Raw genomic sequence first — 288,358 nt, forward strand, 5'->3', positions numbered from 1 at the left:
CACTGTAATCGGAGAGGGGGCACCGCCTCTTACCTGACGGCATCCGCGGCTCTTCTTTTAATAAGTTCGACGTCACATGCGAGTCATGACTCAACGATGACATCAAAACAAGAGCCGCGGATGTCAGCAGGTTAAAAGTCGAGGGTCCCATTCGAGCAGCCACGAACCACTGTTGTGGCAGACGAAATCAGACGTGTGAAATAAATTCACACTAATTGTGCATGTAAAGGGAACCTGACAGCCAATACATGCTGCCCATCCACAAACAGCATGTATGAAGATGCCAGGGACCAATCTGTCAGACTAGTCTGCAGCATGGCTTGGTCCTCGATGGCTTTTAATGTATGTTTTTCTCTGAAAAATCTGTTTCAGAGTCAAGCATTCCTGGCTGAGTTCACACAGCCAGCATCTGATACATGCTGCCCCTGGATGGGGCATCATGTATCAGTTGTCAGGTTTTCTTTAAATAATTTTGATCTCTTGAAATATGGCACTACGGTTAATTTTATGTTCTTGTTTCTTCCCCTTTTAAGTTGTCCATACATTGGCCAATATGTATTTGACCATTGGCTATATCTCCCAACATCACCATAAACATGCAAGATCAGCTTGGCCAAGCATGCATGCTTCTTGTTTTATGTTAACGGCACAGATGGTAAAAAGTTGCCGACACATCTTCTTTGGAAAAAAAAGTATCAGGCATATCGAAATTCAATATGCCTGATACTTCACTTGACATTTGTGATTGGGGGGTCAGTCTAAAGTCCTGTACAAATTAGGTGATTGGTTGATCTTGGCCAGTTCTGTGGTAGATTCACATATTGCCTTTATGGATGGCTGTTCTGGTCATCAGTCAGTAATGGAAAGGAGGAGAGATAGAAATGATATCTGCACATGTAATGGGACATATTAAAAATGGCAGTTATGGGCATGGGGAGTTAGATTGGATTTATTTGTTGGACTAAACCCATCCCGAACATCCGGATTACCAGTGCTAAAAATTCAGCTTCCATAGAATTTAGGGTATGTGTATCAGGTGGTTAAATGCCAAACAAAAGTTCTGGTGGAAGTTTGGCCATATAGGTTAAAATATTGATCTAATAGCAATGAATGGGTAAGAGGCAATGCTGGAAATTTGACATTAGAATTATTATTTTGGAGGCGAATTGTTGCTCTAATGCAGTGGTCCCCAACCTTTCTGACCTTGAGAGCCACATTCAGCTTAGAGAGAGGGTCACGAGCCACATTCAGCACAGAGAGGGTTGCGAGCCACATCCAGCTCCCACCCCCTTCAAAGTAGTGTCAACCAAAGCCCCCATCACAGGTATAATGATAACCAAAGCTTTTCCACAGAAATCACTCCAAAGCAGTACACTGAGATCCAGGGATTCCCACAATACCCCCATTCTGTATCCTCCCATCAAGGACTCCCAATACACTGTCACATCCAGCTTTGAGCACCTCCTCTAGCAGGTAGTACCATCCCCCAGCGTACCATACCTAAAACATCTCTAAACCCCTAAGACCAGTAAATGTGCATCCACATCTGCTCTTCTGTGCAGGGCTACTCACACAATTCACCATTTTGAGATGTACTCTTCATACCTGTTTGCTAGACCTGGAGCTAATGCACCAATCTGGCAGACAGTCGCGAGCCGCAATCCATGGGACGGCGAGCCACATGTGGCTCCCGAGCTACAGGTTGGGGACCCCTACTCTAATGCAACGTTGGGGTTATATCTGAGCACCACTTATAAAGGTGAATGGAACGAAACCCTTTAAAAATGAGTAGTATACATCTATAGATACAAGTCATTCGTGTGATCCGTCAAGACGTCACATGATTAAGACAGAAAAGTCAGTTGTATATTTGGACAAAATTGTAACAAAATGCAGAAAACCAAAATATATCTCATACAACATTCCAAAAACAAAAAGCACAGAATGCACTTAAAACCCCTTCAGAAAGAAGAAATCTGAAATTATTCCACAAGTTCACTATTAACATTTTATAAATTCTAGAAAAAAAAAATTTAGTAAGGATTTTTTTTATTTTAAAGACTCCAGTTTCTTAATTTGTCTTTACACTAGTATGTTTTATTTTTTATTTTTCTTATAGTCTATACTAAAATATTGGTGCAAGTAAAAATCAATTTACAAAAAAACAAAAAAGAAAAGTATAACATAGCTGATTATGAAATCATATTTCACAAGTGAAAAAAAAAGAACACTGTACTTATTTTTTTTAATTATTTTATATATTTTTTTCATTCACTCCCTTACACCTACCTACATTATCAGTCAAAAGAAAGTAATCTAAACGTCTAGGACCCTAACACGTTAAGCGTATAAAACTTTCCCTCCTATAGACCCGTTACATCCACGTTTCAGCGTCGTTGCATATTATTTGCATAAGGCTGATTGAAATGGACTAACAGAAATAGCTTTGGATAAATAAAAGGAAAAATTACGGAAAAAAAAAAAAAAAAAATGTTTTTTCTTTTATAGAAAACCCAGTCATCCGTGGAGGAGGCCATTTTGAGGTCTAATCCAACATTCACTAAAAAAGCACACATTACTAGGAACGGGTGACAACACTGAGAAATAAGGCACTCCAGTGATGTTACTTGTTCTTAGCGAACTCACACATTTAACTTCTCAAAATGAATTCTTCTTTAGAACTCCCAGAATGGCTTCCTCTGGTTTTTGGCGATGATGGGACACTTTGAGATTTTTTTTTTTCGTCTGTGAGTATTAAAACCTATGAGTTTGTTTAGAGTCACTAATAGCGTGACTGTTAAAAAAAAATCAGAAATAAAATCATTTTCAGGACACTTAGAGTTTGTTGACATTTTGTTTTCTAAGAACACAAAAAAGTATGAGCCATTGCACAACACAGAATATAGTGCTACCGCATTTAGATTTTTGTTTTCTTTCATTTTGAGAGATATATAGAACTATTTAGGTTTTGTAGGGATTGTCTGGTTTAGAAATTCCATTTTTTAATTCCCTACTAATTGATTGAGTTTATGGATTGATATTACCCAACAAGGAAAGACACTATAGAGAAACCCAACAAGGAAAAACACTATAGAATGCACCTCTCACCAGCATAACAACATGCGTTACACAGACAGTACATTGATCTAATTTGGAACTGTGTAATGCCTCATTTCTCCACTAGAGGTGCTGTAGAGGAATCAAACAGTTATCATAGAGTTTCCCCAGATGACATCTGACCCCTAATGATCAGCTTGAAGTCAAGGACAGATCTATCAAACAGAAAAACTGAATATTCCAAATCAGACAATTCCTTTAAGTTTTAGCCAAGTAAAACATATTTAGCTTTGCATGAAATGAGCAAAACTGAATTTTGTTTTTACATTTGAGGATTTCAATAAATTAAAATTTTCTTCATATTCTTCTGAGTTCTAAAATTGATATAACATTGCATAAAAGTCGCCACCGTTCATATCTTTCGGAATCATACAAATAGATACATTATTAGGATTAAAACAGAAGAAGGTGGCCGTAGATGTAAAGACAATTTGACCAATCTCACCAGGATTAGGCTTATGAAGCAATAATCTTCATGTTTTTGGTGATAATTTGATTGTGTTGGGCAATGAAATTCTGTAAAATTGTAAATGTAATTAAAAAAAAAAAAGAAAAAGTCTCCAAAATTTTCAGGTGGATTACTGCTAAAACACAAGTGCAAGTGTAGCAGAAACTTTTGGCATGTTGGGTGGAAGAAGAACTTCTAGAGTCAATGATTAATCTTTACATCTATGCCTATCATTACCCATCTGTTCTGTCCTCGTACAAAAATGTGAAACTACAATAAAACTTCAATTTAATCAAATTGTTATGTATAGATTGCTAGATTTGGGATAGACCAAGTACCATGATCTTATTCCGTTCACTTGACCAATGTCGACAAACTAGTCTACCTTGGAAGCATTCTCCACAGGCAAGTCTGGATCTTCGCAAGTAACATAAAAATCTCTACGGAAATCCAGAGATCCCTATACAGGACAGATCCAAGGAAGTTCCATCCATGCATAGAACAGAGGACCCCATTAAAGTGCTGGGCTTTTGCCAACTAGGTCCGATGGGTCCACTGTTTGTTTTTCCTTCTATGCCTTTTTCATGAATCTTTGGCCAATTTCCCACCTCTTTAGGGAGGAGAATCCACAGGTTACATTATCCCAATGGGAAAAAAAATAATACTGAACCTCCTCCCTCAGAGGCTCCATTGCAGTGACATGGTCTATTTCTATGGAATGTTGGCCCTTGATCCATGGATGACCTGGTCAATAGTACGTAAGCCCCTTTTAGTTAGAAAGAGTGTCAAAATAGTTATAATTGTGCATAAGGGAGCCAAAAAAAGTGACAATAAGTATTTGGTAGCATGGTGCCATCTGCAATAAGGTTTAATTATTTAGGCAGACCCATGATATATGTTGGCAGCTATGCAATAATGGGGGTCCATGTATCAATAGTGTCAGTAGATGAGTTAAAATAGTGTTGTACAATGAATGGAGGACTACATGGCAGCAGGTTTAGTAGTCTTCAAGAGACAATCTTCTGCTGATAAAACTGTAACTTTATCAAAACTACTATAAGTAGCCCAGTGATTGACAAATCACTGGAGTCAAGGTCTCTGACTCTATATTATGCTGCTGTCAGATAAGGTGGCAAAAACCTGGTGACAGATTCCCTTTAAATCAATGGCAATTGGCCGAGATACAAGGCTAAATATTTCTCAATTGGCCATAACGGGGAAGATTGGAAACCGAATGTCGATGTCAGTTTTGGGAGGTACATTTTACCAAAAAAGGGTGAATGCTGATTAATAACATTAGCAATTAAAGCCATTTGTTCACTAAGCAGAAAGATTAATGTATTTTTTTTAACAATCAAAATCTACCATTCACTGCAGGTGGTTAAAAGGACCCTCGAAAGGATTTTAAGAATAAACCCCCTATATGTTTACATTCTATATACATCTCTCAGATGTTTAAAAATATATGTATATATTTATACATAAAAAAGGATTACAATAAGGTGTCAGAATATACAAAATAAAAGAAAAAAAGAAACTATTTAGCACTGAAAGTTCCATCATTACTTCTATATCCATAAAGCCATAGACCATGTGAATGTATCAGATCTGGTTCAGTCACATATCTCAACCAATGAGGCACTGGCACGCGCTGTGCAAAATTCATTCAGGAGGCGCAAATAGTTTTTAACAAAAAGATAAAATTTAAAAAAAAAACACTCTTGTTAGTCCACATATTACATTAAGTGTGGCAGTATTCTGGAAAACAGGAACCAAAGTGGTTAGAGATCCACTGCTCAAAATCAAGTGCAACTCGTTTGTGTCCATGTAACGACCATTTCTTAAAGCTATATCATCTACCCTTGTTCTTTTACCACTTCATAGAAGAAGGTTCTTTTGTGAGCTGGATGTCTGGCTTGCAGGTACGTTTGGACCAAGCCACTGGCCATATATGTACCAGAGCCAAAATGCGTCCATTAATCTACAAGTCATTGATAACAATTCACTTTGATAGGACCGCCCCATACAAGGGGCATGTATAAATAATAAGTGCTAAACAGACCGTGCCGGTGGGCTACGGCACAGTCATCAAAATATTACAAACTGACGTAATTTAGGTATGGAATTAATGTGTACGGAGAGGCAACATCACCGCAATCAGCTACCATGATTAACCTTGGTCCAAAATTTCTATTTCTTTAAATTTATTGATGTAACCCTACTGCTATTGTTCCTTAATATGTCAGTTTCCATTTTTTGGCTTTATTCATCTCTGTTGTTAATCTGTTTTGTCTTTAAGCTTTATATTGAAAGCAATACAGATTTCTAATGTTAAATGTATTACTTTTTAAAACATTGGTCTTTTTTTTTTTCATATATGTATTACAAAAAAAAATGTTTCACGTTGTCCACTGGAGCTATTCTAAACTCATACTTTCTCTTCTTTCAAGAAATTTACATGCACAGTAGCAGCAACAGAATAACGAACCCATCTTTTGTATTGAAGCGTCTAAGGAGCGTGTGCAGAGGTCTTTGTTCAGGGAAAAAGCAGAATCAGCTGTAACATCACTTTTGGTGAATGGTGGATTCTGTGTTACAGGCTGTGTATAGGGGGTGTTACCTGTCATTGCAATACTGCCTCTGATGACAATAAGACTCCTGAAAAGTCTTTACTAAGGAACAGAAAATATGAGTCATAAATGGCTCCAGGGGACATGTAAAAAAAAATCATTTCAATTTTTTTAAATTTACAGATTTTTTTTTTTTTAAACACTTAGAAACACAAAAACCTGATTTAGACAATAAGACAATGTCTCATTGAAAATTACCTTTAAGTCATTCTCTACAGTTACAGTTCTTATTTTAAATACTGTAATTTTAAATAAGTGGAAATATTTTCTTTCAGATGTCGGTGATTGAAAAAAAACCCTGTAAATATATATATATATATATATATATATATATATATAGCTAGATAGAGAGAGAGAGATAGAGAAAGACATATATATATATATATATATATTTATGTATAGACATATATATATATATATATATATATATGTACACACACACACACACATATATATATATTTTTTTTTAGGTGAATCATTCTTGTGTTATTTTGAGAAACAAAAATTGAATAAAATTATTGTTTTACAATCTTGGGAAAAAATATATATTTTGAGCCCGTTTCATAAGGACCTTGTTTAAGAACCACTTTGTCCCTGTTTGGCATAATACTAAGAATATGACAAAACAACAACAATGCATGTAATTATTAATCACAATGCAAAACAAAGATGATCTTGAGTATACTTCTCAAAATGATACACGCATAAAAATGAAAAATCGACTACAATGTAAACAAAACAGTTAAGATAACACTTTAAAAATGTGAATCCACCAATAATATGCAGCAAAACAAGCTTCCGCAGGGTGCACTCATCTAACATGGTACACGCAGAATGATTACATGTGTTAAAAGTAAATGTGTTACAAAAGTCTAGTATAGTATCCTACGTGTATAACCGCTTTCAGAGAGCAATGTTGACTTTAATGTATTTTTTTTTTTCATAGTGCCGTTTTCAGACATTCCCATAATTTTTTTTTCTCTTTTTTTGGTTAACATGTAGACTGCAGCAGGCTTACTGTCGAGGTGGTCGAGGACGCCAGTAATGGATATTTACAGAAAGGCCATGTGTAACTTCCCACCGATAAATTCTGGTACTCCACAATTCTGCTGTTCAGAATTTCAACATGGCCTACTAGAGACGGAAGAAAAAACAAAGACGGGGAGTTATAACAGTGAGGAACCCACGGATCGGACTTATTAAACGCTAAAACAACATCTAGGCAAATATCAAAGAATAATTAAGATTTAGGACCTCCTACATTAACAATCCCAATAAGGACAATAGTGTTGGGAAAATTAAATTCCGCAAAGCTGTCCGTCCTCTTTTTGCTGTCAGCAGATTATAAACTACCATTTACGGCAGCATGAATAGAGCGAGGTGAGCAAAGAGTGTCACCATGGCCGTGATCACATCACGACAGGCCTTCTATTCAAAAGGGATTATGTTGGCACTGGGAGGGCAGCCCTACTTGGAATATTACCAATAATGCAGTATCTAATACCAGCGTTGCATGTCCACAATATATGTAATAAAGTTCAGCTTCTCCTTAAAGAGGACCCGTCACTGGCCGGAAATATGTTCTTTTTCTAACCAGGTGTAAATGTTTAGGTTCTCCTAAATCCGACGTTGGGTATTTGTTGTTCCGGCGCCTCTCCATTCCCAAGATATTGCCCCCTCTTCAATTTACAGGGGTTGGACAAAGTAATGGAAATACCTAACGTTTTGGCATCATAATCTTTGAACATGTTATAAACATGCAAACCGTGACACATGGTAATGTTTTGTAGTTGATTATTTGTGTTATGTGATAAGTGTATGTAAATTAACTGTTTGCAGAATTGTAAGAACATTGATGAAAACCTGATATCAATGGCAGACCTCTCGGATTTTCAAAGAGGCCAAATTGTTGGTGCTCGTATGGCAGGTGCTAGTGTAACAGAAAGTGCCCGAATGCTTGGCGTGTCAAGAGGTACTGTCTCCAAAGTAATGACTGCATTTGAAAGAGAAGGAAAAACATCCGCAGCAAAGCACAGGTCCGGCCGAAAGTCGAAGTTGACTGAGAGAGACCGTCGGACTCTAAAGCGAATTGTGAGAGAGGATCGCAAGACCGCGGCTCCAAAAATCACTGCTGAGCTCAAAGAACACCTACAGAACCAAGTTTCCACAAAAACTGTTCGTCGGGAGCTGCACAAATCTGGATTCCACGGAAGAGTTGCAATTAGAAAACCGCTGCTCTCAATGACAAATTTTTCCAAGCATTTAGAGTGGTGTATAAACATCCAGAATTGGTCCGTCGAGCATTGGAATCATATGATATTCTCAGGCGAATCATCGTTTACCCTATTTCCGACCTCCGGCCGAGTGTACCTTTGGAGACAGCCAAAAGAAGCATTCCATCCACACTGCCTTCTCCCAACCGTAAAACATGGCGGAGGTTCTGTGATGATCTGGGGTGCTAATTTGTGGAGATCCGCCGGGCCAATGATATCCCTTCATGGAAGAATTAACAGCCGAGCTTATTTAGGCATTTTGGACGACCAAGTGCATCCTGCGGTTCAAGCACTGTTCCCGGAGGGGAATGCCATCTTTCAGGATGATAATGCACCAATTCATACAGCTAGAATCGTTAAAGCATGGCACGAGGAACATTCTAATGAAGTTGAGCATCTCATCTGGCCCCCACATTCCCAGACCTCAACATTATTGAGCATTTATGGTCGATTTTAGAGATTCAAGTAAAGGCCCAGTCACACATAGCGATCTCACTAGCTTGATCGCTGCTGAGTCACAAGTTTTGTGACACAACAGCGATCTCACCAGCGAGATCGCTGTGTGTGACAGCGATCAGCGAGCGGCCCCCTGCTGGTATCGCTGATCGCTGCAGGAAAGCCCAGGACATTTCTTTGGTCGCTGGGCTCCCGCTGGCCAGCACGCATCGCTGCGTGTGACCGGCAGGAGCCCAGCGATCAGCTGGTAACTAATGTACACATCGGGTATCCAAGGGACGTGCGTCCCTTGGATACCCGATGTGTACGTTAGTTACCAGGTGCCTGCATCAGCGCGCTGGTAACTAACAGAACACAGCGATGCCGGGCGCTCGGCATCGCTGTGCTAATCGATGGTGAAGCTGTCTGTTTGACAGCTCACCAGCGATCACATAGCGACTTACCAGCGATCCTGACACGTTGATATCGTTGTCGGGATCGCTGGTAAATCGTCATGCGTGACGGGGCCTTTAGACGTCGATTTCCGCTGCCATCGTCGCTCAAAGAACTGGAGGGTGTTTTAACTGAAGAATGGGCTAAAATTCCTTTGGAAACAATTCATACCTTGTATGAATCCATACCTCGGAGAATTGAGGCTGTAAATGCAGCAAAAGTTGGACCTACACCATATTAAACTAACTTTTGTTGATGTTTTCAGGTGTTTGCATTATTTTGTCCAACCCCTGTACATAAATGTAGTCTTGTTGGCCAAAGTGGTGTGGCCCTCAAGGAGATGCCTACAGGGAAGTTGATGAACATGCCCATTTGGCTAACAAGTCTAGATTTTTACACAGGGAAGGGGGGAGGCCATATCTCGGGACTAAAGGGTTGCAGGAACAAAAGACAAACAACGTCAGATTCAGGAGAACAGAGGCTATTACAATAGGTAAAAATGACATGTCACGAGTCCTCTTGAAAGGAGTCAATGTTATAGCTGCATGTGAACACTGACATTTTTATTTGGAAACAACGGATTCTCTCAACAACAATTTAAAGTTTATTTTAAAGTTTTACTTTTTTGTTTTTTTTTATAGGTTTTAAGACTGCTGTCCTGAATATAATTTTAACATTTGAAGTAGGGATTATTATATTAAAATAGAAACTTATCAATGTATACTCAATAAAGGTTATATTTTTATTGAAAAAAAAAATCACAACTATTATCATTACTATTGTTGCCATCTTCCCCTTTCCCTTTTGTTCTCATTCAATTGTTTACCCTATCTACTAACTTCATTGCTGCTTTCTTATCGCCAATGTAAATAGCTGTATTTTATTTTCCCAGCTCACCAGGGGGATCTCTGGCAGCATGTCAGACTGATCAATATCACTTAAGAGACTATTCTGCAGGTCTCAGCAGTGGCCACTACACCGTGTGCAGAGCTCTGCTCTTCAGCTACATTCAATTTCACTTTTAAATCTGGCCATTAATAGAGCTAATCTGTAGGGTGTCAGGTGTGTCGGACCCCTAAGGACAGATTTTGATGACCTTTCCTAAGCACAATCCCTTTAAATGATTAAGTTCATCCACATAATTTTTTTTGTCTTACATAGGGGACCAATATCAGTAGTTTGAATTAGAAACTTATGCAACTTACTAATATAGTTCAAGTCTGAAAGCTGCGCTTATTTTTAGTTATGACTTGTGATTTTATGTCCAGGCAGGTCTTCTTCCAGGTCTGTATTTGTCACTAGGCACTTGAGGACCAGTGCCTAGGGCGGCGAATTGTGACGGGTGGATGACAAATTTATCAATACTCATCCACTAGCAGTCACCTACAGAATATCCAGTGTTGGCTGCTCGAGGATCTGCAACGGTAGCGGGAGTGGAGACAACACTGTACAACCACTGCAGTCTGGTGGTACGGTGAGATCTTCACCTTCTGTACCAGTAGGTGTGTTTTAATGAGTTTGGTGTATTATACAAAATCCAATCTCCTGGGAAAAGTTTTATTTTGCCTGAAAACTACTTAGTGTTTTTTTTTTTTTCAATTGCATGATGAATTGTAAAAAATACAGGTCTTTCGCATCATCCTTGGGGAAGTAGTGGAGGATAGGGGACCTTTCAGACTGGAAGTATTGTAATAAGTTGCATAACTTATGAAGTGGCACACATATCTCGTCTTTTTTGTTGCTGTGTGATAATGTATTGCATTTTTTTTCTGTCATCTATTTTCCTAGCTGGGCTTTGCTAACTTTAGAGAGGCTACAAGAAGTGCGGGGAAGCTTCAATGTGGAAATTAAGTAACTTTTGGAAGCGGCTTTTCTCTAGGTGGAGAAAGGATCCGGCATGTTGCAATCCATGGTCACTTTCCCCGATATCTGCTATATGGTGACTATATGGCTGTCTTACACAGATTAGCTCATCCAATGCTATCAAAATCAATACATTCACCCAACATTTGTTTAATGTGTATGTCCAGCTGAGGCTGATTTCAGATTTGCGGATGTCAGAGCTGAGGACTTCCTCCGTGAAGCTCTGCCCACTGCCGCACCTCCTCCGTTCAGCTCCGCCTACATCTGCATGCAGCCTGCGTACCTATCTTTAACATTGGGTATGCAGGCCATGTGAATGTATGCGGATGCGTCTGCTTGCGTCGTTTTGATGCTGCGGCGACCTGCATTGAACACAATGTGTTGCATTTGTTGCTGTCGCCGCATCGTCAAAATGATGCATGCGGACGCATCCGCACGGCCTGCGTACCCAATGTTAAAGATAGGTACGCAGGCTGCATGCAGACATAGGCGGAGCTGAAAGGAGGAGGTGCGGCAGTGGGCGGAGCTTCACGGAGGAACTACGCAGCCCTCCGCAGCTCTGCCAAACACTAGTGTGAAACTAGCCTTAAAGGGAACCTGTCAGGTCCGATAACGCTATTGACAAGTAGGTAAAGGGTTAGACTTCAGGTTAATATAGATGCCTGGGCACAGTACTGCAAGTGCGGCACATAAACTTTGTATTTTCCTGGATCTGCCAGCTTTCAGTAATGCAGGCGCACCAGTGCGATATCAGTCATTGCTCACCAAACAGAGTGCAGCGTCTGTAAGCACTCCCCGGCACTGACTGACAACCGGCTCTGCTCAGATATACTGTAGAGCCAACTGTGTGGCAAGTGATGACTGCAATCACATAACTGAAACCCAGCTGCGCGCTGACACACTGTAGAGCCGGCTGAGTGATGAGTGATGGCTGCAATCGCATGACTAACAGTCATGTCTGCACAGACACACTGTACAGCCAGCAGTGTGGTGAATGATGGCTGCAATCACACGACTGAAAGCCAGCTCTGCACTGACACACTGTAGGGCTGACCATGTTGTGAGTGATGGCTGCAATCACTTGACTGAAAGTCGGCGGATCCCTTTAGGAAAAGAGCTCATTTTCTCCTCAGTGCCCCACTTTCATTACTGCAGCCAGGCACCTACCTAACACTAATAACCTACAGATTAACCCTACATCTGCAAATTCATAGTATTGTTGAACCTGGAAGGTTCCCTTTAAGAGAATCAGTACCCTGTGTACTAAAAGTAACATATGGTATTGCCATCATGTAGAGTTCCCTTTAAAAAAAAATTGCAGGGAAATGTTCCAAAATGTAATAATGCATCTCAGTTTTGCAACATTTCAATTTTTTGAAGAGCCTAGTTCGCATCTATTTACACGTTACCGTCCCTTCAACGCCATTAGAAATGGTACCTTACATCTATGACATTACATCTATGCTCAAGTTCTAGGAGATTCATGAAATTCCTTTACTAATATAAATCTCTTTAGCTCCTAATCTTGTAATAATACACTTTCTTTGTAGAACATACAAAAAAGGCCCTTGAGACCAAACATGGACTAAAAAAAAAATCTCTTGATAAACACATCTACAAGCTCACATAGTTTGCATTCCGGATATCGAACTCTACAAATAAAACCTCGGATTTCACGTTTAAAAAAAATAGGTTTTTAAAAAAAAAAAATGAAAAAAAAAATCTGGAATCTAGAAAATTGGTCCATTTTTAACACGGAAAGCAACACAAAAGCAACATATTATGGAAGCAACAATCTAAAAAAAAAAGCATATAAATCTGCTGCAACCTTCAAGCCAATCATTGCAGTGGTAAGAGCAGTGCAGAATAAACCCCTAGAAGCTGCATTATCTGATCCTATCTAAGAAGTCAAAGCCTGACCTCAAAAGGATCCATCATCAGATATAATGAGAATAAAAGCTCTGTACCGGAGCGCTAGGCCATTAATTGTATGAGTAGTCCCATCAAATGCTTTCATATATAAGAAATCAGTTAATACGTTAATGTTAAGATGAAAACAAACTTACTGTTCTATTGGTAAGATCTGTGATACATACATGCTGTTATTCAGTTCATCTAGTGAAAATTGGGACATCTACAGTGGAAAAGATTTCAAATTAAAACTTTTTTCCTGGAGAGAATGCTATTTATGATTGCCGTAAATGGTGGTGAATGGAAAACTGGGTCTGTGATCAGCAAGTCACAGCCGTGTGTTTCCTGCAGGACGGGTTCTAGGTAATGGAACCAGGCAAGCATTTATTTGGCTTGTGCATGAGTTCTAGTCAACCCTGCGTTGATCTGTAGGTTAAGTCAGGGTCTATTTGCTAAGGCAGTACTTGCTATGCACAGGGCAGGTCCCATCTGCTGGTACTTTGCTCTATACCTGGTCCATTATGTGATATCTGACAATACTCTATGGGAAACAAAGGGGCCATTATCATTTTGCTTTACGTACAAAAGGAGGAATATCAGGATTTATAGTCTTCGGTTATATGTATACAATTTTCATCGTGTTAAAAGACATTTAGACCAGGGTTACAGAATAGATAGATTTGCTACATCAGCATGATGGGCAATTTGTAAAATTCCTATATACATAATATCTATATAGACCTTGTTCAAACAGTGCAGGTTTTGTTGCAGTTTCTGCCATTATATAGTGATGAGCGAACGGGCTCGGATAAGGTGGTACCCGAGCATGCTTGTGTGTTATTCGAGTATCTTGGGCGTGCTCGGATAATATGTCAGAGTCCCCGCAGCTGCATGATTCGCAGTTGTTAGAAAGCCGCAACACATGCAGGGAGTGTGTTTGTTAGGCATTCCACACATGTGTTGCGGCCGTCTAACAGCCACGGGGACTGGAACATACTGTCCGAGTACGCCGAAGACACTCGGTTAGCACGTGAGCATGATTGGATAACACGCTATCCGAACACGTTCGCTCATCACTACCTGTATATTGTTTATAGTTTTCTAAAGAAAAAATCTGCAATAAATAGCAAAAAAACATAAAATATGGCCTAAATATATGAGTTGTGTTACCTATGAATTGCCCAGCAATGTTATAGATATGAATGGTGAGAGCTGCACATGAATGGTAGCTTCACCTTTGACAGTGGTGTCCTATGAAACCCCACACTCTAGGTGGATGATGGACCCCATATTGAAACCAGCATTTTTCAGATACCTACAATATGTCATACATAAGCTATAAAGATGGAAATAGCCCTTTAATCCTTGTTCCTTGTAAGGCTCCCAATTCACGAAGATTGACACTTGGTAAGCCAGTCCTGATGAAGAGTGCGTTGGACAAACCCTCCGTAAAAAACGTGAGATAGCTGTCAACGATGGTTTGGCTGATGGAGTGGTCGGCAGCTTTCGGCTCTACTCTCCCTAACACTGGAGCGCTCAGGTGACCGGGCGCTCTCTTGTTCCTTATGAGAGAGCTGCTGCCAAATGTCTCTGGCCACAGATCATCTCTTAAAGAATGAAAAAATAGGAAGTCCAAAATTGGACATGCTGGGTCCTTCTGTCAGTCGGCATCAATTGTAGTGGGAACAGTATGAAGGCTCCACCATTCACATACGACTGTCAGGTGAAACCGTCGATAATGGCCAATGTTAGACTAATGTGTAAAGAAGTCTGAGGGAAGGTGCAGACACCTGTATGTTCTTCATCTGATAATACTCTGATCAGACTCTGTGATCAGAGTGGGATTGTTTTTTCTCGGATGTGGAGAATTAGGCCATGTTCACACTATCAGTATTTGGTCAGTAATTTACATCAGTATTTGTAAGTCAGAATCAGGAGTGGAACAATCAGAGGAAAAGTATAAGGCCGGGGTCACACTAGAGAGGAATACGGACGAGTGAGAGGCGTTAAAATCACGCATTACACACGGACAAATGATTCTCTATGGGTTTGCTCCCATCAGCCGTATATTTCTCGTCTGTATTCTACGGTCCGTGCCAATTGCAGCATGCTGCGATTGTCAGCGTACTACGCCCGTAGTGCGCCAATGCAAGTCTATGGGTGCGCTAAAAATACGCATTACACACGGACCACACATGTGACTTGCGAGAAATACGCACCCGGTGTCTTTTAGAAAAGCCGGCAATTCAGTGCGCGATACAGTAAACTCACACTGACAGGTTTTATAACACAAACGAAAGAATAGATATAGACACATAGAATATATATATATATATATATATATATATATATATATATATATATACACACATGTCATTGAGACACATATATATATATTTATATTTCACAGAGTTCTTCATAGCAGAATAGCCGCTAATTCAATTTCCGGCTTTTGTCAAATCATTCCCCAACCCGACATGAAATGACACATGGTTTACATACAGTAAACCATTTCATTTCATGTTTTTTTTTGTATGTCTTTCATTAGTAATTAGATGAGGGTTGATGTTTAAAATTAGGGAGGTGTAGGTGTTAATTTAAGGGGTTAATTCGTTGTAAAAAAATGTGTGGACTCCTGCATTGACAAATTACCGCAGGAGCCCACACATTGTTTTACAACGAATTAACCCCTTAAATTAACACCTACACCTCCCAAATTTTACACATCAACCCTCATCTAATTACTAATGAAAGACATACAAAAAAACATGAAATGAAATGGTTTACTGTATGTAAACCATGTGTCATTTCATGTCGGGTTGGGGAAGGATTTGACAAAAGCCGGCAATTGAATTAGCGGCAATTCTGCTATGAAGAACTCTGTGAAATATAAATATATATGTCTCAATGACATGTGTATATATATATATATATATATATATGTATATATATATATGCATTCTATGCGTCTATATCTATTCTTTCGCTTGTGTTATAAAACCTGTCATAGGGCTCCATTATATGTCCATTTTGCAAGCCGGCGAGAAAATCTCAGCATACGGATGGCATACGGATGCCATACGGATTACATACGGATGCTTACATGCGAAAATGCGAAAAATACACGACCACACCTTGCTTACGGATGACATACGGATCACTATTTAGGGTTAATTCATCCGTATTACGCCTGTAAACTACGGACCGTATTTTGCGTCGGTTAGTGTGACCCCGGCCTAACAGAAACATGTCACCACTTCTGTATTTATCACTCACTCCTGGATTTGGCTTACAAATAGTGATGTGAAATCCTGACAAAATACTGAACATGTGAACGTGGCCTTAATTGGGTTGCCCGGTCAAAAATAATACGTCTGCTGTCACTCTGAGTGACTGCAGACGCATGAATCCCCCAGCGCACACACTGTGCGCTGCAGGGATTCACCGATTTCGAGCCGGGACCTGTAGGTACGTAAGTGATACGCATACTCCTGGCCAGAACCCGACTAGTAGCGCAGTGCACTCGTAAGATCGGACATGTGCACGGCCCCATAGAATAATATAATAGTACTCACTCGATTAAAACAGTTGTCTGCACAAGCCTTTAAGGTCACCAAAATAAGAAGTGTAGACCAGTAACGGACTGTCATACATTGTTGTCATCATAGTCACCACTCTGAGGCGTGAATTATGATGAATTTGTCTGCTGCATATGGCCATGCCCTGGTCAAAGCCCTGACCATTTTTCAAAACGTTGCCAGGACTGGCGTAAAAATAGCAGAAAGTCACAAACTTTTTGCACCAAAATTTGTTTTACTCATTTCTTTGAATTGACATAATTTGGTCTATTGACATATACCGGCCTAACATTGGCCTATACAGTATGTGGCATCAGCACCCATAGATTTCTGAGTATTAGTGATGAGCGCAGGTGCTTGTTCCGCATGTTTTGCAGCTGGTCGACAGCCACAAAACATGTGGGAATTGCGCGTGTTGGTCAGGCAACCCCTGCGTGTTTTATGGCTGTCTAACATCTCACTCGAGCACTCGTGATATTCTGCGCATACTGGCGCACCCTCAGCAAACTCCTGTAACAAGCACCTGCGGGCGCGAGGACTCGAACATGTCACTGGAGCACCTGCGATTTATTTTGAAGAACCAGAAAATCCACATTTCTTACTTTCTTTCTATTTAAAGTTTAAAATAAAAAACTGCACCAAAATTGCACTGTGTGAACAAGGTCTATCAGGAGATTACGTTTTTTCTTGTTCTTTTTAGATTATAACACATAAAAATTCTAGAACCATTTATAATAACTTGTCATCATCTCTCACATTTTTAGGTGTGATTCTCAATTCCAAACTTTGACTTGTAAACATTCAAGTTCTTATAGGATTACATATCTCAGCAAATAGACGCCTACCGAAAAACATGCAGGCCTCATATGAATTACATCAAGATGTTCTGCAGCAGCCGGGCACGTTATCCTATGTTAGTTATTGTTTTTTTTTTTTAGCAAAAACCATGGAACTATTGAACTAATTAGTGATATTAATGAACTTAAATGACGACTACGTGACTATCTTACGAGATCTATAGAGGGTTTTATTAGTTCGTCATAAGGAGTACTCGCAAATAATAGATCAGATCCTGAGCCTGTGATGAAAGGCTAATATTATAGTATACGAGAGCCGCTTCTCGTAGCTTAGATATTGCACTCGGCAGAGAGAACTGTCATAGTCATCAGATATATGCACCTCAGGACAAGCTCCAGAAGCTTTAACCCTTAGTAATGAAAGTGATATTTTCTAGTATAGATATACAGAAAACTATAGATCAGTATATATCTATACAGTGATGAAAATCATTAATTTCTGTAGCCACTAGTGATGAGCGAATGTGCACGCCGAAGACACTCGGTTAGCACATGAGCATGCTTAGATAACACCTTATCCGAGCACGTTCTCTCCTCACATGAAGCCACCTATCCGCAAGGTGCATATATTACGCTATTTGCACATTATGCCAGGCTTCTACATGTGAAATAAAGCTATTTAAAGGGCCAAACCTGATTGGCTGTAGCTGTTGCAGCGAAGGGCACGCTGGTGACGGGTGTTGTTGCTGCAGACACAGTGGTGGGCGTAGCACCGTGCATCATGGGTACTTTTCAGGAGGGAACCATGGAAGCGACATACAGGAGGGTGGAGGGTTAATGGTAACCATAGCAACACATGGTGGATTTGGAGGAGCGTGGTAGGTATCACAGCAGCAAGCCATGTGACATCACCATGAAGGTTACACCGGGAGCAGCATGCAATCACAGTGCAAAGCAAGACAGCGTTATAAAAGAAAAAAAAAAGAGAAAAAAAGGGAAAAGCCAATTATAATTAAGGAAACTAACACATTTCAAAACACAATACAAATATAAGCAAATATATGTTATGTGTCAATGATACCTTTAACTTAAAGGTCAGTGGCCAGTGTTTGCTTTTATTTTCTTCATGCTGCTCGTCTGAGTATCCCCCTTTATTCTTTTCTTAAATCCGCAATACGGTTCCAGATGTATGGGCCTTTTTATTCAGTGTTACCTTTTATTTTTAAGGGGTGTGGCTCACAAGATCCTCTGGGGCGTGTCTTTGGGCTGCTCTGCATTATTACCCTGTGAGCAATGCCCACTTGGTAAAGACCATAAACATTTGAACTAAATTAAAAGGTCCATATCTCTGGGACCGTATGGCAGATTTAAAAAAATAAAAATAAAAAGGAATACTCAGGAGAGCAGCAGGAATACACTAAGAGCAAAAAAAAGACATCACGACCTCTAAGGCAAGATACACATGACTACCCTGATCACACAGCATTGTAATAACATGGATGAGTAGTAGCTGCAACCTAAGTTGTAGATTCTTTAGTGTCATCACTGGAACTCATGGGCAATGCAGTTATTAGAAAAAAAAAGCTTTATGATCCTCCAGTTATTGCCAAACTACACGTCTCAGCACAACCTACAAACTGATCTTTGTAATGAAGATTAAAAACAGAAAAATGGCTGTGCTGACACCACCACTACCAAATATAATTTCCTAACACTGGCACTTAAATTTGCTGTGGGTTGCCTAGAGGTGAATCTGCAGACTTACTAACTGGTGTTCAATGGGCAATCCAAGCTCGTTGCTTAGCCTTAGCTGGCTAATATGGAAGCCACTGGATTGGGCCTTATTCAGACATTGGCGTTCCTCATACAAGTTTTATCCCTTTTTTGTTTACGAACTTAACACATACCCATTGTAGTCAATGTGACTGTTCACATGTCATGTTTTTGCAGACAAAGAATAGATTAAAAAAATCAGATCTGTTGATGTGCGAGTAATTGTTTGTCATGTTAAGCAGTGCATAAAATCCACTAAAAGCCCCATTAATTCATATACTCTCATGTAGAGACATAGACCACGATTCCTGCGATAGATCACTTACTGGGCTGCTTGTTGTAGTTTTGATAAAATCATAATTTTATCAGCAGGAGATTATAACTAGAAGGCTAGTAATTCTGCTTCTGTGTACTCCTCCATATTTGCAAACCCTGTAAAACTCCACTTCCACCACTGATTGGCAGATTTCTGGCAATGCACAGTGTACACAGAAAGATGCCAATCAGTGGTGTGGACTGAGTTATACAGAGCTCAGCATTCAGAGAACTGGGAGTTCTGCAGCAAATAAAACAGCTTTTAAGAAAAACTATGGTAAGAAGCCCAGTAAGTGACACATCACTGAAATCAGGGACTCTACCCCTTAATCATGCTGCTGTCAGATGATAACAGAACTATACAGCAAAAGTTGTTAAAATACTGCCTTGTTCTCTGACATCACTTCATCATCTGCAACGATTGGCTAAAGCAGTACCAGCATTTATAGGTTGGGCAGAGCAGGGACCCTTTAGCTGCTGAGTGCTGATTGAGATCAAAGAGAGGCAGCTTTTTCTTGCACTGTCCATAACAAAAGGCTTTTAAACAGAGCAGCAAAGCCAGGCAGGACTGGTTAAATCCTAGCACTGTAGGTCTTAATTAGCGGCACCTGGCTAGCTTTGACTAAGAACCAGTAAATGGGTTCTCCTTGTGTCAGTTTGCTGAATATTAAGCAGAGTGGAGTGTGTTCAAGCTGGTGAGTGAACAGCCAAAATGTGAGCTGTAGCTGGGAGAGAAACATGACAGGGTCTCTCTGAATGGCGTCTGCATGGGTCAGCAAGGAAAGCTGAACAGTCTGTCTGTTGGAGCTGCAGAGTAATGTGTGGAAGCTGCAGCCTGTTCAGATTGAGCGGTGCATGGAGATGAACACTTTTGTTTGGCGATGGAAGCTGCTGGAGCTCAGGATGAAGGGGATGCCAAAACTGGTAGGACGGTACCTCTTTTGTGTATAAAGTTTCCTCTGGGAGAAAGGACTGTAATCTGTTCGGGTGAGCCTGCACAGACATGTAGGTGCCTGTGGGATCGCTACCTAATGCCTACCAGAGAGCGTGAATCCCTACAACAGCCATTTTATTATTTCCTGTGCTATTAAAAGGGTTGTCTAAGATGGAATCTTTTCTGCTCCGCTCTGCTGATGGGGTGGGGTCTTTGACGTCATTTTGATTGACAGCCTACTCCTGCTGCCTAATTGGGTGAGACGACGGAAGTCTCGCCAAGTCAATAGGGCGGAGTAGAAAAGGAGCCGCCACTCTATTGATGTGACATCAGCAGAGGCGGCTGCATCGCTGGGAGGAGCGGTCTGTGACTGCTCTGTGTCGGCAAAGAATGGCAACTACCTGCCCGTTACTGCTTAGGCACATTTTTTATTTTTCACAAAGTCCTGGATATCACCTTTTAGGGAATGTGCAAACGTTGCGGATTTGTTGCGAATCTGCAAGTGTTTGACCATACAATGTTAACCAATGGAAAAATAAAATTGCTGCGCACATGCAGCGGAAAATTCCGCACGGAATCCGCAGCAGTTTATTTTCCGCAGCATTTCAATTCTTTGTGCGGATTCCGCTGTGTTTCAACACTCATTTCATTATAGAAATCCGCAGGCCAAAAAAAGCATGACAATCCACATTAAATTCGCACAAAATCCTCATAAAAAACGTGTGGATTTTGACTTGCAGATTCTACCAAGAGATGCAGAACCTGCTTAGGAAATTCCTGAGCCCAATCCGCATCGTGTGCACATACCCTAAAAAGTGCTTACAGTGTACAGAGAACCTTTGAAACTTGCGTTGAAGAAACAGGACTAATGGCTCAGCTAAGTTACCGGACTTTAGGAAATACAAAATAATTAGTATAGTGGAGAATTAGAGGTATACTTTAATCATTTTTATATAGAGAATTTATTCTATTTTGTATAAAAGAAAACAAGAATTGGAGAATGTTAGGGTTCTTTTACATTTACCGTGTTTTTGCTGGCCGTTTTTGCAGCCCCAATAGATTTCTATAGGGCTGCAAAAAATTAGTCTGAGCGCCGTGTGCCATATGGCCGTGAGGGCCGTGAAAAAAAATTGAGCCTGCACCGTCACTTCCGATTTTGCGGAACACCAATACTTCTATAGTATTGGAAACCTGAAAAGCGGCGATCTGCAAGTTTTTTGTGGTCCTTTATTGCGGCAGACCGTGAAAATTGCAGCGGTATGGCCCGCAAAGAAGACCCGCAATAACGGGCCGCAAGAAACCCGGTAAGTGTAAGAGAAGCCTAAGGCAATTCTGAGTGTAACTGCAAAGAATCCCTTCTTTAATGCTGCTAACCTTGTCTCACATGGATACGTCTAGGAACAAAGTACGCGTGTATGGAGGTTTGCCACATTGATGCATTGCAGTTCCCTACATTATCTCCTGAACACCATATCACTTCACACCTGAATGCATTCACCTTGGGATAGTGGAAGATACCATACTCTCTAGAATCTTTTGTCGGGAAATGATAACTATTGTACTACTATGCAAAAAATTACACTGGGAAAAGGTTTAGGGGGGTTATCAGGATAAAAAAAGAATCATTTTTTTCCCCAAAACAGGATCATGCCAGTCTATGAGCACTGCATCTGGTACTGCATCTCATTTTTGAATGGGCTAAGGCTTTCCTTACTTATCCAGTTTTCATCCGTTTGTAATGAATTAGCTATTTAAAAAGAAAACAAAAGCACAGATTTGTACAAAAATTATATATATATATATATAATGTTATATGGCACTGTGTATTTACAATTGTTCATTTTGCCTTTCTAACCAGTTAATTTGTCTCTTATCTCATTCATCACGTGATTAAAAACCGACTAGCTGAATCCTTGCTAAGCTCTCTGTAGAAAGATGAAGTTTCTATTCCCTGCATGAGTCATCACTGTAAAACTCACTAATGGAAAAGAGAAGAAATAACTGGGTAGACAGATAAAATGAGCAATTGTAAGTAGACAGTGCCGTATAATATGATGAGTGAAATATATTAAGGGGATAAAGACTTTGATTTGTGGAGGAGTGATTCTTTTACTCGATTAACTTTAGTTTTCCTCTTTGTATCTGTTAAACAGTTAACAACGCATGATCATTTCCCATAGTATTTTTTTTCTTTGGCGGGGAAAAAGAAAGTTGTGCACACGGATAGATGGAAATAATGCAAGTGGAGGACATTTCAGGACCATTCATTAGACTGGCTCACTTTATGCTTCTAAAACATCAAAAAATGGAGAGACAAATGGATATGTGAACAGAGCCTAAGCTCTGTAGTTGTAGGCACCGTACACAGGCATGCACGGTACAGTTTCAGAAATATGGCAGACCCTTTCTTAATTCTGGACAATCCCATTAAAGGAACGCAATGTGGCTTTTATTCAACTCAACCATCCTCAGCCATCATGGAATTAGACATTTCTAAGCCTTTATAACTAAACCTTCTATAAGTAATTATCAACTATTAATCTTCACATTTCTTTGACCGAATGGTTTCATTTTGCCTGTCTGGATGAGAGAATGCATTGTATCTGGAAGTGCTACATGTGCTAGAAGTGTGTCCCCTCTGATTCAAACATTTTTAAAGGAAATGTGTCATCAGAAAATGACCTCAGGTTTTTGTGTTACATATATACTGTATGTGTATTTATATTTTTGCAATTTTTTAAAAATATTCTGGTCTTCATTAAAAACAAAAAGAGAAATCTTGCAATTTTCACCCTGACCAATAAGAATGTTTTAGATTCCTACTTCCTGTTGTTTCAGGAAGAGTTTTCAGCAGTTTCGTGATCATTTTCAGGTTTACAGTGATAGGTAAGATCTTTAAAAATAAAGCTGGATTCACAATAAGTGAGGTCACATATCTGCATGATCCCCCTCCCTTCAAAATCACCTTTGCACATGCTCGATGCTTCAATATAAAAGTAAGAGTCTGAGTGAGGCTAATGTACATGTGCATTTCCTGAAAGAACAGGATAGAACATCCCCAGTAATCAGTATGAAAATGTCAAGAATTTTTTTTTTTTTTAATACGGATTGTGGTGAAAAAAAAGTACCCAAAATTCTAAAGAAATATTTAACACAAAAATCTGATTTAAACAATACGTTATTTTCTGATCAAATTATCCCTTCAACAAAGCCTGAGCTATGTAGTATGTACGTAATACTAGTGGAAACACTATCAATTAAACACATAATGAAAATAAGCAGGTGATCAGCTCCTAGCTTGATGTCATCTTTTTATTACATGCATAAAAGCTACAAATAATTATATTTATCCCACTAAATATTGGCATGACAGAAAATTCAGTCAGGAACAAAACATATACCTATGTGTGGAATCTGTCAGCAGGTTTTTTTTATAGCAGCATAATGTAGGGGCAGAGAGCCTGATTCCAGCAGTGTGTCACTTACTGAACTGTTTGGTGTAGTGTTAATAGAATCCATATTTTCTCTGTTATAGATCTAGAAGTTCTCTGAATCAATTCACTGCCCACACCACTGACTTGCAGCTTAATATGTGAATAGGCCAATCAGTGGTGGGGGCGGAGTTACACAGGTAAGCTGGACTGCTCTGCACGTGAGACCTAGTCCTCTAGTGATAATTTCCTGCTAATAAAACACTGATTGTATTGAAACTACAATACACTGCCTAGTAAGTGACACATCCCTGGAATCAGGCTCACTTGCTCTAGATTTTCCTGCCCCAGATTAACTAGCAAAACTCTGCTGACAGATTCCCTTTAAATTTCATTAATTATCACATTGGTGAATTTAGATTTGATACAGAAATTCCTGTATGGCCAGGGTCACACTTGCAAGTGCAATGTGAGAAACTTGCGCGAGACTCTTGCCTCAATACTCGGCACTGACGCCGGCACTCGAGACCGGAGGGCGCGGCTGTATGCATTTCTATGCATTGCACTCACAAGTGTGAACCCGGCCTAAGTAATATTCCCTCCGATACTTTTGAATGGGGTTGTGTATGTAGCACGTGCAAGGATTTATACAAGACTCATTCAGATAAATGGGACGCAGATCCAGCAGATTCTTAAAGGGGTATTCCCACCATAAATATTTATTGCACATCTACAAGGGGTCCCCAAAACCTTGTTCTGCCGTGTGGAAGGGGGGGGGGGACCTGACAGATTAAACAGAGAGATGGCCACAGAGAGTTTGAATGGATCCAGTTCGTACAGCTGAGATCTGTCTGGGTAATCTCTGTGTGATCCCTAAACTGGGTTTTCCAGGATTTTAAGTAAATACCTATCCTTAGTATAGGCCATCAACTATATGCATCACTATGGCAGTGCCTGGCTTGCGATCATGGAGGTCTGACACATACATACTATATATTAATGGTCCATCCTAAGGGTGCAGTCAGACGGAGATCGGAACGCAATGCTCGGACTGGCCAGCGGCTCTCCCGAACCAAACATGATAGCATGTATTTCTATGCAGCTGTCACACTTTGGTAGGGAGAGCCGCCAGCCAGTCCGTGCACTGGGTTCTGATCCCAGTCCTATTTATATGGTCGTCTGATTGTGCCCCAAGATAAAGCCATCAATCAAAAATCTTAGAAATATATTTAGTTATTATTTATCCCTTTATTAAAACATAGAAACACTAATGTTTTTCCAATAAAAGAAAATCCAGATTCTTGGAATCAATCCAGTCTACTAAGACAGTCTCCTACATAAGGCAGCATTTAAAATCCTCTAATGTATAGAGTAACATAGACGGGGCAAACAATTAGTAGGCCAAGCTGGAGAAGATTTAGCCATATTATGTTAGGCCAGAATACGGTTAATGAATAAAAGCCATTTTTGGGTGAAACATATTGAAAGTAGTGGTAATTCTGCTGGAATACCCCAACAACCCCAAATGTCCATGTTTTGCCCCCAAGACTTGCATGTAGCTGTAGTTCTTCAGATGACTCTTACCTGTCGGGATGAATGCAGGTTGCTGTAACTGCATATTTGCTAGAGCCTGTTGGTAGTGAAAAACACTGGGGTTAAACACCGTGGTGGCCCCATTGCTTTTTTCAAGTGCTGGCCTCTTTGGTAAAGGTTGAAGTGCTCCAGGCTGCAGCGCCTGTAAATTAGGAAGGAGTTATTTGCAAAAAGAAAAACCCCAAAAAGATCAGAAAATAAAACATATTCTGCATGCTTGATATACAATCCAGTATACACAATCACCTGCAAATGTATCATTTCTCAAAGACAGAAAATAGAATTATTTAAAAGGACGTCACCAAAGAATTAAAGCAAAAATCACAAAATGTTGGAAGTAAAACCAGGGACCTTAGTCAGGAAACATAGGGGATTTTACAAAGCTGATTACAGATCAGAAGGGGTTATATTGTGTAACATGCATTTGTGGACAACAGGATATCGGATTGTCCCTATTATACACCCTCCCCCAAAAAAACCCCTACAGATTGCAGGCTCGGGTGCAACATTGCTTACTGATAATAATAGGCTAAATCGTGATTATTTAAGGATTTTTAAATATCTGCTTTCCCAGAATTGCATGCACTACAGCATACATGTGTGATCACGTTAGCCTGTTGGCGGATTTCACTGAAGACAATTTCTGGTATTAGAAATTCAGTATGTAGTTTCTAAAGCTGCAACTCACATTACGACCACTAGATGGCCACATATAGTATAAATTTCTCCTGACAGTATATAGTCAAATCATGATTGTGGTTTCAAAAATGTTGTTGCTTTCTTTTTTTCAACTCATTTTAGGAAATGTTGGGCCAAGAGTAAAGGTAAGAAGGACATCTGTAGTATAAGAGATTACTGCAAACTGGGCAGGATCTATCACATCTTCAACCACATCTGCTTGGCTCATATATAAAACTTAGTGGGAAGACCTACACACCAGCAAAGTAGGAAAGGAAAAAGGGGACAAAAGGTTTGGAAAGCAGGCTAACAGGAGACCAACACCAAGTCCTAGTAGTCCAGCCCTACGGCACAAGTCTGCAGTCACTCTATGTGACTGCAGACTTGTGAATCCTCAACTCTTGCGCTCTGCGTGCGGTGAGAATACTTTGATGCCAGGAGCAGCGTGCACGTGACCACAAGTATGTGATTTGCATATACAGTGATACTGTGTGCAAACTGTAAAGCGCTGAGGAATATGTTAGCGCTATATAAAAATAAAGATTATTATTATTATTATATATACGGTCACGTGCCAACTAGACTTGCGCGGCCTCACTCAGTGCTATTGTACTGGACACATTTACTCGGAATGTGGCCAGAAGTATGTAAATTGCATACCTGTGGTCACATGACCGCCTGCTCCTGGCGCTGGAGAATCCTCACAGTGCACACAGTGCGCGATGTCAAGATTTACAAGTCTGCAGTCTTATAATTTGTGTCTTTTTTAAAGTCTATTTTATAATTGTTTGCCTGTTTTATTTACATTTCCCATTGTGGATGACATTTGTTTTTCTATGTTTTTAGTCGATTTACACAATTGGGATTTTAAAAAAAAAAAAAGATGTTTTTTGCCTCTTTTATGTATGAAATTTTTGTGCAACATCTTTAGTGGAATATTTAACTTTTTGCTTTCATAAGGCCCCAAAAAATGTAAAAGAAGCATACAAGATATAAGAATGGTGTCATATAGAATATAGTGAACAAGTTTGAAAAAACTGTCTCCATGTAAGTGTCACAACTTTATTTACTTGCCCTTTCTTCATACACTGCCACAGCTTTATTAAAGCTCTATCCACACATCTCCCTCCTATAGCTGCTCCGCAGCTGTTTACATGCTGGCACCGCTACTACACATAGCGTAGTTCCTCCCACCTAACTGAGCATCCCCGCTTCCATGATGACCGCTCAGCGCATGCGTATAGACATTTGGCACCCTATTGCCACATCATAGCCATTATGACGACTTCCGGTGGGCGACACAAGTGTGTCTCACTTCCGGCTCAGAGGCTCGTGTCACTAATTTATCCCTTTAATGACCAGGGGTATTTCAGCTTTTGAATTTCTCTTTTTCGCTCCCCTTCTTCCCAGAGCCATAACTTTTTTATTTTTCTGTCAATATGGCCACGAACAAGCTTGTTTTTTGTGGGACAAGTTGTAGTTTTCTTTTGAATGACTCCATTGGTTTTAACATATAGTGTACTGAAAAATTGGGAAAAAAAATCCAAGTGCAGTGAAATTGCAAAGAAAGTGCAATTCGACAGTTTTTTTTTTTCACCATGTTGACTAAATGCTATAACTGACCTGCCATTATGATTCTCCAGGTCATTACTGCTTCACAGACACCAAACATGTCTAAGTTCTTTTTTATTTAAATGGTGGAAAAAAATTCCAAAATTTAAAAAAAATAACACCATTTTCCGAGACCTGTAGCGTCTCCATTTTTCAGCATCTGGTCTTTGTGCAGATACAATCTTTTGATCACCCGTTATTGCATTTTATTGCAATGTAGCGGCGACCAAAAAAACAATTCTGGCGTTTTGATTTTTTTTCTAGTTATGCCATTTAGTGATCGGGTTCATTTTTTTTATATTGATAGATCGGGCGATTCTGAAAGCGGTGATACCAAACGTGCATATTTGATTTTTTTATTGTGTTATTTTGTTGATTTGAACTTTTGTATTTTTTAATTTTTTAAATATTTTTAAATTTTTTTTTTTTTTTTTTACTTTTTGCATTCTTCAATAATCTCCATGGGAGACTAGAAGCTGAAATATTTAGATTGCCTCTGCTACACACAGGCGATGATCAGATCACCTGTGTGTAGCAGAAATGCTCACTTGCTATGAGCGCCAACCACTGGGCGGCACTCATAGCAATCTGGCTATGACAACCATAGATGTCTGCTGCAGACTTCTGGTTGTCATGCCGACCCATCGGTGACCCGCGATCATGTGATGGGGTCACCAATGGGCGGGAATGCCGCTGTCAGAGATCTAGTTAACAGCTGCGGGTGGATCACGATTCCATCTGCGTCTGTTGCGGCCGCATGTCAGCTGTATAGATCAGCTGTCATGTGCCTGGAAAGGCGCTGGCTCAGTGCCGGAGTCCGCCCCAAACAGACGTAGTCCGATGTGGGCGTATTATTAGGCCCATCGTCGGAAACTGGTTAAACACAATCAATCCCCTGTGCACTCACTGCATGCAGCACACATTGCAGCGCCATAAGGAGACCAGCCAGCACAGGTAATAAATCCATACCTATTGGGGCCACAGTATGCTATTGCACCCATTTCTGTATGACTACTATAATTCCTGTGCACCTTCTTTTGCATTAGTCACTTAATATCCTCTGAATTTTGCTATTGCTTTAGAAAGGGCTTCCCTTATTCCTCATCATCAAGTAAACATTAAGTATTTTCTTTTTTTTTCTCTGTGAATGATCCAGACCTTCCAACCTTTGAAATTAATATGTCAGATAAGGAATTTTCCTTTGGATGCGTAATCCCATAGCTCCTATCTGTCCCAACACAGCTTTTCTCCCCTTTTCCATAGTCACCTCTCCGATGTTTTCATCACTCCTTCCATAGCGCCTTGTGGGCGGAGCTGCTCTCTGCATAAATTAAACTGTTTAATCACCTCTTCTTTCTCCTGTGATCTGGTCTCCCCAGGAAGCGAACTCACATTTCCTGGCATCTTACGCTTCACAGGTTATTGCTCTACTACTGACAGCCGTCAATGATATAGAGAGAAAAATATGGTAATCTTGACATCTATTGATCTATTGCAGACAATTAATCCAGAAGCAGCTTTTACAAATCCATAGAAATACATTTTGCATAACAATGTATTTTTATGGTGCATGTACAGTATACTGAGGTGGAGAAAAATATTTTTTTGTTTTTCAAAGTTGTAAAAATTATAATCAATTACTAGTTTTTAGTGATTGTTCCCAGGTCTCAAACCCATAACCTTTACATTACAGAAAAGACACTTTATCTACTGAGCCATAAGTCCTGATGATATCACTGGGAGAATTTTGTGTACTTGATCTGTTTTGCAGGCTCTGACTGATTATACTGACATAAATACACTGCTATGTACAAGATGGGGGAGAAGATTGTTAGGCTATGTACACACGTGCGGAATTTCCGCGGCAATTCCGCAACTCCCTGCCACGGGAAATTTGCTACAATTCCACATGCGTAATTCCCGCAAAAAACTAGCGATTTGCAAGCGTAATTAGCTTGCAGAATACTAGCGTTTTCCAAGCGATCTGTAGCATCACTTGGATAACTGATTGACGGGCTGGTCACACTCATCAAACATAGTGTTTGATGAGTGTGACCAACTTTTTACTATTGAGGCTGCCTATGCGGCATCAGTAGTAAAAACATCTAATGTTAAAAATAAAAATCTTGATATTGTCACCTTCCGGCGTCCCCCGCAGCGTCCCCAGGCCTCAGCGATGCTCCCGACAAGTCCTGTTCCCAGCGATGCCTTGCAACAATGACCCCAGAAGACGTAGCATCTCGCGAGACCGCTACGTCATCACAGGTCATTGTCGCAAGGCATCACTGGGAACGAAAGTTGCCGGGAGCATCACTGAGGTCTGGGGACGCTGCGCAGGACGCCAGAAGGTGAGAATATCAAGATTTTTTATTTTAATTCTATTTTTTACAGGGATATGGTACCCAGAGCCAGGAGGAGAATCTCCTCTCCTCCAGACCCTGGGTACCATCCGCACATTTTCCGCTTACTTTGTGCATGGTGGGCATAGCCACATGTGGAAAGTAAGCGGAACAATGCATTCCTATGTGGTCAGAATTCCCGCGATTCCGCAAAAAGAATGAGCATGCTGTGTATTTTTCTGCGATGCGATTTTACCGCGGAAAAATACGCAGCATTAGCACAGCATGTGCGGAATGCCATTGAATTCAATGGGTTGCTTATTTTATGCATTTTTGCAGAGTTTTCAAGGTAAAAAAACGCGGCAAAAACGCATAAAATCCACAGGAATTTTGGACGTGTGCTCATAGCCTTATTGTGTAGTTTGGTGTTGATCCTGCAGAAAACAAAAAAAGACAGACAGTATTTCTGCAATGTGGGAACATGGCCTTACAGACACAAAAAGCCAGGTGTCATGAACTGAAACTACATCAAGATGAGAAAATTGTGGTGGCTCGGACTGTGAATGAAGGAAGAAAAGATAATCTGCAGGTCCCAAAAGATGAGCAGGATGGACAGATGACGTTGTGCCAGCTTTGGCTAATCAAAAGCTTTGCAGCCTTCTGTCCAGCTGCCAGGTACTACTGACCTGGACGCTGGTCCAGAGATCCGTGAATCAATCCTCTTTAGTCCCAACTAGAGTTGAGCGAAACAGGTCGGTCAGATTCAAAAGTCGCCGACTTTTGCCAAAATCGGGTTTCATGAAACGAAACCCGACCACAGTGTGAAGTTGGCCATGCGGTCGGCAACTCCAGCGCCAAAGTCGGGTTTCGCCGAATGCTTGCACGTGACTTTTTTCAGCCAATGAGAGAAGCGGAGCGTAGCGTAGCGGGAGCGTAGCTGGAGTGGGAGTGGGAGAGAGAGGGAGAAGAGAGAGAGATTTCGTAGCCTCTAGGGATAAAATTCATGCCAGGTGTGTTTACAGTCCTCCACTCACTGCCGACTTTTCTCCCCATTGACTTGCATTGGGTTTCGTGTTTCACGACTTTTCCCTATAGTCGGCCGATTTCATTCAACTCGACTTTTGAGAAATTCGGGTTTCATGAAACCCGACTTGACCCTAAAAAAGGCAAAGTCGCTCATCTCTAGTCCCAACTGTCCCGGACACATTGGACAGTCCCAGATTTGGGTCTACGCCATGCAGTCTTGAGCGTCTGCTGAATGCCCCTCACTGCCACCACCCCTCTGACAACTCCTTGTGCCAGGGGAGAAAGAAATGGTAAATATGTGAGGATTGGGGTGTGGCCAAAATTTTCCTCATGATCGGTCCCTCTTTCTGTACTTAAAAAGTTGGGAGGTGTGCGTAATCCTTTGTTTCTAATATGTTTATGCTATCTACTATGCATTTGCACAATTTGCCAACATTCCATTGCCAGAGCTAAACCTTTACCTTAATATATTCTGCTTGTATGAAATATGTATATCTTGTATATTACCACAATTTATGTATATATCACCTGGGATACCTTGGTGAAACTTGTCCACTATGTTCTATATGACACCTTTCTTATATCTTGTTTTCTTCTTTTACATTTTTTGGGGCCTTATGAAAGCAAAAATTTACATATTCCCCTAAAGATTTCATACATAAAAAATAAAACAGGCAAACAATCATAAAATAGACTTTAAAAAAGACACAAATTATAAGACTGCAGACTTGTAAATCTTCACATCACGCACTGTGTGCACTGTGAGGATTCTCCAGCGCCAGGAGCAGACGGTTATGTGACCGCAGGTATGCAATTTACATACTTCTGGCCACATTCCGACTTGGGATAAAGACCCAGGTGGGGTCGAAATGTCTGTTAAACTTTGTGGCATTTCTCTAACACGTTTTGCTTGTTTGTTTTGACGAATAAAAAACTTTGCTTCACCTGAAGCTACACTGTGCGGCGAATTGTCTCCTGCTTAAGTCTACAGTAGGTAAAGGACGGCTATGAAGGTGATGAGGCCATTCAGTACTTGCCCTTCTTCCCAGATTTGAGGCTGTATGGGCATCGTGTGTCACCTGGATATTGCCAATCTATTGCTCTTCTGTACTTTCCTGTGTAAACAAGTTTAATGGAAACACGAATAATGGGCGTAGGAGGAATACAGTGTTTTCACTAAACATTGGTCTGACCTTGAGGAAAGCTGGAAGCAAATGTGAAATATTAAATAGGAGTTTTATTTATAAAAATACCTTTATTTCTGTGCTTTTAGATTGCACTACATTTTTTCAGCCGGTCTTCATGTAAAACATGATTCTTTTCAGCATGTCAATTTCCTGAGCTACCCATTGGGTTCACTATTTAAGGAATTTTTGGGTGTACGTGGTCCTTTAGGTTTGATATCACCACCTTGTTAATTTTCCAGTTATTGAGAAAACCATAAAACCCATTTGCCTAAAATTATTACTTGATTTTAAGGACTCAAATGAGGAACTAAAATAGATAGGATAGGGGATAACTTAGCAATTGCTGGTGTTTCGATCACTGGGACACCCAACGATTCAAGGTACAGGGTCTTGAATGGAGAGTAGATTTGCATGCTTAATCTCTGCTCCGTTCATTGTGTAAGGGACTGATGGAAATATCAGTGACCGTGCAGGGCTTTCTCTGAATACGGCAGTGATCAAGCATGGCCACGTCCACTGCATATATATGCTGAGCAGCACTCCGTTCCTAGACTACAGAGCCCCTTCTTGGGATCACTAGGGGTCCAAGTGGTTGGACCCCCAACTGAAAGTCAGTTAGCTTACCACTTTGGGAATAACCCTCTATGATGTCTTTTTCTGATGTTCCTCTGATTTTCCTACTTCCTTAGTATCTAGGTGAAGTGGTGAATAGAGATGAGAGAATCCGAACTTAAATGTTTGGGGTTCATACCGGACAGTCTATATCCGGTGCTAATCGTCGAACACTGACTACTCCAGGAAGTCCGTTGCAATTTTCAGAGTTCCAGGGGAAGGAGAATGAGAGAGAATTTTCCAGCTCAAAAGTTCAGATCCTCATTGTTTTTAGTGAGGTTCGGGTTCTGGTTCAAGTTCTAGAACTGAACTTTGTAATTAAGTTCAGGTCAGGTACCAGAACCCGAACTTCCATGGTCCACTCAACCATAGTGGTGATAAGTTGATAACAAGTCCTACTCCTTAAAAAATAAAAAATATCCAAGGAGAATTAAAATTAGAGTACTGTGTTCCCTTTAGCTAGGAGGGTGGCTCAATGGTAACATAATCATGTTTTAGATTAATTGCAATCTGTTAGAAAACCAAGCAAAAAGTTTCAATCTCCCTGCAGCGCCTCCACAGGAGAAATCAAGCATTGTGCTGTTTTTGAAATCAAATAAATTTGTAATTGTAGCAATAGTGCAAACATATAATCCCTTTAAAAATGTGAATCTTTAATAAACTGAGGTAAAAACACCCCCCTAGTGCAATAACACAATTAACAAACTCTATACAATAATAACCTACGATAGCCCTACATTAGCCTGCTATCCCTTCCTGACAGTGGAGGTTGGCACCCTAAAAGATACGGTTTGGCGCCCCCACTCCGCGGCGGCTGTCCCAGACTCGCCCTAAATGACCCTTATAAACTACAGGTGGGAAAACAATTATCAAATAAAAGATGAAAGATAGTGCTTAATATAATACACAGGCTGTTAATGTACAATATATAAAAGACAGGCTATTACATGTAAACACAGAGAAAACATAGAGAAACCTCTTGTATAACCAATAGATAGTAGCAAGTCTTGTCTTTTTGGGTATTAATAGCCCACAGAAAATATAGATTCCATAAGCTACCAGTAGATAGTGGCAATCTTGTCTTTTTGGGTATTAATAGACTCCAGAAAACATAGATTCCATATGCATTATCAAATAAAGCAAAAAAAAACTGCAGTAAAATCAGACAAGCACAGACAAGAGGTAAAAAATAGCGTGGTTCAATAAAGGAACATCAGAATTATATCCATATTGGTTCCCATAGAACATTGGTTCCCATTGCCTCTCTGTCTGGACACCTCACATCCATGAATTGGCTGGTTCCTTATTGTGCCTCCTGATGAACCATGTGGACGGGGAAACGCATCGAGGCTGGAAGCTAAGTTTGGGTTAACCCCCAGCTGTTTCTATAATTTTTTGTTTGGCAATAGGTATCATCCATTGCCTTCTATGGGAACCAATATGGATATAATTCTGATGTTCCTTTATTGAACCACGCTATTTTTTACCTCTTGTCTGTGCTTGTCTGATTTTACTGCAGAGAGTTTTTTTGGCTTTATTTGATAATGCATATGGAATCTATGTTTTCTGCAGTCTATTAATACCCAAAAAGACAAGATTGCCACTATCTACTGGTAGCTTATGGAATCTATATATTAGGGCGAGTCTGAGGCAGCCGCCGCGGAGTGGGGGCGCCAAATCATATCTTTTAGGGTGCCAACCTCCACTGTCAGGAAGGGATAGCAGGCTAGAAAAGGGCTATCGTAGGTTATTATTGTATAGAGTTTGCTAATTGTGTTATTGAACTGGGGGGGGGGGGTTTACCTCAATTTATTAAAGTTTCATATTTTTAAAGGGATTACAGTGGGGCAAAAAAGTATTTAGTCAGTCAGCAATAGTGCATGTTCCACCACTTAAAAAGATGAGAGGCGTCTGTAATTTACATCATAGGTAGACCTCAACTATGGGAGACAAACTGAGAAAAAAAAATCCAGAAAATCACATTGTCTGTTTTTTTTTCATTTTATTTGCATATTATGGTGGAAAATAAGTATTTGGTCAGAAACAAGCAATCATGACTTCTGGCTCTCACAGACCTGTAACTTCTTCTTTAAGAGTCTCCTCTTTCCTCCACTCATTACCTGTAGTAATGGCACCTGTTTAAACTTGTTATCAGTATAAAAAGACACCTGTGCACACCCTCAAACAGTCTGACTCTAAACTCCACTATGGTGAAGACCAAAGAGCTGTCTAAGGACACCAGAAACAAAATTGTAGCCCTGCACCAGGCTGGGAAGACTGAATCTGCAATAGCCAACCAGCTTGGAGTGAAGAAATCAACTGTGGGGGCAATAATTAGAAAATGGAAGACATACAAGACCACTGATAATCTCCCTCGATCTGGTGCTCCACGCAAAATCCCACCCCGTGGGGTCAAAATCCCAGAACCACGCGGGGGGACCTAGTGAATGAACTGCAGAGAGCTGGGACCAATGTAACAAGGCCTACCATAAGTAACACACTACGCCACCATGGACTCAGATCCTGCCGTGCCAGACGTGTCCCACTGCTTAAGCCGGTACATGTCCGGGCCCGTCTGAAGTTTGCTAGAGAGCATTTGGATGATCCAGAGGAGTTTTGGGAGAATGTCCTATGGTCTGATGAAACCAAACTGGAACTGTTTGGTAGAAACACAACTTGTCGTGTTTGGAGGAAAAAGAATACTGAGTTGCATCCATCAAACACCATACCTACTGTAAAGCATGGTGGTGGAAACATCATGCTTTGGGGCTGTTTCTCTGCAAAGGGGCCAGGACGACTGATCCGGGTACATGAAAGAATGAATGGGGCCATGTATCGTGAGATTTTGAGTGCAAACCTCCTTCCATCAGCAAGGGCAGTGAATATGAAACATGGCTGGGTCTTTCAACATGACAATGATCCAAAGCACACCGCCAGGGCAACGAAGGAGTGGCTTCGTAAGAAGCATTTCAAGGTCCTGGAGTGGCCTAGCCAGTCTCCAGATCTCAACCCTATAGAAAACCTTTGGAGGGAGTTGAAAGTCCGTGTTGCCAAGCGAAAAGCCAAAAACATCACTGCTCTAGAGGAGATCTGCATGGAGGAATGGGCCAACATACCAACAACAGTGTGTGGCAACCTTGTGAAGACTTACAGAAAACGTTTGACCTCTGTCATTGCCAACAAAGGATATATCACAAAGTATTGAGATGAAATTTTGTTTCTGACCAAATACTTATTTTCCACCATAATATGCAAATAAAATGAAAAAAAAAACAGACAATGTGATTTTCTGGATTTTTTTTTCTCAGTTTGTCTCCCATAGTTGAGGTCTACCTATGATGTAAATTACAGACGCCTCTCATCTTTTTAAGTGGTGGAACTTGCACTATTGCTGACTGACTAAATACTTTTTTGCCCCACTGTATATGATTGCACTTTTGATATTTCTTCCCTGGTCATGTGGACATTTTTTTAATTAATTCTAGCAATAGATGCTATGTGTAGCTGTATAACTTAGCAGTTTCATGGAAAATAATCAAACCCTGCCCTGTAAAAAGCCTGTTATATTATGTAGATATCCTGTGGCCCACAAACATATGTTTATCAGATTAACAATTCTATTGGACATGCACTAAGTTTGACATCGCTGCGTTTTACAAAGGGGAGGGGGGATTAATATAAAACATAGATCAATGAGCTGATGGTGTTGAATCAGGTCATTAGATCATGGGCAAAAAAAAATGATTATGCCGTATTGGTGCAAAAGAGACACAACCATGCAGCAAATGAAGCCGATCACTTGGTGCAAGACCAATAGATAGAAAGCAATGGAGTCTACTACACAGAGAGACAGTATGACATGAAGAAAGGAATGGGCAATGTAAACCTCTGGGCACTGCTTGTGGATGGTGAAACGCCTGGTTTGCAGTCAAATGTATGGCAGATACAGAACTAGCTACAGAAGATGGAGATAGGGGTGACAAACAAGACACTGTAGATGGACAGGAGATACAGCAGATAGATGTAAGAGAAACAGATACATTGCATTTCTAATTCTTTGGTAATTATTTAAAACCAGATGTAAAGAAAGATAGGAGATACAGTAGATAGATGTCGGATACTAAGCTATATCGATAGATATCAGATAAGTTATGCTAGACTGAGATATCCATCAATGAATAATATCTCTCAGATCCTAGAAATGGATAAGTACATAGTTACAGTGAATATAAAAAGTTTACACATCCCTAAAATTCCAGTTTTATATTCATGTAAAAGAAAAGCAGACCAAAAAGAATCATTTTTTTTACATTTAATGTCAGCCATAATCTATACAAATCCATTGCGAAACAAACTGAAGTCATGTTGAGGAGGAAAATAAAAATATCAAAATGAAAATATTGTGGTTGTATAAATGTTAACACCCTGTTATAATTAGGGGTGTGCAGGAGTTCAGAATTAGCCACATTTATACTTCTGTTCCATAGTAATCTGTACACAGCTGCCATCATTACAGTGATTCTGATTTACTCCATATACAGCATAAGCCATGGCCTGTAAACAGCTTACAACACAGCAAAAGGATCTCATTCTTGAAAGTTATCAGTCAGGAGAAAGCTACAACATTTTTTCCAAGGCATTAGATATACAATTGGAAACTGTGAGGACAGTGATCAGGAAGTGCCTTAAATTTGACACAACAGTGAAAATATTCAGATCTGTACGGCTCTCAAATATTGATGGAAAATGAAGAACAAAATTGTACCGGTAGGCTGCCAAGAGGCCTACAGTGACATTAAATGAGCTGTAAGTATACCTGGCAAGTATTGTTTGTGTACTGTATGCGACAGTTTATCATATTCTTCATATACCGCACCCGTGGGTTAGGGTGGCAAGACGGAAGCCTTTTCTTACAAAGAAAAACATCCAATTGAGGTTATGTTTTGCCAAAACCTATATCAAGTCTGACATAAGCATGTGGGAAAACGCGTCACGGTCTTATGAAACCAAGGCTGAAATTTTTGGCCATAATTCTAAAAGGTATGTTTGGTGTAAAGCCAGTACTGCGCATCACCAAAACAACACCATACCCACAGTGAAGCATGATTGAGGCAGTATTATGCTTTGGGGTTGTTTTTTGCCAGCTGGAACTGGAGCTTTGATCAAGGTGGAGGGAATTAAGAACAATTTCAAATATCAGTCAATTCTACATCAAAACCTTCAGGCCTCTGCTAAAAATTTGAATATGAGGAGGAATTTTACCCTTTAGCATGACATTGACCCTAAGCATGCCTCCAAGTCAACAAAAGGATGGCTTCACTAAAGCAAGGAAGAGTGGGCAAAAATTGTCTATTCTAGATGCACCATGCTGATAGACCCAAAAGGCTTGATTGCAGTCATAAATTCAAATGATACTTCAACAAAGTATTTGTGCAAGGGTGTACATATTTATGCTAGAGCATTATTTATGTTCTTTATTTTTCTTTTTTCAGACGGAAAAATTAATTTCAGTTTGTTTTTCAATTGAATTGTACAGATTATAGAGCATGTGGGAAGGTTGGATTTCTTTTTGGTTTTTAAATAAGGGTGTGTAAAATTTTTACATTCACTGTAAATAGATAAATACTGTATTTTTCGGATTATAAGATGCACTTTTTTCCCAAAAATATTTTTGGGAAGATGGGGGTGCATCTTGTAGTTGGAATATACTTACAAATAGTGTGGTGGCAGCAGGAGTCGGGTGATTCTGCGGTGGTCCTGGTCCGTAGCTGCCGGGTGATGACCACACTCCCTTCCCAGGCTGGTGTAGATGGTGCAGCAGGTTTGGCGGTGGTGCTCTGTGGTGCAGGGGGGGCACCGCCAGCATTTTGTGAAAGCCCGGAGACCCCGCCATTGCGGAGATGCGGTGGCCTACGGGAAAGTGGCCGCCGGGGCGGCGCATGCTCAGATTGAGATCTTGGCAAATGCCTGCAGCTTGTGATTGGATTTCTCAGAGGCCACTGCATTGCAGCAATGGATATGCGGGCCTCCAGGCTTTCACAGATGCCGGCGGAGCCGCGAACACCACCTCCGAAGCTGCCGCACCAACCTGGGATGGGGCTTCCCGGAGGCAACCACACCTGCCGCACCAGCCTGGGATGGGATTCATATCGCCAGACCCCCGAACACCCCCTGTGACCACACTCCACCAGCGCTGCTGATCCCCTCGGGTAAGCTGAATTCGGACTGTAAGATGGACCCTCATTTGACTCAATGTTTTTTCCCTATTTTTCTTCTGAAAATTTGATGTGCGTCTTATGGTCTGGTGCGTCTTATAGTCCGAAAAATATGGTAGTTAATGAATATGTGAAAATTACAAGTTAAGTCAGAGAGAGATATAAATATATATTTTGCTCCGATGTGTGCGAGCAGATAAAATATTAATGAGACTTTACAATCATATATACCATTATGGACTATTGTGAAATGAAAACAAACAAGCTGCAAACCAGGAGACATTATTACATGTATATAATCATGTAGCTAAGGCAAACATGTATGTTAAGGGAAATCCATGCACTCAAAGATGGTCACATGCAAAGCAAGAAGGTCATAGGTCCAAGTACCAGGTCAAGGGTGGCCTTGAGGGGTCGCTTCAGTGATGTAACAGCTGGCTGAGTCTTAATTAGCAGGCAGGGAGCACATGATGGCAATGGCCAAAAGGGGTCAAGCACAACAACATAAACAGCAAGCAGAGGTGCGTCATAAGAAGAGGGACATGGTGGACAGGTGAAAAGAAAAAAAAAAGAGAATGCATTATATACTGTATCATAACTGCACATGCACGTGATGACTATTGTTAATGCATTAGAATAAAATACAACAGGCTTTATTATAGCTTTATGAAAAGCAGCAACCCAAGATAAAAAGTGTATGCCACAGTATAGATTTCAGAAAGGACAAAACTACACTGAAGGGTATGTCCAGTTTAAGAAAAAATATAAAAAACCTTTACAGTTTTTCGATGAATATTATCTACAAAAAAAAATTTGAGCAGCTTTGTAATTACACCGTGAATGTATTTTCCTCTGATTTAGAGCTACAGCTTCTATTATTATAGTTCAGAGCTGCATTCATAGTTCTGCTGAACAAGATTGCTATCAGATACATCCCTTAGTTTAGCTCTTAGACCATGTTCCCACTTGTGAGAATGCTGCTTTTTTTATTCCTGCAGTCATCCACACCTAAATACACAATAGCAATCGCCGCCAATCGGTAACAATTATTGAATTGTTGTTACTTTCTCATCGAGTTTTCTTTTTTTTAAGGCATGGTGTAAAGGCTACGGTCAGACGGCCATAGATTCTCTCTGGGGCCGATTATACAAATGACATCGATCAAACTCCGGAGTGTTAGCTTTGTGTGATGTGATTCTCTTGGACGAGAAAATCAGAGCTTGCCAAGGAGAAAATGGAAAACATAATTTCTCTGTTTTCTCCATTCTGTGAGTCCACAGAAATCCTACTGCACTTAGATATCATCTGAGTGCAGTCCGATATTTTCCACGGACCCATAGACTTGAATGGGTGAGTGTCTTCTGATTTCAAATTGAGATTCTGTTAGTGAAAAAAAATTATGCGTCAGCACTTCCCCATTGAATAACATTGGTCCTTCCTTGTACTATTCAATAAAACATGGACTAGCACTCGTCTGATGTATGCACTAATGCGAGTGAACCTTAAATGCATTAAAAACATTTGCTTTATTTAGTAATGTTGCAGAAATGTTGTGATTCTGCATGTAAAACACAATTGTGATTTTATATACATTTTTTTCCAAGCTCCACATAGAATTCTATGGAAAAATGCACACTCAAAATCAAAAAAACAAATCAAATACATGAGTTTTCAGGAAACCATTTTGGTTGAAATATTAAATGCAGTGCGTTTTCAGCACAGAAAAAATATGCAACATTCTCTGCTGTGTGAATATGGCTTTATAATGCAGTAGTATTTTTTTTTTTACATTAAATACTGTGCCAAGAGTGTAAAATCTCTACATTCCAGGAAGCCGTGTGGTTTTTGGAGAGTTCAGCCCTGAAGCCTGTAGAATTGTTAAAGGAGTTGTTCAATACATGGACGACCCCTTCTTGAACTAAATTTTCGGCCCTGATAAAATAAAAAGCCTATACTCATCTCCTGTGCCGGCGCCGTTCCAGCGGTGTCAGCACTCACGGTCCTGCAGCTCTCGTGCGGTGTTGTGACACGTTATCACGGCGCCCAATCAGCGCTGGTATCACTGCCTCCGCCTTCATACCGATTGAACATGAAGAGTAAGTCCGGCCTATGCCTGATCTCTGACTTCATCATTGTGTTTAATCCGTAAGAACGGGGTGACAGTGAAGCCAACACTGATTGGGCGCCGTGATAACATGTCACAACACCGCATGAGAGCTGGAATGGCGCCGGCACGGTAGGTGAGTATAGATTTTTTATTTTTATCGGGGCCAAACATTTACTTCAAGAAGGGGTCGTCCTAGTAGTGGACAGGCAGCTCTTTACTAGAATACATTTTTTTTTTATTATCATAGTTTGTATTTTTTTATTTAAACAAAGTTACCGTACTCAAATTTTTATGTAGATCAGTTCTATAAATCAACTGAAAAAAAAATTGATGTTGAACATATGGACATACCCTTTAGTGGTGAATTCCCAATGCACAATATTGTAACTGTCTGTAAATTCAGTCCCCAATTACTGATCTTGAAGAGCACAGCAAGGAAGGAAGATGTCAACTCCAATAGCCAGCATATCAAGCACTGGCACTGGCCATGCTTACGATGAGGATGAGGCGCACAAAGATCAGCGATTTACCCAGCACAGTATTAGGCCTCTTTCACACATCTGTGTCCCCGGTAAGTGGGGGTGACAGTTTTCACATGTACCGGAGACACTGACACAAGTAGACCCATTCACATGAATGGGTCTGTGCACATGTCAGTGTGCTTCCATGGACCGTGTGTCCGTGTGCAGAATACGCAGACATGTCCGTTTCTTATCATCAGCACGGGCGGCAAAACGTCCTGCACACGGAGAACACACTTTGATGTCATCCGTGTGACACTCATCGGCACCGGGGAAGAAGTGCTGCAGGGGACTGATATGTCAGAGTATCTTCTGCTGTGACAGACATGTCTAATGCATGGCATAGTAATAATTCAGGTCTCCAAGGAAAATGAAGCCGCGCCTAACAAGAGAAATCTAACATTATTAGTACCCGCGGCAATCGTCTCATCACCGGGATGGCCACCTTCATTGGTTGTCTTATCTTCATAAAGCAGCTCCTTATTACTGCTCTTCAAACTCCGTGATTGTGGACTGAATATTAACAGAATGTATAACTCCAGCTACGGGTAACATTAGGGGCTGCTGCTTTATGTTGCATGAAAAGCAATTTCTGTCGATAAACAGCTACAAAAAAGTGCAGACGACATTCCATGTGAATGATGGAGAACACAAAATACATGTCACTTTACATAATCTCTACATTTTATAAACCCAAGCGATGTATGGAGAAATAATATAAAACCTTATTAAGGATTTTCCAAAAATTTCTAGTAAATACATAAAGCCTAAGACAATTTCCCCCCAGAAATTAAGTACTCTGGGAGATAAAATAAAGTCATAATTACCGGATAAGGAGGCACCATAATGGAGACAGCACACCCTTTAGCATATGAGAAAGCTAAAATTCCTCCAAAATTAGAGTGGTCACAACTTTTTTTTTTAATTAAATTAAGGTTTAAAAATTCACATTCACTCCTATGAGATTTTAATCTTAACTGTACGGTCATTTAGTAAGGAGACCAAAGCTCCATTGATAAATTTGATTGCTATCATTTCTCCTGTATATGAATTGGTTCAGTGGTCCTCCTCAATATTTGTGCTTGGACTATCTATGGCCTGTAGAGTTGATCTACTGTATAGGTAACCAAAAAAATTGAAACATTTGCATAAAGATATTCAGGTAGATCTATGTTTTTTTCAGGATGGAAAAAACATTATTTTGTCGGGTCATCAGAACACATGTGGAATTAGGAGGGAAGGACAACATCTGCAACTTCTCTAGATCCAAGAAGGGCAAGTCTGCCTAGTTATCAGCGATATACAGGCAGGTGAGGCATCACTACGTAACCAGGCACACTTGGTCCTCAGACAGCCGGGCGAGTACCCCAACCCAAGCCTTATGGGCTGCCGCTATTAAAAAAATAAGGGACATCTTAAAATGCTCTGTATTAGTAATGACATGATGGATATATAAGTCAGACATGTTTTAGGAAGACAAATACATACATGAACACACTGCAAGAGTTACGTTTGTTTTAATCAGCCCCATGGCACCAAGACTCCGGAGAGACAGGGAGACGGGGTAAGCCCTTACCATCGCAGCTGCGGCTGTTTGGTTCACCTGGTGCTGAGCTGCCTTTATTTTGGCTTGCAGGTGTGCAGGGGGGTGAAAGTACTTGCATTTTTCCCTAGAGCATCGGCCTTTGATGTAATCCATGCAAACAGTTACAGTGTTCTCATTGGTGTCAATCATGGCAATATCTATGGGATGCGCATAGCGGCAGTCATTCTCACCACGGGTGCAGTTCCCACGCTGGAATTCTCTACAAACCTGGAGGACACATGATTTGTAATTAGAGAACCACTCACTCTTAGGTTGCCGGACAGATCACAGCATGAAGAGCGGGCAATTTAATCTCATTTATCAAACTGCAGAACAGTTTTTTTTATGTGGATCTTTAAATGGATAATAATAATAGTAATAATATAGTAGTAATAATAGTAATAATAAAATATATATATATATATATATATATATATATATATATATACCGTATATACACACACACACATATTTGAGGTCTGAAGGCACTGTTTTTTTTAATTTTGACCATTTATCCTTTTCAGAAAAAAAACAACAAAATTTAGTGCTTGGAAATTCAGAGACATGTTGTCAGTAGTTTAAAACAACTAAACGAAAAAAGCAGTGAAAAAGTTCAAATGTCGCATGATAAAGTGCAAAGTAAATTTTATTAAAGGATGAAAACAGCAGAACATGACTAAAAAGTGACATTGGCATGGAAAAGACTGACCGGGTGACAAGAATTGCTCCGAAAAACATTATATTCATAAAAGTACATAATCATCTTAGGGTACCTCATATATCTAAACATAGACAATGCTCTCTCAAGGACATAGCCATAAAGTGAAGGAAAAAATTCCTGGCAGAGTAAAAATAGAGTAGAGCAATGATGTGGAGGAACCCCCCCGAGGAAGGCACAATTGCCGAAACGCGCGTTGGGGTACGACCGTGGTCCCTCTTGTTGCTCCTGTACTGTGTAAGTGTTCCTCCACATCATTGCTCTACTCTATTTTTACTCTGCCAGGAATTTTTTCCTTCACTTTATGGCTATGTCCTTGAGAGAGCATTGTCTATGTTTAGATATATGAGGTACCCTAAGATGATTATGTACTTTTATGAATATAATGTTTTTCGGAGCAATTATTGTCACCCGGTCAGTCTTTTCCATGCCAATGTCACTTTTTAGTCATGTTCTGCTGTTTTCATCCTTTAATAAAATTTACTTTGCACTTTATCATGCGACATTTGAACTTTTTCACTGCTTTTTTCGTTTAGTTGTTGTACCTTATATGCAGTGTGTTCTGCACTGTCCATACGTGTGCTGGAATCTTGGTTGTGATCACCAGCACATATAGATTATCATGATTTTGATAAATCACTCCAGCACATTTTGCTGTCTTTTGCTCTTATGTTGTCAGTAGTTTGTAGACTAAAAGAAAAATTTACATTTTACTCAAAAATATACCTATAAAGACAAAAATCAGACAATCTGAACATATGGATATCAGTAGTATAGTAACTACAGGGGGGGCAGAGGCCCACCCGGAGCTACGCTACTGTTAACTGTATGGTAATGCGAAGGCATGCCCATAAGCTAAACTCTTCTGCAGAGCAGGGAGACAACCTCCCTGTACAACCATGTGGCCGCAATGGGGACCATGAGCTGGGGGCTATGGGGACCTGCCCGCCATTGCAAGTTCAACTGTATTGACTAGATGCGGATAAAGTTGACAATCCCCCTCTGTGTCTGACATCACTGACAAAGGCATGACAGTGGGCACAATGATGTGTTTACTTAGCGCCCGCTGTCCTGAGATGTGCAGGGGCTCAGAGCAGCAAGGGAAAAAGGAAGAGAGGGGAGTATTGTATTTTTTATGGGGAGTGCATTATACTATAGAGGCCTATGGGGGTGCATTATATTATATAGAGTCTGCCTATGGGGAGTGCATTATACTATATAGAGTCTACCTATGGGGACTGCATTATACTATATAGAGTCTGCCTATCGGGGTGCATTATACTACATAGAGTCTGACTATGGGGACTGCATTATAATACATGGAGGCCTATGGGGAGTGCAGTATATTACATAAAGTGTGCATATTGGAAGTGTATTTTACTATATAGTCTGCCTATGGGGAGTGCATTATACTATATAGAGTCTGCCTATTGTGAGTGCATTATACTATATAGAGTCTGCCTATGGTGAGTGCATTATACTATATAGAGTCTGCCTATGGGGACTGCATTATACTATATAGAGTCTGCCTATGGTGAGTGCATTATACTATATAGAGTCTGCCTATGGTGAGTGCATTATACTATATAGAGTCTGCATATGGGGGTGCATTATACTACATAGAGTCTAACTATGGGGACTGCATTATACTACAGGGAGACCTATGGGGAGTGCAGTATATTATATAGAGTGTGCCTATGGGGAGTGCATTGTACTATATAGAGTCAGCTTATGGGGAGTGCATTATATAATGAGGACTAACTGGTGCATTACATATGAACGCTATTTATGGGGCCATCATATAGTGTGGGAGATAATGTGGGGTCTTTGTACAGTGTAGAGTAATATTGGTGTCATTTTCACTAACAGCGCAGTCATATGCTGAGGTTCTCCTACATCCATTATTAGGATGCGCCAACATAGTTATAATCAGGGTTATATATTTCCTATTTCCCTCCACCCTGACTAAGTGGATTTTAAGCTGCTGAAATACAGAAAAGGTCATGTTTTTTTCAGGATGTTGTGCTGGAGATTCTTGTTTCTTTGGACTATCTGGTAACTGCCTCTATACAGATGTTTTCATATACGTAGTTACAACTAGAATATCTGGTAAGCTGACAGCGGCCACTTCCTCTTTGTTTCCTATACTTACATATATACCCGAAAAGTTAATAAAGCAAGATGATTCATATGTTTTTGTATTGTGAAGCGAAGTTCACATGTCTGAATGACCTCTGGTGCAGAGCATAGAGGCTGTGACAGACAGGACACACACTGTACACTTATGTCCATAACTATATTCTCTGTCTTTATTCCCCATCATTTCCTCCTGCCTGCCATTATCTATTATTATTACATTAAGCCTCTGCTAACAATGTGTGCCCACTGCCTGCCATTAATGCTGTGATTCCTGGAAAATAACAGATTTACAGTAAATATTAACAGTACTAGTCATGGTTCTTTATGAATAATAATAAAAAAAGGATTAGTGTGTTTTTCCCTGCTTTATGTGCAGAAAAAAATGATTTGTTCACCTTTGGGGATAATTTTTTTCAATGAAGTGCCTGCACGGAAACTGTTTAAAAATTTTTACAGGTTGCCTTCCGTAGACTCTGCATAGTGTTGTAGAGTCTACTGCTGGCTGCAGAACGAGTTAACTGAGAATCCATCAGTTAGTTCAGTCTGATGAACCAATGGGAGAGTTTGTAACTCTTATTCATATTTTTCTGAGATTTTCTTAGCTTGGAGCAGGGCAAAGTGTGGCCAAAGGGATAAAAACAATCGCCCACAGGCTACACCATGCCCTCGTCTGCTGCCTATCTGCTGCCGTCGCCCAGTTTCCCATATCATCACCATCCACATCCTCAGGATGCAGACAGCGGTGGAAGACGGAATCTGCTATAGGGCTCATACTGTATATAGGGGGCTATGTGAGTGCTCATACTGTATATTGGAGGCTATGTGGGGGCTCATACTGTATATAGGGGGCTATGTGAGGTCACATTTAGTATATAGGGGCTGCGTGGGGGCTCATACTATATATAGGAGGCTATATTAGGGCTCATAATGTATATGGGGCTCTGTGGTAGCTCACACTGTATATAGGGGGCTGTGGTGGTTCATACTGTATATAGGGGGCTATGTGAGGGCTCATACTGTATATAGCAGGGATTCAGGGATTCATACATATAAAGAGTCTATGTGGGGGCTCATACTATATATAGGGGCTATATGAGAGCTAATACTGTATATAGGAGTCTATGTGGGGGTTCATACTGTATACAGGAGAATATTTGGGAACTCCTTGTGTATAGGAGGCTATGTGAGTGCTCGTACTGTCATATAGGGTGCTATGCGGGCTCATACTGTACGTAAGGGGCTATGTGAGGGCTCATATTGCATATAGAGAGGCTCATACTATATATAAGATGCTATGTGGGGGGATAATGCTGTATATAAGAGGCTATGTGGGGGATATATATTTTTTTAATATTTTTTTTGGCCTAAAATACAAAGGAAATGTGTCATCCTTAACTTTAGGCCTCTTAGGCTAGTTTCACACTAGTGTTTATTTCCTGCAGCGCACGGCACCGCTAAGCCCCACCCCCTCCCGGCTCCCTGCCCGCCCCATCCGGTCATCGCCGCCTACTAGCGCACATGGGCGCTTGCGATCTGCGCGCCCTATCTTTAGCATAGGGTGCGCAGATCGTGCGCTGGCCGTGCACTAGCAGAATTTTGCCGTGCGCTGCGCACTTTTGAAGGTGCGCCGTGCTTGCCGAAATGCAACATGCTGCGTTCGGCGCACACTGGCGCACCTTCAAAAGTGCGCAGCGCACGGCAAAATCCTGCTAGCGCACGGCCAGCGCACGATCTGCGCATCCTATGCAAAAGATAGGGTGCGCAGATCGCAAGCGCCCATGTGCGCTAGTAGGCGGCGATGACCGGATGGGGCGGGCAGGGAGCCGGGAGGGGGCGGGGCTTAGCGGCGCCGTGCGCTGCAGGAAATAAATGCTAGTGTGAAACTAGCCTTAGAGATCATTTAATCTTCAACTTACTTAGCTGTTCACAATAACAGTAATTTTGAACAGGGGTGCCCAAACTTTTACACGCCACTGTTTCATGCATCCAATTTGTGGTGTTTTTTTGCAAATTGCAAAAATGTGTATGGCTTAAATACCTCTGATGGGAACACTCCTGAATGTCAGTATGCATCAGAATTGCATAGTAGTATAATTCACCGTATGGCCATATTTTGGCTTGGCCTGAACAAATATTCATGCACTATGTAGTAGTAATATTTAGACACTTTACATATTCACAGCATGTAACAAGTCCTCTGCTTTTTTTCTACCTGGTGTAAATGCCGCCATTGCCCAGAATCTGACATTGTTTTTCTTTTGTTCCTGCTCCTTTCAATTTTTGTGATATGGCCCCCTCTTCCTTGTATATAAATCTATTATTTTTACCAAATGGGTGTGGTCACCTATTCTCTGAGGCCCACGCCCAGTTGGCTGACCATACTAGATTTATACACAGGGAAGAGGGGGCCATATTTCAGGAAGAACAAAAGAAAAAACAGTGCCAAATTCGAGAGAACAGCGACATTTACACAAGGCCTAAAATCACACATTCATGGCCAGTGACAGGTCCTCATTAAAGTGTATTCGCATCTTTAAAGGGCTGTCCGGCCTAACGCCATAAGCCTGCAATCTATCTATGTGAAAAATCCTCACATCACGTGGACTGTGCGCTGTGAGAATTCTATGGCACTAGGAGCGCACGGTCTTTCCGGCCACATTCCAACTAGACTGGTTCAACACACACTTGCTTTGAGCTAGGCCAGACACATCTAGTCTGCATGTGACTACATGTATGCAAATCACATCATTGCGGTCACGCGCCTGCCACTCCCAGAGAATGAGAATTCTCATAGTGTGCAGTGTACGTGCAATATGAGGATTCACAAGTTTGTAAGGTCGGACGACCCCTTTAAGCATTTGCATGACTCTCATCCATTAGGCAATGTGTTTTCAGTTACTGAAATTTGACCCTCAGATTGTCTTCTCACATAAATATCTGATGGCATCGTACAAGTAATAATTCTATATATTACGTACTCATTATGAAACAACTTATGTGCTGCAGTTTTTTCAGAGGCTAAGTATAGAGAGTGGGACCCGTCATAATAGAACGTGCTCACGGCACATTGGACGCTCATGGCTTCCGTTGACTAATTGTTACATTAAGCCACTAATCTATTTAGCCATAGCAAAGAATTCCGTAACATTGATGCATACGACTGCTGCTTCGCCATAGTCAGCAACTTACCTCCAGTTTGTCTGTGCGCACCAGTTTCTGACCAGCAGAGCCACCAGGTACTGTAACTGCTGGATTTCCAGAAACCAGAACAGGTGTATTTGGTAGAAGCTCTGCAGGAACAAGGCCCATGCCTGGAGAGACATGACTCAAGTAGGGACTAAAAGCCATGGATGGGGTTGTTGCAAGTGATGGAGTCACAGGGAATGTGGTCTGCAAAGAAGGAACAAAAGGAGATTAGGGCCCGTTCATTATCCTAGTAAAGACCCAACAGTACGTCCACAAGTATGCTTTTTTTGTGTGGGATGAGGGGTGAGTCGGGGTTGAGGAGACTGTGTCATCCTTCACCATTGGTTGGGTGAGCTCTATACAGATAATAATAATATTGTGTAGCAAGAAAGCTTGCAGTGTGCAAGGAGGTCCAAGGAGGTGGTTCTCAAGGCACCTGTTGGCCGGACCGGGTCCTGCAAATCATTTTGCACCATCTCAAAGCTTCTGTGGATAATAACCCTTCAAACATTGCGATGTTATAAATTGATCGATTATCCAGCACTGCTATAATAAATGAACACACTAAATCTGAAAAATCCCAGAGAAATCCTTCCAGATCACACGATGATCACATGAGTATGTCTAAATAACCTGGGGGCATCTCTGCCTATGAGAAAAACAGTCATAGCAGAGCATCAGCTGATCCTGGAAATTGGCATCATGATTGTGAACACTCACAAGTAATGCAAATATAAATAAGAAAGGTCAATAAGATGTATCACATTCATCACATGTTGTGGATCATCTTGCCCCAGTGTAACGTAAACAGTAAAAAATAATATTAAAAGGAACCTGACAGCGCATACATGCTGCCCGAACTACGGCAGGTATATTTAACTCTAAAATACCGTTACTCTGAAAACCTTAATTTAAAAGCTGCTAGGGACAAAACGGCTCTGAAGACTAAACGGACAAGCAGGTCCATCCCTATACACACAGGCAGAGAGAGATCTGTCAATCCAGAGCTGCAGATGGGGAGAAGCCGCTGGGGAACCGCCTGTCCGGCTAGTCTCCAGCGCGTCTCATTCTTTTAAAGTATGTTCTTGAACATACCTAGCTGAGATCATACAGCCAGCATCTGGTACATGCTGCCCATAGATCAGGCAGCATGTATGAGCTATCAGGTTCCCTTTATGAACAGGGTCTTTGGTGGTTTTATTATTTTTTTGCACTACTGGCTAACACGGAATAGAGATATATTTTTTCTGCAGTAGTAAGTCAAGGGAAATATTTGGCATCCAAGACAAGTTGTTAAAATACCTCCAAAGTGTTACAGATTTTTGTAAAAGGGCCAGACTCAGAGCCCCGTCACAAGAGGGCGAGCTGCAGAGCCCCATCATAACAGGGCCAGATGCAAAATCCTGCAGTAAGAGGGCCAGCCACAGAGCCTTGCCATAAGTAGGCCAGATGCAGAGCCCTGCCATAAGAGGGCAGCCGCAGAGCTCCGCCATCAGAGGGCAGCAGAGCCCCGCCATCAGAAAGCAGCCGCAGAGCCCCGCCATGAGAGGGCAGCTGCAGAGCCCCACCATAAGAGGGCCAGCCACAGAGCCTTGCCATAAGAGGGCAGCCGCAGAGCTCTGCCATCAGAGGGCAGCAGAGCCCCGCCATGAGAGGGCAGCTGCAGAGCCCCGCCATGAGAGGGCAGCTGCAGAGCCCCACCATAAGAGGGCCAGCCACAGAGCCTTGCCATAAGTAGGCCAGATGCAGAGCCCTGCCATAAGAGGGCAGCCGCAGAGCTCCGCCATCAGAGGGCAGCAGAGCCCCGCCATCAGAAAGCAGCCGCAGAGCCCCGCCATGAGAGGGCAGCTGCAGAGCCCCACCATAAGAGGGCCAGCCACAGAGCCTTGCCATAAGAGGGCAGCCGCAGAGCTCTGCCATCAGAGGGCAGCAGAGCCCCGCCATGAGAGGGCAGCTGCAGAGCCCCGCCATGAGAGGGCAGCTGCAGAGCCCCACCATAAGAGGGCCAGCCACAGAGCCTTGCCATAAGAGGGCAGCCGCAGAGCTCTGCCATCAGAGGGCAGCAGAGCCCCGCCATGAGAGGGCAGCCGCAGAGCCCCGCCATGAGAGGGCAGCTGCAGAGCCCCACCATAAGAGGGCCAGCCACAGAGCCTTGCCATAAGAGGGCAGCCGCAGAGCCCCGCCATCAGAGGGCAGCAGAGCCCCGCCATCAGAGGGCAGCCACAGAGCCCCGCCATGAGAGGGCAGCTGCAGAGCTCCACCATAAGAGGGCCAGCCACAGAGCCTTGCCATAAGAGGGCAGCCGCAGAGCTCCGCCATCAGAGGGCAGCAGAGCCCCGCCATCAGAGGGCAGCCGCAGAGCCCCGCCATGAGAGGGCAGCTGCAGAGCCCCACCATAAGAGGGCCAGCCACAGAGCCTTGCCATAAGAGGGCCAGCCACAGAGCCTTGCCATAAGTAGGCCAGATGCAGAGCCCTGCCATAAGAGGGCAGCCGCAGAGCTCCGCCATCAGAGGGCAGCAGAGCCCCGCCATCAGAAAGCAGCCGCAGAGCACCGCCATGAGAGGGCAGCTGCAGAGCCCCACCATAAGAGGGCCAGCCACAGAGCCTTGCCATAAGTAGGCCAGATGCAGAGCCCTGCCATAAGAGGGCAGCCGCAGAGCTCCGCCATCAGAGGGCAGCAGAGCCCCGCCATCAGAAAGCAGCCGCAGAGCCCCGCCATGAGAGGGCAGCTGCAGAGCTCTGCCATCAGAGGGCAGCAGAGCCCCGCCATCAGAGGGCAGCCGCAGAGCCCCGCCATGAGAGGGCAGCTGCAGAGCCCCACCATAAGAGGGCCAGCCACAGAGCCTTGCCATAAGAGGGCAGCCGCAGAGCCCCGCCATCAGAGGGCAGCAGAGCCCCGCCATGAGAGGGCAGCCGCAGAGCCCCGCCATGAGAGGGCAGCTGCAGAGCTCCACCATAAGAGGGCCAGCCACAGAGCCTTGCCATAAGAGGGCAGCCGCAGAGCTCCGCCATCAGAGGGCAGCAGAGCCCCGCCATCAGAGGGCAGCCGCAGAGCCCCACCATGAGAGGGCAGCTGCAGAGCCCCACCATAAGAGGGCCAGCCACAGAGCCTTGCCATAAGTAGGCCAGATGCAGAGCCCTGCCATAAGAGGGCAGCCGCAGAGCTCCGCCATCAGAGGGCAGCAGAGCCCCGCCATCAGAAAGCAGCCGCAGAGCCCCGCCATGAGAGGGCAGCTGCAGAGCCCCACCATAAGAGGGCCAGCCACAGAGCCTTGCCATAAGTAGGCCAGATGCAGAGCCCTGCCATAAGAGGGCAGCCGCAGAGCTCCGCCATCAGAGGGCAGCAGAGCCCCGCCATCAGAAAGCAGCCGCAGAGCCCCGCCATGAGAGGGCAGCTGCAGAGCCCCACCATAAGAGGGCCAGCCACAGAGCCTTGCCATAAGAGGGCAGCCGCAGAGCTCCGCCATCAGAGGGCAGCAGAGCCCCGCCATCAGAGGGCAGCCGCAGAGCCCCGCCATGAGAGGGCAGCTGCAGAGCCCCACCATAAGAGGGCCAGCCACAGAGCCTTGCCATAAGAGGGCAGCCGCAGAGCTCCGCCATCAGAGGGCAGCAGAGCCCCGCCATGAGAGGGCAGCCGCAGAGCCCCGCCATGAGAGGGCAGCTGCAGAGCCCCACCATAAGAGGGCCAGCCACAGAGCCTTGCCATAAGAAGGCCAGATGCAGAGCCCCGCCATCAGAGGGCAGCCATGGAGCCCCTCAATCAGAGGGCAGCCGGAGAGCCCTGCCATAACAGAAACTGTCCCAGTGCTCCCGTAAGATGATAAGTTACAGTGCCCTCCAAATATCAAAATACCCCAGTTAATATTTGTCCCAGGTCTTCCCATTAATTCCAACATAATTGCCAACATTAGTACCAATAACAGTAAAAGTTACAGTGCTTCCACAAGTAATATATATGCTGTTTTGTAGGTTATACATTTATTTTTCTATATTAGCGCTCGTTGAGTACCACTGATGATGATGGGGGTGTAAGGTGGCTGTTAGACACATAATGGATGGGAGATAAATCTTTAGTACATATAGGACAAAAAGAGGTTAATCAGCTACAACAGGTTGATTATGAACCGCTGAACGGCTGCTCATAAAATCTCCATCCCTGGGTGTCATTCACTTTGTAAAATGAGCCCTGTTTGTCTCATACATGTTAGTGTGTATGCAGGTGCGCAGATCTCCTGGATTGAGTGCCTTTGGTAAAGGACTAAGAAGCTGGATTCTAAGCCAGGCGGGCTAACCACTTGTTGCTTCAAATTTTAGATCATGCTGAACAAGGGCTGTACTTGCATTTCCTGTGATTTGGTTTATGAAAGTTGAAATAAAACTGCCGGACTTTAAAAAGAAACGGTTCTTTTGATACCTCATGTTGCTCCCAAGTGAAAAGCATTGTTGCGCCTGGCAGCATTCCAAGGGAACACGTGTGACTGCAACAGAAGTACTGCATGTCGTGGGTGAAGGCAGGTATATGCCAGGGAGCTACGTCAGACAGCATGGAAGTTCTGATCAAACACCTGGTGCAAACTCAACAGGAGACTAGTAAGCTGCTTATACAACAGCTCCAACAGCAGCAGCGCCACCAACTGATCCAGCAACAGCAGCAACAACAACAAAATCAGCATTGAAAATAGCAGCAGAAGAGGCGGTTTGTGGCATAGCGGTAGCTCTGACTCCAGAGTCAGCTGATTATTTTTCTATCCGGAAGGTGGTGAGGAAAGCCTTGCAGAAAATGATCCCTGGTGATGACGTAGAGGCCTTTTTAACCATTTTTGAAAAGGTTGCCAAAAGGGGGAAACTCCCGCCAGAGCAATGGGCGGAAGTCCTAGCCCCATATTTCACAGGGGTCCCACAAAAGGCCTACTATGATTTAGCCTTACGGGATGCCAAAGAATATGCAAAATTGAAAATGGAAATTTTGGAGAGCTTGGGGGGGGTGACAATGTCAGTTAGGGCACAATGGGTCCAATCCTGGACATATCACCGTGACAAACCCCCTCGCTCCCAAATTTTTGATCTGCTGCAGCTCAGCCAAAAGTGGTTGCAGCCAGAGTCCTCTACCTCCGTGCAGAACAAGATGTAATGGACCAGATCATGCACTCCCTTCCAAGCCCAATGCAGATTTGGCTGACCCAGGGTGATCCCCGAACGCCGACAACTTGGTCGAAATTGTCTAAAGGTATCAGGAGGTCTACGGTTCCTTGGGGAGGCAACCTACTCCATACTGGGAGTCCCATCAGGGGGCGAGGGCTAAAAAGGTGTGGGGTGTCCAAAGTCCAAAGAGGGGGCGGAGATCATGCCGAATGTCTCATCGGAGAATGTAACTTGCTGGAGATGTCATGGCACAAGTAATGTAGCTGCCCATTGTCCCCTGACCACAGAGCAAATGGACTGTAGCATGAAACACCGGTGCTCAATCTTCGCATATCCGGCTTGCAATGTGCAAGTGGCCCTAAGCTTGTCCGTAAAAGTGAATCGTCTGCAAATGTCTGGACTACTAGACTTAGGGAGTTTGGTGACCCTCATGAGGGCCACAATCCCTCTTCAATTGATCCCTTGAAAGAAGGGATTCCATTCACAGGGATGCTTAAGACAATCTGGTGGCCAGAGTGGCCATTGAGACTGCTCGAGGTACTGAGTCCCATGAGGTCGGCATCGTCCACGATGTATTGCACCTGATTATCATAGGCCGGGACATTGTGTTGTTTTGAGGCTTGCGTGGGAGTGGTGGAGACCTCAATTGCTCGGGTAAGAGATGGGTTGGCCCTAAAGAAGTCTCACCAACCCCAGAAACTGTCAGCTTTCCCTTCTGTGTACTAGTGGGAGCTGAGGAGGTAGTATCACCCAAAGCCAACATTCCTGAGATAGGCGTGACCAGAGAAAATTTGGGGTCAGCTTAATATAGGGACCTAACTCTAAGAGAAGCATTCAAGAATGCATTCAAGAACTCTAAGAGAAGCATTCAGACACCAGGTTTCCCTATTTCATGGAACATGCTGCCACGAGAGGTGGCGATTTCTTCTTCAATGGCAATCTTCAAACAGAGGCTGGAAAGACATCTGTCTGGGATGATTTAGTCAATCCTTCTTTGAGCAGGGAGTTGGACCAGATGACCCAGGAGGGCCCTTCCAACTCTACCATTCTATGATTCTATGTTGAGTTGTGACTTATTGTACCAGGGCAACACCGTGGCTCAGTGGATAGCACTGCAGCCTTGCAGCGCTGGAGTCCTGGGTTCGAATTCCACCAAGGACAACATCTGCAAAAAGTTTGTATGTTCTCCCCGTGTTTGCGTGGGTTTCCTCCCACATTCCAAAGACATACTGAAAGGGAATTTAGATTGTGAGCCCCATCGGGGACAGTGATGATAATGTGTGCAAACTGTAAAGCGCTGTGGAATATGTTCGTACTATATAAAAAGAAAGATTATTATTATTTTTACAGGTTACTAAGATAAGGGAGGAGATAGTGGAAATTATTGTGGGTACCAGAACCCTATAGAAGGAGGGTGTTGGGATTTGCCCTTTCACATGTCTTAGGTGGCCATTTGGGAGTGGACAAAACTCAAGAACCGGTCATGTGGAGGATCTATTGGTCTGGATGTCACCGGGAAATCCTAAGGTATTGCAAGTCCTGTCCCACCTGCCAGTTAACAGCTTCCACCTATCACTTCCGAAATCCCCTTGTGCCGCCACTCATCAAGGCATGGCAAGACAGGGACCCCGTTGAAACTCCATATTTGCTGGTTAAGCCAGAAGGGGACATTGAAGATATCACAATAGCCGAGATACAGTAGAAGGCAGAAAAACAGCAATGTCGGGAATTGTTGCAGCAGAGCCGGGACCTGTTCTCAGATTTGCTGGGGTGTACAGATGTCATAGAACATGAGGTTCTGACGGAAACCCATGTGCAGGGAATTCGAAGCCCTACCAAATTTCAGAGGCCCACTGAGAACTGATCTCCAAGGAAGTGAAGTGCATGCTGAGTCTCTGAGTCATTGAGAATCTAAGAGTGGGTGTTCTAACTAGACTGTCCTTGCTCCAAAACCCAATGGAGATTCAGTAATGATTATCAAAAGCTCAACGTGGTCTCCAAGATCGACGCATATCCGATGCCACATGTCGATGAGCTAATCGAGAAACTTGAACAGGCATGGTACATAATCATCTTGGGTCTAACAAAGGGATATTGGAAAATCCCCATATCACAAGAAACCAAGGAGAAGACGGCTTTCTCTACGCCCAATGGTTGCTTCCAATATTTCCAGGTGTCGTTCGGACTGCAGGGAGCTCCTGCTACCTTCCAAAGGGCCATGGACTGGATCTTTGCACCTCATAAGAATTATTCTGTGGAATACCTAGAAGATATCTTTATCTTCAGCCTGGATTGGGGAACTCATCTGGAAAAAGCCCAGACAGTGTTTGATGCTCTCATGAAGGTGGAGTTCTCTTTAAAACCAGGAAAATGTGCCCTGAGGAAAGAGAAAGCCAAATACCTTGGATATGTAGCAGTTTGAGGCGAAATCAAACTTCATATCAATAAAGTGGATGCAATCCAGAACTGTCCGAAAAAAAGCAAGTTAGGGCTTTTCTGAGAATTGTGGGGTACTACAAGAGATTCATTGCAAACTTTGTCGTGGTGGCAGCACCCCTGACAAACCTCCTTAGGCTGTGTGCCCACGATGCGATTTTAAGCGTTTTTGCCGCGATTTTCGGCGCGAAAACGCTGCGAAAATGTTTAAAAATCGTGTGTTCCTATGGCATTCCGCACATGCTGGGCTAATTCTGCGCTTTTTTCCGCGGCGGAATCGCATCGCGGAAAAAATCGCAGCATGATCATTCTTTTGTGCGGAATCGCAAAGATTTGCCGCGATTCTGAACCCATAGGAATGCATGAGAATCGCTTACTTCCCGCATGTGGCTATGCCCATCATGCGGGAAGTTAAGCGTCTCATGTGCGGTTGGTACCCACGGTGTGGAGGAGAGGAGACTGTCCTCCAGGCCCTGGGTACCATACCCCTGTAAAAAAAAGAATAAAAAATAAATCGGGGTATATTTACCTTCCGGCGTCCCGCGCTGCATTCCCGGCCTAAGCGTTCCCAGTAGTGCCTTGCGGCAAGGTCCTGTGATGACGTGGTCTCGCGAGATCGCTATAGTAACGCGAGACCAACGTCATCACAGGTCTCGCAAGGCATCGCTTGGAACGCTGAGGCCCGGGATGGCAGCGCGGGACTTCGGAAGGTAAATATACCCCGATTTTTTAATATTTTATCATTTTTAAGATTTTAACTTTTACTATTGATGCCGCATAAACACTATGTTTGACGAGTGTGACCAACCTGTCAATCACTTTCCAAGCGATGCTTCAAATCGCTTGGAAAGTGCTTGAGAAAATCGCGGCAAAATCGCGAACAGAATCGCGGTGAAATCGCGCGGAAAAAAACCGCGCGATTTCTGGGAAGGAGTCCGGTTTTCACTGTGCGTTTTAAAACGCTACATGGGCACATAGCCTAAAGGGGACAAAATCAGTCAAGGCCAAATGGACTTCAGAGGCAGAGATGGACTTTCAAAAACTGAAAGTAGCTTTGTGTAATGCATCTAGTTCTGATTGCCCCCGACTGTAAGAAGGAATTTGTGCTCCAAATGAAATACTCAGAAGTTGGATTAGGAGCGGTCCTCTCTCAGGAGATACATGGAGAGGAGCATCCTATTCTCTACCTGAGCAGGAAACTGTCGGCATGTGAGAAAAATTATTCCATTGTAGAAAAGGAATGCCTGGCCATAAAGAGGGAGGTGGACACATTGCGATACTATCTCTTAGGATGAGAATTTAAATTAGCATCAGATCATAGTCCACTCAGGTGGATGAGGAAGAAAATGGGGAAAATGCTTGTGTTAGTCGCTGGTTCCTAGCCCTCCAGGATAGCCGCTTCCATGTAGAACATAGAGGCGGGAGTTATATGGTAATGTCCGTGTGGCTAGTGACAGAAGGTGCCAAGCCCATGGTTTTAGGCAGAGGGGGAGGTATTTAAGGTAGCTGTTAGACATATAGTGGATGGGAGACAAATCGGGAGTAATGCTTTAGTACACATAAGACTATAAGGGGTTAATTGGCAATGACAGGTTGATTACGTGCAGCTGAACAGATGCTCACCTATCTGTTTGTCTCATAAATGTTTGTGTGTATGGAGGTGTGCAGATCTCCTGGACTGAATGCCTTTGCTAAAGGATTAAGAAGCTAGACTCTAAGCCAGGCTTGCTAATCAGGACTATTGTATGGACTTGTTACTTTATGTATTACTTTATGTCAGACAAGGGCTGTATTTAAGTTTTCCTATGATGTGGTTTATGAGGACTGAAATAAACCAGCCAGACTTTAAATAGAAATGGTTCCTGTGAAATCACAGATTGCTCCCAAGTGAGAAGCATTGCTATAGGGGGACACTGTGACACCCTCTCTCTCCTATATCCAGCATGGTACGAAGCATTTTGAACAAAATGTAATATTAATACACTTTCTGCTATGTAGCAATCATCATTTACAGCAGGTCAAAAGCTGAGCTGGGAATATTTCTTGTAGTTTGACTGTAAGTTGTGTTTTTTTCTCTGTGTCAGCAATTATGCTCCTGACCTCTTTCCCTATACTACCTGGCTCTAGAAGGTATTTGCAGCAGCCAATTGTAGCCGCTATGTAACAGGGTCACAAGTTCACATACAGTTCATTAGTCTATACTTCCACTGTGTGTGGTTTTATTACAAATCATTAAAATGCCTGATCCATGGCAGCCTTAGGTTAAAAAAGAGAGATCAAGTCAAAATTTTCTGTTTTATTATATCCAAGGGGAGATCTAAAATTACGTAAGTTTTTATGATAATGGTTACGCTATTTTGCATGCCACTAGATAGTCTTCATTCTGAAAACTAATAGCACTAAAATCCCATTAGTCCAGCCCCCGAGGAACCAGTGTGATGTGAAATAAATGTATAATCATTCATAGGTCAGGCCATGCCCATGCGATCTACTGTCAGCACTTTTACATCCACTTTAAACCTGAAAAGCCTTTGTGCAATTTGTTTTTATGCTGATCGAGCAAGATTCCTGAACCTCCTAAATACTACCACATTTAAAGGGGACCTGACAAAAAAAGTTCACAAAAAAGGATTGTACATGCGTTCTGAGATGGATTTTTAAAGTAACTAGCTGTATAAGATTCAAGAGATTTTTTTAACGATGTATGCAGTTTGTATTGTGAAATCTGGTGACAGTTCCCCTTTAAATTAGCATCTATTTTATATGTCGTCATACCGTACGGTGCTACAGCATTGACTCAGAAATGTATAATGGGGAAAAATAAGTATTTGATACACTGCCGATTTTGCAAGTTTTCCCACCTACAAAGAATAGAGAGGTCTGTAATTTTTATCGTAGGTACACTTCAACTGTGAGAGGCAGAATCTAAAAAGAAAAAACATAAAATCATATTGCATGATTTTTACATAATTAATTAGCATTTTATTGCATGAAAAAAGTATTGGACACAGTAGAAAAGCAGAACTTAATATTTGGTACAGAAATATTTGTTTGTAATTACAGAGGTCAGACGTTCCCTGTAGTCCTTGACCAAGTTTTCACGCACTGCAGCAGGGAGTTTGGCCCACTCCTCCATACAGATCCTCTCCAGATCTTTCAGGTTTTGGCGCTGTCGCTGGGCATAGAGTTTCAGCTCCCTCCAAAGATTTTCTATTTGGCTCAGGTCTGGAGACTGGCAAGACCACTCCAAGACCTTGAAATGCTTCTTACGGAGTAACTCCTTAGTTGCCCTGTCTGTGTGTTTTGGGTCATTGTCATTCTGGAAGACCCAGCCACGACTCATCTTCAATGTGATTATTTGGGGAAGGATGTTGTTGGCCAAAATCTCAAAATACATGACCGTTCATCCTCCTTTTAATGCGGTGCAGTTGTCCTGTCCCCTTTTCAGAAATGCACCCCCAAAGTATGATGTTTCCCCCACCATGCTCGGGACGATGTTTTTGGCGTTGTATTCATCCTTCTTCTTCCTCCAAACACAGTGAGTGGAGTTAATATCAAAAAGTTCTATCTTGGTCTTATCTGACCATATGACTGTCCTGACATTTCTAAGAATCATCCTTACTGTATGAGGTGAGATCTTGCATGGAGCTCCAGACCAAGGAAGATTGACAGTCATCTTGTGTTTCTTCCATTTTCTAATAATTGTGTCAACAATTATTTCCTTCTCACCAAGCTGCTTTCTTATTGTCCTGTAATCCATCCCAGCCTTATGCAGGTCTACAATTTTGGCCCTGGTGTCCTTAGACAGCTCTTTGGTCTTGGCCATGGTGGAGAGGTTAAAGTGTGATTGATTGTGCGGACAGGTGTCTTTTATACAGGTAATGAGTTCAAACAGGTGCAATTAATACAGGTTATGAGTGCAGAGTAGCAGGGTTTCTTAAGCTGGAGTCACACATAGCGACTTACCAGCGATACCGACACCGATATCAAGGTGTCAGGATCGCTGGTAAGTCGCTATGTGATCGCTGGTGAGCTGTCACACAGACAGCTTCACCAGCGATCAGCACAGCGATGCCGAGCGCCCGGCATCGCTTGCCATCCCTGTAAAAAATAGAATCAAAATAAAAAATATTGTTATTCTCACCTTCCGACGTCCCGCACAGCCATCCTGCCTCTCTCCACGCTCTGGTCCCAGTGATCCTTTGCGAGAATAACCGCGAGAGTCACGGTCTCGCGGGAGCGCGAAGTCTCGCGGTCATTCGGTGGGGATGCAACACCCACCACTCTTGCTGAACAACTGTTACTGCTATGACTCTACCGAACCACAACAGCTCCATCAAAAACATAGTGGCCACGGCGGATACTGCAGATCATTTGAATAAGGGGTGGATCTGCAGTACTCGGCCACTGCCTATATAGAAATGACAGAGCTGCAGTCTTTCATCAGCATCCAAAAACCTCCGGCCATCGCCAGTAACAGCTGATTGTCAGGGGTGCCCCTACTGACCAGATATTGAGGTCTCGCACTCGGACCAATGTTATTCTAGGGGTCCGTGCACATATTACATTTTTTCCTAGGACGAGTACTGTCCAAATAAAAGAAAATAGCAGCATGCCCGAGTTTGATTCAATATTCAGATCACACTCGGCCATGGAAGTCAATGAGTCTGAGGAAACTATTGGACAGCGCTTTGATGACATCTGAGTGTAGTCCGATTTCCACGGACTGACAGAGTGCTGAAGATGGGGCACTATTATTAGAGTTTGCAATACTTGTCTTGCTCCGTGCTGGGACACTATGCCTCAGCATTAAACTAACCGGTGTTACATTTCTATTAGTGTACAGAAGTGAATATCTGGAATTACAGCTCCCAGTAATGCAGACTTCATCATTTATTGTCCGATCATGCAGGAAATCTGCTCCCATTTGGGTTCATTAGATACAAAGTGCACATCCAGTAAGATATTTAAAGGGGTAAATCTGAGTCGAGTAGATAGAGTTAAATGGTCATAGCAGACGCACATTACTTAAGCGATGTGAATCTCATAGATGCAAAGTGGAGCTCTGCTGGTTCATGTTAAATTAATCCAGCATCTGTTAATTACGGCGGCTCCGTACATGCAACTTATCACTTAGTGACATTATTTGCCATTCCTGATGCCTTTCACGAGGCCTCGCCCGATGCCTGAGTGCAAGTCTTTAGAAGTAATAGACAGCTTCCAGATGAGTTGGGAGGTTAAGTGGGATCCATGCGCATGATTATTCATGGTGGTGGCAGACAAAACATTTCCCATTAGCTTTCATTTATAAAGCTGTATTTTACTCATTTATAGAGCAATTAATTCCACAGCGCTTTACAAACGTCATCACTGTCCCCATTGGAGCTCACAATCTAAATTCCCTATCAGTATGTCTTTGGAGTGTGGGAGGAAACTGGAGAACCCGGAGGAAACCCACGCAAACACGGGGAGAACATACAAGCTTCTTGCAGATGTTGTCCTTGGTGGGATTTAATCCCAGGAACCCAGCGCTGCAAAGGCTGCAAGGCTCAGAAAAGCAATAGTATTGTGATGTTCAAGTCTTCCAAGAGCAACAATCCTCAGCAAATGTCTATAAGATCCTCAACACATTTTTTCTTAGCCACATTTAGTATTTATGGAAAAGGCCTCCAAGGTATACGATAAACAGAAGCTGTGACGGGTGCCTAATAGTCACCCATAAACTATATTGGTCCACTTAACTGATGCGTCACAAGCTTTCCAATTGTTTTTCATGACATAGCCTTTAAATGGATGATATAGTACTTTGTAGGTGATAGATGCTACTATATGGCATCTTTCTCCAGTGGCGTAATGTGGATAAGGACCTGTGGGTGTTTGACCTGGGCACAAAAGATCAAAAAGCAAAGGTGTTGCTAGATGCTGTGCACATGCTGTGGACTTCTGGCAGAGTTCCCCTGATTTCCATCTGCAAGCCATTTTGAACTATTTCCACATCAATACAGATGGTTCCTGTGGTAGAGCACAGATCGACTCCCTGCACTAACATTCTCCGTCATATAGACCACAGATAACAGTAGGCCTGTGGTTCAGCCCAGCCCATGCACAATAGTGTGACTATATTACACCTCCTGTGCAGACCTTCTCGGAGGGCATGCAAGAAGTTGACTCTGTCGCTCTGATTAGGGGAGTATAAACTTTTGTTGTGCGGGATGGTGGCATAAAAGTGCCATTATTACATTTGCAAAGGGAAGTCAGTGCTCCTTTAAAAAATAAAAATGTCCCCTATATGGGCATACTACTTCCCTTGCCACAGGCGTGAGTAGGATGATATGCGGTTCTCCTCCATGGTCATATGTCAGGAGATTTTTGGCATATATGCTTAACGCAGACCTAAAATGTGAGCTGGATGGGCCTAATTAGGTGTATATTAAGCATTAAAGTGGGTTTAGACCTAGATGGGCCATTAATGTTTGATCGGTGGATGGCTCGTTGAACATGAAAAGGAAGTGGCCAAGGTGCCGGCATTATGAATTAACGCCATGCTGTAGACTAGTCATTTTCTCCTCAACAGATAAGATATTTTGCCTGGATAGAAATTAAGGAGCTGTACCCATTAGTTCTGATTATCATTAAGTGGACCAGGGGGTAAGACCCCTAACTGTCAAACATTGCTGCACTCAATCTGCTTGTGTGCATGAAGCCACCATGTTGCACCCTTCTATAGGACACAGAAGTATGAGGGATGCCAGTTTTTGCCCTCGTTTAGGGCTCTTCATGGTTCTCAGTTTTATGTAGTTTCTATAACAACTCATTAAGATGTAGATTTTGGGAAATTCTGCTTCTGACAAAAAGATGCTGACACTGCATCTTTACGCACTTCTAATTTCCGTAATCAGGAATACAAAGGGTGCGTAGAATATATCTGCACACATGTTAGCTGAAGTCACAGAAACCCAGTAGATGTGCTCTATTTCCATATTAAACAGGAGGGGGAATACTTGTGAAACGTGTGGTCTTTCGTCATTGTCTAAGATACAAGTTGATCTAAAAAACAGCCCGCTACATTGTAGAAGCCTTAAAATGTAGCACAAATATTGGGTTATACAAATCCACAAACATAAGTCAGAATGTTATAAAACTTCAAGATATAGAAGGACAAGTTACAATACCCAAGCTTCAGAGACTACCTCTCGGACAATACACACACGTGGTCAAAATTGTTGGTAACCCTGCCCAGTGTCAGAAAGCTGGGTCTCAGTCGCAGGTCATGGGTCTTGCAACAGGATAATGACCCAAAACACACAGCTAAAAACACCTAAGAATGGCTAAGAGGAAAACATTGGACTATTCTGAAGTGGTCTTCTATGAGCCCTGACCTAAATCCTATTGAGAGCTGAAACATGCCATCTGGAAAAGGCAACCTTCAAACATGAGACAACTGGAGCAGTTTGCGCTTGAGGAGTGGGCCAGAATACCTGTCGAGAGGCGCAGAAGTCTCATTGGCAGTTACAGGAATCGTTTGATTGTAGTGATTGCCATCATTTCTGTCCAGGCCTATTTCAGGAGTTTAATTTAAAAAAAAATTCTGTGGAAGCATGGCTGAAAAGCATTGTCTGACTTTCATTTGTTCATTTTCATAGATTTTTGATTTATTATTACTTTTGTCAGATTCAAGTTATTTCTGTCACCATTGTGGGTTTTTCTGTCATTAAACGAGGGGTACCAATAATTTTGACCAAGTGTGTGATAATATAATACAAAGGTCTGCATAAGTAGATGAAATGTCCAAACAGAACTAGAAATTATATATATATATTATATATATATATATACATACACACATACACACACATATATATATCTGCAGAAACATGACCAAGTTTAGTTCAGATTTACGCATTCAAGTAAGACCCCATGGTAAAAACAGATGCGCACACCAAGAGACATTTAAAATAATTAGAACTAGCTCACTGATAGAAATCTCTTTTTTTTTTTTTTTTTTGCTTGTGATAAAAAAAAGACAAAATTAATCTAACTTTAAAGGATATGGACACATGTAAGTATTTTGGGGATAAAAAATCATTTTTGCTGTTTATTTAAAAATTATTTTTTGCAGCCTCTGGCTCCTTCTGATGGGAGAGTTTAGAACTATTGTCTTTTTCTCCTCGTCTCCTCTTTGCTGATTTTTTTGACACACAGACTACTTCAAAGATGTGGTCACAAATTAGGTGAGAACTGAAGAACTCTGATGAAGTCAGCTAAAATAGTTACAAACTCACTGCATGGCAGATTCTCAGTTAAAGGCTGTGTGCACACGCTGAGGATTCTACTGCGGATTCGCAGCAGTTTCTGCTGCGCTGTACAGAACCTTTATTTCCTATGGAAAAAAACGCTGTGCACATGCTGCAGATTTTTCCACGCGGATTTGCTGCGGGTTACTATCCGCAGCATGTCAATTCTTTGTGCGGATTCCACTGCGGTTTCACACCTTATCATTATGAGGTGTGAAACCGCAGGGCAAAACCGCAGGCTAATCCGCAGATAAACTTTTGTCCTGTGGATTTACCTGCGGATTTTCCAACAAAATCTGCACAACCTAAAAACTGCGTGGGCACATAGCCAAAGGGGTTGCTCACTTTCCAGGGTTTTTTTTTTTTTTAAACTTAAATGCATTAAAAAGTTTACATCATTTGCCTTCTACAGCCTTTAAGTTGCACTGTCCATTGCTGGCTGTAGAATGAGTTAACTGAGAATCTGTCAGCCTGCTGTGATCTTTTTGTGACCTCTGCTTGGCTGATTTATGTCCACACAAAGTTATATGTGCAGATAAACAAAGATCCTGTAAAAGCCCACACTTTTAATGAAACCCAATTGCAAATTTTTTTTTAAAAAAATCATTTTTTTAACCCCATAAGTCTAGTTTCACATTTGTGCTTTATAGTGCTGTGACGGCCTGCGCACAGCCGCCGATAAGCCCCGCCCCCTGCCGGCTCCCTGCCCGCCCCATCCGGTCATCGCCTCCTACTACCGCAGATGGGCGCTTGCGATCTGCGCACCCTATCTTTAGCATAGGGTGCACAGATCGTGCGCTGGCCGTGCGCTAGTAGGATTTTGCCGTGCGCTGCGCACTTTTGAAGGTGCGCCGTGCGCGCCGAAATGCAACATGCTGCGTTCGGCGCACACGGGCGCAACTTCAAAAGTGCGCAGCGCACACCAAAATCCTGCTAGCGCACGGCCAGCGCACGATCTGCGCACCCTATGCTAAAGATAGGGTGCGCAGATCGCAAGCGCCCATGTGCGCTAGTAGGAGGCGATGACCGGATGGGGAGGGCAGGGAGCCAGGAGGGGGCGGGGCTTAGCGGCGGCTGTGCGCAGGCCGTCACAGCACTATAAAGCACAAATGTGAAACTAGCCTAACACATGCTTTTAAGTTAATAAAAGATATGGAAACCTCAACATGTTTGGGAACTTTTGTTGTTCATTTATGCATTTTTTTAAGTCCTTTGGAGAAAGAAAAATAAAAAAGGCCATACAGCACAAAGCCCAAGATTAGCGCAGACTACTTTATATACTCACGATTGGCTGTAGCTGGGTGCCGGGGAGCATGAACTGCATCTGCTGTGCGAGCATTGCGGCTGCTGTCTTTTGCTGTATAAGGTTATTCCGTCCATTAATTTCTAGCTGGGTTTTTAAATGCGGAGGAGGATGCAGATATTTACAATTTTCTCTCGTGCATCGGCCCTAAGGAACGACAGAGACAGTAATTATAAGAATATGGGAAATATAAAGAGGACGTAAACTTATGTCACTGAAAAATACAGGGCAAGTGCAAGAATTCTCTATAAAGCCATGTTCAAATAGCGTTTTTTCCTAAACACCCGACATATGTGCCAAGAAAACTCCCATGCACAGCACTTCCCCATACAGCGGGGCACTGTATACTGCGCAGTGTGGCATTTTTTTAATAATGGGATCTATTGGCATTATTACACTGGCACACAATGAGCCTACTATTGAAGTATATTACCAAGCAGTAATTCAGAATGTATCCTATGACCTTTGATACACAGACTAATATATCCTCGCAATCAAAGATTCCCGATGGCCAAACATAGGGTAGGTCACCCACTGGGAACGGCGCAAGGGGCGCCAAAGCAATCATTTAATTGCACCCTCCATTACAATGCAAAAGTTTTGTCACCCAGAACATAAGGACTTGGTGGTGATTGTTTTCCCCTCTGTGCCTTGTACTTGACTCTTTGAAAACTTTTTGGGATCCAAAGGGTAAAGTTTCTCATTGTGGAGAAGGAGTTACCCCTTGGATCCTGCTCACCCAGCCAAACAAGATCTCACACTTTGCACTGATGAGGGGCAGTCACCCCGAAACACCGTGTCTGCAAATTGATATTCTGATTTTGGCTCTTATCCCAACTCAAATGGCAAGGCTCGTTAGAGGGTCAATATTCACTGTTAGGATTGCTGCTTCCAATAGGGAGCGCTAGCGTTCTTGTCCTCTTCCTCTCTGAAGAGGCAATTTGAAAACTTTTTGACTACCTCCACACTCTATTGCTGGCCACCCAACAGCACCTCTCCGTGATGGCACCATAGCAGAGGATTGAGCCATCTCTACGATATGTACGGTATGCCTTTGCCAGCTAGAATTTAATTATCCACATCATCACAGGCCATGAGTGCTGATGTATAATTATATAGTATAGGACCATCCTGACCACATCACATACTCTGTCTCCAGATGAAGAACTATTCACCCACCAACATTTAATAAGACCGGTCTGTTCATGACAAAACAGCTTAGAAAAGACACATTTAGGCCGGGATCACACATGTGAGGAATACGGCCGAGTCTCGCATGTTAATACCCGGCACTGCCACCGGCACTCAGGAGCGGAGCCTGGGGCTCTATGTATTGCTATGCGGCCACATGCTCAAATCCGAGTGCCGGTGGCAGTGCCGGGTATTAACATGAAAGGCTCGGCCGCACTCCTCTCATGTGTGATCCTGGTTTTAGTGTGATCCCCCAACAGGGTGCTGGAAAGGTAGAGACCATCAGCAAGCAGGTGCTGGGATATCACAGATGGATTTGAATTAATGAGTACATAAATAATCCTTACTGGGCTGACAGGAGAACTAAAAGATCCAACTGTTTTTTTTTTTCCTTTCCACATAACTAAAAAGTTGGAATGAGTAAAAACATATCTGGAAAGAGGTTTACATATTAGATGAATGTCGGACTGTCGAAGCAGAAACGCACAACCTTCTATTGCATATAGGGTTGTCTGGATTCTCCCCGACATCAGATATTGGGCAGGGGGGGGGAGGGGGGAGAATGATTGGGCATGTCGAATTTCAACATGACCAATTCTATGTTATCATGGGAATTCAAGTAGAGGATTATTTTATTCCACTGTGAACACATGCACACTCGGTAGAGCTGAGCATACATGTGTATAGGGGACAGGGAGACAGAAGGAATAGTGGTCATCTAAACTGAGAGCTATCTAAGATGTAAAGCCGCCATTAGACATTGGGGACATGATAGCTCAGATCTGTTGAAAATAATCTTTACATTGAACAATTTATGAATGACTTGGTCTGTAAGAGGTAAAAAAAAAAAAATCACAATTAAAAGGACAAAATCAGATTTGTTTCAAGCTGGATCTGCGATCTACCCTGTTCTAGCAAGTCACGATTTTTGGTTCCAAAAGTAAGAAATATACAATTAATGCACTAACAGTGGAGGAATTCCAAATCTTCATCCTAAAAGAACCTGAAGGAGGAGATGAATCAGATGAGTATAGAATACTAACAGAATAATGAATTCATCAGAATATTGGACTTATCGCCCACAATCTAAAGGGGTTATGCTCCTGAGTGTTTCCAGCCTGGTCATTCACACTGAAAAAAACCAAACACGCTGACAACTGGAATCCAGTAGGAGGCGCCACTGAATAATAGATCAGAAAAACCAAGGAAATATGAATAATAAGGTACAACTCTAATCTTATTGCATTGTGTATGCTGGACTAAAATAACAAAATTCTTTAAAATAAATAAATATTATATACTGCTCAAAAAAATAAAGGGAACACAAACAGCCTGTTGCAAACGAAATGGTGTTCCCTTTATTTTTTTGAGCAGTATATATATAATGCATTATAAATATATATATACAGTATGTATATATAAAACATCATAAATATATATAATATATTATCCAAAAAATGGCAGCCCTCCTCCAATAAGTGAATACTCTATATAACAGATCCCTTGAATAAAATTGCAGCTAAGTGATAAAGTGCAGATTAGGGAGAAGGTCTGGCTTCATTACAACTCTGTGGCAAAAGCTTCTTCCCACTGCTTTGTCTCCACTTCTATAACTGCATTAAGTGGCAGGATCCTGGCTGGCATTAATTCAGTAATACCTAAATGGATGTGATTATCATTATTTCACGCTCAGACACTGACACAGGGAGACATGAAATGACAGGCTTCCTACAGGCAATAGACCCGGCTTGATTATAGCCTGTGCCAGGTTTATGTTCCAGAAATAAAGGGTTACTGGATGAATGGCACGAAATCCAGCCATCACGTCGCCTGCCCCTCCCGTGCACCAGGTCTCGGCTAAGCATTTTCGCGTACAATGCGATAATTGGTTGGCATTACAAGTTGGCCTGGAAGAAGAATCCAGCACTTGGGCACACAATGACACTTCTGTTTTATATGTCCGTGTCCTTCTACAAGATTGAAAGAAGTGCAACTGTGCCACCTCTCAGATAGCTGATCCTTTCTACTTTATAGCCAGTCCGTGCAAAATGGTCACTAGAAATCTATACAGGAAAGGGAACGAGAGATAATGGATGACTTACGGTTCTAGTGACTCAAACAAAAGGCTCTATACCGTTATATGTAAATTTATAGGGAACCTTTAAACCAAAAAAGCTATTAAACTGCACATATGGCGTTAATTTGCAGGTTAATAGTGTTCTGAACCTCCTCGGCACCGGCACTTAGCCCCCCACTGCCAGGAAGAAATGAACCTTATTCCTCCTGGCACCGTTCAAGTTTCCGTCATGGGGTGGCACCGGCCTGTGTTCAGTCACCGCTCTGTGTATAAAGAGTGGTGGCTGGAACGTTGCTCCTGGCACTGACTGATGGCCAGCCCTAATGCTGAGCTGCTGTCAATCAGGGCTGGGAACATGGTTGCAGCTGCTGCTCTCTATACAAAGAGTGGTGGCACCTCCCTGTGACTGAAAACCCAACGCTGCTGAGAGAAATAAAGTCAATTCACTCTTGGCAGCGGAGGTCTAAGTGCGGGTGAAAGGCAGGTTCAGAACGCTATTAAAGGGAACCTGTCACCCCCCCCAGGCGTTTATAAGTAAAAGAGCCACCTTGTGCAGCACTAATGCTGAATTCTGTGAAGGTGGCTCTTTTATTTGGCGTCCCTTCCACCACATAAATAAGCGTTTTTAAAATTTGTCTGACATGCCAGAAGTTTGACCGGGGGGCAGGTCTTTCCCCCTCGGACACAGACGCCTCACAGCCATCAGTCATGTCCTCCTTTTGAATTTGGCGCCGCCTCCTCAGTGTTCATTTCAATTCCTTGGGCCTGCGCTGTAATATCTTTTCTTGGGCATGTGCAGTTAGCGCTGCCAGTCCTCTGACATCACATGATGTCTGCGCTATCACGCCTACGTGGATGCGCGGCCAGAGATTCCTGTCCCGCAGTCTCTTCTGATTTATTCACACTGCGGTGCTGGGAATCTTGGGCATGCGCAGTAGTTCTCTGCGGCTCTCCCTCAGATCCCTCCGCCTTTTTCCTACTGTGCAGCATCATAGGAGGAATCGTCAGCTCATCCCTAATTGACGATTCCTCCTATGATTCTGCACAGTAGGAAAGTACGGTACTTAAAAACGCCTGGGGTGTGAGAGGTTCCCTTTAACCTGCAGATTAACCCAATATATGCAGGGTGATAGCGTTTTTTCACGTGACAGGTTCCCTTTAAGTCCATGTTCAGTATACAGATGAAGCAGGTGCCAACATTAGTGGCAGTGTCCTTTACGGAGGTAGGTATCACTTCCATGGTATCAGGTGGCATAACATGCATTATGGAAATATACAACAGTTTGGCACTTACAACTTCTGTGCATGGCCTCTTGGGTCATAATGTGAATCCTAAAACTCTGCTAGTACGATAATGATATGTGCTGGTATTAGTTACAGCATTATTCTAATAACCACCAGCATAGTTTTGTGTCACCATTTATCAGTACTACTCTAGTGTTTCCAGATAGACACCTAGGATTGGATTAGAGTGGAGGAAAGACTTGTGTGACCCTGGTCCAGTGGCCATGTAAGTAGTCCATGGCCAATTAATCAGAACCCTGTGAACTTTCTACACCCTGCAACTCTTCTTCTGATTAGTAGTTCTATGCCATGTTAAGCGTCCATCAGGCCACACCGTAATGTTATTACATGACCTACTAATCAGAATAGGCGCTGAGGACGCCAGAGATTGGAGGGTTTTTGCAATGCGTTGGTTCAGCCGTAACAGACTAGACACGATGATTTGACCAGGGTCCTCAAAATCTTTTCGCTGAACTCTCAGTTACATAGAATAAATGGACTAGCCAAGACACTCTGGGAATATTTCTTGCCTCAGAGTGCAGTGGACTATTGGTAATCCTGAGCAGCTTGGAGAAATCTTTCCTGAACAGCTGCCGCCCGTCCGTTTCGCACCGCACTCATTACAGAGACAATTTTCACCACCCACCCCTGGGAACCACAACAGGACATGGAGTATGTCTAGGTCACAGAACAGAAAGTCACACCGCATTGCCTCCACACTTAACACCAGGGTTACATCAGTTTAATGATTGACACTTTACAATGCGTCTGCCATCTTTCTACGTCCCGGACGCTCTTGCGTCATCACAACATGACAAGATCAAACACAGTCATCCTGTCAAATAAAATTGCATTTAATGAGTTTAATGAGTGTTTGTGAAAGAAGAAAAAAAATTATTTATGGAGACACAAAGCATCTATAATGATTCTTTAGGGTGTGAATCAATCTATGTGCAGTGAAAAAGACAGTCAAGACTGCAAATAAAAGAAGTCATAGTCCATTACTTAGAAGGTACAAGTCATCTCTATAGTAAAACTAACATTAAAAGGAACCTGTCAGCAGGATGGTGCTCAGCAACCTACACACAGTGTCAGGTTGGCGCCGTTATACTGCTTACAATGATACCTTGGTTGATGAAATCCGTGTCGTGGTTGTTGTGTAATCTTTGTTTTCAGTTTTGAGTTAATGATATGCTGGTGCTCCGGGGCGGCCTGAGGGATCAGTGACTTTCAGAAGCATCAGTATGAATACCTAAGCAGAGCACTACATGAAGATGCCCCCACAGGCCGCCCCAGAGCACAAGCATATCATTAACTCAAAACTGAAAATAAAGATTACACAACAACCACAAGATGGATTTCATCAGCCAAGATATCATTTTAATCAGTAAAACGGCACTGACCTGACACTGTCTGTGGGTTATTGAGCACAAACCTACTGATAGGTTCCCTTTAACTTATAGGAAAGTGCAGCAAACTGTGATTTTCCATACAGAGGGTCACACAAAAAACGCACGTGGGGAGGTATATAAGTATATAATTTTTGGGGGGCTCTAGATAGTGAACACATAATCAAGTATCCAATCCATCCAGATTGTTGGTACTCTGGAATGTTTTCACTATCTGATTGGTGAGAGTATGACTGCCATAAACCCCTACTCTCATTGACATTGAAGAAGAGACCAGATAAATGATTTAGGGTTTCCAATTACACCAGATGTGCAAGCTACTGCAGAGGGCACCATTGAGGTCCTTTCACACATTGTGGTTTGACATGAATTCGTGATTATGGTAACAAAGCAAGTCATCGTGGTCCATGCACCTCTAGCCTTAAAGCTCAACCAAGTGTTCAAAGTGTTTCATTTTCATGTCATTTTTTGGGGTGATTGACAAAATGTGCTTGAAAATAATCTAGCGTTACTGTCATTTATGAATTGGCTAAGAAGACAATTCCCTTTGGGCAGGCCTTGGTGTACTGGATAATATCTATCTCCATCATCTCAAGAGCATCGGCGATTGGTAAAGATGATTGAGCAGGCATGTGGCCAGAAACCACTGTATGAAAAATGACATATATATATACACTTATACATACACACGTTTTCTCACCCCCACTGGGGGTGGTCTTTGTTGTCCTTTCTCATTCTCAGGTCCTCTACCAGAGGCCTGGGAGTTTGAGGGTTCTGCACAGGATCTTATTGCGCTTTTCTGGACAGAGAGCTCAGATGTTGCTCCTGGGATCTATTATAGCCATTCTTCCAACTTAGGGGTCACTGCTCCAAGTACTTCTATCACCACTGGAATCACTGTTGTCTTCACCTTCCACATCTTCTCCAGTTCTCCTTTGAGGCCCTGGTATTTCTCCAGCTTCTCATATTCCTTCTTTCTGATGTTGCTGTTACTTGGCACTGCCACATCTATTATCATTGCTGTCTTCTCATCCTTGGCTACTATCACAATGTGTGGTTGGTTAGCCAACGCCTGCTTATCCATCTGGATCTTGAAGTCCCACAGGATTTTTGCCCTTTCATTCTCCACCACTTTTTCTGGGGTCTCCCACCTGGACTTAGGGGGACTTAGCCCATATGCTGTGCAGATGTTCATGTATACAATTCCAGCTACTTAGTTGTGGCATTCGGTATACGCTGTTCCTGCTTGCATTTTGCATCCTGCCACTATGTGTTGGATGGTTTCTGAGGTTTGTTTGTGTAGAGGTGGTGGGCCAAGCTGGGGGGTGGTCCCTCTTCTTACCGCGCAGAGACGAAACAGAGACAAGATGGAGACAGATTCTGGGTGCAACAGGTCCAAGCTTTATTCGCTCGCTGTCCGCCTGACAGCCTCACAGCACTCCGCAATTTTCCTCAAGGCTCTCTGGTTACAATACACCACAGAACACCGCACTTTAGCCAGGGACGTATATATATGTACCATCCCTTTACTCTTGTTGATGCTTTTGACAGGTCCGTCACTGTGGCCACCTTAGGCTCGTAAACCAACAATAATTTCACTGGTCACAACGTCTTTCTTAACATGGTATCCGTAACCTCTGTGCCTCGTCGATATAACCTCTGTGTCTCGTCTGTTTTGCGGTATTTTCCTGTCAGGACCACCCCCATGACGTTCTCTCTCCTCAGTCCCCCTGGTTTGGATTCTCTTCACAGCGCACAGACTGTCACAGTCCTCCTGTCACTGGAGCTCCCCCTGGGGACTGGAACTTTCTGGAACCCTCCCTCAGTATTTATAGCACTCCTGGTCCCCTGTCACTGTAACTCCGCCCCCCATGACCAACGGTTTCTAAAGCCCTAAGCTGATGTCAAGTCCTTTGCTCACACTCCTCCCTGCCATCTAATGGTCAACCCAAGGTACTGCACGTCCACTACACTTTCCTAGCTGTTTCCCCACTGTAGTAACTGACACCTGTCTAAACTGTGCAAACCTACCTTTCTCTATACTGACACGTCCGTCCGTCAGGTCACCTTCCCTACACTCCCCCTTCCTTTGTCCATTGTCGTCCTCGACAATCGTCATCCCTGCCTTCGTCGTTCTGAAGCTTCACCTACACTCTGTTGTCGGACCAGCTGTTGAGCCAAACCCACTACCTGCGGGGGGCCGAACCATACTGGGAGCACTATGCTCCGAGCAGCCTACTGCTACTCACCAGCGCGCACGTCACATGACAACGTCTTTCAAATTGGGATAGGTACACCCATATTCTCTCTATGGCGTGTACCTTCCCCTACTCTCCCCTACTGTCACCTTCCACTATTCGGTACGCCATGATCGAGGTATCACACCTACCAGATCAATACCAGCGCCCACCTTCCTCCTTCAGGGGTGTTCGTGGTGTTGGGGACCTGACCAAGGACGGCTGTCTCTCTCACGTCTTCCAACTCTTTTATCCATCTTTCAGTTACACGTCATGGTCGGCGTCTCGGTCTCCCAGACCCTCTTCACACATAGACCCCTCTTCGGATCTCACACTTCCCGTTGGTCCCTCAGACCTTCTCTTGCCCGGACCTGTTGCATTTACTTGTGCATCTTATACAACAAAATAACTTTACAATATTACAAGTACCCCATTTTTATATATTTTTTTTCATTTTCTTTTGCTTCTAAAACCAATATATAACAATACAACATCACATATTCTCCTTCCCCCCTTCCTTTGTCATTGACACTTCCCCTCTTTTCCGCATCCCTGCCATGTCAGGCAAAGTAACTGCAACTAAAAAAAAACATTTTCTGTAACCTGGACGGAAAACTATCCTCGTGGTCTGAACAACGGTGCAACAAAATTCTGACAGTCCAGACCATCTCCTGATGGCCGGTAGCAAGGGGCCCCACCGCCGTGGAGCTCCTGGGATGCAGGGAGTGTCCACAACAGTCCTCTTTACGGGGGTTCGCTTCCTTCGGGCTCCGCCAGTACTGCCACCGCATAATACCCGCAGGGGCCGCAACCAACTCCAGCATCGGCATTACCGCGGCCTCAGGACAGGCCGCATCCACTACTTCTAACGGAGCCGGAGTAACGGCCGGTTCTAACAAGGCAGCTACTCTTGGCAAGGGGAGCGCAGAAGCGTCTTCTTTGGATGAGCGCCGCACTGGTGGCTCCGGGAGGGGGAACCCAGGGACTTGAGCGGGGGCCTCGCTCAGCTCCGCATACACCACGGGGCCCATGGTAACTAGGCCTTCTGGTACGCAGGGGGCCGCGTGCTGCAGCAGAATGGTGGGAGCCACTTGCGGAGGCACTGGTAGGGTCGGGGGTACTCTCACCTTCCCTGGCGCTGCGGCCTCCATCACATCAACCCGCGGCTTCCCCCGCAGCCTCAGTCCTTCGCTCTACTGTCCTGCGGGCCTTTCCTCCAGACTCAGGGGCTCCACTGAGAAGTCCTCTGTCGGTATTGGTGGCGGCCGCTGTTGTGAGTTCATTTTCCCCTTCACCATTGAGGTCTGATGAACTCCCTCTTCTGGTGAAGGAAGGTAGTGAGGCTGATTACCAAGCACCTGGGCAGGATGATGATGACTGGGTGACGGGAATTACTGACTGGATATAAGGCAGCCGACGCCCTTCTGCCTTGCTGGTGAGGGATTCTAGGAGACCAGTCTGATTCCTGCTCCTCAAAAGTTTTCTGCTCTACTTTTTGCATTTGTGTTTTGGTTTTGTTTTGCATTGTTTTCCTTGATTTCTGCCATTCCCTGCTGGGGTGAGCTGAATTCCTTTTTGCTCTGTCTTCAAAAAATACTTGAGTACTGATATAGTCTTTTTGAAGCCTAGCGTCTTCAGGGCTTTTTTCCCTATCAGCTGTTGGCTCTTGTTTTGATAGGGTTTTGGCGGATTACAGACAGCAGCTTTTCTATCCTGTCCTATCTAGTTAGCTTTGGCCCCATCATTTGCTCAGCCTATCTTTCTATCTGTGTGAGTGTTTTTTCATCTTGCTTCACCGTCATTATATGTTGGGGGCTGCCTATTGCTTTGGGGTCTGCTCTGGGGCAGTTTAGATTTCCCTTTCTGTCTTTAGACTATGTAGTTCTCCGGCTGTGATCGAGGGGTCTAGGGCATCGTAGGAACCCCCCACGGCTACTGCTAGTTGTTGTTGATAGGTTCAGGGGTCTGCAATCCGATAGCTGCCAACTTCTCTGGTTTTCTGGACTTAGCTAGTATTTCTGTTTTTGCCTCCTACTGTGACTCATTCATAACAGGCCGCTCTCGCTGACTCCGCTCAGGCTCTGCTCCCCAGCTCAGCATCCCGCTACCTGCCCGTGGTCCTGAGGGCGACTTCTGGCACAGCTCCATCTCCTGCCGCCATTGCCACTCTAGGCGGCCGATGCCCGACACCCGCAGCGTCTCATACCGTCCGTTGGGCAGCAATCGAATGGCGCCAGACAGCTGCAGCCAAGCTTTTCTTCTGTGCCACTCCTCCTGCTGGGTGGGGCATTGGCAGGTCTTTCCACCCATCTGACAGGGTCCAGTACATGGGAGCGTCGGCCTCCGGGCACATACTGCTGTCCACGGGGGTACGTTGGAGGGGGCCCCAGTCCATTCAACACGACTGCAAACACCCGGACCTCTCCCCTGCGCTGTAGCAATGCTGCCATCTTGCGCAGCACCTGGTACCGCCCCGGATCTTCTGTCAGCACCACTGAGTCACCACAGCGCTTCCAATTTGTAATCCACAGGTAAGCCAGTTGTAATCCACAGGTGTTTTCACTCTACGCAGCATAGTCCAAATCTCTTTCCATTACTTGAGGCAGGCCTGCCGCAGAAGATGGGGTAATAGCGGCGGCGATCCTGCTGACTACGCCAAATGTAGAGGTGGTGGGCCAAGCTGGGGGGTGGTCCCTCTTCTTACCGCGCAGAGATGAAACAGAGACAAGATGGAGACAGATTCTGGGTGCAACAGGTCCAAGCTTTATTCGCTCGCTGTCCGCCTGACAGCCTCACAGCACTCCGCAATTTTCCTCAAGGCTCTCCGGTTACAATACACCACAGAACACCGCACTTTCGCCAGGGACGTATATATACGTACCCTCCCTTTACTCTTGTTGATGCTTTTGACAGGTCCGTCACTGTGGCCGCCTTAGACCCGTAAACCAACAGTAATTTCACTGGTCACAACGTCTTTCTTAACACGGTATCCGTAACCTCTGTGCCTCGTCGATATAACCTCTGTGTCTCGTCTGTTTTGCGGTATTCCTGTCAGGACCACCCCCTGATGTTCTCTCTCCTCAGTCCCCCTGGTTTGGATTCTCTTCACAGCGCACAGACTGTCACAGTGCTCCTGTCACTGGAGCTCCCCCTGGGGACTGGAACTTTCTGGAACCCTCCCTCAGTATTTATAGCACTCCTGGTCCCCTGTCACTGTAACTCCGCCCCCCATGACCAACGGTTTCTAAAGCCCTAAGCTGATGTCAAGTCCTTTGCTCACACTCCTCCCTGCCATCTAATGGTCAACCCAAGGTACTGCACGTCCACTACACTTTCCTAGCTGTTTCCCCACTGTAGTAACTGACACCTGTCTAAACTGTGCAAACCTACCTTTCTCTATACTGACACGTCCGTCCGTCCGTCCGTCAGGTCACCTTCCCTACATTTGCATAGTTTCCACCGTGGGTCTTGTGTGGTAAATTCCTACTTCTATGGATCTGGTATTTAGTGCTTGCTCTTGTGCCGCTATGATTAGTGCCTTTAGTGCCTCTGTGCTGTCTCTGAATCCAGCTTTCTCCAGCCATTGGTAGGATTTCTCCATGTCCGTCACTTCCATTATCTGTTGATGGTGCATCCCATGCAGCGGCTAGTCTTGCCATGGTGCTTCATGTTCCTGTTCTTCCATCCAGACCTGATGTTGCTGCCTTAGGCTTTCTCTCAGCATTTCATCTTTTGGTGGCTTTTTTCTGATGTATTCCTGGACACTCCTTGTTGATGGTGACTTGGATGCTTATCAAGCCTCAACCACCCTCATTTCTGTTGGTATACAATCTTTGGGTGCTAGACTTAGGGTGGAGACCTCCATACATTGTAAAGAGCTTTTGTGTCTTCACATCTGCTGCTTTCATCTCTTCTTTTGGCCAGCACACTATGCCAGCAGGGTATCTGATAACTGGCAGGGCATACAGTTGTGGCCAAAAGTATTGACACCCCTGCAATTCTGTCAGATAATACTCAGTTTCTTCCTGAAAATGATTGCAATCACAAATTCTTTGGTATTATTATCTTCATTTAATTTGTCTTAAATGAAAAAACACAAAAGCGAATGACGCAAAAAGCAAAACATTGATCATTTCACACAAAACTCCAAAAATGGGCCAGACAAAAGTATTGGCACCCTCAGCCTAATACTTTGTTGCACAACCTTTAGCCAAAATAACTGCGACCAACTGCTTCCGGTAACCATCAATGAGTTTCTTACAATGCTCTGCTGGAATTTTAGACCATTCTTCTTTGGCAAACTGCTCCAGGTCCCTGATATTTGAAGGGTGCCTTCTCCAAACTGCCATTTTTAGATCTCTCCACAGGTGTTCTATGGGATTCAGGTCTGGACTCAGTGCTGGCCACCTTAGAAGTCTCCAGTGCTTTCTCTCAAACCATTTTCTAGTGCTTTTTGAAGTGTGTTTTGGGTCATTGTCCTGCTGGAAGACCCATGACCTCTGAGGGAGACCCAGCTTTCTCACACTGGGCCCTACATTATGCTGCAAAATTTGTTGGTAGTCTTCAGACTTCATAATGCCATGCACACGGTCAAGCAGTCCAGTGTCAGAGGCAGCAAAGCAACCCCAAAACATCAGGGAACCTCCGCCATGTTTGACTGTAGGGACCATGTTCTTTTCTTTGAATGCCTTTTTTTCTCCTGTAAACTCTATGTTGATGCCTTTGCCCAAAAAGCTCTACTTCTGTCTCATCTGACCAGAGAACATTCTTCCAAAACGTTTTAGGCTTTTTCAGGTAAGTTTTGGCAAACTCCAGCCTGGCTTTTTTATGTCTCGGGGTAAGAAGTGGGGTCTTCCTGGGTCTCCTACCATACAGTCCCTTTTCATTCAGACGCCGACGGATAATACGGGTTGACACTGTTGTACCCTCGGACTGCAGGACAGCTTGAACTTGTTTGGATGTTAGTCGAGGTTCTTTATCCAACATCCGCACAATCTTGCGTTGAAATCTCTTGTCAATTTTTTTTTTCCGTCCACATCTAGGGAGGTTAGCCACAGTGCCATGGGCTTTTATACTTTTTGATGACACTGTGCACGGTAGACACAGGAACATTCAGGTCTTTGGAGATGGACTTGTAGCCTTGAGATTGCTCATGCTTCCTCACAATTTGGTTTCTCAAGTCCTCAGACAGTTCTTTGGTCTTCTTTCTTTTCTCCATGCTCAATGTGGTACACACAAGGACACAGGACAGAGGTTGAGTCAACTTTAATACCATGTCAACTGGCTGCAAGTGTGATTTAGTTATTGCCAACACCTGTTAAGTGCCACAGGTAAGTTACAGGTGCTGTTAATTACACAAATTAGAGAAGCATCACATGATTTTTCGAACAGTGCCAATACTTTTGTCCACCCCCTTTATGTTTGGTGTGGAATTATATCTAATTTGGCTTTAGGACAATTCTTTCTGTGTTTTGTCATTTAAGACAAATTAAATGAAGATAATAATACCAAAGAATTTATGTTTGCAATCAATTTCGGGAAGAAACTGAGTATTATCTGACAGAATTGCAGGGGTGTCAATACTTTTGGCCACAACTGTATGTATTGATGGCATGGGTTTTATTCTTCCCATTGAGCTGCTCTTCAGGACCTGTCTTACCCTTTGATAGTATTTGGGAGTTGCCGCTTTCCTTGTCTCCTCATCATGGTTATCGTATCCCTCTGGGATGCCGAGGTACTTGTAGCATGTCTGTACATCTACTACGTACCATGCTGGTAATTCCACTCCATCAGTCTTTACTATCCTGCCTCTCTTTATTATCAACCTGCCACACTTCTCCAGTCCGAAGGACATCCCGATGTCTTCACTGAAGATCATTGTCAGGTGGATCAGTGAATTGATGTCTAGTTTGTTTTTCACATACAGCTTGATGTCATCCATGTAGAGGAGGTGGCTAAATTGACTTCCAATGTTGTTCTCCATAGCCCCATTGAGTTTCTGAGGAAGGTTCTTAGTTTCCTGTTGACAATGTGAAGACCAAAGCATTCACAGATCCATGTGTGTGACATTGAGTCATAGGCTTTCCTCTAGTTAATCCAGGCTGTGCTGAGATTGGTCTATCTGGATCTTGAGTCACTGCTCTATCTTCTAGGAGCTGGTGCTTACAGCCTCTGGTGTTGGTCCCAATGCCTTTCTGAGCTGGATTCATGTACTGGTTCATATGGTTCTGTTATGTTTTTTCCTTATTTTCTGTTAACCTGCTGTTTGCAAAGTGACATTAAACCACTGAAATTAGACTTTGAGCCTGTGTGTTGCCTCGTAACTACAGCCCTGCCATTACCTACCACAGCGAATCCCTGCAATATAAATATATATATATATATATATATATATATATATATATATATATATATGTATATATATAGACACACACACACACACACACACCCACACACTTTTTTTTATATAAACTAAGCTCCAGAACATACGGTACTTGAATTTTGGTAGTTTTACTCATTATATAATAATTCTGGAGATAATGCCAATATTTGACAAGTATACCTCTGTGACTGGATTTACACATTTAGAATTCTTTTTTTTAATAAGGCTTAATTAAAGGGAAACTGTTACCAGGTTATTGCTACCTTATCTGAGAGCAACATAATGTAGAGGTAGAGACCTTTATTCCAGCAATGTGTCACTTACTGGGCTGCTTGCTGTAGTCTTGATATAAACCACAGTTTTATCAGCAGGAGATTATCTCTAGAGGCATAGTAAAGCTTTTGCCGTTTAGTCCTTCATATTCTTCAGCTCTGTAAACCACGCCACTACTACTGATTGGTAGCTTACTGCCTATACACAGTGTACACAGAAAGTAGCCAATCGGTGATGTGGGTGGAGTTATACAGAGCTCAGCATTCAGAGAACTGCTAGATCTGCAGCAGGGAAAACAGGGATTTTATCAAACCTGCAGGAAACAGCCCAGTAAGTTACATATCGCTGGCAGGGTTTCTGTCTCTACATCATGCAGCTCTCTGAAAAGATAGCAAAAACCTGATGACAGATTCCCTTTAACTACCGAGGAAAGGGCAGCCATTACCTTGTTTAAAAGTAATGTGAATAAAACAGCTGTAGTTTCCCCTGATATTAGAGCAGATGTCCTGCTTACACTGCTTGTTATTAATAGACAGACTATTAGTTCTAATAAGGTCATGCAGAGTTTAATATATACACTCCTGTCTGAGGAATAAGGGCAAGGAATATTTCTGCATGATAAATGGCAAGAGAAAAAACCTTTGGACTGAAAGTTTATACAACTTTCTACATACCACTCAATACATTATTATAACAGGTATCTCAATCTAGAAACAATATCACATATCATATAAATATCAATATGATATATTTTATATATTATTATAAATGTATAAATGGTGGTTTATAGAAAGTTTTATAACCTCTCTTTACAACCTGTATTAAAGAGAATCTGTCAGCAGGTTTTTGCTTTTTAACCTGAGTGCAGCATAATATAGTGCGAGAGAGCCTGATTGGGGGGATATGTTACTTATTAGGCTGTGTGTTGTACTTTAAAAGCAATCTGTTTTATCAGGAGGAGATTATCACTACAGGACAAGGTCTCTTGTGCAGGCCAGTCAGGCCACTCTGTGTAACCCCACCCCACCACTGATTGGCAACTTGCTGACAATGCACAGGGTATACAGGGAGCTGCCAGTGAGGGGTGGGGTTATGCACAGTTTAGCAATCTGAGCACTGCTACATCTACAGCAGAGAAAAAAGGGATTTTAGCAAAACCACACAAGGAAGATCAGAAAGTGATACATTACTGGAATCAGGGTCTCTGCCCCAACATTATGCTGCTCTCAGATAACATAGCAAAACCTACTGACAGATTCCCTTTAAAGAGGCTTGTTATAAATTATGTATTTAGTAAACCCATTTTACTCAAAAAATAAAAATATACAGAATTTATTTTTTTCTGTAATATACTGTATTACATACGCCAACATGGAGCACCATATCGCACCACACATCCATAATATGAACTTATAGGAACGCTTTATACCATACTATAGGGTCCTAGCACTTGTCTCTGATAAATCGATGGCTCATATATGATGAAACCAAGCTCAGAGCTAAAAATAATGTTTTGTCACATGGCTGGAAGGTGAAGTGTAAAACTTACGGGATGCCCTAGTTTTGGACTACACATTACAATACAGTTGAAAAAAAGGTATGTCAACCCTAAACAGCCAGCTCTATTCCAAAAGAACTCGTCCTTTCCAAAAAAAATTAAGCTTTGCTTATATAGAGCCATTACATTAAACGCTTTACAGGAATTATTGTTGCCATCCCCATTGGGGTTCACTATCTAATTTCTCTTTCTGGATGTCTTTGGAATGCAGACAACCACCTAAAGTCCTTGTCATGGCTCGGTTTTGGGATCCGGTCCGGTGACCTATTGTTTCACGGTCGGTTCTTCTGGCTGTTGAGCTGTTGCTCTTTTACTTGACTATTCAAATGGTGATTGCTCTTTTGTCCCTATACTGCTTTATTGGTTTGCTGATTTCCAGGTGTTTCGCATTTTCCCATTTTGGTTCTAACCTAGCACGTTCTGGTTGGGGCTTTATAGAGTAACCCTTCTCTGCACTTCCTTTCTGGCTATATTTCCTGGTGGATGTATATTTATTATATAGCGGGGGTGTCTCAAACCAATGTCAAATATTTAGAGGTAGCAAATTGGTATATCATGATCAATAAAACATAACCTTTAATGATTCTTTAAAAACCATACATCAAATCAAAACAAACATGTGCCAAAGTGCAATTGTGCAGTGTTCTAATAAAAACAAACCATTTTGTACTAAATAAGGTACCATATGGCCCTGGACATTAACGTATTTCTTGTCCAGGTGTTTCAAAACCTGGAATCTCCGACCATATGAGCCTTGTATATTTGTAATTGTGTGCCGACCAGGCCTTTATGTCATCAGAATTAATATTACTTAATAGACATATATCCAGCCCGTATATAAATTAGCACAGCATATGTACAGCATCGGTCAAATGCATAAGCATAAAATCACCTCATGAGCAAATTGTATCCATCTATGATACCACTATAGAAACTGAGACCGCTGTACTTATCTTTAAACGCTTCTATAAAGAACGGATGATCAGGTAAGGTCCATCTGAAGACCCAAAATCGTGACCCGATCTCCAGACTTGTCACCCAACGCGTTTCGTCGATGCTTGACTCATCAGGGGTATTGTGACACCTTCTTCTGGCGCATAGCACGCCCGTTGTGAGATAGCTGCCTTTTATAAATCGCGGCATACCGCGGCTTATTGCCGTTTCCGGTTGCCCCGTACAGTACTTCCGGTTTGCGCATGATGCCGGCATCTGCTCAGGCAACTTGCCCCACTTCCTGGGTTTTCCTAAACAGACGCCGCGCGTCATGTTGAGACAGGAACCGACCATACCCTGCCCCACTTCCTGGGCGTAACCGGGCATGTCAGTCTGCATATCAAGATATTGCGTGATTGGTCTAGGCAGTCACCTGACCATCACGTATCAATAGGAGCCGCTCACTTTATTTTATTGCATCAATCTAATAGTGCGGCTTCATTTAATCAATCATAAATGTTGAATGCGTCCCCCTATCATTATTTATACGGGACCCGAATTATTAAGTCATTTTATGATTGCATAGGCGTTATGAATCAGTACAAAACGCCAACACCCATATTATGGACATTGTCAGGGATTATCTTGTGAATAACAACAAATTCTTTACACCCCGTCATAGGAAAAGAAGCAGAAAAAAGAGTCAGGATACCAACTGCAAAATATGTGTGATGTGGAAATTATTCATTTAATTTAATTTTATTGCATGCATAAGAAGGGGATACCACCAACCTCCATATATCTGTAGGAATTATAGAAAGGGTGCCCGCTAAATCTGGCCCTATAGGTCCCTAACTAGCTGTTCCCTACCTCACGCGGAGGTTGGCACCCTAAATTCCTGCGCAAATGGCGCCCCCACTCCTCGTCGGCTCTCCCTGAACTAAAAAGCCCTATTAAAACTCCCTACAAGAAGGAAGAAAAGGAAAGTGTCTCATTCAGTCCTTTGGGATATACAGATTGTAATGAGAAAATCCAATAGGTTTCTCTTTGGAGTATGCGTTTATCCCAATCACCTCCTCTTGGATTTTGGGGGACCTTTTCTATGCCCATGAAACTGACTGCCTTCACGTCACCCTTATGTCTTTGATTGACATGGGTGGCTACCGGTGTATCACGTTTATGAATTATATCTCTATGGTGTTCGCCTACCCTAACCCTCAGCTCCCTCTTGGTCTTGCCGATGTATTCAAGGCCACAGCTACAGGTGATTTTATATACCACTCCTATTGATCTACAATTAATGAATTGACCAATAGGGTAGATCTTTCCTGTGACATTGCTCTGAAATTCTTTGCTCTGTTGAATAGAGGTACAATATTTACAGCTACCACATCTGTAACAGCCTTTCGGCTGTGTACCTAACCATGTGAGCCCCAGGAAGTGGGGCAGGGTATGGTCGGTTCCTGTCTCAACATGACGCGCGGCGTCTGTTTAGGAAAACCCAGGAAGTGGGGCAAGTTGCCTGAGCAGATGCCGGCGTCATGCGCAAACCGGAAGTACTGTACGGGGCAACCGGAAACGGCAATAAGCCGCGGTATGCCGCGATTTATAAAAGGCAGCTATCTCACAACGGGCGTGCTATGCGCCAGAAGAAGGTGTCACAATACCCCTGATGAGTCAAGCATCGACGAAACGCGTTGGGTGACAAGTCTGGAGATCGGGTCACGACTTTGGGTTTTCAGATGGACCTTACCTGATCATCCGTTCTTTATAGAAGCGTTTAAAGATAAGTACAGCGGTCTCAGTTTCTATAGTGGTATCATAAATGGATACAATTTGCTCATGAGGTGATTTTATGCTTATGCATTTGACCGATGCTGTACATATGCTGTGCTAATTTATATACGGGCTGGATATATGTCTATTAAGTAATATTAATTCTGATGACATAAAGGCCTGGTCGGCACACAATTACAAATATACAAGGCTCATATGGTCGGAGATTCCAGGTTTTGAAACACCTGGACAAGAAATACGTTAATGTCCAGGGCCATATGGTACCTTATTTAGTACAAATCGGTTTGTTTTTATTAGAACACTGCACAATTGCACTTTGGCACATGTTTGTTTTGATTTGATGTATGGTTTTTAAAGAATCATTAAAGGTTATGTTTTATTGATCATGATATACCAATTTGCTACCTCTGGATGTATATTTAGGAGTTCCAGCATCTTATATTGGGGGGTTTACCTTGCTAAGTAAACTCCAGTTGTTTTTCCTGCTAAGTTGGTTTGCTTTCCCTCTCAGCACCTTTTCTGTTTATCACTGTTCTTTGGAGGCGTTTCTTCTTCCTTTTACCTTTTGGCATTCCTTAACCTTCACCCCTTCATCTTATTTAAATGTGTCTTCGTTTCTCCCCTTGGGTTTGCGTTTCTCTCATCATACTCTCCTTTCCCTTTGTTCGTTAGTGTGCTGCGGCCTCCCCTCTGGTTACTCAGGAGGTACGAGAAACCCCTTAATGACTTTTAACCCCTGAAACCCTGGGGAGGTATTTTCATTTTTGCATTTTCATTTTTTTCTCCCTTCTTCACAGAGCCATAACTTTTTTATTGTTTGGTCAAAATGGCCATGTAAGGCTAGTTTCACACTAGCGTTTTGGAGCGCAGCGACGGCCTGCGCACGGCAGCCGCTAAGCCCCGCCCCCTGCCGCGCCCCGCCGGTAGCTCCGCCCACCGGCGCATGACGCTGCATGCGCCCTGCGTCCCCTATCTTTATCACAGGGGGCGCAGGCCGTGCGCAGTATGCATTTGGCGGCGCATGCGCCTTTTTGACGGTGCGCCGACGCAACCAAAATGCAGCAGGTTGCGTTTGGCGCAGGTCGGCGCACCGTCAAAAGGACGCATGCGCCGCCAAACGCATACTGCGCACGGCCTGCGCCCCCTGTGATAAAGATAGGGGACGCAGGGCACATGCAGCGTCATGCGCCGGTGGGCGGAGCTACCGGCGGGGGCGCGACAGGGGGCGGGGCTTAGCGGCGGCCGTGCGCAGGCCGTCGCTGCACTCCAAAACGCTAGTGTGAAACTAGCCTTAGGGCTTGTTTTTTGCGGGACGAGCTGTACTTTTGATCGACACCATTAGGTTTACCATATCGTGTACTGTAAAACAGGAAAAAAATTCCAAGTGCGGTGAAATTGCAAAAGAAGCGCAATTCCACAATTGTTTTTTGTTTTGCATTTTTACAAGGTTCACTAAATGCTAAAACTGACCTACCATTATGATTCTCCAGGTCTTTACAGTTCATAGACACCAAACATGTCAAGTTTTTTATGTAAGAGGTGAAAAAAATTCCAAACTTTGTTAAAAAAAAACAAATTGCACCATTTTCCGATTCCCGTAGCGTGTACATTTTTTGTGATCTCGGGTTGGGTGAGGTCTTATTTTTGCATGCCGAGCTGACATTTTTAATGATACCATTTTGGTGCAGATATGATCTTTTGATCTCCCGTTATTGCATTTTAATGCAATGCTGCGGCAACCAAAAAAACGTAATTCTGGCGTTTGACTTTTTTCTTGTTACGCCGTTCAGCAATCAGGTTAATTCTTTTTTTTAATTGATAAATTGTGCGATCTTGAATGCGGCGATACCAAATATGTGTATTTTTAATGTTTTATTTTGAATGGGGCAAAAGGGGGGTGATTTGAACTTTTATTATTTTAATATTTTTAAAAAAACTTTTTTTTACTTTTGGCATGCTTCAATAGTTTCCATGGGAGACTAGAAGCTGCCATAACCCGATTTGCTCTGCCACATACAGACAATGATCAGATCACCTGCATGTAGCAGAATTGCTGACTTGCTATGTGTGCCAACCACCGGACGGTGCTCATAGCAATCCGGCAGTAACAACTATAGAGATCTGCTGAACACCTTTGGTTGTCATGCCAACCCATCGGCAACTCACGGTAATGTGACACAGTCGCCGATTGCTTGCTGGAAACACCTGTTAAATGCCGCTGTCTGAGTTAGACAGCGGCATTTAACAGGTTTACAGCAGCGGGTGGTTCGCAATTCCACCCACGGCTGTTGCAGGCACATGCCAACTGTTCAAAACAGCTGACTTGTGCAGGAAAAGATGTGGGCTCACTACCGTAGCCCACATCAAAGGGAGGGAGTCCAATATCGACATACTATTGCGCTTGATGTCAGAAGGGGGTTAAAGGAGCCAGTTCCCAGGTGTTTTTTTTTAGCTGTGTGGCTAGGGCCTTTCTAGTCTGTACATGGACCAATTGGGTGTAGGTGTAGCCTCTCCCTGGTGAGAGTGCGAACACGTTCAAAATAGTCCTTAAGCAGTCTTAAACTCATAGAAATGCTGAGTGCTCCTAAGATAGTGGGGACTCTGATAAATTAATCAGTTTCTCCGCCCCTAACATCAGCCCTGACTGCAACTAGGGCTTAATTTTGGAGTAGGACTTATATTTCAAGCATACTCAAAAAATCCTGGAAAATAATGCTAGGGCTCATTTCCGAGGTAATTATATTTTTCAGGGGAAATATGAATAGGATAAATACTCTTTCAAATAATGACAGATATAAGACTATCTTTAGTCACTACACATTTGGCACATTACTATTGATAAACCTGCAGGAAATGGTAGCTGTTTCTAGAGGAAGGTTACCCCAATCGGAGTAGAAAATATTTTGCGGCAAAAACTATGTAAGTTTCCATTTGCAAAAGGCTTCTTAACACCTTAACGACCACAGGTACGCCTTTTAATGGCGGCAGTAAAGAGTACTTATTCATCACTTTCTAATGGCGCCGAGAAATAAGGGTATAGCACCCCCAGTGTAGGAATGTCTCCAGGGTTCTCGGCTTCCAGGGGTAGTTGACCCCAGAGAACATGATTTGGGTCGATTTTTACCGACCCCAGTGTTGCGACGATCGCTGTTATTAACGGATTAACGGCAAATGCAAAAAAAATCCAATTTCCCATTTAATTTCTCTTTCCTCTGATATGATCGCACATCAGAGGAGAGAGGAATGGGGTCCCCAGATCACCCCCCGATACCTCCGATGTCCCTGGATCCTCCTGCATCTCCCTGTGATGTTCCCCGGCCGGCGGCGTCTTCTTCTTGGAAGAAAATGGCGGGCGCATGCGCAGTGCACCTGCTGAGATCTGCCGGCCCGCACCCAGCAACAATAAAAAAATTTTCCTATTGGTTCATTTTGATCACTGCGATAAACCCTATCACAGTGATCAAATTAAATAAAAAAAAAAGTAAATCAAACCCATTTTATCACCCTCTTAGTTAGGTAAAAATAATAATAATAGGGTTAGGGTTGGGGCCAAAGCTAGAATTAGGGTTTGGCTAAGGTTAGGGTAGGGGCCAAAGCTAGGGTTAGGGTTGGTGCTAGGGTTAGGGTTGGGCTAACGTTAGGGTTGTGGTTATGGTTGAGGTTAGGGGTGTGTTAGGGTTATGATTAGGGTTGGGATTAGGGATGTATTAGGGTTGGGGATGTGTTGGGGTTAGGGTTGGAGATGTGTTGGGGTTAAAACTGGGGGGTTCCACTGTTTAGGTACATCAGGGGTCTCCAAATGCAACATGGCGTCGCCATTGATTCCAGCCGATTTTGCATTCAAAAAGTCAAATGGTGCTCCCTCCCTTTTGAGCCCTGCCATGTGCCCAAACAGTGGCTTTCTCCCGCATACAGGGTATTGGTGTACTTAGGAGAAATTGCACAACAAAAGTTGTGGTCCATTTTCTCCTAATACTCTTGTGAAAATAAAAAAATTTGGTTCCAAAGTAAATTTTTTTTGAAAAAAGTAAAATGTTCATTTTTTCCTTCCTCATTGCTTTAGTTCTCGCGAAGCATCTAAAGGGTTATTAAACTTCTTGAATGTGATTTTGTGCACCTTGAGGGGTGCAGTATTTAGAATGGTGTCACTTTTGGTTATTCTTTTGGGTATTTTCTGTTATATTGAACCCCCAAACTCACTTCAAATGTGAGGTGTCCCTAAAAAAATGGTTTTGTAAATTTTTTGGAAAAATAGCTGGTCAACTTTTTTTAACCCTTATAACGTCCTAACAAAAAAAAATTATGCTTCCAAAATTATGCTGATGTAAAGTAGACACGTGGGAAATGTTATTTAGGAACTATTTTGTGTGAGACCACTCTCTGATTTAAGGGTACAAAAATGAAAAGTTTGAAAATTGCAAAATTTTCTAAATTTTTGCAATATCTCCATTTTTTTCATAAATAAACGGAAGTTATATAGAAGAAATTTTACCACTAACATGAAGTACAATATGTCATGAAAAAAAAATCTCAGAATCAGTGGGATGCGTCGAAGGGTACCAGAGCCATAACCTCATAAAGTGACAGTGGTCAGAATTGTAAAAATTGGCCTGGTCATTAAGTACCAAATTGGCTCTGTCACGAAGGGGATAGAGGAATTTGGATAATTTTGTAATTTGCATTAGATTATATTTCTATAAATTTAAGGATTTTTCCATATTTGGAGTCTAGAAGAAAAAATTCTTCTGCAGCCACCCCTAATAGGAGCACATTGTTAATACAAAACTAGTGAGGTCCTAAATATATATTTATAAGTAAAGCTGTGATCGACCTTCACCCATTAATTCCTGTGAGTGTCTTTATTTGTTCTACAGGGTATTGGTGGGGAAGGAAGCACCTGGTGTTTCGCTTCAGGGTCTCTGCAGTCTGGGAACACATTATTAACACTAAACTAATGAGCTCCTTAGCTCCCCTAACAAAGCCACAATTTTGGTCGCTATACAAATTGGGGGACAACTTTCGTTATTTAGATATATTATGGAATAAATTTGCAAATATTTCTTCACCAGGATATAAACACTGAGGACATTAACTTGAAAGATATGTTGTTTTTTTACTTCCTCTGGATCAATCTATGAAGATCATAGTTTAAGCCTGATGGACTTCTCTATTTAACATTAGTGAGGTCATTCGTTCCTGTCTAACATCTTCTCACATGAGGCCAAGAGGTCTCACATATAGTCAAAGTATTCCATGTTATATCAGCAGTGGGTGGAAAATGACAACTTCTACAGCTACGATTTTGATGTAACATAAAAGGGGTGAAAGTAAAAGAAGAATAAAATATTTAGCAGCTTCTATTCCTTGTAAAGTGAGATTTTGCAGTCTCATTGCTTACGCAATGACGTCCAGAAGAAAGATCACTTAAAATTGTCACAAGGGAAAATGCTCTCTCAGCTGCTAAGGCCTGTTTCACACTTGCTTTTTTTTGCAGCGCGTTTTTCCCGCAAAAAAACGCATTGAAAAACGCATACAAAAGCATACAACTGCTGCGTTTTTTTCAAGCATTTTTATGAGCATGCATGAAAAAAACGCAGCGTTTTTATGCGTTTGTATGCGTTTTTAGTGCGTTTTTACCGCGTTTGCGTTTTTTTCCAACATTAGGTGGCCCCTCACACTAACCCTAACCATGACTTTACTAACCCTAACCCTGACCCTGACCCTAACCCTAACCCTAACCCTGACCCTAACCCTAACCCTAACCCTTAACCAAACCATACTTAACCCTAACCCTGACCCTAACCCTTAACCAAACCATACTTAACCCTAACCCAAACCCTAACTAACCTTAACCCTAACCCTGACCCTAACCCTAACCCTAACCCTGACCCTAACCCTTAACCAAACCATACTTAACCCTAACCCTGACCCTAACCCTGACCCTAACCCTTAACCAAACCATACTTAACCCTAACCCTGACCCTAACCCTAACCCTGACCCTAACCCTAACCCTAACCCTGACCCTAACCCTTAACCAAACCATACTTAACCCTAACCCTGACCCTAACCCTTAACCAAACCATACTTAACCCTAACCATAACCCTGACCCTAACCCTAACCCTAACCATACTTAACCCTAACCCTGACCCTAACCCTGACCCTAACCCTTAACCAAACCATACTTAACCCTAACCCTGACCCTGACCCTAACCCTAACCCTAACCCTGACCCTAACCCTTAACCAAACCATACTTAACCCTAACCCTGACCCTAACCCTAACCCTAACCCTTAACCAAACCATACTTAACCCTAACCCTGACCCTAACCCTAACCCTAACCCTAAACCCCCTTAACTAACCCTAACTTTACCCAAACCCCTAAATTCCATTGTCTAAACTAATGGTAAAAAAAAAAAACGCATGTGCAAAAAAACGCATACATAAGCATTACCCAAACCCCTAAATTCCATTGTCTAAACTAATGGTAAAAAAAAAAACGCATGTGCAAAAAAACGCATACATAAGCATGCCAATGCGCACATATGCTCACCATAGACTTATAATGGGTGTCTTGCTGTAAAAAAACGCATTGCGCGCGCATGCGTTTTTTTGAGGCAAATCGGACGCACAAAAAATGCAACAAGTTGCATTTTGTGCGCCCGAGCGCATACCGCAAAAAAACGCATGTGTATGCGCACATAAGCGCATCCCATGCAAAGTATAGGAAAAAAAAACGCATGCGCTATTTAGCGCTAAATTACCGCGAAAAAAAACGCAAATGTGAAACCAGCCTAAGTGACTCACTGCAGAAGTATGGAATCATTCAAGTAGAATCACGTCCAAAGGAAGCATGCAACCTGTGCTGATAATATATTATATATATATGCCAACCTGGAGCCTATTCAGCACTCCAAGTAGGAATTACCTGTCCTTTTCCACTACATTAAAATGCAGCAAGCAGCGTCAGATGAAAGGAGACAGGGAGGATAATGTGCACACACCGGTAGCATTTAGACTATGCTCGCTCTGGGAAGTGATCACTGTCAATCAGAAGCAGAGAGAGGGCACCAATACACAAGGAGGCGTAATGGTGCAGCAAACTCTTGGCCAGACCAAAGGTGCATAGAAGCTTCCTTGTTTGCATATGAATAAACTTATTTTCTCAGGTACACTACCAGTAACAGGTACAGCGCTAGTATGGCTGTTCTAGGGGCCAGTAGTGTAACTAGAGTCTGATGGGTCCCAGTGCAAAATTTTAACCTAGGCCCCCATCTGCATGTTTCAGATGTATGAGGCCTTGTGGCATTTTAGATCCTATGAAAGACATAGGTGTTTGCCCCCCATATAATGATGTCCCCCATCCTGGTATAGTCTTCCCCATCCTGCGTACCTTCCTATAATAATGTCCACCATCTTGAGCACCTTCTTATAATAATGTCCCCAATCATGGGCCCTTTCCTGGTAAAATGTTTCCCATCATGAGCCCCTTCTTGTTATTCTGCCCCCCATCCTGGTATAATGTCCCCCATCTTCCCTTTTGCAACTGTATGGCAAAAACCTATGCAAGATTTCCCTCTCCAAAACAAAACTGTATTTTTTTTTTAATTTTTTTTTAGCAATGAGTAGCGGGGAATTGGCTTTTGGGGGATTGCACCAAGCAGTCCCACAGACAATGAATTGAGTGGTTGTCACACATGCTCGGCTATACTGATCTATTCGGATGGGGCACTGCAGAATCACGTTATTGGGATGAAGTACAAGTACTCTTTTAATACAGAATACTTGTAATTGATGATCTGCTCGCATGAAGGACAGAGAAGGATGGAGTAAATGTATGCTGCATAGGTTTGTCCCAGAAGGTTTGCAACCAAGCAGGAAAGGAGGTGGTGCAATGCAGGGAGACAAGTTACTGCCAGTCCCTGTAGACATTGCCCTGTGCCTGCTTGATCATGCTAGGATTCCTCATCCTCCTCACCTAGCATCTGCTCCCAAGGTGAGCAGTCCTTATAGATTTGCCCTGTGCATAGAGCTTCTCACTCAAAGGACGTAAAGTAGAAACCAGGCACCATTCCTACTGTTTGTGCCAGATCAGCGCTCTGTAGCAGTGCCAGGTAACCACAGCTCCGTGAGTTTTCTGCTTGTGTCTACCTGTCCTTGCAAACCTCAATAAACATACACGCCTTCCGTGAACTTTGTTCTACTACTATCAGTGTCGTTAAAAAAGAATTTTATACCACCACCAAGAAGGAATTACTCTGTATCCATCAGATAAAAAAGAAATAGTAATGGTGTCTTTGCCCCCCAATATCAACATATTGTAATTTTCTGGTGTTTTTCACTAACTTCCAAGATAAAGAAAATTTTTTTTTTTTTAAAGGAGTTTTCGTACGAATGACATTTATGGCACCCACATGTCCATAGGGCATGAAAACTGATCACAAGATTTGCGCTCTCTTGTCCCCCCATATCCTTCACTACAATCTTTGGGGAATTGCACACTCAGCTAGTTCTTCATCTCCTAAACAAGTGTATGGGAAGTATGGAAATTCTGTACTGAAAACTGAAAATGAGACCAGATATGATTGAGGGAAGTGGCATTCACATTTAGGCCTGGTTCCCATCTTCAGTATTTGGTCAGTATTTAACATCAGTATCTGTAAGCCAAAACCAGGAGTGGGTGATAAATCCAGAAGTGGTGACGGGTTTCTATTTGGTTTTGGCTTACAAATACTAATGTAAAATACTGACCAAATACTGACCGTGTGATCGTCGCCTAACTCCATTACTAAAGATCCTAATATGATGGGAGAACAACTATGGAGCATATCTGTCGCTTGACTATGCCATCCTATGTAATAACCGTATAATTTGGGGACAGGTCCACTCTAAGATTTATAATTCACGTAATCCACTAGTAACGACAATCTAAAAACAAACAAAATCGACCAACTTTATTGACTTTTTAATGGATGCACTTACAGTACAGTGACATATACAGATCTATTATGCCAGGGAGGACAATATAAGTGTACAATGCAACATCTAAGAGGACCACGGCATTTCTAAAATCACATTAGCACTAAGGATAGTACCATAAATATGCAAGATATAAATAGCATTACATAGAAGTCTAATATTCTCTTGCAATTGGAAAATAGGAGAACGTTCAGTGGCACAATGTGTTAGCCCTATGCACATCAATTAAAGGGGTTTCTGGGCACTACCCTTATGCATAACTTATTAAAGGGCTTTTCTGGGCCCTAGACTTGTATGTTTTCTACTGTAGTACAATTGTGAACTTAAAAGCAAAGATTTGCTACTTTCTAATATACTTCAGTTTTTTGCCATTTATTAAGAACTGTGTTTGCAGCCTGTGTGTGCAAAGAATTCTTCTTTACATTCAGAATCTGAAAACCCAATCTCACCTAGTACTGCTACAATTCTATGCAGCACTCTTGGCAATTGAACTTGATCTAAACACAGCCACACACATTGCATGCATTTGGACTCACACTGATTATTGTGCTGCTGATGTTTGGGTCTAAAGAGGATTGCCTGCATAGTAACAGCCTCTCAACCTTAGGGCTCGTTCACACGTCCAATTTTCTCACTCATGAGAGTTTGATCAGAGTGTGGTCTGAGTGCCAACAGATTTTCTCATATGTCTGATGTCTTCCAGGTGCAGTCTGATTTTTTCACATAGCCATACATTCGCATTGCCGTTTTTGATCCAATGCTTGGATCAAAATTTGACACGTCTCCAATATTTTCCGTGGACCATTCGACTCATGGAAAAAAATAAATAAATAAAATCGGACATGTGCACAGACAAATCAAATACTTTTTTTTAAAATTTATGTTTTGTTGTCTTGAGATGTATAGTACGCATCTTTCTTCTTATTATACAATGTAAACTCAATCTTGGAAACTAAATTTGCTTTGGATATTTATTAAAATATTTAATATGATATTTTTTTTCCCTGTAAATACTTAGTTCTGTCACATGGTTTTCAAAATATGCAAATTAGCTTCTAAAAGAAAGAACGTTGTCACCCATTGTAGACTGTAATGCTATATGTCCTGTCACATAGGTTGACAATGCGATGCACTAAAGAGCCACTTTCTTCCTCCTGGAGGAGAGCTAATTTGCATACTCTTTTCCTTGACCAATAATTCTCCCATCACACGAAGAAAAGTTATCCAAGATCATTGTTTTCACAGAATTCACAGCCAATATGTTATGACCCCCGTTTTTATCATGTTCCTTGGAAACAAGCTATTTTCACCCTAGGATTACGTATCTCACGGGCGCTACTTCTTTCAAGTCTATAAGTTATTGGTAAAGTCTTAAGTAAACACATCGGTCCCTTAACTGGAAATATTGGAGTTTGTGCAGATCCGAGTCTCAAGAGCAGAGCATCCAGTCGTCAGCAATGTTTAGCAATCAAATTGCTGGCAGGACACCATGTTTGCTCGAACAACAAGGGAATTAATCTTCTATAAAAGCATGGTGTACTATTAGCGGCTTAGGAGAAAGGTGTTAGGTGGGCATTCTCTTTCTTGATTATATTTTTGGTAGGCGTTGTATTGTAATCCACATCACCATAAACAATGAGGTCTCGGGATGAAAGAGAAAGAGGAGGATCTAAAGATTTGCACTCAACCTGGTTGTATATTTTTGTGTTCATTCTGTAGGACAGAGACAAGGAGAATTTAACTTAAAATGGTTACTTACAATGTGATGAATGTGCCATATTCCCTTGTTTGTACCATGGATGATAAGATGGTGAGGCAAGACATAAATAGTTTTATCATAAAGAATATAGTCTATATTGTGTGCATTTTAAAAAGTTGGTTGATCATGTGGTAGCTCAAACGTGGTCCATGTAGACAAGGTGAGTTTAATCCCCAAGCCTTTATCGAACTAGCAGTGCATGTAAAAGTCCCTTCCTCTAAAAATTCAACTCCATCCGTACCTACTCGTGGTTATTCCGATAATTATCAGATAATGATCAGATGATAATCAGATGGACCAAGGCTTGTCTATCAAAAAGCCTAGGGTCCTTTCACACAGGCACATAACGAGCCCCGATCGGCAATATTGCAAATTGATTGGGGCTAGTTACCTTCAAGTTACAACCATCATAAGGACTTTACACAGATGATCATTTGTGCGATAATTTGTACTCTAAGAAACTGACTTTGTGCAATGAGAAGTACTGCCAAAGGGTCAAATTATTATTTGCCAGTTGATATCTTGGTATTGGTTTAAAGTGTGGAAATGGAGTGTCTGGATTGGCTTCTTAATCCCAAGTCATGTGGCAAGACTTGATAAAGAGTAGGTATTGACTTTTATGATTTCTACCTCAATAGGTCTCCCTAGATTTCAAGTCTTATTCCTCTCTGGTGAGGCTATATGCATATTTAAAATTCTCAGAGAAGCATTGCATGGCCTTTAAGTCTCCTTACTCCGGATTGACACTCTCCACAAGGAGAAACATTCCCCCTTAGACACCCTGGCAGATGCCTCTCACCCAGCCAAATCAGAATTCCTGCTTTGCAGTGATCAAGGTTTGGCTTAATATCCAAAGTCATGTGTCAAGGCTCGTTAAAGTCTCAATATTGACTTTTAGGATTGCTACATCCAAAAGGTGGCACTAGAGTTTAAGTCTCCTACCTACCTTACTAGGCTATTTGCATAGTGGCATTAGAATGCCTTCTAAAAGAAGGCCATGCCCTCTTAGCTAAAATGATATACAATTCTATGCAAAACTTTTAGGCAGGTGTAGAAAAAAGTAAGAATGCTTTAAAAAACAGAAGTGAATGAACAAAAGAGAAATCTAAAGTAAACCAATCCTAGGTGTGACCGCCTTTTGCCTTCAAAACTGATTCAATTCTTCTAGGTATACTTGTACCTAGAAGTAATATAGAGCACACATAGGGTCTTATCCGAGATAAAAGGAATATTTGTGAGGGATAATCAAATTCACTCACCTATTACGGTTGTGTGAGACACAACCACTGCACTTAGCATTGGCGGCTGCTGCAAGCCCCGATGTGATGATCCTTTGTTAGGTGAAGAGAATGAGGCATCAGACTGCACTGCTCGCCTGTCAGGATGATGTACCAGAGGAGTCCAAGTGGATGTAATAAAAAATAGACTTTATTTCTATATAGATTGTCCTGAGGAAGTGGTGTGATCACCACGAAACGCGTAGAAATAAAGTCTATTTTCTATTACACCCACTTGGACTCCTCTGGTACATCATCCTGACAGGTGAGCAGCGCAGTCTGATGTCGCATTCTCTTCACCTAGTCTAGGTGTACTTGCACATAGTCAAGCATTTTGTAAAATTATAGTCAAGTGTATGAGTAACCAGTTTTACCAAACAGGTGATAATGACCATCATTTCATATGTAGGATGAAACACTGTCATTAATTTAAACAAAAAAGTTTGTAAAAGCTTTAAACTTGGTGAGGAACAGCCAATCTCTGCCATCAAGGTGAGATTATGGAAAATAGTTTCAGGTCACAGGTCATACACCATGGTAAGACTGAGCACAGCAACAAGACATCGAATAAATACACTCACTGGCCACTTTATTAGGTACACCATGCTAGTAAGGGGTTGGACCCCCTTTTGCCTTCAGAACTGCCTCAATTCTTCGTGGCAGAGATTCAACAAGGTGCTGGAAGCATTCCTCAGAGATTTTGGACCATATTGACATGATGGCATCACACAGTTGGCGCAGATTTGTCGGCTGCACATCCCTGATGCGAATCTCCCGTTCCACCACATCCCAAAGATGCTCTATTGGATTGAGATCTGGTGACTGAGGAGGCCATTTGAGTACAGTAAACTCATTGTCATGTTCAAGAAACCAATCTGAGATGATTCGAGCTTTATGACATGGCGCATTATCCTGCTGAAAGTAGCCATCAGATGTTGGGTACATTGTGGTCATAAAGGGATGGACATGGTCAGCAACAATACTCAGGTAGGCTGTGGCGTTGCAACGATGCTCAATTGGTACCAAGGGGCCCAAAGAGTGCCCAGAAAAAATTCCCCACACCATGACACCACCACCACCAGCCTGAACCGTTGATACAAGGCAGGATGGATCCATGCTTTCATGTTGTTTACGCCAAATTCTGACCCTACCATCCGAATGTCGCAGCAGAAATCGAGACTCATCAGACCAGGCAACGTTTTTCCAATCTTCTACTGTCCAATTTCGATGAGCTTGTGCAAATTTTAGCCTCAGTTTCCTGTTCTTAGCTGAGAGGAGTGGTACCCAGTGTGGTCTTCTGCTGCTGTAGCCCATCTGCCTCAAAGTTCGACGCACTGTGCGTTCAGAGATGCTCTTCTGCCTACCTTGGTTGTAACGGGTGGCAATTTGAGTCACTGTTGCCTTTCTATCAGCTCGAACCAGTCTGCCCATTCTCCTCTGACCTCTGGCATCAACATGGCATTTCCGGCCACAGAACTGCCGCTCACTGGATTTTTTTTCTTTTTCGGACCATTCTCTGTAAACCCTAGAGATGGTTGTGCGTGAAAATCCCAGTAGATCAGCAGTTTCTGAAATTCTCAGACCAGCCCTTCTGGCACCAACAATCATGCCACGTTCAAAGGCACTCAAATCACCTTTCTTCCCCATACTGATGCTCGGTTTGAACTGCAGGAGATTGTCTTGACCATGTCTACATGCCTAAATGCACTGAGTTGCCGCCATGTGATTGGCTGATTAGAAATTAAGTCTTAACACACAGTTGGACAGGTGTACCTAATAAAGTGGCCAGTGAGTGTATATTAGATCAGCAAGTTCTCTCCCAGGTAAAGATTTAAAAGCAGACCAAGGTTTCAAGATGTGCTAATTGGCAATGGCGAGCACCGTAGATGCAATTGTTGACAAGAAACTTAGTGCAGCATGTGAAAGAAACATCATGCTCACTTCCTTTCTAAGGCAAATGTCCAGCAGTGCCATCAGCTCAGAACTGGCAGTGAACAGTGGGACTACGCTACACAAATCTACTGTTTAAATAAGTCCAAACAGAAGTGGTCTTTTTAGGTTTGGATTTTCTGCTGCCATTCTTCTGTGACATGACAACAAGTGTAAGCACGGTGGCTCAGTGGTTAGCACTGCAGCTTTACAGCGCTTGAGTTCTGGGTTCAAATCCCACCAAGGACAACATCTGCAAGGAGTTTGTATGTTCTTCCCCGTGTTTGCATGGGTTCCTCTGGGTACTCCGGTTTCCTCCCACACTCCAAAGACATACTGATAGGGAATCTAGATCGTGAGCGATGATAATGTGTGAAAACTGTAAAGCGCTGCAGAATATGTTAGCGCTATATAAAGATTATTATTATTAATATTATAAGATACTCTTCTATGCACAAAAACATAGAATTGTGGGTGCAGAAAACTGGACGCAGGTGTTCTGGACTGATGTATCATAATTTGAAATATTTCACTGTAAAAGAAGGCAGTGTTATCGCTGAAGGGCTGGAGAGAGGTACAATAATGAGTGTCGGTAGGCAACTGTGAAGCACAGTCAAGGGCTCTTCCAAGATTCGGGCTATATTTTAACAAATAGAGTTGGGAATGTAGTCAGGATTAATGGTGTCTAGTGATCAGAGAATCTCAATATCAGGTCTGTCTAGGATTGCATGAAGAGACAGAAGGACTGGTGCAAGCCTACATCCACAGAAGATCTGTAGTTGGTTCTCCAAGATGTTTGGAGCAACCTCCGTGCCGAGTTTCTTGAAAACTGTGTACAAGTGTACCTAGAACAATTGAGGCTTTGATGCTCTTAAAGAAGACCAGTCACTTGCCAATATTAAATATGTACCTGGTATAAAAGCTGTGGTTTTGAATCTGATTGAGGTATTTTTTTCCATTTTTGCTCCTGCAACTTACTATTCTTGAGATATGGCCCACTCTTACCTGTTTATAACTCTGGTCTTGTTAGCCAAGTAAGTGTGATCCTGAGAAACTTACAGGGGGAGAGATGAGGACCAAACCTCCTTGGCTAACAAAGCTAGATTTATTTATAGGGAAGAGGATCCTATATCTTAGGTATGTAGAGGTGCAGGAAGAAAAATACAATAAACAGCATATATATTATTAACCCCTTTCATTTTTTCGTTTTTGTCTTTTTCTCCCCTTCTTCTTAGAACCATAACGCTTATTTTTCCGTCCACATAGACATATGAGGGCTTGTTTTTTTGTGGGACGAGTTGTATTTTTGAATGACACCATTCATTTTACCACATAGTGTACTTGAAAACGGGAAAAAAATGTCAAGTGTGGTGAAATTGCGGAAAAAACACAATTCTCACATTGCGTTGTGTGAATTGTTTTTACGGTGTACATTTTGTGGTAAAAATTACGATGAAATATGATTCTCCTCATCAGTACAATTGCTTCAATACCAAAAATGTCCAGTTTTTTTAATTATTTTACTGGTGAAAAAGTTTGCAAAAAAAAAAAAATTTGGGGAGGCGTGTCCCCATTTTCTGAGACCTGTAACATTTTTATTTTTCATCCACAGGAGCTGTATAATAGCTTAATTTTTGTGGGGGTGAGACAACATTTTTATTAGTACCATTTTGTGATAGATGTGACTTTTTGATCACTAGTTACAGCATTTTTTGTGGAATTGTGGCAACCAAAAAAACAGAATTTTGGAGTTCTTGAATTTTTTCCATTTACGGCTTTTACCAATCAGGTTAATTGTTTTTATATTTGATAGCCCGGACTTTTCTGAATGCGGTGATACCAAATATGTGTATTTTTAAAAATCTTTTTAATATCCTTATTTTCACTGGAGGCAAGTGTGTGATCTGAATGCTAATTTTTTAAACATTTTTTCATATTTTTTTAAAATTTTTCTTTTAATGTCCACCTGTCACCTGTTTTGGCCACTATAAGATGCGCTCACTGCCTTTCAGGGCTTATCTAAAGCATTCTATAATGCTCTAGATAAGTCCCTGGTCCCACCTGAAAGATATGAAAAATAAGTTTTATTATATTTACCCGGGGGGGGGGGGGGGGTTTAATGGGAGTGAATATATTATATGCCTGGAGTTTTCTGTTAACCCTTGTCCATGTTGCCTTGTTTGTCGGTTTGGTGTACTACGGTGTACAAGAGCACCCCTCTTCCCTGGGGGGGGAGAACAGACAGAGGACTAACTTAGGAGATAAGGTCAGCGCGGAAGCACCGGCATCTTCGCCATCTGAAGTATCCCAGGGAGCAGGGCGAGCTAGGGCACCCTATAGTGTTAGGGACAAGGAAGGAGCCCCTGATCCTGGGTCACCCGACAGTCGTGTCAGGACAGTGTGTAATTTTAATGAAAACTAAGATAGAGCAGCTCTAGGTATAATGTATGTTTGTGATGCATACTGACTATTGTTAATTTTCTCCTCTGAACTTCCCTTCTTTCTACTCTGATGGCTTTTCCTCTCGATCTGTCAATGATTTCCTGTACCGTTGGCCTGCGCCTCTCTCTTACAGTCTGAAAGAAGTATTAGCATGGTCATCAGTCAATGAAGGCTTCACACTGAAATCCAATAGCTATCCTATAATGTAAAAAAGTCTTGGGCTCTCCAAAAAGAGACCCTCTGATCCATTCTCTACTCTAACTGAAGGTGGTCCCAAACTGGACAACCCCTTTTTTAAGTCTGACAAATTGAATTTGGTTTATGTTGAAAGAAAAGTTGATCTAGGTATAGACTGCCATACAAGGACACGTCTAATCTAGACCACCATATAAAAGAATGAGTCTGGCATCTGTATTGCACAGCTTTTGTGCAGGATCCATCATGCAGTGACAGCCGGAGGCTGGCTGGACCTGCTTGACTTCAACTTCTGAAAAAGTTGCAGAATTATCCATTGCTTGAGTCAGGTCAGGCTGAGACGTGTTGTCCTACAAAATCTTAAGAGTCGCTTGAAAGGACAGGAAGGATTGGAAGACTCATTATTATTGAATCAGACAGAAGCACGGGCTTCTCCCAAGAGTGGGAGAAGAGGGTTGCATTGACAACTCAACACAATGGGCCACACTTTGAACACATTTTAGAAGTGGTCATAAACTTGTAAATAACTCATGAAAGAATAAAGTTACGCTAAAATCAAGCACACCATTGTTTTTCTTGTGAAATTCTCAATAAGTATGATGTGTCACATGACTCTCTTCCCATTGGAAAAAATAAAGTTGGATCCAAAATGGCTGACTTCAAAATGGCCGCCATGGTCACCACCCATCTTGAAAAGTTTCCCCCCTCCCATAAACTATCACCAACCATTCCCATTTTATTTAGGTGTATCCATATAAATGGCCCACCCTGTATACACACACAATATACATATATGTATATATAATGTATGCATGTATGTATATTTATATATATATATACACACACACACAGTACAGACCAAAAGTTCGGACACACCTTCTCATTCAAAGAGTTTTCTTCATTTTCATGACTATGAAAATTGTAGATTCACTCTGAAGGCATCAAAACTATGAATTAACACATGTGGAATTACATAATTAACAAAAAAGTGTGAAACAACTGAAAATATGTCTTATATTCTAGGTTCTTCAAAGTAGCCACCTTTTGCTTTGATTACTACTTTGCACACTCTTGGCATTCTCTTGATGAGCTTCAAGAGGTAGTCACCGGAAATGGTCTTCTAACAGTCTTGAAGGAGTTCCCAGAGATGCTTAGCACTTGTTGGCCCTTTTGCCTTCACTCTGCGGTCCAGTTCACCCCAAACCATCTCAATTGGGTTCAGGCCTGGTGACTGTGGAGGCCAGGTCATCTGGTGTAGCACCCCATCACTCTCCTTCTTGGTCAAATAGCCCTTACACAGCCTGGAGGTGTGTTTGGGGTCATTGTCCTGTTGAAAAATAAATGATGGTCCAATTCTGTGAGCAGCTCTTGCTGAAATTTTGCTTGCTCTTCCAGACCTTATCTTAACATAGTAATATAGTATTTAAGGTTGAAGGGAGACTTTAAATCCATCTAGTTCAAGTCAAAGTTTAACATGTTGATCCAGAGGAAAGCAAAAAAAAAACATGCGGCAAACACTATGCTCCACAATGGGGAAAAAATTTCCTTCCCGACTCCACATACGCAATCAGATAAGTTCCCTGGATCAACGCCCTATCAAGGAAACTAGTGTATATACCCTGTAACATTATACTTCTCAAGAAAGGCATCCAGTCCCTTCTTAAATTTTAGTAGTGAATCACTCATTACAACATCATATGGCAGCAAGATCCATAGTCTCACTGCTCTTACAGTAAAGAATCCGCGTCTGTGATTATGATTAAACCTTCTTTCCTCCAGACGTAGAGGAAGCCCCTTTGTCCCCGTCACAGGTCTAAGAGTAAAAAGATCATTAGAAAGGTCTTTGTACTGTCCCCGCATATATATTGTAATAAGATCACCCCTAAGCCTTCGATTCTCCAAACTAATTAACCCCAGGTGTAATAACCTGTCTTGGTATTGCAGACCCTCCAGTTCCCTAATAACCTTGGTCGCTCTTCTCTGCACCCGCTCTAGTTCAGCTATGTCTTTCTTATACACCGGAGACCAGAACTGTACACAGTATTCTAAGTGTGGTCGCACTAGTGACTTATATAGAGGTAAAATTATGTTCTCCTCATGAGCATCTATGCCTCTTTTAATGCATCCCATTATTTTATTTGCCTTTGCAGCAGCTGCCTGACACTGGCCACTAAATGTGAGTTTGTCGTCCACCCATAGACCCAGGACCTCCACTGTTCCTGTTAACTGCCATTTCTTAATTACATTTTGAACTGAGGAAGGGCAGCATAAAAACTGTTTGCTATCTTCTTATAACCTTCTCCTTTATGGGCCTCCACCATTTTCATTTTCAGAGTGCTAGGCAGCTGCTTAGAAGAACCCATGGCTGCTGTTTTTTGGCACAAGGTTAGAAGAGGCTGTGTTTTTATAAAGCTGGGAAATTTGCATCAGCAGACCTTTCCTAACGATGATAGTAAACAAACCAAAGCCCTAAGAGGCTAATTAAGGTCAGAAACCTTGGTCAAAGTTATCTGAGCACAATGTATTACTTTTGTATATAGTGTGTAAATATTTTTGTCACATACATGTAACTTAGATGCCATATGTCAATGCCTAATAGGTTAAGGGCCCACTGTCCTCATAAAATCTGTGTCCTACTATCAATTTGAATATTCACAAGGGCATGAGTAAATAAACAATTACTGTTGGTTGTATCTGGGATAAGATAGGGGCCCTAAACAGTTCTTGAACATGGGCCCTTTACCATATGTGTCTGATCCTGTGCCAATGTATCGAGCATGCAGAGGAGCTGATCCACCTCCATAGATGGACAGTGTCTCTTTACAAAGCCAGAACTGGCCTCTAATTGTGGTGATCAGAGCTAGCTTCGATTGCAGCAGCTTAATCTCTTAGATTCTCTAGTCAAAAGCGACTGCTGCATCTAGGTGCTTAGGGACAAGGCGAGGTCTATGGTTTTTTTCATGGCAGCTGGGGACCTACTTAAAGCCTCTGCATCTACCGTCTTTGCTCTCCTATGAAACTCTTCCTTTCTAATGCATTTGTTGCATAGTTTGGTCTGCACGAGCGTCATAGTTAGAAGTCTTCTACAGTTATGAGCAAGTGTAGATTTCTGCTAAAATTGATACCATTGCCTATATCACCCTCATGCTAGACCTGCCCATTTTTTTTTTTTTAATTGACCAAAGCCATTCTTAAATAACAAAAGTCACAACATTTTTGCACAACTATGAAGGATGCAAAATACTGCATCTTTCATATGCCAGTTTTCTCATGCAAAAGTTTAAGAATTTGCCCCAGACCTTCAAGCCAATAGGTCCTTTATCTTTTCATGTGAGTTTTAGATATTTTCTACATCTGTCCGATAATTCAAGATATGTTTTCTATAAATTGGCAGATAGAATTTTTTGTAGGCTATTGGTAGACTTTGATGCCTTGCACAGTACGATAAATTGGATTCATTTCAAATTCAGCAAAAGATCAAAGGTTTCTCCTACCTTTAGTGAATCAAAGCAGGCAATAACTCTCCCGTTTTCCACGTGGCAACTTCGTGACGGATGTGCAAACTTGCACTCTGCATCAGACCTTGAACAAGTGCCTCTCTGGAATTCACGGCATACTTCCAGCGTCAACCATTTTGTGTCACGCACCAAGGAGACGTTAACGGCCATGTTAAAGACAGGATTTGCCCAACTTAAGCTGACACCTTTGTCGTACTACAATCGTTTTCTTCTTATCACAAGGGGACGGGGGAAAGTGGACTTCAAGTTTAAATGAATAAAAGAACTATTTTAATCACTTTGGTTAAAAAAAAATGTCAGCACTTAAGGTTTTTTTTTTCTTGTTTTTTTTCTTCTTTTTTTTTAAAGTCAATTTATATCTGTTTTAGAGACACAAATAAAACATAAAAATCCAACCATAAAATAGAAGTTTTATCAGATAAATTGAAAATAAAATCTAACCAGAGGCCAGCTCTTTAAAAAGTGCAAATGTCAAAGTCTGAACGTGTCGGTTTTACGCCACTTCTGGACTTGTAGGTGGGGAAAGGGGTAAGTAGCCAATGCAAACCGTAAAAGCAATTTCGTGCTCTGAACTTAATGGTGGTTGTTATGATTGTGAAAAGGCTTCAGCAATTGCAAAGGTTTCCTTTTTTTTCGTCGTTCTGATGAATAAAATGATGAAGATGGGCACAGGCGTGACGGGTTGATGAAATTTTGATGTATATACTTTGTTTTTTCTTGAGCGCTGAAATTAAAAGGCTAAAATTGCCGTATGCGTTTGGCCTGCAAGTTACGACAAATAACAGGAAAAAAGAAAAAAAGGAAAAAAAAATAAAGAAAAATAAAGAAAAAAAAGAGGGAGGCAGCACTAGACAGAAATCCAAGCAGCGTTAGCTTCGGAAAAAAAGGCACGTTTCAGCAACCTGCAAAAAGAGGAAACAAAACATACAATCAGAAAAGCTATTTAGCAGCACACTCTTATCACAAGCATATTATGAAACACGAGAAAAGTTTTAGCTTTCGGAAAACCTAGATACTGACACTACGGCAAAGTGCAGTCAGCCATTGTAGAGTGAAACAGGGAAATTCCTCCCCAAATCTGCGCATGGTGGAGAACGAGAGGATCCAATGAGATTTTGCTTAACTCCGAGGTCTGGGCTTCCACCCAATAGCAGCGTACATTTCATAATCATTTATTTGGCAGGAGGACGGTTTTATTACGAGAATGCCTTGTGTCTGACATGTGCTCGGGTTGTTTTTTCACAGATTGATTAGAATAAATGACTAGGGAAAAGGAACAATATTCTGCTATAAATGGAAGACGGGCAAAGGCTACGACAATGCAGAAGCGATGCCTGAGCAAAGTCTAGTTTTCAGCTGGTGGCTGAGTGCCATAGGATAGAGAAACCAGACAAGCGCACGGCAGCACTGGACAGACATTAACCCCATTTCATCCAGTAGAGAAATTCATAGTTATGTTACAGGCGGTATAGGACTAAAACCTGCACAAGCCGCTTTTTTTTGTATTATAAGCCAGCTCCATTGGAGTGAATGGGGCAGAGTTGCAATACCAGGTACAACGTGAAAACATTAGTGGAGCTGTTTTAGGCAAAATAAAAACAAACATTTTGTTCTAATCAGGTAAACTGCTTTAAATTTCACATTCATAATAAAGTTTAGATATCTACCATTAAAAGATATCCATCCTGAGTGTCATGTGCTCGATTAATTGCATTTAAAGATGCCTATAAAACAACTGCTAAAAGACCCGAGTGCAATCCATGATAAAAGTCCCCATTTAGTTGACATGGATTGTCCTCTGGACAGCAAGTGGGCCAAGATAATGCACATTTTCACATAAAATGGCTGTTTTGCGGGCATTCTAGGGTATAAGAGTTTAATGTTTTAATTCTGGGGTTTAGAGAGGATGTATCACTTCCCATATACATTTCACATCTTATATCTGGTGTAATTGCTCCTCTTCTCCTGAATCCATCATTGTTTTTCTTTTGTTTCTACACGACTCCGTTCCCGAGATATAAACCCTAATTCTTTGAATGTAAATCTAACATTTTCAGCTAAATAGGCATGTTCCTCAATAAGACTCCCACAAAGAAGAGTTGTGACCACACCCCCTTGCTATTAAGACTAGATTTACATGCAGGAAAAAGGGGGTAATATCTCGGGAATGGAGAGGCACAGGAACAAAAAAGAAACACCACCAGATTCAGGAGAACTGAGGAATTTACACCAGGTGAATACATTACAGATTACGTAAAAGTAATAGATCCCCTTAAAGAGTTTGATACTGAATATATCATTCCTGTTACTGGGAGTCACTTAATGCATTGAGTGATAGGCAAGTATTACCATCTCAATCTGAAATAACTGGTATATACATTGTGTAGCCTGTATAATTTGTATAGATAATGAACATAGGTCTCTGGGCGAGGGTAGATATATACACATTCTATGGCACCTTTAAGTATCTCCCTGGCTGCACTCACACATTCCATTTAGCAGAGCTACATTTCAGAGTAATATTCTTATAAGGAAAAGCAGAAGTTGCCAGGGCTCGTCACAACTTAGCTCATACATCCCCAAGACTCCCAGGTGCCAAGTGGGCTGGCAATATTATGTGAAGATCCCTGGCAGAGAATGTGGTTTGCTTGTTGTTTGAGACTGATGTGTTTTATGCAAGGTTACACAATTCTGTGCGGTGGATTCATGGGTTCTTGGCACCAGCCGCACCAATGTGTCAGTGGGAAGCTGTACTTCTGTTAACACTGCAAGTCCTAAGAACACTGGAGAAAAGGTTCACTGACTAATGTGCTTGTGTCTAGGATTAGACGCCGTTGGGAAAAAGTACAACTATCATAAATGTATAATGAGTCCTGGCTTCTTTGACAAGGTCTGTAAGTAACAGGAACAAGCCCCAAGTCCATGAAGAGAGGGTAAACAACGCCATGTTGGGGAGTGTCTACAGCACAACAGACTACTCGACCCACTATTGAGACCATAATTATCCTGAGTTTTAACATGTACCTCTTTGACGTTTTTCAGATATAATTTATCGTTTGCTCTGTGTCCAAATAGAACATTTTTATATACCTGGCAGCTGGCATAGAATACTGGCACTTGTAGTCCCACAGCAGCATTTTGCTACTCATAACATTAGTGCTAAGTTTGTGGCATCTTGCCAAAAGATCATAAAAGTTTAATTGTATTGAAGTTTGGCCAAAATTAATTATTCATTTTATAAGTAGAAGTTTCCTGTTTCAGTGACTTTCCATTTGAAAAACAGAAGATTTTTAAAAAATATTTACCACAAGTTGATTCTGGATTTTGAAAAGGTAACAATCAATAAAGCGCCCAAAAGGGTCTGTAACTTTGCTTTCTATAGCCCCTGAATGTAACTGTGAGCTGTGTGTGCACCACCATATGAATAAGAAAGGTATAACAGGCCATAGTATAACCTGTATCCAGACTATACCCGGGGTTTAAGTGCCTTGGCTTGATTATACCCCGGGTATATTATGTCCTAGGCCAATTTATACTCAGGGGCCATTTCTTACCCCCTTCCTGCTAGATTTTACCCCCCTTGATATCAGCAGTGTTGAGTGATATACACAAGAATGACTTAATTTTTCACCATGTTATTGGGGGTTCAGGTTTGTCAGGTAAGTTATGTGAGAAGATAACTGACTTAAAACTTAAAGTTCTAAACACATAGACATTTATTACTTGAACCAGAAAAACTTTAATCAGTAAAAATATTTGAATTCCGTAAAGATATTATGTAGGTAAAGAATCCTGCCGCACTTCTCAGTAGTTACACATAAAGAGCAGCCATGTGTCTGAGGATGATAGAAAGACATCTGCACACTTTGTGACCAATCAGAGACAGGGTTAGGAAACCAGTGAATGATAAGATCAAGTTACAATTGCATTCTAAGGGTCCCGTCTCACATAGCGATGCACCAGTGATCCCAACAACGATACGACCTGGTAGGGATCGCTGGTGCCTCGCTACATGGTCGCTAGTAAGCTGCCAAACAGGCAGATTTCTTCAACGACACAGCAACGATATGGCGATCATTGGTACCTTGTTACACAGCAGCTATTCTGACGACTCATGCCTGCGTCCCTGAGTTCTGTGTCGCCAATGAGTTTGCTTGTCGGCGTCAAACACAGTGATGCGTGCTGGCCAGCAGGATGCCAACGATCAAAAAATGGCCTGGGAAATTCGAGAACGATCAGCGATATCCAGCGGGGGGCTGGTCACCGCTATGTGTGACAAGTAGCGAGATCGCTGTTGCTTCACAAAATCGGTGATGTTTCAGTGATCTCGCTAACTATCTCGTTATGTGAGACGGGGCCTTTAGGTAAAAGAACTTATCTTACTAGACAGCAGTGTAATCTCACATGTAATTACTTTTGTCCCCTATCAATCACATTGTATTGTAAGATCTGCATCATGTGATTAACAACACAAATACTTTCCCACTACGGGGAAGTCAGTTTTAAGTTATTAAAAAATGACATCAAAAATATATCTCATTGATAACAGCTCATAAAAAAGTGGAGTATATTGTAGCCTGGAGTGTTATAGTTTGGCCTAGGCTATTTTATACCACCGAGTGTAGTTTGGCCTAGGACAGTTATTCCCCCGGGGTATACTCTGGCCTGTGCTTAACCTGTGGTTAATTTGGCCTGTTACACCTGGTTACAGAGGAAGAAAAAAAGAAACACCCTGATATACAGTATGGACTCACAACAGGCTACCAATGCCATAAAGACACTCAAGACAGATCCACGTGCATTTTCCAAAATCTGGATTGTAATCCAATGTTATGTTTGTGCCCTTCTAATGTCTATACCTTTTTCAATGTGATTGCGATATTGTGGCTTTGGACACCTGTTTTTATCAACCAGGATGCATGGGGTGAATTATTAATATAAATTTGGAATAGGAATTTTCTGAGAACACAGTAAATGGAGAACCGGATTGAAGGAGTTGGAATAACCTGTCTGTCTATATTGCAAGATGGCCGCCGGACAAGTCCTTGAGGTGAGGTATGTGTCATCGTGGCTGTTAGGGTATGTGCACACGGTGCGGATTCTGCTGCGGATCCGCAGCGTTTCTGCAGCTGCGGGTCCGCAGCAGATTTAGGTGCGTTGTACAGTACTATTGTTTTCAATGGTAAACTGGAAAACGCAGTGCACATGCTGCAGATTTTTCCGTGCGGTTTTGCTGCGGTTTACAATCCGCAGCATGTCAATTCTTTAGTGCAGAAACGCTGCAGTTTCACACCTCATCCATTATGAGGTGTAAAACCACAGGGCAAAACCGTGGATTTATCTGCGGTTTTTACTTCAAAATCCGCAGAGCCAAAAATGTGTGCACATAGCCTCAGACAGGCTGACCGAGCACGATCAGCGATACCCGGCAGGGAGGCCGGTCACTAATCCCCGTCACACACAGCGATCTCGCTGGCGAGATCGCTGTGGCATCACAAAATCTGCGATCTCGCTAGCGAGATCTCTGGGTGGATCGCTGTGTGTGACGGGGCCTTTAGCTGAGGTGATGTGAGCGTGGAAGCATGCTCCAGCACCTATAGTGCTGAGAGAGTTATTTGGACCATTCCATGGCCAGGTTTTACGAGCGGTCATAAGAGATGGGTAGGAATGACTGCTCACAGGGGCATGGTTTGGCAGACAAAATGGAGGCCAAGTCTCTCATTCGGTGTCTGTGGCTGGAGGTGTGGAGACCTCCAGTGTGTGTGGTTAAAGACACTGACCTGAGCAGGCGGACCCACAGGGCTATATGGATTATTTTCTTGCAGTTCATGTTTACCTTCAGTGTGTGTTGCTAAAGGCACTGACCTGAGCGGGCAGACCCGCAATACCATTTGGACTACTTATTTCAGTTTTTTTTCCTTTCTGCCGAAGAAGGCGCTGTTTGTTTTGCCACCTGGAGTGGTTTATGAAATTGAATAAACTTGCCTGGACTATGTGCTTGAAAACCACCTTCTGTGCCTACCTAAAGAGCAGCTCAGTGAGTACAGATCCCTACAATATATACATAAGCTTGGAAAGCAGGACAGTTCTCTATGGGTGGTTGGTGCAAGACTGCAGGCATCTAGTAAAAAAGAAGTCACAAAAAAAGTAAAATAAAAAATAAATATATTTGTTGTGCTTAAATGGAAACTGTCACCAGGAATAATGGTGTTTACATGCAGATATGGGGTTAATCTACAGGTTAACAGCGTTATGAAGCTGCCTGATGCCTGCACGTAGCTGAATGCATGGGGGGGGGGATTATCTTTATCCTCCCTGCCAGCATTCGGTATTCAGTCATGGGGGGACGGTGCCAGTTCAGTCATACTTTGACTGTAACCGTGTCCCCAGCCCTGATTGGCCACACCGCTGGCCCTGACTGACAGCCGGCCACAATGTAGAGCTAGTGTCAGTCAAATTTGGGGGCGCGGTTACAGCGGCCGCTCTGTATACTCAGGGTGGTGACTAAACCGGCGCCGGCCCCGTGACTGAATACTGAGTACTGGCGGGGAGAATATAGATCATTTTCTTCTCACTGTGTGCAGGCGCTGGGCAGCATAATATTGCTGTTAACCTGCAGAATAACCCCATATCTGCAGGTTAGCAGCGGTATTCCTGGTGACAGGTTCCCTTTAACTCATAAGGTGGAGGTAGACAACTGAGGGTTCAGCAATTTACCTACATTTCACCTATTCAAAGCGGAACAAAATTTATCTCCAAAATACCGTCGTTTGATCGCCATAACATTCCTGGTGGTCTAAGGTAGTAAATGGGTTAATGACAACATCCCAGGTGATCTGGAGTATTGAATGGATTGATGGTAACAATCGTCTGGGGCAGTGGAGAGTTAATTTTAACAGTCTTGGTGATCTAGAATAATAGTTAAATTGACTTTGACAATACCATGCAATCTTCCTTTGGGCCCCTGTATAGCTGATCAGGCGGCACAGGCTTTATCTCTACCCTTGGGTTAACAGTTCTACAATCCCATACACCATTTTTACCAATTTTAGCTGACTGTACTTTATTAATGGCAGGATTACACAGACACCTGGACCGATATAATGTTATTCCGCTGAAATGCTTGGAATGGAGCTCCCACGCATTGCAAGGATTTTTTTCTTAAATGCCACATAAGGAAATGCTTTATCTAGTCTCTCATTGTCGATTGAGCTGCATTTCTTATTTTCTTGTTCTTATTTCCAAACGTTCTAAAATATTTACACGGAGTAGACTGTATTATCTGCAAAATTTTATAATAGATAAAGTCTTTAGCACAAGACAAAACTAATCTAATCCCAATGACGGCCTCTAACATTCAGCAGATCAGTTAGAGAAATCCAAAATGGGACGTAATTGAGCAACTTGTACTGTATATCAGAATCCTAATGTGATATGTCTCCATATCAGGACAGTAAATAAAACTAGGAAAAAAAAGGGAGCAGGGGGGGGGAGTTGGGGCTGGTGCAAAGATTGTTTGGCACCCCTCTCAGATCCCAGTGAAATAAGGGGACATGCATACTGTGATTCGATAATTAGAATGTGTTGTCAAACTAAACTAGCGACACATCAAGCAAGCCAAGTCAGTCTGGATCCAAAATAGTATAAAACAAACGAAAAAACCGAGGAAAATGTCCAATAATTAAAATTTCTTTATTTTATTATTTAACAAACAAATGTATACATTATATATATAATTAAAATAAATTAATAAGGGGAGGTCAATGCCAAAATGAAGGCACAGCCAGGGGACAGCTGTAAATACTTAGTAAAAATGCACCCACAATAATGTCATACAAAATCAAGTGAAAACAAAAATGTATAATTAATGTATAATATATAAATATAAAAACATATATATCAAGTGCAAAACTACAGATGATAAGTGCAAGCAAGAAAGAACTGTGTAAAAAATATATATATATTAAAAAATGTAATATAAAAATAAAACTAAAATAAACATACAATAAAAAAGATTAATTAATAATAAATAATAAATATGTTACCACAAAAAAAGTGCAATGTGTTGAAAAAAAGTGAATAAAAAAGTGTACAAAAAATCCCTGCATAGATATATATATATATACACATATATTTAAGACCAAGTGCTGAAATAATTAATAATAAATAAAAAAAAATAAATAAATAAATAAATAAATAAATAAACTAATAAGCTGCCGCACATAAAGTGCGATGTGCTGAAGTGATGAGGTGATGCGGTAAATCAGCGCTTATAGTAAAAAATAAATAATAAAAAAAGTGAGCACAGTGTGGATACCTTTCTGCTGCTTCTGTCCCCAGGATGTGCCAGCCCCGACGCGCGTTTCGGCGTACCTATAAGCGCTGATTTACCGCATCATCTCATCACTTCAGCACATCGCACTTTATGTGCGGCAGCTTATTAGTTTATTTATTTATTTATTTATTTATTTTATTTTTATTTTTTTTTTTTTTATTTATTATTAATTATTTCAGCACTTGGTCTTAAATATATGTGTATATATATATATCTATACAGGGATTTTTTGTACACTTTTTTATTCACTTTTTTTCAACACATTGCACTTTTTTTGTGGTAACATATTTATTATTTATTATTAATTAATCTTTTTTATTGTATATTTATTTTAGTTTTATTTTTATATTACATTTTTTAATATATATATATTTTTTACACAGTTCTTTCTTGCTTGCACTTATCATCTGTAGTTTTGCACTTGATATATATGTTTTTATATTTATATATTATACATTAATTATACATTTTTGTTTTCACTTGATTTTGTATGACATTATTGTGGGTGCATTTTTACTAAGTATTTACAGCTGTCCCCTGGCTGTGCCTTCATTTTGGCATTGACCTCCCCTTATTAATTTATTTTAATTATATATATAATGTATACATTTGTTTGTTAAATAATAAAATAAAGAAATTTTAATTATTGGACATTTTCCTCGGTTTTTTCGTTTGTTTTATCTTATTTGTCCGAGTTGTCTTTTTAATATTTTCCATGGGTGCATAACTATGATATTTAGGTGAATTTTATACTGCACTTTCCTTGAGTTATTTTATTTTAATCCAAAATAGTATGTATCCCCTTTCGTTGCTAGTTCCGTTGGAACCCCACGCCCAGGACACATGGCCTGTCACCTCACCCCTCGTTATGCACCCATGTCTAACAAGCACTTACATTCTTCACGATAAATGAATTCTCTCTATACTTGACTTGCATTTGTCATAAAATGCTAAATACACAAAAAATTCTAGTGCAGTGCAAAATGACACTGGAAGCATGAACGGGCCAAAACTTGTTATCCCCTGTCAGTATTGGACTGGGGTGGCAAGTGCCCACTAGTAACATTGAATCTAGAGGCCCATTTACTTGCAAAAATAACCTAATTTTAGTACAGAAAGTTACTTTTGCTTCAATATAATATTAATCTAGGTTGGTTTATATAATAAACTAGCTGAAGAGCCCGGCGCTGCCCGGGCATAGTAACTAACTGTGGTTAGTTATAGCAAGTTATAATTATCCTCCATCCCATAGTCCCATGCCCATATACCCATCATACATATCCACGATCCCATAGGCCCGTGCCCATATACCCATCATACATATCCTCCATCCCATAGTCGAGTGCCCATATACTCATCACACATCCTCCATCCCATAGTCCCATGCCCATATACCCATCATACATATTCGCCATCCCATAGTTGAGTGCCCATATACCCATCACACATCTTTCATCTCATAGTCCCATGCCCATATACCCATCATACATATCCTCCATCCCATAGTCCCGTGCCCATATACCCATCATACATATCCGCCATCCCATAGTCCCGTGCCCATATACCCATCATACATATCCTCCATCCCATAGTCCAGTGCCCATATACCCATCACACATCCTCCATCCCATAGTGCCGTGCCCATATACCCATCATACATATCCGCCATCCCATAGGCCCGTGCCCCTATTCCCATCATACATATCCTCCATCCCATAGGCCCGTGCCCATATACCCATCATACACATCTTCCATCCCATAGTCCCGTGCCCATATATACCCATCATGCATATCCTCCATCCCATAGTAGAGTGCCCATATACCCATCATACATATCCTCCATCCCATATTCGAGTGCCCATATACCCATCAAACATCCTCCATCCCATAGTCCCATGCCCATATGTCCCGTGCCCATATACCCATCATACATATCTGCCATCCCATAGGCCTGTGCCCATAAACCCATCATACATATCCTCCATCCCATAGTCGAGTGCCCATATACCCATCAAACATCCTCCATCCCATAGTCCCATGCCCATATGTCCCGTGCCCATATACCCATCATACATATCTGCCATCCCATAGGCCTGTGCTCATAAACCCATCATACATATCCTCCATCCCATAGTCGAGTGCCCATATACCCATCACACATCCTCCATCCCATAGTCCCATGCCCATATACCCATCATACATATCCGCCATCCCATAGTCCCGTGCCCATATACCCATCATACATATCCTCCATCCCATAGTCTAGTGCCCATATACCCATCACACATCCTCCATCCCATAGGCCCGTGCCCATATACCCATCATACACATCTTCCATCCCATAGTCCCGTGCCCATATATACCCATCATACATATCCTCCATCCCATAGTAGAGTGCCCATATACCCATCATACATATCCTCCATCCCATAGGCCTGTGCCCATAAACCCATCATACATATCCTCCATCCCATAGTCGAGTGCCCATATACCCATCACACATCCTCCATCCCATAGTCCCATGCCCATATGTCCCGTGCCCATATACCCATCATACATATCCGCCATCCCATAGGCCTGTGCCCATAAACCCATCATACATATCCTCCATCCCATAGTCGAGTGCCCATATACCCATCACTAGTGTTGAGCATTCCGATACCGCAAGTATCGGGTATCGGCCGATACTTGCTGTATCGGAATTCCGATACCGACTTCCGATATTTTTTCAATATCGGAATTCGGCATCGGAATCGGAAGTTCAGTTGATTGACGGCCTGACGTCATCATGATGCGCGGTGTGTGCGCATCATGATGCGCCGTCATTTCGGGCCTTCCGGGGGTCTCTGCCGGCCTGCCGGGGGGCTGTGCCGGCCTGCCGGGGGGCTGTGTGGACTGCCCGGGGTCTCTGCCGGCCTGCCGGGGGGCTGTGCCGGCCTGCCGGGGGGCTGTGCACCCTGTGGGGGTCTGTACCGGCCTGCCGGGGGGCTGTGCCGGCCTGCCGGGGGGCTGTGCTGATGTCCGGGGGTCTGTGCAAGCATCGTCCGATGGGACTACAAGTCCCATCGGGCGATGCCTGCTACCATGACAGTGATTGACACATTAGCCAATGATGGGACAGTAGTAGTCCCATCATCCGGCTAATGTGTTAAATGTTAAAAAAAAAAAAAAAAAAAAAAAAAAACACTACATACATACTACATGCTACATACATACTACATATATACTACATACATACTACATACATACTACATACATACTACATGCATGCTACATACATACTACATATATACTACATACATACTACATACATACTGCATGCTACATACATACTACATACATACTACATACATACTACATACATACTACATATATACTACATGCTACATACATACCACATACATACTACATGCATGCTACATATATACTACATGCATGCTACATACATACTACATATATACTACATGCATGCTACATACATACTACATGCTACATGCATGCTACATACATACTACATACATGCTACATATATACTACATACATACTACATATATACTACATGCATGCTACATATATACTACATACATACTACATATATACTACATGCATGCTACATATATACTACATACATACTACATATATACTACATACATGCTACATATATACTACATACATACTACATATATACTACATACATACTACATACATACTACATACATACTACATATATACTACATGCATGCTACATATATACTACATGCTACATACATACCACATACATACTACATACATGCTACATATATACTACATGCATGCTACATACATACTACATGCTACATGCATGCTACATACATACTACATACATACTACATGCTACATACATACCACATATATACTACATACATACAATACATTCATACAATACATACATAGACATACAGTACATATAACATAGAGTAACATACTTACCAATACTTGTCACATTGTTCCCCGAAGCCATTGTCTTTCCGGAATAAATATTAACATAACAAACCACAAAAATACTCACCCACGATCCGAAGCAGTCCACGAGTGTGTCCCACGACGATCTTGGGTAGAGAACTGCAGCATCAGATGATGCTGCCGTTCTCTACGGGCTGCAGGAATCCAATGACGGAAGGTAGGTATCCTTCCGCACTGTATTCCTCCGCCACTTAAAAAAAAAAAAGTCCCTAGTCTCACTTTATGCCATTGCTGTGTGGGAAATTCCCACGCAGCAATGGCATAAAGTGAGACTAGGGACTTTTTTTTTTTTTAAGTGGCGGAGGAATACAGTGCGGAAGGATACCTACCTTCCGTCATTGGATTCCTGCAGCCCGTAGAGAACGGCAGCATCAGCTGATGCTGCAGTTCTCTACCCAAGATCGTCGTGGGACACACTCGTGGACTGCTTCGGATCGTGGGTGAGTATTTTTGTGGTTTGTTATGTTAATATTTATTCCGTAGACGACAATGGCTTCGGGGAACAATGTGACAAGTATTGGTAAGTATGTTACTCTATGTTATATGTACTGTATGTCTATGTATGTATTGTATGAATGTATTGTATGTATGTAGTATATATGTGGTATGTATGTAGCATGTAGTATGTATGTAGCATGCATGTAGCATGTAGTATGTATGTAGCATGCATGTAGTATATATGTAGTATGTATGTAGCATGCATGTAGTATATATGTAGCATGCATGTAGTATGTATGTAGTATATATGTAGTATGTATGTAGTATATATGTAGCATGTATGTAGTATGTATGTAGCATGCATGTAGCATGTAGTATGTATGTAGCATGCATGTAGTATATATGTAGTATGTATGTAGCATGCATGTAGTATATATGTAGTATATATGTAGCATGCATGTAGTATATATGTAGTATGTATGTAGTATATATGTAGCATGTATGTAGTATGTATGTAGCATGCATGTAGCATGTAGTATGTATGTAGCATGCATGTAGCATGTAGTATGTATGTAGCATGCATGTAGTATATATGTAGTATGTATGTAGCATGCATGTAGTATATATGTAGTATGTATCATGTAGTATGTATGTAGCATGCATGTAGTATATATGTAGCATGCATGTAGTATATATGTAGTATGTATGTTGCATGTAGTATGAATGTAGCATGTATGTAGTATGTAGTATGAATGTAGCATGTATGTAGTATGTAGTATGAATGTAGCATGTAATTTTTTTTTTTATTTTTTTTTTTACATTTAACACATTAGCCGGATGATGGGACTACTACTGTCCCATCATTGGCTAATGTGTCAATCACTGTCATGGTAGCAGGCATCGCCAGATGGGACTTGTAGTCCCATCGGACGATGCCTGCACAGACCCCCGGAGCCTGCACAGACCACCGGCAGGCCGGCACAGCCCCCCGGCAGGCCGGCACAGCCCCCCGGAGCCTGCACAGACCCCCTGGCAGGCCGGCACAGCCCCCCGGCAGGCCGGCACAGCCCCCCGGCAGGCCGGCACAGCCCCCCGGAGCCTGCACAGACCACCGGCAGGCCGGCACAGACCACCGGAGCCTGCACAGACCCCCTGGCAGGCCGGCACAGCCCCCCGAAAGGCCCGTACAGACCCCAGAGAGGCTGTACAAGGGCAGGAAAGGGTTTTTCTTATTCCGATACCGGAAGTCCCATAGACTTGAATGGGACTTCCGGTATCGGAATCGGCGATACCGATACTTTTTTTAAAGATCGGCCGATACCATCCGATACGATACTTTGAAGTATCGGATGGTATCGCTCAACTCTACCCATCACACATCCTCCATCCCATAGTCCCATGCCCATATGTCCCGTGCCCATATACCCATCATACATATCCGCCATCCCATAGACCTGTGCCCATATACCCATCATACATATCCGCCATCCCATAGTCCCGTGCCCATATACCCGTCATACATATCCTCCATCCCATAGTCCAGTGACCATATACCCATCACACATCCTCCATCCCATAGTCCCGTGCCAATATACCGTCCTACATATCCGACATCCCATAGTCCAGTGCCCATATACCCATCACACATCCTCCATTCCATAGTCAACCATTATAACATCATAATGAGCGGCGGGTCTGCAACCTATGATGACATCAGAGTCGCCATGGCAACCATTGTGACATCATAATGAGGGGCGGGGCTTGATACGCACACACTGTTTCCCCATTATGTTGATAGGGGCATTATGACATTATAATGAGGGGCGGGGCTTGACGCGCACTCACTTTTTCCCCAGTATGTAGATAGGGGCAAAATTGTTTTGTGAATTGGAACACACGGGGTTAAAATTTCGCCTCACAACATAGCTTAGGATGCTCTCGGGGTCCAGACGTGTGACTGTGCCAAATTTTGTGGCTGTAGCTGCGACGGTGCGGATGCCTATCCCGGACATACACACACACACACACACACACACACACACACATACACATATACACACATACACACATACATACTTTGAGCTTTATATATTAGATGACTAGATGATGATTTTTTTTGTAAATATTGAATCAAGTGTTTCTTGCACTGCTCATTGGCACTCCTTCACAGGGGCCTACTGGGGAATTCACCTGCTCCCCTGTGGTCCAGTCTGAACCTTCCTCGGTCTTGATCTGCACTTATTCTTGGTCCACCAATAGTATAAACTCTAAAAAACCTACTAGAGCCAAGTTTGTTAAAATAATTATTTTACCAATTCCTCTGTAAAGGAAACCATTACACTGGAATGTAGAATTTTTTCAAAAAGAAAAAACTCCATTTGCTGACAGCTGTTTCAGGGTTCTTGACCCTCATCAGTGCAACGTTAAAGACTGGTTGACTGGATGAAAAGCAATTCATAGTTTTCCCTCAGAAATCACAGAACAATATGCAACATAAAAGTCAGTAATTTGAGCACAAGCAATGTAAGAGGTCTCAATGTATGAAGGAAATGTACTGTATTATATATATTGCATTAAGTCAGTGTATATGGATTATTCATGGACTGCAGGTCAACATGAAGCCAGATTTTGCCAGTACCTTGTGACCTAATCCTGTTACTCCTCTATTTGGTTATATGCAGTATTCAATATCAGCATTGTATCATGAGTTACTACATTTTATAAAATATATCACACATATTACGGTTATTTTTATTCATAAAATTTTATTTTTCTTGTAGACTTTTGTACTCTATTGCCTGAACTGCTAAAGTAGATGCAGTGATGGAAGCATTAAAGAGGCTGCAGCATCTGCACAAAAACAAACACAACGGCCCCTTCAAACAGCTGATGATGGATAGGAGTGCGGAGACTCATACCACCACTGATCTGATATAGACAACTTATCCTAACGATAGACCATCATTATTTATGCACTAAAGGGAAAAGTTATAGGCCATACTGAAGAGGATCACCAAACAGTATAAAGATAGCAAAATAATTTTTATTGGATACAAAAAACACAAAAACAACAAACATTAAAAAGTCACATGTGACATACACAAGACAACAATTGACCTCATAATAGATCTACAGCCATAAACCTGTAAGAAATTATATACCTATGTATAATAGAATATAAACAGCAGAGCGCCTGGTACATGTGATGAAAGGGAGGTTAAACATGAAAATGTTGGTATAACAGCAGAAAATAACCATAACATCTAATATTTCACCTCTCATGCTCCTGAATGCCTCATGTGAACTGCATTGTATTTTATATGGTATGCATAGCTTACCCATCTTCTTGTATCCATAATTGTACTCCATTCTTGCTATCTTTGCCACACATCTAAGTGATCTTTATAACCCCTTCCCCCTTTTATGACCTTTGCTTAACTCTGTGCATTTGGCCTGGACAGTCACACCCCACTTTCACTCACACCTGATTGTCTTTAGCTGCACATATATTCAGCACCATGGGTCTGCTCCAGATGTAGTCGGCTCCATCTATTTCAAAATCCATATTTCAAAGTACAGATTCCTAAGTACAATACCCTGAATTAGACTAGAATTGGACTGGAATTGACTGTAACGGACTATAACACCACAACAATGTTTCGCCTTCTTTTTACTATCACCCCCATACTACTCTATTTCTCCCTAACTCCTGCAATCCTTCCACCCAGTAAGGAACTATAACTAGTCATTTCCCCCTCCATCCTTCCCAGCCATCTCAACTCTTCGTCAGAACTGTTCCTCCACATACAATCCTTTTTCTCCAGACACACACGGCCACATCATGTCCTATCCTGCTTCCACCTTCTAATGCTCTGTCTACTACTCCTCACTGCTGGCAACGTATCTCCAAATCCTGGCCCTCTTCAACAAATCTCCACACTCATTTCTAACACTCTGCCATGGTCCTCTACAAGTTTTTGCAACCATGATATCATACCCATTCATCCAGCCCCCACTCCTCCAACCCCCTTACCTGGAGCCCTATGGAACGCACGCTCTGTTTGCAACAAGCTGTCATTTAGCCATGACCTCTTTATCACCAACAAACTCTCCTTCCTTGCCATCACTGAAACCTGGCTCGCTCCCTCTGACACAGCTTCTCCAGCTGCGCTTTCCTATGGCAGATTCCATCTCTCTCACACCCCTCGCCCAAGCAACAAACATGGAGGAGGAGTTGGCTTGCTCCTGTCTGATACCTGCTCCTTTACCCCAATACCTCTGCCACCCTCCGCTACTCTTCCCTCGTTCAAGGTGCACTCTGTCCGCATCTACTCCCCCTCCAACCTCCAGCTAGCTGTCTTCTACCGCCCCCCAGAACTAGCCATCTCCACCTTTCTCGACCACTTCACCACCTGGCTCTCCATTTCCTTTCTGCTGACATCCCCACCATCATCATGGGCGACTTCAACATCCCCATTGACACTTCCACCCTGGTTGCCTCTAAACTTCTATCGCTCACGGCTTCCCTCGGCCCCACTCGATGTCCTCTGTTGCCACTCACAAAGATGGTCACACGCTGGACCTTATCTTCATCTGTCTCTGTTCCCTCACTAATCTCAATAACTCACCCCTCACCCGTCTGATCACAACCTACTGACATTCTCTTCCCTCTCCTCTCCTACTGCGCAACCCCCGCTCCATAAACTCGCTCACCCTTGCAGGAATCTCAAACACCTCAATTTACAATCACTCTCTGAGTCCCTTCTCCCTCTAACAGACATAGCTTCCCTTCATGACACAGATGCTGCTGCCACTTTTTATAACACCACAATAACAGCAACACTTGATTTGGCTGCCCCCCTCACGCAGAGCAAAACTCGAACAATCAACAGGCAGCCCTGGCTGACCAGCCTGACTAAAGAACTGAGACGGGTTTCCAGGGCCGCTGAGCAGAGATGGAAGAGAACCCATTCTACTGTGCACTTCAGCGCATGCAAGCAGTCCCTTGCCAGCTTTAAGTCCACGCTCTCTGCCGCAAAACAAACTTACTTCGCATCTCTCATATCCTCCCTGTCTCACAACTCTAAACAGCTCTTCAACACTTTCAATTCTCTACTCTGTCCCACAGCAACTCCTCCCTCTCCTCTCATTTCTGCTGAAGACTTTGCCTCCTTCTTTAAGCAGAAGATCGACACGATCAGACAAAACTTTGGCCCGCAGCCTCCAATGCCCCTCTTAGCCGCTCAGCCCTGTTCTGCAAAAGCCAGCTTCTCCACCATGACAGAAGATCAGCTCTCCACACTTCTTTCAAGATCATACCTCACCACTTGTGCCCTCGACCCACTTCCGTCTCACCTCATCCCTAGCTTGGCCACAGTCTTCATCCCATCTCTAAAACACCTCTTCAACCTTTCACTTACAAATGGTGTCTTTCCCTCATCCTTCAAAACATGCCTCAATCACACCCATCCTCAAAAAGCCCTCCTTTGACTCATCCTCTGTGTCTAACTATCACCCGATATCTCTTCTCCCTTACGCCTCAAAAACACTGAAACAGCATGTATATCTTGAACTGTCCTCCCACCTCTCCTCCTGTTCCCTCTTTGACCGGTTACAATCTGGCTTCCGACCGCATCACTCAACTGAAACTGCCCTAACTAAGGTCACTAACGACTTACTAACCGCCAAGAGCAAGCGACACTACTCTGTCCTCCTTCTCCTGGACCCGTCCTCTGCCTTGGACACCGTAGACCATTCCCTCCTGCTACAGACTCTCATCTCTTGGCATCACAGACTTGGCCCTATCCTGGATCTCATCATACCTAACAGACCAATCATTTAGTGTCTTCCTCTCACACACCACCTCCTCACCTCGCCCCCTATCTGTCGGTGTTCTTCAAGGCTCTGTCCTAGGACCCCTACTATTCTCCATCTACACCTTCGGCTTGGGACAGCTCAAAGAATCCCACGGTTTGCAGTATCACCTCTACGCTGATGACACCCAGATCTACCTATCTGGACCCAACCTCGCCTCCTTACTGACTGATATCCCACAATGTCTGTCTGCTATCTCAGCCTTCTTCTCTGCTCGCTTTCTCAAACTGAACATCGACAAAACAGAATTCATCATCTTTCCCCCATCTCACTCTACCCCTCCACAAGACCTATCCATCAATGTCAATGGCTGCTCTCTATCCCCCGTCCCGCATGCTTGGTGCCTCGGGGTGATCCTCGACTCTGCGCTCTCTTTCAAACCACATATCCAAGCCCTCGACTCCTCCTGCCGCCTCAAACTCAAAAATATTTCCCGGATCTGCTCATTCCTCAACCACGAAACCACATAAACACTAGTGCATGCTCTTATCTCCCACCTCGACTACTGCAACCTCCTACTCTCTGGCCTCCCCTCTAGCACTCTGGCACCACTCCAGTCCATCCTGCACTCTGCTGTCCGACTAATCCACCTGTCTCCCCGCTATTCCCCAGCCTCCCCCCTATGCCAGGCCCTTCACTGGCTTCCTATTGCCCAGAGGCTCCAATTCAAAACCCTAACCATGACATACAAAGCCATCCACAACCTGTCTCCTCCATATATCTGTGATATGGTCTCCAGGTACCTAACTGCACGCAACCTTCGATCATCTCAAGATCTCCTTCTCTACTCTCCCCTTATCTCTTCCTCCCACAACCGCATACAAGACTTCTCCCGTGCTTCCCCCATACTCTGGAACTCTCTGCCGCAACACATCAGACTCTCACCATTAACTGAAACCTTCAAGAAGAATCTGAAGACCCATCTGTTCCGACAAGCGTACAGCCTGCAATGATCCTCGGTCTACTGAACCACCGCACGACCTACTCTACCCTCTCCTACTGTATCCTCACCCATTCCTGTAGACTGTGAGCCCTCGTGGGCAGGGTCCCCTCTCCTTATGTACTTGTGTGTCCCTTGTCTTACACATGTTTATTATACTTGTCTATATTTCCCATCTTCACACGTAAAGCGCCATGGAATAAATGGCACTATATAAATGCATAATAATAATAATAATATCAGACAAGCTGCACGTAGCTAAATACACATGCCAAGTATTGATACTCACTGAGAAATGCACATGACATGAGAGCCCACCAAGCTTATACACTGTGTGCAGAATTATGAGGCAAATGAGTATTTTGATCACATTATCCTTTTTATACATGTTGTCCAACTCCAAGTTGTATAGGCTTGAAAGTCAACTGCCAATTATGTAAATCTAGTGATTTGCATCTCTGTTAAGAGGAGGGGTGTGGTCTAATGACACTAACACCCTATATAAGGTGTGCTTAATTATTAGGCAACTTCCTTTCCTTTGGCAAAATGGGTTAGAAGAGAGATTTGACGGACTCTGAAAAGTCAAAAATTGTGAGATGTCTTGCAGAGGGATGTAGCAGTCTTGAAATTGCCAAACTTTTGAAGCGTGATCACCGAACAATCAAGCGTTTCATGGCAAATATCCAACAGGGTCGCAAGAAGCATGTTAATAAAAAAAGGCGCAAAATAACTGCCCATGAATTGAGGAAAATCAAGCGTCAAGCTGCCAAGATGCCATTTGCCACCAGTTTTGCCATATTTCAGAGCTGCAATGTTACTGGAGTATCAAAAAGCACAAGGTGTGCCATACTCAGGGACATTGCAAGGTAAGGAAGGCTGAAAAACGACCACCTTTGAACAAGAAACATAAGATAAAACAAGACTGGGCCACGAAATATCTTAAGACTTGATTTTTCTAAGGTTTTATGGACTGATGATTTGAGAGTGACTCTTGATGTGCCAGATGGTTGGGCCCGAGGCTGGATCAGTAAAGGGTAGAGAGCTCCACTCCGACTCAGACGCCAGCAAGGTGGAGGTGGGGTACTGGTATGGGCTGGTATCATCAAAGATGAACTTGTGGGATCTTTTTGGGTTGAGGATAGAGTGAAGCTCAACTCCCAGACCTACTGTCAGTTTCTGGAAGACACCTTTTTCAAGCAGTGGGCCAGGAAGAAGTCGGTATCGCTCAACATAAACATGATTTTCATGCAGGACAACAGTGCTCCATCACATGCATCCAAATACTCCACAGCGTGACTGGCCAGTAAAGGTCTAAAAGAAGAAAAAATAACGACATGGCCCCCCCCTTGTTCACCTAATCTGAACCCCATAGAGAACCTGTGGTCCCTCATAAAATGTGAGATCTATAGGGAGGGAAAACATTACACCTCTCGGAACAGTGTCAGGGATACTGTGGTGGCTGCAGCACGCAATGTTGATCGTAAACAGATCAAGCAACTGACAGAATCTATGGATGGAAGGCTTTTGAGTGTCATCGTAAAAAAAAGGTGGCTATATTGGTCACTGATTTTTTTTGGTTGTTTTTGAATGTAATAAATGTTTATTTCTAAATTTTGTGTTATATTGGTTTACCTGGTGAAAATAAACAAGTGAGATGGGTATATATTTTTTTTTATGAAGTTGCCTAATAAATCTGCACAGTAATAGTTACCTGCACAAACAGATATCCTCCTAAGACAGCCAAATCTAAAAAAATCCCACTCCAACTTCCAAAAATATTAAGCTTTGATATCTATGAGTCTTTTGGGTTGATTGAGAACATAGTTGTTGTTCAATAATAAAAAGAATCCTCTCAAATACAACTTGCCTAATAATTCTGCATGCAGTGTATTAGGAAAATACCTAACAAAGCCTGTGACATCCAATAAATCAGCAAGAAGGGGCAATGAGTGTAGAGCTCCCCTCTGTGGTGTTGCTATCAGTGTGTCAAGAGTGGGAGAAGAGGGTTGCATTGACAATCCAGCACAACAGGCAGCACTTTGAAAACCTTTTATAAGTGGTCATAAACTTGTAAATAACTCAAGAAAGAATAACATTACGTTAAAACCAAGCACACCATTGTTTTTTCTTGTGAAATTCTCAAAAAGTTTGATGTGTCACATGACCCTCTTCCCATTGGAAAAAATAAAGTTGCATCCAAAATCGCTGACTTCAAAATGGCAGCCATGGTCACCACCCATCTTGAAAAGTTTCCCCCCTCCCATATACTAATGTGCCACAAACAGAAAGTTGATATCACCAACCATTCCCATTTTATTTAGGTGTATCCATATAAATGTCTCACCCTGTATAGTGGCGGCCGGGTACTTTAAGTATGATTCCATAAGCCAATGTATGGTGGCACTGAGCCATCATGCAATTTTATTTTATTTTTTCAATTACAAAAAGCCTTTTCGCAGATAGAAGACAATATAGGGAGAGAGAGTAGTTTCCAGATGAAGATCAAAAGTTGTCATCTCTGAACGTCTAGTAGAAAACATCTGCTCTGCAGACTTTAAAGAGCGGAGACTTTGCTTATTTTGCAGACATAAACATCAGAAGTTTAACTGTCAAAATAGCTCAACAATGGCTCCCAGTACATCCAAAAAAGCCACAGCTCTACCGGAGTCACTGGTCAAGATCCTAAATGGAAAGCAAACAAATAAATGCACTGGTATATTCACAGCTGAAGTGATGCTAGGAAAAAAAATCCAAGTAATAGCCACAGAGTAGGTGATAAGTATATGATTGTTGGCAGCCCCACTGCTGAGAATCCAACCAATCACCAGATCAGGGGTCCCAAGTCCCCTGTTAATCCAGACTGCAGTCATGAGGACTTTGATGGAAACTGCCAAGAGCATCAAAATAATCAGTCCAAAGGACTTTGAGTAGGGATCGTGGAGGTGTACTGCTGTTGCATTCAATGTAGGACTTAGAAGTCCCTGTTCTAGTAACTGATTGAATTCCCAGCAGTGACGCAACATCAGTGGTATATTTATCATCGACCTTTTGAATCAGTCAAGTGTTCTTAGCGGGAAAACTTCTTTAGCAGAGGTTGTCCAAAACTAACAATGTTGTCATCCCATCTTGGCTAAACAAGTATTGCTTTGTAGTCCCAGCGAATGTGATCCACAAATTTATAGACCTAGCATAAAAGGAATCCATTTCAGTATTACAGATATTTTATTCATAAAATGCCATTTGGACATTGACAACAACAGACTGACATAAACCCCATTTTTTGTATAAAAGTCTACCGAGCTTCTAGTCTGACCATGCCTCCCATAGGTTCAGGAGGAGGAGGAGAGCAGAGACATCACTCTTCGAGAATGGTGGATCCTGTTTTATCTACTGTGTATAGAGGTGTTATCCTTCACTGTAATCCTGTCTGTGATGATAAGACTGCTGAACACTAGTGTGATTCACTAATAAGACATAGAAGCCAGTGCGAAAACTGTAATATCCATGTCGTGATGTTGAAAATGTAAATTACATTTACCATAAAAAAAATGACTTCAAGGGGTATTCCCATCTCCAAGATTTTATCTCAATATCTAGTAGGTTTAATAATAATAATAATAATATTAGCAAATACCTCCAAGTAGAAATGTAGAATAGTATTTCTGATTCACTATGTCTCTTTCCTCATGTGCAGGCATTGCAGGACCTCAAGTATCCATGCTGACCACTAGCAACAAGCTAACTGTAACTATATCAGTGGTCGTATCCATGGATACCTAAGGTCCTGCAATGCCTGCACATGAGAAAAGAAACATAGCGAATCAGAAAAACTATTCTACATTTCTCATTAGCGGTATTTACTTACATTATTATTATTACACCGACTACATATTGGGATAGAATCTTGAACATGGGAATATCCCTTTAACAAATAAGTGACTTTTTAATTTCACTTTTGTTTAACAGTTTAGTGGACTGTGTACTATATTATTTAATAAACTACCCTTTTTTTTCAATCCCAGGATACCAACAAGTATATTATACATTATTTCAAAATATATTTATAGAATAACTCAAGGTGTAAAATGCAGAAAATGGCATTACAGAAAGAAAATAAGATTTTACCAGAAGGATGAGTAGATTCTATATTGAAATTCTCTGCAAATCCCAAGTCATTTCTATATGTGTGAACGTGATAATCTTCCAAGCCGTTCCACCTATTAGGCTACAAAGCGCCATGATATCCACACTCGAAAATGAACCCAGCTACTGAAACAAGTCTGTGCAAGCTGCAGTAGGTGGGGTGCCTTCTTCTGAAACAATACCGGGACCTCGCGCCTCGTGTACAAAGTAAGAAACCAACACTAAATTAAAATGCAGATCCTTCATTTCCAAGCAGTTCGAACATCATGCACCATACAATATTGGTCTCTGGATGCCCTTCATTACTGTGGGAATCACTGATGGTGATCTGCTCTCACTATGCATCTGTTCTCATCTATTCCATTGCATTGAAATTGTGCAAAATTATTAACCGCAGGCTCCCCGTCATTAGTGGGGCCACATACTGGAGACTCCTCTATACATATTCTTTACTACAGAAAGGAAGATTTGGCTGTACATAAAAATAGCCAGGCGTTTCACATTAATAAAACTTAGAAGAAAATCCTTTTATCTATAGTGCCAAATAGGGGAGCAGGGGACCCCATTCTTTGGATAAGGACTTGCTTACGCGAGTATATACATCAATCAGGAGCTATCCAATTTTATCGGATAGTACTGTGGTTAATGTTATTCAATGGGGCAGTGTTGATGCTGGATTTTTTTAACTGACAGAATCTGTCAGTGAAAAAAAATTTTGCAGCACGCTGTCAGTGGAAAAAAAGGCGCAGCATGCTGCGATTTCACTTTGACAATCGAATTCCACTCACCCACTCAAATCTATGGGTGCGTGGAAAACATCGGACTGCACTTGGATGACATCCGCAGACTCACAGAATGGAGAAGATGGAGAAATTTTGTTTTCCATCTTCTCCTCATCCAAAAGAATCAGACCACACGGTGCTGACACTCAGAACAAACTCTGATCAGATTTTGTAATGGTAATTCCCTTTGCACCACTCCACAAGTTTTGTGCTTTCTATGGACAGTTTCCCATCAGGTTTCCAGCAAATTCAGAGACAAATGGGCAGATAGAAAAATAAGTTTTATCTGCCATTTTATTCTTGAAAAAGGCCATCTGCTGGCCGAAATGTCGCCTTGATGATACATTTTGGATAAATAATTTTATTCCTTTATCTCTCTGGTGCCTTGGAAACAATTTCTTTCTGATCAGAGTTTGATATCGGATGAGAGAACCTACGGTCATGTGAGCGAGCCCTAAATGGAAGTTCCAGAAATCGAGCCCACTCACTTACCAGTTATACATGGCATATAGTGTTAATAGGTATTAAATGGGAAAACCCAGTTCACACCTATGTAAGTTTCATCTCAGCCCTTGGGATTGGTCTTCAAGCCAAAAAACAAGTCATGTAATCTTTGTCTAAACAGAAGTGTGTTAACAGCAGTGGTATAACCTGAAGCAAATGCAAAATCTCCAACAGGTCCCCTAACTATCACAACATTGACCTTTCATTATGAACCAAAAGAGACTAAAAAGGGGATAAAACAGATCCTGTGTTGAGGAGGAGAGTGGTGAAGTTTGCCTGTTCTGAATAAACATTACTATTGAGATGTAGGGACTGGGTTTTTCCAGTTGCAGAAATTTTCACAACATGTCTGCAGTGAGGTAATATATTTTAAGCTTGCTTTGTAACATCATGGTACCATGCCTGCGGAAGAGTCCTATAAGACGTCAGGAAAGCTTCCTTTGTAACATCATTTATTTTATTTTTGTTAGCCATTAAAAGGTATCATAGCTACAAGATTATCTTATTTTTCCCAGAGAGCTACTGTATCTATATGTCCAGAAACAGTGAAGAAACCAAGGAACACATTGAAGTAATATTTACCCTGTGTAAGTACCATTTTGGCATCATTCTTTTCATTTTTGCACTAGGGAAAATATATCTGCTCAAGCTTCAAGAAGATCATTTTTGAGGGTTATTATTGGTCTGACTGTAAATAATTAGGGTGTCCTTCTGATTCTTTAATGAATAACTTTCTAATGTCTCATGTCGGCAAGGAAGTGCCAAAAAATGTTGTGCTGGGGTAAGGTCACATGGACTGAGAAGCTGTTCCATATGGTTCCAGAGATATGAACATTGCTATTTAGCGCTAGTTTGGCTCATGGGATAAGTATGCAAAGCAGCCTAAATACACCCCCAGAGACTTCTGTGAGCCATGCCTTCTTGGTAAAGACCAGAAAAATGAACACTAAATAAAAAGATCATGGGGCCAATTCTAAGCACTTACGCCAGAAAACTGTTGTAAATGATTTGAAAAGTTTCCAAATTTTTTCGTAATAGAAGTTGGCCAAAAATTGGGCAACATATTGCTCTTTCACGCGAGTTTGAATTAGCGACAATGAAATTGGTGGGTCTAGGGGTGTAGCCACATCTGCCCATCACATTAAAAGAAAATGCTACCTGACCGGCATAACATTTCTGGCGTGGCATATGCCACAGAGAAGATAGGTCAAAGTCATTAGGCAGCATACACTACTTAATGAATTTGGCGCGGTATACTCCAGCAAGACCGGCATATCTCTGTAATCATTTGGTGGATTAAAAAAAAAAAAACCCACAGTGGAAACTCAGTAGGCATCCTGTGACCCTCTTGTGAATAGAGTAGCATTCTACATACTTGTTCACTTCTATAGGTGCTGATATGTGCCCACCACATTCCATGACTTAGGAAAGTCTGACTGACGGCTTCACTGTAATGACCCCTCCCAAAACCCACACTTACCCCTTCTTAACTTAAATAAGACACGACTGCGTGACATTGGATGTAAAAGGCCACAGCAGCCCCGTTTATTAACACCAAACAAGCAATAACATTTTATCCATAAACGTAGAAATATTCCATAAACATAACCACCAGCAAAAGGAGGGGGGGTAAATGAAGAGTCCATTGTACATGATTGCAACACCAGCTCCACCACGTGCCCTCAGCCGCACCACACCGGCTCGAGGACACCCAGCCGAGTGTTGCAAAACCCATTGTACATGATTGCAACACCAGCTCCACCACGTGCCCTCAGCCGCACCACACTGGCTCAAGGACAACCAATGTCCTGCTGGGACCCAGCCCAGCAGGGACCCACGTTAACATGCCCCGCTGTGACCGAGCACAGCAGGGTCCCACGTTAACATGTCCCGCTGTGACCCAGCACAGCTGGGACCCACCTTAACCAAGTATACCATTGCACCACCAGGGGTAACCCGCTCCTGCACTGGGTTCACCCCCCCGCTCTTTGTGCAATCCACCGACTTCAAATACCCCCCTCCTTTCCGCCACCACGAGCACGTATGACACCTTGTACGTGCGAGTACCACCACCAAAAACCCAACCCGAGCAGACTCTGCGGCTCGAGTAACCAATGTTTCTGTACCAAGACCAATCAATCAAAACTGATCCCCATTAGACCTCACAATGCCAACCTACACCAAAATACCAGTACAACAAGGTCAGCCACACCCAAGACCTGCAACTTGCCAACCGCATCGTCCAATCCTATGCACCGCCTGCGCGACCAGTCCCCAACCTGAACCGCCGCCTCTGCCTCGTTGAGACCGCAACATTGCAGGCGCCTCCGAAAATTATACTTCACCTAATAATTAATCAAAGCCAACCATTATTGCCGTGAACAAAAGAACCTACATTGGTTCCCCAAACCTCCGATAGATTCTTGAAAATGTGCCCAGTAAAACCCACTATGTAGTCATTCCAAACAGGAGCCCCTATGGACACCAACATGAGCACGGCTCCCAGGCAGAAAATTGCACTCCACCTGATAATAATCAAAGCCAACCATTATAGACGTAACAACAGAACCTACACTGGTTCCCCAACCTCCGACAGATTCTTGAAAAACGTGCCCCACTATATAGTCATGAACAACAACACGAGCATGGCTCCCAGGCAGGAGCATTCAGGCCCGATGTCTCAGATCAAACTCCTTGACGCCCCAGCGACCAAGTCTCCACCACACACGTGCAGTACCAAAACGCTGTTGGTCCCGTCAACCCTGCGTGATAGCATCTATCTTAAAATATCCACCCAACTAGAAAACATAAACCAATCCACCCCGTAATCACCACGACCCGGAACGAATTAATTGTGTGCATCACCCGTGCACTTCGAACCCAGAATCACAACACTATTGTTGCCACCCTCTTACCAAAAGTGAGATGTACTCCGCACCCATTCCCCGCTGAACTGCGGATTCGACACTACTCACAAAAGAAAGAAAAGCGACTCCACACCACCTGAAGTCCAGGAAAACTCAGACACACATCACGTCTCCCGAAAACCCCAGACACCATAAACCCGGGCCATCCGTCAAAACATTGCACTCACCGGTGCCCGATGCTTGTCCACCACTCAGCCTTAAAGCCCTGCAAAAAGCACCCCCAAACGGAGCACAGCCCCAGATGATTACCAGGTCCTTAGAATCATTAAAAGTCAATGCACATCGCACTAGCTTCCCCTGCCACAGCGTACCACCAGCCCAACATTAATGAAAGTAATGTTATAGCTGCAACCTGCTAACCCACTACCTAAAGTACACCTCCCCCGCAGCAGCGCTGCACCACAACCGTGTCCCCATAATACCAGCCGGTCCTGACAAGTGCGCATAACGGAATAAATGACATAGCCATGTATTGCCGGACGGGCTACACCCACGTGGGAGACCATTCACACGGCCATCGAAACAACATGTCCTGCCTCATGCTCTATACAGAATTCCTGACAAATGGAACAACACCCGCTGGATAAACAAACCGTTCACCAACCAGGACCCCCGAGACCAGTAAAGCACACGCTGGGTTACCCAACTCAAATGTTGCATCATCCTTGCGCAACACTTCACCCTGGCCCCCCCGTCCGGGGGCACCCAAAAAGAAAAGACTCTAAGGAGAGCTGTATACCCAGAAGGCAAAGCAGGACCAGCTGCACCCACAATAAACCTCCTAGCCCATTGTAACGAAAAACTATCCACTCTGTATAATAAACTCCTACGTAGCTACAATCAATGGCTGTAACAAATACCACCCGATACAGTCTGCCAAAAGCTCAATCGGCAACCCTAAAGAACCGCAGTGAGAACCCACCAGTCCTTACGTACAAAAGTTGTTAAAACTGCCCCAGGGCAGCCACGACCAGCAAATTACCGTAAGAACGCCATATGACTGCAGATCATGCAAAAAACCCCCAGTGGATCGTAGCCCCACGTATTCAATAACCAAAATCAACCCCCCAAAACAGCAGCGCGATATACACGGGAACCTAATAACGACCCCCGACCTGACACGATGTACTCGTTAACCTAACCTGACTTAGACATAGGGCCCCAGGTGAATCAAACACTTTGACTTATCCAAACACATGATAACCGCAACAACGCCCTGAGCATGAAGAAACCCAAAGTAGTCAAGGGTTGGACCATGAACAGAAATAAGCACACCACCTTCCCTAATACCAGATAGTAGTTCCAGGTTGGACCATGAACAGAAAATAAGCACTGCACCATCCCTAATACCAGATAATCCCCGACTACCACACAGAAACCAAACCACGGACCTCAACAACCGGACATTGACCAACCATAACCCCAGCTCCACGCCATATCTACGTATCCCCAGAAATTAACCAGGAAAACAAATCCGGTAAAAGGTCAACTCCAAGCCCCCCGGGGGAAATGTCATCCATTGCTGCCAGAAAAGCAGGTTCCCGAAAGATCTGCCGTCCCAAGCATCTCGACCTCACCAGAACGTCTGCCGCAACAAACCAAAATGCCCCTAGTGAACATGAAAACCCTTAGTACACTCAAAGCCCCTATTGGAGAACCGAACCCGGCATATAAATAAAACACACCCTAATGAAAACTCGACCACCTACCCCCTCACCTCTGACCAGCAATAGAACACACCCCACTGTAACGTGAAAGATTAAGCCGCCCGATGCACTACCCAAACAGATCACCACGTCAGTGAACTGCCATCCAACCAATATCAAATACTTGGCGCGGCGATAATCCTCCAGCCCAAAGACCCCATGCCTATAACAATAAACCATAAAACTGGCATGGATATGGCTATCCACCACCGCTCTGCCAATATCAGTATCACCACCTGAATTACTCACAAACCGCCATGGAATCACCACCAGTCATACACAAACACCCAGAGAATGCAAGCACAATTATACTAACCAAAATAAAATGATGTCGTCACCTATAGATATACCCACTATCATAAAAGCAAACTAGCATGAAATTAAAAAATACCTCCCAACACTCATGAAGTGCACAAAACAGCCTCCTGGACCACAAAGCAACCATTCCCTCACAGATTCGAACGCTGTCCACATGGACCAGCCGCGCATCTTTCCGAACCCCCAGACAAACACCCGAAACCATACGTAGCAACACCCTTCCCAACCAATATAATCTAGACATTAATAAAGGTTTAAGTGAGCCTTACTTACTAGGCTGACTCCGCGGAACCCCACGGAACAGCCGTCACGTGTCCTCCGCGTCGAGCACCGCAACTGCGATCTTCTCCATGGATCTACGCCGACTGCAACCCTCCTGGGCCGCAGCGCCAGCGCCCAGACCGACTGTCCGTCCGGGAACGCATGGCAAAAAGTCACTGGCTCGGAGCCTCAAACGGGGGGGGGAGGTTGGCGCTCCAGCCGCAGGCAACACCTCCTGAATCTGGCACCCAACGCCGGGGGAACGCGACACCGGACCACATGACCTGTGGCCCCTGGCAGCTGAAGGGTGGCCACATGATCGAGCCACCGCCCGCTTCCCCCCAGCGCCGCGAGAAAGGAAATGAGGCTGGTGAAGTCACACACCACCTCGCCACCGGGCTCCTTGCCGCGTCACGTCACCGCCGTCCACCGATGCCGATGACCGCACCGGGTCAGGTGACCACGCCGGGTAACGTGGCCGCGACGTGCGCGTCACCACTGTGTGACGCGATCCGAAATGGAGGGGAGGCCGGCCACGTCACTCACCGCCCCGTTACCTTGCTGCCTGCTTCTCGACTTCTGGATCCGGCCCCGCGATGTCTTCTGCAACAGGTCTGCTAATGGGGCTCATCCTCCGCTGCAAACTTAACTCCGGGCTGAGGTGCTCAGGAGGCCGTGATTGTCGCTGCCGCTTCGGAGGCAGAGGGGTCCCATCTTCTCCGCCGTCGCCATCACCAGACCATCGCTGCAGCTGTTCCTTCATCCACTGCTGGCCGCGCTGCTCCATCATCCTCTTCATCTGTGCCACGAGGTATTCCATCTTCGGGATCCAAAGATTCAAGCTGAAGTCCCAGTTGTGAGGAGCTGACGATTCCGGACGTCTGCAAGGTAAGGAATGACCATCCCCCCACAGTTCTGCCCTATATATCCATCCCACTACTGACCACTCCCTGCCAACTCACATTGCACAATAAGCCCCATAGCTCCAACCCACACCTTCCCCACAAGCACAAAGCACTACTGACCACTCCCTGCCAACTCACATTGCACCACATTCCATTCACACAGGGAACGAGGGACCTTTGCTTTAGGAAGTAGTGTGGGTCTGGTAGATAAATGATAAACATGCAATACTAGGTGCAATACATGATAAAACCATGAAACAACTTTAACCTATTGAGTCATTTTCCATTATTAATTATTTCAGACGGTATAGACGATTCAGACTTCACTGACAATTTTGGCCAGACATATCAAATTAGAAAAAAAAAATGCAAAATCATTGCTGACATATGGAAACCATGTTTCCTCTCACATCAGTTTTGATAATTATCTAGGACATGTAATTGTGGCTTGAGCTGCACTTTATCTAAGAAACAAGTCCTGCATGTAATTTATTCTCATTTAATTCACAGTAACAACATCACAGCTTCCGCCTTTCATCCTCCTGCTCCCATAGGAGGTTAGATGCCTATACAATGCAGAATGCAGATATAACATGCAATGCAGAGCCGGGGGTCTGTCTTCAGTGTCTGATTTACCACTGTGTTCAGTAGCAATATACAGAGGGTTATTTGACCATTTTCTTTCTTCTTTTTTCATGGGGGTGCAAAATATACAGTTGTGCTGGACCTCAGAAACTCATTCAGCTTTTATGGACGCATACTGATTACAAGCAAACAGATCATAGATGAGGATGTTACTTTTAGGATGAGGATGTCCTGGGGCCCATCAAACTCTGCTTCCGACACTGGTATTACCCACTTTTTTAAATCATCTTTGAACTGTATGTGTGATACATGTCAAGCCTTCAGCTGCAGAGAATGGCTTTGTAGAGTTTCTCTGCTCCAACTCATGGATAAAGAGCCTGATTTAGGCAGAATTTTCTATTAGGGTAACTGGAAATTGAGTTTTTGAGCTAGTCAAACTTTTTATTATTCAGTTAAAGTTATTTGCATTGAAATAAAAAGACAACTTAGGAGTTTAAAGTATTAATTACTTGAGGCTTTTTCATAAATATACTGTAACGGCACAGTGACCTCTAGGCAAATCCCCAAAAATTATTCTGGCGACTGACAAGTAACTAGTAAAAGTGGTGAATTTAGTTAAGGTCCCGTTACATTTAGCGATGCACCAGCGATCCCGACAATGATACGACCTGGTCAGGATTGCTTGTGCATCGCTAAATGGTCGCTAGGGAGCTGCCAAACAGGCAGATCTCATTAGCGATGCAGCAGCGGTCGATACTTACCTGTCACGCAGTGAGGGTGACGTCTTCCACCCGCTTCCATGGAGTCGCTCGTCGGCGCCAGCAGGAAGCCGACGACGAGAAATGGACAATCCCGTTCTCGCGCGATCAGCAATATCCAGCAGGGAGCCGGGTCGGAGGTAAGTGTCACATGTAGCAAGATCGCTACCGATATCGGTGACGCTTTAGCGATATCCCTAGCGATCTCGCTATGTGTGAAGGAGGCTTTAGACTTGCGTAGATTCAGTCCAGTTGCAGTAAAGCTATTGACACAGTAACCCATGACTCCACTTTGTAGGGCTGATAAGAGGTTAATTAATCTGCACGTAGTTGGGGAACCTTGGTGGGGTCAAAAGTTCTAGGAGGTAGTATTATGGCGGTGGTTGTTATGGGTCGCCCTTGCACACCCAGGGCAGCGGGGTACTCGGTACCGGGCCGGTGTCAAGGTGGGAATGTGTCACAGCGGCGGTGACCCGGTCCGTGGCCATGGGCGCCCAATATCAATGGCGGTGATGTTAATGGTGTTAAAGTTTATTAGAATAGTTCGTGATGCCACCCGTGGTGTTTGGCAAGTAAGATGTTGAGCCAACGCTGCATGCAGATCCGCTGGGACTGATGGTGTGGTGCAGCAAAGATGGTGTAGCTCCCCACAGGTGGAGCTGTAGTCCCAGGGCAGTGTAGGTGCAATGGATCAGGAGAGGCGCAGAATGGTATGGAGGCTGGTACCCAGGTGTAGTGGTGAGGGAATAACTGGAGGACACCCGAGTATGCGGTTCCAAAGCTTTACTCACTGTTTGCAGTTCACTCAACTGCCTGCCTCCGTACCGTGTTCTCCAGGTCAGGGCTCCAGCCAACCTCCAGGCAGGATAGGATTCTCCCTTCCACACTCCGCCAACATGTACCTTACTGAACGACTCCTCCAATGCACCTTTAGGTGCGAAGCACTCCAGTACTTATTTACCCTGTAATGCCTCTCTCTAGGTGTTCCTAGTCTTTACTTGCATGACAGACAGCTGTAGCCTGCTTCGGGGACTCCTCACTGCGTCCCGGCTCTCTATTCAGTTGCTGTTATGTCCTAAGTCTATGATGGGAGCAAGGCGTTAGTGGCTCACTACTCCTCCGGTGTCTATTGCCGGACATAAAGATCTAATCAACATCGGGGACCGGGCACTGGCCTTTGCGCTCTCTGGACTGGAAGGGTTCTCTCTCTTTCTTCAACCAGCTTCCCACCGTCCTTCTATTCTCGTTCCGATCTGTTCTCTCTCTCTTATGGAAGGTTAGGTTATCAATCTTATCAGTCTCTTTCTCTGGTCTTTCTCGTGCCAGCAGCCCAGATCACTGGGACCTGCTGCAGCACGTCCTTCAGACACCCATCTTCTTTCTCCATGAGAACCAAAGGGCCCTAACGCTATTCAATAATTAAATGGAACGTACATCCATCCCTGCTGACTGGTGAGAGTACATAGGCCATAATAAGCCACCGGGACAAATCCCCAGAATAGATAGAACACCCTATAATAGGGTAATACCCAAAAATAACCAAACCAGACAATGTATACATCACCCCAAAAGGTTAAGAGCTGTAGTAAGGAGCAGACAAGTGGACGCCCAGCCCAGGACCATACCCCACACGTATCGCCGCAACCCGTTCGGCTTTGTCAGGGGAAGTGAACTGACCGCGGTCCGGGGTGCTTTAAATACCTTGCTGGAGTCCAGGTGAGAGTACGCGCGCATCGGTGAAAATCACCTCCATTCAGAAACCGTGGTAACAACATAGAGACCGGCGTCCCGGTCACATGACAAAAAACATGGCCGCCACACATGCGCCTCATGAGCCCAATAACAGGGAGGTTATGGATATATTGCTTTAGTTGGATTAGATTGTTATAGGCAATTATATTACATGCATTTTTGTGCGTTATATTCTATTGCCATGTATTGTGGGATGCCTGTCATGTTTTTATCATGATTTTATGTATAACTCTTTTGTATCAATAAACATTTTCTAGTATCACTATATGGGTTCAGTGTGCGCTTTTATACAGTGGTGATTTTTTTCTCCTCATTTTTGCACAAAATATGTGACACCTTGGTACATATCAACTGCAATCGATCTCAGCCATAGATGTGGACATTGGCAACGTTAAATACGCTGGTACTCGGACAAAACAAGACAAAAAGCACTAAAAGCTCAGTAAAAAAGAACTGAAAGCTAAATGGTGCGATCTGAGAACAGTAACATAAGATTAGATAGTGATAACATTGTGGCATCACCATGAATGTCTCCAAAATGGACATATCTGATATCTACTGTGACTTGTGCTGAAGCCAGGCCTGAAAAAGGACAATCAGTTTCTGCTGTCCTTACTTAGATGTTGAAGACTGATAAAATAATGGGTAATTGAACAACCTCTTGACATTATAAGTAAAATGTGCTCAGCGTTTTCTAGCAGGAAAAAAAAATCTTCATTCGGTTCTGTAAAAAATGTGTGGGGTGCAGTGTTAAGATGTGGCCATATTGTGGATATTTAGACATACATCCTAGAACCTGTAAAATTTGTCTCACGCCAGAGTAAATCACTGAATAATTAAAGAATAAATCTGCCCACGGTATGAATACAGGCCTTAGTCTACAGATACAGCCATCACGATCAGTGATCCCAATCCTTGCACAATATTTCCCGCAGAGCATTCACTTTTATCTGCTCCATCCTCCTCCCAAGTTTTGGCTTTTAAGAAAAAAAAAAAAAAACTTTCCTAATGAAGAAACTGAAAATAATCCATATGGATTTAGCGCTGTGTATGAGCGAATTTCCTTACTTTAAAAGAAAGGCCAAAATATCTCAGAAATCAAAGGTTTGGCAACAGATAAAAACGAAGCTCAAGAGCAGATGATGGCGCATCTGAATCTTATTGGAAGGTACTGAACTCTCTCAAATAGAAAATACTCATCATCCTTTGTGAAAAGCATTAAAATGGTCACCTTGTTCAAGAAGCTCATCATCCTTCGTTAGGGCTCATGCAAACGACCATATAACTTGGACAAGTTCAACCCGTGGTTTTGACTGATAGCACTCGTCCCTATGCAAGATTTGCCTCCGAGAATCATGTGGCACTCGCCCATTTTATAGAGAGGGTGGAGACATTTTTTTTTTTTTACAAGCGAGAAAATCAGAAGAGTGTGATCAATGTAAGCGGCCCGATTTTCTTGGATTTTGAGAAAACAGCCATCTGCACGATCCTTTGAAAAGCATTATGGGTTCATGCAGATATAAGTGACACTCACTTTGAAGACGGATCACAATACAAGGGTTGTCTACCTGTCTTCAGACCAGAACGCTACAGATTCATATGCATGAGGCCGTTGAGTTCAGGTAGGGAGACCCGTGGAGAGTCTGAGCATTGGGGTCCATACATGGACTGAGTTTCAGAGATGTCTGCATGAGCCCTAAGGTTGTGATACATCTTGCTTGGTCTGGCACCATTAAATACATGGACAATGGCCGATCATGTTAGGTCACAATGGTACAGGGGAGTAAAATTGAGAGACACCTCGAGTGGTGGTTTTCCTCCTACATATACAAATGGATCAAGCATGTTGAAGTCCAACTGCTCAATCCTTCTTCCCTCTACATCTGCCTTCAAGAGTTGGGACAACCCACTACACATTAGATGGTTGTCTGGCCCATCTGAAAACAGAGGTTTTAGACATTAATGCAACTTTTACACCTCTGGAAATCACAGCACTTTTTCCAAAAATTGCAATTCCTATCACTCACCTATAAATCTGAATTATGGTTTGTGTTTGCTTATTCAAATAAAACTTGAATCAGATGCATTATGACAAACTAGAGACTAAACACATGAGCCACGCCAACTCCCCTCAGGTCTACTGCAGTCACAAGCTAGCATTCATTATACCGCTTCCTATCCAAGCTGTCACACACAATTCGGCGTGCTCCAGCATAGACACAGCACAGAATATACAGCAATGGTTTACTTGGAGATCAACCTGATATTTTCCTGCACTGAAGAAATAAAAAGGAGGACATGGCTTTAAATAAATAATGTATTTTGTTGCACTTATCCTGAATTACAAATTATAGTATTCAAATGCTGTAGGCTTAGAGCAGAAATCTCTGTGTCGACCTTACATAAGCAATATCCTCTCTGTAAGGCCGGGGTCACACTTGCGAATGCAATGAGAGAAACTCACGCGAGTCTCTCTCCTCAATACCCGGCACTGCCGCCGGCGGTTCGGACCGGAGCGTTCAGCTGCATAGAAATACACGCAGCCGCACACTCCGATCCCGAGTGCTGGGAATTGAGGTGAGAGACTCGTGTGAGTTTCTCGCACTGCACTCGCAAGTGTGACCCCAACCTAAAAAGTATATCTGCCCAACTGGCTACAACAATCCCACAATTTATAGAAGTTCAGCTGCGACAAGTCTGACAAATTTGGCAGCCATTTCCAGTAATAATCAGCAGAATTGTGAATGCAGCTTTTGAGTATAATACATACTGTAATCCAGGATCTGTGCATAATACGTCATGTAATATATGTAAAGAGGATCTATCGCTGGCCATTAATATGTCACTTTTTTACTTAGTGTAAATGTCGCTGTTCTCCTAAATCTGGTGTTTTCTTTCTTTTTGCTTATTCTTATTCCTAAGATATGGTGCCTTCTCTTACCTATTGTCACGGTCACGTGTGTCTGGATGCAGCGAGTACCGCAAGGCGGACCCATATGACACACGTGACCCTGGATACACCGCCTCCAGTGGGGCGAATATAAATAATAAACACGTGCAGCTGGATACACCGCCTCCAACTGGCGAATTTAGACATTACACATATATACAAGTCTGGAAACCCCGCCTCCAGTAAGGCGTATTTAAACAATAAGGGAAACTTGAGAAACATTAACAATGGTGGGCCCTGCGATAGGGAATAGGAAAGTGGAGACCTCCTGAGCTCCCCTGAGCCAGTGTCCCTGCACTCCTAACGTTCCCTATGCCGGTTCCGCACCGGGCGCCCAACAGGAACCTAAAAACCCTGACTCGCCCTGCACCTAAACCCTCACTAGGGAATTGGTCGGTGCGGAAACTAATCCCACCACTGCACTAAAACACACGAGGAAAGATGACAAAACAGGGGAAACACCACTTTGCTTTGCTCTGTTGCGTACGCTCCTAGCAACAGAGCCCACCACCTGTGTGCATCTTCTCCTCCACCCAGATCCATCACCATAACTGGATCCTTCACCATAGTGCAGCCTTGGAGCAGAGTCCACCACCAGTTGCAGAAGTCCAGTAACAGAGTCCCAAAGATGAGTTCAGCTCTCAGCAACCAAGTCCTGCACGCTGAGTGCAACTCTTTCCATTGTCCTCACTCCACCTAGCCATGCAAGCACTTCCTGCCGACACCATAAACTGTCACTCCACCACGTCATGCCAGCCCTTCTTGCAGACCACCTAGCTGCCACTCGTCCCCTCTGGCTGGGCTGCGCAGGACTCATGTTCAGCTCCTTCCTCACCCAGGCTTGCTTCCCAAATGACGAACACAATATCACCAAACAGTGATTGAACCCACCTGGCTCCCTTTTATAGAGCCTAACACCTGATTTGTAATTTAAGTGCACATTAAACCAAAGAAACTAAAGTGCACTACTGCTCACCACCACCGGGGCAACTTAGAATGAATGACACCATATGTAATAATTCTAATGGCCACCGGGGGCAATCACATCACTTTGGCACGTAGCCAAAGGAAAAAAAGTTCACTTATCCATTTAATCTGTCAGATCCACGCTGGATCATGACACCTATATGTAAATGTAGTATTTGTACCAAGTGAGAGTGGTGTTTTCAACTCATAAGTGGGGGTCTTGAGGGCATTGCGAAATTTGATAAAATGTCTTGGGTCCCCATGATTCATCAGTTGCTTTTTTTTTTTAAAGTCACTTTCATTGTCGTGCAGCATTCATTAACTTTTTAAATCCTTAAAAATGGTGCACGTTGGTCATTCATTTTGCTCAAAAACTCTCTTTATTTTTGCCTTTTAAGCTTTCTTGTGACTTTTCACAGTAAAAACAATTGCAGAAAAAAGTTCAGGGAAGGGAGAAAAACAAACATACAAAAAAATGCAAATTAAAAGAAGTATATGGAACAAATGAAAAACAGATGAAAAACACCAAAAATTAAACAAATTCCACATGCAATAATCCATAGATTTGTATACAGAGAAACAGAGACCAAGGAAAGAGCAGGCACAAAAAACTAAAAAAAGGCACAGAACTGCATCATTCACAGTAGATATTATATATATACATACTGTATATACACACACAGAAATAAAGTGGAAAATCCTGCAATGAAAAATTCATTAAAACATCACAATTATTTGTAAATTAAAACATGAAAAAGTAAAATGTAAAAAGCATGCTAGCACAACAGTCAACGCGTTTCGAGCTACACTAGCTCTTAATCATGATGATTGCTTCATATATACACAGCATATTCTGTATAAATCATTTATAAACTCTATTTCTCAAAAAAGAAGAACCTCAGAGTTTTTTTTTACCATCAGCATCTACTGAATATAGGACCTTGGTGCCCTTCGAAACTCAGAAACTAAAGTCTTTCATGCAGCGCAAAGATAATGTATCATCATTTCACACTTAGTATCACTGTCACATTAACTTGCAGCAGAAGCTAAAAGTAAGAATTTAGTCAAACTTCTTGATCTCCCTGGTTTGCCTATGAAAATATTGTATTTTGACGTAACGTGACTATGCAGGCTGGTGTCTATATAATTCTTAAATGCATTTTAACCATGTATTGAAATAAAAGCACAAATTAGTCTTGTACAACAGGTAAGAAAGCCAATTCCTCCCACACCTCGGGGTATGATGCAAGGAGTTTCTTGACTTACTAGATTTCTTTTAAATGATATTCTAGACCAGAGTCTTTTATCTTCATCATTTACGCCAAGGGCAAATCTATTAGTAATGATTATATGGAGGAGGATTTTATCAATATTTCAATGTATCCAGACAGAAAAATGTCAAATACCTGATGTATGTGTGTGATCAGTATATAGCGGAGATATTGGGATACGTCCTGTAATATATATACAGCACTCCAAGGAATATGCCAACTTTTAATGCCACCAGATTATGTATTACTGTGATGTTTAGGGTGATTATTACGTATGTGGAGTCCTTCATCAGGCCACAACTAAGCACTTCATTGGCTACATGTCTTGGGTTCTTATACTGTAATAATAATTAATAATAATAATTTTTATTTATATAGCGCCAACATATTCCGCAGCACTTTACAATTAAGCGGGGACATGTACAGACAATAAATTCAATACAAGTTAAGACAATTCAAACAATGACATTAGGAGTGAGGTCCCTGCTCGCAAGCTTACAATCTACAAGGAAATGGGGGGACACAGTAGGTGAGAAGTGCTTGTTAATTCAGGTCTGGCAATTATAATAGGGATTTTCATATAAAGCTGCATGATCCGGTCATCAGCCCGTGTGTTTAAGTGCAATAGACAAGTATCAAGTGCAGTTATGTGCATGAAGGGTGTGGAGACAGATGAATAGTAGGGTGCAGATTCAGAATAATATTTGGAAGGAGGGAACAGGGCAAAGTTAGCTTGCTGAGTAGTTGATGTGATAGGCTTCTTTGAAGAGATGGGTTTTCAAAGCGCGCTTGAATAGGTCAGGGCTAGGTATCAGTCTGATCGTCTGGGGAAGTGCATTCCAGAGAGCTGGAGCAGCACGAGAGAAGTCTTGGAGACGGAGGTGCGAGGTTCGGATTACGGGGGATGTTAGTCTTAGGTCATTTGTAGAACGGAGGGCACGTGTAGGGCGATAGACAGAGATGAGAGAGGAGATATAAGGCGGTGCAGAACAGTGGAGAGCTTTATGGGTGAGAGAGATGAGTTTATACTGGACCCTGTAGCGAATAGGTAGCCAGTGTAATGACTGGCATAAGATGGAGGCATCGGTGAAGCGGCTGGACAGAAATATGACCCTGGCTGCCGCATTCAAGATGGATTGGAGAGGAGAAAGTTTGGTAAGAGGGAGACCGATCAGAAGAGAGTTGCAGTAGTCCAGACGAGAATGAATAAGAGCGACAGTAAGAGTCTTAGCAGTTTCAAAGGTGAGAAAAGGTCGGATTCTGGAGATGTTTTTAAGATGCAGGTGACAAGAGCGACTGAGTGATCGGATGTACGGAGTAAAGGAAAGTTCAGTGTCGAATATGACCCCAAGACAGCGGGCATGCTGCTTGGGAGTTATGGTTGAACCCTCCAGGGTTATTTCGATGTTAGGTAGAGTGAGGTTAGTAGAGGGGAGAAACACAAGAAGTTCAGTTTTAGAGAGATTTAGTTTCAGATAGAGGGAGGACATGATGCTAGAGACAGCAGACAGACAATCCTTGGTATTTTGAATTAGGGTAGGGGTGATGTCAGGGGAAGAAGTGTATAATTGGGTGTCATCAGCATAGAGATGATACTGGAACCCAAATCTGCTGATTGTTTGTCCAATAGGGGCAGTGTATAAAGAGAAGAGGAGAGGGCCTAGGACTGAGCCCTGTGGGACCCCGATAGTAAGGGGACGAGAAGAGGAAGAGGAGCCGGAAAAAGATACAGTGAAGGAGCGGTCAGAGAGGTAGGAGGAGAACCATGAGAGGGCTGTGTCCTTGAGGCCTATAGAGCGGAGCATAGTGAGGAGGAGCTGGTGATCCACAGTGTCAAATGCGGCAGAGAGATCCAGGAGAATCAGCAGGGAGCAATGACCTTTCGATTTAGCTGTTATTAAATCATTAGAGACTTTAGTGAGGGCAGTTTCAGTAGAGTGTAAAGAGCGGAAACCAGATTGTAAGGGGTCGAGAAGAGAGTTATCTGAGAGATAGCGGATTAGACGGGAGTGGACCAGGCGTTCCAGGAGTTTAGAGATGAAGGGAAGGTTAGAGACAGGTCTGTAGTTAGCAGTGCAGTTCTGGTCCAGGGATGGCTTTTTAAGTAAAGGGGTTATGATGGCATGTTTAAATGAGGAGGGAAATATACCTGAAGAAAGAGAGAGGTTAAATATTTTAGTCAGGTGAGTGGTGACCACTGGTGAGAGAGACTGCAGGAGCTGTGAAGGAATAGGGTCACTGTTGCAGGTTGTAGGCCGAGCAGAAGCGAGGAGCTTGGAAACTTCTTCTTCTGAAACAGGCTCAAAGATGTCTAGTGAGCTTGAGGTGCGGCAGAGAAGGGGATCCAGGCACTGAGGAGATAGGGATGAGATATCCTGATGGATGTGGTTGATTTTTTCTAGGAAATAAGTGGCCAGATCCTCACCGCTGAGGTTGGTGATGGGGGCCTGTACTTTAGGTTTCAGGAGGGAGTTTAAGGTTTCAAAAAGTCGTCTTGGGTTGTTGGATAGTGAGGTGATGAGGGTGGTGAAGTAGGATTGTTTGGCCAGATGAAGGGCAGAGTTATAGGTTTTGAGCATGAACTTATAGTGGATGAAGTCTTCTGCTAAGAGAGATTTTCTCCACTGCCGCTCTGCACACCTCGAGCAGCGCTGAAGAGAGCGTGTTTGCGTTGTGTGCCAGGGCTGCCTTTGTCTGTGTCGGGTCTTTCTGCGTATAGAAGGTGCTGCTTCATCTAGGGCATTCTTCAGTGTATTATTGAAGTGTGACAATGCTATGTCTGGACAGGAGAGGGTGGAGATGGGGGCTAAAGATGTGTGGAGATTGTCCCTAAGCTGTTGGGTATTAATGGTACGTGTATTCCGATAAGTGTGGTAAGTGGGGGTGTCCCGGGTGAGGAGACAATTCTTGACAGAGAAGGAAAGAAGGTTGTGGTCCGAGAGCGGGAGAGGTGAATTTGTAAAGTCGTGCAGCGAGCCGGGGCGGGAGAAAACCAGGTCCAGAGTATTCCCGTCCTCATGTGTAGGAGAATAAGTAAACTGTGAGAGGCCGAATGAAGAAGTTAGAGAAAGAAGATGAGAGGCAGACTGGGAGAGCGGATCATTGATGGGGATGTTAAAGTCTCCCATGATGAGGGTGGGGATGTCACAGGACAGAAAGTGAGTAAGCCAGGTGGTGAAGTGGTCTAGAAACTGGCGGGAGGAGCCTGGAGGGCGATAAACGACCGCCACTCGTAAGGAGAAGGGCTTAAAGAGTCTGATGGCGTGGACTTCAAAGGAAGGAAATGTAAGTGATGGAACCGGGGGGATGACCTGGAAAGCACATTGTGATGAAAGGAGCAAACCAACACCTCCACCCTGTCTGTTCTCAGGTCTGGGGGTATGTGAAAATTTCAGCCCACCAAACGAGAGAGAGGCAGCAGCGGTGGTGTCTGAATGCTGGATCCAGGTTTCTGTAATAGCCAGAAGGTTAAGGGAATTAGAGAGAAAAAGATCGTGAATGTAAGTCAGTTTGTTACACACAGACCGTGCATTCCAGAGAGCACATTGGAAAGTGAGAGGAGAAGGCATGCACTGAATGTTAATAAGATTAGCAGGGTTTCTATATGCAGCTGGAGGAGAGTAACGTATGCTGGTGGAGGGAGGCCCAGGGTTGGGGGAGATGTCACCTGCAACTATTAAAAGGAGAAAAAACAGAAAAAGCAGGTGGTGGGATGATTTGTATGAACGTTTTGAGTGCTGCATGGAGGTTTTGGATGGTTTGGTGTGGGTAAGAAATGTCAATAGAGCCTCAGAGTTAAACATGGGAGAGGGGAAAAGGGAGGGGTGGATATGCAGAGAGTGCACAGAATGTGTAAAAGGGCAGGCGAGTTGTTAAAAAGCAGAAGTGAAGACAAATAAGCAGCAGGTTAATATGATCAATGCATACGTAGTACGACCGACCAAGAAGCAAGCGTGCATGAAAAACTTAAGCACCTTACCTGTCTCCTGCCCTGTCCAACTGCATTGTCTAACTGCAAACTATGTCTACTGTAGACTATGAATCTTCATATTTCTATTCTTATACAACTTTTATATAAATCAGTACTGACCGGTGATCCTACAAGATCACACTAGTCGTAAACCAAAGTTATGGCATTCAGCAACTTGAACGATTTCTTCATACTCATAATCGATAAATTCTAGAAAAAGTTCAGGTGACAGCTGATAAAGCCAAATAAAAGGCATAAAGTATTAAATGTATTGTCCAGGATTTCAAGATTCACCCATACAACTCAATAGATATGTAAAATATAAGGAAGCTACACCGATAATCAATGGATTATAGCGGCAAAGATTGCATAAACTGAATTGACCATTTTTCCGCCCCCATTAAAAAAAAGGTCATACAGCAAAACAAACAAAGTTGATATATGGGCATGAAAGTTGGACATATGGATACAGAAAATACAGCTTTTTTTCATATGTCTAATAGTGATTAGCGAGTGTGCTCGGATAAGGTGTTATCTAAGCAGGCTCGAGCTGCCACGGTTTCTCGCGTTTGTTCGACAGCCACAACACATGCAGGGATTGCCTGTTTATTAGGCAATACCTGCATGTGTTGTGGCTGTCAAACAAACGCGAGAAACGCAGCCGTGGCAACTCGAGCATGTTTTTCGAGCATTCCGAAATGCTCAATTAGCACTCGAGCATGCTTAGATAACACCGTATCCGAGCACGCGCTCTCATCACTAACCTAACTAAACTTAGTAATTAGACTTAACAACTATTTAATATAGTAAAAGACTAGGAGATTGTATGTGAGGGTCTGTGTTGATTGTAGAGGAACTCCCATAAAGGATTAGGAAGTGCCGAGATACGGCCCTACTTGCACTGCCGGATTCCGTGTTCAATTGTCACAATTCCGACTGCATTCCTTCTGTGCATGCCTTGCATTCCTTCATACACAACCACAGCTATTACGGATCTATACACAGAATATTTACAATGGCTTGCCTCATTTTCTGTAATTACTAATATATTTCAATGTCATCGGCAAATTTAACATTTGAGTTTGTCCTTAGGAAACGATGTTTTTTTTGTATCTCCAGTTTCTCTGGTCACTTGTCTCACAAACCAAATACAGCTTCCGCTTTATAATGAGAGTCTTGTCCATAACACTTGACTTATTCCCTGTGTTGTGGTCAGAAACAGGATCTCATCTGTAAGTCTTTGAGAGGTGTGTTTGGCCCCAGTTACACAGGACTATACACACACAAAAAAATTTCATTAAAGAGTAGCTGTTTTCATTTTCAGTTTAAGAAAAGAATAAAACTTGCGAAAATAATATACGTAATATGTCGTATTCGAGAAATCTGCTTCTTTCTCCTCCTGGACTCATCATTTCTTCTCACAATTCACAGGTAAAATCTATATTCAGTGAAGAATTTGCTGAAATTGGAGATGACAGTTGGTGCTGATAAGATTCTATGTAGAAAGGATTTGCTGGAAGCAGAGCTCCTCCTTTCTTCTACATAGAATCTTATAAAAACCAATTGTCATCTGTCTCAGTAATGTAAAAATCCTTCATCACTGAATACAGATTTTTCCTGTGAATTGTGAGAATATCTGATCAGTCCAGGAGGAGAAAGAAGCAGATTTCTCAGATAAGACACGTTAAAAAGTTTCTTATTTTCACAAGTACTATTGATTTATGAAGAAAAAAATTAAAACGACTGTTCCGGGCGTACTGGTCGGAGGGCGTTCATTAGCTGATGTTCTCACTCAGCACTTTTGTTATACTGTGTGCCTCTTTCATGCTTTATATTGTAATTGTTTCCCACTTGCTGACACTTGTATAGCATTTTGCAAGTACAAATTTCAACATGCCACTTTAGGTACTTCCCATACTAGCAGTAGAAACCATAATTAGTGACAAGACTTCTTTAATTTACGTTGTAATTGCACTCAAAAAGTCTGATTTTCTTTAAGATTAGCACCCAAAGGACATTTTTATGGCACCCCCATCACACACAGACACTCTATAATATTTTTTAAGGAAAGAAAAAACAGTAAGGCTACGTTCACACTGGGAATTTTTGCTGCATTTTTTTATGCTAATTTTCAGCTGCATTTCACAGTATCAGCAAATACTATAAGGGCCCCGTCACACATAGCGAAGCACCAGCAATCCCGACAACGATATGACCTTGTCAGGATCGCTGGTGTGTCGCTACATGATCGCTGGTGAGCTGCCAAACAGGCAGCTTCACCAGCGATCAGCACCAAGGACATGCGGGTAACAAGTGATGCACGTCGCTTAGTTACCCACTGTGTACCTTAGTTACCAGCGCACTGATGCAGGGAGCTGGTAACCAAGGTACACATCGGGTTTCTAAGCGGCGCGCGGCACTTAGAAACCCGATGTGTACCTTGGATACCAGCTCCCTGCACCAGCACGCTGGTAACTAAGGTACACATCGAGTTCCTAAGCGCTGCGCGCCACTTAGAAGCCCGATGTTTACCTTAGTTACCAGCGGCAGCTCGCTGATCGCTGGTCTCCCGCCTGCCACACGCAGCGATGCATGCTGGCCAGCGGGAGACCAGCGATCAAAAAAATGTCCTGGCCATTCCAGGACGATCAGAGATACCCGGCAGGGGGGCCGGTCGCTGAGAAGTGTCACACACAGCGATCTCACTGGTGAGATCGCTGTTGCGTCACAAAACTTGTGACTCAGCAGTGATCTCTATAGCGAGATCGCTATGTGTGACGGGGGCTTAAGATTTCAGAAATCTCTTGCACGCACATTGTTTTTTTGTTATCAGGATTTTGTGCTTTGCACGGTTTTTTAGACATAGAGCATGTCACTTCTTTCAGCATTTTTTTCAGCATTTTTCACCCATTGACTTGAATGGTGGTGAAAAGACGCAGGAATCAGGTTTTGCTGCATTGTGCCAGAACCTGATTCTATGGAATAGGACTTTTTTTTTCCAACTTTATTAGCATGCACAAGAGACAAATCTAGTATGCCAAAAACGTCACAAAAAACGCAAGAAAAAACAAGGAAAACGTGCTTTTTTTTTTCCTGCAGATGCTCTCCTACCAAGAGATCAGGTTTTGCTGCAGAAAAAAAATGCCTAGTGTGAACTTACCCTTAAAAGAAGTTATAATTTTAGGGCAAATTCACCTAGGATTATAATGAATTGATTTCACATTATACATATCTGTTCCCCTTCTTCTCTATTCACTTTTCATTGATTAATTATTATTGGCAGCTATCCTAGTTATCATATAAGTGAGTGACCGGAGGTCCTAAAAATGTCACGGGTTCGTGTGCAGGAGGTAAATGAGGAAAGGAGTCAGACACACAACCCAATATCATAAGATTGATCTATTCTTTTACCTGTAGGCCAGCTAGCTGATGCTTTTAGGAATGCTAAAAATATTTTCTGGTTCAACACAAGTTAATATTGACTTTTGTTACCACAGGCATCAATTTTACATATCACACACCCCCATGATCCAGCAATGTGATCCATATTACTAGGGTGTTTTTTTACCACACACAAGAGCATTATATTGAGGTTTACAGGAATGTTAGGCCCCAGATGTCCACAACCTCACAGTGACCTGCTGGATTGACCAGCACCATCTTTCATTTTATGTATGTATCATTTACTACATAAAACCACATACTTAACATATTCCTTTTAGAAGTTTTTTTTTCTTCATTATGTTAACTATTTTTTTAAATTCTATATTCTATTATTGTTTATGGGGGCAGCCATATTTCCTAAACTGACATTAAAGGCATTTGGCAATTTTGGCCGTGACATCTATTACGGTAATCTACAGGGAGTAAAAAAAAAAAAAAGAAGGCGGTGGGAAGTCTCTTGGACTCCTAAAGGAGTTATTGAGTCTCCCAAATGCCACCAAACCATCCTGAAATGGAGGAGATGAAGATTTAGTCATAGCTACAGGAGAAATCATATTATTGTGGGCGGTGCAATGTTAAGATATCCATTCCAACCCTGGTTTCTATGGCCATGGTAGACAATCCATTTGTTGATTTTGCCAGGGGAAGTTGCCATTGACTGCTTGATTTCCTTATAGTGTGCACTAGATGGAAAATCTATTATTACATTTGTCATTTGTCACGATTCCTCCTCTCAGTGTGGTGAGTGGCAGCTCAGCCGTCCAATCTGAGACTTGGGTGCGCAGAGCTGTCAGTGTGGTGTGTGACAGTCCAATCACCCAATCAGGGCCGAGGCATGCTGGGCTTCTGTAGTATCCTCGTAGTTGGAAGCTGAGATCCATAAAGTCCAGTCGTTGGTCCCTTCTGTTTCTCCAGGGTCCAGATTATTTGTGTCTGTGTACCTAAAATTGCGTCTGTTGCAGGAGTTTCATGATTACATCTTGCTTGGTCATCCTTAGGTCACAGCAACGCAGAAAGCTATCACTAGGTTTTTCTGGTGACCATGTATTTGTGGCGCCCCTGAGGCTTCAGTCGCCACAGAGGTACTACACCTTCTCCTAAGGTGTGGTGCCCCACCATCCAGGTAGGCTGGGAACTCCTTTCCGCATTCCAACACCTGCACCCCACACACAGGATAGTTCAGCAGGGACCCATCCATGCTTTATGCTGGAAAGATTATTGGGTGCCTTTTGTGGTCCCTGGCTTCGTAACACGAGAGGTGCTGGGGAGGCGGGTGGAGTTAGATATAAAAGAAAGAGAGGGAAAGTGTAGGATTTCAAGTCAGTCTGACAGAAGGTCAGTCTGGGGTGAGTCCCAGAGAGAGAGCAGGCTGACAGCAGGTCAGCCTGAGAGGAGCTCAAGGCGGAGGAAGGCAGTCAGTCAGGAGAGGCTGAGGACTGGTCTTAGTGGAACGAGCTCCTCAGGGAAGGAAGAGAAGGAGAAAGAGACGTAGACTGAAGACTACAGGTTCCAAAAGAGAGAGAGAACAGATCGGAACGAAGGAGAATAGAAGGACGGTGGGAAGCAGGTTGAGAAAGAGAGAGAACCCTTCCAGTCCAGAAAGCGCAAAGGCCGGGGCCTGGTCCCCGAGGTTGATTGGAACTTTATGTCCGGCAACAGACACCGGAGGAGTAGTGAGCCACTAACGCCTTGCTCCCATCATAGACTTGGGACACAACAGCAACTGAATAGAGAGCCGGGACGCAGTGAGGAGTCCCCGAGCAGGCTACAGCTGTCTGTCATACAAGTAAAGACCAGGAACACCTAGAGAGAGGCATTCCAGGGTAACTAAGTACTGGAGTGCTTCGCACCTAAAGGCGCATTGGAGGAGTCGTTCAGTAAGGTACATGTTGGCGGAGTGTGGAAGGGAGAATCCTATCCTGCCTGGAGGTTGGCTGGAGCCCTGACCTGGAGAACACAGTACGGAGGCAGGCGGTTGTGTGAACTGCAAACAGTGAGTAAAGCTTTGGAACCGCATACTCTGGTGTCATCCAGTTATTCCAGCACCACTACACCTGGGTACCAGCCTCCATACCATTCTGCACCTCTCCTCATCCATTGCACCTACACTGCCATGGGACTACAGCTCCACCTGTGGGGAGCTATACCATCTCTGCTGCACCACACCATCAGTCCCAGCGGATCTGCATGCAGCGTTGGCTCACCACCTTACTTGCCAAACACCACGGGTGGCGTCAAGAACTATTCATATACACTCTAAAGCCCCCGTTACACACTGCGATATCGCTAGCAATATCGCTGTAAAGTCACCGATTTTGTGACGTTATAGCGATATTGCTAGCGATATCGCTGCATGTGATACTTACCTACGACCCGCTCCCCTGCTGGTTATCGCTGATCGCGCGAGAAGCTGCTGGACCATTCCTCGTCGGTCACTTCCTGCGGCGCTTCCTGCTGTGACGACGAGCGACGCGTGGAGCCGGGCGGGAGGACGCAGGATCGCCGCGTCTGACAAGTAAGTAGCGATCCCCGTCCCCTGCGATGTCGCTGGTGAGATCTGCCTGAGTGGCAGCTCACTAGCGACCACCTAGCGATGCACCAGCGATCCTGACTGCGTCATATCGCTAGTCGGGATCGCTGGTGCATCGCTAGGTGTAACGGTACCCTAACTCTATTAACATCACCGCCTTTGATATTGGGCGCCCAGGGCCACGGACCGGGTCACCGCTGCTGTGACACTTTCCCGCCTCGACACCGGCCCGGTACTGAGTACCCCCGCTGCCTTGGGTGAAGCCTGCGAGGGCGACCCATATTAATGATATTAAAGATTTTTTTCTCCACTTGCAAAGTTTGTGCATGCACTAAAGTCTGTCACAACTGGCTGGCCAGGGAATTAGTTCCATTGCCACTTTCAGAGAAACTGTGGACTCATCTGTCCATGGGTTTTATCAAGGATTTGCCTTTGGTGAGAAAACTGCTATTTGGGTGGTGGTTGACCGATTCAGGGTTACTTAATGCTGAGACACTCACCAAGTTATTTATCTGCCATATTTTAAGATTACATGGATTCCTCTTAACATTGTGATCGATAAGGGAGTGTAATTTGTCTCCGAATTCTGGAGAGCTATTTGTATGAAACTGGGGATTGACTTATCATTTTCCTCTGCCTACCACCTTGAAACTAACAGTCAGACATAAAGGACAAATCAATCTTTGGAGCAAATTTTAAGGTGGTTTGTTGCTGCTCAGCAGGAGGACTGGTCTTCATTTTTACATATTGTTGAGTTTACTTTTAACAATCGGGTCAATCAGTCCAGTGGGACCTTGTCGTTGTTTTTTTTTCTTATAATTATGGTTTTCATCCCCATTTTGATGAGTTTTCTATGATAAGTTCTGAATGTCCTGGGTGGAGGCCACCATACAGTAGCTTGGGGATGTCTAGAGGGAGGTACTAGATACTGGGGCTGCTTCGAATTGCCAAAAACGGAAGGCTGATAGAACCCGCGGAACATTTTATTTCTTTAAAGTAAGTGATAAGATTTCTTTGTTATCTAAAAATATTATATTTTAAGTAGTTGGCTAAGTTGGGTCCAAAAGTCATCGGTCCCTATGAGATTCTGGAAGTGGTCAATCAAGTGGCTTTTAGGTTGAAGCTTCCTCCATCCCTTCGCATCTCTAACATCTTTCATAAATCCCTGTTATTACAATTTTTCCCCTTTGATGTTGTCTCCCTCATCCCCACCTCCTCCAGTTTCTGTTAATGACTGTTTAGAGTTCGAGGTACAAAAAAATTGTGGTTCCTCGGAAGGTCCGTAATTCCCTCCAGCATCCAGTGTTCATTGGAAGGGACACAGACCAGAGGAGAAATCCTTGGTTCCAGCCCAAGATGTACAGGCTGATCGCCTAGTCAGAGCCTTCTTTTATAGGTTTCCTGAGACACCTTGTGGACCTTTAACCCCCCCCTAGAAGAGGGGGCACTGTCACAATTCCTCCTCTCAGTGTGGTGAGTGTCAGTTCAGCTGTCAAATCTGGCTCATGGGCATGCTTAGCTGTTATGATTGGGTCACCGAGGAGGAAAGCATGACCAAGCTAAGCCACAGAAAACCAGAGAGGTTGGTAACTAAGCGGACTGCAGACCTCTGATCCTATCCACACAACTAGCAATAGCCGTGGAGCGTACCTACGATGATTCTAGACGCCTCAACACAGCCGGAGAACTTAATAAGCCTAAAGCCTAAAAGGGGAAATCTAAACTGCCCCAGAGCAGACCTCAAAGGAATAGATAGCCCCCAAACATATACTGTCGGTGTGACAAGATGAAAACACAAATGCAGGTAGGAAAATAGACTGAGCAAATGATGAGGCCCACACTAACTAGATAGGAAAGGAAAGACTCTGTCTGCAATCACGCAAAAAACCCTGCAAAAAATGCCCAACACGTCAGATAGAAAAATACTGAAGTCACTAGACTTCGCCCACTATATCAGCACTCTGGCATATTCTGAAAGCAGAGCAAAAAGAGGCCAATCTAATAAGGGACAAAAACAAACTGGCACAAGCAGTAACATAAGGATGGAAAATCAGCACAGCCCCAGCCGGAGCTGGCTGACCACACAAAACTGAAATAGACAAAACCAGATCAAATGTGAACAATAGCAAAGGAACACTTAGCTGAGCATGCTAAGGGACTAAGCTGGAAACTAAGACCTCGGGAGGCAGGGAAAAATCACCAGCAGGGATAGAGGGAGTCGGCTGTCTTAAATCCAGTCAGAAACTTCAGATCTCAAATCATCCACCTCATTATCAGGTGGCAGGCCTCTGTTAATTAGATCAGCTCCATTACCTCCAGTAACCACCAGAGGGAGCCCGGGAAGAGAACTCGCGACCCCTCTGTCAATATAACCAGCTCCACTACCTTCACTAGTAACCAGAAGTAGGCCAGAAAGCGAATTCACAACACTGAGCTGTCAGTATCGTGATAGACAGCTCATCTGTCAGTGTGGTGAGTGAAGGTCCAGTTCCTAATCAGGGCTGTGACGTGCTAGATTTCCCACAGGTTTCTCCTGTTCAGAATGATTCCCAGGATATTTAGCTGGCTATCTGCCTCTTATCTCTGCCAGCTGTAGCTCTGCTCAATTTGGTATGTGTTTCCTCTGTGCTTTGAGTTCCTTTATTTTCATCTTTGCTGACCGACCTTGGATTTGCCTTTGGCCATCTGGTTGCCTAGACCCTTAGTCTTGATCAGCTACCTTCTTGGAATTCTGACCCCGGACTGTGACCTGAGTAGGCCTTTGCCTCACCTCTCTGTTTATGTCGTACCCTCCTAGCTTTTGATCTTGTACTCCCTGACTGACCCACCTCACGGCATGTCCACAAGTAATGACTAGCTTTACATCATTGTGATGAATTACTGTCCAACTAACACTTGGGTGACCTGAGAATGGATCTAGTTAATGGATCTTTGGTTTGGCTCTTAGAGATTAACCTAGGAAGGGATCCCCATTTATGATGCTCATGTGTCTTAACAGGTACAACCCCTTTAACTTATATAGCTATAATCATCATAACAAATTGAATCAGCCAACAATGCAAAATGTCTAGATTACTGTTACACACCTGTCTCGGGTATCCCGGGTTCAACTTAATTCACCTGGGTCCCTCTGTTGTACTCCTCATTGGGTTTTGCAGGTCGACTGGCGTGGAACAAATGACATCATCTTCCTAGACCTGTTTAAGGCCCCTTTACACACACACACCTGTGTCTTGGGATTGAGCCTTTAATGTTCGTTGTTTGGTATACACAATTATCTGTACTACTGTGTTTTAACTTGCATCTGTCCCTGCTGGGTTCCACTCCATCTCTCAGATTGTTCCAGAGTTTTCAGTTATTGCTAGTCCTCACGATTCCACATGTCCTCTGGAAGCTGCGCCAACAACTGGGGTACCGTTCTGGACAAGGGGCTTAGCAGATCCACCTCACTTGATGAGCCCTTATAACTACTGTAAGAGGTTTTGCATTGTGGAAGAAAGCACAGTTCAGGTCATTGGCACAGCCATGCCGCTGGTCAACACTGTCAATCAGGAGCACACTGCCTCCCACCCCTGGCAAACAGAGAGCCATGAGGATGAGGAGAGGTGTGCTCCTGAACAAATAACATGGGCCAATCTCTGTAAGAGACAATTAAAAATTTCAGAAATCCATTTTACCCCCACCCTCCAAAAAAGTCAATTTTTAGTGTTAGAATGGGGAATTCTCACAAATAACTACTGTGAGTCTCACCAGACAGCTTTTTGCCATAATTTCCTTTGCAAAGAGGAAATTGGATGAGGAAGGTTAATAAGATTTGACCCACACATGTCAGACTCATTACAGCCGCGATACAAGATGCCACAATTGTTATATTACTGCAGAGGAAACATAGCCGGCTGCAATCAGCCGTCTATACCTTGATCTAAACATGATCGCTCAAAGTCTCTACCTCAAGGGCACCATAGTAATATAGACACCTGGCACGGGCTGGACTATAATCTGTGTCTGCTCAATCTCAGAATAAGAAAATCATCATAATCAAATCTTTCTGGCTACACATGGAGATCAGAAATCTAGACATAAAATGATGTTATTTTCTGCAATGTACGATTACCTCTTGCCTGACCTTTCCCAGGAAAACATGGATTTACCCTTCACAACCTGTCTGGAATTACATTCCCCAGCAGAATCGGCCATCGCGCAGGTACACGTGTAGGTCTCCCACGTTATCAATGTGAGCAGTAGACAAGCCTGTTCACAATATGGGGGAGATCTTGTAACACTATGTAATATGCACCACAAAGCTGCTAATGAATTCACCAGAAGATAATGCTTTTTCTGTCAAATCAAGCAGACTGCAGGCCTCTACTGACAGTATAAACTTTCCTTTGCCTTTGTTTGCCCTTTCCATGATACTGGTGCTGCTCTCTCGTGTGATAACACAGTGTCTGTGCCCACAGCTGGGCACAGACACTCAGGAGGTATGAATCACCATAATGGCCACAGTCAGCATGGATACTTGTCCACCATAGGGACCTAATGTATAGTATAATAAAAAAAAATTACTACATAGTATACATTTTTTTGCATTGTCCCTTCTTGTATAGGAAAGAGTACTCTGGTGCCCTTTGCTATATAGTAAAAAGGTAGGCAGACACATACCGGCCAGACGGAAGAAGAAAAATGCACTTTTGGACTTGCTGTAATCAATGGTGGCCTATGGGAATGTTACAGAATCTGTCGATACACTGCAAAGACGCAGTGTGCACTTAGTCTAAGGCTGGCCATACATATTTGATGGCTCTTGGCCAAACGATGCTGCAGCCAATCGATAGTTCGTCCAACAGCCATTTTAGCCGACTCTCCCATACACAAGGAGTGCTCATATGGCCAAACGCTCCTGGGTTCTCTGTAAGTTGCTGATTGACACGTCGGCCAGCGATTTCTCTCATGGAGGACAATGCAATTATAAGTCTGAGATTGTACATACGCAATCGACATCTCTCCCGACCATCTGTTGGCCAACATCCCCATACACATTAGACCGTAGGCGAAATCCGTCAATATTGGTGGGTTCAGCCAACATTTGTGTTATGTATATGGGGACCTTAGCACTGTAAAATTTACTTAAAAATAAAAATGTCACTGGTAATTAAAATCCAGTTGCATAAATGGCCAACCATGACTTTCTCTACAGGGATCCTACTGATGTTTCTACAGTATATGTATATATGCCAAGTGTACAAAGACCTACAGATGGCCATAATCAGTTTTATGGGGCTGAGGTGCAGGTACTCTGTGCAGCAGGTGTCTAGGAGGCCACTGTGCAAGGAAGAACAACGAAAAGGTGTTGCAGCCCATTCTCAGTGAAGGAATCAAGGTCTTGACATATACGGGAAGCACTCATCACATTATGGGATCGGAATAACCATTTAATCAGAATTCATGTTGAGACATACAATGATTCCATCCTCAATAAAATGAAATTAGGTTAGTATTTGGGAATCTGGTACACAGTTTTAGGTCACCTCAAAGTCCACGTGTGAATGCAAATATGCGCCCATGATTCTTGTATCAGTTCTTAAGCTTTTACATGGTATAATGAGCAATAATACCATGTGTAACCGGTAAGTATCAGAAATCACCTACCCAGGGCATGGATTTGTGCCCGTGTATTATTTACCCGTTTACAGTACTTTGCCCTGTGGCTTCATAGGGATCCGATTTTCAATGTATTTGAAACACAGGATACATTATTGTTACTATGGGTCACACAGAATATACTCTATTAGACCTTTTCATTCCAGTAGCAGAACTTAGTCAGCAACAATCTACAAAACTGTCATCCAAAAGTAAGATGTTGAATCCACTAAGGTCTATAAAAGCATATAAATGTGCATGAATCACCGGATGACTCACGGTCTCACCCAGAGGAGTGGTCACGATATTTGGTCTTGTCCAGTCTAGCTGGAACGTTTTACAGGAGCTCAATGAAATACAACAGGAGAAATTTTGGAAAAATGGGCACAACGCTATAAGAATACTGGTAATAACTGGAGGCTTAAAAATTGTATATTTCAATTGGGTGGTGGTCGATTGCGTATGTTGAACCATCTTTGCCAAATGCAGGTCCTCAAGCTATGAGAACTGTAGGTATACCTAGTCTATCACCATGATTTAACAAGGCTACAGCCAAATTGTAGTGTAAGTAATATATAGGGAAAACTACATCTGCACCGAGGTGCCCAAGGTCCCTGCAGTCCTGGGCCATCAAAGTGTGATCCCAAAAAGGAGGTCCTTCTTTTCTCCCATCTAGAAAAATGCAAAAATTGTAATACAGTCCTTTGAGGTCAGGTTGTAATTCCTACACAACGCCTGGTCAAGATTGATTGTGGCATAATTTCATGAAAATGCTAATGGCGTCATCCATCTCTGCAACCAACATTTTATAGATGGGAGCAATATCAGACTGGATTGCCAAGGGCCCATCAGTTGCATCAATTCCAGCTACATGCAAATAAGACTTTATCCTCATTCAAAAAATTGCATAACAATAAATTGGGTAGATTGTTAAATTAATAAGATGTTTCCTTTGTCTGTAAATCCTGATTCAAGAGTTTTGGGCCAAGTATTGCTCATATAAGAGGTTGGTGGTCCATTCCTGCACAAGGGGCCCATTGGAGGATTTTCCTGTCCTGTGGGCCAGTCCATATCTGGATGGGGCGTTTCAGCACTTGGAAGTGGTCATGCAATGATGGTTTATACACTACTAGTATGCCATCAGTCTTAATACTAATACTAGATGTGGGGCAGAGGCACCGGGAATCTGGCTGTCAATCAGAATGATGTTGGAAGTCCTGCCCTGTCAACAGAGCGGAGCAGAAAAGAAGCCTCTGCTCTGTCGATGTGGCGTCAGCAAAGGCAGCTGAATCCCCGGCAGGAGCGGTCCGTGACAACGGCGCCGGACACAACAGGCAGGTAGGTAACAACTACCTGCCTGTTAATGCTTAGGCACATTTTTTCTTTTTCACAAGGTCCCAGATATCCCCTTTAACTGTTGACAAAGAGCATGCCGATTAATGTTACCACGGCCGGAAGGGGACTCTTGTATAACAGATTAGATAAGATACATTGTTGCTTTTTCTGTTCTAGACCAAATAATGCTAGTGTGAGCAGGACATTATCTGCAATACAATAATTGCATTTTTTTTTCTTTTAACCCATCTACTTTAATGGGTATAAAATGTTGCGAAAACGCTGAAAGATCTCGGCGGCAGCAGGACTGAAAATATGCACGGGAGGAAAAACAAAAATATATAATTTGGGCATGAAATTTCATGAAAGTCTATTTTACGCGTCAAATACGCAGGTTAAAGTGTGCAGCAAAAATGTCATGTGTGAACATACCCTAGTCTCTATAGCTCCCTTCTTAATATTGCGTTTTAGTGTGTAGGATTGTGGGATGAACTGCTCGTTACATGTGTTTACAATAATTATAGAGAGTTCATGAAAAGATACAATGTAACTCTTCCATTTTGCAACTATATATCATATGCTCGAGTATAATCGATCATACTTTTATTTATTACAGGTATACTACCTATTTTTTTTATTATACCCATACTTCTAGCACAAAGAGAGAGAGAGAGAGAAAAAAAAAAGAGCAAGAAACAACCTCCCAGCTCAGGCCTCCCAGACAAGTTACCAGAGAGGACTCACACACCAGTGCTTCCGCTCAAGCTGGACCCCAGCACTTCCTCCTGCAGACCTCTCTTCTACACTTCCAGCACCTCTCCCTTGTACCCAGCGGCAGTCTGATTAACCCCATGTTGCCCTGCGTGCACACAATACCCTCATTCTTCATGCAGCGAACAGGTTAACCATACCTAGGTGCAGCGCACACACGTTTGCACAGCTGCACCGAACACCCTGCGCAAGGCGCGCACAATGCTACAGCAGCGCTCACATTACTAGTTACTAAAAGTAATAGCGTTATTTCTGTGCTGTGTATAAATATGTGATTCTTCAGATTTTGTATTAGTCTATGCCTGATGAAGAGACCTGAGTAGTCTGGAAAGCTTGCAATGTGTTACCATCTCTTCAGTTAGCCATTAAAAGGTATCAACCACTGAGGTCTCTCAATTCTAAATATTCTTAAAACTAAGACAAGCACTTTGCTGCACATATTTCAACACATCTTTCACCAAAAATGACGTGAGATGTATTTGTGCCAATTTCCATTACTTATTTTTTTGTTGTTAGTTGTAGCCCAAGCATTGTAGCATATGTTAAAGAGAAGTGCCATATTGTAAGAATTACAAAAAAAGCGTGCACAATTAGAGTGACGTTCTAATTTAGTAGTAGTAGCAGTACTGATGATCTAGTGTTATTGTATATGACATGATATGGGACAAGCTACACTTGTGCACAATTGTGCTTAATTACAAGCTCTCATTTGCTACCCAAATATTCTAATAGAACAACATTCAACACATATAGGTTTTATATTACTTTGGTTTGTGTTACTAACCGGCTGGCTCAGTGGTTAGCACAGTGCTGGGGTCCTGGGTTCAAATCCCACCAAGGACAACATCTGCAAGGAGTTTATATGTTCTCCCCGTGTTTGCTTGGGTTTCTCGCATACTATAAAGACATAACGATAGAGAACCTAGATTGTGAGCCCCAATGGGGACAGTGATGATGATAATGTCTGTACAGCGCTACAGACTATGTTGGTGCTATATAAGCAAAGCATAAAAACTTCTAGGTCTGATATAGTTACTGATCAGAACCAGGAGTGGGTGATAAATCCAGAAGTGGTGACTGGTTTCTATTATACTTTTCCTCTGATTGTTCCAATCCTTGCTCACTTATGAACATAAGGGTGCAGTACAAGGCGCTCACACCCACAGACACAGATCTAATCTCTCCGTCACTAATATACTTCCCCACACACACTTCGAACCCTTCGCCCCTCTTGGCGCCCACACAATCCGGGCAACTGGACGCGTAAAGTGAGCCCGTACCTCATTCTCTTCTCTGACTGGAAACCTCTCATTAGCCAAAGCAGCATTTTCCTGTGGAGGGGGGGATTAGCAAGAACAGAAAGCAACCACCATCTTCTGCAAACTCCAAACGTGCCGTATTCCCAGCGATCGCCCACTAAAGCGAGGGATACAAGCGTGCACAAAGTCTCCCGGTCCGAGAAGGCGAAAATAAGTAAGCAGTCAGGAAATCAGTCAGAAGTGCCGCCAAAATGTGAGCTCTTTCTAAAGAAAGGCCCTCCCTTAGACAGGCTGCCAATCAAATGCAGGTCACGAGGCTGTTTGCTCAGACTGAATAGAGTTCCTATTGACACAGCTTATGTCTGCAGCATGCTACCCTCAGCAAAGCTTTCAAGAACAGCTCAAGTTACACAGTCTCTCCCTTTCTGCATTTTAGGGGCGGCCATAAAATACAATCTTTCCCAGAATACGTTTTTTTTTTTAAGGCGGCCACGAAATAAGACTCAACAAGTGAGCAATGTTTGTACGGTGCTCACAGACCCCCTAGAAAACAGCAACGTGTAGGAGACGACAAGAGAGAAGTGCGAATAAGTAAGAACGAAGAACAGGGTCATTAAACTTCACTTGCCGGCGTAGGGCGCGCGGATAACTCTTTCATTTGGGGTAGGCCTCTGTTCGAATTAATGATACATCTTTACAAAACTATTATTAAATTCTTTTTATTCGGCATTAGATAATCCAGAAATTCTGGTAACCCGACACAGAATTCAAGTTTACCAGGACCAGAAGCGACAACCGGTAATAGCCTATTTTACCACCCACCTTTCGTGTCTCCCTCTTTCCTCATAGACTGTAAGCTTGCGAGCAGGGCCCTCATTCCTCTTAGTATCTGTTATAATCTATGTGATTATTGTTATGCTGTAATGTCTATCGTCTGTACAAGTCCCCTCTGAAATGTAAAGTGCTGCGGAATATGTCGGCACTATAGAAATAGAGTTTATTATTATTTGTTGCAGGTGTTATTTACTTTTTCAGCATTTTTTACCTTCATAAGTTAGGTAAATTGAATATTAATTTTTAAATGAGTAGTATCTCTTACTATCGCAGTCCATTTGTACTAAATGTCCAACTGGGGGTCTGTATGTGGGGGAGACAGGGCAAAAGCTTAGAACAAGGATGAATGCTCATCGTCACACAATAAGAGAAAAAAGAATAGATCTACCTGTGGCAAAACATTTTTGTATGATGGACCACAACACCAGGGATATGAAATTACTGGTATTGAAAGGTAACTTCACATCTCAGAGAGAGAGAAGAGTCTGTGAGTATAAATTTATGACGACCTTTGACACTCAATACTGGAATGAATGTGTCGCATGGATTTATGTCTTTTTACATCAATTAAGGAATTTGCTCCTAAGACCTTGTGGGGGCATCAATAGGACAATAAAACATCCGGACTCCTTATCTATGAACTGGTCCAATATTTATGTTTCTCCCTCTCCCATAATTATAATTCTGCTTCACGTTACTTGTCTCATCTATTGCATTTTTTCTGTACTGTATTGTGCATAAATATGTGATTCTTCAGATTTTGTATTAGTCTATGCCTGATGAAGAGACCTGAGCAGTCTGGAAAGCTTGCAATGTGTTACCATCTTTTCAGTTAGCTATTAAAAGGTATCAACCACTGAAGACTCTTAATTCTGAATATTTTTCAATCGCAGTCCAATAATCCAAAATATAATAATCTGATTTTTTTTATTTCTGAATTATAGGAAGTCATGCGTAAATTATGTAGCTTGCCAAATGGGTGGCACTAGTGAGTTAGTTTTCTTTCATTCTGGAAAAGAACCAATTTGTATACATTTTCCCATGGTGCAAAAGACGATACACAGTTGGTGTCCTTAAGAAGAGCCAAGACCCACCTCCTCCAAATGTTACAATGGAGACATCTCATAACTGGATTATCTCTGCTCAGTCTTTTGGATCTGTTCTTGGGAAATGTGAAAAAGTAGTGGACGACTCATATAAGGGCTTATCCAGAATTAGACAAACATGGTTGCTTTCAGAAAGTGCATCCCACCAAATTTACCATCGGCTGCAAAAATGTACAAAAACTCTCCTCCATAGGCTGCGGTAGTTTTAAAACAAAAAATTAAAGAAAAAAAAACCAAGCCAGGTATCACATAGGATTGGATTCACACATCTGTTTGTCACAGTCCATGTACAACCTGCGATGCACGGAGGGATCACGGGTCTACTGTGGCTCCAACTCAGCATCCTCATAGACATACAGCTCTGGCAAAAATTAAGAGACCATCTCCAAATGTTCAGTTTGTCTGATTTTTCTCTTTATAGGTATATTTTTGAAAAAAATGTAAATTGTTCTTTCAGTCTATAAACTTCTGACATGTCTCTGAATTTCTAAGCAATAAATTTTGATTTTTTATTCTGAAAAGGAGAAATGGTCAAAATTACAGTAAAAAAAAAACAGTGCTTTTAGACCTCAAATAATGCAATAATCATTCTAAAAAACAATACTAATGTTTTAACTCAGGAAGAGTTCAGAAATCAATATTTTGTGGAATAACCATGATTTTTAATCACAGCTTTCATGCGTCTTGGCATGCTTTCCACCAGTCTTTCACACTGCTTCTGGTGCAAAAATTTAAGCAGTTCTTCTTTGTTTGATGGCTTGTGACTAGAGTTGAGCGACTTTGGTCAGATCGGGTTTCGTGAAACCCGAATGAAACAAAATTTGAGTCGGATGAAACTGGTCCGACTAGGGCAAAAAAAAGTCGGAGTTTCGTCCGAAACCCGACCCCAATGCAAGTCAATGGGAAATAAAAGTCGGCATTGAGCGGATGACATTCAACATTCATTTTGTTTCAGTTGGGTTTCACGAAACCCGATCCGACCAAAGTCGCTCAACTCTACTTCTGACTATCCATCATCCTCTTGAATACATTCCAGAGGTTTTCAATGGGGCTCAGGTCTGGAGATTGGGCTGGCCATGACAGGGATATGATGTGGTGGTCTATTAATTTTTGCCATAGCTGTATGTGATTGCTGCCGAGTTTGGGTGTCCCATGGCCATTCCTTGTATCTTGGACCATGAAAGTCAAGCCTTACCCGCTCTGGTGCTCCACAGCTGCTCCAATCTTGTGTGCTGTTAGCGCTGCAGCCAATCATGAGCTCCCTGCACATAGAGAGACCATTGACTATCACAGGCTAGCATAATTTCCTGATAACTCGAGCACGTAATGATTTGGAAATAATAAATTAGAAGTCTTATCCGATTAGATTTTGTGTGTTAATCTCAAATTTTAAAAAATCAAAACAAAACATTCACTTCAACATGGGACCCATGTAAAGGCGCTGACCCCTCTACAAGAGTATAATTCATTGTACAATGGCCAAATTACATTCCAATAAGTGAGCAGGATATGGCTCAGCACTCGCCAGGTGAGACACACCTGCAAAAAGAAGTAACCTTAGAAATTGCCAATATCGGTGCAACTACATTTCTAGTATTAAATGCAAGGAATGACCAATATAACACAGGAATATGTGTGTGGTTAAGATATGTACACACACAAGTATACAGGCAGCAGATAATCAACGTCTTCCAAGACTCTTATAGATAAGGTAGCGATAATACGACTATGACAACAAAACATCAAAGGTTGCAGGGCAAAAGCTATTGAGGCTCATCGTTTATGGTAAAGCTTTCACCTGTTCTATAATCTTCTATGGCCTTAAGCATGATTGATGGGGAGTGAAAACATTTGTTCTATTGGTGCCGCTGTTCATAAATGACCTTGACAATTATCAGTACAAGCAAACGAAAAATAATCCTGCCTTATCTATAGATCAGGAAGGCAATACAGTGCCAGAATGGAAATTAACTAGTCACTTTGTAACCTTATATTTACCACATTATTATATATGAACATTTTTTATATGGACTTTCCTATAGGTATTGGAGATCATTTAAAGTCAGTTGGATTGACGGAGATAGACCAGTACAGCGGAGATCACACAGACTTGATCTATCTATTGAAAAAGGGGACCAGGGAGCTCTATTTTCATGCCTGGATGGGGTTGCAGCAATCACCAAGTTATTTCAGATCTCACATCTTGGCAATGTAATATTTTTCTAATGATTAACAAACTTCAGTGGCCCAACATACAAGACAATGGCTTCAATTCTTTAAACAGTCAGAATTCTGGGGTAAAACTGATATGTGCCAAAAAAGTTTATGCAAAATTTTTTTATTACAAATTTTTGGCATTTTTATGTTAGTTCTGGCCAGCACCATCCAGAGATTATCAATAAAGATTTGCCCTAAATAACTGAAGTGAGGAAGCTCCTCAAATATGCACAATGGAATAAATGGCGCTATAACAATAAATAATAATAATAATAATAATAATAATAATAATAATAATAACAATACAAGGTAAAGGGGATTTCTAGCTAAAACAGGAAAAACAACTAGGATATGCAACCACTTTCTTATCGTTAAGGAACCCCATGATCCTGAGAATATGAGGCAGTACCGTCTTGATAGTACCACCATTAAAAACATTCCTAAAATTCCAGTGCTGTGTAAGTGTCCTATAAGAAACTTAACAATTGAAAATAAAACCTTTTGTTTTGTGAAATAATGAAACAATTAACTAGAATTCCTGTCTGACTCATTCTCCTTAGCAGGTCTCTTGTATACGGCTTCTCTTTTCCATTAATCTTGGCTACATCTGAAATGCATTTATTTGTCAACTATGAATACATTTAGCCTAATAATCGGAAGCTCGCCAAGACAATCTGCAAACAATATCATAAAATCGCAAACGTGATTTCAGAAGAGCTACAATGGGCAGCCCCACTTATCACAATCCATCCATTCGGCTGTATCTCTGGGAGATTCACTTGTGGAATCGACTATGACACTCCATAATTGAGAGTCAGAATGGAGGATGTTCTCAGACCTAGCGGTTGTGGATTGTGGGACTCCCTCTGTTGGATTGACATGACCTAATACAGCTGTCAGGGCCAGACAAATCCTTTAACAATAGCATTGTAAGCATAATGGCATTACTGGCTTTGGAATTATTTATTGGTAAATGCTCATCGTAAATGGTCATTATGTGATGTGAGCAAACAATTCCGGATTGGACTAAAGCCAAAGGCCAAGTCAATCTGATGTTCATTATGAAACAAAAGCAGCATGATCTCTGACTTTGTGCTCGCAAACCTAGTTGGACAGTTTTTAGATATCCAGGTACCAATGGGTCTCTCTTTTTAAACAGTGAGATCTGATGTGCAGCTATAAAATGTGGACATCTAAACTAAATGGTTGAGGAAGACACCCTGTGAATACATATAATGCGGTCTAACTGCTTTATTCAGACAGCTATAATTTCATAAGGAAAATATGGACTTATCGTACGTCCTGGCTACTCACCGGTTATATTTTCAAGATCTCTGGAATGAACCGAACGCCTTCCAGGGTCTCAATCCATTCTAGCACCCCCAGAGAGGGAAGTTACGTAGACTGGCTAGTAGAAATCAGATAGCAAAGATGTGTTTAGTCTCATTGGTAGCAGGGGTCTGGCCGGATCTGATGGCGCCAAAACTGCCTCCCTACGACCATCCATTAAGGAGTTATGATGCATCTTAAGGTTCGTTAGTTTTTAGCTGCTAGAGGTAAGTGGAGGGGATTTAGGTTCAGCCAAGAGGGCAGTGACCAAAAGGGGATAAAGGCTAGGGTCAGTCCTTGTGGTCCCTCTGTCTGTTATGCTTGCGGTTTACTTTGAAAGTGGGGCCCACGTTGGGTAACTTGCTGTGAAGGACAAGAGAGTCAGCTGGCAGCTCATGCCCCCTGCGGCCTCAGCAACAACACCTGGTGATGATATGCTTGTTTCCATGAAATGGGATGACCAAATTTGTACATAAGACTTTGATACAGCTGGACTTTGAGTCTAGGAGGGAACAATCTACTACCTCAGTTGCTGAACATTTTCGGACAAAAAATCCCTCTCTTTATCCGGTTCAATCAAGGGTGCTGGTATTAGACCATTTTCAGGAATTAATGTAGAATGATTGAAAAATTTGTATTTGAATTCCTCATATAGCAAGCAGAATAATAGAGTGGCACAGTCTTTACAGGATAATCCTGAATTGCTAATAAGAAAAGCAGATGGGGGGGGGCAGTTGTCATGTTGAACAAAACCCTATATAATATCCTAAATTGCCAAATTCTGGAGGATACTAATGCGTATTCTGTTTTGCAAGGTAATCCAACTTTGAGATTTAATGAGGACTTAAGAAACTTCTTGACATGGGTCGTTCTACGGGGGTGTTGCTTGAGAAAGAGGTAGAGTACATGTACGTAAGTGATCCAGTGGTCCCAATTTTTCATTCTGTACCCAAGCTTCATAAAGAAAGGTTTACCCCACCCATGAGACCATTTGTCTCTGGGATGGGATCCTTTAGTGAAAAATTATCTGAATGGGTGGACTCCTTCCTACAGCCTGTGTTCCAAATTTGTCCAGGTTACATCAAAGACACATGTCATTTGATGACAGTTTTGGACCATATTGTGTGGGATGACAAGTTTATGTGGTTTACTTGTGATATAGAATCTTTCTATTTGTGTATCCCACACAATATGGGCATATCGGCTGTTTCCGAAATGCTGTTTAAATATTCAACCTACAGCTCTGATTTGATTTCTTTTGTTTGCCTTGCCCTTGATTTCCTACTCAAACACAATTATTTTTTGTACAATAAAAATTTTTTTTTGCAATGTAAAGGTGCTTCAATGGGAGCGAAATTCACCCCATCTTTCACTAATTTATTTGTGTCTTGGTGGGAGGATGCAAACACTTTCTCTGAAAATAACCCATTCCAGTCCAGTATATATAGTTACGCTAGATATATGGATGATCTGATTATTATTGGGTGTGCTGATGTTTCTGATATCCCCAAATTCATGAGTTATCTGAATAACAGCAATTGTAACCTTTTTTTTACCCACACTTATAACAAAACCAATATCAGTTTTTTTGATTTATTGATCTCTGTGGATGACAGGAATAAGGCTGGCGTCGCACTAGAGAGGAATACGGACGAGTGAGAGGCGATAAAACAACGCATTGCACACGGACCAATGATTCTCTATGGGGTAGCTCCCATCAGCCGTATTTTTCTCTCGTATTTTCTATGGTCCATGCCAATCGCAGCATGCTGCGATTGTCAGCATATTACGACCGTAGTACGCCAATGCAAGTCTATGGGTGCGCAAAAACATCGCATTACACACGAACCACCCGTGTGACTTGTGAGAAATACGCAAGACTTTTCCTGGTGACAGGAAATGGGCCAATCCATCATCAGGAAGCTTAGACATGCAAATTAGCTCAAAAAGCGCTCCAGACATACTGGAAGTACGCCTCCACGGAGTACAGCATCATGGCACCCTACCAGAATCTCAATGTGGAGCTGCTAATTGCTCTTGTGCATGATCGCCCGGAATTATGGGACCAACGGGATGCACATTATGCCGACTGGGCAAGAAAGGAGTCTGCATATGTCGCAAAATGTTCCCTGATTTTGGTGATCGGCTACGTGAGGAGCAGCAGCACATAAGTACGTGCACATAAATTATGTATGTCAAATTACCTGCCATCCCAAAAAAATGTTATAAGTAGACCCTCCACATCCTGTGCTTCTGATATTGGGCTCTTGTGTCTTGTAAATTATTTTTGTACACACTGTTTGACCCTGAGAGAATGTTACCCTGTCCCCAAGCTTCTCATAATGCCTAGCAAAAACAGTTTAAAGAGTTGCTAATTGCCACATGAGCTACTGTGACCCTGTGCATCTGGCCTGGTTGCACCAATGCTATATGCCACCCTGGGTAGAACTCACACCCTAGTAGGCCACATGACTTTGATACTAGTTCAAAAACTTGTTTTAGGCAAATTGTAAGTTTTCATTCTTTTATGTCACATTGCAGTCGAAGATGTGATGAGACGCTGGCGCAGCATCCGTGACCAGTATCGACGTGAGCGCCAGCAGCGGGCAAGAAGTGGTTCAGGGGCCCACACAAAGCGGAAATATGTTTATTTCGACCGCCTCTCGTTCCTCACTCCAATTATGGATCTCAGACCGTAAGTATAACAAAAACACCACATGACACAAATGCTTTATAGGGCCCGATCAAAAATTTCCTTTTTCTACATTTTATATTTAATCACAGAACTCACTCTAATATCACTGAAAGGGAGACAGGGTCTGAATCAGAGGCCATCGATCCTGTAGGTGGAGGGGTTGAGCTGTCTGGACCATCTTGTGAGCTTCCAAGGAGCCAGGCCCAAGTCACTTCTCCGGCTCGACCTGATCCTGCCCTAGAACCTGGGCCGCCACCAGAAACACCACCACCAGGAACAGAGCCACAACAAGGACCGTCAGCTGCATCACCACCCAACATCCATGATGAACAGGGCAACAGCAGCAGCCCAACAGTTTGCCTAGAGGGCTTCCCCCAGCCTGCTATACCATCCAGGCGGCGTAGACGATGGCGCCATATCCCTGCCACTGATACCATGACCAATGTGGATACAGGGGCCCAAAATTCCCGTAACAGAGTTGCCACTGATGATGGGGAGGAGGAGCACTCACGCAGCCTTGCCCATTATCTACATTCCCTTCCCCGTGAGGTGCGGCTACCTGTGCAAACATCCATTCAGATCCTAATTGACGCAAGCACACCCCCCAATACCCCTTATGAGGTGTTTGAGTTTCTGGAGAGGTGGCAGCTGTCACCCAGGAATCTCATGCGTCTTAACCCACACCCCCAAGTGCTTGCTCAATCAGGGTCTGAGGATCCTCCTACACGTGGGCCTACACCTCACCCCCTTCCCCCCCCTTCCCAACATTGGCAACATCGTTCCCAAATGTCAGGGTATAACCCAGCACACCAATATGGCCACTTGTTCCCAGCCAATGTTGGAGGCTGGTCCCAATCTGGTTGGGGACGACATGGCCTTTTGGTGGTTTAGACTCACGGCCCTACAGCCTCAACAGGAGAGTCATCTCCAATATAGTGCCCAGTATCCACCTCAAGCCCATAAGTCGGCCCACTACCTCCATCATTGGCAAGAGTATGCCCCCACACAGGCCGAGGGCCAAGGTGGCCACACTAGCCATCAGGCAACACAGGCTGGCCTGCCGCCTTCTCCACCCCTACATACTACAATTTATAACTTTGTGTGTGTTTTTGTGGTTAAATGCTGTATTTTAACATTCAAAAAATTTGTTTGTGTTCTAAGGCCAATTCTGGCCATTTTGCTAAATAACATAAGGCTTCACAAGGCCTTTAAAAAAAGGATACATAAAAAGTTTTCACTTTCAATTGTTGTTGTCTTTATCAATGATGCACTTACATCACGACATGCTGCCATATGCTTACGCATTGATTTCTAAACAGAGAAAAGACATAAGGGGTTGTAATATATATAGTTTCCCAAAGGCCAAAAATACACATTTACAACATAGACACAGGATGCTCTGGCCTAGAAGTTTCCCCCTCAGGTGACAAAGTAATTTGTGAAAATATCAGGCACTTTGAGCCCAGAGAGCATTCTACATTGAGGGTTGATAGGTGGTCTCGCCCTACGTACATTGTCTGACCCACGCACAACACCAGCAGAGGAGGAACAATCATGTATCCTGGTGAAGTTATGGGCAACGCCACATGCTTTAATTACTTAATTTACATTTTGTTCACTCAGCTGAATGGCAGACTGGAGGACCCACCATTTTGGCCAATGAATGCCAAAGGAACACTCCACCAGTCGCCAAGCACGTGATAGGCGCAAGTTACAAATTCAGTGCCGGTGGTCCAGGCTGCGCCGGGGATATGGCCTCATGACATTGTGCGTTAACTGAAAAGCCTCATCTGCCACAAGGACATAAGGGACTGATTCTTGAGTGAATCCTGGTAGCTGGCGTGGTGGTGGTAGATCCAACTGGTTGTTGCGTAGCCACCGACCCATAATGGAAGTATTGAAGACTCTAGAGTCTCTCGTCCTTCCATAGGCCCCAATGTCAACAATTATAAACTTGTATTGAGGGTCGGCCAGAGCCAACAATACAACAGAAACTATTGTTTCTAATTGAAGAATTGTGAGCCAGAGTTCGCCAGCTTACGCACCCGGATATGTTTGCCATCAAGGGCCCCAATCCAATTAGGAAACTGGCATTCCTCCTCAAAGTCCCTTGATATCCTCAACCAGTCTTCCATCCTGGGCTGGGGCATGACGAGTTGATGTAGTGTTGACCATATTTGACTACATGTCGACCTGACTATGCCAGAAATGGTAGATCTTCCAATGAGAAAATCATGGTGGAGGGTGGCAGAAGACTGGCCAGTGGACAGGAAGCTGAAGAACAACAGAAATGGAACATGTTAGAATGCAAAAATTAACAAAACACCAGGTACATACATACCAAGCTTGTTAGTGATTCATATCTACTAACACACATATATTAGGTCGCACAATCACTGCGTGATATTCAGTACATATTACACATAATATTCTGGTCTGTAAGTTTATATATATCTGGAATAAGATGAGGGCATTAAACTTTGGACCAAATAAAAAACAGAGTTTGGGCAACACATGAACATAGAGAATGTGGTTGTGTAGTACATACCGTAATGTGAGTAGAAGTCGCTCCTCTGCAGATCTAGCTTGGCGCATCCTTTTGTCCTGAAAGGTTATCCCAGGATCCCAGGGCGCACTGTCTCCAAGAGTAGAACAAATGTTGCAAGGCTCATGCAACTGTATTTGTAAAATTTTTCCGGATGATCCCGCAGAGAAGAATAGAGGGGTTGAAAATGACCTCTTGTGAGTCGTTGCCTCAAAAGTGGATGGACCCATATGCGTTTCCTCCTCCTCGGATCCACAATCACTGGGTATGGCTGGCCAAAGCGCCTGTACAGAACCCAGTTGAAGAGAACACGGTCAGCAAAACCCCCTCACAAGCAGAGCACCAAAATGGGCAGATTAGAGGCGCCACCTGATGTTGAAGCAATAAATAGGGTTGGTGCTGATGATTTAAATTATGTGCAGGCCTCTAAACCGTTAAATGTCCGTTTTGCAAGCCTGCGAGAAAAAAATGGTATACGGATGCCATACGGATTACATACGGATGCTTACATGAGAAAAATACGCGGCCACAACGGATGACATACGGAGCACTATTTAGGGACCATTTATGCGTATTACGGACGTAAAATACGGTCCGTATTTTTCTACCTTATGTGTGACTCCAGCCTAAGGCTAAAACTACTTCTTTCTGCAAGGAAACTATGGGCAACACTATTTTGAGAGCAGGTTAATATTCCTAGGGGAGAATTATATACATGCAAAAGAAACTGAAGTGACCATGAATCCTATATTAAAGAGAGAGGAGAAATCTGTGCACATTTAAGGGAAAGAGGTTATCAGAATTGGTGTTTGGAAAAAGCAAAAAAAAAAAACTGTGGAAAACCTCCCTCCTATGTTCAACCCTAATGGGGTGGACACATGACATAAAGTGAACTCTGGACAGGGCATCTGCATTCCCCTGTAGTCTGCCTGCCCGATGTTCTACTGAAAATTTAAAATTTTGCAGGGACAGGAACCACCTGGTGACTCGGGCATTCCTCTCCTTATCCTGACTCATCCACGTAAGAGGGGAATGATCTGTCACCAACCGAAATGTTCTCCCCAGCAAATAGTAGTGCAATGACTCCAGTGCCCACTTGATGGCCAGGCACTCTCTCTCCACAATACTGTACCTGGTTTCAGCTGGGTTAAGCTTCCGGCTTAGGAAGCTAACAGGATGCACTTCCCCGTTAACCTGAGACAGCACGGCCCTGAGCCCTATCTAAGAGGCATCTGTCTGCACAACGAACTCTTTTTTGAAATTTGGAGTGATCAGGACTGGTGTACCTCACAGTACCTCTTTTAACTTTGTAAAGGCCTCTTCTAACTGATCATTCCAGTGGATCATCACAGATTTCCTCCCTTTTAAGCAGTCTGTTAAAGGTGCGGACAGGGTTGCAAAGTTGGGAATGAACTGCCTGTAATATCCCACCAAACCTAAAGAGGCTTTTACCTGTTTTGTTGTGAGGGGACTGGGCCAGTTCTGAATTGCCTCCACTTTGTTTACTTGAGGCTCGAGAACTCCTCTCCCAATGACGTAACCCAAGTACCGAGCTTCTTCCAACCCTTTGGAACACTTCTTTGTGTTGGCAGTTAGCCCTGCTTGTTGCAGAGACTCTATCACTGCCTGTACTTTTGCTAAGTGGCTTGCCCAGTCGGTGCTGTATACAATAATATCGTCTAGATAGGCTGAGGCATAGCGGTGATAGGGACGGAGAACAATATCCATTAATCGCTGGAACGTTGCTGGTGCGCCATGCAACCCAAAGGGCAACACCTTATACTGGAACAGCCCTTCGGGTGTCACAAAAGCCGTTTTTTCCTTCGCCGCCTCTGTTAGGGGTACCTGCGAATAACCTTTTGTGAGTTCCAGAGTTGTAAAATACCGTGCCTGCCCAAATCAACTCGTCAACCCGAGGCATAGGGTAGGCGTCAAACTTTGAAATGTCATTAAGTTTCCAAAAATCATTACGATGTACAATACAAAATAAAATTGTGGTACCGTGTTAGGCTACTTTCACACATCAGTTTTTTGCCGTCAGGCAGGATCCGGCTTTTTTTAGAAAAAACGGATCCGGCATAAATTTTGGAGAACTGTAGAAACGGATCCGTTTTTTTGCTGGATCCGTCTCTGTTCCTGGCGGCTGGCCAATTGGATCTGAGCATGCGCAGACTTAAAAAAACCGGATCCGGTTGCTGGATCCGTCTTTTTCTGGACCGGCGCATTCCGGCGCCCATAGACTTTCATTGTAGCAAAAAGCTGGAAGCGCCGGATCCGGCGCTTCCGGCTTTTTCGCCGGAGACAAAAAACGTTACAGTAGACGTTTTTTCAAGACGCCGGAATGAGACAAGTTGCCGGATCCGGCAAAAAACGGATGAAACGCAATGCCATCCGGCGCGATCCGGCGCTAATGCAAGTCAATGGGGAAAAACTGGATCCGGCATTGCATTTTGCCGGATCCGTTTTTTCCAAAAAAAGCCGGATCGCGCCTGAAGGCAAAAAACTGATGTGTGAAAGAGGCCTTAGCCAGAAAAATAGATGTAAATACTTATGCCCCCCCAAAAAATTGAGAAAAGTATTCAAGGTGTGATACCTTTATTGGCTAACCAGAGAAATTATATTTGCAAGCAAGCTTTCAGGGCTCAAAAGGCCCCTTCATCAGGCTGAGTCTAGCCTGATGAAGGGGCCTTTTGAGCCCTGAAAGCTTGCTTGCAAATATAATTTCTCTGGTTAGCCAATAAAGGTATCACACCTTGAATACTTTTCTCAATTTTTGGGGGGGACATAACCAAAAATCATTACAGAATCTTAGAGACCCATTAGGCTTGGGTATTAGGACTATTGGGCTGGCCCACTCACTTTGGGACTCTTCTATGACCCCTAACTGTAGCATAGTTTTTACCTCTTCCGAGATGACTTGTCGCCGGGCCTCAGGCACCCGATATGGCTTTAGTCGGACTTTGGCCTGTGGCTCCGTGATAATGTCATGTTGGATTAGGGAGGTGCATCCGGGGAGCTCCGAAAAAACATTTGTATTTCGGCTAATGAACTCCTGGACCTCCTGAACCTGTCTAGGAGACAAAGTGTCTGCAAGTTTGACTGCGGGTTGGGCTTCTCCTGCCTCGCCCAGAGGTGATGGAGCCTTCTCCATCTGAAATGCAGGCAGCAGACTATCCCCACCAAGGTTTTCTCTATCTTTCCATGGTTTAAGCAAATTAACATAGTAAACCTGTTCTGGCTTTCTCCTTCCTGGCTGGTGTACCTTGTAGTCTACTGGCACCACCTTTTCCATGATCTCGTAGGGTCCCTGCCACCTTGCAAGAAATTTGCTATCTGTGGTAGGCACAAGTACCAACACCCGATCCCCAGGGCTAAAGGTTCTTATCCGAGCCCCCCCCCCCGGTTGTAGACCCGACTCTGTGACTGTTGTGCTGCTTCCATATGTTCCTGGACTAAGGTTAGGACTGTCTCCATTCTTTCTTGCATTTTTGCAACAAGTTCTATCACACTTTTGTAGGGGGTAGGTTGGTTCTCCAAGGCCTCTTTGGCTATATCGAGTAAGCCCCGTGGATGTCTGCCGTACACTAGTTCAAAGGGCGAGAACCCCGTAGATGCCTGAGGTACCTCCAGCATTGCAAACAACAAATATGGCAATAAGAGATCCCAGTCCTTCCCATCTTTGGAAACTGCCTTTTTTAACATGTTCTTCAGCGTCTTATTGAATCTTTCTACCAGACCATCTGTTTGGGGATGATAGACCGATGTGCGCAACTGTTTAACATTTAGCAAATGGCAGAGTTCCTTCATAATTTTTGACATAAAGGGGTTCCCTGGTCTGTTAAAATTTCTTGAGGAATTCCCACCCGCAAAAACATACCCATGAGTTCCTATGCTATAAGCTTAGCTGATGTGTGGCGCAGAGGAATGGCCTCAGGATATCGGGTAGCATAATCTAGAACTACCAAGATGTGTTGGTGTCCCCTTGCCGACTTATGGAGAGGCCCGACCAGATCCATTGCCACTCTCTCGAAAGGTACCTCTATTATTGGTAAAGGCACCAAGGGACTCCGAAAGTGAGGCTGGGGACTGGTTACCCGGCACACTGGACAGGAATTACAGTACCGTTTAGCTTCTTCATGGACCCCTAGCCAGTAGAACCGCTGCAGAATTCAGTCTAGGGTTTTCTTTTGGCCCAAATGCCCCTCAAGTACATGCGCATGCGCTAAGTCCATTACAAGCCTACGATATGCCTGAGGTACCAGTAACTGTTCTACCATTTCCCCACGTATTTTCTCCACTTGGTACAACAAATCTTGGTTCAGCTCAAAGCGTGGCAGCACTGTAGCTGCCCCAGGTTGTTTGGGTTCCCCATTAACAAACAGTACATTTTCTCTGGCCTGAGCCAAAGTAGGGTCTCGAAGTTGCGCCGTACCAAAATTGTCACTTGCTACAATCAAGTCTGACAACTCGGGTCCCGGCGGCAAGTCTTCCACCTCTCCAGCCAATACTTCTATGGGAGAATTCTTCCCCTCCTCCACCGAAGGGAAGGTTACCCCTACCGCCAGCACTTCTTCCTCCGGGTCACCAGGTTCATGCCCTACTTCTGGAGAATGTAACCTGGATGCCTCTGGTGCCGGCAGTTGCTCCATGGGTGGGACAACAGATGGCCACAGCACAGAAAATAAAGGAATGTGTCTTCCAATTATCACTTCATAGTGCTGATTAGTTACAACCCCCACCTCGTGGCATTACCTTCCCGCTGGCGTGTTTATCACCACTAGTGCGATGGGATAGTCTTTTAAGTCCCCATGTATACACAACACCCCTATTTTCCGACCGTATACTCGCTGGTTTGTATCCAGTTGGCTCGTACAAGGGTTACAAGACTCCCTGAGTCCAATAGGGCTACAGTCGGGGTGCCTTTCACTTCAACCCGACACAAATGTTCCATATTGGGACCTTTCAGGGTGTCCATTGCACACATCGATTCGGCATAGTGAGACTGGCGGTACCCAAAGTTTGTGTCCATGGACTCAGCCAGGTGGGGCAATCAGCTCTCATATGATCTGATTCCTGGCACCGCCAGCAGATTATGGGGTCCCTTACTTCCCCAGATAAGTCCTGAGCGGCCATCCTGGGCTCCGCTCGCCGAACCAGGGGTGGAGACTTAGTGAACCTTCCTATTACCTTCCGGGGAGTCCCCTCTTGTGGCTCTTTGGTAGCCCCATACCTTTCTATGAGGTCTATCATCTGCATGGCATTAGTAGGGGATGCCTGTCCGACCCAGGTCTGGAGGGAGTGGGGCAAAGCCCTCCAAAACTTAACAGTCACTATGCGGTCCTTCATGGCCGTGGGGCACAACACCTCAGGCTGCAACCACTTTTATAAGAGGTGCATCAGGTCATAATACTGGGACCGAGCCGGCTTGGAGGGGGTAAACTGCCACTCATGTACCCACTGGGCCCGAACTAACACATTTACCCCAAGATGTGCCAGTATCTCACCCTTGACGACCGTGTAGTCCACTCTTTGCTCCGTGGGTAGGTCCTGATGTGCTTTCAAAGGTCCTGGGGCCAGAAACGGAGCGATGATTTCTGCCCACTGGTCCCGGGGTAGCTTCTCTCTCTCAGCGACTCCTTCAAACATCTCCAGGTACCCCTCCACATCGTCCGACTTCTCCATTTTGGGAACCGCTGTACGATCTGCTTTACGGACATCATGGATTCCCCAGTTAGTTCCTTTTGTCTGCGCTGCCGTGATATGCTGTATCAACAGCTGATTGGTTTCGTGCTGCGGCTGCATAGCCTGCTGCAGCATAGCCTTCTGTCGCATGGCCTCCTGCTGCTGCTGCATAGCCTGCTGTTGCTGTGTAGCCTGCTGCTGCATAGCCTGTTGCTGCTGTCGCATGGCCTCCTGCTGCTGCTGTGTAGCCTGCTACTGCTGCATAGCCTGCTGTTGCTGTGTAGCCTGCTGCATAGCCTACTGCTGCTGTTGCATGGCTTCTATGAGCGTTTTTACCATGGCCTCCATTTCTGGAAAGTTCCCCGCCTGGGTCTGTGCCACTCGTTTCACCCAGGACATAGGCTGGGGTACAAATCAAAAATAAGAAAAAACAGCCTGGCCTCACTGCATTTGCCCACATTCAGTCCACCAACTGTAGGGATTCGCTCTGGTAGGTAATGGCAGGGCTGCAGTAACGAGGCAACACCAACCTCCATTACATAGCTCATAACCCCTCCCACAAGTGAGGTAGACATTACAACATGGGCTGACCACGTGACCATGACATCATCGCAGGTCCTGTCTTTAGGGAAAAACCCGGCCAAACATTAATCTGCTGGGAGAAATGTATCTCTTATCCTGTCAAACACCCTTTACTGTACCACACCACCTATAGCAAAGAATACAACCAGATAAAGATGATTATTAGTGATGAGCGAGTATACTCGTTGCTCGGGTTTGCCCGAGCATGCTCGGGTGGTCTCCGAATATTTTGGCGTGGTCGGAGATTTAGTTTTCGTCGCCTCAGCTGCATGATTTACGGCTGCTAGACAGGCTGAATACATGTGGAGATTCCCTAACAAACAGGCAACCCCCACATGTATTCAGGATTTCTATCAGTCGCAAATCATGCAGCTGGGGTGACGAAAACTAAATCTCCGAGCACGCCAAAATACTCAGAGGACACCCGAGCATGCTCGGGAAAACCCGAGTAACGAGTATACTCAGTCATCACTAATCATTATCAAAAAATACTTGCCAATGCTCAAAAGCAATTCTATTTTGGAAAGTATTCTCCAGTAAGGGTGTTTATTTTCCAGAAGGAAAGCTCCTATCCTTTCTAATTTGCTAACACCTAGTATGGTAATGGATAGTCCTGCTAAAACGTCCTGGCTGTCTTCTAAAGGTTTTTTTTTAGCTGTGGTGGTGACAAATGTGGAGCATGCAAATATGCAGTAAATACTGTACCAAGCAATTTATTAAGAAAGTGAGGTCTGAAAGAATTGTTATTCGTGACTTCATGAATTGTAGTAGTACATATGTCATATATGTGGTTACCTGTAATATTTGTGATCTGTCCTATATAGGTTGTACAACACGAAAACTTAGACAGCGCATAAGTGAACACCTCTGGGATTTCAGTTTTTCGAAATAGAAATGGTGAGTAAGCCTAAAAGGGGCGGAGCTTGGCGACAAAAACTTCTTAGCCGAGAAACCCATTGGATCCTGATGATGGAGACTGCCCATCCCACGGGTTTAAATAAGCGCATAGATGTAATATTGTTTTATTAATAATGCCCACTGTCCTTTTGACTGTATATAATGACAGTATCATATTGTTTGTTTTAAGTTTGCATGTTTGTACTGGTAAAACATTTTTTGATGTTTGTGGGTGTGGAAAATTTGAGCCATGTGATGGGGGCAGGGTTTTTTGAATCCTTGGTTAATTTAAAGCCCTGACTCACTGGTATAACACTAGGTTATGACTAAGGGGCATATTTAGCCCTGAAACGCGTAAACTGGTGTCTGAGACTTCTGCTATCTCTGCCATTTTTTTTGTTGTCGGTTGTCCATGTTTTTATATGAAGATTTTGGAATAAAGTTTGTTGGAGTGTAACCTTTTGGTGCTGGATTTTTTACTACTGATTAGATTTTCCTGGGATGGCACCCATGCACAAAGTGGACAGGTGAGCTGAAAAAGACCGTAAGGCCGGAGTCACACTGGCGAGGAATACGGGTGCGTGAGAGGCGCAAAAAGCACGCATTAGACACGGACCATTGATTCTCTATGGGGTCACTCGCACCAGGCGTATATTTCTCCTCCGTATCCTCCGCTCCGTGCCACTCGCAGCATGCTGCGATTGTCAGCGTACTACGCCCGTAGTACGCCAATGCAAGTCTATGGGTGCGCCAAAAATACGGATTACACACTGAACACACGTGTGACCTGCGAGCAATACGCAGGTCTTTTGGCTGGTGAACAGGAAATGGGCCAATCCATCATCAGGAAGCGTAGACATGCAAATGAGCTCAAAAAGCGCTCCAGACATCCAGGAAGTATGCCTCCACGGAGTACAGCAGCAGCATGGTGTCCACTTACATAAATGTGGAGATGCTAATTGTGCTGGTGCAGGAGCGTCCAGAAATATGGGACCCACGCGATGCAAACTATGCGAACCGCACAAGAAAGGAGGCGTCATGGAGGCGCATCTGTCGCCAGATGTACCATGACTTCGGTGACAGACCACGTGATGAGCAGCAGAAAATTCGTAAGTGCAACCATAAAAATATAATTAACGTTAGCGCGCGCTATAAAATGACTCTAAAATCAGCACACCCCCCCCTTCCTGGGCATGTAATTTTAGCCTCATGAGGCCGTTACATTAGGATGTGACACGTGGCTTCACACAGCCATAATTAGGGGTTAGGCCACAAGCTCCTCATCCTCCTAGCCACTAAAATTAGTTTCAGGGGAGCTAATGAGACCCTGGGTATCGGCCCAATTACATATGCCACCATGGGTAGAACGCACACCCCATAAGGCCCCATGCCTAGACTACTGTTTGAAAATGTGACCTCTCAAATATGTGATTTTGACAATCTTTCCTGTCACATTGCAGTGGAAGATGTGATGAAACGGTGGAGAAGCATCCGGGACCAGTACCGCCGGGAACGCCAGCAGCGGTCCAGGAGTGGGGATGCTGGCCATGTAAAGCGGAAATATATATATTATGACCGGCTGAACTTCCTAGCCCCAATTCTGGCTCTGAGACCGTAAGTACATACCTCACACCACATGACACAAAAACATTACACAAATACTTTACAGGGACAAAAATATTGATGTATTTTTGCCTCTGTTCTATTTCATAACAGAACTCAATCCAACCTTACGGATCGAGGAACGGCCTCAGAGGCAGAGCCCATTATTGATCCTGTAGGGGATGAGGTGGCTGGCCCATCTTCTCCCCCTACAAGAAGGATGTCTGAAGAGGAGGCATCACAAGACCACCCAATGGGTGCCCGACACAACACACCACCAGGACGGTCTGCAGCTGCAACCTCACCCATCCTGGAAGAGATGGGCAACTTGAGCAGCAGCCCAACTGCCCAGATCAGGCCCTCCCCACAGGCTGCTCTTGCATCACGGCGAATAAGAAGAAGGTGCCAGGTCGCCATTCAAGAGAGCCGGACCCATGTGGACACTGGGGTGCTGAATTACTTGTCCAGAGTCACTACAGATGATGGTGAGGAGGCCTATGCACGTAGCCTCACCCTTTATCTCCGTGCCCTTACCCGTGAGGTCAGGCTCCGTATTAGGGGGTGTATTCAGATCCTGCTTGAAGCAAGCACCCCCCCCAATACCCCATATGAGGTGTTTGAATTTCTGGAGAGGTGGCAGCTCTCACCAAGAAATTTAATGCACATGAGACCATCCACACAGATGCTTGCTCAAGCAGGGTCTGAACAGCCCCTAATACGTGGGCCAACACCTCAACCCCTTCCTCCCCCTACCCATCCTTCTTTTCCGCAGCCCCAAATGTCTTCATCAAGCCAACCCCACCAATATGGCCACTTGTACCCACCCAGTGTTGGAGGCTGGTCCCAACCTGGTTGGGGACGTTCTGGCTATCTTGGTGGGTATGAGCCACGGGCCTACCAGAGCCAACAAGAAGCCCCTCACCATCATCATTATTACTCTGGGCAGTATCACCAACAGGCCCAGGAGGCTGGACAACAACAGCATCATGGGCAACAGTATGGCCCCACACAGGGCGATGTTGGCCACAATGTCCAGCAGCACCCACAGGCTGTTCCTCCCCGTTCCCCTTCCCCTACATATGAGGATTTATGACTCAAAAATTTGGAGATGTCCAGTGACATGTAACTGGTGCTTCTAATCTAGACAAAAAAACAGGTGTTCTCCTTCACCAACATTTAGAACATAATTTAACACTCACATTTTTAAACAATGTTTTCCAAACATATGAAACAATCCATCATAACAGGCAACGCTACCTCACGCCTTTCACACAGATATTACATGTGTGTATAAAAGAGAATATTTAAATGCGCTATACTGTTTTACCTGAAAAGATGAAAATACACTAATCACTTGCTAATGCATAGGAAAGGCGTGCTTGCCTTTAGTTAAGTAGTCAACTTTGTTATTAGCATTCTCTAGTAAACCAATTTGAGGCGACCAGCATTCACAATATCACGCTCTCTCAATGTCTTAACAAGTGATTTTTGTATTTTCATCCTTTCCAGTATAGCATGCTTAAATATTGTCTGTTCTACAGACAGGTAATATCTGTGTGAAAGATGTGAGGTAGCCTTGCCTGTCATGGTGGAATCTTTCTATGATTGGAAAACATTATGAGGAAATGTGAGTGTTATCTTATTCACTTTATTTAGGTGATGGAGCTCACCCTTTGTTGCCTAATCAAGGTTAATGTAGGCATGCAGCAATGTTGTAATTGCATAATGTTTGGTGCATTTTTTTTCCGTAATGTTAATGTTACACCAAGTTAAAGAAGGCCCAAAAGGTCTTTTTGGCCATTGCCAAATTTGTGTTCTGGCAAAATTATGTTTGCCTTTAAGCAAAACAAACAAAAAAAAGGCAAAACTAAAAATTTGTCTACTCTACTTAACGTCTCTGTGTGATTTCTCACTCACTATCCATCACATCATACTTACAGACACCAACCAATGCAAAGAAACACTCATAGAATCATAAAAAGGCTTGAGTAATATATATTTAGACACACTTTGAAAAAAAGAAATTATAACATAGACACAGCATTCTCTTGCCAAGACGTTGCCCCCTCAGGTGAGATAAAGTAATTCGTGAATATATCACTCACTTTGAGGCCAGAGAGCGGTCTACGTTGAGGGATGATAGGTGGTCTCACCCTGCGCACATTGTCCGGCCTACGCACAACACCATCAGAGGAGGAACAATCATGGATCCTGGTGAAGTTATGCAGAACAACACAGGCTTTGACAACTTCATTCACATTTTGCTCACTCAACTGAATGGCAGACTGGAGTACCCGCCATTTGGCACAAAGAATCCCAAAGGAACACTCCACCAGTCGCCTAGCACGTGATAGGCGCAAGTTAAAAATTCTGCGCCTGTGGTCAAGGTTGCGCCGGGGATATGGCCTCATGACATTACGTGATAACTGAAAGGCCTCATCTGCCACAAGGACATAAGGGACTGATTGTTCGGGGGAGCCTGGTAGCTGGCGTGGTGGTGGTAGATCCAACTGGTTGGTGCGTAGCCGCCGACCCATTATGGAAGTATTGAAGACTCTAGAGTCTCCCGTCCTTCCATAGGCCCCAATGTCAACAATTATAAACTTGTATTGAGGGTCTACCAGAGCCAACAATACAACAGAAAAGTATTGCTTATAATTGAAGAATTGGGACCCTGAGTTCGGCGGCTTACGCACCCTGATATGTTTGCCATCCAGGGCCCCAATACAATTTGGAAACTGGCAGTCCTCCTCAAAGTCCCTTGAAATCCTTAACCAGTCTTCCATCCTGGGCTCGGGTAGGACCACCTGATGGAGTCTTGTCCAGATTTCTGCACATGTAGACCTCACTATGCCTGAAATGGTGGACTTTCCAATGAGAAACTCATGGTGGAGGGCGGCATAAGACAGGCCAGTGGACAGGAAGATGTAGAACAACAGAAATAGTACAGGTTAGAATGGCTAAAGTAAAAAAAAATCAGTTACATGCCGACCAAACTTGGTAGGAAATGAGAGATAACAACACACACATATGTGGTGGCACAATGACTAAGTCATATGCAGGACATATTAGATGTAACATTGTGCTGTGTCAGGTGAAACATATTTTGAGTAAGATGAGGGTATTAAACATTGTCCAAGAAGGCCAAAAAACATAAATTAACACACACATTATGAACATAGAGAATGTGGTTGTGGAGTACATACCGTATTGTGAGTAGAAGTCGCTCCTCTGCAGATATGGCTTTGCGCATCCTAGTGTCCTGAAAGGTGATCCCAGGGCGCACTGTCTCCAAGAGGCAATCAAATGTGGAAATGCTCATTCGACAGTACTGGTAAAATTTGTCCGGATGCTCCCGCAGAGACGAATAGAGGCGGTGAAAATGCCCTCTTGTGAGTCGTTGCCTCAAAAGTGGATGTACCCACATGCGTCTCCTCCTCCGCGGATCCACTATCACAGGATATGGTTGCCCAAAGCGCCGTGACAAAAGCCAGGTAAAGAGAACCTGCTCGGTTGTATTGAATGTCAGACCCTCTGCCATGCTGCACAAAGAACACCAACACACCTCGTGAAAGCAAGGTGACAAATGTACAGAATGTAGGCAGCCACCTGTTTCTGAGTGTCTAAATAGGGTGCAGGCTAATGATTTAAATTGTTTGCAGGCCTCAAAACCGTTAAATGTCCATTTTGCAAGGCTGCGAGAAAATCTCGCCATACGGATTGCATACGGATTACATACGGAGACACACATGCGCAAAATACGCGACCTCACCTTGCTTACGGATGACCTACGGACCACTATTTAGTGGTCATTGATCCGTATTACGCATGTAAAATACTGACCGTATTTTGCGCAGGTTAGTGTGACTCCAGCCTTATATTTACTAGCACACACATCGTCGAACATCAACCCGGTAATTGACATGATCCATATGCTTATATTTTTTGTACTTCACCCATATTTGCATATCTGACCATTGTATACTGTATGTATAATCATTGTGTATATAGTGTATTTTCCAGTGTGCCCTTCAGCCCAAGGTTAAATTACATATTTAATCGCCTTATCTTTTATCTCAATCCACAAATCCACGTTTGTTTCTCAGCTTAACTTACCATGCTACCGGGGCTGGGTTTCTGGTCCGATATTATTCCGTTAATGGACCGGGCTTATATCTAGCGAGGAACCGATGGCAGCCAGTCCTACTGGGATGACTGTTTCACTGGAGCTAATGAAAGTAGCCTCTCAGCCTGTTAGGGTATGTGCACACGCTGTGGATTCTGCTGCGTTTTACCTGCGGATTTATTGCAGATTTACTGTGGATTTTCTTCAGTTTTTGTGCAGATTTGCCCTGCATTTTTACACCTGCGGATTCCTATAATGGAAGAGGTGTAAACCGCAGCAAAATCCGCTCAAACAATTGACATGCTGAGGATTCAAATCCGCAGCAAATCTGCGCGGAAAAATCCGCAGCATGTGCACAGCGTTTTCCATTTTCCATTGGTTAAAATGGTACTGTACCGCTGCAGATCCACAGCAGAATCCGCAACGTGTGCATATACCCTTAGGGATGTGAACGAGTGTGGTGCCACATCAGTGGGCAACAACCTTTCTCTCCCCATGCCTCCCTGGGCCCGAGTGAACAGAGGGTGTCTGTGTAAAGCTGTACCAATCTGACCTTAGAGGGTGCGGAACGTAACATTGGTGAAAGTGGGGAGATTGCATTACGTGATCCGTCTGATGGAATAGTGACGTCAGGCGGGGTGGCGAGGTGAGGGTACATCACAAAGGATCAAAAGGAACTATTTAGTCTTGCAAAATGTTATCAGTAATCTACCAGCAGCCTGGTAGTTTTCCTTGTATATTCCATTCTCCCAAGTGCCTATTCGCTACGGTCCAGAAAGATCCGCAATGATTGTTCCATTGTAGGTAGCACCCCCCAAATTAAATACCGCATGAGTTGTTGTGTCTCCACACAATTCAATATGGTGAGAACTTCCAGAAAGGGTTAATACTGTCAACCAATGCTACTCAAGGAAGCGCTTTGTTTTAATTTTTTCCACCAGCAGTATCTATTCTTGGAGTAGGTCATCAATGCTTGATCAGTTCAAGTACCCTGAGGCCACATCACTAGTATGTGAGGTTATGTTTGGTACTACAGTTTATCCCCATAGTGGCTCAGTGGTTCATTGGTTAGCACTGTTGCTTTGCAGTTTTTATGTTCTACCCGTGTTTGTTTGGGTTTCCTCCAGGTTCTTTGGTTTCCTCCCACACTCCAAAGACATAACAGTAGGGAATTTAGATGTGAGCTCCAATGGGGACAGTGATGATTATATAACTAAAGTGCAACAGAATATGATGGTGCTATATAAGCGATGCATAATAAATCCTCAATCACCTGAATGTAGTAGTGTTGCAGATGAAGAAATTTGGGAATATCAAGGAGTTAGCTGTAGCACTCTATTGGATGTTAAGGTCTTTCTTTCTGCTGATCAGTTGTGGTCCTTTGGGAGGGACAAGCAAGTACATACTGATGATCCTAAGGATCGATCAAAGATAAATCCCTGTCTTCTGACCACTGGGGTCTGACTGCTGGGATCTGGAGATTGAGGCTGTGCAATGTCTTATCTTGAAATAAGCGGAGTTGCTCCATGGATAGGTGATAAAGGCTGATTCCGAAAACAGCAAGATATGCCGCGGAATATGAACATGAAGGGTATGCACACCGAATCTTTTCCAGGTGGGTCTGCTCCAAAACCTTCTTGAAAAGAGTTAACTAAAGATGCAAAAGAATAAAGATATCTATGTAAAAAGCACTTGCTGTTCATATATTCAGTTTTTTGTTTGAGCGTCTTTTACGCTTTTGAGCATCTCTTCAAGCTTCCAAAGACATCAAGAGGGTAAAAGAAGTGAACTGACCATTCGTCTGAAGTTTTTCGCTCTAAGATGCTCCATACTTTATATTACATATAATACAATGGGAAAGCTCAAAAGACGCCAGGAAAACGTCCGTGGGTCTTTTTGATTGAAAAACTACTAGCGGTTTCTTCATTATTAAATGACTGTAAAAAGAGAAAGCCCAAAAATGCTTAAAGGGAACCTGACAACAGAAAAACCGCTTTTACCATGCAGAAATGGGCTTATTCTACAGATTAATAGCGTTATTAACCTTCCCGGCGCCGGCACTTACCCGAATGCTGTGGGGAGAAAATTAACTTTATTCCTCCAGCAGCGTTCAGGTTTCAGTCAAGAGGGCAACGTCGGCGCTGGTTCCGTCAGAGCGGCGGCAGTAGCCGAACCTTCGGCCCTTACTGACAACCAGCCCCAATGCAGAGCCAGTGTCAGTCAGGGCCACGGTTGCAGCCGCTGATTCAGCGGGAGTAAAATAAAATAAGACGTTTCCTGAAACTTTTTGAAACTGCTTCAGGAAATGAAAACTCCCCAAAAGATGGAGCGTTTCCTGAAGTGTTTTAAACTAGTAAACTTGCCTTATTACTCACCTCTTCAAAATAAAACTCTGTGTTAACAGACCCTTAGGAAATTTAACCATTACAGAAGACAGGTTTCATTTTGTTTTTGGCCTAGCAGTAAGAAATTCTATTGGCACCAACAGCGAATAACCTAAACAATGAGTCGCCAAAAGTTACACTGACTATCTGGCCATTGAGGGGCTCCAGCCCTGGGTAACACAATCAGAATAAAAAATGCTTCTGCAATAAAGATGACTTTGCTTGGCAAAGAAAAAATAATCATATATATATCCTGAATTTGATGTTTCACCATTTAATGAACATATCGCAGTAGATTTGTCCGTTGACCTGTAATTCAACATCGCTGCGCTTGATAAATCTTGATTTATAGATCATTTGGAGGCTTAGATTTTGGACATAACCTACAAAGTATTGTAATCCCATTTTTATGTGACATCTTGGGTCAGCGATACTAACGTGACACTGTATGGAGACCTGGCATTCTTCAGGTTCAAGAGTAATTTCTCCTTCCTAAAACTGATAGGCAAACAAAGCGTCTTTCTCCAGCGCATGACATCACTGATCAAATGACATACTTGACGACAAACAGAGAAATTCTTTATTACGCGGGGTCCGCAGAGGTATCCGCTTTGATAAGTAGCAACTGTAGTCATGGCAACCATGTTGAGTACTAGAAAGTGTGTCAGACATGTACACGCTACTGTAATACTAAGGCAAAAATAGGAACATGATGCTTCATAGCCAGATTCATAGACGACGGGGCTTTGATTTTTGCCCGGCCTACCAAGCAGCAATCGCCGTTCAACAGCAGTGAGAAAGCTGCTAATTTTTTGGCCTGTTTTCTAGACTCATCCATGAGAAGTCACTGAAATATGTATGGCTAGTCATTGCTTGCGTTGAGAAACATGTGATGGTGTCTCCGCGGCTGTTGATTTACATGTTTTTGCATATTTCCCATAAGGGATGGGGGCATTGCTCTAGAATCACTGCGTTGAGAAACATGTGATGGTGTCTCCGCGGCTTCTGTTTTGCATATTTTGCATATTTCCCATAAGGGATGGGGGCATTGCTCTAGAATCACTGCGTTGAGAAACATGTGATGGTGTCTCCGCAGTGTTGGATGTTGATCTCCATGAGGTCACTCATCCTCATTTTCGCAGTCTTTTTTACTAGGCATTGCTCCTACCAGCCAGTTTCCTACTCCACACTGATGAGGGGCAATACCCCGAAACAGCTGTATGTGGATGGATACCATGTTTTGGCATAGGTGGTTTCCTTCATTGGAGACTGCCCTTCCCGTGGTTGTTCCTTCCCGGTGAAAGACCTGGCTAGTCATTGCTTGCGTTGAGAAACATGTGATGGTGTCTCCGCGGCTGTTGATTTACATGTTTTTGCATATTTCCCATAAGGGATGGGGGCATTGCTCTAGAATCACTGCATTGAGAAACATGTGATGGTGTCTCCGCAGTGTTGGATATTGATCTCCATGAGGTCACTCATCCTCATTTTCGCACTGAAATATGTATGGGCACAGGCAGCTCTGATCAAAGCCAAATCGCAGAAATCCTCGTACTGCTCGGCACACTTACTAAATGACTACAAAACGAATCCCCATCTACTATGCAAAGATATGTCAGCGTTACAAAAAAAAGAGATCTGAGGATAATTTGCAGAGTTTCAGCTCGCACGACATGAAAGATCCAGTGGTGAACATTACTTCTTGTAGCTGAAATATTCAGCATCTGCATAGCAAAAAAATCACTAAGAGTGTACGGGCTTACTCACCTGGCAGCGATCTGTCATGTCCGCAAAAAATAAAAAAACTGTTTTTCCATCAGTTTGTTCAATCAGTAATTCCTCTGATTTCTACCATGCTATCCCCTGTTTTTCTCATATGAAAAAAGGAAAGGGAGGTTTTCCAAGCTTTAGTCAGTGAAAAATGGAAAGCACCAGAATGCAACATGGATAGCACGTGTGCTGTCATTTTTTTTTATCACAGACCCATTGACTTGAATGGGTGAGTATGATCCATAAATTGGACACAGATGGACAAATTGATTTATGTCACCCTGGTCCGGTGTCCAGTCCTCTGTGGTGTCTGATTCCCACTTCTATGCCTGGGATCCTCAGCCTGGCTCTGACACTAGGCCTTGCAACGTCATGATGGCGAGTGAGTAGTAATGAGCAAATGTGCTCTGATAAGGCGTTATCTGAGCGTGTTCGGGTGTTAACTGAGTGTCTTCGGCGTGCTCAAACAATATGTTCGAGACCCTGTGGCTGCATGTCTTGTGTGTGTTAGGCAATCCTTGCATGTGTTGCGTCTGTCTGAACAAATTTTTCAAGCACGCCAAAGACACTCAGCGTCCGAGCATGCTTGGATAAGTCCTTATCCAAGCTTGCTTGCTCATCATTACGAGTGAGGCCTAGTGACTAAGACTCATGAGACAGCAGGTCATCCCAAGGCCTAGTAAACGCCAGAGGCACAAGGCCAGCTGCCATGGAGGACCAGACTGGATACTGTGTAAAATGAGGATGATTGACCTCATGGCATAGGTGGTTTCCTTCATTGGAGACTGCCCTTCCCGTGGTTGTTCCTTCCCGGGGAAAGACCTGGCTAGTCATTGCTTGCGTTGAGAAACATGTGATGGTGTCTCCTCGGCTTCTGTTTTGCATATTTTGCATATTTCCCATAAGGGATGGGGCCAGTGTTCTAGAATCACTGCGTTGAGAAACACGTGATGGTGTCTCCGCAGTGTTGGATGTTGATCTCCATGAGGTCAATCATCCTCATTTTACACAGTCTTCTACTAGGCATTGCTCCTACTAGCCAGTTTCCTACTCCACACTGATGAGGGGCAAATACCCCGAAACAGCTGTCTGTGGATGGATACCATGTTTTGGCATAGGTGGTTTTCTTCATTGGAGACTGCCCTTCCCGTGGTTGTTCCTTCCCGGGGAAAGACCTGGCTAGTCATTGCTTGCGTTGAGAAACATGTGATGGTGTCTCCGCGGCTTCTGTTTTGCAGACTGGATACTGGACCTCAAATTGAAATGCTGCTCTCTATTTACTGTCTCTATTGCGCTATCCTTACCGGCATACAGTCATGTCCCACGCTGCAATCCATCAGAAGGGGTTAAATAGTTTACAATGAGGACCGGGGCTAATGCGACCAGCCTCACTGTAATCTACTACAAAATGAATTGATTCAGCTCTGCGCAGCCTCAATGGCTGCCTGTAGATGAACTAATTACCGTTGGAAAATTTCTGACTTTTTTCCCACGGTCATTAGTTCATTCACAGATCAGCCGGGGACTCCCCGCAAAAGCAAAACACAAAAACACAAAAGCCTCAGTGACATCAGCAGGAGTCCCCGGCTGATCTGTGAATGAACTAATGACCGTGGGAAAAAAGTCAGAGACTTTCCCACGGTAATTAGTTCATCTACAGGCAGCCATTGAGGCTGCGCAGAGCTGAATCAATTCATTTTGTAGTAGATTATAGTGAGGCTGGTCGCATTAGCACCGGTCCTCATTGTAAACTATTTAACCCCTTCTGATGGATTGCAGCGTGGGACATGACTGAACAGCGGCGAGGTAAGGATATTGGTGATTTTTTATGTTATTTTTGTTGCAGGTCATGGTTTTATTTTGGATTACCAGACTAATAAAAATTTGTCAAAAACTTGGTGTCTTTATTTCATTAAAAGACTTTTTAATTAATGTCTGTGTGTGGTTTTTAACTCTTTCTTAGTATAGGGTTAATAATGGATCAGTGTCTTATTGACACCTCTCCATTATTAATCGGCTTAATGTCACCTTACAATCGAATGGTGACATTAACCCTTTGTTATATTAACCCATTCGCCACTGCTACAGGGCAATGGGAATAAAGAGGATAAGTGCCAGAATTGGCACATCTTGTAGATGCGCCTTATCTGGGTTGTCTGGGGGCAGATTTTTGTAGCCAGGGGGGGCTAAAAACAATGGTCCCTCTCATGGCTATTAAAATCTGCCCTCACTCACCTGCTTTCCCTCTCTGGTTGACAAATTACAGTGGGAGCCCACGCTTTTTTTTACAACGAATTAACCCCTTAAATTAACGCCTAACATAGAAACATATTTAGTAAGGCCGAAAAAAGACATTAGTCCATCCAGTTCAGCCTATAACATTCTGTCAGAATAAATCCCCAGATCTACGTCCTTCATCCTACACCTCCCAAATTGTGCACACAAACCCTCATCTAATTATTAGTCAGGGACATATAAAAGAAACATGAAATGAAATGGTTTACTGTATGTAACCATGTGTCATTTCATGTCAGGTTGGGGAATGATTTGACAGAAGCCGGCAATTGAATTAGCGGCTATTCTGCTGTGAAGAACTCTGTGAAATATAAATATATATATGTGTTTGTCTCAGTGACATGTATACATATACAGTATATATGTATTCTATGTGTCTAGATCTATTCTTTCGTTTGGATTTGAAAACCTGTCATTGGGCTCCATTATATGTCCGTTTTGCAAGCCTGCGAGAAGAAAACAGTATACGGATGCCATACGGATTACATACGGATGCTTTCATGAGAAAAATATGCGGCCACACCCTGACAACGGATGACATACGGAGCACTATTTAGGGACCATTTATGCGTATTATGGCCGTAAAATACGGTCTGTATTTTTCTACGTTGTGTGTGACTCCAGCCTAATTCTCCCCTGCTCTGCCGGCAACAGCACGAGCAGGGAAGAATGAATGTAAAAAAAAAATGACGTGGGTCCCCCTTATATTTTGAACCAACCCTGCAAAACTAACAGGTGCGGGCTGCTATTCTCAGGCTGGTCCCCCAGCCTAAAAACAGCATCCCGCAGCTGCCCAGAAAAGGCGCATCTATTAGATGCGACTATTCTGGAGCTTTGCCCAGCTCTTCCCACTTGCCCTGTAGCGCTGGCAAGTGGGGGTAATAAGGGGTTAATGTCACCTTAAGGTGTAAGGTGATATTAAGCCTTGCTTAGTAATGGAGAGGTGTCAGTAAGACACCTTTCCATTACTAATCCTATAGTAAGAAAAAGGTTAAATAAACACACATGCACAGCAAGAATAAAGTCTTTTAATTAAATAATACACCACACATTTTTTCCATCTTTATTACACTGATAATTTCTTCTCGAATCCCTTGATCTCCTGTAAAAAAAACTAAAAAAAAAACCCAACAATATAGCTATCCATGTTCATCGCTCAGTCAAGTCCCACGGCACAATCCATATCTGGGGATAATCAGTTTACAACCGGAGTGGTGCTAATGCGACCTCTTGGGCTGTAAACTACTGGGGAATGAATGGGAAGCAGCACGCACAGGCACAGTGACGAGCGGTGACATAACTGAGTCTGTGTTCGCTGCCGGCATGAACTCCTGTGACCTCAGCACCGTCATTTTCCCACCTAATTTTACCGGCATAAAGAAAATTACTGACACATGAAGATTAGGTCTTATTCATAGGTTTTGGTGTTTTTTTTATGTATAAAAAAAAAACAGGATCCAATTTCCATTCACGCATCTGCTTTTACCATGCATGCAACATACATTTACTGTCAATAGAATTTTTTTTAAAAATCATCCGTGTTTTTTTCATGGGATTTGTCTGGATTTTTTAAAAAAATCTGGTAAAAAAACAACTAAAAAAACACTTGACATGTGACCAGCTCCATAGGACATATAACCATTATGATCTGTGAAAATGACAGATAAAACACATACTTCAAGCTCAGGTATCTAAATGAGGTCACACAACCATCTTGCCCACAACACAGGTCATGAAGCCACAACAGGAGCCAATGACTGCATCACTGAACTTTAAATCTACATCAAGACACACTATACAGTACATGGCTTTTATGTATCACTTTGTGAAAGATGGGCACCGGACTAATTCTTTGCCACTTATCAATCAAAGCAGGCTAGGACTGGCCCACAGGGGAACAGGGGAATCCTCCGGTAGGCCCCTTCAAAGGAGTGCTGATGAGCAGTGATCTTACGCTTGATTCACAAATTGCAGAATATGATTTCATCTAATCAATAAACATCATTAAACAAATTAATATTACATAGAAGCAAAAGAAAATGTGTGTACTAGGGTCAGCTTATTTTTACATGTAGCTGAACAGTAGTCACTAAGAATCAATCTCGCTGGTGGGTGTTTGCCAACCCAGTCCGACACCGAATGAAAAGCCTAGCTTTATCTTTGAATAGCTCATATTCAGCCACTGACCCGTGTGGAATCATCATTTATTACCACCCCAGACCTGTGGCGTGGCAGATATCTATATCCATGTAATTTAAATGAAAACGGCATCAACTCCGGTGCTTTGATTCATTTGCGCAAAATACAAATATATATGCAAATAATCTAAGAATATTTTTTACACAAAGCCTTCCAAGAAACACGTGAATGATCCTACAATTACAGTGGAGAAAAGCCAGCGATAGTAGTAAGATCAGTAAATCAGACAATTGCCCAGATAAGTCTAGGTGCACATCATGTTTGTGGCTGTTGTCGGGCTCATACGCTCAGGAGGTATGCGCCCAACAGTGGTCACAGTCAGGATAGATGGTGAGGCATTGGGACAGCACAGGTGCCCATGGTAAAGGCATGTATAACGCATGGTAAATATTCCTTAGTAGTAGCCCTCTAAGAAAGCGCCATCCGGCGATGACAATGTTATACTCTGTATCGGGGAAAGCTCCTGGTAGATAATGAAGATTAAGTGCTCAAATACAATGTGCACCTTGCCAAAAGAGGTCCCAGATATTGCATCTCTGCAAGATAAATAGACATGCTGTGGTCTGGGAGGACACGCCACATGTCCGTCTCCACAGGTGATCCGTGGGTGTCTTTGCACGCATAGTGGGCATGGGATTTCTTGAACGGATATACGCAGCATCCAACCCGCAGTGTTTACTGACCGTGGGAAAGTACCCTAATGGGCCATCTTTCCAGCTGCTGTCCCCGCTACCCTGGTAGTTGCACCCATGTCTGAAGCTCAGATGCTGTTATAAAAATTCCAAATTCTAGACATATCATTGAATGAAATGTGTTTCATAATCCAGGTGGAAAATCACTCATGTTTCAGCTCTGTCAGACATTGCGACAGTGGACAAGGTGACGTGATGTACCGCCATAGATCTTGCCATAACCGATCCAAAACCTCTTAGCTGTAGACAAGCACATGAGACAGGAACCAGTCTGTCTAAAGAGATAATAAGGGGCAGGAAGAAGCAGAGATGGGGAGATAAAGGTCTTTAGGTAGCTATTCTAAAAATAATATATGAAAGTAATAGGATATAATGACTGAGGGTAGTAGTGAAACTCTGCAGCCATATTAATGTCCTCTTGTTGTGCGTATCAGACCTGTCTAAGCAAACTCTGCCAAGCTCTGGAAGACATTCAGTAGTGTGAATACGACTCGGTGACGGGTTCCCTCTAATTACAGGATCAAATAACAGGTTCAACATGTCGTGTAATTGACTCCTGCTACATATGTAAGCTAATCCTTAACCATTACTCAACTACTTAAACATCATCATCATCGGAGGAGGAGGAGGAAGAGGAGGAGGAGGATTAATAAAAGAAAATCAAGTAGAGCGCACAGCCAATATAGTAAAATAAGGCAAAATTCTACAGTGGAGCCCAATCAATGTAAGAGGAAGCAAACATCATGTGAAGGTCATTACAGACAGATTCAAGGATCAGACCATGAATTGCTTAATCCATACATTGACTTTATCTAAGTGATGCTCTATTATCAGCAGCATACTTAGGGGTGAGAGCACTTCAGGGAATAGAGAACGTCTGCTGCAGGGAATACAGATTCCCCAAGGCTGCTCTCTAAGCCCCCATTCAGATGTCAGGCTTTCACTGATAGACTACAGGCCCCGTTACACTCTTCATTGTCCCAGGGATCCCACCAACGATCCCGACGTGGATGGGATCGCTGGGACATAGTTAGCTGATCGCTGGTGAGCTGTCACATAGGCAGACCCACCAGCGATCAGGACCAGTGCACGCTGGTTTCCAAGGTAAACAGTGGGTAACTAAGAGCCGCGCGGCTCTTAGATACCCGCTGTTTACCTTGGAAACCAGCTTCCAATGTCGCTGATCGTTGGTCTATCGCTGTCACACGCAGTGATGTGTGCTGACCAGTGGGAGACCAACGATCAAAAAACAGCCCAGGACGTTCAAGCGCGATCAGCGATACCTGGCAGGGGGGCCGGTCGCTGATCCATATCACGCACAGCGATGTCGCTGGCGAGATCGCTGTGGCGTCACAAAATCAGCGATTTTGCTGGCGATCTCGCTGTGTGTGGCGGGGCCTTAAAATAAGTAGAAATTGTATGGGTCTGTTCACACATTTATGTACAGTTGTGCTCAAAAGTATACATACCCCGGCAGAATTTTTGCTTTCTTGGCCTTTTTTCTGAGAATATGAATGATAATACCAAAACTTTTTCTCCACTCATGGTTATTGTCACGCAAAAAAAGGCCAAGAAAGCAAAAATTCTGCCGGGGGTATATAAACTTTTGAGCACATCTGTATTTCTGTGCATTATCCGGCCATGCTTTTGTGTTACTAGAGTATCTTCGGCGTGCTCGAAAAATATGTTTGAGTCCCCGCGGCTGTTCGACAGCCGCAACACATGCAGGGATTACCTGTTTGTTAAGCAACCCCTGCCTGTGTTGCAGCTGTTGAACAGTCGTGGGGACTCGCACATATTTTTCGAGCATGTCAAAGTCACTCGGTAAACACACAAGAATGCTGGGGTGTCTTATCTGAGCATGTACGCTCATCACTAGTGGTCCGCACAAAATCTTGGAGACATATGGATTTTGATCCATGTATTGAATCAAACTTTCCAATGCAAGTCTATGGAGGGGGGCAAGGACAGCGGTTGGATGCCATCTGTGTGCCATCCACTTTTTATACTGTCTGTTTGATAGAATCTTGAGAAACCTCCTCTATTCTTCCACACGTTAAAAACTGATAAGTCTGGCCAACCATTGATAAAAATTGGTCAGTGAGAAAATCTGCAGGTGCATGACTGAGCCCTTAGGGAACGTTCCCACGATCAGTAAATGCTTCAGTTTTGATGTTGCGTATTTATGCAGTGTCCAACCTGCAACGTCCAGCTGTGACAGCATAGTAATTTCAAAAAATCCCATGTCCAGTATGTACCAGAGATGCCCACGGAGACTGACATGCGGCGCATCTTTCGAGACCGGAGCATGTCAATTTCTGTTGTCAAGTTTTCCCGAAGCATTTTTTGATGAGGATTTTGAAGTGGATTTGTTTAGAAGAAAAAATTAAAAAAATAGCCTAAAGCACAGTTCCCAATTGATTGGATCCTCCACTACAGATCTGATGATAAATACTAGTCAAAGTGACAGTCCATAAGTTGTGTCTGGCTCTGTAGTGTCGGCACGCGGGGGGGTGTCCATCACATCCACTTGTATAATGTCAGTGAATGGAGCAATAAGTTGGCAATTTGTGCTGTAGTTTTATAGGATTACTGACTCTACATTGTCTATATATTATATCAGTACTTTTTATTGTTTCAAACTTTGTACATAATCACATTTCGATAATGTTCTTGTAAAGAAAAGAAAAGAAAAAAATTGCTATATAACTAGATATCTGGTGTAGTTAGGGACTGACAACATTATCCGTCCTCAGCACAGCGTAGCTCTGCCATGGACAAGGGTCAGCATTAGATGGGCTGTGAACATGCTGCTAAACACTGAGGGATTTCTCAGAATGCTGGGAGAAAATCACTGTGTATCAAATGGATTAGACCAGAGACAATAAGCCCATGTTAGAAGTCAAGTGTTGCAGGTGTCAAACACTTGTCATGTATTGACGTGCTAGCGGGTTTTCCTGGGCAAAGAGATGAGCCATACAGTGAATCAGAGGAAGAAGACCAGCAAAAAATATAGCAAATTTTTACCGGAAAATGGAATACTGCGAATATAACCTAAAACTGGAGATGAGCGTTCTAAGGTGTCATTCTCAGGGGATATAGCGGCACATGAAGTCCTTATGGGGCAGTATGAGACAACATGTGCTGCCCATATTATGGCTGTATCCATAATTCTGCCTCTAATATGTGCTGCTTGTGACAACATGAAGATCAGGTTCTTAGTTAGTGGATGAAAGCATGCGTCTACCATAATAAACGCAAGTAGAAAGGCCAAAGGAAATCAATGGCTCCAGGAAAGGAAACTTTTTTTTGCTAATTTTTGTCTTTGCAAAAACTACTGGCCAGAAAAAAAGTGGAAGAAACTCCCAAGATTACAATGGTCTAAAATAAAGAAGTGAAAATGAAACAATTACAAAGAAGCAAGATGAGAAAAGTGGAAGGACGTGCCAGGAATGGGTTTTATACAGTCGGCCTACTTTTCTTTAATACAGCAGTACAGCAATGTTTTCTGCAATACAGCATTGTTTTCTGTAATACTTCAGTACAGCAATGTTTTCTGTAATACAGCAGAACAGCAATGTTTTCCGTAGTACAGTAGTACAGTACTTTTTTCTGTAATAAAGCAGTACAGCGATGTTTTCTGTAATACAGCAGTACAGCAATATTTTCTGTAATACAGCAGTACAGCAATGTTTTCTGTAATACAGCAGAACAGCAATGTTTTCCATAGTACAGCAGTAAGTACTTTTTTCTGTAATAAAGCAGTACAGCGATGTTTTCTGTAATACAGCAGTACAGCAATGTTTTCTGTAATACAGCAGTACAGCAATGTTTTCTGTAATACAGCAGTACAGCAATGTTTTCTGTAATACAGCAGTAAGTACTTTTTTCTGTAATAAAGCAGTACAGCGATGTTTTCTGTAATACAGCAGTACAGCAATGTTTTCTGTAATACAGCAGTACAGCAATGTTTTCTGTAATACAGCAGTACAGCAATGTTTTCTGTAATACAGCAGTACAGCAATGTTTTCTGTAATACTTCAGTACAGCAATGTTTTCTGTAATACTTCAGTACAGAAATGTATTCTGTAATACAGCAGTACAGTACATTTTTCTGTAATACAGCAGTACAGTACTTTTTTCTGTAATACAGCAGTACAGTACTTTTTTCTGTAATACAGCAGTACAGTACTTTTTTCTGTAATACAGCATGTGATAAAACACTTCGGAATCACCTTTGCTGGGGTCAAAGGTCACGTGGGTTTCGCATGAGACTCAGGTGCACAGCCAGGATTCGGACATAACTGACGCTGGGTCAGGTTTATTTCAGGTGAAAGCAAAACATATAGGAAATAAAACATAAAACAAATCCTTGCTTGTCCGGCACTAACTAAACAGGGTCCGTACTAACTATCAACTGGAGGGCTTCTCCCAGCCAGCCAAACCAGCGTTACCGTAAGCACAGCTTTCGCTCACAAGTGTCGCTCACACAGACAGGCTCTCTGTGTTCCCCAGGCTGAGAAACTAACACACCACATGGCATCCTTTTATATCCGCCTCCCATTACTCATTAGTCACTAGGTGAGATACTGACCAGACTAGGCCACATAGGAAAGGTATCTGGGAGAGATATACCTGCCCTCATCCACTATTCCCCCATGCTTCTCACATATCCCCCCTCTGCTCAGACCACTCCGGTCGAGCAATGACACCCGCCAAACAGTGCACTCGGGACAGGGCATCTGCATTCCCCATCTGTACCCCTGGGCAGTGCTCCACTGTAAAAGTGTAGGCCTGCAGGGCAAGGAACCACCGGGTCACCCGACTATTCCGTTCCTTGTGCAAGTGCATCCACTTGAGAGGGGCATGGTCCGTGATCAGCCTGAACTTTCTAACCCACTAGGTAATATTTGAGGGACTCTATAGGCCACTTAATGGCTAGGCACTCTTTTTCCACTACCACATACTTTTGCTCATGTTTATTCAGCTTCCTGCTGAATCCACTCCACTCCATCCCTCGCTTGTGACTGTACGGCTCTGATACCGGTCTCAGAGGCATCAGTTTGTACCACAAACTCGCTGCGGAAATCTGGAGTCACCAGTACAGGTTGAGAGCAAAGGGCCCATCTTTGGCTATGGAAGGCTTCTTCAGCTGCTAAATTCCATTTACCGATGACAGAATCTTTCTGGGACGCCCCATGCCAGGGCTGTGGGGTACTCGGTACCGGGCCCGATGAGCTTCAATGGGAGATGTCACGGCAGCTGGGACCCGGCCCGTGGCCCTGGGCGCCCATTGTAAAAGGGAGTTGTTTCAGTGTGCTTATGGTGATGAAAGTTTATAAGTGTTTTGTGACGCCACCTGTGGTGTTCGGCAATGGAGATGTAAGCCGACGCTGCAGACAGATCCTCTGGAACAGATGGTGTGGTGCAGCAATGATGTTATAGCCCTCCACAGGCAGGGCTGTAGTCCCAGGGCAGTGTAGGTGAAGTGACACTTGGATGGTGTAGTGTCAGGCGCAAGGGATGTAGCAGTGCTGGGCGGGTTGGCGCAGGAATGAGTGGAGGACACCAGGGCATGTAGTTATTATTATTTATTTATATAGCACCATTGATGCAAAAGCTTTACTCACAGTCTGTTGTACAAACAGGTGCCTGCCTCCGTGCCGTGTCCTCCGGGTCAGGGACTCAGTCAACCTCCAGGCCAGATGGAATACTCCTTTCCAACACTCCGCCAACATGTGCCTTTCTGAACGTCTCCTCTTATAGCGCCTTTAAATGAAGCACTCCTAGTACTGAGTTACACTGGAGATCCTCCTGTCCGATGTTCTTTTGAACTCTACTTGTACGGCAGACAGCTGTAGCCTTCTTCGGGGACTCCTTGCTACTAAGTCCCGGCTCACTATCCAGTTGCTGTTGTGCCCCCAAGTCTTGTGTGGGAATAAAGCGGTCACTACTTCTATTCCTCCGGTGTCTGCTGCAGGACCATTAGTATCCATACAACCTTGGTGACCGGGCCCCGGTCTTGCGCTTAGAACTTCTAGGAAGGGTTCTCTTCTAACCCACGTCCTCTGTTCTCTTTTACTCCTCACGTTCCATACTAATATTGCTTTCTATGGAAAATCAGGCTTCAGTCTATGTTGTTCTCTCTCTCTTCCTTTCCTGTGCCAGCAGACCCAGGTCACTGGGATCTGCTGCAGCACTTCCATCCATCTATCCCTCTTTACGGGGATCTTCTTCTCACTCACTAACTCAACTCACTCTAAAATCCTAAACTCTTCCCGCTCTTTGTAATGTAAACTAACTCCACCCACCTCCCAGCACGTTTCGTGTTCCAAGCAGGGAGCCACCAATGGGTGCTTTGCTATACTCCAAGCAGGGAGCCGCCGAAGGTGCTTTGCTACACTACTTTGTGGTGTGGGGTGCAGGTGTTGGAGTGTGGTCAGGAGTCTCCACCTTACCTGAATGGTGGGGCACCACACCAAAGGAGGAGGTGCAGTACCTCTATGGCGACTGAGCCTCAGGTGCACCACATTTCCCTTTGGTAAGATCCGTCAGGGGTGCAGCGATGGCTGAAAAATTGAGGCTGAACCGGCGACAATAGCCGGCGATCCCCAGAAAGGCTTGCACCTGCTGGTTGTGGCCAGTCCTGAACCGCTTGAATTTTATCAACCTGGGGTTTAACAATACCCCTCCCTATAACGTAACCCAAATACCGGGCTTCTTCTAGCCTGATGTGACATTTCTTTGGGTTCACGGTTAGATCTGCCCCCCACAATTCCTCAATCACAGCTTGCACTTTCCGGAGGTGAGTCTCCCAGTCCAAGCTGTAAATGATAATGTCATCCAAATAGGCAGAAGCGTACTGCCTATGTGGCCTCAGGACTCGATCCATCAGTCTCTGGAATGTCGCCGGCGCTCCGTGCAGTCCAAATGGCATATACACATACTGGAATAAACCTTCCGGTGTAGCAAAAGCCGTCTTCTCTCTGGCAGCCTCTGCCAGAGGGATCTGCCAATATCCCTTTGTTAGATCTAGGGTCGTAATATACCGGGCCTTCACTAAGCGATCTATTAACTCGTCGACCCGAGGCATAGGGTAAGCATCAAATTTAGAGACCGCATTCAGTTTCCTGAAGTCATTGCAGAACCGGATGGTGCCGTCCGGTTTGGGAATTAACACAATCGGGCTGGACCAAGCACTGTGCGACTCTTCAATGACCCCTAACTCTAACATTGCCTTGACTTCTTGGGAAATGGCTTCACGGCGTGCTTCCGGGATTCTGTAGGGTTTCACATGGACGGTGACCCCAGGTTCCGTTATGATGCCATATTTCATTAGAGTAGTCTGCCCGGGTTTTTCAGAGAGAAACTTTTGGTTGTGAAGTAGAAACTGCCTGACCTCAGTCTTTTGCCGCTCCGAGAGAGTCTCTGCAATCCGTACCTCCGGTACGGTATGCGAGCAGACGGGCCGGGCCAGATCCGCTGATAAGGCAGACCGATCCTTCCAGGGTTTTATCAGATTTACGTGATAAATCTGTTCAGGTTTCCTTTTACCTGCCTGATACACTTTGTAGTTTACCTCACCAACTCTTTCCTTAATCTCAAAGGGGCCCTGCCACTTTGCGAGGAATTTACTGTCGGCCGTGCGGACCAGGATCAACACCCTATCTCAGGGTGCAAACATACGGATCTTGGCGCCCCGTCATAGATTCTTTTCTGTGCTCCCTGAGCCTGCATCATGTGCTCTTTGACGATGGGCATAATGGCCGCAATACGGTCCTGCATTTGTGTTACATGATCTATCACTGTTTTAAAAGGAGTGACCTGACCCTCCCAGGTTTCTTTTGCGACGTTTAACAGTCCGCGGGGACATCGGGCGTACAATAACTCGAAAGGCAAGAACCCAGTGGAAGACTGGGGCACTTCCCTAATGGCAAAAAGCAAATACAGAAGTACATAGTCCCAGTTTTTCCCATCCTTGTCTATCGCCTTTCTCAGCATCTGCTTCAAAGTTTTATTGAACCGTTCGACCAGCCCGTCTGTTTGAGGGTGATACACGGACATGCGTAATAGTTCGATTTGTAGCAACCTGCATAGCTCCTTCATTACCCTTGACATATAGGGAGTCCCCTGGTTGGTAAGTATCTGTTTTGGAATACCGACCCGACTAAACACATGCACCAGTTCCTTGGCAATCGTTTTGGTGGCCGTGTTACGTAAAAGGATGGCCTCCGGGTAACAAGTGGCATAATCCACAATGACCAGGATATGTTGGTGTCCATGTGCAGACCGTGGAAGGGGCCCCACTAAATCCATCCCAATCCTCTCAAACGGGACTTCAATAATAGGCAGGGGTACCAAAGGGCTACAGAACCGGGGTTTAGGCGCAGAGGCTTGGTAGTCTTGACAAGACTCACAATATACACGAACATCATGATGCATGCCTGGCCAAACAAAACAGTGTAATATTCTTTCCATGGTTTTCTGGACTCCCAAGTGACCTCCCATCACATGTCCGTGGGCCAGGTCAAGCACTTTCCGCCGGTAGGGTTTTGGCACGACTAATCGTTGCACCGTGTCTTTCCCCTTTTTCTCTATCTGATATAATAAATCATTCTCCAGGACCATGTAAGGATATGCCAGCCTAGTACCAGGTTCTACGGGTACCCCATTTATCTCTTTTACATTTGTCCTAGCCTGAGAAAGGGTAGGATCCTTTATTTGCTCGCTTTGGAAGTCATCTTTCTGGACTTCCAAATCTGGCAAACGGGGAGGTGGACGGCTGCCTGCTCCCTCCTCCTCCCTGGTCTCCTCAGTATCCCCCGCCATGACCGAAAACGGGAACTGAAGGTCATTTCCAGTAGACTCATCACTAGAGTCTTCCTGGGGAACCTCCTCCAGGGGTTCGGGACCCACCTGCGCCCTGGGAGAGGAATCACGTACACTGTTACCCTGGGGTATCAATTTATTCTCCCACAATTACCAGAAGAGGGGGAAATCCCGGGCCAAGATCACATCATGCAACAACGCGGGGACGAGTCCCACTTTATGTTGCACCGTCCCAGAGGAAGTAGAAATGCATACGACCTCGGTGAGGTATGAACAGGTGTCTCCATGCACACATGTTATAGAAAATCTGTCTAATGGTCCAGTCGGGGCTGACACCAGACTGGCCTTCACCAGAGTCACAACACTTCCCGAGTCTACCAATGCCACCACCTTCTTCCCATCCACCGATACATCACACAGGTGTTTCTCCACCTTACTTTGACCGGCATTCACACTCACTATCTGGGCAACCATAGACATGCATTTTTTAGAGTCTGTGACGTCGCACTGCATGGGTTTAGTAGTGAACGGACAGTTCACAGCGATGTGGCCCATCTCTTGGCAACGAAAACACCTAACAGGCCCCTTGCCTAGACCAAAGTTTGTTACTCTTGGCGTCACCGTGCAAGCAGTCCCGTTTTCCTCCCCCACTGTCTTAGGGATTTTTACTTCTCCACTACTTCCGGGAACAGTCTTACCGGTTCCACGTGGAGATGATGAAGACGGAGGTGGGGTAGCGTCGTCTCTGAGTCCTTCCGCCATGGAGTAACGCTCAACCTTATCCACCAGTTGATCTGCCGTCGTTGGATTTCCATGGCTTACCTACTTCCTCAGGGCCGGCGGTAGAGCTCTCAGGTACTTGTCCAGGATGACTCTCTGGATGATCTCTGGCGCCGTCAGCACCTCGGGTTGTAGCCACTTCTTCGTCAGGTGGATCAGGTCGAATATCTGTGACCGCGGTGGTTTATCCGGCTGATAAGTCCATCGATGCACTCTTTGTGCACGGACAGCGGTCGTCACTCCCAGCCGGGCCAAGATCTCGGCTTTCAGTTTGTCAAAGTCCTGCGTGACTTCAGGTTCTAAGTCATAATAGGCTTTTTGGGCCTCACCGGAAAGAAACGGGGCAATCAGACCGGCCCAGCAAGCCTTCGGCCATTTTTCACGCACCGCAGTCCATTCAAACGTGGTCAGGTATGCCTCGACGTCATCTTCTGTCGTCATCTTCTGCCAGTACCGACTCATGTGAATCACTCTCGAATCGGCCTCCTGGTTAACCTCAGATAAGGTCGCCAGGCGCTGCGCCACCTGCTGGAGAAGCGAACGATCTGTAGCTGTCATGTTCACCAACTCCTTCAGCTGGGCCATCATCACCCGATTAGCTTCTGGCTGGACAGCGGTGGACTGTACCAGCGCTTTCACCACATCCTCCATGTTCATGCTTTCAATGTGGTGCCCGCATTCTCCACCAATTTGTGATAAAACTCTCCGGGATCACCTTTGCTGGGGTCAAAGGTCACGTGGGTTTAGCATGAGACTCAGGTGCACAGCCGGGATTCGGACATAACTGACGCTGGGTCAGGTTTATTTTAGGTGAAAGCAAAACATATAGGAAATAAAACATAAAACAAATCCTTGCCTCTCTGGCACTAACTAAACAGGGTCCATACTAACTACCAACTGGAGGGCTTCTCCCAGCCAACCAAACCAGCATTACCATAAGCACAGCTTTCACTCACAAGTGTCGCTCACACAGACATGCTCTCTGTGTTCCCCAGACTGAGCAACTAACACACCACCTGGCATCCTTTTATATCCGCCTCCCATTACTCATTAGTCACCAGGTGAGATACTGACCAGACTAGGCCACATAGGAGAGGTATCTGGGCGAGATATACCTGCCCTCATCCACTATTCCCCCATGCTTCTCACAAGCAGTACAGCAATGCTTTCTGTAATACAGCAGTACAGTACTTTTTTCTGTAATACAGCAGTACGGCAATGTTTTCGGTAATACAGCAATACAGCCATGTTTTCTGTAATACAGCAGTACAGCAATGTTTTCTGTAATACTTCTAGTCTTTCCTTGTGCAAATGAGAATAAAGATGATCCTTCTACAATGTGACAGTCCTTGAGATATTTGTAGACAGCTATTAAGTCTCCTCTCAATCTTCTCTTTTGCAAGCTAAACACTCCCAAATCCTGCAACCATTCTTCATTCTGGTCGCTCTTCGCTGAACTAGCTCCAGTTTGTTGATGTATTTTTTTAAAATGTGGTACCCAAAACTGGACACAGTATTCCAGATAAGGTCTGACCAAAGAGGAGTAGAGGGCAATAATGACTTCACGTGATCTAGACTGTACGCTTCTTTTAATACATCCTAGAATTGTATTTGCTTTTTTGCTGCTGCATCACACTGTTGACTCATGTTCAGTCTGTGATCTATTAGTATATCCAAGTCTTTTTCACATGTGCTGTTGCTTAGCCCTATTCCTTCCATTCTGGACATGCTTTTGTCATTTTTACTGCCCTGATGTAGTACTTTGCATTTTTTTCTGTTAAAAACCATTGTGTTAGTTGCTGCCCACTGCTCCAGTTTATTGATATCTTTTTGAATCCTCTCTCTTTCTCTTCTCTAGTATTAGCTATCCCTCCTAGCTTTGTGTCGTCAGCAAATTTAATCAGTTTACCCTCAATTCCTTCATCTAAATCATTGATAAAGATGTTGAACAATACAGGGCCCATGACAGAGCACTGTGGTACCTCACTTGAGACATTCTTCCAACTGGATGTGCAGCCATTTATGACCACTCTTTGGGTCCGATCACTAACGCTACTTTCACATTAGCGTTTTTTAGCGCTGTGCTTCCTGCGCAATAGAAACGCATGCAAAAAACGCATCATGCGTTTTGCATGCGTTTGCTTTGTATAGGCGCATGCGTTTTAACCAGTTTCTAGCCATGTTAACTCTTAAAACACATGCAACTTTAAACGCAGGCGTGCACATGCCCATGTGCACGTCTGCATTCCCATACACTGTAATGTGTTATTTTGTCGCATTCCATGTGCAAGTGTGCGCATGCGTTTTTTTGACACAGGTTGGATGGATAAAAAATGCAACAGGTTGCGTCTGGCGTGCTTAGGCACACACTACAAAAAATGCATGCACACGAAAACGCATTCGAACTCTGCAAACGCTAGACCATGCGCCCGCCATGTTAAACATAGGGGCGCATGGCGCATGTGCATGGATGCGCACGATGCGCTGTGCTAAAAAATGCAAATGTGAAACCAGCCTAACAGCCAGTTATGAATCCACCTAACAGTTGCCTTGTCCATTTCATACTTAGTCATTTTTTTAATAAGGATTGTGTGAGATACTTTGTCAAATGCTTTGCTGAAGTCAAGATATACTATATCTACAGCATTTCCCTGATCCAACCAGTCAGTGATTCTGTCATAGAAGGAAATTAAGCTAGTCTGACATGACTTATTAGTTACAAACCCATGCTGACTCTGTTTAATCACTTCATTCTTAGCCAGCAGTTTTCCGTAATACTGCACTACAGCACTGTTTGTTTTCTGTAATACTGCTGTACAGCAATGTTTTCTGTAATACTGAAGTACAGCAATGTTTTCTGAAAAACTGCAGTGTAACACTGTTTTCTGTAAAACAGCAGTACAGCAATGTTTTCTGTAATACAGCAGTACAGCACTGTTTTCTGTAATACAGCAGTACAGCAATGTTTTCTGTAATACAGCAGTACAGCAATGCTTTCTGTAATACAGCAGTATAGCACTGTTTTCTATAATACAGCAGTACAGCAATGTTTTCTGTAATACAGCAGTACAGCAATGTTTTCTGTAATACAGCAGTACAACACTGTTTTCTATAATACAGCAGTTCAGAAATTTTTTCTATAATACAGCAGTACAGCAATATTTTCTGTAATACAGCAGTACAGCACTGTTTTCTGTAATACTGCAGTACAGCCATGTTTTCTGTAATACAGCAGTACAGCAATATTTTCTGTAATACAGCAGTACAGCAATGTTTTCTGTAATACAGCAGTACAGCAATGATATGTCAGAAGAGTTTGGTTCCTTACTGAATTCCATAATAAATGATTAGTGATGCTAGATGCAGTTTAAAGATGGACCAAAAAAATGTAAAATCAATAAACTCTTTTTCCCAAAGGGGGTTGTCCATGACTAGGTTATTGAGGACCTAACTTTAGAATAAGTCATTAGTTTCAAATCAGTGGGGGTCCAACACCCTAGGCACACACTGGTCTGCTGTTAGCTGTGCCCATAGCTGCTGCAAGTACACGGTGTCTGGAGCACCATAGTGCCATACACTATAGTGGTAGTTGTTGGGTACTGCAGCTCAGTGGCCATTGAAGTTAATGGCATACCCTAAAGATAAGTCATCAATATCAGAATTCTGAACAGCCACTTTTATCTTCAAAGATCTTACCATTAATATCCTTGCTGATCGTGAATGAATTATGATCATAATCATGATCTTCTTTATGCCTCCTTATGAAATCGAGGCGCAGTATGTGCAGAGCACCATGTGTGGATACAATCACGAATGATTCAGAATGCAGTTTAGATGACATGGCGCATTTCAGTGATGAGAAAAAAAATAGAATGAATTGCCATTGGTACTAATTTGAATGCAACACACCAGAAATTGTAGAAATATGGCCAATATCTAGGCTAACAAAGATCCGAGAAATTCCTAGAAACATATGGGTCCATGCTTTACCTCTGGGTGTCACAAATTTGTGCTTTCTTACCGAAGTATTTCACATAGAAAAATTGTTCCCAGCTTCTGCCTAAAAAATCCACCAGAGTGAACAATTAGGCTGGGATCACACATGCGAGGAATACGGCCGAGTCTCGCATGTTAATACCTGGCACTGCCGCCGGCGCCGGCACTCAGGAGTGGAGCGTGGGGCCGCATAGCAATACATGGAGCTGAACTCTCCGCTCCAGAGTGCTGGGACGGCAGTGCCAGGTATTAACATGCTAGACTTGGCCGTATTCCTCTCATGTGTGATCCCGGCCCTATACAGACAACCCTTGCCATACTTTTTGTAGTGGCGGTACCTGGTGTCGCAGCTGCCCCCATTCTCATGAATAAGCCTGAGCAGCAATGAGTTGCAATACCAGGCATAGCCACTGAAAAATGGTTGGCGCTGTGCCATCCAATAGGTCATAGCTCATCATAATGCCCAGTTCCATCAGTTTTGGAGGTGAAATGGGTCCTTTTGCATACCAATGGTATGTCCACCCCTGAATGGAGGGAAGGGAAGCAGCCATTGGTGAGGGAGTGAGAAGTTGGAATTCCACTGATCTGATATTAATGGCTTGTTGTAAGACTAGGCCACGTTCACACTGTCAGTATTCGGTCAGTATTTCCCATCATTATTTGTAAGCCATAACCAGGAGTCGGTGATAAATCTAGAAGTGGTGCAAATGTTTCTATTATACTTTTCCTCTGATTGTTCCACTCCTGGTTTTGCCTTACAAATACTGATGGAAAATACTGACCAAATACTGATTGTCTGAATGTGGCCTAAGCTATACACAGCAACATGTTTCACGCAACATTGCAATATGGGGTGTACATACTTCCTATGCTGGTGCATTGTCACCAGTTGTGTTGCGCTGTTGTCACTGTGACAGTGCAAATGTTTCCAAATGTGATTTTCTGCCGCCGGTCGCAAGTTGTCAGCGATAAACTGGACCTGTCACTAGGTGGCCAGATTTTGCTCATATTCTATTTTTTCTGCTTCCCAGAGATATGGGTGTTTCTATTTAGCGCTAATTTTTATAGTCTTTACAAGGGGGAGTAGCTCATGTGATTCTCAGGGGCGCGGCTCACTTGATCCTCGGGGGCATGTGTTTAGGCTGCGTATTAAAGATCATAAAAATTATCACTAAATAAATAAACCCATATCTCTGGAGCCGTATGGCAGAACTGAAAAAAATAAAAACCGTATTACTCAAAAAATCAACTAAGATCAAAAAGTGTTAATTTTTAGCCTGTTGACAGATCCTCTTTTACTGTTTTTCTGTGGCTTGATTTTGGAAAATTGGGCCAAAAAAGGATCATGTGAACACAGCCTACTGTGTTTTAAAGTATATAAAGTGACAGACTTGTATATATACACACATTATATATATATATATATATATGTGTGTGTGTGTATATGTGTATACACATATACATATATACATATATTCCCTGTGTATATCCCTGTGGCATATTTTGTATAAAGTAGCGATTGGCAACAAACGTTGGATTCACAAAAGCTAAATGAATGGATTGTCAGGGACGGTGCCCGATTTGGAAACATGTCCTTGAAGTTTAATATGTCCTTTCATTGTGACAATGCTGCTGTAATAAATCATGAAATATGCGTTTTTTTTGCTAAGTAACTGTTCTAGATGTAAATTTTGTCACGTTCATGCTAATCTATGGCTCAAAATTAGAGATGATGATTCATGTATAGCTAGTGCAGCAAAACTGCACATATAGCAGAGCTGTGTTTGCCACTGCAGAAGAGCTCAGTCTGTATTCTGGTAGTTCGCCCAGAAGTAGAACGAGAAAAAAAAAAAAAAAAATCAGTTGACTGACAAATTCAGCTCTGCTACATCTGTAATAATAGCACAATAAATGGACAATATAACACAAAAGGAAGGCAATGAGATAATCATATGTTATCTAGTGAAGTTTGTGCGGCCCCTATTTGAGCCCCCCCGGTTCCATACGAAGCGTCTGTCCTCTGAAGTCCCATACACTGCAGTAGCATTTTTAGGAGGAGTCACAGACATAAAATGCTAACGTTCAAGCTGAGACTTGATGTCTACTTCCAAAGAGAAAACCGTCTATCCTGGGAGAAGTTTAGTTACATGGGAAAAGATCTTAACTAATGAATGGTCATGAGTATTTAATGATGCATGCATATAGCGTAGCGCTGGAGAGAGCAAACAGCATAACCTTCAGCGAGCCAGGACTGTGATCTGGGGGAGAGCGAAGGTCTCGCCTTGAGCGAGTGACGCCACATTGTGCGGCCATACATACACTCACAGCTGCTGTCGGAGAATGAAGTCGCTGCGCTACTGCTTCTTATAGAAAATGATGTAAATATATCTCACCATATCAGGCCTCAGAAAAGAAATAAATGACAAAAAAATAAATAAATGACAAATTTTATATATATATATACATATATATTTTTTTTACTTAAACGCATGTATTTGAAGATAAAAATAATTTTTAAAAATTCTTTAAAAATATTGCACTTTTTTTTTCTTTTATCTTTCTTTTTTCCTGCACATTCAACCTTGATGTGGTCTGTGGTCATAAGTCAGCTGAGAGGAGGCGCTCAGAAAAAGACAGATTAAGGGCAGTTTCACATGTCCAGATAATTCCGGTACCGGAAAAACCGGTACCGGAGCTATCCGTGTCTGTGTGCATATGTATGCCATCCGTATGACATCCGTTTGCTATCCGTATGTCCGTGTGTACCATCCGTGTGCTGTCCTATGCTGTCCGTGTGTCCGTGTTTTTGAAAAATTATTTTCAATGTTTCATTGTTAACCCTTTGACTTTTAAAGGATCGCACACGGACAGCACATGGACAGCACACAGATACCATCCGTGTGCGTTACGTGTTTACACGGACCCATTGACTTGTATGGGTCCGTGTGATCCGTGCTGTTGCACAAAAATGGACATGTCAGAGTGTTTTGCACACAGACACACGGTCCGTGAAAACACGCTGACATCTGCATAGACACATTCATTTGAATGTGTCTACGTGTGTCAGTGTCTCCGGTACGTGAGAAAACTGTCACTACACGTACCGGAGACACTGACGTGTGAAACTGCCCTAAAAGAGTTTAGAAGACTCCCACTGGGCTGTCAGAAGGAGCTCACTGATAGATTCTCAGTTAGCTCCTTCAGCAGCCAGTAATAGACATTGCATCATAGAGGCTATAGAAGGCAAATGGTGCAAAGTTTGTAACTTTTAATCAATGCATTGGACCCCGAGTGAGTTTGTTTTCATCATATTTCCGCAAGTATGGGAGGTAGATAACCGTCCATTTCGGTAGCTTCCTTGCTCGGGCGCACCTCCCTCGTCAGTGCATCTTGAGATGCGGTGTTGCATCGACTACACGTGCCTCAGGGAAGTGCTTACTGCTATCAGGACTCGCTCACACTAGTGTATAAATTGGACGAGTGCAGTCTGATAAGAAGATGGATTACACACAGACCAATGTACTGATCTGTGTATTTTTTTCTCAGCTGGATTCGACATGCGAAAAAAAATAATCGCACTACATACGGACCATCAGTCTATCATCTGATTTTTATGGATACATTACAATTCTGTACCATTGGAAACTGTAAATGGTTAATAGCTGCTGAATAAAAAAAAAAAGATTTTATACGGACAGCACATGGATGACCAGTGAGAAAAAATCATCTCGCTCTCCTTGATGAGAATGGGACCGATTTTTTTATACCCTAGTGCTAGCATAATCTTAGGCCATGTTTTACACGGTCAGTATTTGACATCAGTATCTGTAAGCCGAGATTGGAACAATCAGAGGGAAAGTATAATAGAAACCCGTCACCACTTCTGGATTTATCACACACTCCTGGTTTTACAAATACTGAGGTAAAATACTGACCAGATACTGAACGTGTCCTTATAGTTATTACCAATGACAAACTCAGCTCTGCTACATCTGCACACACTTTACTGATCCATTGTTGAACAAGCTGCCAGAAAGAGGAGTGGCGTGCCTGCAATCTTGGATTGTATAGAGTTTCTCCTGTATCTTTGCCTAAAAAGAACTGTAAATGTCCAATACTAAATGCACAGTATATAATATATGATGAGCGGCTGCAGAATATAGTGTAGTGACGGCACTTATATAGCTCAGTCCCAGGAGTAATAGGATGCCATCTGCTTTCATTCTCGATACATGGAGATCTTGAGAAAACATTTTACACTGAGATAAACATATATGTTTTCTTTATAAAACCATTAGATATTGGAGAGAAGAAAAAAACGATAGAACAAGAAGAGAGAGAAATCATCGTCTGCAGCGTGACCGCTGTGCTGCGACAGACCAGATACACAGATTATAGAGAGATCATCAGGATAACTGGACACCAGCACAAGCTCACAATGATTCAGCAATGGTTAGGAAACACCAAATCATAGCATTTTTTTTTTCTTTTAAAAAGAACAATAATTACAAAATTAAAATGTAGAACAAAGAGAAAGCTGTTCTATTCTGTATAATGCACTGTCAAGTTCAACTCTCTGCCCATGCTTTGCAAGTGTAGCCAAAGAAATATATAAATATATAAATACTGTATATATATATATAGACACTGCTAATCCAACTTTTAGCTTTTAGTGTTCCCTTTATTTTTTTTGAGCAGTATATATATATATATATGTATTTGCACAATCACCAATAGAAGTGCTGAAGAGGTCTTGGAGGACGCTGTCATCTCCTTGTGAACTACAAGTTGCATGGAAGCGTTTGCGCCCCTACATGCGACTTGGCAAATTAACATTTTATTTTTGCAAAGCAAATCATTCTTTATTCCCACAAACATTTTAATTTTCTCATAAGTAAAACTTTCTAGTAAACGTCCGTAATGCCGCTGCGATCCTATAATACCGTGCAATGACGAAGACCATATCGCCAAGCATGAACATCTTTGGCAGAGCGTAGTTATTCCGAGACAGATTCTAAGACTTAACGAAGGGTCACTTGGGCACGTTTTTCATAAACCCAAATCTAATGGGACACTGACGGGCATCCTCCACACCTGCTGAGGTCTGCGTCGGCACAACTGCTCTTGCAATATACACAGTCAAGCAAGTGCAAGGGTTAAAAATCAATGCAAAAGCTTCACCTTAGTCAGGATCCCATTCTTTGTTTCCAGGCAGAATACAGTGCAGATGTGAGAACTGCCGGCCACACTGCGCATGCACGCTGAACCTAGGCATAACATTCACAGGAGAGAAAAAAAAAGAAAGAAAAGAAATAAAAAAATCCCCCCCCTCCAAAGTAATCAGTTATCTAGAATGTAAGTCCGCAAGGACAGGGTCTCCTCCCCTCTGTACCAGTCTGTCATTGTAAATTTGTTTACTGGTAACGATATCTATAACTTTGTATGCAACCCCCGTCTCATGTACAGCACCATGGAATTAATGGCGCTTTATAAATAATAACAATAATGTAGTTTCTGCAGAGTCAAGGTGAAAGCCATATTATCGCCCAGGAAATGATTTGTTACAGGAGGCGGTGAGTAACTTTTCAATGTTGCAATAAGGAGAAACTCTGTGCAGATAAATAAGAATGTATCAATGTTAGTAAATAGGCATCAATAATATTCACACTTCTGCGCGCAGTGTGTGGAGAATCCGGAAAATACTAGAAAAACGAGACGTGACGGTGCGAACAGACTGGTAGAAGATTCAAAGGTCATAAAGAAGGATAATAAAACATAAACTATGAGTAATACTAAATAACAAGTACATAAGTAGTAAGATGAACGTCGTATACTTTTATTTAATTCCATATGATTATTGTTAATGCGAACCATATGGAGCGTAGACGCCGAATCCGTAGTTTACAGGCAAACAGTATTACTGCAGTTAACCTGTGGGTTAGGAGTGAGAGACAAGATAAGCCACTTTCCAAATTATGCAGAGAGGATGAGGGTGAAATCCATCCTGGTGGCCATCAGCAGATGACTCTGCCGGTCAGACTGTAGACCTCGCTGCCACATGCTGCCCTCACACCCTGGGGTAAAAATTGCCACCGTGCCCACCACTGGCACGTCAGATCTGATGCCCCCGCCTGCGGTGCAGAATGACAGCCTGGCTTACCTTAGGCTTATATGCTGATCCAGCAACCCCAGAAGACCCAATCCTCAGCTGCAGAATGCCATATGGGAAAAAAGCAGAAGCAGCACTAAGCGAGAGAGACAGAGTGCTGGGGTGAGGCTTTAGCATGGGTGTATAATGAATGCCGCCATTTTAAAGCCTGGCTCTCGAAAATCACTAGGCATAACGAAATTAAAGCACGCCCCGCGTACATAACTTCATTGCTGGGACGTGCATCTGGGATGGAACTATGCAGCTGTGGGGTGGAAAATGTCAAGCAGGCAGAGAGAGAAAAAAATCTCACAGTCCAGGGAAAGCAGGGGGTTAAACGCAGTCGCTAAAGTGGGGGGGCTAACGATATCCGCTTTCGAAAGGGTTAAAGCGAAACCGCGGGGAGATTCGAAAAAAAATGTAATTTTCTGCTGCGAAATCCGTAACGTAGTTGTCCTAAGCCATTTCCTGTCTCCCTCTGCTGCAGCGACTTGGTACGTTCTGCAAAACAGAGCACCTAATGGCCTTTGGGAGCTGTGTCGTATTCTGGAGCTCAGGCTGGCTGCTGCCATAGCAACATAGCTAAAACCTACACTAGATCCGCACAATCAATCCGCCAGCACAATAAAAGGTGACACGGTGCAATTAGTGCAAGCAAATTCGCTAGTTCATGGAAAAAGCTGCAGGTGGCACGTGCCGCGCAGTGAAGAATGACCCTGGTAACAGATTGTGGCGTTTCCTTTCCATCAAAAAGGAACAATATATACAATTGTTGTCTCATCCTTGGCGTACGCTGTGTCACCGTGTCCTCACGTCACCCACCCCCCACAGCAATGGTCCCTAATCTGCAGCAGGGAAAAGCACGACCCTCACATAACAATAAGTTTTAGTCATTTTAACAGGAAAAGTTCCTCAACTTTCCAATACACTTGAAATCGCACATTTCATGGCTCACAAAGGGAGTGCAATCTTCCAGCCTCATAGACACAGATAAGACTGTAAGGCTGTGTTCACACGTTGCATTTTTGCTGCGTTTTTTTTCAGCAGGTAGTAAAGAAGCTGCTCGCAAAACGCAGGTTTTTGCTTTATTTTTGCTGCGTTTTTATTGCTGCGCTTTTGTTGCCTCTTGTGCATGCTGATAAAGTTTAATGCCCCCCAGCAAAAAAAACCATGATGCAACTTCCTTAGGTTTTGCCCCAAAAAGGCAGCACAAACTGATACCTGCGCTTTTTGCTGCAGTTTTGCACTTGGCCGTTGTTTCCTGTGGGTGAAAAAATGCTGCAAAAACACTGAAAGAAGTGACATTCTGCAGTTTGTAAAAACCCAGCAGTTATCCAAATGAGTCAGGAAAAAAAAAAACAATGTGTGCAAGAGATTTCTTAAAGACTGCGCTGGTGCTGTAAAACGCAGCATAGAATTTGCATGAAAAAAATGCAGCAAAAAACGCAACGTGTGAACATAGCCTAGGTTTGCTTTCAGGAGACCTACGGCTGCTTTGAGCATTGCGATCCGCATACAGACCATGAAATAAATGGGGATGGTTTTTACTCTTCTCAAATGTATTATAAAGTCAAAACATTTGAAGTAGGATGTGAGAAATCTCCTGAATTATGCCGGTAGATTTGGGGGTGACTGATAAACAAGCACGAACAATTGGCAGCAAAAGATGATCGTCTAACTCAGGCATAAAATGGAGCCTGCCGATAATAGCTGATATGGGTATTAGTGTTCCGGAGAAATGATCTGTCAATTAATAGACAGGTGAGAGTGTGTAAAATGAAGAAAGTGACTGCTTTCAGTGAAAGAGAAAGTGGCAGGTGACTATTTCGATAATTAAACAATAGGAAAATGGCAGCGTTTGTAACAAATAACAGCTCCGCTACACTTGCTTTAGAAACTTCCTAAAATACACAAAACATTCCATCAGCCTACTAGATGGGCCGTAGTTTCATCAACTGATTCAGTTTTGTTTTCCTAGCTCTTGAGAAAACACTGACCACTTGAAATTCCTGGAATCAAGTTCTGATGAGAGTTAGTTGGTCACAGTAGATGTAGTTAGTCTGTAGCCCTCAACAAAACATAAGTATGGCCTCAAAGCAGGTATGTCATTTCAGTTGGCTTTTCAGGATAGGCCGTCATGCGTGTACTTTATTTCTGAGCATTACATGACTTGTTTCTAAGATTTTCATAGAATGTGTAAAGACTATGATGACAGCACACATAATGAGAACAATTCTTGCTCTTCTTTTGCAATAGCACACAGACAGAAGCAACAGCAACATGGAAGACATTATACTGTAGTATTGAGCTGTGTGGCTGTGATTCCAGCACGGAAGCACAATCTGCCTGTATCAGTCTGGTTTTTCTTTGTGCTGATGTTTACATCTACATCTGGACCTGTTCCTGCAATGTCTGCTTCTGTCATTAGGCACCACTGTATTTATTCTATGCTTGGCACTAAGAGCTGTGGTCATGTCCAGCCACAAAGGTTAGTGTGGCTGAGACTTGTATCGCCATCCGGCCTGGGTGTGTGTGTGCTGTCAAGCAGGAGTGATTAATGCTCTGCTGTATACAATGGGACAGCACACTCCAGGCTGGGACTAAGACTCTAGGCTTACTGCTGGGATTTGCCATTAAATAGTTTTACTCAGTCTGGTTCACTTTCCGTACTAAAACTCCCAGCTTACTGCTGGGATTGGCCACTTATAGTTTTGCTCATTTGTTCACATCTTTTGTTCAGCCTGTTTAATTCTCATTGTGGTCTCAGTCCATTTACTGATAATTATCCTGATTTATGATTTTGACCCTTGTCTTCCGTCCTGGTCACATCCCTGTACAGGGGTTAAAGGGTGAAGTCCAAGTCTCCTCGTGGACCTTATAATCAGTAGAGATGAGCGAACCTTTTAAGGTTTGACTAGGTGAATTTCCCGATGTTCGCCAAACTTATACGAACCCCATTGAATTCAATGGGAGGTAAAACCAAATGCATAGACAACACCTGCCAAAACAGCTCAAATTAGGGGCAGACACCAGGAAAAGTGGCATCAATTGATCCAGAGTACAAATAGTATGAGGGTATGTGCACACATAGTTTTTTGTCTCTGCGGATTTTGTAGAGAAAACCGCAGGAAATCCGCAGGACAAAGTGCTGCAGTTTTTCTGCGGTTTATCTGCGTTTTTTCTGCGGTTTTGCCCTGCGGTTTTCACCTCATAATAGATGAGGTGTAAAACTGCAGCATTTCTGCACCAAACAATTGACATGCTGCGTTTTGAAAACTGCGGAAAAAAACGCTGCATGTGCACAGCTTTTTTTTATTTCCATAGGAACTAAAGGTACTGTACAACGCAGCAGAATCTGCTGCGTTTCTGCAGAGCCAAAAACGCTGCGGAAACGCAGCAGAAAACGCAAAGTGTGCACATACCCTAATTGCGCATGGATATATGGGACAGGGTCTGGGACAGTGCTTGGACCAGCACTTCTAGCTTAAACATTGATCAGTAACAGGTGGATGAGTGACAGGTATAGGCCTGATGCTCTGAGAGGTCTGCCAAATTCAGGCAACACATGCAGGAGGCCCAATTTCGAGTCCAAACATTTGCAAAAATAAGGGGCAGACACCAGTAAAAGTAGCATAAATTGACCCACAGTAGAAATTTTATAATGGCGCAGCAGTAAGTCATGGGCCATGCATGAGACAGGGTCTGGGCCAGCATTTACAGTTTGGAAACTAAGTTGAAATTAAGAATTGGGTGAGGAACTGGTGTAGGCCTGCTGTGCTGGGAGCCCTGCCAAATTCAGGCAGCACACATGAAGGAGACCCAACTTGGAGTCTCCACATTTCAAAAATTATTGGTACATACCACTAAAGTCTTTGGATAGGATGAGACAGTGTTTGTTCAGTAGAGCTTTCAGTAATATAACCACCTACCCCATGTACAACACCATGCCTATTCCCCCTTCCACCATGACCTCGCTTTTTCCCACTCATGTTGGATGTACCCTTCCCGTCTTTTAACCAGCTGGCTGTTTCACAACCCTAGGCCCAGACCTGTCAGTCACCTGTAGCTAAATTAACAATCAGTATTTATTTGCTGAGATAGTGTGTCTGGACCACAGAATTAGCAAAAAGAATTGGCATGCTGAAATGTGGACCGGTGGCAGGACCACACAATTAGCACAAAGTATTTATATGCTGAAGTGACGACTGATCGCTGTACCATAGCATCAGCACTCCAGATTTATATACTGGAAGATCGATTTGACACAGGATCCTATCTATCTGAACTAGCTGCGTATAAACCGCCTAGCTAACTACCTGACTACTTGCAGCAGCAGCCTCGCTACACTGTTAGACTTACAAAATGGCACCGAAGCCACATGTCCACTTTTATTATGGAGAGGGACATGTGACTTCGGCAGCCAATGATACAAGCCCTTGTCTCTTGATTTTGTGGATGGTTTCTGTGCCCTGATTGGCTGCTGGAACCTCCATACATTAAGTTAATTCAAATAAAAATAAAAAAGAATAACAGTCTGACGCTCCTCTGACTTCTCCCCATTCCCTCCCCCCATCAAACATGTCCCTTCACTCATCATACAGCACCACAATCCTAGTTAAAGTCCTAACAAAAGCATTATTGGAAACTCAATCATTTACCAAACTTTGGTTGAATTTTGCCGGACTTTGAAGAAAACGCTTGTCTCACGGTCACGTGTGTCTGGACGCAGCGACCCTGGATACACCACCTCCAGTTGGGCGAATTTAAATAATAGGACGTGCAGCTGCATACACCACCTCCAACTGGCGAATTTAGATATTACACGTATATATAAAGTAATCTGGAAACCCCTCCTCCAGTAAGGTGAATTTAAATAATAAAGGGGAACCTGGTAACATTAACAATGGTGGGCCCTGCAATAGTTAATAGGGAAGTGGAGACCTCCTGTACTCCCCTGAGCCAGTGTCCCTGCACTCCTAACGTTCCCTATGCCGGTTCCGCTCCGGGCGACGCACAGGAACCTAAAAACCCTAGCTCGCCCTGAACCTAAACCCTCACTAGGGAATTGGTCGGTGCGGAAACTAATCCCACCACTGCACTAAACACACATGAGGAAAAATGACAATACAGGGGAAACACCACTTAACTTTGCTCTGTTGCATACGCTCCTAGCAACAGAGCCCACCACCTGTGTGCATCTTCTCCTATACCCGGATCCCTCACCTTAACTGAATCCTTCACCATAGTGCAGCCTTGGAGCAGAGTCCACCACCAGTTGCAGCTGTCCAGTAACAGAGTCCCAAAGATGAGTTCAGATCCTGCCCAAAAAGTCAAGCATGCTTGAGTCCAGCTCTCAACAACCAAGTCCCGCATGCTGAGTGCAACTCTCTCCATAGTCGTCACTCCACCAAGCCATGCAAGCACTTCCTGCCGACACCATAAACTGTGACTCCACCACGCCATGCCAGCCCTTCTTGCAGACCACCTAGCTGCCACTCGTCCCCTCTGGCTGGGCTGCGCAGGACTCATGTTCAGCTCCTTCATCACCCAGGCTTCCTTCCCAAATAACGAACTCACAATATCACCAACAGTGATTGAACACACCTGGCTCTCTTTTATAGAGCCTCACACCTGATTTATAATTACGTGCACTAAACCAAAGAAATTAAAGTACACTACCACTCACCACCACCGGGGCAACTTAGAAAGAACGACACCACGTGTAATAATTCTAATGGCCACCAGGGGCAATCACATCACTTTGGCACCTAGCCAAAGGAAAAAAAGTTCACTTATCCATTTAAACTGTCAGATTCATGCTGGATCATGACAGCTGGGGAATCCGATCATGAAGCTGAATGTGCAAAGTTCTTGCCAAAGTTGCGATTGGTGAATGTTTTCCAATCAAGTTTGCTTATCTCTAATAATCATAGTAGCTAGTGCAAGTCTGTTTGTGAAATCCTATTTAGATCTGCCAGGTGACCAGGGACAGAGGCACTACACAGCTGACCGCTCCTCACTCCTCTTCTCCCCTCCTTTCTCCAACCAATTGAAAGAGGACCTTCACCAGTGTGAACATGTTAAACTGGCCACATAATGGAATAGAGGCTGCTGAGCTGAACAAAACTTAGCTTATATTTTTTCATTTCTCCTCTCTGTTGCAGAGATATTACATTGCAAAGTTTAAGTTGTAATTTATCTTAAGTCCAAGAAGCATCAGCAAAGATTTTTCAGTGGGGGAGTGCACTTCTTCTCCTGCATGAAGTTGACCATCCATAAGCAAAAAGCAACATACAGGGGAAAAAAACACATTCTCACAATAGCTTATAGCATATTTCACAGTGTGAGACATGTAATGGTAGACAGTCTGTTCTACTTACTGGTTTCACTGCAGAAGTAGATTGCAAAGTGCTAGAAGTAGAGCACAGATTACTAACACTTTCAGTTTTCAGATCACAGCAGTCAGTGTGGGCAGGGTCGATTTTAGACAATGTGGATCCCTGGGAAAAAAAATTTAAAGTGGGGCCCTAAATGCTCACTTATTGCACCATCTCACTCAAACATTTAGGTTGCATTTACATGCGCTGAGTTCAGACTGTTGAATGAGCGACAACGTTGAAATCGTTCAGCGTTTGTTTACCGGCCTCTTTACACAGGTTGATGAATGATGGGGACAGATTAATTACTAATAGATCAATCTGTCCCGATACAGTATCATGTTATCAGCAGCATATCTGCAGTTTACACCAGGCGATGTGCTGCTGAGAACAATGATTTTTGTTCTGCCATAAACAATTCAATTGCCTGATGAATAAGCAGCATTTTGGTAGTTACTTGGGCGATTGCTGACATGTTTACACCTATGAACGCTTGTCTGTGCTGCCGGTGTTTATAAATGTGGATGCTATACATAGACAGCCCCCTGAGGAAGCCCACGCAAACGCGTGTTGGGGCTGCGCGGTCTCTTTGCACCTAAAGACTTATATGGGTAAGATCAACTCTGATGGCACTATGACACTTTATGGATCTATAGTTACTTTTGGTGTCCCAATACAAGAGTTTTATTAGTGGCAGCTTCTATTATATATTTATTCATTTGATGTTTTTTTGTGCTGTTGCCACTTTATAATGGGACTTGAATATTGTAATACTTATGGGTGTCCATTAGGGGTTTTAATTTCTCGGTCCATAAATGATTTCTATGTGCTTTAGACCTTGTACTGTTCGTGACTTTCACTTTTATATAAATGTTTTGATTTATTTAATTACTTTGTGATATTTAGTGAATAAATTTTTTTTGATATTTTAAACAGGTTTTTGTACTCCCCTCTTTCTTTGTGTATACATACATACACCATATGTGGCACATACATTGTTTGTTACACACACATATAACAGACACACATGTATACACCAAGCACATGTATACAGAGCACATACATACACATATGTCCTCACTTATATGTACCACCAAGAGTACAGATGAGCAGATCCGTAGAACTTCGGGTTCGTCAGCTTTGGCCGAACTTTTGTTCGAATGAGGTACCAGTATTTGACCCTAGACCCGAAAACAATATAAATCAATGTGGACATGATCTTTGGTGCCGTAAAATGGCTATAAAATGGTCATAGTAAGGGCTAGGGAGCCGAAAAAGGAAACATAGTGGGAACAAGAGAAGGACAACTGCCCTGAAAACAAATGTGGTTAGGAAAATGACTTAAAATATCGTAGAATAGTAATAAAAAAATTATAATCTTCAGATCCCCATAGTACTGAGGCAGATCAGCTAGGATGTGTTCCTCATCGGAGGCATAATATCATGCTGCTGCAATGTAGATAGGCGCAGGCTCCACTAGATGGCAGTAGAGTGGAAGCAGGACTGCAGCTAAACAGAGCTGGCCTGCAGTGCAGCAGTGAGGCTACCACAGGTGGCAGCAGAATAGTCAAACAAGCCAGGTCAAATCCTAGACTGTAGCGCAGTGCCAAAGGAATAAGCAAACTCACGGTCAGAGACAAGCCAGGGAAACAGTAATGGTCAGGAGCGGATAAGCCAAAAGACAAAAGACAGAAGCAGGTCAGGATACAAGCCAAGTCAGAACCAGGGAGTTAGCACACTAAAGGGAAACACTGAGTCAAGATGTGAATAGGGGAAAACAGAGACACGGGTCCAGACAACAAATGTAGCAGGAAAAATCAGAGTCAGCTACAACAGCCTTAGGCAAAAACTATAACTGACATCACCTTCAGGAAAGAGTGGTGATAAATAGCAAGCCTGAACTCAGACTGAGGCTGGTAAAGGTTAACTCTTGACATGACCAGACTGGGAAAAAGGGAAAACAGGACTAAAAACCTGGTCTGGATAATGAGAGTACCCTCCTCTCAAGGGGGGGGCATGGGACCCCCAGGTTTCCCAGGATACCGCACATGAAATGCCTAAACCAATTGATTGGCATGAGCAGATCGCGCCGGGACCCAGGATCGATCTTCAGGACCGTAACCCCTCCAATGGACCAAATACTGCAGAGAACTGCTGACCATGCACGAATCCACAATCCGTTCCACCTCATACTCCATCTGCCCGTCCACAGACACCGGAGGTGGAAGGGATGGAGACCCATCAGAGGGAGGTACAAATAACTTCAGGAGAGACTTATAGAACATATTGGGGATCCGAAGCGACAGAGGTAGACGTAAACAAAGGGCAACTGGATTGACAACCTCAATGATCTCATAAGGACCAATAAACCTGGGACCTAGCTTAGCGGAAGGAACTTTCAGCCGAATGTTCTTTGTAGATAACCATACTTTATCTCCCACCAGGAATATAGGTCCTGTAGATAGTGTCATGATCCAGGGTGGATCTGACAGATTAAATGCACAAGTAACCTTTTTTTTCCTGTGAGCTGTTTTGCTCAGGGATAGTTTTACCCCGGTGGCCAGTATGGTCATTGCACTGGTGTTTTTAGAGATAGTTTGCCCCCGGTGGTGGTTAGAATAATTGCACGGGAATCACTAACAGGTGTGTTTGCTCTATAAAGGTGTGTCAGTAGTGCTCACTCACATTGATGATATTATTATTGTTGGGCTGTCCAACCATCCTGGGTGAAGGAAGGAGCTGGATGGGGAGCTGGAGGAGAGTCCAGGGCGGCTCATTCAGAGACCTGGAGTGGCAGCCATGGTGTTGGGTCGCCCCCACACCCAGGGTGGCGGGGTACTCGGTACTGGGCCCGCAGATCTCCATGAGTGGGGTTGTTGTCACGGCAGCTATGACCCGGTCCGTGGAACTGGGCGCCCATTGTAAATATCAGAAATGTTCATTGAATGATTCGTGACACCACCTGTGGTGTTCGGCAAGAAAGGTGTTAAGCCGACGCTGCAGACAGATCCTCTGGGACAGGTGGTGTAGTGCAGCAATGATGTTGTGGCCCTCCACAGGTAGGGCAGTAGTCCCAGGGCAGTGTAGGTGAGGAGATAGGGGAGAGGCGTAGATGGTGCAGTGTCAGGCACAGAGATGTAGCAGTGCTGAGGGTGTTGGCGCATGAATCAGCGGAGGACATCAGGGTATGTAGTTCCAAGGCTTTACTCACAGTCTGTTGAGCATACAGGTGCCCGCATCCGTGCCGTGTCCTCCGGGTCAAGAGCTCAGCCAACTTCCAGGCAAGATGAAATACTCCGTTCCAACACTGCGCCAACATATGTGCCTTTTCTGAACGTCTCCCTTTTGCGCCTATAGTGAAGCACTCTCAGTACTGAGTTACACTGGAGTTCGTCCAGTCAGATGTTCCTATGAACTCTACTTATACGGCAGACAGCTGTAGCCTGCTTCGGGGACTCCTTGCTGCCAAGTCATAGCTCACTCACGTTGCTATTGTGCCCCCAAGTCTTGTGTGGGAATAAAGTGGTGACAACTTCTATTCCTCCGGTGTCTGCTGCAGGACCATTAGTATCCATACAACCTCTGGGACCGGACCCCGGCCTTGCGCTGTGAACTTGGGAAGGGTTCTGTTCTAACCCTAATCCTCAGTCATTCTTTTCTCCTTACGTTCCATTCAAATCTATCTTTCTTATGAAGAGTCAGGCTTTCCATCAATGTCTCTTTCCTGTGCCAGCAGACCCAGGTCACTGAGGTCCACTGCAGCACTTCCCTCGTCCATCCCTCTCCGGGGAACTTCTCTCACTGACTCCCTGAGTCAGACTCACTGACTAAATCCTAAACTCTTCCCAATCTTTTTGTGCAGACTAAGCTCCACCCACCTCCCAGCACTCTTCGTGTTCCAAGCAGGGAGCCACCAAAGGGTGCTTTGCTACACTATTATGTTGTGTGGGATGCAGGTGTTGGAGTGTGGTCAGGTGTCTCCACCTTACCTGAATGGTGGGGCACCACACCTCAGGAGGAGGTGCAGTACCTCTGTGGCGACTGAACCCTCAGGGGCGCCACAGTGTCAGCGAGGAGTTCGTGTAAAGCATGGTGGAGTGGCAGCTATGGTGTCAGTGAAGAATTCCTGCAAAGCTTGGTGGAGTGGCAGCTATGGTGTAGAGCTGCACTCAGTTTGCTGGACTCGGTTGCTGGACAGCTGCACTCAGGTGCTGGACTCTGTTGCTCCAAGGTGGCACTCAGTGCTGGACGCTGTTGCTGTAAAGCTGCACTCAGGTGTTGGACACGGTGGAGGAAGATGCACTCAGGTGTTGGTCTCTGTTGCCAGGAGCAAGTGCATCAGAGCAAAGCTAAGTGTTTCCCTGTTTGTCACTTTTCCTCATGTTGGTTTTAGTGCAGCGGTGAGGTCAGTGCCTGCGCCACCCAGCTCCCTAGCAAGGGATAGATGTATGGTGTCCCAGGGCTACAGGTTCCTGAGCGGCGCCCGGTGCGGAACCGGCATAGGGAAAGTTAGGAGCATTAGGGACACTGACTCAGGGGAGTGCAGGAGGTCTCCACGTTCCCCGTTCCCTATTGCAGGGCCCTCCGTTGTAAATGTTTCCCTATCCCCCTTTGTCTTGTTGTATTAGTTACCGGCCTGCGGGCCGCATCACACTGGACAATTACACGTGCCGTGTCCTGTTGTATTAGTTACTGGCCTGCTGGCCGTGTCACACAGGACGGGGCACATGACAGATAGTTGCTTATCCGCAAACAGTTTATGTTTGCCCTGAGCTTCCCCAATGTTCCTCTGGACCTCAACCGCTGAATGGCCGAATCCACCCCTGGACCCCTCAAATCCATTATGGAAAACTCACCAAAATGGGAGTGAAAGTCTTAATTACAAACTAACAGAGAGGTACCCGTAGACTTATTAATACGATTATTAAAGGCAAACTCAGCCACTGGTAACAAAGAACAACAATCATCTTGCTGGGACGTTGCAAAACACCACAAAATTTGTTCCAGAGACTGATTGGCCCTCTCCGTCTGACTGTTGGTTTTGGGACGATAGGCCGAGGAGGCCAAACTAATCCCTAACCTTTTACAAAAAGCCCTCCAGAATTTGGACACAAATTGTACCCCCCATCTGAAACCACACTCAAAGGCACACCATGCAATCACACCATGTGCTCAACAAACAACCTAGAAAGTGTTTAAGCATTAGGCAGTCCCGCCAAAGGTACAAAGTGCGCCTGTTTACTGAATCTATCCATCACCACCCAGACCACAGTTTTGTCATTGAAAGGAGGAAGATGAAGTCCATGAACAAATGAGTCCAAGGTCTATACGGAATTGGTAATGGCACCAATTCCCCGGCCGGACGGTTATGAGAGCTTTTAGCACGGGCACAAGTATCACAGGAAGACACAAACAAGGTGATATCAGAAGCCATAGAGGACCACCAAACAGCCTAGCAATAGCTCTACAAGTGGCCGAGATGCCAGGATGCCCAATAAGAGCAGAATCGTGGAACTCCTGGAGCAACCTCAACCGGTACTGAACCGGGACAAAGAGCTTGTTATCAGGCAATGACGAAGGAGCTCCAATTGTGAGGACACCACCACGTGCTGAATAATGGAGGAAGGAGGTTCGGGAGGTGATATCGGATCTAAGCTGCGAGATAATGCATCCACCTTGACATTCTTAGAACCAGGCCGAAAAGTGATAGAAAAATTAAAGTGTGAAAAAAGCGACCACCTCGCCTGTCTGGGAGTCAAACGTTTGGCCGACTCAATATAAGACAGAATCTTGTGGTCCATAATCACCGTGATCCAAATAACAGACCCCTCCAAAAAGTGCCTACATTCTTGAAAGGCCAACTTGATAGCTAAAAGCTCCTGATTCCCAATATCGTAATTTCTCTCAGCAGGAGATAATTTTTTCGAGAAGAAGGCACAGGGCCTCAGGTTAGTCAAAGTGGCGGGTCCTTTGGACAACACCACCACCACCTCCACCTCCGACGCGTCCACCTCAACGATGAACGGTTCAGACGGATCAGGCTGGACCAAAACAGGAGCTGACATAAAGCATTTATTTGATAAAGCAAATGCCTCCACAGCTGGAACTGACCAGTGTTTGAGATCAGCCCCCATACGAGTCAGATCAGTGAGGGGCTTGACCACCTGTGAAAGCCCCTTAATGAATTTCCCATAATAGTTTGCAAACCCCAAAAAACATTGAAGACCCTTTAAGTCTCTGGGTTGCACCCAATCCACAATGGCCCGTACCTTCCCAGGATCCATAGGAAACCTCTTGTCAGACAGAAAGAACCCCAGAAAGGACAATTCTTCGACAAAAAATGTGCATTTTTCAGGTTTCGAAAAAAGCGTAACCTCTGGAGAAGCGCACGTTGATGATCCATGTGACCTTGTTTGTTAGATGAAAACACAAGGATATCATCTAAATACACCACCAAGTGCCCAATAAAATCAGAAAATACATGGTTAATAAAATTCTGAAAAACAGCTGGCGCATTAGTGAGACCAAAGGGCATAACCAAATTCTCAAATAAAGCTTCAGAAGTAAGAAATGCCGTTTTCCACTCATCCCCCTCCGAACATAGATTAGATTACATGCTCCCCTGAGGTCCAATTTAGAAAATCATTTGACCCCCAACAATTGGTTGTACAAATCAGGGATGAGCGGGAGGGGGTAGGTATTTCTCACAGTGATCTTATTAAATTCCCAAAAATCGAGGCATGGGCGCAAACCACCATCTTTTTTTCTTTACAAAAAATAATCCAGCCGCCACAGGAGAGACAGAGGGACTGATATGACCTTTATGTAGGCTTTCAGAAATATACTCTTTCATAGCGATTCACTCCGGGTCAGAGAGGTTGTACAGACAAGCCTTTGGCAATTTATCAGATTGATAGTACAATCAAAAGGGCGGTGTAGTGGTAAGACCTTGGCCTCCTTTTTGGAAAAAACATCCTCAAAATTCTTCAGGTACTCCGGAATACCTTCCAGATTAACAGATGACACAAGTACAGTAGTAAGGCTACTTCTAACACAATTAGGAACCCATTTAACAATGTCCCGAGATTCCCAGTCTATCACAGCATTATGTAACTGTAACCAGGGGAACCCCAACACCAGTGGAAGATTGTCCAGAACAAAACATGAAATACGTTCCTGGTGCAAGGACCCCACTTTAAGGAGAAACTCCTCTGAGACAAACTTAAAGACATTCTTAGCCAGCGGTGTTTTGTCAATGGCAACAATATGAATAGGAGTTTCCGGCCTAACTGTCCCTAACTTACACTTGGTCACCAAGTTAGAGTCAATAAAGTTCAAGGACGACCCACAGTCCACAAAAGCAGAAGTGGGCGTGAAGCAACTCCCACAACTAAGTTCCACTTCCAAAAATACTTTTGAAAATGAGGAAAAAGATACTTGAGAGTCTGGGTGACCTCCTCGGCAATAACCCAGACTCAGCCGCTTGTTAGTCGGTGGGCAGGAGGGTCAATTCTTTTTCCAGTGTCCGGGATCTCCACAGTAAAGGTACAGCTTTCCTTCACGTCGACGTCTCCTCTCCTTCTACTTGAGGTTGGTGTCCCCAACTGACATCTCAGCGCTGAGTCATTTCCAGGACACCTCAGTGGTCTATCGAGAGAACTCGGAGTAATACCATTCGGCCAAGCGCTAACCCTGAAAGAGACTCATGATTGTGTCCTCTGCCAGTCTGACCAGGTTAGGCTCATCAAAAATAAATCCCTGCACATGAATATTGGATTACACATGACCACATGTATATATACATATATATATACACTCACTGGCCACTTTATTAGGTACACCTGTCCAACTGTGTGTTAAGACTTAATTTCTAATCAGCCAATCACATGGCGGCAACTCAGTGCATTTAGGCATGTAGACATGGTCAAGACAATCTCCTGCAGTTCAAACCGAGCATCAGTATGGGGAAGAAAGGTGATTTGAGTGCCTTTGAACGTGGCATGATTGTTGGTGCCAGAAGGGCTGGTCTGAGTATTTCAGAAACTGCTGATCTACTGGGATTTTCACGCACAACCATCTCTAGGGTTTACAGAGAATGGTCCGAAAAAGAAAAAAAATCCAGTGAGCGGCAGTTCTGTGGCCGGAAATGCCTTGTTGATGCCAGAGGTCAGAGGAGAATGGGCATACTGGTTCGAGCTGATAGAAAGGCAACAGTGACTCAAATTGCCACCCGTTACAACCAAGGTAGGCAGAAGAGCATCTCTGAACGCACAGTGCGTCGAACTTTGAGGCAGATGGGCTACAGCAGCAGAAGACCACACTGGGTACCACTCCTCTCAGCTAAGAACAGGCATCTGATGGCTACTTTCAGCAGGATAATGCGCCATGTCATAAAGCTCGAATCATCTCAGATTGGTTTCTTGAACATGACAATGAGTTCACTGTACTCAAATGGCCTCCTCAGTCACCAGATCTCAATCCAATAGAGCATCTTTGGGATGTGGTGGAACGGGAGATTCGCATCAGGGATGTGCAGCCGACAAATCTGCGCCAACTGTGTGATGCCATCATGTCAATATGGTCCAAAATCTCTGAGGAATGCTTCCAGCACCTTGTTGAATCTCTGCCACGAAGAATTGAGGCAGTTCTGAAGGCAAAAGGGGGTCCAACCCGTTACTAGCATGGTGTACCTAATAAAGTGGCCAGTGAGTGTATATATATATACTAGATGGTGGCCCGATTCTAACGCATCGGGTATTCTAGAATATGTATGTAGTTTCTTTATGAAGATTTAATAATAATGCAATAATGCACCCCCCAATCCTGGTATGCATGGTCCTGTCACCCCCAATCCTGATATGCATGCTACCCCTCACCCCCAATCCTGGTATGCATGGTCCTCTCACCCCCCCTTTGCTGGTATGCATGGTCCTGTCACCCCCCCTTTCCTGGTATGCATGGTCCCCCTCACCCCCCTTTCCTGGTATGCATGGTCACCCTCACCCCCCTTTCCTGAAATGCATGGTCCCCTCACCCCCCTTATCCTGGTATGCATGGTCCCCTCACCTCCCTTTCCTGGTATGCATGTTCCTCTCACCCCCCTTTCCTGTTATGCATGGTCCCCCTCACCCCCCTTTCCTGGTATGCATGGTCCCATCACCCCCCTTTCCTGGTATGCATGGTCCCCTCACCCCCCTTTCCTGGCATGCATGGTCCCCCTCACCTCCCCTATCCTGGTATGTATGGTCCTCTCACCCCCATTTCCTGGTATGCATGGACCCCCTCTTCCCCCCAATTTCCTGGTATGCATGGTCCTCTCACCCCCCTTTCGTGGTATGCATGGTCCTCTCACCCCCCTTTCGTGGTATGCATGGTACCCTTCACCCCCCTTTCCTGGCATGCATGGTACCGTCACCCCCCCTTTTCTGGTATGCATGGTCCCCCTCACCCCCCCTATTTCCTGGTATGCATGGTCCTCTCACCCCCCTTCGTGGTATGCATGGTCCCCTCACCCCCCCTTTCGTGGTATGCATGGTCCCCTCACCCCCTTTCGTGGTATGCATGGTACCCCTCACCCCCCTTTCATGGTATGCATGGTCCCCTCACCCCCCTTTCGTGGTATGCATGGTACCTGGATCGCCCGCCAGGGCAGTGGAGTACTCGGTACCGGGCCGGTATCTCAGAGGGAAGTGTCATAGTAGCGGTGACCTGGTCAGTGGCCCTGTGCATCCATGTAAAGGGGGTTAAGAGTGGCTGATTAGAGTTTATAAGTGGATGATACGTGATGCCACCTGTGGTGCTTGGCAATGAAGGGGTTAAGCCGACGCTGCAGGCAGATCCTCTGAGACAGATGGTATAAGGCAGCAAGATGTAATAGCTCCCCACAGGTACAGCTGTAGTCCCAGGGCAGTAGTAATAGGAGTTGAGGAAGAGGGTGCAGTGTCAGGCACAGAAATGTAGCAGTGCTGAAGGGGTTGCAGGAAGAAGGCAATGACACAACAGGGTGCAGTTTCTTTTACCTTTACTTTGCTTTGCAAGTGCAGTCCAGGATCCAGATTACAGATGGAACAGGAGTTGGCCAGCCTGGAAGCAACTTAGGAATCTCTATATGCAGATGGGTTGTGTAGTCTTTCTAGCACTTATCTGAGGTACATGCAGTACTGAGTTACACTGAAGTTCCTCTTGCTTGCTCTCTTTTAGAACCCCCTCGTATGGCAGACAGCTGTAGCCTCCTTCTTCTGGCTCACATGTTGCTGTTGTGCCTCCGAGTCTTAAGGGGGAACAGAGCATTTACAGCTTTCTATTCCTCCGGTTTCTGCTGGAGGAACATCAGTATCCATACAACCTCGGAGACCAGACTCTGGACCATGCGCTACGCTAGAAGTGAGCCTGAACTCTGCTCAATCCTTCAGCTCTTCTTCTCCCGTCCACACACTTCGCCCTCCTCACACGAACTAACTAAACTTCCCCTTCCTGGCCCCCAGAGAGCAGCTCCTCCCCCAGTTTTGGTTCAGAGCTCCCTCTGCTGGCCTGGAGTGGGAACCGTGCTGTGTGTTGAATTTACCTGACAGAGAGACCCTTTATTGCTTCCAAGCATGACATCACACTTCCTAGGTGGAAGATAATGCGACTGTTGTGACCATACTCCTGGGGGCGCCACATTCCCCCCTAGTGCAATTCAGTACTCCTGGACTGAAGAAAACATGCAAAACATGTTAACAATTGAACAATTGTAAATGTAACAAGATTTCAAAAATGAAAAATTACAAAAACCCAAAGATCAAAAATAGTCCTGATGACGATTAGTCCATGCATCAATGTCCATGGTCCATTTCCTGAGCAGTTGGTAACTATGTACAAGATAGTTTTGGCCACACTTAGTCCTGTGGCCCAATTGTCCATCAAAAACAAACTGAGATTGCTTAAAAGATTCTTACAGTCTCTGTAGGCACATACGCTTGAAAAGGTTGCATATTTACAGTTTACCACTTACATAACTTATTTATATACGAAACCTTAGAGGTGTTATACCTTGGGTACTACGGACAGACCTACCTAGCACTGTTGTTGGGGACCTTACTGGATGCCTTGTGTTAACTACTGGTGTAGGGTGTGTTGTACTGGCTACATAACTGTTGGTTCTGCGTAGCACAGGAATTCTATATTTCCTAGGACCACTTCTACTCACTGTGGGCATGACAGATTCACCACTGGCAGGGTGAGAATTCTCTTGTTCCACTGCTGGTGTGGCATTCGATGCCTGTACTTGCTGGTTTTCAGGGTGGTCTTGAGTCACTTCTTCTTGCACTACCAGTTGGGGAAAGGTCAAAACTGGCACCACTATGGCTTGATTCGCTCTAGTCCAATTTGCAGGGAATTCTCCGAGTCTAGTGCTGACCTTTTTTTTTTTTTCTTCCTCTATGGGCTGAAGGTTGTTTTGCTCTTCCATTCTGTCCTTTAGTTGGTCAGTACGAATATGCAAATAAAGTCCGTGGAGCCTCATTTAAGAATCTCAAACACGGGACTAGCCAGATCTTCCTCCAGGGAAGGACCCAGCCAAGGGGTGGCTCCTTTCGGAAACCACCATTGCCACCATATTAAGTGGCCCTTTAAGTCAACTTGACTTAAAGGGCCACTTAATATGGTGGCAATGGTGGTTTCCGAAAGGAGCCACCCCTTGGCTGGGTCCTTCCCTGGAGGAAAATCTGGCTAGTCCCGTGTTTGAGCCTCTTAAATGAGGCTCCATGGACTTTATTTGCATATTCGTATTTCCCAGGGAGCATTGCACCTAGGATTTCACTAATTGAGCGCCTTTGCCGGCTGCTGCAGTGTTTTCTTTGACTGGTCTCCCTGAGGTCAGTGATTGTTTTGTGATGTTGGTCTACTAGGCATTGCTCCCACCTAGCCAGAATCCTACTCCACACTGATGAGGGGCAACACCCCGAAACAGCTGTCTGTGGATGGATTCCTGGCCTTGGTATTTCCCTTGTCATATCTGTAAACTCGTAAAGAGCTGGATATTGACTTAAAGGGACACTTAATATGGTGGCAATGGTGGTTTCCGAATGGAGCCACCCCTTGGCTGGGTCCTCCCCTGGAGGAAGATCTGGCTAGTCCCGTGTTTGAGACTCTTAAATGAGGCTCCACAGACTTTATTTGCCTATTCGTATTTCCCAGGGAGCATTGCACCTAGGATTTCACTGATTGAGCGCCTTTGCCGGCTGCCGCAGTGTTTTCTTTGACTGGTCTCCCTGAGGTCAGTGATTGTTTCGTGACTTTAGTTGGTCAGGGCACAGTTTCAGATGATCCCTCGACACTGCTGATGAGGTTTCTCCTCCATCCTTACTGATAAGGCACACATTGGTGTTGTCAAAGTTTGATGGTAGGACGGTGTAGGGTTCAGCTTCCCATTGGTCATCCAATTTATGCATCCTCCTTTTCCTCTTTAGGACTTGTTCTCCTGGTGACAAGGGAACTGCAGGTGCATGTTGATTGCAGTTCTTCTGCTTTTGTCTCGCCTGAGCTACACTCTTTTCTACACACTCTTGTACTCTTCGGTATTGCTGCTGCCACTCTGTATCCCAGTCAGCATCTGGTGATGTCACCTCAGGTGTAAGGACTCCCATATCCAAATCAATAGGCAACTTGCCAGGCCTCGCTCTCATTAGGTAGGCTGGAGTGCAGTTGGTGGAATTCACAGGAATGTGATTGTAGAGGTCTACCAGATCTGGCAACCTCTCTGGCCACAGATTCATTTCTTCCAAAGGCAAGGTCTTCAGTAGATCGATCACCACCTCATTCATCTTTTCACACAAGCCATTGGTCTGTGGATGGTATGGTGTTGTCCTGATCTTCTTGCAACCGTACAAGTTACAGAATTCCTGGAACACTTCTGCCTCAAAGGCTGGACCTTGATCTGTAAGCATTCGCTCGTGATATCCGTGTGGTCGACAAAAGTGCTGTTGGAATGCTCTGGCTTCTGTCCTGGCTGTTTGATCCTTGACAGGCACGACTACCAGGAATCTCGAGTAGTGGTCAACGATGGTAAGAGCATAAACGTAGCCTGAATGGCTTGGAACCAGCTTCACATGGTCCAGGGCTACCAACTCAAGTGGTTGTTTGGTTATTATTGGCTGCAAAGGAGCTCACTGGCTGTTACGGTCTTTCCTGTGCAGGTTGCATTGTCCACACTTCCGGCACCAATTCCCAATGGCCTTCCTCATACCAGCCCAATAGAATCTCTCCCGGAGCAAGGCCTTCAACTTCTTCCATCTGAAGTGCCCAGCTCCATTGTGATATGCTTCCAAGACCATTGATGCCTCCCTCTTTGGGACTACCACTTGCCAGACCAACTCATGAGTGCGGGAATTCATACTCCTCCGGCACAGCTTTCCCTCATAGAGGAACAGCCTGCCTCTTTCCTTCCACAACTGCTGGGTTTCTTCAGGAGCATCAGGACCTGGGCGTGAGTCAGCTTGTGACAGTGGCTCTTTTACCAGGTGGACTGCTGGGTCGATAGCCTGCATTTCTACCCAATCATGATGAGGCAATGGATTTAGGTTGGCCTCTTTCACGATAGACCGTCTGTTTCTCACTCCATGAGCACGTTGGGCCGCAATGGGCCGGTGGAAGGCAGGTAACTCTATTTTTTCGAGTGCCTCAGAGTCTTCTCCTGCATCTGGCAGATTGGACATTCTGGACAGCGCATCAGCATTGGCATTCTTGTGCCCCGCTCGGTACTTGATGGTGAATTCATAGTTAGACAGCTGGGCCATCCATCGCTGCTCTAGTGCACCTAGTTTGGCAGTTTCCAAGTGAGTCAATGGGTTGTTGTCCGTGAAGATGGTAAACTTGGCTGAAGCTAGGTAATGCTTGAATCGTTTAGTCACAGCCCAGACTATGGCGAGGAACTCCAGTTTGAAGGAACTGTAGTTGTCAGGGTTCCTTTCAGTGGGACGAAGCTTCCTGCTGGCGTAGGAGATCACTCTTTTTTTGCCATTCTGTACGTGTGACAGTACTGCTCCCAGTCCCACGTTCCTGGCATCAGTATACAAAACAAATGGTTGGTCATAATCTGGGTAGGCCAGAACTTCATCTCCTGTGAGAGCCATCTTCAGTCGAGTGAAGGACCTCTCCAGTTCCTCATTCCATTCAAATGTAGGACTCTTCTTCCTGGCTTTCTTGGGCTGGCCCACCAGAAGATTTTGCATAGGCGTGGCTATCTCAGTGAAGCCTTTGATGAACCTTCGGTAGTAGCTTACCAACCCGAGGAATTGACGTACCTCATGGAGGTTGCTGGGTTTCTGCCAGTCCCGGATGACAGTGACTGTCAGGATCTGGTGCCACACCTTCTGCACGAACTACATGACCGAGGTACTGTACCTTGGGCTTCAGGAGGTGGCATTCGGTTCGCTTCATTTTCAGGCCAAAGTTGGACAAGGCTTCAAACACCTCAGCCAGGTGCTCCAGATGGTCATAAGTTTTGGAGAAAGCAATGACATCATCAAGGTACAACAGGACTGTCTCGAAGTTCTTGTGTCAAAGACAGCACTCCATTAGCCGTTGAAATGTCCCTGGGGCGGTGCAGAGCCCGAAAGGCATGTAGTTGAACTCGCAGAGACCCATTGGTGTAGTAAACTGTCATGCCCGCCATGTCTGTTATGTCGCATGAACCCTGGAGCAGTGTGCACGTGCACTGAACTATCATGCCCGTTATGTCTTATGCTGCAAGATCCCTGGAAGCAGTGTGCACACGCACCTCGTGACTGTTGTGCTGCAAGATGCCTGGAGCAGTGTGCATGCGCGCTTCATCTCATGCCTGCCATTGCCAGTGCACATGTGTGTTTTACCTCATGGCTATACGCCGTTGCTGTGTGACCAGCCGTCTCTGCTCTGCCTGCAGCAATCCTCTCTGTGTTCCTGGAGCCCCTGATCATGTGACCTTTCCTATGTTCCAGCACTGTCTGATCCTGCTATTCTCTGTGATCCTGGAGCCCCTGATCATGTGACTTTTCCTCCCTGATCATGTGACCTTTCCTATGCTCCAGCACAGCTTGATCCAGCAATGCTCTCTATGGTCTTGGAGGACTCGCCAATGTGACCCTCTCTATGATCCTGGAGGATCTGAACTGGAAGTCCTTCCCTGGTCCTGACCTGGAAGTGCAGGCGCTATGGTGCTATATCAGACCACCCCTTCCTATGGTCGGGGCCTGAGTATCGTGTTGCTTTCCTGCTTGGCTGCTTGATCTGCTCGGTCGCTCCCTGCATTCTGTGCCCCTGCACTGTGCCCTGTAGTGCTTCTCTGCACACGCTCTGTGCTTGTATTTTGCCTCTTGTCTCGTGCCATGTCTTGTGTTGTCTTTTGTGCCATATTTTGTCTCTGCTATCCTTGGACTTGTAGTACTTACTTTGTTCTCTGCCTTGCCTGTTTCGCCTTGTCTGGCCTTTGCTATTCTGAGCCTTGTAATTCTTCAACGTTCTCTATCTCTGCCTGGTTTTCCGTACTCTGTCTTATGGTGCTGGCTTGCACATTCCATGTCTAGTCTCAAGGTTCTGCCTTGACCCGGCTCTGAGCTTCGGCCTATGCTCCGCTGCTAGACTCTGTCCTAGCGTGTTCTCTAGCACATTTCATGGCTAGTCTCAAGATTCTCCTTTGACCCGGCTCTGGGCTTTGGCCTACGCTCCGCTGCTAGTCCTTTACTCTAACCCCGCTCTGTGCTTCTGCCTACGTTCCGCTCCTTGTTCTGTACCTTGTCTAGCTTTGCCTTGTTTCTTGCCTTGCCTCGCCTTGTTTCTTCGCGTGCCCTTTGCATATGCCTGGCCTTCCTAGCCTCCTGTTTGTGCCTCAGCCGTGCACGCCTGCTTGTGCCTCAGCCGTGCTCATCGGCCAGTGACAGATGTGTCGCCTGTTATGCCCCAGCCGGATTCGCCAGAGTCTTGCCCGTCTGTCTGTGCCTCAGCCCGACCAGCTAGCCAGTGCCCCAGCCATGCCCTCTGTGCTTCCTTGCACCCACGCTGTCTCTGCACTGTGCTTTGCATGCTTCTCTAATAGCACGCGCAGGCCCTAGCCTGTTCCTTGGCATACCTCCCCGTGCTTCTGTAAAAGTATGCGCAGATCTTGCCATGTACCCTATCGTGCCCTCTTGCACACACAGGCCCTAGCCTATACCCTGTCATGCCCTCTTGCATGCACAGGCCCTAGCTTGTACCTTGTCGTGCCCTCTTGCACGCACAGGCCCTAGCCTGAACCCAGGCGTGTCTCTTAGCACGCACCCTGACTTGATCCTGACCCTGGCGTGTCCTTCGGCACGCGCAGGACCTTGCCATGAACCCTGATCCTGGCGTGTCCCTTGGCACGCGCAGGACCTTGCCTTGTACCCTGACCCTGGCATGTCCCTTGGCACGCGCAGGACCTTGCCTTGAACCCTGACCCTGGCATGTCCCTTGGCACGCGCAGGACCTTGCCTTGTACCCTGACCCTGGCGTGTCCCTCGGCACGCGCAGGACCTTGCCTTGGACCTTGAACCCTTGCGTTTCCCTACACACACACCATGTCTTGTACTTTGAACTTTGAACCCTGGCGTGTCCCCTACATATGCACCATGTTTTGTACTGTGAACCTGGCGTGTCCCCTACACACGCACCTTGCCTTGCACATTGCCCTGGACCCTGGTGTGCCCCTAGCATGCACGCTGCCTGGAATCTTGCCTTGGACCTCGGCGTGTTCCCTAACACGCACCATGTCTGGAGATCTGTCGTGCCTCCTTGCCTGTACCCTGGTTTGCCAGCTGGATTCCCGGAACCTGCCATCACTGCCAGAGATCGTAAGCATGAAGACTACGGCCTGATGTCCGGAGCTGGTGTCCGCAGCCTGATGCCCTGATCCTTGCCAGCTGTCCGGAATCCGATGCCATCGTGTCCTTGCTGGTAACCGGGCTTACCTTCTGGCATGTACCATGCCATGGACCTTGGCGTGCCACGCACGCACCTTGCTGTGTTTGCCTGTTATCACATTTTGCACTTAATGTTATCCTGAATTTGCCTTAATGAAGATACCTTGTATTCACGTATTGTCTTGTTTCCTGCACATCCTTTGTTGTCAGACACTCGTACCTAGTGTCTACTTGAGCCGGCTGTCTGGTTCCAGCAGTCGTGGTGGCTCACCCCCTTGGTCTTGCCCCTGACACTCCATGTATAGGGGGTAGTTCCTCACAAGGTCAGCTCGCCCTAGGTGGGTGGGTGCCACGACCCAGAGGGTCCACTCTAAAGAAATCGACTCAGCGTATGCTGACTCCGTCACATAAACACTATTTTCTCCTTGTCTGCCTCTGCCACGAGAACCTGCCAATACCCACTAGTGTGATCTAAGGTGGAAAAATAGTTAGCAGTTTTAAGTGCGGCTAATGACTCCTCAATTCTGGGTAATGGGTAGGCATCCTTATGTGTAATGCTGTTAATTTTTCGGTAATCAACACACATTCTCATGGTACCATCTTTCTTTTTCACAAAGGCTATTGGGGCTGCCCAGGGGCTACAACTGTCTCTGATCACCCCAGCCTCCTTCATTTCCCGCAACATACTTTTGGCACATTGATATTGTGTTGGGGGTATAGGCCAGTACCTTTCTTTAATGGGTGGATGATCTCCAGTGGGGATATGGTGGTGAACCCCTTTTGCCTTCCCAAAGTCTAGAGGGTGTTTACTGAATATCCGCTCATACTACTGAGTCACTCGGTAAACCCCACTCTTTTGGTATGAAGGGGTGGAGTCAGTTCCCACCTGCAGCTGCTGACACCACTCCTCCAGCTGCTTTACAGAGCCATTGTCCCCTGCCTGGTTGGACGAGACCAAGGGCTCTGCTGCCTGTATTGCGTTGTTACTGACAGTAAGCAGCTTAGCAACTGTGGCATTCCGAGGTATTGTGGCCTCCTCTTCCCCACAATTCAAGAGGCGTACAGGTACTCTCCCTTTGCGGACATCAACTACCCCTCTGGCTGTCAGGGTCAGGACAGTGGGCCGGCTATCAGAGTACACTGGCTCTACCAATGCTTGGTAATCTTTTCCTTTGAGGCCGATGGCTGCCCGACACCAAAATAACATTTCACATCTGGGGGGTATCGCAATGGGGAAAGAATCACTCACTCTGATGCTGCCAATTTCTCCGCCAGACAGTTCCACCTGCTGTCTTTGCATCAGGGCCTTGATCTCCTTCTGCAGGACTCGTTGTTCCCTGGAACCAGCAGTCTCGGCTACCTGTTGCAACAAAACAATAACCTCGGCAAGACAATTTTCAATCACATTAGTACCTAGGGTCATCATTGGGTTACATTCTCGTCGATCAATGTCTACAATTATCAGACCTTGAGATTTTAACTCTACTCGCCCACTTTAATGGTAATATCTTTACATCCTACTTGCGGCAAAGACTGACCATTGCTGGCAACTACTGCCAGTTCATCACTTGGGCCACGGGTAAGTTCAGAGTCAGCCCAATACCGCTTGTAAAGGATATATGGCATAGTTGTCACCTGAGAGCCAGTGTCCAGCAAAGCGTTCATGGGGATGCCATCAATCACCCATGGGAGGACCGGTCACCCTCCAACATACTTGGCTCGCCAGTTCTTTGGGCCTTTGGTCCTACTCCTGGGGGTTGGCCCTCTGCCCCAGGGGTTGCTCATTTAAATAACAGAATCTTGCGATGTTGCCTGCCTTGTGGCAGCGACGACAGATGGGACGTCCATCCTGGTCATAGCGATCGTTGTTTCTCCCTCGGAGTGGCGAGATCCTCTTCTTCCGTAGCCACGGGACATCCTCTGGACTGGAGGCCAGCTGGATCTTCTCCTTTGATGACACCTGCAGGGACTGCACAGTTTTGGCAAGTGCAGCCATACTTTTGGTCAGCTCTTGGACCTGAAGGCGCAGTTCTGTAGATGGATCATTATCCAGAGTCTGTGTATCAGCCCCGACAGGGCTGGGAGGGAAAGATGCTGCTTCTTGGTGGTATGTGATCGCTAGGCGCCTAGGGGGCGCTGGACAGCTGACATTTGGTTCATGCAGCACCCGGATAGCCCTGTCTTTGAAGTCTGCAAAGTCTAGGTCAGGGTTTTGTAGTGCTATGATGCGCAGCTGTGCTCTGTGGGTACTGGATAGGAGTCCCTCAATAAATTGCTCCTTTAACAGTCTTTCTCCATCTTTCACACTGTCTGGGTCAATCTGCTTTATGGCTCGCAGCGCCTACTGCAGGTTAAGAGCATAGTCCCGTATACTGTCCTGCGCTCTCTGCTTACACCCAAAGAATCTCATTTTTATTTCAGCTGCAGTGCGGGTGTCAAAGGTGCTTCTTAGCTTAGCCAGAATTTCTTTAACAGTCTCTTTATCAGTGTCCTGTCAGGCTTTTACTTCCCTTTGCGCTGCACCAGTTAGCTGCCCAATAAGGATGTTCACTTTCTGGCTTTCAGACAGAGGATATACCTCAAACAAACTGCACAGTCTCTCTTTAATTTCACTCAGGGTATGTGACTCCCCTGAGTACTGCGGTAACCAGGCTGCTCCCAGTATATAGGGCATGGACAGCAGCATTATGGGGACTGCTATGATGAGCACTTGTTCCTGCTGCGCTCTGGAAGCGGCGCTGGCCGCTGGATTCTGCGGTGCCATTGGGGCCGCAGCTGCGCTGGCCCCTGCATCTTGCGGCGCTGTGGGGGAGTGCGGTGGCGTTCACCGCTGCATCTTCTCTTGCCTCAGACATTCTCCTCCCCCCCAGTTAACATTGGCCAGGCCCTGGGTTGCGCTGGCTTACCGGTTGCCGCTCCGCAGGCTGGATGATTGGGGGACGCCGGGACTGCCGGCCTCTGCTTCTCACTTCCCGCACGCTGGTCTCCTCCCGCGCAGCACTTCACTTTTCGCGCTTTCCAGCAGGCTCCGCCCACGAGGGCTCAGCCCTTTTGGCTTCCCGCGCGCGCCAAGTGGCGGTGTAATGGCGGCAATAGCGCAATAGGCCTATGGCACACAACACAGTCTCTGGCACACAGGACCCGGGGACACCGGGCTTCCTAAATCCTGTTCGTGACGGCAAAATGGATCGCCCGCCAGGGCAGTGGGGTACTCGGTACTGGGCCGGTATCTCAGAGGGAAGTGTCACAGTAGCGGTGACCCGGTCCGTGGCCCTGGGCATCCATGTAAAGGGGGTTAAGCATGGCTGACTAGAGTTTATAAGTGGATGATACGTGACGCCACCTGTGGTGCTCGGCAATGAAGGGGTTAAGCCGACACTGCAGGCAGATCCTCTGTGACAGATGGTATAAGGCAGCAAGATGAAATAGCTCCCCACAGGTAGAGCTGTAGTCCCAGGGCAGTAGTAATAGGTGTTGAGGAAGAGAGTGCAGTGTCAGGTACAGAGATGTAGCAGTGCTGAAGGGATTGCAGGAAGAAGGCAATGACACAACAGGGTGCAGTTTCTTTTACCTTTACTTTGCTTTGCAAGTGCAGTCCAGGATCCAGATTACAGATGGAACAGGAGTTGGCCAGCCTGGAAGCAACTTAGGAATCTCTTTATGCAGATGGGTTGTGTAGTCTCCTTTCTAGCGCTTATCTGAGGTACATGCAGTACTGAGTTACACTGAAGTTCCTCTTGCTTGCTCTCTTTTAGAACCCCCTCGTATGGCAGACAGCTGTAGCCTCCTTCTTCTGGCTCAAACGTTGCTGTTGTGCTTCCGAGTCTTATTTGGGAACAGAGCATTTACAACTTTCTATTCCTCCGGTTTCTGCTGCAGGAACATCAGTATCCATACAACCTCGGAGACCGGACTCCGGACCATGCGCTATGCTAGAAGTGAGCCTGAACTCTGCTCAATCCTCCAGCTCTTCTTCTCCCGTCCACACACTTCACCCTCCTCACACGAACTAACTAAATTTCCCCTTCCTGACCCCCAGAGAGCAGCTCCTTCCCCAGTTTTAGTTCAGAGCTCCCTCTGCTGGCCTCCTGACAACAGAAGCCATACACCACAGTTCCTTTATAGCCCTCCGTACTCAGGCCGAGGTACCTTCACCTTCCTTCAGTCGTAGTGACGTTCCTTGCAGATCTTTCGCTGGGGCTGTCCTAGACCTATGTACCGCCAGCGCTTCACCTGCCCGAGGTCGTCGTCCAATCGGTACCCCCGGGGCCTCGTCTGTCCTGCGGTTCTTGATGTCAGGGCCACCCCCCTGACTGTCTCTTCCCATCAGTCCCCTGGTCAAGCTCTCCACCGTTGTCAGTCTTCTGCTCATGAGCTCCTCCCGGGACTAGAACCCTCTGGAACCCACTCCTGTTCTATTTATCTCCCTCCTTGGGAAATCCCCTCCTGGGTTCCTATCTCCCCGCCCTCCATGACTAAGCGGTTTCTATAGCCTTAAGCTGCTGTCAAGTCCTAAACTACGCTCCCCCCTGCCATCTTGTGGTCAAATCCAGGTATTGCACTCCCTTTTCTATCTTCCGCAGTTGTTACCCTTCTGTCATTGCCAATCCCCATATATAGTGCACAAACCATCCCCTCTCCCTCCAGTCAAATCTGTCCGTCATGTCATCTTCCCCACACTCCCCCTTCCTTTGTCTATTGTCATCCCCGACAATCTTACTCCCTACCTACGTCGTCCTAAAGCTTGTCCACCGTCTGTTGTCGGACCGGTTGTTGGGCCAAACCTGCCACACGCGGGGGGCCGAACCAAACCGGGAGCACCATGCTCCGAGCAGCCTATTGCTACCCGCCTGCGCGCACGCCACGTGAGAACTTTTTTCAGGTTGGCGAGGTCCACCCGGACTACTCTACGGCGTGTACATCCCACTACTCTCCCCTTCTGTTACCATCTACTGTCCTGAACGCCATGACCGACGCCTTTCGCCTACCAGGTCATCGTTAGCGCCCGCCCATCCTTTTGGGTATGCGTGGTGTCGGGGACCTGGCTGACGGACTACTGTCTGGTTCACTCTCTTCCGTCTTATTATTCCTTCAATTTTAAAAGAGTCATGGTCAGTGTCTTTGTCACTTCTACCTCGTACCCGGGACCTGTCGCACATTTTTATACATACTACACATTAATTCAACTTTTAGTCTACCATATATATAGTTACCTCTACTTTAATAACAGTGTGAGTTACCCAGCAGGGGTAACCCCCCTCTTTTTTGTTTTTTTTTGTCTTTTTTTTCCTTTTTTCTTTCCAACACAACATTTCAAAACAAAGTGTAAGTGCTCCCCCTTCCTTTTACATTACCACTTCCTCCCATGTATCCCCGCTGAGTCAAGAGAAAACAATAAACAACAAAAAAACATTTTTCATAACTTGAACGTGAACCTGTCCTTTAGGCTGCACAACGGTGCACCAAAATCCCTGTAGTCCTGGCCATCTCCTGACGGCTGATTTTGCGCCAATCCAGCAGGTAGAACCTCGCAGCCGTGAGGTCCCCGGGGTGCTTGAAGTGTCTCTGTGAGTCCTTCCACGGGGCTCAGGGCCTTCGGGCTCAGCGATCATGGCTACCGTGTAGTAGCCGTGGGGGAGGCCACAACCGGAACCAAGGCGGCGGCGGGCACCGGCGAGTCGACTGCAGCCAAGGCCACAGATGGAACAGTGGCAACCGCTGAGGCCGGTGAGTCAGCCGCGGTGGCCGCCGGCCCAGTTGCAGCGGTGACCTGGAGCGGGATCAACATGGCGCCAGAAGCGGCCACGGGTGCTGCCGGGCAGGCCGTGGTCCTTCAACAGCTGTGGATCTTCACTCCGCCATCCGGCAGGGCCAGCCTCCGGGCCCGATGATTCCGCGGGGAGACTCCCTGAAGATTCCTTCGGTGGCTGTTCCAGCGGGGCCCGTCGTCGCTCCTCTGATGACAGCCAATGATCCGGAACAAGGTCTCAAATTTGTAATCCACAGGTGAGCAATTCAAGTCCTTTCAGGTTCTTCGGGGTACTTCCATCGCAGGCTTGCCACTGAGGCTGTAGTATTAGCGGCGGCGATCCTGCCGACTACGCCAAATGTGGTAGGGGCCTGGATTGGGGGTGGTCCACTGCTTACCGCGCACAGCCGACACAGAGACGAGACGGAGGCAGATTTCAGTTGCAACAGGTCCGGGTTTTATTGGCCGTCCTCCTGACAACCGTAGCCATACACCGCAGTTCCTTTATAGCCCTCCATACTCTGGCCCGGGTACCTTCACCTTCCTTCAGTCGTAGTGACGTTCCTCGCGGATCTTTCGCTTGGGCTGTCCTAGAACTATGTACCGCCAGCACTTCACCTGCCCGAGGTCGTCGTCCAATCGGTACCCCCGGGGCCTCGTCTGTCCTGCGGTTCTTGATGTCAGGGCCACCCCCCTGACTGTCTCTTCCCATCAGTCCCCTGGTCGAGCTCTCCACCGTTGTCAGTCTTCTGCTCCTGAGCTCCTCCCGGGACTAGAACCCTCTGGAACCCACTCCTGTTCTATTTATCTCCCTCCTTGGGAAATCCCCTCCTGGGTTCCAATCTCCCCGCCCCCCATGACTAAGCGGTTTCTATAGCCTTAAGCTGCTCTCAAGTCCTAAACTACGCTCCCCCCTGCTATCTTGTGGTCAAATCCAGGTATTGCACTCTCTTTTCTATCTTCCCCAGTTGTTACCCTTCTGTCATTGTCAATCCCCGTCTATAGTGCACAAACCATCCCCTCTTCCTCCAGTCAAGTCTGTCCATCAAGTCACCTTCCCCACAGCCTCCCTCATCTTTTTAAGTGGGAAAACTTGCAAAATTGGTGGCTGACTAAATACTTTTTTCCCCACTGTATAGCAGAAACTATGATCTCCTATGAGCGACAGCTACTGGCCAGTGTTCACAGGAGGATTGTAATGTCAGGCACAAGGGTCATTAGCAGACCCCCGACTGTCATGACACTCATTTGCGCTCCGCGATCACGTCATGGACGTGCTGATGCATGGATGGAATGATGCACCACCCTGTGGCGTGTGTTAAATGCGGTTATCAGAGATCGACAGTGGCATTTAACAGGTTATCAGCCTCAAGCGGAGCTCCATGCCATCTGCAGCTGTTAGAGGCACATGATGGTTGATTAAGGTTAGTTCCACACTAGCGTTCCGGAGGGCTGTGAATGGCAGCCACTTGCTCCTTTGTTCCTCTGTGAAGTTCCGCCTACCGCTGCATGCATCCAGCGTTTCTTTGCATACCTATCTTTAACATTGTGTACGCAGGGACATGAGTTGCTTGCGGATGCATCCGTATGCGGCGATTTGACATGTGTGGCGACCACACGGAAATGCAAAATTTTGTGTGGCAGCGGGGACAGGGCACAGGGGGTGAATGTGAGATGATGGGGCTATTGTGAGGGGAGACAGGGCACAGGGGGTGAATGTGAGAGGATGAGGGTATTATAAGGCAGGGGAGACAGGGCACAGGGGTTGAATGTGAGAGGATGGGGTATTGTGAGGCAGGGGGGACAAGGCACAAGGGTGAATGTGAGAGAATGGGGGTATTGTGGGGGAGGGGGACAGAGTAATGGGGGTGAATGTGAGAGGATGGGTGTATTGGGGTCAGGGGGACAGAGCACTGAGGGGTGCATGTGAGATGATAGGCTGTTGGGGTGTGAGAGGGGGACAGGGGGAGGTAGGGGGCTTTTTTTTACTTGTGAGCTCGTTAATACTTTAATAATAGATTAATATTTCAGTATTAGTATAGCAAGGTATAACAAGGGCATAGACAGGCGGACGTATAACTCATGCGAGGATTGCACCGCAATCTTTGGACTGGCCGGTACCGCTCCTGACATGAGCGTGATGGATTACTATGCAGCTGTCACACTCAGGTGTGGAGAGCTGACGGTCAGTCTAAGGGTACCGTTACACCTAGCGACTCACCAGCGATCCCGACCAGCGATATGACGCGGTCAGGATCGCTGGTGCACCGCTAGGTGGTCGCTAGTGAGCTGCCACACAGGCAGATCTCACTAGCGACATCGCTGGGGACGGGGATCGCTACTTACCTGTCAGATGCGGCGATCCTGCGTCCTCCCGCCTGGCTCCACACGTCGCTCATCGTCACAGCAGGAAGCGCCGCAGGAAGTGACCGACGAGGAATGGTCCAGGAGCTTCTCGCGCCATCAGCGATAACCAGCGGGGGAGCCGGTCGGAGGTAAGTTTCACATGCAGCGATATCGCTAGCAATATCGCTGCAACGTCACAAAATCGGTGACTTTACAGCGATATTGCTAGCGATATCGCAGTGTGTAACGGGGGCTTAAGGATTGCGATGCGATCCTCACATGAAAATACGTCCGTCTGTCGGCCCCCTAACAAGTATAACCATACAGTAACCACGAGCTGCATTCTATTTAATAATTTAATAATAAGCAATGTATTATTATTATAAGGTTATTAATGGCTTGGGATAATTGTCTGCAGTCACTCTGAGACTACAGACCGGAAAATCATGATGGGGTGCGCCTGCTGTCATGAGACCCCAAGACCACTGGTGTGATCAGGCGGTCATTCGACCACGTTTGCTGTTTGCACATTTCAACTAGATTTGTTTGACTTCACTCTATAGAAGATAATTGGGAGAAGCCGAAAGAATCATCACACCACCCACGCTCACATCAGCGATGCTGGGGCCATTACTAATGTACATAGGGGGACTCAGTTAACTATTAAGTGGGCACTTAAGAAGCATTATTATTTATAGGGCCACCAGTAGGGTAACTACCGCGTGGAAGATGGTGCTGAGGTGGCTGTCAGTTAGTGCCAGGGTGAGGTTACAGCTGCCACTCTCTATACACAGAGTGGTGACTGAAACCGTGCCAGCGCAACCCTTATGACTGAAAAAGCAAGGCTGCCTGGAGGAATAATGTTACTTTGCTCCCTGCAGAGGGGCTCTCAGTGATGACGCTGCACTGTGTCAGAATACTTTTAACTATTATACTGTGTATTGGAGGAGCAGTGGGGACATCATTATATGTATAGGGGAACTCTGGGGGACATCATACTGTATGTACGGAGCTGCAGGCCCATCATACTGTATATAAGGGAGCTGTGGGCCTACCATACTGTGTATAGGGGAGCTGTGGGATCATCATACTGTGTATAGGGGAGCTGTGGGATCATCATACTGTGTATAGGGGAGCTGTGGGATCATCATACTGTGCATAGGGGAGCTGTGGGCCGAGCATACTGCATATAGGGGAATTAAACACGGGGAACTCAGGGGACATTATTAAATGTTAAGTGGGCACTTAAACATTATTGTTATAGGGGCTCTCAGTTTTGTGACCATCAAAGTTGCACATGGAGTGTTATTACTTTCTAGGGTCAAAATTTGGAGGGCACAAGCACAGGAAATTAATATTCTCTAGGGGACAATTTTACCATGTAGAGAGCACAAGTGAGGCATTATTACGATGTAAGGGGAACAGTGGTGGCATTACTATGTGAGGTAGTAAGAGGAGTTTTTGTACCACACAGCAGGTGCAGTAACAGGGACACATACGCGAGCAGCGGCTCAGTATTGGGGTATCGGCAGGGTGAGGAGTTTGTGCAGGTTGGGAATACATTTACACATGGAAACACGAGAAGCAATGGGATGAAACTGAAAGGGCACTTTTTGACAGCGAGCAATGAGTGGAACAATGAGTGGAACAGGCTGCCACGAGAGGTGGTGAGTTCTCCTTCAATGGAATAGTTCGCACAGAGGCTGGACAGACATCTGTCTGAGGTAGTTTAGTGAATCCTGCATTTCTGCATTGAGCAGGGGGTTGGACACGATGACCCTGGAGGTCCCTTCCAACTCGAACATTCTAGGATTCTATGATTCTACATGTGAATGATGCTGGAAATGTGAGAAGTCAGATGTGTCTTTGTTGTAATCTCTGCAGATGAGTCCTGGCTGGAGAAGTCGACATGTCAGTCTGGGCCAGATGGAAAAGACGAGAAAAGTGAATGGCTCCACCAGAAAGAACGTCCTCTGTAAGTCACCATCTATAATTGTGCAATAATCTCTACATGTCCTGCACGACTGGTATCTACCACTATAAGTCACCATAAGGCGGTAATATCAGTGCTGGTCTTTGTATAGATTTTTATTTTTAATAACAGTGTGGTCATCTCCTAAGGTTCCCCTATACCACCATAGTTATAATCATGATTACTTAGTTAGAGGCCACAGGCGGACACAGACAGAAAATGCCCCTGTACAAGAACAATATATGATCCCTTTGCAGCCCAATAGCTCCTAAAAATGCAAAATTGCACCTTTTTTGGAGGTCGATATGGGCCCCCCTTACTTCTTGCGCCCATGTGCTGCTGCGCCGGTTGCACCAATGATATGTCCTCCTATTAGGGCCCCCCCCGAGCAGAACCCCTAGCTACGCCTCTGGTCCTGATGCAGTCTCCACATCGGAAGCTTCACTAATAATACTATTATCAGTGAAGCTCCTGCTGTGTGGATGCTAGGGACCCCCAAGTTAGTGGGGGACCCAGGGCAATCGCCCAGGCTGGCTCCCCCCAATGTCGGCCCTGAGTGAGAGGAGGGCCAGACATAGGAGGGAATATTACAAGCTATTACACAAGCTAATGTGTCGGCAACGGAGAGGAGAAATTAAAAGGTAAAACAAACATTTTAATCAGTTCTTCAACCCCTTTATCATGATGTAGCCGATTTAACATGCTCAAATTGGTGAAAGGTCCTTTTTTATAGCCTGTGTAACCTGACACCTCAATATGCTTGTAGTCTAACTTGCTTTGACCCAGTCAGCATTGAACTTCTTGTTTTCCAGAGTGGATGGTGGATTCCAGAGGAAGGGGAGAGGCGGAGAAATCAGAAATGACTTATAACTGGAGAAGGAAGCAAATTTCTCTTTGAACATATATTACAACGTTTCTTGCATTTCCATTTAAGCAAAGTTTTTTGAGGCAGAAGTGACCATTTAAAGCAGTGGATGAAATTTCTTGCATAAATGAGCTATAATGATGCCCAAAAATGGTTGTTTTTAGAATAGTTGGTTCTGTATGAAAATTATTTCATGTTCCAAGATTATTTTTTTTGCAGATATGGGGCTCGGCGATGTACTTAAATATAGCAGCGCACATGCAAATTGCTTATGTGGCTGACCTCGTAGAAACCTTTTATATCCACAAATGTTATTCGCAACATTTTATTCACAACACATGCCAAAATTTGGTGGAGATTGATTGATGATATATTTTGCATATAGGAGGGACCTCTCAAGACAATATATCTATAGATTAATGAAATCTGAAGAATGATTACATTTACTATGATTGCGCTGATTAAAATCAGCATTTTGGACTCGTTAGTATTAAAAGATGATTCAGACAAGGCAGATATAGACCTTTTCTTAGAATAACTGACGAGCAAAAAATTATTGTCTCAAAGTAATGAACTTTGGTCTGTAAAATATCAATTGTGGTTAAAAGGGATAACGTTATTCACCCTAAAATTGAGAACATTATGTAAATGGTTATTTTTCGTGGTGCCACTACATTATTTATCTCCTTAAAGAGGACCTGTCACTTGCCATAAATACGTACTTTTTTTTCAACCTCGTGTAAATTCCACCATTCTCCTGAACCTGGCATTGTTTTTCTTCTGTACCTGTGCCTTTTCCATCCATATGACCCCATCTTCCCTGTATGCAAATCAAGTCTTGTTACCAAATGGGCATGTTTGTAATTTTTTATCTTTGGGTATCTTTTATTGAGGACATCCACTTGGCTTAAAAAAGCATATTTATAGACATAAAAAAGGGGGTCATAGCTCAAGAATGAAAAGATGCAGGAGCAATGGAAAAAAACAAAAAACAAATTAAAGAGACCAGCGGCATTTACACAAGTTACAAAATTATATATTTATAACAAGTGATTGGTCCTCTTGAAATTCAAGTGAGGCTTCCTGTACATTGGAGAAATGATCTAGCATGTCCACAATAAGAAGAAATCGACTGCAATATCATGGCATTTTACCTCCATAAGAAACAATATAATAAGCTTTAATTAAAATATCAAGTGGTTGACCACATAGCAATTACTTGAATTGCTGGAGACAGAAAACCACTATTGTGTAAAGAGCAAGCTCATGGGATCCACATATGGCAGGCAGCAGGCTGGCTTAGTGGTCTATATAAAGATGTAATCACTTTATATGTTCTTTCTGTTAGGAGGCGGATTTCTGTCGCTGCACAGCGGGAATCCGGAGCCTTACTTCCAGCAGTCTCCCCTTCCTCTCCAGCCACAGAGGAGGTTGTGCAGCAAACTCGTCAGTCCAGGCGGTCTGCCCAGACCAGTCCCGTGAGTTTGCTTGCTGCTACCACCTCTGGCGCAGCTATGACAATACATGCTGCTCAGCAGCGAGATTCTCCAGGGACTAAGTCCCCATGTCGGGCCACTGAGCATGCCCGTGGAGTGATCTCCCATTGGAGATCGAAGGTCATGTGCTCAGGTCCTGCTCCTGTTTGGATTGGCCCATCTGAGAAGCCAGGAAGGTCCCGGACGCTAGCGGCTATAAAAGGTTTGCATGGCCGCTCGGCCATGCGCTAGGATAAAACTGTATTTACAGACTATGTGGAGTGAGTGATGTATGCACGCATGTATGTCTCTGGTGAATGACTCATTAAGAAACCCCTACCCTTGGTACGCATGTGTTGTGCAGCCTAGCCTGCTAGCGCCCAGGCTTAGGCGTAGGTAGGACAGAGGTTGAGTCAGGCATCAGTCCTCACCAGGGACTCGGCACGCCTCAGTGCACGTGCTCCATAGCCAGCGTCTATAGCGGCATTCGCGACAGCGACGCTGCGCATTCAGTGAGCCTAGAAGGACTCTAACCCCGTGTCCTTTGGGTAGAGTTCTGTGGCCGTACACTATGCGCTCTTTTGGCTGGGCTCTGTGAGCTTAACAGGCTCCGGCATTTACGTTCAGCGGTTGTGCGGCTATGTGCATTAACAGAGTTCGCCCATGTTCACATTGGGTGACGTAACCCACGTGTGACTGGTTTCACACCGCTTAATTCTTCCGCCATTACTTAGCAGCAGTGTACCACCTCTGCACGGTGGACCCCGGGCTGCGAACGCACCTACTATTATTTTAGAATTTGGTGCATTCCGCCAGCCCTAACACTTTCTATGTTTGCTTGGTCAATTAGATTCTTATGAAACTAATCCTGGTGTGTGCGCATCTAAAGTAGACCGTGAGCCCCATTAGTTACAAGGTCTCAGAAACTTGTAAGATTTTTCTTTTCCTTTAATTAGTGGTTTAAAAAAAAATATGAACTTTACAAAAAAAATTGATGTGCCATTCTCTGAAATCTATAACTTTTTATTTTTTGATTAACCCCTTTCTGACATCTGATGCACTATTCCATCCATGTGACCTGGGCCTGTCTGACAATGCACGGAATGGTACGTCATTTCTTTAACCCCTTTACCCCCAAGGGTGGTTTGCACGTTCATGACCGGGCCAATTTCTACAATTCTGACCACTGTCCCTTTATGAGGTCATAACTCTGGAACATTTTCATGGATCCTGGTGATTCTGACAATGTTTTCTCGTGACATATTGTACTTCATGTTAGTGGTAAAATTTCATTCATATAACTTGCGTTTATTTGTGGAAAAAATTGAAATTTGGCAAAAATTTTGAAAATGTTGCAATTTTCCAACTTTGAATTTTTATGCCCTTAAATCACAGAGATATGGCACACAAAAAACTTAATAAGTAACATTTCCCACATGTTTACTTTACACCAGCACAATTTTGGAGCCAAAATTTTTTTTGTTAGGAAGTTATAAGGGTTAAAAGGTGACCAGCGATTTTTCATTTTTACAACACCATTTTCGTTTACGGACCACATCACATTTGAAGTCACTTTGAGTGGTCTATATGACAGAAAATACCAAAAAATGACACCATTCTAAAAACTGAACCCCTCAAGGTGCTCATAACCACATTCAAGAAGTTTATTAACCCTTCAGGTGCTTCACAGGAATTTTTTGAATGTTTTTTAAAAAAATGAACATTTAACTTTTTTTCACAAAAAAATTACTTCAGGTCCAATTTTTTTATATTACCAAGGGTAAAAGGAAATATTGGACTGCAAAAGTTATTGTGCAATTTGTCCTGAGTACGCTGATACCTGATATGTGGGGGGAACTACTGTTTCGGCGCATGGCAGAGCTCAGAAGGGAAGAAGCGCCGTTTGACTTTTTCAATGCAAAATTGGCTGGAATTCAGATCGGACGCCATGTCACGTTTGGAGAGCCCCTGATGTGCCTAAACAGTGACCCCATTTTGGAAACTAGATCCCCCAAAGGAACTTTTCTAGATATGTGGTGAGAACTTTGAACCCCCAAGGGCTTCACAGAAGTTTATAACGTACAGCCGTACAAATAAAAAATCATATTTTTTCCACAAAAATGATCTTTTCACCCCCAATTTTTATTTTCCCAAGGAAAACAGGAAGCCAAAAGTTATTGTGCAATTTGTCCTGAGTACGCTGATACCCCATATGTGGGGGTAAACCACTGTTTGGGCGGAATTGCAGAACTCGGAAGGGAATGAGCGCCGTTTGACTTTTTCAACGAAGAATTGGCTTGATGCCATATTGCATTTGGAGAGCCTCTGATGTGGCCAAACAGTGGAAACCCCCCACAACTGACACCATTTTGGAAACTAGACCCCCCCCCAAGAAACTTATCTAGATATGTGGTGAGTAGAGTTGAGTGACTTTAGTCGGATCGGGTTTCATTAAACAAAATTTGTTTCAGATGAAACTGGTCCGACTAGGGCAAAAAAAGTTGGAGTTTCGTCCGAAACCCGACCCCAATGCAAGTCAATGGGAAATAAAAGTCGGCATTGAGTGGATGACATTCATCCACTCAATGCCAACTTTTATTCCCCATTGACCTGCATTGGGGTCAGGTTTCGGACGAAACTCCAATTTTTTTTGCCCTAGTCGGACCAGTTTCATCTGAATCAAATTTTGTTTCATGAAACCCGATCCGACTAAAGTCCCTCAACTCTAGTGGTGAGAGCTTTGAACCCCCAAGGGCTTCACAGAAGTTTATAACCTACAGCCGTACAATTAGAAAATCATATTTTTTCAAAAAAATGATCTTTTCACCCCCAATTTTTATTTCCCAAGGGTATCAGGACCCCAAAAGTTATTGTGAAATTTGTCCTGAGTATGCTGATACTCCATATGTGGGGGTAAATGACGATTTGGGTGAATGGCAGAGCTCGGAAGGGAAGCAGCGCTATTTGACTTTTTTGGTTGGAATTGAGATCGGACGCCATATCGTTTTTGGAAAGTCCCTGATGTGCCAAAACAGTGGAAACCCCCCACAAATGACACCATTTTGGAAACTAGACTCCCCAAGGAACTTATCTAGATGTGTGGTGACCACTTTGAACCCCCAAGTGCTTCACAAAAGTTTATAACGCCCGGGCGTAAAAATAAAAAAATCATATTTTTTCCACAAACATGATCTTTTAGTCCCCAATTTTTTTATTTTCCCAAGAGTAATAGGAGAAATTAGACCCCAAAAGTTGTTGTCCAATTTGTCCTGAGTATGCTGATATCCCATATGTGGGAGAAAACTACTGTATGGGCACACGTCGGGGCTCAGAAGGGAAGTAGGAACGTTTTGGAATGCAGACTTTGATGGAATGGTCTGCAGGTGTCATGTTGCCTTTGGAGAGCCCCTGATGTACCTAAATTGTGGAAACCCCCCACAAGTGACCCATTTTGGAAACTAGGCCCCCCAAGGAACTTATCTAGATGTGTGGTGAGCACTTTGAACCCCCAAGTGCTTCACAGAAGTTTATAACGTAGAGCCATAAAAATAAAAAAAAATCATATTTTTTTTCCACAAAAATGATATTTGTGCCCCCAATTTTTTATTTTTTCAAGGGTAACAGGAGAAATTGGACCCAAAAAGTCGTTGTACAATTTGTCCTGAGTAGGCTGATACCCCATATGTGGGCGTAAACCACTGTTTGGGCGCATGGCAGAGCTTGGAAGGGAACCGTTTGACTTTTTCAACGCAGAATTGGCTGGAATTGAGATCAGATGCCATGTTGCGTTTGGAGAGCCCCTGATCGACCTAAACAGTGAAAACTCCCCAATTCTAACTCCAACCCTAACCCCAACACACCCATAACCCTAATCTCAGCCCTAACCCTAGCCCTTACCCTAGACCTAATGGGAAAATGTAAATAAATATATTTTTTTATTTTATTTTTCCGTAACTAAGGGGGTGATAAAGGGGGGTTTGAGTTACTATTTTTAGCGGGTTTTTTATGTTTGGCAGCTGCAATACGCTAAAAGACGCTTTTTATTGTAAAAATAGATTTTGCATCACCACATTTTGAGAGCTATAATTTTTCCATATTTTGACCCACCGAGTCATGTAAAATCTTATTTTTTGTGAGACGAGTTGACGTTTTAATTGGTACCATTTTCGGGCACGTGCCATTTTTTGATCGCTTTTTATTCTGATATTTGGGATGCAGAATGAACAAAAAAACAGCATTTCATGAATTTCTTTTGGGGGGTGCGTTTACACCATTCCGTGTGTGGTAAAATTGATAAAGCAGTTTATGTCTTTTTTTATGTTTTGGTGCTTTTATGCAATAAAAACAATTTTATATAAAAAATAATTTTTTTTGCATTGCTTTATTCTGCAAGCTATAACTTTTTTATTTTTTTGCTGATGACACTGTATTTGACAAGATGAAGTTTTCAGTGGTACCATGTTTATTTATATACTTTTTTTGATTGCGCGTTATTGCACTTTTTGTTTGGCGGTATGATGATAAAGCATTGTTTTTTGCTTTGCTTTTTATTTTTATTTTTTAAGGGGGTTCACTAAAGGGGTTAACTAGTGGGACAGTTTTATAGGGCGGGTCGTTACGGATGCGGCGATACTAAATATGTGTACTTTTATTGTTTGTTTTTTTTACTCCCAAAAAATGAATTTTTTAGGGAATATATATATATTTTTAAATTTATTTAGGGATTTTTTATAAATTATTTTTACACAGGTTTTTTTTTTTTTTTTTTAGTTTATTATTTTGTCCCAGTGGGGGTCATCACTGTGAAGTGTCAGATCGCTGATCTGACACTTTGCTACAGTGTCCAAAATGAACACTGTACTTTGCAGTGCAGTGTCAGATCAGCGATCTGACACAGGCACTGCAGCAGGCTTTCTTGGCTCCTTCTCTCTGCAGGCACTGAGGAAGCCACCTACCTGCAGGTCCCCGAAGATTGACACGATTGACCGATCACATTGATTGTGCCAATCGCATGGCACAGCCGCGGTGTTACCGCGCTGTACCCTGCCGGTGACCTTCCTAGGATAGGTGCTGTTACATCGATCGCGCCAATCACAGGGCACAGCAGCGGTGTGACCACACTGTGCCCTGTCGGTCACCTACCCTAGGATCAGAGCTCTGAGCTCCGATCCTAGGCCAGTGCCTAGCAACACCGGCATCACTAGGCCAGCTCTGATTGGTGTGATCAATATCATCATCAATCACACCAATGACAGGTCAGAGCAGCGGTATGACTGCTCTGTGACCTGTATGTCACCTGTCTGTGACCGCACTGCAGGTCCTCACACTGGTTGAGGATTCCTGCAGTGCGGTCACCACGCTACAGGATCTCCTGCTGTGCTGGGCCTTGTGATGCCACAGAAGCCTGTGACACAACAATCCCTGCTGAAAAAAAGAAGAAAGAGGAAAAGACAAAAGAAAGAATAGAGACTACAACCGTAAGTGTTTTGATCCCTGATCCCTGCCCAATCTTTCTTCATTCACCCCAATCCCCCATCTCCCTTCCTCTTCATTTTTCCCCTCTTTTTACCCCCCTCCACCCCACCTTTGTGCCACCTCTGTGAGCACATTTAGCAGCCACCGAGCGTTGATTGGTGACGCATTTCACCGATCAACACTAGTGCTCGCTTTTCTTTATCACCCCCTTTGCGCCACCTCTGTGCACACATCTAGCAGCCGCCGAACTTTGATAAGTGACGCAGTTCACTTATCAGAGCTTGTGCCTGCTGTTTTAGACACTTTTATTTTTGCCACCCCTGTGCGCACATACAGCAACCGTCGAACTGTGATAAGTGTCTTTTCACAGACATTTTTTTTCCTCCCTGGTTGTGCTTTTTTCTTTTAGCTTTTTCTTTTTAGACAAAAGTTTACACCAAACACTATCCCCCATACACACAAACAGTTAAAAATAAAGTACTTGACACAAGCACGATAGTCATAAAAAATGTCCCGCCCGTCACGTTCTTCCCAACTGCGCTCTTCAGTTAAGTAGGCATATGCTTTCCTTGCCTCCAACACTGATAGCGAGGGAGAGGATCCCACATTTCTTTATTTCTCAGATTCTTCATCCTCATCCTTTTCCTCCTCCTCATCTTCCTCCTTGGGTCCTGCGGATCTGCCACGCAGACATCCCAGGACAGAAGATGAGGCAGCGCCCACCATTCCAGAAGATGAACCAGCGTACCCCATTACAGACCCCGTATGGACGTCGCCCCCCAAAAATTACAAGCCACTGATTCCTGATTTTGTGGCAGAATCGAGAATCAAGTTTGACACCACCGGCCTCACAGAAATAGACTTTTTCAAAGTCTTTTTCTCTGAAACTTTGTTAACCTCATGGTGGGCCAAACTAATTTATATTCTCGTCAATTTTTGACACAAAACCCCGGTTCTTCATTTTCTAACCGGTCTCCTGTAGACACAGTTGAAGATGCAATTTTGGGGCCTGGTCCTTCACATGGGGATCCTGAAGAAGCCAGAACTTCGGCAATATTGGAGTGTTGATATTTTATGCAACACTCCAGTGTTCCGAATGGTCATGGCCCGGACGCGTTTTGAGGCAATCCACAAAATCCGGCATTACACTGATAATGCACAGTATCCCCCACGAGATGACCCCAACTTTGACCATCTGTTCAAAGTTCAGCCAGTCATCGAACACTTCAACAAAATGTTTGGTGAAGTGTACATGCCCCAAAGGGACATCTGTGTGGATGAGTACTTAGTTCTTTTTAAGGGAAGGCTCAGATTCCTTCAGTACCTGCCCAGCAAGAGGGCCAGATACGGAATCAAACTCTATAAGCTGTGTGAGAGTACCTTAGGGTACAACCTCAGGTTTAGAGTTTACGAAGGGAAGGACACCAGGATTGAACCCCCTGAATGTCCCCCTGTCCTGGGAGTGAGTGGGAAAATTTTGTGAGATTTGGTGCACCCACTGCTGGATAAAGGTTATCACCTCTACACCGATAACTTTTATACCAGCATCCCACTCTTCAAATCCCTCTCTGCGCGGGGTACCGCAACCTGCTGTACTGTCTGCAAAAATCAGAGAGGTCTCACGAAAACGCTACTTGGGCAGATGCTCAGAAGGGGTGACAGCAGAGCCCAATGTAGTGACCACCTGCTGTTGGTCAAGAACAAGGACAAGAGGGATGTCTTTCTTTTGACCACCATGCACGGTGATGGCAGCACCATCAGCACTGTATGATGTACCTCTACACAGGTCTGCAAACCGGATTGTGTACTGGGGTGCAATAAAACATGGGGGTGTTGATCTCTCTGATCAACTCCTCCAACCGTACAGTGCTTTGAGAAGGGTCAAGGGGTGGTACAAAAAGCTGGCCATGCACATTGTACCAATGGCAATGATCAACGCTTTCCTGCTGTCACGATGTTCAGGCCACACCGATACATCGTACCTTCAGTTCCAGGAGGTAGTGGTTATGGCCTTAATCTTTGGAAATCAGGAAGGCCCCAGTACTTCTGGAACTAAAGGTGCTGTATCGTACCAGGTCAGCATTTCCCGGGGGAGGTCCCTCAAAATTGTAAAAAACCTTAGTTGCAGAAAAGGTGTTACGTGTGTTACAAAAGGGGAATACGCAATGACACGATTTATCAATGCGACACCTGCCCCGAAAAACCTGGCCTGTGTATGAAAGATTGCTTCAAACTGTACCACACCTCCATGCACTACTAATTTACTTAAATTTACATAACAGGAAACAGTATATTAGCTACAAAAAGCGGGCACTTGTTAGTTCCTTGGGTGTCTAGTTTCCAAAAAGGGGGCACTTGTTAGGCATTGCCACTGTTTAGGCACATCTAGATAAGTTTCTTGGGGTCTAGTTTCCAAAAAGGGGGCACTTTTTGGGCATTGCCACTGTTTAGGCACATCTATATAAGTTCCTTGGTGGTCTAGTTTCCAAAAAGGGGGCACTTGTTGGGCATTACCACTGTTTAGGCACATTTAGATAAGTTCCTTGGGGGTCTAGTTTCCAAAAAGGGGGCACTTATTGAGCATTGCCACTGTTTAGGCACATCTAGATAAGTTCCTTGGGGGTCTAGTTTCCAAACTGATGTCACTTGTGGGTTATTTTTAATGTTTAGGCACATCAGGGGCTGTGCATGCACAACATGACGTCCGCAGACCATTCCATCAAAGTCTGCATTCCAAAACGTCACTACTTCCCTTCCGAGCCCTGACGTGTGCCTAAACAGTATTTTTTCCCCACATTTGGGGTATCAGCGTACTCAGGACAAATTGGACAACTTTTGGGGTCCAATTTCTCTTGTTACCCTTGGGAAAGTTAAAAATTGGGGACCAGAATATCATTTTTTGTGGGAAAAAAATATGATTTTTTATTTTCACGGCTGGGTGTTATAAACTTTAGTGAAACACTTGGGGGTCCGAAGTTCCTTGGGGGTCTACTCTCCAAAATTGGGTCATTTGTGGGGGTTTCCATTGTTTAGGCACATCAGGGGCTCTCGACACGCGACATGGCGTCCGTTGTCAATTCCAGCCAATTTTGGTTTGAAAAAGTCAAACGGCGCTCCTTCCCTACCGAACTCTGCTGTGTTCCTAAACAATGGTTCCCCCACATATGGGGTATCAGCGTACTCAAGACAAATTGGACAACAACTTTTGGGGTCCAATTTTTCCTGTTACCCTTGGGAAAATAAAAAATTGGGGACTAAAAGATCATGTTTGTGGAAAAAATGATTTTTTTTTTCCACAACCGGGCGTTATAAACTTTAGTGAAACACTTGGGGGGTCAAAGTGCTCACCACACATCTAGATAAGTTCCTTGGGGGGTCTAGTTTCCAAAATCAGGTCACTTGCGGGGGATTCCACTGTTTAAGCACATCAGGGGCTCTCTAAACGCAATATGGCTTCCAATCTCAATTCCAGCCAATTTTGATTTGAAAAAGTCAAATGGCATTCCTTCCCTGCTGAGCCCTGCCTTGCACCCAAACAGTGGTTTTCCTCCACATATGGGGTATTGACGTACTCAGGAGAAATTGTACGAAAACTTTATCTAACCATTTTCTCCTTTTAACCTTGTGAAAATAAGATAAATTGTTGCTAAAAGATCATTTTTGTGACTAAAAAGTTAAATATTCATTTTTTCCTTCCATGTTGTTTCTGCTCCTGTGAAACACCTGAAGGGTTAATAAACTTCTTGAACGTAGTTTTGATCAGCTTGAGAGGTGCAGTTTTTAGAATGGTGTCACTTTTGGGTATTTTCTGCTATATAAACCCCTCAAAGTGACTTCAAATGTGAGGTGTTCCCTAAAAAATGGTTTTGTAAGTTTTGTTGAAAAATGAGAAATCGCTGGTCAAATTTTAGCCCTTATAACGTCCTAAAAAAAAAAATTTGCTTCCAAAAGTGTGCTGATGTAAATTAGACACGTGGGAAATGTTATTTATTAACTATTTTGTGTGACATATTTCTCTGTTTTAAGGACATATAAATTCAAAGTTTTGAAATTGCAAATTTTCCAAATTTTTGCCAAATTTCCATTTTGTACACAAAAATAGTTATATCGAAGAGATTTTACCACTGACGTGAAGTACAATACGTCACGAAAAAACATTCTCAGAATCAGCATGATCCGTTGAAGCGTTCCAGAGTTATTACCTCATAAAGGGACAGTGGTCAGAAATGTAAAAATTGGCCCGGTCATTAACGTGCAAACCACCCTCGGGTGAAAAAAGGGTTAATAGCGCTATGTATTTTTTAAATTTTTTTTGCATAGGGTGCTTTAGTTATTATTGAGACTAATTTGGGGTACACAAGATGTTTTGATTTATTTGTATTGCATTTTTATTCCATATTGGGGGGGGATGCAAAATAACAAAAAATATAATACAGTTTTTTTTTTCTTTACGACATTTACCTTATCAGCTAATCAATTTAATATTTTCTTTTTCATGTTTCATGGATGCTGTGACACCAAAAATATAATGTATATATATTTATTTACTTATTTATTTTTTGGACTGAGAAAAAGGAAGGTGTCTAAATTTTTTTATTTTTAATATTTTATTATTTTTATAAACTTTTTTTTCACTTATTTTTTTCTAGTCCTTAAGAGGAATTGAACTGACGGTCATTTGATTGCTTCTACTATATGCTGCAATAACACAGCAATACAGTTTATAGCAAAAATGGCAATCTCCTATGAAGCCTCGCCCTCACAGACTAGGTTTCCTAGTAGTAAATATGGTGGCAATGGGGACCTTCAATAGATTATTGATTTCCATGACAAAGCAAAGCTTAAAAGCCATCTCACTAGTAATCAAGAGGACATGATTACTTTGGAAAAAAAAAAATGCTACTGTCCATGCATCATATGAAGCAGGAGGAACGGTTCAGCACAAGGAATTTGTCATGATCCAGCATGGATCTGACAGATTAAATGGATAAGTGAACTTTTTTTTCCTTTGGCTAGGTGCCAAAGTGGGTTGATTGCCCCCGGTGGCCATTAGAATTATTACACGTGGTGTTTCATTCTAAGTTGCCCGGTGGTGGAGAGTGGTATCGCACCTTAGTTTTAGGGTTAATGTGCACGCAATTACAAATCAGGTGTTAGGCTCTATAAAAGGGAGCCAGGTGGGTTCAATCACTGTTGGCGATATTATGTGTTCAGTTGGGAAGCAAGCCTGGGTGAGGAAGGGGCTGAACATGAGTCCTGTGCAGCCCAGCCAGAGGGGACGAGTGGCAGCTAGGTGGTCTGCAAGAAGGGCTGGCATGATGTAGTGGAGTCACAGTTTATGGTGTTGGCAGGAAGTGCTTGCATGGCTTGGTGGAGTGACGACTATGGAGAGAGTTGCACTCAGCATGCGGGACTTGGTTGCTGAGAGCTGGACTCAAGCATGCTTGACTTTTTGGGCAGGAGCTGAACTCATCTTTGGGACTCTGTTACTGGACTTCTGCAACTGGTGGTGGACTCTGCTCCAAGACTGCACTATGGTGAAGGATCCAGTTATGGTGATGGATCGGGTGGAGGAGAAGATGCACGCAGGTGGTGGGCTCTGTTGCTAGGAGCATACACAACAGAGCAAAGCTAAGTGGTGTTTCCCCTGTTTTGTCATCTTTCCTCATGTGTGTTTTAGTGCAGTGGTGGGATTAGTTTCCGCACCGACCAATTCCCTAGTGAGGGTTTGGGTCAGGACAAGCTAGGGTTTTTTAGGTTCCTGTTGCGCGCCCGGTGTGGAACCGGCATAGGGAACGTTAGGAGTGCAGGGACACTGGCTCAGGGGAGCTCAGGAGGTCTCCACTTCCCTATTCCCTATCCCAGGGCTCACCATTGTTAATGTTTCCCAGGTTTCCCTTATTGTTTAAATTCGCCTTACTGGAGGCGGGGTTTCCAGACTTGTATATACGTGTAATGTCTAAATTCGCCAGTTGGAGGCGGTGTATCCAGCTGCACGTGTTTATTATTTAAATTTGCCTCACTGGAGACGGTGTATCCAGGGTCACTTGTGTCATATGGGTTCGCCTTGCGGTACTCGCTGCGTCCAGACACGCGTGACCGTGACAGAATTGTTGTAAAATCCAGCGTTTATTAGAACATCCTTAAAAAAGCAGTACAGTGGTATTGATATCGGCAACTCCAATAATGTGTTTCTGATAAACTTCCCGGTTGCTGGGGATACAATTGCTGGGACCTCCCACCGATCCCAAGAATCAGGGCTCTGAAGAGTTCCGGCTGAATGAAGTAGAGGTCAATCATGCGCATGATCGATCACAGCTCCATTCACTAAAGGCTCTTCAGTTTTCAGGATTGTTGGGGTCCCAATGATTTGGAATTTATCCCCTATCCAATCATTAGTACACAGTATAGATATCGGCAACTCTAATAATGTGTTTCTGACAAACTTCCCATTCGCTGGGGAGATCTGACTGCTGGGACCCTTAAGATCCCAAGAACCTGGGCTCTGAAGAGTTTCGGCTGAATCGGCAACTCAATAATGCAATAATGCATTTCTGCAAACTTGGCGAATGCTGGAGGTCTGATCGCTAGGACCCCCACGATCCAGAGAAGCAGAGTGCTGAAAAGTTCCAGCTGATGGAGCGGAAGGCAATCATGCGCATGATCGATCACTGCTCCATTTAGTCGGGGCTCTTCAGTTTTCAGAATTGTTGGGTTCCCAGCGATTGGGAAGTTAGCCCCTATCCAGTCATTACAGGAAATCTTCCAAATTCAAGAACACCAATTTAAATATTGATGTGTACTTAATATCGATAAAAAAAATACAAAGTATTTGGCAAAGAAACATATGCTTTTAAAATAAGTTTAAATAAATGACTAAAAACTAAAATCACTATATCCCCCCAAAAAACAAAACAGACTGCATCGTTGAAGGGCTATCAATAACGTCCTGAGTGGCAGTAATTACTGTACTCTTCATCTTCAACGCCGTTCTCAGTAGATTAATTTGTCCCCTTGGTGATACTAGTTTGTTGATGTTTAACAAGGTCACACTTCTTAACACGAGAAAGACGCCTTTTGGACAGTTTTATATAACTTAGAAGGGTATGACTCAGGACTGGGAACAATCATCAGCTCTTACGTGGATTATTACTTTTGCTTTTTTCGATCGATAGCTAACCTCCACTGTCAGTTTTAGTTATTCTTTTGGCCATATTGCTCTTTTTCGCCTTCGCTCAGTTATGATTACAGTGACTTGTCAAGAAATAATCCACACACAGGTACACGGCATAAAAAGATGAACTAAAATCACTGAAGTATAATACTCCTATTGTGCCCTATTGTGCTATTGTGTTAACAGCCCATTCAGGATCTTGGTAAACCTTAAAGACAGTATTCAATAACCTTCTCTACGAAAAACCTGGCTCAGGTTATTAGAAGGGTCAGTCAAGGTGAGTCCACAGCTTACAGCTTGTACTTTTTGTGTTACCTCCATAGTCATAGATTATTTTTGGATTGGGTGAAAAGAAACCTACCCTTGATTATAGAAAATAATATTTGGTTTATTATTGGAGAAGTTGGGTTCCCCTGCTGAATGTTTTTCAACATGCTTACTGGTAAATGTTTTCATCCCCTTGCTTTGGTCTTCTATTATTTTATCTTCTTTTTGTTTATTTTTAGCCCTTTCTATCTTTGTGGAATATACGGTATCACTCTAACTCATTTCTCCTTTTTTGTACCAAGTGCAGCTTATACCAGTCCAATAAACAACGAAGGTGTGCAAGTTTGATCTCCACTCCTTTAAGACTGGACTTTGCTGACCTAATAAGATAGGGTATAAACAATGTCCTGTCTTTCTGAACATCTTTTAGTGGCTAAAAGAACTGAAGTGTCCATTCTTTAGGCAGCTTTGGAAGCAACTCTATATATACAGACAAAAAAAGACGAAGCCACCAAGAAAGCATCCAAGTAGTGTCACGCACAGTGTAGGAATGACTAAGTGCAGCACGAAGGGATAAGGGGAACCCAACACTAGTGAAGAAGGGAGTGGAGACCCCTAGGCAGATCTAACGTCACTCTGTCTGCCCTAAGCGTCCCTATATAGGTTCTGCTCCTATCGTCGAGCAGGATACCTAACCCTTGCCTGACCCTGGAGATAAGCCCTGCATAGGGAAGGACAGGATAGCACTAGTCAATCCCCGCTACCACTAAAGACAGATGGGATATACAAACAAGGGGAACACTTAGCTTGAGAAGACTTAGAGAGAAACACAGACATCCTCCAAACACCAAGAAGGAAGACAGCTGACTACTACAGCTCCAAGTCTCAACAGGGAAAATGGAAATATCACTGCAACTCTCAGCAGCCAGCTGGGAATTATAAATACCGTGGTCCAGGTGTGTTAACTAGAGCTGGGGGAAGTTGCCACTGGGTCCTAAAGTCAGAACGACTAGGAAGGAGTCTGCAAAGCCAACCGCTGAGACATTCTGCAGCTAGATGCAGTGCGACTGTCTGCAGGCTCTGACACACCCGTTACAAGTAGATGCCAAAGAGGACATCATGTGCCCATAATCTAAATATGCACGAAACAACATGATGTTAATACGTGGAGATTCATTTCAATGATTGTTTTCGATACTAAAAAAGCAAAGTATAGGTGTTGGTAGAATGAACATTACTGGACTGCAGAAAAAAGTAAAATTTATCAATGCGTGAGACCCTAATTTAGGAGAAAATAATTAATTACACCCAACTGACAGAACAGAAATTGGTGGCATCATGTACAATGTTATATGTCACGTGAAATCTGAATACAATATGAAAGATCTGGACTTGGCATTTGGTGAATGCTATGCATAAAATACTGATATTCGGCAGTTTTCGCAGTAGTGTCCCTTTGATGACAGAGACCATTATATGTATTCTATTAATTTCTTATGCATAACATATAAGGTACATTGACTTGTAAGAGTCGGGAGAAATGAAATAATGCATATTTAATGGCTTCCTGACAGTGTTCATCCATCTATTCCCTATTTTCAGCCTCAGCCTTACTTTATTACAGCGGGATGGACAGATGATCAGCAATGAGCCGCAGAAACTGGGGAAATAAATAATTGTCTAACCTGTGAACATAATTTCTTGCCTCTATGTCTTCCAGGTTTGAAAGCCAAGCTGGTAATCCATTTATATTCATAGAGCCCTCTATGTCCTTTGTAACAGGCTTCCAGGCTAATTGTGTTTGGAAACATAATACCTTCTGAATACATAGAGGAGTTATTCCATCTTAAAGGGGCAATGCTCAAATACATAGAAAAACTCATTTAGTGTTTTAAAATATAGGTAAAAAATGTGAATATTTTATTCACGCATCAAATGATCAATAATCTTGTTACAGTCTCTGCATAAGAAGACCTTATGTTCCCATGACAACACTTCCTGCCCTTTTGGGTAGGTCATTTATATTTATGTCTTAGTGACTCCTTTAAATGTTGATGTCATGATCTGCTTAGTTCATGGGATTAGGTAGTTCGGAGGTTAATCTGGACGGCCTCACTCTGAGATTCTGGGAGGCTTTTTATAGCCTCATTGTGGGCTCATTCCTCTTCGCTTATACTCAGACCATTGGCCGATTGTGTGTGACCCTGGTGTGCTTTGTGACTGTGATACTTTATGCTTGTTTGGTTTTGATCCAGTTACGTGTTCTGCCTGTCCCTCTTGTACTGCTCTGCTATCTCTGTGTATGACTCATTGCTTATGTTCTGACTACTCTCTGCTTGACCCTCTGGTACCGCGCTGCCCTCTCCGTGTATGACCCCCCCGTTTGTCTGACCTGAGTTTCCCTCGCCACTACTACAGAATCCCTGTAGTAGAATCCTACAGCCATCCCCAGCAGTGGGACGCTAAGCCCCGCCCACTGTGGTCACATGATCGTAGGTCCTTGTACTCCTTACTACCTGAACATTCCCTGCAGTATCTTACCCCGGGCCCTTCCGCAGCGTGGGTGAGTCACCCTGTTCAGCCATGGTAGTGCGCCGGTGCTGACAGGATCCAGATAGTTGATAAATGATCCTAGAATTTGTGTCAGAATTCTTTTTGCATGTTATATTCTTCATTCATCATTTCACATACAAACAATGATAAATAAAAAAAATTCCAATTAATTTATTTTGATCACTTATATAGCACCAACATATTCTGCAGAGCTTTACAGACATCATCACAGTCCCCATTGGGACTCATAATATAAATTCCCTATCACTATGTCTTTGGAGGAAACACACAGAAATGCAGGGAGAGCATACAAACTCATTGCAGATGTTGTCCTTGGTGGGATTTGAACCCAGGACCCCAACACTGCCAAGCAACAGTGCTAACTATTGAGCTACACTATTAATTTTTTTTACAATAAAAAGCTTCCAATTTCCAGTCCTAATCTGATTTGGATAAGGTAACCCATCTGTTTGTTATGTAAATCTAATAATGCAAAAATCATTTCACCTGACGAACAAGTGTTTTGCTTATTCGTTGCACAATCTTCAACCTTGCTGATTATTGGGAAGCTCGTTCCTGATGACTTATCAACCAATGTTAATAGCTTCACTTGCTGCTATTAAACGGATTGTGCTATAAATGCAAGTTATCATCTATGAAATGGGACCCCCAAAGATCCTGAGAACAGATCTCTGGATTCATATGCATCTCTGTGCTTGGATATGTCTGACAGTCCCATAGACAATCAAGAAATGATTGGTATCTGGGAATATAATTGCATGTTAAAACGGCGATCCATAGCCCTGATCTCGTGATTATTGTCTGTCCCACTGCAGGGCTGCCTGTGATCCAGAAAATGGAGCACTGGAGTCCTGTGAAGCACTGTACTCTCCATCTCAAACAAGTGTTTTGCTCATTCGTTGTGTGATCGACACCCTGACTGATAATTGAGAAGCTTGTTACTGATTATTGACCAACATTAATGGCTTCACTTGCAGCTATAAGGGATTGTGCTATAAATACAAGTTAGCATATACTAAACTGGTGCCTCCAATGATCCTGAGAACTTCATAATCTCCTCAAGAAGTTCATCTAGTGGGTTTAGTGAGCATTTTGAACCCAAAAGTGCTGTCCAAAAATTTATAATATTGGGACACAAAAATGGCATTAACCCCAAAGTATTTATTTTTACAATAGGTCCCTGGGGAAAATGGACACCCAAATTAATCACCCAATGTCTCCTAAATAAGGCCATACTCCATATGTGCTCGATATCTATTGTTTGGGCCCACAGCATGGCATGGAAGAGAGGGTACATCATTTTATTTTTGAGCGTTAACTAGGCTGGAATGCATGTCTCATTTCCAAAAGCCTTGGAGGTGTAAAACCAACGGAAGTTCCCCACCCCCACACCACCCAAGTGACACCACTTTGGAAACTACACACTCAAAGAATCCATGGGCGAAGAGACCATTTAGAAGCCAAAGTTACTTCACCAAAGTTTATAATATTAGGATGAAAAAATGAGGTTTTATCCCACTAAAATCTTGCTTTTGCCCCAAATTATTTATTTTCAAAAGGAGAATCAACTTCACAATTTGTTCCCCAATTTCTTATGAATGCACAAATATTTGTTCTAATTCTACTGTTTGGGCACATGATGGATGTCTTGCAGGTCCACCAATATGTTCATATGTTGTACTCTAGGGCTTGATTCTTAGTATTGTGGGGGTCCCAGTGCAGAGATCAGCAAGTTATTGTGTATCCTGTGTATAGACTTGCATTTATGGCACAACCCTTTTAATGATCTACTCAAGCCAATGACTTGTGGAGATTGCACAACCTAATGTTAAGTACTATATCTATTGCATTGAAGCCCTGGGGTTAGTAATGTAGAAATGTCTATCAGACACCCCCATTACTAACCCAGTAATAAAAAAACACACAAAAAAATACCTTATTTCAATAAACACTCCCCATCACTTTCTCTGATTCACCAATTTAACGCAAAAAAAAACCATGCAGGTCTGACGAAGTCCAGGGAATCTGACATAGTCCACGGACATGTGAAGGGGGCATAAGTGGATAAACCATTGTACCATGATCATTTTTTACACTTTGGGTTCCATAGAAAAGATAATGGATCATAACTTGAAAACTAAGGACAGGAAATGCAAAGATCCATATACTAATGTTGGACTCGGAAATCTAGCACTCTGCAGGCGATGAACTGTAAGTTCTACTTAATAAAGTAGCAATTCTTTATTGGTAATAAAGCCACACCTTTCTATCCATTTATTGAAGGGGTAGTTCGGCCTTGGGCTACAAGTCTGCAGTCACTCTATGTGACTGAAGATTTGTGAATCCTCATTTTGTGTGAACTGCATACTGTGAGTATTCTCTGGTGTAAATGACAGAAGCGAGAGGTCATGTGACTGCAAGTATGTGATTTGCATACTTCTGGTCACATTCTGACTAGGCGTGTTTGGACATGCTCAATTCACTTGTATAGATTGAGGCCGCACACGTCTAGTTGGCACGTGACTGCATGTATGAAAATCGCATAGTTGCAGTCTTGTGCCTAGAGTGACTGCAGACTTGTAGCTTAAGCCCGGACAACCAATTTAATATGAAACCTGATTACATATTTGTACATTGTACATAAGGACAGCAGGTAAGTTTAGAACCATCTCTCATGCACCTTCCACACTGCCCTAACATTAAAAACTGTCAATAGCAGCTCACGTACATTGGGAAGTACACGAAGTCTGACAATTATGGCATTACCAGAGGCCATGCTATGTGTTTAGTGAGCAAAGACAATATGACTTTCAAAGCTGCCAACATCATGCAAGTCAATAGCAAAAAAAACCACCTTAGCCTTGTTTTCAGTAAGGTAAGCCATTGCCGGGAGTACCACCCTTCGCACCTGCTGGCTGACAGGAGGCTTATTGTTTTATTTCTGTAGGACAGAGATGAGAGTGCCAAGTGGGTAAGGGATCACAACAGAACGCTTGTTATTTTGTGGAAGAGGATACGTCTCTTTTTTTTCTTTACTACATATGAAGTCTACAACTAGTTGCAGACACAGAGAATAATCTGTCATTTTGTGAATGATTGTTCATTGGGATGATTCTTTATACAGCCAATGGGACTACCAACAATAATCAGAGTTTTTATGTCGCACTATGTATATGACATACACTAATATAACCTGTTGGACATTAGGGATGGAAAGTAATCTTAAAGGACCCCCTATTTATATCACCTCTAAATAGATAGTGTTCATGGCCATTAGGGGTCTTGGTCCTGTTCCCAATACAAAATGGCAGCCAATAATTAGCCTTGCTTAGCAGGGGTTGTGATGGGTTGATGGTAACATCTCAAACATCTAGGACAGTGAAATACTTAATTTCTGCAATCCTAATGGTTGAGGCAGTAAAGTGGTCACCTGTCAAGTCGAGTTTACTAATCAAACTACTGGTATCATTGTGTAGCTTGCAGTACAACAATAAAAATGATCCCTATCTTGTAGTAATCCGATGTGCAATCACTGAGAAATCAAGCTTTGGCAAGTCATTGTCAATAGCCTTTGTCCCTGGGATAGGGAAAGATTGATACCAAAATTTCAGATAAACCAGAGGAGTTATGGCAAGTATTCCTTGTGGTCTAGGGTTAAGAAAAGGTTCATTGCAAAATCCTGTGTGACCTCACAATGAGATGTAATGTTAAAGGCGTTGTTCTTTTTCTGGAAAGTGGTCACCAAACTAAAATACCTAAAATAACAAACTCAGCAGGCACTTACCCTTCCTTGGTCCAGCACAAGCTCTCCGACTGTGCTACATCAGCTGCTGAGATCATTGACTGGCTTGAGCGGTGACGCACACTGTTGACTTGACGTCACCATTGCAGTCAAAACACCAGGACTGGATAAGCATCGGGGAGCCAGCGCTGGACCCAGAGATGGTGAGTACCTGCTGAGTATGGCAGTTTAGTTAAAGTTTGGGGTTCACTTTCCTGAAAGTGGACAACCTCTTTAATGTTAAAATTTGACTACAAATAGTAGTAATTTGTGGCAGTTTTGTCAATTTTTACAAGTTTTCGCTGCATATGATTCATAACATTGAACATGCCATTAAATAAGAAAGAAAATTAATGTTCGTTGCATAAAATTTAGAAAAACAAGAAAAAGCGAGATATTCTTCATTATTGCTCCCCATTGAATTACACAGTTTACACCCGCAGATAAAAAACTGCACAACTCAATTAAACCAATCACCTCTGTTGCAGATAAAAGATTATTGTTTTAGAAACAATTAGATCCATAAAATCTTATTTTCGCATAAAAGTCAGGGTGAAAACCATTTATAGCATTTTTCCTACTTTCTGGGGCTATATTAATGGATTATGAAGCATGGCTTCTTATGGAGCATACAGAATTCCACTAAGTCACCAGGAACTGAGTAGACCAGAAGTGGGGAACCTTTTTCCTGCCAGGAGCCATTTGGAGATTTATAACATCATTCAGGGGCTGTACAAAATTATCCACTTGAAATTTATTCTGTTACATTTGAACATGCATTAATGTGATGGCTGGAGCTGCTTCTCTTTGGTGAAATGTTAGGTGGTAATGATGATGTTGCTATTCCTGCTTTTCCAGTTTTGCGTCGGTCTGGAGCACAGGTGACTCTTTGCAATAAATTTTGTAAAGAACACCCAGGTCTCCTTATAGTGGGAAAGTCATCCTTGCTCGCATTACATTTATAGAACCCAAGCAGTGAGAGGCCTGCAGTATGTACATCACGTAGGATACACTGGGACTGCTGAATAAACATCACATAGGATACACTGGGACGGCTGTATATACATAAAATAGGATACACTGGGACTGCTGTATATACATCACATAGAATACACTGGGACTGCTGTATATACATCACATAGGATACACTGGCACTGCTGTAAATACATCACAAAGGATACACTGGGACTGCTGTATATAATAAAAGTATAATAATTTTTATTTATATAGCACCAACATATTCCTCAGCACCTTACAATTAAGAGGGGACATTTACAGACAATAGAAACAATACAATGTAACACATTTCAACAGTTGCAGGAGGAGTGAGGGCCCTGCTGCTCTCAAGCTTACAATCTGTAAGGAAATAGGGGGACACAATAAGTAGAACTTGCTTGTTATGTACGGTCCAGCCATCATTATATTAAATAAGGGTTTTCATATTTAGCTGTATGATCCGATCATCAGCCAGTATGTGCCTAAGTGCAGTTACCATGTGTTGTTGGGTGTATGGAGGATGTGGAGACAGATGAATAGGAGGGAGAAAATTATGATTAACATTTAGAAGGAGGGAACAGGGGAGAGTTAGGTTAGTGAGTTGAGGTGATAGGCTTGTCTAAACAGATGGTTTTTTAAAGCACACTTAAAAACAAGGTGGCTAGATATCAGTTGTAACGTTTGAGGTAATGCATTCCAATAGATAAGTGCATGAGGAAAATTTGTTTGAAGTTTGTATTATGGAGGATGTTAATCTAAGATCAGTTGCAGAATGAAGGGCACGGGTGGGGTGAATAACAAAAATAATAGATGTGATATAGAGTGGTGAAGAATTGTGAAGAGTTTTGTGAGTGAGAGAGATCAGTGTGTACAGTATTCTGTAGTGGATGGGTAACCAGTGCAATCACTGGCACAGGGAAGAGGCATCAGTGAAGCAGCTGGACAAAAATATGACCCTGGCTGCAGCATTCATGACTGATTGTAGAGGAGAAAGTTTTGTTAGAGGGAGACCGATCTGAAGAAGGTTGCAGTAATCCAGACGAGAGTGAATAAGAGCAACAGTAAGAGTTTTTTCCAGTTTCAAAGATTAGAAAAGGTCAGATTCTGGACATGTTTTTAAGGTGCAGGTGACACGAGCGATTGAGTGACTGGATATACACAATAAAGGAAAGTTTTGTGTCAAATATGGTCCCTAGACTGCGAGCTTGCTGCTTGGAAGTTATGGTTGAACCATCCAAGGAAATTGGGCGGTTCAACCATAGGTGACACCGAGACTGCTGTCTACATCACATAGGAAACACTGAGACTGCTGTATATAAATCACATATCAGACACCAGGACTGGTGTATACCTTAAAGAGACACTTGGGCTATTGTTTACACATCACATAGGAGACACTGGGCTGGTGCATATACTTCACATATCAGACACCAGGACTGGTGTATACCTTACACTGGAGACAGAGGAGTTGGTGAGACATCACAAATGAGATTACGTGGCTGTTCCCTTCATCGTGAGAGGGTTGGGAGCACAAAACATGCTAACCCCGCTCACAAAGAATCCTTCATTGCATGCTTCACAGTGTTTAATTGTAAATGCTGCGTGTACGTGCTCGCAGTGTAGGTAGAATTAAAAGACTGGGGGCAGGCAAAACAGGGCCATTGTCCAAAGCAGTATGGTCCCCAGGAATCTGCCAGGGGGCAGAGGTTCCCCATAGATGATGTAGAAGGTTCTTATAATTGTCAGTGTATTGTGGACAGTCTAGTAAAGGTATATTCCCACTTATCACTTATCCACTGATTCCATGAATGGATTTTGCAGTCTTCTGTGTGAATAGTGCTGCAGTGTTCATGCGTGCACTGGTCTGTTCAATTCTTTGGGACTATGGCCATCTCCATCAATCCCACTATTGTAAATAGACTGGGAAAAAAGTATTTAGTCAGCCACCAATTGTGCAAGTTCTCCCACTTAAAAAGATGAGAGGCCTGTAATTGACAACATAGGTAGACCACAAAATGAGAAAACAAATCCAGAAAATAACTTTGTCTGATTTGGCAACATTTATTTTTTCAAATTGTAGTGGAAAATAAGTATTTGGTCATTAACACAAGTTCATCTCAATATTTTGCTATATATCCTTTGTCAACAATGACAGAGGTCAAACGTTTTCTGTAAGTCTTCACAAGATTGGCACACATAGTTGGTGGTATGTTGGCCCATTCCTCCATGCAGATCTTCTTTAGAGCCGTGATGTTTTGGACCTGAAACTGGGCAATCTGGACTTTCAAATCCCACCAAAGTTTTTCTATGGGGTTGAGATCTGGAGACTGACTAGGCCACTCCAGGACCTTTATTTGCTTCTTACGAAGCCACTCCTTTGTTGCCCTGGTGGTGTGCTTGGGATCATTATCATGCTGAAAGACCCATCCACGTTTCATCTTCAATGCCCTTCCTGATGGAAGGAGGTTTGCACTCAAAATCTCACGATACATGGCCCCATTCATTCTTTCATGTACACGGATCAGTCGTCCTGGTTCTTTTGCAGAGAAGCAGCCCCAAAGCATGATGTTGCCACCCCCATGCTTCACAGTAGTTATGGTGTTCTTTGGATGCAACTCAGCATTCTGTCTCCTCCAAACACAACGAGTTTTGTTTCTACCAAACAGTTCTACTTTGGTTTCATCAGACCATATGACATTCTCCCAGTACTCTTCTGGATAATCCAAATGCTTTCTAGAAAACTTCAGACGGGCCCGGACATGTAATGTGTTAAGCAGGGGGACACGTCTGGCACTGCAGGATCTGAGTCCCTGGCAGCATAATGTGTTACTGATGTTGAAAAAAACAGAGGAATAGAGTCTGAGCTAATATACAAAAATACAAAATTTTATTAGTCATAAAATATGACATGTAAATAACAGTATGCACGAACAGCACCATATAATAGACATACATGAGTACAAGAGGGTAAAATAGCTATCATATCAGTGACCTAAATACCCTAGATCGTAGCATGAGTAACCTGCCCTCACAAGAAATGCATATAAGACGGGAATAGTGATAGTAGTAATGCCTGTTGCCTATGAGAGGGGATAATTTTCAGATACAGAAAGCATAGTGCTAAACCCCAGTGTTTAAGAGACTCCTTACAAAAGCCATAAATAGGTATATGCTATAGAATAATAGCCAAATTAGAATCTGAGATTGTTAAAGCCTTGCTCCCTGAAAAAGGACGCTCACACCTAAATATGCGTTGGGGTTTGTGTTTCCTGCCCCTACGACCTGCAATGTGACGGGTAAATATTCATTTGTGGTGTTCAATTATTAACTCTACTACTGGGACTGTCTTGTTTTTTGGATGCTCTATGTAACTTTTGGGGATACCAGGCTAAAGCATGTCTGGTAAGCTTAATCTTTCTTGCAATGCAGTGATTCAGAGAGGTGTTATTTACTGTCTAGCAGCCAAGAGATGTCATTAACCCTTTAGTTGCCAGTTCTCAGTAAATGTAATCATAAACTAATGTATTCCTATGTAATGTTTGCATCTCAATGTACACTTCTGTGATTGTGTTAGCTATGATCATCTGCCCAATACTTATGCATGTTATTTGTATTCCTTGTAGTTTTAACGCGCATGTTCTATACTCTTCACAAATAAACAAGTTAGACTACAGAGAACAGTCTGCTTATTTTGGAAGACAGAGCTTTGGTTTATACTGTATGCTGGATTGCACATCGTGTCAGCATGCCTGAAGGCAGAATAGTAAAACAGATCGCCATACGCCTGCGACAGTGAATTCAAGCTCTAAGGGACCGCTATCACCCAGACTGCTCCGCATATGGGTACTACAGCAGCCGCCAAACAGCCGCAGGAGACAAGCCCAGGGTTCAGTAAACGACCACCGGTCACACGTGGTGATTGCATAGACTGTACGGGACCACTAACACCCATTGCTCTTCATACGAGTATCACAGCAGCCGCCATACAGCTGCAGAATGCCACTGCAGCCCGCCAAGAAGTGCTACATCTTTCCCGCCACACGGAAGCCCGCCATACACAGACTGTTTCCCTCCAATATACTCAGCAGTACTCAGCCAAACACACAATGTCTCGGAAAAGCACATCCTCACTCAAAAGGAGGTCACGAGCAAGTTCCAGCAGATCGTCATTAGCAGAGCGAGCTGCTGTCGCTCGCGCCGAGACTGAGGCAGCCAAAGCAAGATCTTTCTTTGCCGAACGAGAGATGCATCTAAAGATGAAACAGGCAGATCAAGATGCAGAAACCGCCCGTTTGCAGGCAGAGAGAGAGGCGGAAGTTGCATGCCTGCAAGTCGAAACTGCACGTCTGCAGGCAGAGAGAGAGGCGGAAGCTGCACGCCTGCAAGCCAAAGCTGTACGTTTGCAGGCAGAGAGAGAAGCGGAAACTGCATGTTTGCAAGCTGAGCTAGAAAGACTTGTGGCAGACAAAGAGACAGCAGCCGCAATAGCTAAAGCAGAGTATTTGAAAGCTATGTAAGATCCTGATTTTGAAAGACGCAGCAACATTCTCGGACCAGATCTAGAGCAGCAAGATCCAGCGCAATGCGTCGCAGAGTACGTCTGTCAACATTCCAGCATAGATTACGGCCCTGGTGCATCATATTGATCAGCCCATGCTGATTACCAGCGATCCAAATCTGAGCTTCACTACCATAGGCGAAGAGACATCCAGCACAGAGAGGTCGACTACTGCTACCGCTCCACGGAAATGAAGGTACAGCTCCCATCCCGCCTTAAAGAGACACCTTCTTCACCAACAAGGTACCACACAGGCTATCTGGAGTCACAAGCGTCTTACAGGTATGGTGATGCACCACACACTAGACATGACTATTACACACCGGCTCGTGCCAGCACTGACGGAGCCATCAAAGACCTTGCAAAGTTCCTTGCCCGCCAAGAACTGGTTACAAAGGGACTTGCAAAGTTCACTGACAAACCTGAGAACTATCGGTCATGGCGAGCCTTGTTCCGGAATGCCATTCATGGTCTGGACCTTTCTTGTGGTGAGGAGTTAGATCTCCTGGTAAAGTGTCTCGGAAGTGAGTCAGTTGAGCATGCCAAAAGACTGAGAGACATTAATGTAAAACATCTTCTCACAGCCCTACATAAAGTGTGGGAAAGACTTGATGAATGCTATGGGTCAGTAGAAGTCAAAGAGAATGCTTTCTATAAAAGAATTGAGGATTTTCCTAAGATAGGACCTAAAGGTTATCTAAAGCTTAGAGAACTGAGAGATTTATTGAATGAGTTGCAGGTTGCTCAGCAGGAAGGAGACTTGCCCTGTTTGGCATTCTTAGATACCGCTAAGGGTGTCAATCTGATAGTACAGAAACTTCCTTACAACCTACAAGAAAAGTGGATTACATGTGGTTCAGAGTATAAACACAATCATATTGTATCATTTCCTCCTTTCACTGTATTTGTTGATTTTGTCACCCATCTAGGATTAGAAATGACCCTAGTTTTGATTTTACTCTGTCGTGTTCCACTGCCACTGGTGTCAGATCTGGTAAGACACCCGTGGCAGTCCACAAAACTAACATTGATTCCACAGGCCCTCCTCACAAGGTGAATAAACCCCCTCCAGACAAGAACAAACCTCAGGATGTCAGTAAATATCGTACACTACACGAGAAACCACATCTTCTACTAAAATGCAGAGCCTTCAGAGAGAAGTCTTTAGAGGATCGCAAAGGTTTCCTCAAGGAGAACAACATCTGCTTCAAATGTTGTGCTGCAATCTCTCACTTGGCCTGGAACTGTGAAGCTAGCGTGAAATTTGCAGAATGCAGCAGCACGGATCACAATACAACCTTGCACCCTGGATCACCTACACAACTGTTGTCGCAAGCAGAGGAGCAAGATGGGAAGCAGAAGGACACTGACGAAGACACCCCTGAGGTCAGCTCTAAATGTACTGAGATCTGTAGAGGACTCACAGGAGGAAGGTCCTGTTCAAAAACCTGCCTTGTCCGAGTCTATCCTGCAGGCCGCAAGGACAAAGCCTTCAAGATTTATGCAATCCTGGATGACCAAAGTAACAGGTCTCTAGCCAGGTCCATCTTCTTTGACAACTTCAGCATCGTATGCCCTGGTTCTCCCTACACCTTGAGGACGTGTTCAGGTACCGTTGAGACGGCGGGGAGAAAAGCAACCGGATACAAAGTGGAGTCCATAGATGGCCAGACCTGCCTATCATTACCGACCATCCTGGAGTGCAACCAGATTCCTGACAACAGGTCAGAAAAACCTTCACGGGAGGTGGCGACATATCACCCCCATCTAAAGCATATAGCCCACCTAATACCTGAACTAGATCCAGGAACCCCAATAGCTCTACTTCTGGGGAGAGATATTCTACAAGTCCACTAGGCTAGAGAAAGTATAAACGGCTCCAGGAGCGCTCCATATGCACAGAGGCTCGACCTTGGATGGGTCATCATAGGAGACGTTTGCCTAGGAGTGGCACACAAGCCAGCCTTAGTCGACAGCATGCTTACCAATACTCTTGAAAATGGAGGTCCGTCTCTCTTCCAGCCATGTAAGAGTAGCTTCCTGGTAAAATAGTTGCCACATGATGCTCCTCTACCTTGTCCATTAGCTGATCCTTCCTGTGAAGACCACTCATGTGACGGTGACCAAGATCACATAGGGTGCACAGTTTTCCACAGAACAAGAGAGGACAACAAGGTAGCAATGTCCATAGAAGACAGATTGCTTTTGGACATCATGGATCGAGAGATGGTAAGAGATGAGTCAAAGAGTTGGATGGTCCCTCTACCATTTAAACCCCAGAGGCAACGCTTACCCACCAGTCAGAAGTCTCGTAAAGGTTGGCACCATTGCAAACACGCATTTACCGCTCCGAACTTGGAAAATGCCAAAAACACAATAGTTCATACCATACAACGTGAGTGTTGTGCCAAAGAAGTAGACAACCTTAACAAAGGTCAACCCATTTCTAGAGACAGTGTCTTGAAAAAGCTTGATCCAGTAGTTGACCAAAATGGGCTGATAAGAATTGGAGGTCGTCTTCAGGAAGCCAAGGTGGAATTCGTGGAAAAATACCCTGTAATAATTCCTGGTCATCACCATGTGACTACTCTGCTCATACAGCACCATCATGTTTTGGTGAAACATCAGGGCCGATTGTTTACCAAAGGGAATCTACGAACTGCTGGACTATGGATAGTCGGAGCAAAGAGATGTGTGAGTAAATTCATCTTCAACTGTGTGACTTGTCGCAAACTCTGCGGCGCGGCTCAAAGCCCAAAGATGGCCAATCTCCCATCAGACAGACATAGTATGGATCCTCCCTTTACCAATGTTGGACTGGATGTATTCGTGCCGTGGTCTGTGGTTGCACGACATACTAGAAGTGTCCAAGCCAACGCAAAGCACTGGGCAGTTATGTTTACCTGCATGTCCATCTGAGCGGTCCACATCGAAGTGATTGAATCCATGGACACATCAAGTTTCATAAATGCACTCCGACGCTTCAATGCCATCAGAGGCACCGTGAAACACATTCGCTCTGACAGAGGCACAAATTTCGTAGGAGCAGTGAAAGAACTCCAAATTCCTTCCAACCTAGACATTACCAGTGTGGAAAGATACCTGAGTGAACAGGGATGTACCCGGACCTTCAATTTACCACACTCTTCTCACATGGGAGGTGCTTGGGAGAGGATGATAGGAATAGCACGCAGAATCTTAGACTCTATCTTCTTGCAAGAAGGTAGCACAAGACTCACACACGAAGGTTTGACTACATTCTTGGCAGAAGTTTCGGCCATCATAAATGCCAGACCATTGACTGCACTCTCCAGTGATGCTGAAGATCCAACCATTCTCACTCCCACCATGTTACTCACTCAGAAAACCGACACTCCTAGCGCTACACTGGGAGAATTCAGCAACAAGGACCTCTACAGACGTCAATGGAGACAAGTTCAAAGTCTCCAATACTTTCTGGGACAGATGGAGAAAGCAAAACCTCTCCACCTTACAGCCTAGGAAGAAGTGGCAGATTGACAAGCCGAACATCAAACCCGGTGATATTGTGCTCATGAAGGACAGTCAGTCACATCGAAATGAGTGGCCTCTGGGCCTCATCACCAAGGTGTTCCCAAGCAAAGGTGAGAAGGTGTGCAAGGTCGAGGTCAAAGTGTGGAAGGCTGGGGAGAGCAAACTATTCCTCAGACCAGTTGCGGAGCTAATTCTATTGCTTTCGCCTAAAGAGCCTGTAAGTGGCATTAGTTAATGCCAAGTGGGGAGTGTTCTGCCCTCTTAATAGGGCAAAGAATGTTTTATTATGTGCTGGGTTAATTATAACACCATGTAGTGGTGGCTGAATTTATAGCAGTGTCTTCAATAGCATTATAAAGCCTGTGACTTTAACAGAAGCAATGCACTATGGGATTAAAGCAGTGCTTGTGGGAAGGAAGCAATATATTCTGGGATGAAGAAGGGCCATTTTGCTTCTGTGGATCTCATAGGATGCACATGTTATTTTGTCCTCCTGTGTAACCTTTGTTTTTCCTGCAACTTCTCTACTTGAGTCACTACCCGGCTAAAGCATATCTGGTAAGCTTAATCTTTCTTGCAATGCAGTGATTCAGAGAGGTGTTATTTACTGTCTAGCAGCCAAGAGATGTCATTAACCCTTTAGTTGCCAGTTCTCAGTAAATGTAATCATAAACTAATGTGTTCCTATGTAATGTTTGCATCTCAATGTACACTTCTGTGATTGTGTTAGCTCTGATCATCTGCCCAATACTTATGCATGTTATTTGTATTCCTTGTAGTTTTACCGTGCATGTTCTATGCTCTTCACAAATAAACAAGTTAGACTACAGAGAACAGTCTGCTTATTTTGGAAGACAGAGCTGTGGTTTATACTGTATGCTGGATTGCACATTGTGTCAGCGTGCCTGAAGGCAGAATATCCTACATGTATTATCTATGCTGTGGAAAAGTAATAGGACCATTAGTGGCAAAACAGGCAGCCATAGTATTTGTGACCTGTGCAACTGCATAGGAGTCTATGTGGTGCCCCTGAGGGTTCAGTCGCCACAGAGGTACTGCACCTCCTCCTGAGGTGTGGTACCCCACCATTCAGGTAAGGTGGAGACACCTGACCACACTCCAACACCTGCATCCCACGCAACCCAGTGGTGTAGCAAAGCACCCTTTGGTGGCTCCCTGCTTGGAACACAGAGCGTGCTGGGAGGCGGGAAGAGTTTAGGATTCAGTGAGTCTGACAGAGTCAGTGGAAGAGTGACGATCCCCTGAGTGGGATGGATGAGGGAAGTGCTGCAGCCGACCTCAGTGACCTGGGTCCGCTGGCACAGGAGAGGAACATTGATGAAAAGCCTGACTCACTCCATAAGAAGGAAGGATTAGTATGGAACGTGAGGAGAGGAGGACTAAGGATTAGGGTTAGAGCAGAACCCTTTCCAAGTTCACAGTGCAAGGCCGGGGTCCGGTCCCCGAGGTTGTATGGATACTAATGGTCCTGCAGCAGACACCGGAGGAATAGAAGTTGTCACCACTTTATTCCCACACCAGACTTGGGGGCACAACAGCAACAAGAGTGATCTGGGACTTGGTAGCAATGTGTCCCCAAAGCAGGCTACAGCTGTCTGCCGTACAAGTAGAGTTCATAGGAACATCTGACAGGAGGAACTCCAGTGTAATTCAGTACTGAGAGTACTTCACTATAGGCGCAAAAGGGAGACGTTCAGAAAAGGCACATGTTGGTGGAGTGTTGGAACAGAGTGCTTCATCTTGCCTGGAAGTTGGCTGGGCCCCGGACCTGGAGGACACAGCATGGATGCGGGCACCTGTATACATAACAGACTGTGAGTAAAGCTTTGGAGCTACATGCCCTGGTGTCCTCCGCTTATTCATGCACCAACCCACTCTGCACTGCTACATCTTTGTGCCCAACACTGCACCATCCACGTCTCTCCCCTCGCCGTCACGTCATCTACTCTGCCCTGGGACTACAGCCCTACCTGTGGAGGGCCACACCATCATTGCTGCACTACACCATCTGTCCCAGAGGATCTGCTTGCAGCGTCGGCTTAACATCTCCTTTGCTGAACACCACAGGTGGCGTCACGAATGATTCATTCATAAACTTTATTCCATCACACTTGATCCCTTTTACATGGGCACCCAGGGCCATGGACCAGGTCACCGCTGATGTGACATTCCCCTCTGAGAGACCGGCTCGGTACCGAGTACCCCAGAGCCCTGGGAGGGCGGCCCATCTATTAGGCATGGGGGCCAACTGTTACCTTAAAAAAAGAATATTAGGTCTACCTACAGTTCATCAGTGGCATAATCTGGGCTATTTCTGACCATGGTACACATTACTGGTGGATAGGCAGAATTCTGAATGAATTTCCTGAATGCCACAGACTTGGTGCTCTACGACTAGTAACCCAATGCTGATGCAACTAACGCTGGTCTGTACAGGAGCCACGTGTTTTCTGTGTGCAGCTGGGAATAAAATTATGCTTCATGCTTTGCAAATATCATTGTAAATTAGAGACTCTGAACTCAGTATTAGCAATGTACTAATATAATCTAACACATTAGGAACATAAGGATGTGACCAGGCATCTGTTTGGTCATCACAAGTAGCACTACACTTTTTCTCAGCATTCATTTGTATGCATAATTGCAGAAGCATCTGAAAGCTATGAATGATTCACTGTTTACAGCACTTTTGGAAAAAAAAAGATTTAACAGAGAAGCTGCATTCATCGCACACAGTGACATTTCTGCATATAGTTCTCCTCTCATGCTGTAGTTATATAGTTGGAATCTGATTTCCTCATGATAGCTGGGAGAAGATTCACAGAAAAAACACATTAGAAGCAGAAAAATTTCAATGGCCTCCATTACATGCAGATCAGACTGAGATCTTCACCACTAATGCACCAAGCTGCACACACACAGCACATTTGGAACAGGAGCTTTTTTGGTGACTCTTTCTGTTAGCCAAAGAGGGAAGCTGCAGCAAGTAATGGTTCATGTACTAGATTTGTTTAGTGTGATGCCATGTACAACCTCTTTGACAGACTCATGGTAAACAAATGATCCTCAAGGTGTTCTCATATGAGAAGGCATTTTCTGAGATAACTCCTTTACAGTCTATGGATACCTTTAATATGATTCTAACATTCGTTAGTGGTTACCTTTAGTTCATATAACTACACTGTTTCACTCTACAATTCTTATTTTTTTCATATATCATCAGACCCTTTATTAGGGCCCCTTCATCCATCCTGATATTTTCGGTACTGGAATAAACAGCGTTGGTGCTCTCCGAATTGGATTCAGCACCTGGAAACAGTTCTAACTGTAAAGCTTTTCCCAGTTGCTGGTACGTGTCACACTGATGACACTCGAATGTAATTGTTGTGCAGGAAGTATTGCGGACCATGCAGCTGGAAAAAAATTGTCATGTCTATGTGTTTATCACACAGACACACAGTTTGTGGAAATGCACCGACATGTGCGCAGACCCATCGATTTGAATGGATCTACATGTGTAAGTGTCTCCAGTACATGTGAAAACTGTCACCACACGAACTGGAGACACTAATGTGTGAAGGGGGCCTTATGAAGTTTGCAGCCTGACTTAAGTTTCAGGTTGTTTAGTTGTAGGATTGTCTCTCCCAGTAATATAGGCTGGATGTGAGCTTGATGTGTCTCCAAGTAATACATGCTGTATATATAATATTTTCTCTGATTCTACACTTCTTTCTTCTGTATGTGCTTTACTTCTTGCCTTTACTTTGCTTTCTGTGCCATTTGATATACTTTCTCCCCTCTCCACACTGGAGATCTTTGCACTGAGTTTCAATTTGCAAACTTAATTTCTTCATTCATCTTCAGATCCTCTGATATGAAATTTTAAGCCTGACCCAAGTTTCAGAATTTTCTCTTGTGGGAATGCCTCTCCCAGTAATAAGGCTGTATGTGAGATCTATCTGTCTTCCAGTAATAAAGGCTAGGTGTGAGATCTGTGTGTATCCATGGTGCTGGTACCTTTATTAGCTAATATAGCAGCACAGCTCTTTTCCTGTACTTATTTCCTCTACATGTGCTCTACTTTTTGTCTATAGCCTGTTCTCTGTGCACTCTGAAATATTTTATTCCCTTTTCACACTGGAGATCCATAAACCACACTACGGTATGTCCCTTCCTCCTGTTATCTCTAACACTGAGAGAAAGGAGAGGGGATATTGAGAGTCATTAAGAGCAGAGGAAGGAGCACCTTGCTAGATCAAAGCTTAAAGAGAACCTGACATCAGGATTATGTATGTGAAAATAAAAGTATGGCCATAGTGTATAGCCTGGTTGTTGTTTAATCATCATTAGAATTTTCAGCTTCCCAAGCTTTCGGTGCATTGTGGTGGGACTGGAGGTAGGGTATGCCCCTCCACTGCTTCTGGTGTCTGTATCTTATTTCTTTTCTATAATTCACGCAGGAGCCATCTGTCTAGCCTTTGGGCAGATGGATCTCCCTGCTGTTTTCAGGAAAATGGCGCCGGTGGTGGCAGAATCTCCCGGTTGGGGTACACCTTGTAGCAGTGGGATAGCTTTTATGCATTTTTAAATCAAAATAGTGCTAAATAAGTACTCTCTGTTATTTGCAAGTACAATTACTATTTACTTATTTATTTACAACAGAGCATATGCTCAATTTTTTTATTTCTTGGGCTTTGTCTGTGAAATAGCCACAAGGTGAACGTCTTTTACAAGCTGAACGTATACCAACTTATGCTCCAGCTCATTTGTTAAGTTTTGCTATACAGTTGTGCTCAAAAGCTCACATAGCCTGGCAGAATTTTTGCTTTCTTGGCCTTTTTCAGAGAATATGAATGATAACACCAAAACTTTTTCTCCACTCATGGTTAGTGGTTGGGTGAAGCTATTTATTGCCAATCGACTATGTTTTCTCTTTTTAAATCATAACGACAACCCAAAACATCCAAATGACCTTGATCAAAAGTTCATATACCCCATTTTTTAATACCGTGTATTGACACCTCTAATATCAATTACAGCTTGAAGTCTTTTGTGGTAGTTGTGGATGAGGTTCTTTATTTTCTCAGATGGTAAAGCTGCCGACCCTTCTTGGCAAAAAGCATCCAGTTTCTGTAAATTCCTGGGCTGTCTAGCATGAACTGCACATTTAAGATCTCCACAGAGTGGCTCAATGCAATTGAGGTCAGGAGACTGAGATGGCCACTCCAAAACCTTCAGTTTGTTTTACTGTAGCCAATGACAGGTCGAGTTGACTTTGTGTTTTGAATCGTTGTCATGTTGGCATGCTCAAGTACATCCTATGCACAGCTTCCGGGCTGTTGATTGCGAATTTGCCTCTAGTATTTGCTGATAACGTGCTACATTCATCTTTCCTTCAACTTTGACCAAGTTTCCTGTGCCTTTGTAGCTCACACATCCCCAAAACTTCAGCGATCCACTCTGTGCTTTACAGTAGGAATGGTATACCTTTGATCATAGGCCTTGTTGACCTCTCTCCAAATGTAACCTTTAAGGTTGTGGCCAAAAAGTTCAATTTTGGTCTCATCACTCCAAATTACCGATATTTCTTCTGTGGACTGGGTGCTGAACATTAAATTCCCATTGAGATATCAACTTTTTTCTTGTTTATTGGAGCAATGCATTGGAATATTTGAACAATGCATTTCAGCACAGAGCTTGCACCTTCATCAGATTAGTAACATAATTTTAAATGTGCAGTATATAAATGCAAGTAAAAAATTGACAGTATCCTGTGCAATTAAAGCCAAGAGTATATACCATTCAAAACCCAGATATACACAATACAAAGTCATAATAATACTAAACTACAACATAAGCGATGCAAGTTTTTCATTTGCAGTATTATGTGCAGGTATTTTGATGCACCACAAGGGGAACTCCATACAAGTTTGAATCGTTCTTCTACCAGCGGATCCATTTCCTGCACTTTCCAGGCACAATCCTCCCTTCCTGGCTTCTCTAAGAATGGATAATGGATCCAGGTATATGTGAACATAAAATTAATGATTTTTCTGCTGTCTGAGTGCTGAAAAATCATTATCCTGAAATCTAAATTAAGCAACTAAAATTTTTTTTACTTAAAGGGGTTGTCTACCACACTTACACTCACCTCCTGTGCCCGTCCTGTTCCAGCAGTGTCATCACTCGCTCTCCCAGAGCTCATGTCACATTGTTATGTCATGCGAACCCTGCAACCAAAAGGCTGGCATCACTGTCCCCACCTTTGGATGAAATAAACATCAAGAGGAAGTCAAAGCTGCGGCTGATCTCTCACTTCCTCTTTGATAGTTGATCAGAAGGCTGGGAGAGTGAAGCTAACGCTGATTATCTGCAGGGCTTGTGTGACATTACAATGTGATGTGAGTCCCCGAGAGGGCGAATGATGACACCGCTGGAACAGCGCTGACACTGGTGGTGAGTTTAAGTCTTGTTATTTTACTCTGGCAAACATGTTAATCTAGGCTAGGTTCACATTTGCATTCAGGAGGGCTGCGGATGGCTTCCTCCTTCCATTTTGCATTTCTGTGCGGTTGCTGCATACGTCAAATCACCACATGCGGACGCATCCGCATACAACGCATGTCCCTGCGTACCCAATGTTAAAGATAGGCACGAAAGGGAAACGCAGGATGCATACAGAAGTAGACTGAGCTTCAGGGAGGAAGAAGGGAGAAAGTAGGCAGCCATCCGCGGTCCTCCTGAACGCAAATGTGAACCAAGCCAAAGGGGTTTCCAAGTACTGGACAACCCTTTAAATCTGCAATCTGACACTCTACTTCTGTGCCACCAAACTACAAATAAATTAGTATTTCTGGATCTATGTGCTAAAGAAATTTAACTTTGTAGTTAATATGGTTTACCTGGTGAAGTTCTGTCCTGTTTCACTGGTTGGAGCGCACTCCAACCACTTAGAAACACACCATTGGAAATAGTTTGTAGAGCCCTCCTAATATTTAGCATGCTGAACAATCTGTTACCTACAAATTTCCTAGTAGGGTGAACAGAAATTACTTGTCTGAAAATTGCCACTAGTGTTTGATGTGCTGAATGGTCAAGTCGCTCATGCAAGATTCAGAACCTAACCTCCTGCAGATAGTAGGTTAGATGCTTTATCGCCAGTTGTAGCAAATCATGGGAGATTTGTGGGCCTGTAACATTAAAGAAAAAATACATTTGTGTGACTGAAAGTGACCAAAGATTTAAATGGTTTCACATGGTGGGTCAGTGGTTAGCACTGCTGATTTGCAGCTCTGGGATCTTGGTTTCAAATCCCACTAAGGACAACATCTGCAAGGAGTTAATGAATCCTGCATTGAG

The 288,358-nt window shown here is 43.8% G+C and overlaps 1 protein-coding gene across 6 annotated transcripts; it reads right to left on the reverse strand.

Annotated features, from left to right (window-relative positions):
- Positions 1–6,619: 6,619 nt before the first annotated feature.
- MBNL3 (muscleblind like splicing regulator 3) lies at positions 6,620–217,453 on the reverse strand. 6 transcript variants are annotated; one of them, XM_073543495.1, is made up of 10 exons: positions 216,977–217,451; positions 105,867–106,792; positions 66,634–66,798; positions 49,479–49,679; positions 43,424–43,660; positions 39,610–39,663; positions 25,543–25,693; positions 18,199–18,293; positions 13,286–13,353; positions 7,185–7,329 (listed from the first exon to the last, which is right to left on the reverse strand). In XM_073543495.1, the coding sequence occupies exons 2-10, from the start codon at positions 106,038–106,040 to the stop codon at positions 7,317–7,319; spliced, it is 1,158 nt and encodes a 385-aa protein (XP_073399596.1). In that variant the 5' UTR covers positions 106,041–106,792; positions 216,977–217,451; the 3' UTR covers positions 7,185–7,316. The 6 variants fall into 6 exon arrangements, with proteins under 6 accessions (XP_073399599.1, XP_073399596.1, XP_073399598.1 ...); XM_073543497.1 differs by lacking the exon at positions 216,977–217,451 and adding an exon at positions 164,278–165,042; XM_073543496.1 differs by lacking the exon at positions 216,977–217,451 and adding an exon at positions 106,911–106,992.
- Positions 217,454–288,358: the final 70,905 nt, after the last annotated feature.

Source organism: Dendrobates tinctorius, unplaced genomic scaffold (assembly GCF_039654945.1).
Source record: "Dendrobates tinctorius isolate UK_male_01 unplaced genomic scaffold, ASM3965494v1 ptg000133l, whole genome shotgun sequence".
In the NCBI taxonomy this organism is placed as follows: Eukaryota; Metazoa; Chordata; class Amphibia; order Anura; family Dendrobatidae; genus Dendrobates; species Dendrobates tinctorius.

Excerpts from the sequence above, each read along its gene's own strand:
- MBNL3 (XM_073543495.1), bottom strand. The coding sequence starts at position 106,040 with ATGGCCGTTAACGTCTCCTTGGTGCGTGACACAAAATGGTTGACGCTG. Across the intron at positions 66,799-105,866 it reads CCTGCTTTGATTCACTAAAG|GGCCGATGCACGAGAGAAAA; the intron begins GTAGGAGAAACC and ends GTCGTTCCTTAG. Across the intron at positions 39,664-43,423 it reads AAACAGCCGCAGCTGCGATG|ACTCAGCCAGCTGTTACATC; the intron begins GTAAGGGCTTAC and ends CTGCTAATTAAG.